This window comes from Talpa occidentalis, unplaced genomic scaffold (genome assembly GCF_014898055.3).
Source record: "Talpa occidentalis isolate TD23 unplaced genomic scaffold, MPIMG_talOcc4v2.1 talOcc4.8, whole genome shotgun sequence".
Taxonomy (NCBI): Eukaryota; Metazoa; Chordata; class Mammalia; order Eulipotyphla; family Talpidae; genus Talpa; species Talpa occidentalis.
Genome location: NW_023605194.1, coordinates 46,214,570 through 46,502,927, shown reverse-complemented (window position 1 = coordinate 46,502,927; position 288,358 = coordinate 46,214,570). Strand labels below are relative to the sequence as shown.

The 288,358-nt window shown below is 36.3% G+C and overlaps 4 protein-coding genes, 1 non-coding gene and 1 pseudogene across 21 annotated transcripts in view; 3 read left to right on the top strand and 3 right to left on the bottom strand.

The window, feature by feature from the left end:
- Positions 1 to 70,765, bottom strand: part of CTNNA3 (catenin alpha 3) — a 1,457,807-nt gene extending 1,387,042 nt beyond the window's left edge. The window contains exon 1 of one of the 2 annotated variants that reach the window (XM_054690496.1): positions 70,752 to 70,765. The gene's annotated coding sequence lies outside the window, so the exon portion shown is untranslated. Of the gene's footprint in view, positions 1 to 26,790; positions 27,012 to 70,751 lie in introns of those variants that run through there. The other variant, XM_054690495.1, reaches the window with a different exon arrangement.
- TRNAS-UGA (transfer RNA serine (anticodon UGA)) lies at positions 56,482 to 56,563 on the top strand. The gene has a single exon. It is a non-coding gene; the product is annotated as a tRNA-Ser (tRNA).
- A 10,356-nt stretch (positions 70,766 to 81,121) lies between the features above and the next one.
- On the bottom strand, positions 81,122 to 145,450 carry DNAJC12 (DnaJ heat shock protein family (Hsp40) member C12). Of its 5 annotated transcripts, XM_037495913.2 has the most exons (7): positions 145,340 to 145,450; positions 130,056 to 130,161; positions 115,317 to 115,423; positions 106,169 to 106,247; positions 95,144 to 95,283; positions 86,482 to 86,686; positions 81,122 to 82,697 (listed from the first exon to the last, which is right to left on the bottom strand). In XM_037495913.2, the coding sequence occupies exons 3-7, from the start codon at positions 115,392 to 115,394 to the stop codon at positions 82,603 to 82,605; spliced, it is 597 nt and encodes a 198-aa protein (XP_037351810.1). In that variant the 5' UTR covers positions 115,395 to 115,423; positions 130,056 to 130,161; positions 145,340 to 145,450; the 3' UTR covers positions 81,122 to 82,602. The 5 variants fall into 5 exon arrangements, with proteins under 5 accessions (XP_037351810.1, XP_054546199.1, XP_037351808.1 ...); XM_054690224.1 differs by lacking the exons at positions 130,056 to 130,161; positions 145,340 to 145,450 and adding an exon at positions 143,326 to 143,397; XM_037495911.2 differs by lacking the exons at positions 130,056 to 130,161; positions 145,340 to 145,450 and adding an exon at positions 119,895 to 119,917.
- On the top strand, positions 143,629 to 165,925 carry SIRT1 (sirtuin 1). 2 transcript variants are annotated; one of them, XM_037495907.2, is made up of 9 exons: positions 143,629 to 144,100; positions 145,412 to 145,528; positions 147,007 to 147,248; positions 148,973 to 149,125; positions 156,221 to 156,368; positions 157,013 to 157,092; positions 157,863 to 158,049; positions 159,495 to 160,052; positions 163,856 to 165,925. In XM_037495907.2, the coding sequence occupies exons 1-9, from the start codon at positions 143,695 to 143,697 to the stop codon at positions 164,182 to 164,184; spliced, it is 2,220 nt and encodes a 739-aa protein (XP_037351804.1). In that variant the 5' UTR covers positions 143,629 to 143,694; the 3' UTR covers positions 164,185 to 165,925. The 2 variants fall into 2 exon arrangements, with proteins under 2 accessions (XP_037351804.1, XP_054546198.1); XM_054690223.1 differs by lacking the exon at positions 143,629 to 144,100 and adding an exon at positions 144,379 to 144,487.
- Positions 165,926 to 168,907: 2,982 nt separating this feature from the next.
- Positions 168,908 to 281,162, bottom strand: HERC4 (HECT and RLD domain containing E3 ubiquitin protein ligase 4). Of its 11 annotated transcripts, none has more exons than XM_054690214.1 (27): positions 281,010 to 281,162; positions 279,541 to 279,653; positions 278,772 to 279,076; positions 249,496 to 249,655; positions 244,722 to 244,793; positions 243,801 to 243,877; positions 240,304 to 240,525; positions 238,456 to 238,547; positions 232,773 to 232,903; positions 229,374 to 229,534; positions 220,758 to 220,834; positions 220,356 to 220,480; positions 219,580 to 219,639; positions 219,349 to 219,460; positions 218,646 to 218,835; positions 217,148 to 217,320; positions 206,752 to 206,871; positions 196,509 to 196,532; positions 194,710 to 194,808; positions 192,257 to 192,424; positions 191,892 to 192,035; positions 181,817 to 181,983; positions 181,120 to 181,186; positions 178,084 to 178,166; positions 174,560 to 174,743; positions 171,957 to 172,059; positions 168,908 to 170,053 (listed from the first exon to the last, which is right to left on the bottom strand). In XM_054690214.1, the coding sequence occupies exons 3-27, from the start codon at positions 278,995 to 278,997 to the stop codon at positions 169,845 to 169,847; spliced, it is 3,246 nt and encodes a 1,081-aa protein (XP_054546189.1). In that variant the 5' UTR covers positions 278,998 to 279,076; positions 279,541 to 279,653; positions 281,010 to 281,162; the 3' UTR covers positions 168,908 to 169,844. The 11 variants fall into 11 exon arrangements, with proteins under 11 accessions (XP_054546189.1, XP_054546193.1, XP_054546190.1 ...); XM_054690218.1 differs by having other exon boundaries at positions 279,541 to 279,569; XM_054690215.1 differs by lacking the exon at positions 281,010 to 281,162 and adding an exon at positions 280,815 to 280,992.
- Positions 260,765 to 261,346, top strand: LOC119233506 (V-type proton ATPase 21 kDa proteolipid subunit c''-like; annotated as a pseudogene).
- Positions 281,163 to 288,358: the final 7,196 nt, after the last annotated feature.

The following is a 288,358-nucleotide window of genomic DNA, read 5'->3' as shown; positions in this document are numbered from 1 at the left end:
AAATATAAATGATAGAAAAAACAAAAACAAATGTAATGGCTATCTTAGGGGGAGAAAAACAATAACCAAAGGTGACTGCTAGACTTCTCTGAAGATACCATGTACCAGGCTTTAGAATTTTGACTCCAGAACCATGTAAAATTAAAAACAAGTCACAAATCAATCTGAAAAAAATCAAATGCAAACAAAAGAAGACAAACCTTAACTACAGTTCACGTTAACTTCATAACCACACAGAAACAAATAATTTCAAGTGACTTCAAAACTGTATTTTTACTCTAATTCCTAGAGGGATGCCATCTAGGACAAAAATAATTGTGAAATAATTTTAAACTGCATTTAGTAATATAAAAGTAAGATTATTAGTTGTTATTGGTTGGAATTGTATAAAGAACTCTTCTTCTATTTATTATTTCAATATCCTAAAGCATAGTTCATATGCTTTAGGAAGTCAGAAAAATATTCGATTATTTCACATTTGTCAATTTTCAGAAAAATAAGATGGTGTCCTAACAACTTTGCAAGATGACAAATAATGTATTTTTTAAATGAATAAACTCTCATATACTAGACATGTTTCAGTGTGTTGCCCATCTTCACTCTTTGCCCATCTTTATTTTTCTGATGTTTAAATTTTCCCATCTTTGCTCAGTGAGAAATTTTAATTGGCTCTGAGCCTTTTGACAAGACCCAAATAGGTCTTGCTGTCTAGCATAAGATGTTCCATGCTCATTTTATACATTTTCTACCCCAACCTTCAACAGCCTTCCCATCAATAGGCCTAGGTCCTTTCATTTGGAAACAGTAATTAGGAAATATAATCTTTACACCACGATGTCACTGCTGCCCATTAGGTGTGTGTGCGAACAGAACTAGGAAATATGTAATTTTTAGGAAGAGAAAAATATGTAATGAGATCATACTGGTATTTCCAACTCAAATATAAGATAAAAAGGTTGTGATTTAAACTTTTTTACTATATATTTGGAAGTTTTTAGAAATTTCTAACTCATTCACTTATACAAGCTGTTCTAGTATGATATGCAACACAGAGCCAGAGTTTTTAACACTGAAGTTATTTTTTCAGTATTTGAAAATCAAAGTACATTAAGAAGTACTGTCTCCAACTTCCTTCTTCTTACCCAACATTTTTACCCTGTTAAACTAATCCAGTTTATTTTGACCTAACAGAAGCTGAAACTGAAGTTAAATTTATCAGTAAATTAAAAAACTGAAAGAAAGAAAAATTAATCTCATTCGCAATCTGTTAAGAAAAAAACACTATGACTAGATTCATAGTCATACAAAATTGCAAAATATATTTTATTTCAAACTTTGGCTTGATCATATCTATTCTGATATGTAGATATTTGACTTGATTTGTATAACTTCTTGCTGTTTCCAAAAAAACTAAATCTCTTTAAAATGTCTTCTGAGCTGAGTAACAGACTAAATGTTTTCTGCTTCTAGAAAACTTGGAGCCACCCTGATATCCACATAAGTCAATGTGTGGGTTAAAAGGACAGCAGTTCTCTTTTTTCCCACCAAAACACAAGTGACATTTAAGTGTATTTAATATTCACAGTCCAACATATTCTCCTCACTCTGGGCCACCACCATGGGTAAGAGAGACAGCTAGTTTACATGAAATTCCCCCACAAAATTTCTGTAAACCTGTATTTTCTTTCCCATTAATCCATCATGAAACTAGTCAAGAACTATTGCAGTTTTTGCCTTCTTCCTGGCTCTGTTTTAAATCCTCTTCCTTCTTTTCTTTCTTCTTTTACCCCACTTTTAATTTACCCTACTTGAATTTCATGTAGCCTTGTAAGTCACCTTAAATCTTTTTTAGCACAAAACAAGAATACTGATTCTATGTATTTGCAAAAACAATCTCTTCTCCTTTACTCTAGATAAAGCCTAAAAACTTTAATTCCTGCTGCCCTTAAATATTCTCTACCTTACTGAATGCACAAATATCAAAATCTGTGAATTTATGCTTTTTCCACTTTTCAATACTTCATTCAAAAATATTTAAGGATGAATATCAAAAATACAGGAAATCATCTGTGCCCAATTTAAGTTTAAAGGCTCAAAATAGGAATTAAATTATTTGCACAAATAAAGAAACTGCTTGCTATACATCTTTTATGTCTAAAGAGTGTAAAACTTCCAGTATCTTGCATATGGTAATACCTTCGTTGAACAGTAGGAACTTTTTAATGCTCTGATGTAAGGCTGTGATAGCTTGGGCTATCATGAGAATTTTTTTAGCACTATTTTTAAAACCACTAATATATACTCCAAATATCAGAATTGAGCCTCTGCTCAATTGAATCTGTGTGAGTGTGAAAGAAAAAAATGTAGAAGAAAATCACATTTTTATCTAAATCTGATGCCTGCTAATCTACTTGGAAAGGTAAGCATTATAAAATAGGAACTTCCTAACAGTAGTGCAGAGTTTAGTGCTGCTAGAAGGAAAATTAGTAATAAAAGTAGTAACTGTATACAACATAGTAATTTCCAGCCATCCCATTTTATAGAAATAATATCCTTTCACTTCCCCCAAAGTTATCTAAGCAAGCAACAAATACTCTATAATTATTAGGGTTTTTCTTAGAGCAAAATTTGATTTTAAAAAGTTTGACACTTTCACTCACCTACTGCAGGACAGAGTATTGCCCATATGCAGATACTAAACCAATTGTCTAAGCAATTTCTTGTGTTTAGAAATTCAGTGCCACTACTAAGGCTCAGAATTTGGCTTATGATGCATCTGTAAGCAAACAGCCTGACAAGCACCCTAGTGTATTTCAGGATGACTGACAGGACACAGTGACTCAAGCAGGAAGGGGGGATGGGTGCTCTTAAAGCAACATGCTAGCGAAGGGTGACATCAAACAGCCGAGTAAGACTTGAAATTATAGTGTACAAATTTTCGGTGAAATAATAACTTATTGCCTAGTGCAAGCTAGCTTTTAAACATAGTTTTGTGTGCATCACATACCCAAACACTATAAATTCCAAAATGATTTTAAAAATTTATAAAAGTAGAAAGAAAATATTAAATAGGCAAGCTATATGATACATCCCTATACCTATCAAACTTATAATTTGATTAAGAAGTTATTTTCTATGATCCAGCAATTCCACTCCTAAGTGTCTATCCAAAAAGAAAAGAAAAAAAAAAAAAAAAAAAACACCAATTCAAAAGGAAATCTGCACTCCTATGTTTATAGCAGCACCATTCACAGTAGCCCTAGATATGAAAACAACCTAAATGCCTTAAATGTTCCAGAGGAAATAAGTGGATCTAGAAGATGTGGTACATATACATAATGGAATACTACACAACAATCAAAAAAGATAAACTCACGCCATTTGACGCAACATGGATGGAGCTGGGATTATGCTAAGCAAAATAAGAAGGAAAAAGACAGATATTGGATGGTTTCACTTATACGTGGAATACAGAGAAAAAGAGTTAGGAATAAGACAAAACTTGTAAGCTGGCCATAGATCTGAGGCATCCAGCAGGGAAGGGGAGGGGGAGGGCCAACACAGTGGAGGGAAGAGCACAAGGCACTATGGTGATGGTTCATGTGTGCTGTGGTGGTGGGAGAACTACAGGGACTAGACCTGAGTGAAGAAATCAAATACTATCCAAAAATGAACAACGATGTAAGAAAATAAATTTAATTAAAAAAAAAAAAAAAAAAGAGTAGCAGAGGGGGAACAAAGCCATTCATTTTTAAACACACTCCCTCACTTAGCCAGCAGAGGGTGACATTTGATTCTGAAAGCCCACAGCACTGCATCCAATGATATTTATTGTTATACTTGAAGAACTAGGACACACCTTCTCAACTTTCTTTATTAAATGTATTTAGAAATATCCCATTCTATTTTGCCCATATAAATTTGAATTACATAGCCCACATTAATGATTAATATTTCTCATCGGTGACAAAGTCTACCATTATTTCTTGCTTTAACACATTAATCAGATGCGTTTTGATGGCAGTGAAGGAAAAGCACTTAGGAGGCTAACAAGTGGCAGAATTGGGTTCACCCATTAGAAGGACTTTCCACAGTCCTAGGTTTTTCTGGGACAAAAACAAAGAAACAAAAACCCCACCTGCAGATTTCAAGCCTCGCGAGAAAATTCAAAATAAATTCCAAAGGAAATAGAACTATATTATAAAACAAAATAATCTCTCTTCAAAATGATATATAAAATTTGTAATCTGTTTAATTGACAATTTTTAATTGCCCTTTGTAATCTTTGCTATTGTCCATTCTATATTAGCCTATAGACTAATTTTAGAAGCTATGGTTGCTATTATCACAGTAATATTATATTTATCATGAGCACATAGTGTTAGGACTAACAAACTCTTCATAAAAGCTACAAATTTGGGGGCTTCCCCTGGTGGCGCAGCGGTTGAGCGCTGGGTTGTGAAGCTTCCTGCAGCCTCTGCAGCGGCTGGTTTGATTCCCGGCTGCCCCCAGGCCACCCGAGGAGGGTCCCACATGGCGTGCAGACCTCTCCTGCCGCCCACTGCTCCCCCCAGCAGTGTACTTCGTCCTTCTGCCTGCTCTGCTTCTGGCTCTGGTGAATTCTCTCACCCTCCCACTCTTTTGACTGTACCCAGTGCTTGTATAAATAAATAAATAAATCTTAAAAAAAAAAAAAAAAGCTACAAATTCTTTGTTTTAAAACTTTCCACCCACTTGAGTTTGGAAAAACATGAAAGTTGATTTGCCTGCTTTACTCTAAAAATAAAGACTTTATCATCTAATTAGCTAAAATCATTAACTACCAAAAATTTATCTTGACTGAAGATGTTTTCTATGCTTCACTGAAGCAATAATGACAAACATCAAGCTTACTAAGTTAACTATGTCAAAAATAAATCTAAAGAGTAATCTCTCTTTTTATGGTCCCAGACCCATTCCTTATACTAAAGTATTAAATTTTCCAAAAAGGAAAGACATAATCATTATTTCTTCTATTGTGATTCAAAAAGGTAACTATATCTTCTTTTCTATTAAAAGAGAATTCTACTTCTAATAATAAAAACAAGTTTTGGGTTTTTTACTAAAACATCATGCTCAGTAAAATAAACCAGAAGGAAAAAAAAATATTGAGTGGTTTCACTTATAGAAGGAATAGAGGGAACCAAATAAGGGTTGGGGGGGGTGGAATAACAATAATAATAAGAAGAAAAACAACCAAATTAGCAGGCAATCATAAATCAGAGACATTCTGTGAAGGGGTGGAGGAAAAGGGATTAAAACAGGGAGAGAAGAGCACAAGGGACTATGCTGAAGGTTCACGGGTGAATTGGTGGTGGGAATTCTTTTACAATGATGTAAAAGATATAAATAAAAAAAAATTTAATCATGTTCAATACTTGAATATAACAGTTTCTTTCCTCATATAGTAAGTAATGGTGGGCCTCCCCTGGTGGCACAGCAGTTGAGCGCTGGACTGTGAAGCTGCCTACAGCCTCTGTGGCACCAGTTCCATCCCTGGCTGCCAGTGAGGGTCCCACATGGAGCACAGACCTCTCCTGCCGCGCCCACTGCTCCCCTCAGCAGTGTATTTTGTCAGTCTGCCTGTTCTGTTCCCCGCTCTGGCTCTGGTGAATTCTCTCACCCTCCCGTGCTTCTGACTGTACCCAATGCTTGTATAAAAAAATAAATTAATTAATTAAAAAAATAATAAGTAATGGTAGCCATGTAGAAATCATTGATTCTTTCAAGAAATTTGGTATCTTTAATTTTCTAAATTGATATATTCTCTATTATATAAAATAGATATTTAGAATTATTCTTCAAATTAATTTATAGGATGCTTCCAGAAGGAAATTTATCAGTATTACCAGTAATTTGTTTATCCTCTTTACCAATCTTCTACACATTTTAGAATATACAAATAATTAATTTTTTTCTGTTTTCATCTCACCACTTAATTCTACTTTACTTTCCAACTCTGAGTTTGGCTATTCATACAGGATCTCCTAAACTATGTCTCATTCAGTGATTTTTTTTCCCCAGGTCCCTTAAGAACCTACATCTAAAGGCCTTGTCATCCTCAATTCTCTTTGTGGCTAAAATAATAATTATAATTATTATTATTATTATTATTATTATTTAAACAACAATGCTCTGGAAGAGAGGAGAGATTGAATGACTTGCGATTACAGGAAACACTTATTTAAAATAATTTCTTTAATTTTTAGCACAAATGCCTCCATACACTTTGTTTTATTTGAATTTTCAATATACTTTTCATATATTTCATTTTATCTTGAAAACATCTTGTTACCTCCCTAAGCCATTGCAGGTTGGGATCAAAACATAATATTCACACAGTTGAGCAAGTTTCAGACATATATTAGGTATGATGAGTTTGAGGTTTTGAATATGGGATGCTTAAAGGATAGAATACTAAACTAAAAGCAAAGGAATTACAATAAGTAAAAAATAGAAACCACTGGTGTCTTGTTCCCACATCAGACTTATGGAGTCATGCCAACCTGCTTCATTCCAGAGCAGAGAGCCAGTCAGTTGCTGAGGCTATATTTGAGAGAGAGGAAGGAAATCCTTTCTCCCACTTTCTGTTCCAAAGATAATAACAGAAAACTAGAGAGCGATGGATTCCACTACTAAGTAGCCATATTTATTTTCCTCATGTCCCCTCATTTACTCTCTAAAAGTCAAGTCTACTAATTTTGTATAATAGAGCAAAAGAAAAGAGGAAAATCCATTTTGCAAAATTCATAATATCCCTAAATTGTCTGAAAGATAACTGCGATAGTGATTAAATTTAAACTATCACATCACTACTAACAGACCTTCAACTGTACCAAAAAGAAAGAAATCAAGCATCTGAACTCAGTCATAAGCATAGTGAATCACATATCTTTGACTCTAAGTAATAATGCTGCCCAACTGAATAAAACACACACACATACACATTATATACACATTTTTTCTCTTGGAACTTGAGTACACACGATTAGATTGACACAACCACGCTCCTCAGTAAAAGCTCAATTGATGGAACTGGTCCATGAGGGTGTCAGACAATGTTGCCAGGGCCTTTGACCCTTCCTTCCACTCACGGTGGTATAAGGCCTGAACACAGGTCATCTTAGTGCAGAGCTGAGAAGGAAAGATGACAGAGCAGAATACAGAAGAAGTTTGAGTTCCTGATGCTATCAACTGAGAACTTCACACCTCCAGATTTCTTGTTATTTGAGAAAAAATAATTCTGAACTAATATAACTAATTCAGTTTATTCCTTTACTTTCCATGTGGAGCATTCTATCAGCTGCACTTATAATGTATTTGATTTGTCCATATCCTTTTTTAAGCACTTAGGTAGTATCCAACTCTTTGATATGAGAAACAATGCAATAATAAACATTCTGATATATGTTTCTTCATGTACATTCATTATGATCTGAATTATGTCCTTCCCAAAATTCAGCATTTGTAATCCTAACTCCCTGTACCTCAGAATGCAACTGTATTTGGAAACCAGGCCTTTAACGATAGGCTTAAGTTTAAATGGTACCATTAGGGTCAATCCAATATGTTGGTATCCTCACAAGAAGAGGAGATCAGAACACAGACACATGCAGAGTTAGGGTAGAGCAAAAAGCCAACCATCTGAAAGCTAAGGAGAGACACCCCAGGAGAAACCAAACCTGCCAGCACCTTGACCTTGGATTTTAGCCTTCAAGTTGTGAAGAAATGCATCTCTGTTGTTTAAGCCCCCTGGTCTGTGGTATTTTGTTATAGCAACTCTAACAACAATATAGCAACTCTAATACAATTCAGAACTGAAATTTCTGTGAGTAATTAAATTTCAACAGATATTACCAAATCTGTCTCCAAATCACCACCACCAGAAGACCAGGTGAGTTCACATGTCCCCATCTTCTCTGTAGCAGAATATGTTACATATTTCAATTTCTGCCAACATGGGAGGTGCAAAGTGGGTCCCATTGTTTTAGTTTCCATTTCTGACTACCAACAAGTAATTGGCAATATGTATAGGCTGACGAGTCAGCCGTTCAAGTTTCCTTTTTGTGAATTGTTTACTTGTATTTTTGCCCATGTTTTCCCTAAATTTCCAGTTCTTTCTTCCTTATTTTCAAGAATCCCCTATGTATTCTAGATATACACCTTTGTTAGCAACATTCTTTGGAAATATTCTCTCCCTGTGTGATATGTCTCTCTTTAATGCTGAAACATTTTACCATCTCTTTACAGAAGTTCCATTTCTTCACATCCTTATAGATACTAACTAGGTTACTGCCAGACATTAGTATTTACCAATCTAATAGGCATAAAGTGTCCCAACCTGGTTTTATTCTGTGTTTATATAACCAGGGAAGCAAGCTAAATGTAATTTCACTGATTTATTGGCATTCCCATTTTCTCTTTAGTGAATTACCCTTTCAATGACAAGTGAAAGGGTAATTCACTTCCCCCTACTGAATTATTCTATTCCTTATTCATTTTTTAGTTCTTCTTTATGAAATGCTAAATTATCTCTGAATGGTCTGATTTGGTTATTTCCACAATAGTGCAATGTAACAAACCACCCTCAGATTCAATGACATAAAACAAAACTTATTCTCTCTAATGCAATTTTGGGTTGGTTAATTCAAAATGGACCTGGCTGGGCCTACTCCAAGATATAGTTGGTAGATGTGTGTATGTGGAATACAGATCTCTTCCATGTTAGTTATCCCCCTTGGACAAGGAAGCTACCATGAACATGGTCTTCCCTTGGCAAAAACAGAAATACAAGGAGGGCAAGTAGAAATACACAGTGCCTCTGCAAGTACAAATTCCAAATTCACATTCTGACTCTCTGTCCACATTTCGATAAGCAAAGCAAGTCACAAGGCCAATCTAGTACAAGTGGAACAGAGAAATATATTCCACCTTTACTGGAAAGAATTGCAAAATCACATGGCAAAGGGCATGGAGATAGGGAGGGAGGATGGGGAACAATAATGCAGTCGATGTTATAGGATTATTTGTATATGTAGCCTCACAACTGGTAGCTTTTATTTGTCTCCTTTTATGATATCTTTTTTCACAAAGAAAGTTTTTTATGCTGAATACTTTAGTCTTTTACTTCATAACTTGTTTTTGGTGTCCTATTTAAGAAATTATCTCCTACCATAAGATTATAAATACAGTCTCCTACATTTCTTTCTGGAAGAATGCAACCACGAGGAACAGCAACCAATATATTTTAAATTAAAATATGCATAAATGCAAGATTTTATTACATAGATTAAGGGTCAAGGCACAAAGTTAAACAAGTAACCAAAGTTAAAAATAATTGCCCGAGGATGACTGCTTATTACGTATGAAATTTTGAACTCGGTCCTTAAAAAAAAATTAATGGATATAGGCTACAAAGAAAAAAGATGCAGGGATCATAATCACAAAACTTGTTACTATTTCATAAAGAGACTGAGCTAAGCTATATAGTCAAAACTGGAAAGTACAAGGTCACAGGAAAAATAAATCGTTTTCTCGGGTCATAATGTCTTAGAAAAAGAAAAAAGAAACTTTTATGGAACATAAATATAAAACAATGTTATATCTATAAAATACATGCAGTAATAGTAGGATCTCCCTCAATAGTTTGACGTAAAAATTAGTCTCAGCTATTAATTTTCAAATAAAACCACTTCCCACTTGCCAGACTGGCAGGAAGTCTTGTATCTCTCTTGTCCCTCAAATCATTCAATAACTCCAGGGGCCTCTTGATCCACATGCCTCAGAGAGAAAACAGGAGAATTTCATTAGGCTGCTGAAGGCTCCTGCTGGTGTTCTGCTCCTGGCACACAGTTTTCTGATGAAAACGGATCCCCTGCAGTCAGGTGTAACCTTTTCTCCTGCTGTGCACCTGCCTTTTTTGCAGCAGATCCCAACAGTGGTCACAGGATTCTTCAAAAGGGGAACAGTGGGCCCCGTCAGAGTTATAGCACGCACTCATGGCATTCACGCCAGTAGTCTTTGTGTTTGTCAGGCTCAGTGGCTGGGTCAGGAAGGTCTCCCAGCTCCAGTCAGGACCTTACTGGATGGCCTCTCCTACAGGGTGACACAGGACACGCTGAAGGTCTAGTGTTAGGGTCTGTCGTGTTCTCTCTTAGTCCTTTCTTAATCATGACCAGTTCAAAGCATTAAAAACTGTCTAATAATAAATATATTGTAAAAGGAAGGAATCAGGTCTTCATTCTTTTCCCCAGGAAGGCTCCCAGGCTCTTCAAATTTCCTCCATTTCTCCCAGTGTTGACCAGTTCTGCAGGTGAAGAAAGACTGGGAGAGGCAGCTTTATCAAGTCAGGAGGTGGGAGGAAAGGGAAAAACCCTATTTTACCAGTACTGATGACACAAAAGGATAAAGACCTCATGAAGGATTTGAAATCACTAGGGAAATTTTCCCAAATACCTTATGGTTGTCAGATAAAATACAGATTGTCCAAGTGTAGGGTAAAGAAAATGTCAGGCTTTTCTGCCCTTCCGCCATCAGGATAGATGATGGATCCTTGTCCTGAATGCATGCCTGATGGCGGGCACCGGGAGTAGGGTGTGGGCATAGGTAGATGGGATTCACCTGGGCTGAGACTGTGCTTTTAAGGGCGGTGTCACCGGGACGCCAGCAGCAGCCGAGAAAGAAGCCGAAGAGAAGCAAAGAAGCAGAAGCAGAGAACGCCAGAGAGCCCAGATAGAGTGAGGATTTGCTGGGGGCTGGGAGGACTGCCAGCCTCCCAGCCCCCCAGCACCCCTGCCTGCCATATGCCTGGTGAACCCCAATAAAAGACCTGCAAAAACCCACTAAGGACTCTGACCCTTTACCTCCTTTACCCGTTCTGCATGGGATCAGAAAACCTGCCCTGTGTCCAGTCCTGACCTTTACACCAAGTAACTTTGAATTTCAGATAAATCATAAATAATTTTCTGGCATAAGTATGTCCTATGAAGTATTTGTGACACTCATACTTAAAAAAAAAAAAACAACATTATTTTATTGTTTATCTAAATTCAAACTTCTCTGTGTCTTCTATTTTTATTTGCTAAATCTGACCGCTTTGCCCTATCTACTTCATGAATGGAACAAATTCGGAGGAGGAAGCTAGAACTCCCTTGTGCCAAAATTTAAAGCAGCCACGGAGCAAGATCCTCACATTCAAGCCTAGCCCTATCAGGGACTGGGGCTAGAGGAGCCAACTAAAAGGTCAGTTCTTAAGCCCTTGCTGCATAGGAGCTGCTCTTTTGATAGCAGAAGATGTTTCCAGAACCACCTCCCAGGAATGCATTTCTAACTACGCTCAGCTGGAAGAGTTTAATGCCCAGAAATGCAAACTGGGGCAAATGGGACAAGGGGAAGTGACTCTGTGCTCTGCTATAGTTGAGTCCCAACTACAGAGGTAGAGAGAAAGAAACACTAGCAAAAACAGTATTCGAATTAGATTGTATGCATCTTCTTTAGAAAGGTGAATCTGAGTTGCTTATAAATTATCTAGGACTAAACTCACTTCCAAGTAGAAGACCTAGCAGCAGGAAAAGAATAGTTTCCCCAATGGACATGAACTTCCTGAAGTACAGGAATTTACTAAGACTCTACTGAGACATTTGAGAAGGAAATTCAGCAGTTCCAAAGTTGATAGTGATGGAGCTCACTTATGATAAGCAACAGAATCTAATCTCTTGTCTTATAAAAATAAATAAATAGAAAAAATCCAAAATTAAAAGACCCTGATATTTTTTAAGAAGGAAGATAATTGTCTTAAAGTCACAAGAGGAAATTATCCTCAAGACCAAAGGAAATTTACAATACATCTATTCTTTGTTCCCAGTGAAATACCCAAACATAAATTCTAGAAAAGGATGGAAAGGCTAAATAAAATGAAAAGAAAGTTGACTGAGTGAGAGATCAAGGTAAAGAGAACCAGCCATGATTTAAAAATAAGAATTCAGCAAAGTGAGAAAGCTAACAGAGTAATTAAAAACTTATTTGAAGGAATTGTGCCTCTTCTTTATCTTTTATCTTTTTTTCAGCAACTTCATCCAGTCAGCAAAAGAAACAGAAGATGGTGATGCTATCCTGGATTTAATTCTTACCGACAAAGAATAGGTTAGCAAAGTGACAGTGACAGGAACCTTGGGGAAAACAGAACAAAACACCTTAGTATTCATTATAGCCACAGAGGAAAACACAAGGCAAAGTATGACAAGTATCATAGATTGCTTAGTCATTCAGAGAAAATATAAGAATGTCCCAGTGCCAGAGAGTCTAAAATGAAAGCTAGGTCAAAAACTAAAACCCAGGCCTCCCTGGTGGCACAAGTGGTTGAGCGCCGCACTGTGAAGCTGTCTGCAGCCTCTGCAGCACGGGTTTGATCCCGGCCGGCAAAAATCCCACACGGAGAAGCAGACCTCTCCCATCTCACCCGCTGCTCCCCTTAGCAGTGTATTTCAGTCAGTCTGCCTGTTCTGTTCCCCACTCTGTCTCTGGTGAATCCTCTCACCTCTCCCGCGCATCTGGCCTGTACCCCAGTTCTTGTATAAAAATAAATAAATCTTTTAAAAAAAAAAAACTAAAACTAAAACCCACTATTGCCATCACAAATGATAAGAAAATGGAAGAGAACTAGTCAAACATAACCCAACATGTCATACAAGGAGCTTTCTACCAATCTGAGATGTTTAAAGGACATGTAAAAGAAGGAAGAGAGTGAAGATAAGGATGAAGACATTAGTGTAGTGTTGGCTTATTAGTGGAGTGGGCTAAACCTAGGCTGAACAAAGACTTACGAAAAACACTTAAAGCAACAGAAAAACTTTTAGGCTGTCTTTGAGGCATGAAGAACAGGGAAGGTACAAACTTCCAGGCAGATTTCATGACGTTAACATGTAACAGAGAGAGCAAAATGACAACATTTTGACTTTGCTTTCATCTTGTCTATCAAGAATAGTCTTCATAGGGCCTTCCTGGTGGCACAAGGGATTAAGCACAGCACTGGGAAGCTGTCTGCAGCCTCTGCAGAATGAGTTCGAATTTGATCCCCTCCCGGCCAGGAGCTACCCACATGGTGCAGCAGACCTCTTCTGACTCGTCCACTGTTCCCCTCAGCAGTGTATTTCAGTCAGTCTGCCTGTTCTGTTCCCCACTCTGTCTCCAGCGAATCCTCTCACCCCCACACCTCTGGCGTGTACCCCAGTTCTTGTGTGCATAAATAAATAAATCTTTAAAAAAATGAATAATATTCATAAATGAGTTTTCTAAAGAAGAGATTTCTTCCTTAAGAAAGACATTGATAAGCAAAAGGGTAAAAGGTGGTGAGGGATGTTTAATTGTTTGTATAAGTGTCCATTTCTAGGTACATCCTATTACACCAGGGTTTCTTATTCTCAGCCCTACTGACATTTGGGGCTGAGTAACTTACAGGAAGCTCTCTTGTTGTTCCAAGATGTTTAGCAGCACCCCTAGCCTCTAACCACTGGATGCCATTAGTGTCAGCCTAACCTCTGTGACAACCAAAAAGCAGTGTCCAGACAATCCCATATATTCCCTCAGGAACAAAAGTACAGTCTGTTGAGAACCACTATGTTCCAGAGCCCTGAAAAACTTGCATGTTTTATCGCAGAATTATTATTGGCATCTTTGACTAACTATGGCATTGGGTATTGACAACCCCTATATATATATCTAAAAGATAAATTCTGAAAATTAAAAGCAGTAAATTTCATATTGATTCCCAGCAAATGTCAATATAGTATAAAAGTATTATTAATTAGAAGAGTGAGCAATGATCTCATAGTATCTTCATATCGTTTCATTAAGAGACACTCATAGTAAACTAATTTCTTTTTTTCTTTTTCATTTTTTAATCACTGCTGAAGAGCATAAATTGGCTTCATAAAACATTTTTTTAATCTGTCAAAAATTTGTTGACAAGATAAAGAAATGCAAGCTGCCTCACAGACTGTTGGTTGCAGTGCATGTTGGTAAAGTCTTTTTGGAAAGCACTCTAGAAATATCCATAAAATTTTATACAAACAAATTCTTACACTAAGCAAAGTCACTTTTAGGAATTTGAACATGTGCTCAAAGATGCATGCCAAGGACTGAAATATTATTTGTGATAACAGAAAGTTAGTAACAGACTAAATGTGTGCAATGAGGGACTAGTTAAATAAATTGTCATCTATTCTTTCATTGATTTGACTTTAAATGTGACCAGAGGGTCAGGAAAAGTCTTAGGATATATACAGAATATAATTGGAAGTCATTTGTAATTGGGAGATATTAAAAATATTTAACCAGGGCCTCCCTGGTGGCGCAATGGATTAAGTCTCAGCACTATGAAGCTATCCACAGCCACTGCAGCATGAGTTCAACCCCTCATCAGGAAGCTAACCCACATAGCGCAGCAGACCTCTCCTGACTCACCAGCTGCTCCCCTCAACAGTGTATTTCAGTCAGTCCTCCTGTTCTGCTCCCCACTCTGTCTTTGGTGGATCCTCTCAACCCCACACCTCTGACCTGCACCGCAGCTCTTGTATGGATGAATAAATAAAATAAATCTAAAAAAAAAAATATTTAACCACTAGCATCACATAGGCCCCAACCAATCAAGAATTTAGCCTGGAGCTGAGTTTTGAAGGCTCATCTTGTGTGACGTATTTATTCTTTAGTTGCCTGGTTTACAAAAGATCTAGGGAGTTCCAGGCAGAGACCAAATGAGAACAGTTCCACTGGCGAAGGCAGTGAGGGAGTACAAAAGCAGTTCAGATTTTAACAATTGCCTTTCAGTTAGATGGACCAGGAACTGAGGGGTTAGGATAAGGGCAGGCAGAAAATTTCTTCCCACTGTATACCTCTTGTGGCAAATGCTCTAGATTTGTTAATTCCCTTTCCAGATCTGACCTAACTTTCCTCTGCTAAGAAAACTTTCTAAATAACCTGCTCTTCCCAGGACTCCCTTGCAGAAATAGCATCCAAACTTCACCAACGAAACATTGGTTGGGTGAGATTTTCTAAAGATTGCAGGTATCCAGTCTTTCTAGGAAAGCTGCAATGGGGTTTCCAGTGCACAGTCTAGGAGCCAGGAATGGTGAAAACAGGTACATCTGCAAGACTGTGCCTGAGGTACAACTGGACATATTTCCCACCTGCAATGTTTGTGTCTGTTTCTCTGTCACTCCTAGACTCTACTAGCTCTCTAATGTCACTGATAAAACTCCTTCTGCTGGGGCCTCCCCGGTGGCGCAGCGGTTGAGCGCTGGGTTGCGAAGCTGCCGGCGACCTCTGTGGCGCAGCGGTTCGATCCCCAGCTGCTCCCCGGCCACCGGAGGAGGGTCCCACATGGCGCGCAGACCTCTCCTGCCGCCCGCTGCTCCCCTCAGCAGTGTACTTCGCTCCTTCTGCCTGCTCTGCTCCCCGCTCTGGCTCTGGTGAATTCTCTCGCCCTCCCGCGCTTCTGACTGTACCCAGTGCATGTATAAACAAAACAAACAAATAAATAAATAAATAAATAAAAACATGCCTCTATAAATAAAAAAAAAAAAAAAATGTGTTTAAAAAAAAAAAAAAAAACTCCTTCTGCTGTAGTCAGTTAGGACAGTCCCATGGTTGCAATAAAGATTCCGGGTTAAGGGACACTTTGTTAAAAATAAAAATTAAAATGTACACATAAAACTTTTTCAGTTCAAAAAATTGATTTTTATAAATGATTTTTTTAAGATTTATTTATGCATACAAGAACTGGGGTACAGCCAGAGGTGTGGGGGGTAGGGGGTGAGAAGATTCACCAGAGACAGAGTGGGGAACAGAACAAGCAGACTGACTGAAATACACAGCTGAGGGGAGCAGTGGGCAAGACAGGAAAGGTTTGCAGTTCCATGTGGGTTGCTCCCTGGCCAGCCAGGGATCGAACTCGTGCTGCAGTGGCTGCAGATAGCTTCAAGTGCTGTGCTTAATCCCTTGCGCCACCAGGGAGGCCCTATAAATGATTTTTTTAAAAAAGACATGCAGGCTGGATGATGGTACAGCTCAGGGAGGACACACCTAGATAAGAAGCAAATCTGAAAGAATAAGCCTAGACAGAGATCTAGGTCCCCAAATCCCACCTTAACCTAAGTTGTGTCTCAACACTGGACTCACATCTTAAAAACACAAATGTGGACGCAAGTTGATGGCTCTCCTTCTTATAAATAATAACCAGCTAAAAATATGATGAGAGGAAATATAAAGACAACATTAAATCTCTACTGAGAGACATAAATGAAAAATGAGGTAAACAAAATGATGACAGGTAGGCAGATTAGACATTACAAAGATGTTATTTCTCCCTAACTTAAAATCTCATAGGCTATTATAAGAACTTGATTAAATGTTATACTAAAATTCATCTGTAAATAAATAATACATGATTGTATCTGGGGAAACCCAGAAGGGGAAGAAAAGAATGACAATGATTAATCCTTCCAGGTATTAAGACATATTGTTAAATAAAGTTATGTTAAAAGTAGGGATTGAAGAAAAATTAGATACAAACGTTACTAGAATAGAAGAGATATTAGAGATTCTAATACAAATTTAGCCTCTGATAAAGATGTTAGTTCAAGTTAGCAGGGAAAAAAAGAATAATTCTTAAATAAATCATTGAATCAACTGAATAAACAATTAAAGGAAAAAATTAAAAGCTGATTCCCAGCCTCACCCCTTGGCTCAAAATCAATTTCACATACAGTGAAGATTTTTAAATTCTGAGAGAAAGTATGAATGAATCTATGTATAATTAATTTATATATAATAAATGAAGCAGAAATCCTTTCTAAGCAAACATAAAACCTGGAAGCCATGAAAAAAGATATATTTAAATTGAGTACAAAAATATGTTATTTTCTGTGTAATTAAAAAGAAAACATAAAAATCAAGAAAATTGACACAAACTAGGGAGAAATACTTGTTATATATTAAACAAACTAAAAGCTCATTTGCCAAATTTATTATGAGGGTATAAAAATAGCAACTCAAAAGAAAAATATGGGCATAAGAAATGAAAACACCAATTTCTGTAAAGAGAAAGATAATAGGCTAATAAACATTTAGAAGTGCTCAACCGTGCTCATACTAATTAAATAGAAATCAAAAGGACAAAATATTTTCACTTGTCATATTATCCAAGTGAAAAGTATGGTAGAGAATCATCAGTTTTGGATAGGATGGGGACATACCCACACCCTCACATACTCTGTGAGTAGAGGAACAGCAACACTAAAATAAAATACATATATATCAAGGGCAGACCGGGCGTGCAGGGGAGCGCGTCCCCGGCACCGGCATTTTGCAGCAGGGACCTTTCTTGCTGGAGACTGTGTGAACCCAACAGAAGGCTCACCGAGGAGCCAGAGGTAAGCTGGGAGGCTTGCCCATGCCGGGCGCCTTCTAGCCTGCAGTCCCAGCCCAGAGGGGAGCAGCACCCACCACTGGGGCAGACCGGGCGTGCAGGGGAGCACGTTCCCGCATCGCCATTTTGCAGCAGGGACCTTTCTTTGCTGGAGACTTGTGAACCCAGCAGAAGTTCCCCAGAGGAGCCAGTGGTGAGCTGGGAAGGTCGCCCAAGATGCCGGCCAGTACCAGCAACACAGTGTCACAAGGAATATGGCAAATTAGAAAACAGGCAGTAGGGAGTAGAAAAACCACATGCAACCCAGCAACTCCTCAGCAAAAAAGCACACCGCAAAAAGAAAACCATCTACCAGATTGCAATGACAGTAACTTGGAAGAACTTCTGAGCCTTCCAGAAAGAGAATTTAAAATTGCTGTGATTAAAAAACTGACAGAAGTCATAAAGGAAAACAATGATAAGGGAAAAATAATTAATGACCAGAAGAATGAATTGAGTCCCTAAAGAGGGAAGTAAAAGAAATGCAGGAGATCAAAGAATTAATGGAGACACTAAAGAACTCTGGGAAAAGCAATGAAAGCAGAATAGATGAAATGGAAGAACAAATAAGTACTCTTGAAGACACAGAAATAAAAAGAACTAAAACAGAAAAGGAAGGAGAAGTACAAAGGAAAAAGACTGAAGAAAGACTTCGGTAACTATCTGACTCCATGAGGAAAGGAAATATAAGAGTTATAGGAATCCCAGAAGGAGAGGAGAGAGATGTAGGAACCGAGAAAATATTCATGGATATAATTGAAGAGAACTTCCCAAACGCGAAGGAGCTGAAAATTGATATACAAGAAGCAAGAAGAACACCAAACTTCCATGACGAAAGGAAAAATACAGCAAGACACATAATAGTAAAGCTCCCAAGAATCCAAGACAAGGAAAAAATAATGAAACTAACAAGAGGGAAGAAACAGATAACATTCAAAGGGAAACCAATCAGACTGACATCAGACTTCTCTGAAGAAACACTACGGGCAAGGAGAGAGTGGAGGGACATAGTCAACAGACTCCAAGAAAACAGATGCCAACCAAGAATACCCTATCCCGCAAAGCTCTCCTTCCTCTTTGAAGAAAGAATAAGGACCTTCCCAGACAAACAGAAACTCTGGAATTTTATTACGACTAAACCCCCACTCCAAAAAATACTACAAGGAGTCCTAAAGCCAGAACCTCAGAGGGATGAATAACAACAACAAAAGAAGGCCAAAGAAAGTTATTAAAAGAATAAATAAATAAATCAAAGGAAAGACAAACACAATGGCAAATACAGATGCTAACATATCAATACTAACTCTAAATGTAAATGAACTGAACACTTCAATAAAAAGACACAGAGTTGCAGGCTGGATTAAGAAACAAAACCCAACCTTTTGCTGTCTCCAGGAAATACATTTAGCTGCAAAAGATAAAAATAGACTCAAAGTTAAAGGATGGAAAACAATTCTACAAGCAAATGGACCAAAAAAGAAGGCAAGAACAGCTATACTCATATCAGATAAAACAGATTTCAAACTTAAAAAGATAAAAAGAAACCCCAGTGGTCATTACATTATGATCAAGGGGACAATACTTCAAGAAGAAATAACACTCATTAACATATATTCACCAAACGAAGGAGCACCAAAATATATCAGACAACTATTGGCGTCTCTGAAAACAGACATCAGAGAAAACACATACATAGTGGAGACTTCAACACACCACTATCAACAATGAATAGATCAACAAGACAAAAAATAAGTAAAGACACTAAAGCTCTAAATAAGGATCTAGAGTGCTTGGGCTTAACAGACATATATAGAACACTAAACCCAAAAAAATCTGAGTATACATTTTTCTCAAGCGCACACGGATCATTCTCTAGGATCGATCATATACTGGGGCACAAGACAAACATCAACAGATACACCAAGATTGAAATCATACCAACCATCTTTTCTGACCATGAAGGCATCAAACTAGAAATAAACCATAAAAAGAAGGCAAGGTACTCTCCTACCTCGTGGAGATTGAAACCCACACTACTGGAAGTCCACTGGACTAACGAGGAGATAAAAGAAGAAATTAAAAAATTCTTTGAATTGAACAACAAGGAGGACACCAATTTCCTAAATGTATGGGATGCAGCAAAAGCAGTAATAAGAGGAAAATATATAGCAATAGATGCTCACATCAAGAAACAAGAAAGAACTCAAAGAAACAACCTAATCTCGAAGCTCAAAGATCTAGAAAAAGAACAACAAAAAAAACCCAAAACCAGTAGAAGAAAAGAAATAATAAAAACCAAAGCAGAAATAAATGAAATCGAAACTAAAAAACAATCCAAAAGATCAATGTAACCAAGAGCTGGTTCTTTGAAAAAAATAAAATAGACAAACCCCTAGCCAGGCTCACAAGGGCAAAAAGGGAGAAAGTACAAATAAATAGGATAATAAATGAAAGAGGAGAAATCACAATGACACAGCAGAAATAAAAAGAATAATTAATAACTACTATGAACAGTTATATGGAAACAAGTTCAACAATCTAGAGGAGATGGACAAATTCCTACAACTCTACAATCACCCAAAGCTAGATAAAGAAGAAATAGAACACCTAAACAGACCAATTACAATTAGCGAAACTGAAATGGTAATCAAAAACCTCCCCAAAAACAAAAGCCCAGGACCTGATGGATTTACAAATGAATTCTACCAAACATTCAGAGACGAATTGGTGCCTATCCTTCACAAACTCTTCCAAAAAATTGAGAAGGAAGGTATAACACCTAACACGTTCTATGAAGCCAACATTACACTAATACCAAAACCGAACAAGGACAACACAAAAAAAGAAAACTATAGGCCAATCTCCCTAATGAACACTGATGCAAAAATCCTCAATAAAATTTAGCTATCAGAATCCAACAGTGTATCCATAAGGTAATTCACCACGACCAAATAGGATTCATTCCAGGGACACAAGGATGGTTCAACATCCGAAAATCAATCAACGTTATCCAACACATCACAAAAAGAAATATAAAAACCATATGATAATATCAATAGATGCGAGAAAGCTTTGACAAAGTGCAACACTCATTCATGATAAAAGCCCTTGAAATTCTTGGGATACAAGGAACTTACCTCAACATCATAAAGGCCATATACGACAAGCCAACAGCCAGTATCATTCTCAATGGTGAAAAGCTGAAAGCATTTCCATTAAGATCTGGAACAAGACAAGGATGTCCACTCTCACTACTGCTTTTCAATATAATACTGGAAGTCCTAGGCAGAGCAATAAGACAAGAGAAAGACATACAAGGAATCCAAATAGGAAAAGAAGAAGTCAAACTATCACTATTTGCAGATGATATGATAATATACATAGAGAACCCCAAAAACTCCATAGAAAAACTAATTGAACTCATCAATCAGTTCAGCAAAGTGGCAGGATACAAAATCAACATGCAAAAGTCAGAAGCCTTCCTATACACTAACAATAAATCTGAAGAAGAAGAAATGAAAAAAACCATCCCCTTTATTATCGAAACAAAAAAAATCAAAATTTGGGAATAAATCTAACAAAAGAGGTAAAGGACCTTTACAAAGAAAACTATAAAACACTGTTAAAAGAAATAGAAGAAGATACATGGATTGGAAGAATAAACATTATTAAAATGGCCATCCTACCAAAAGCAATATACTGATTCAATGCTATTCCAATCAAAATTTCAATGTTATTCTTCAAAGAAATAGAACAATTATTGATGAAATTCATATGGAATCACCAAAAACCCCGAATAGCCAAAGCTCTCCTGAAAAAAAAAGAAGGGAATGGAGGCATCACACTCCCAGATTTCAGGCTATACTACAAAGCCATAATCATCAAAACTGCATGGTATTGGAACAAGAACAGACACACAGACCAATGGAATCGAATAGAAAATCCAGAAATAAACCACAGATTTATGTCAACTAATATTTGACAAAGGAGCAAAGAATATGCATTGGAGCAAATAAATGGTGCTGGGAAAACTGGGCCGCTACATGCAAAAGAATGAAGCTTGACTACTACCTCACACCATACACAAAAACCAACTCAAAATGGATTAAAGAACTAGATATAAAACCTGAAACCATAAAATACATAGAAGGAAATATAGGCGAAACACTGTGATTTGCACATCAAAGACATCTTTACAGACACATCACCCAAAAGCAGTGATAGTGAAGGCAAAGATAAACAGCTGGGACTACATCAAATTAAAGAGCTTCTGCACAGCAAAGAGACAATACAAAAACAAAGAGAAACCCACCAACTGGGAGAACATTTTTGCACACAACACTAATGATAAAGGATTGAGCACAAAAATCTGCAAAGAGCTGATGAGACTCAACAACAACAAAGAAATAATCCAGTCAAAAAATGGGCAGAAGAGCTAAAAAGAAACTTCTCTGAAGAGGAAATGCAAATGGCCAACAGGCATATGAAAAAATGTTCAACATCACTTGTAATCAGGGAAATGCAAATCAAAACTACCATGAGATACCATCTTACACCAGAGAGAATGGCACATATTAAAAAAACTAGCAACAACAAATGTTGGCGAGTATGTGGAGAAAAAGGAACTCTCCTGCACTGTTGGTGGGAGTGCAAACTGGTCCAACCACTATGGAGAGCTGTGTGGAGATTTCTGGACCTACTAAACATAGAGCTTTATATGATCCAGCAATTCCACTCCTAGGTATTTACCCAAAGGACACAGAAACATCAATTCCAAAGAACACCTGCACCCCTATGTTTATAGCAGCACTATTTACAATAGCTAAGCTTTGGAAACAGCCCAAATGCCCAAAATAGATGACTGGATCAAGAAGATGTGGTACATATATACCATAGAATATTACTCAGCATTCAAAAAAGATAAACACATGCAATTTGCAGCAACATGGATAGCGCTGGAAGGGATCATGCTCAGCAAAAATAAACCAGAAAGAAAAGAAAAATACCGGATGGTCTCACTCATAGCAGGAATCTAGAAAACTTAAATAAGGGACCAGGAAATGAATAACTATAAGAAAGTGAAAATCAAAATCAACAAAAATCTATGAACCAGAGACACTTTTAGGGGGTGGGTGGAGGGAGGGGAGGGATTGGGGTCAAAATGGGGGGGTTGTTGAAATTGTATGGGGAATATAAAAATAAAATTTATTATAAAAAAAATACATATATATCAAAATAAAATACGTCTATATCATCACAGATGAACTAAAGTAGGCTAAATTCCTATGTAGTAAAACATGATTCTTAAATAAATCATTGAATCAACTGAATAAACAGAGGAAAAAATTAAAAGCTAAAGGAATGAAATGAAAAAAAATGAAAAATTTGAAATTTTTCAAATGAAATGAAAAAATTAAAATTTAAAGGAATGAAATAGTCTGTATGGATTGCTATACAACAATCTAAATATAACTGTACTATTTAAAGGAATAATGCCAGAGCAGAATACATAGATATTGCACAAGCAACCAGGAGTGCCTATCACCTATTATTTGACTCTTAAAACCAGGATATCTTCATTATCCATATTGGAAACTGCTGAATCTAACAGAGAAGAAAGTTAATGCTGAAAATTCCCACAGAAACATGCCCTACTAGCTCTAGCACTAGACAAAGACAGACCCTGGTTTGTCTTCTGGAAAATAACAGAGAAGTCAGTTTTATTTCTTCCTCTCCATTTAGCCTCACCTTCAAAAATACACACGATAGGAAACACCATGAGGACAGAACCTTTATTTGGTTCCATAGCACTGGTACACAAGTCATCCAGAATGAGTAAATAAATTCCAAAGTGGCTAGAGTGGACCCAATGCAGCCCTTTTGGAAATCTTACCCCTCGATCATTCTGCAGGTTCTCAGTGGGCTAATCCAGGGTCTCTGCATTGATACCATGGCCATAAATTTCATGAACTGAAACCAGGTAATTCATTTATCTAGCTAATTGTACACTTCCATCCTAATTCTCTACCCTATATGCATATAAATAGAGGTGATAAATGCTTGTACTGTGTAATTGAAGCAATGCTATTCAAAGTACAGGTCAGAAATGAGATTGCACCAGAATGTAAATCAATTATGGCACCCTTCATCTAGAAAGTCTTGCTACAAAGTCTTAGGGCGTGGATGATTTATATTCTGGAACAAACTTCTCATCTCCTTTCATGGACCAGTAACAGACACTGAGAACTGCTGATCACACTTTAAATAGTGTTAGATATAAAAGTAAGACCTTTATTATGTGTTCAACTACGAGTATATGAAGGTCTTTCTTGTGCTAAACATTGTATTCTCCATTAAATCTATTTCAACATTGATAGAGGGTCCTGAAGCAGCACAAGCATGCTGGGAAGGTGGTAAGGATAATGAAGGGGAGGGGGAAATGCCAAATAAAATTGCCTTACAATTTTGCACAAAGGACCTCAAAATCATTTCTCAAACCCTGGAAATTAGTGATTAAATTGGTAGCAGATTACTGGCTGTGTCCCAGTCAGCAATAATGTAGTTAAAAACAGTAATTAATCATGTGAAAATCAGGTGCAACAGCTAATAGTCCTGTTCACTTTTTAAAAATCTCTAGTCTCAATTATCTGTCACTTCCCATTAGATTTGCAACTAGACTAAATTCAGGAGTTCCATCCCACAGTAACATTTCACTTAAAACCCAGTATCCAAACGAGAATCAGAAAATCACGCTTTCTGAGTCCCTAGACTAACATTCCCATGAGTCAATGATCCATAAATAAACACTATTTTTAAGACTTCATTACAAAGTACATAGTCTCTTCAGGCAAGATTGGGTTGCCAACTTCTTAACTTTTAATTCTTTCTATTCCAAAGAAAAAGAAGAAATATGCAAACAGAAATTCTTAAGGAACTCCCATCCTTCCATAGCTGTGGTCTTCCTCTAAATCTTATAGAAAATAAAACTCCACAATTAAAAAAATTTAATACAAGCAGTATATATTCTTTTAAAATTCACAATCTTAGACCTCACCTCCTGCAAATCATATTGGTATTTCTACTCCACTTTGATTTTTCTGGACCAATCATTACCACCAAAAAAACAAATAGTTTTACTTAACACCAATTCCTTAGCTCTTTTCCTCCAATATATTCTATTTCTACAACCACAGTTCTCAAATTCAACACTAACAACATAAAAATTTTGTGTCTTCCCAGACTACCACTCTAGCCACTACCACTCTATTCTAGCCTCATGTTTCCCTAAGCAGAAAAACCCAAGCTGGAGTTCTGGTCTTAAGTCTGCTCTTTATCCTTTTTCTTTCCATTCTATTGCCTACAGATGTTCTGCAATCTAATTTCCCAAACTATTATAACTACTTAGTCCTTCCTAAATCTATACTTCTTTTGTTACAGTTGGATCATAAAATTCAAATAAATCAGAATGCATAGATGGTCTTTGAACACAAGTTATTTATAAATTCTATTGTTCTAAAGTAATATGGTCAATAATACAATCTGCTGATCTCAGGGAGAGATGAAGTATTTTCAACTCTGACATGCTGCTCCGCTGATATCTATAAAAGTTCATATGTGGAAATCTTACAAATAGAGGTGATTCTGTCCTTCCAAACACTTAGTATATTGCTACCTAAGTGCCTGATAACAATGTTTTCTAAATCAGAGACAATCGATAAATATTTCATTTGGTAGACAAGTAATTTTACAATGCCTCAAAAGAAAAACAGCAAAAATCCATCTTCTTAAAAATCACAACTTTTGCCTTCAACCCATTTTCTCTAATCCAACAAGTCCACATGGAAAAATAGAATTTAAAGAAATGATCTTAAAAATAAACACACACAAAGATATTTACTTTTACATAACGCCTAGATGTTCAATGATTAATATTACTATATCCATTCACATGGAAGATCTTACACACAATTTAAAATAATATCTATGTAGAATATTTTTATTAAAAGTTAAAAAATAATAAGACTCCGAATTTCATCTGCAGTATTATTGCAATTATTTTAAATTCATGCAGAGGAAAAAAGACTAGAAGGAAATACAACAATGATATTACAAGTAATTTTTTTTACACTTTCAAAATTCTGACAATGAATCTGTGTTATTTTTAAGATGAAAAGTAAATGTTTTACTATAAAAACCCCAATATTTTACTCAAATAAGAAGGAACACACAGACTATGTATAGGAAATAACAAATGGATATAACTGTGTCTTTACTGTCTGTATTAAGGGTTTCCCATCTAACAAATTTCTCCTATGCTGTTACTCAGGTAACTTTTTATAGTGGGTAATGAAATTTTAATAGCATGACCAAACATGCCATTCAAATTTGGTTGTTGCCATCCACATTTCCCAATCACAATTATTCTCAATATTTCAATCTGTCTAATTTGAATTTACATATTTCCCATTGTTTTACTTTAAGCAAATCGTTGGATCTCATATATCGTCAGAGATGTAAGTCTTTTTTAGTGGTGTTTATCAGAGACTTAACATCCCTAAAGTCGATGAATTTCCTGATGCCTAATCTAAATGCCTTCCTGTTTCTATTTGAACTTATTCCTTCAAGATCTGTCCTCAGTGCAACCAAGACTAACTACTGGAAGTAAATCAGAACCCATCAGATAATGACCTTCTCTTTACATGATTATTACATACCATATTCACCCCATATAGCATGATTTTCACTTGATTACAAATGGGACTAAAACAGTTTCAGAAGATTCCTCAACCTCCTACCATTACTGTCAATTGCAAAACAAATATGAAACTAAAAAAAAAGTTTTTGCCATGATCTCACTTAAAAGAATCATTTACTATGAATAAGCTTTTGGTTGGAAATTAAATCCCTTCGAACATTTTCTATCTTTACTTCCTTTTGCGACAGCTCTATGCCAACGCACAAGCATACAGGCCATATCTTATCTTTTCCTGCAGTATCCCAATTGGCTTTTTATAGCCAGAAACTCTCTGAATGCAAAGCACGACCTTGGCTACTAGTTTCTCCTGGCACTAGTTGGAAAGTTATTTTTAACTTTAAAATTAGCATGAAAGCCTACATTTCTCATCATAACTAGTCAAAACATTCCCATTTTATATAATAATGTGATGTTCTTTAATTCAGAATGAAACCCCACATTTTAAGCCTACAATATGTAACTAAAGCAGAGCAATTCAACACAGAAAAAAGAATGTACTGAAGTCAACTCTTCTCTTTATAAACTTGACTCTTACCTTTCTGTAGCTTCCTAAAAAGTAAATGGGCTTAAAATTCAGTTCCTGTAGGGGGATTTTCCAAAAAGAGCTTTGGGGAAAAAACAAAACAAAGCAAAAGAAAAACAGACTTCTTGATTAGTCACAGAGTTACAGAGTACAAAATTGAGAGCCAGTGACAGTGGGGCAGTCACTTTAGCTGAGTGTCGTTTACCCAGGATAAGAAAGAAAGGGGAGGTTACAAGCCAGGGTGGGTGGTATCTAATCCTGAGCCGCTAGTCACTGACCTCACTGACAACTTGTTACTGAAAATACTTCGCTGAAAAAGGCCAGGCACATACTTTGCCTAGAGATCTACAAACATAGCTGGCAGGAAGCTCTGAATAAGTTAGATTTTCATTTCTCTAGTCCCTTTCCAAAATAAGGACTTCTTACATCTAGTTAAAGCTGACTGCTACAATTATTGAGTGAAAAAAATGATAAAACAGTGATAATAAAAGTTCAGGAAATCCATACGTTAAAAGATCAACTCTGTAATATTCAGAGTCTTCAGTACTACAGGATGATGTGTCCCATCTGAAATAGTGTTTTCCTCTAAAATCTATCCTGTCTCATGCCCTTGCATCAAGTATCCAACTTACTGCTTCCAGAACTTATGTAGCAGCACATAATTATTAGTAAGGAAAGTAAAGCTGTATCAAAAACTCAACAAATGGAACTATTATTAAAGTCACCAAAAAAAGATGTCTCCAACGAATTTTTTTAACATATGGCTATGCTTTTCTATATTTCCTCTTCCTTTTTTTTATATCCTTCCCTTAACATCTCAGTATTCACTGGAACAATCTTGTATACCCCTGCCTTCTGCTCTATCATGTCATCAAATCCTTGACACCCTGCTTGAACTGCGTTTCTTAGACATTATCACTTTTGTGACTTTCTTCCAATCGCTTCTAAAACATTAAATGGTAACTGCCCCGAAAACAGAACTACTCATTTGAGTATTGGCATTCCTGTTCTTGAAAGGATAAATTCAAAATAAAGAGAAGGCATTTGTGTATTAGTTTCACAAACTCTCTTAGAATAAATACTTGAAAGTCAAGAGGAAAGAAAGACAGGGTCTAGGGATTGTCAGAGAGAACTATAAAAGAGATTTCATTTTATGTAATTTCTAGAGAAATGTGAGAAATAGCTATAGTTTATGTAGCTTCCTTTTAAATGTAAGTAATTGACATTATATTTCTCCAAAGTTTTTTAGTACCATGCTGTTCTCCCCAGATTTTTTCGAAGCAGATTTTTCCCCCTGGAGAATCTAGGAATAGCCTCTTTTCACAGTGAAGACAAAGAGTAAGTTTTATGTCTCTCAATCCATCTTTTCTTGAATAAAGAAATCACTTGACACTTGCAAAATAGAAGTTTTTGCTTTAGAACTTTAATAATGAATGTTTTCTAAACCCAGACTGTTGAATGGAGCCCAGGATAAGATATCCAAATTCTATTATAAGCCAGTCTCCCCCACTGTAAAACCACAAATAAGTTTCCTACCTGCTCTGCACTCTCCCATCCATCTGCAAAATGGAAATGAAAACCGCTGTTCTTCCTAATTTTTATGGAATATGTGAATTAAATGGAAAAAAACTAAAGTGCTTTAAATTACACTGAATTCCAGAGATGCAATACAGAAGCAATATTGTTACTTACTGTCAAAACAATTAAATACTGTAAATATCTGAAATGCAATTTTTAAGAGTTTTATGGAATTTGTTTCTTTGAATCCCCAAATAATGTCTGCAGAGCTCCAAAAAAGGTTTTAGCTGAAGTATTTCCCAATAGAACCACAAGAGGTCCTCTTCCTAGCAATTCCAATCACGTGGGACTTCATGAGCACTGGCCACATAGTCCTCTGAATTTACATGGGTTGGTTGACAGAAAACACAGATTACCTGTGTCAAATTTCCAAGGATAACTATAGAAAACCAAACAAAACCAGAAAATTCTGGATTTCTCTGGGTGATCACTGAAGCTTGCTGAACACTAAAAGTTCCTGTGAACTACATAGTTGCTGTATTCTGCACCCTGGCTCCCTTCCAGTTTTCACACTAATTCCTTCTTGTCACCTTGCCCAGTCTTGTTCAGTATTTATTCTCCTTCCCTATTTACTTGTTTCCTTTATTTATATGTCTCAAACTTTAAAATTTTGGCTCACATTCCTCTTGCAAGCAAACAAAGGTTAACAGTAGTAGACCTGGAAAAAGTAAAAGGAAACAGAAAGACAATAAATCAGGGCCATTAAGAGTAATCCTTCTGCAGTAATCAAAACTGTCATTGGCTCTTGATGTCTGGGGTATCCTCGGTCACTCAACCAGACATTCTGAGAAGCCCCTTGATGTTGTGAACATAGTATAAGTTATCTTTTATGCTAGGAGTACACTTCTGAATCTTTGGGTAAGCTTTAAAGAAAGTGTCTTGGTGGTTGAGTCACTATTGAATTGGAAAGCTTTTTTTTTTTAAGATTTATTTATTTATGCATACAAGAACTGGGGTACAGGCCAGAGGTGTGGGGGGTGAGAGGACTCACCAGAGACAAAGTGGGGAACAGAACAGGCAGATTGACTGAAATACACTGCTGAGAGAAGCAGCAGGCAAGTCAGGAGAGGTCTGCTGTGTCCTGTGGGTCAGCTCCCTGGCCGGGGATTGAACTCATGCTGCAGTGGCTGCGGATAGCTTCATAGGCTGCGTCTTAACCCCTTGCACCACCAGAGAGGCCTATGAATTGGAAAACTTCTAATTACTTTCTGAAACTATAAAAATCTCAATGAAATCTCAAAATGAAATTTCTTATTGGAAAGAGATTGAATTGAGGGGGCAGGGGGAGGTGAAAAGGAAATGTAAACAATTATCTTGGATATCCTTAAGAAATATTCTTAATTTGATAGCTGTCAGAAAAGATATCATTTTGTTTTTTAAAATTGCATTTTTTTATTGGGGTGACATTAGCTTACAACACTGTATACGATTTAGAGTTACAGGTTCACACATATTCAAATGTGTATTACCACATAACACGCTGACAATCAAAGCCCTCATAAACCTCCACTATAGTCCACTGGACCCCACTTTGCTCCCTGTCCACCTCCAAGAATTTCATATCTACAATTATATTTTTTTTGTTTGGTTTTGTCTGTGTCTTTGTTTTGCTTCTCTAAATCCCACGTATGAGTGACATCAGCCAGTATTAGTCTTCCTCCTTCAAACTTATTTCACTTAGCATGATCCCCAATTTTCTTGTAGTATTATTTTCTAATCATTAACTTAGAGTCTGTATTTATCATTGGAGCTTAAATGGAAACAACAGAAAGTTGGGTTTTGTTATCTAATCCAACCAGTCACTCATGCTTTTGACTGGTGAATCAGTCCTTTTGTGTTAAGGGTGATTGTTGGTATTGAGGGCTTACAACTGGTAATTCTGTCTTTAATTTACTGTTTCTCAATCAATTTTTTGTGACTTTCTTTAATTTAGGGGAGCTCCTTTCAACCTTTCTTGTAGTACTCTAGTTTGACAAATTTATTCAGCTTTTGTTTCCCTGGGAAGACCTTTATTACCCCCTCACATCTGAGAGTTTTGTTGGAAATAGTATTCTTGGCTTGCAATTTTTACCTTTTTTTAAGCTATTTAACTTAATCTAATCTTATTAATCACTATTTTAAGAAATTGATGTTTAAAGTAATTAATAATGCTTAAGTTTTTCAACATTATTTCTATTTTTTAATTGAGGTAACATTGGCTTATTACATTTTAAGTGATTCAGAGGTATAGGTTCACACCTCTTCACATGTAAGTTATCACACCACACCCACCACCAAGTCACCCATAGTCATACACCATAGTCCATTGGCCCCTCCCCCATGTGGTAGTTTTAGCCTTTTTGATTGTTGAATAGTATTCCATTGTGTATACATACCACATCTTCTTGATCCAGTCATCTATTTTTGGGTATTGGTTAGTTTCACTTTTTTTGCTTGTGGATGTCCAAGCTTCTCAACATCATGTGTTTAAGAGGACTGCCTTCCTCCATTTCATGATTATGACACCTTTGTCAAAAATCAATTTTCCAAGTTTACATGGGTTTTTTTTTCTGGGCTCTCAATTCTATTACATTGGTCAGTGTTTCTGTTTTTGTTCTGATACCACACATTTTTCTATTACTATCAATGTTTATTTCGTATAGTTTGAAATTAAGTAGTGTGAAACTGCCATTTTTTTCCTCAAGACTATTTTGGCTATTCAGTGCATTTTTTCATTCCATTAAAAATTTAGAGCTGTTTGTTCTATTTCCTTGAAAAATATCATTGGGATTTTGATAGGTGTGTATTGAATCTATAAATTATTTTAGGCAATGTGGTCATTTAACAATGTTTATTTTTCCACTTGATGAACCAACGATATCTTCACACTTCCTAGTTTCTTCTTCTATCACCTCTGACAATATCTTATAGTTTTCAGCGTATAGATCTTTCACATTAATTTGTTTAGTCTAAGGCATTTATTTCATCCTTTTTGATTTGATTGTAAACAGAATTATTTTCTTTAATTTCTTTCTTCTACTTCATTGTTCACATAGAAAAATGAGATTTTTGTGTATTACTTTGTGTCCTTTCTCTTTACTGTATTATTTTATTATTTTTAGTAGATTTTTGGTAGTATCTTTTAGAATTTCTAAGTATGTCATCATATCATCTGTGAATACTAATATTTACACTTCTTTTCCATTTTGGATTCCTTTTATTTCTCTTCCTTGATTAGGATTTCAGCATTGAATACTACATTGAACAGTAATGGTGAAAGGGGACATCTTTTTCTTGTTCCTGAGCTTAAGGGGAATATTTTCTGTGTTTGAACTGCTAGGATTTCATGGAGTTTTTTTCAAATTTGTTATTCTAAAATCATTGCCTGTTAGGTTCTCAAAATCTTGTTCTTGGCATAGGTCTCCAGACTTCATTTCTTCTTTTTCAACTTTTCCACCTTTTGTACAGATGTTCTTGCTTCCTAAGCATGTGTATTGCCTTGTTTGTTTTTCCTGTTAGGGTCTATGGGTTTAATTTTGTGTTTTTCTTGTTTGTTTAACTAGGCAGCAGGTAAAGTAGGGAGGGGAAGCTAAAGTCCCAGAATTAAGTCTCAGGTGGGAGAGAGGGCTACTCCAAGCAGGTATTTACTCTGTGACTTCTCTTATTTCAGAGTAAGTTCTGATCACTACTTCAAGGAGCCCAAACTCCAACACCCTGCCTCCTCACCACTCTGCTCCATGGCATGGGGCTAACATGCACAGGGGGCAGAAAGCATATGGTGATGGGCAAGCAACAGGTATCTCCATATGATCTTCCAGGAGAGAGAGGGGAAGGGTCTCTGTCACACCTTAATCAGCAGTCCCCACATCCATGAGTGTGATGGCCTGTACTCCCTCCTCACTAAAGAGATTTACCATGCCTGGTTTGGCCCAGTTCCCAGCCTGTTCAGCAAATAACCAGGGACAATGCAAAATCTTCATGGGACAGTTCCCTGTCACTGGGAACTGAGATTTTCCATAATTTTTCCTTTTTTTAATTGTGCTTAGGGTAAAAGCTTATCGAAGTCTCCCTATTATACCAAGCTGTGGGTGGAATCCCCAAATTTGTATCCCCAGTCTAAACCTCTCATGAACCCCAGAGGCATACATTCAATGGCCTACTCATTTGGATAGCATTTCAAACTTAAAATGTCCAAAAAGAAAAGTTCTTGATTTTGTCTCTCAAACCTATTTCTGTCATTCAGAAATAGGTTTGTAATAGTCTAGTAATTGGCACGATTACCTAATTGCTTAAGCCAAAACCTAGGAATCATCCATCACTCATTCTTTTCCCTTGCAATCAAGAATTTCCATTAATTCTTCTTCCAAAAGTTATCTCTAGGGCCTCCCTGGTGGCACAAGTGGTTAAGCACAGCTCTGAAAGTATACACAACCTCTGCAACATGAGTCCGATCCCGGCCGGCCAAGGAGCTACCTACATGGCACAGCAGACCTCTCCAGTCTCGCCCACTGCTCCCCTCAGCAGTGTATTTCAGTCAATCTGCCTGTTCTGTTCCCCACTCTGCCTCTGGTGAATTCTCTCACCCCCTAAACCTCTGGCCTGTACCCCAGTTCTTGTATGCATAAATAATCTTTTTTAAAAAGTTATCTTATATACATCCACTTTTTTCAATATCCCTATCCCAACTATTTACAGTTGCAACTATTCCTTTGCCATACATTCTCTATATAATATCTAAATGATCTGTCAGCACACAGCCTGGCTAAACTTTCTCTTCTGCTTAAAAGCATTCAATAGCTTCTTATGACTCATAACAGAAAATCCAAATTCCTTACCAAATCAACAAGGCTCTTCATCATCTGGCTCCTGTCAACTTCTACCATCTTGATTCATAGCATTTGTCCCTCTAGTTCATTGACTTCAATTATAGTTTTTGTTTATAAAATACCGGTTTATTCCCTTAGGGCCATTGCACTTGCTGTTCTTTTACTAAAATCATTTTCTCCCAGCTACTTACATGTCTGCCTCATCTCATCCTTGATATAATCTTTCACCTTCTAGGAGAGGTATTACTTGATTACCTTATCTCACTGCTCCGAGTCACTTATCACAACCTTGCAAGTTTATTTATTTGTTAACCTGTCTTCGCCATTGCAATGAAAGCTAGGGGCAGTGGCAATATCCATAACAGCATGGCACCTGAAAATTAACTATAATTCATGGTAAAGTATCATAAGCTATGGGATTTCAAAGGAACAAAGACAGCTTTAGGTGAAGTGAGTAATCTAGGAAAATTTCCTAGATGAAGTTACATTTGCCTTGATGTAGTAATGAAAGATGTCAACAGCAGAATATAATGGTGTTCTATTAATTTTATCTCTCAATTATCTTTCAAATCCATTGCTTCTCCATCTTTACAGCTACTATTCTGGTATAAACTACAGTTGTCTCATTTATTGTTTTTATATATCATATTTATCACCTAACTTCTCTCTCTGCCTCTATTTAATTCTGTATAAACCCAAATACAGCATTTAAATGCTAGTTGGGGTGTACTTGGCATTAAAATTAAAAAGATCAACTCTCTCAGAACTACCAAAATTGATACATTAACCTCATAGTCTTGGTAATAACAAAGGTTCTAAAATGAATGCTTTTCTCATTAATTTTTCTCATTTAATTTTCTCATAGCACTATGTCTCAACTTTGACAGTCCATCTTGCTGCTAGTCAATAACCTTAACCAGCACAGTAATTAAAGTCAATCATGTCTGCTTTAGTTCATTGATTACACTTACTTCTTTTTCAACTTCTTAATGAAAATTCCCAGCACAGACCTCTGGGTGACATTTCTTTAATTAATTAACCACCCTATCAGTTCACTGAATATATTAATAAACCAGAGCATCTTGTATTGATAGTCTTAGAAAACAACTTGCTCTTGAGGTTTTGGAAATCAGTTATTTTCATGGTTACAGAACACCTGGAATGAAATTGACATTGTCATTGAACCTGAATTTTTGTCTCAAATTATTTAAATAATAGATGTTACATTACTTCTAAATGATTAACACAAGTTTAATTGATTCAGCTTTAAAATGTCAAAAAAAATTGACTCTGTCACACTAAGCTCAAAAGCAAGCCCTAAGTGATGTAAATAACAAGTAAAGGAGCATCTAAACTAAAGATACTCAGCAAGAGGTGTTGTAATATCAATATTATTTAAAAGGTTGGATCACTTTTGTTTTCCTAAGAGTGAAAATTTAAAATTACATTTTAAACAAATTATCTGTTTTAAGAAAGCAAATATAGTGGATTTTCAGCTCATACAAATGTAAATCAAGACTCATCTAAATGTGATGAAGAAAATGACTATTACTGTTTTACACAGAGAAATTTAGTAATATATTTCTCTGAAGAATTTTATTGCTTCTTTATAAGAACTGTTCCTTGTCCCTGCCTGAATGTATATGGTTAAAACATCAGAACTTGCACCCCTTTTATGAAATAAAATTTCCAATGTATTTTTTTCACATCCTGAAATAAACTTCATAGTTAATAAACTAGGCAATGACTATGTAGGCTTTAAAAATATATTTATAGATAAATCTTATTAATATGTGATTATATATACTTACATAAACTATGTATTTTCATTTAATTATGCAAATAATTTTAGGGTCAGGCATACTTACCCTAAAACACATAATAAAATTGTCAATTTTCCACTTATGCATAGAATCACTGTGAATGTGAAAGCTATAAAAGATTAATAAAGATGTATGTGTTATATTGGCAGGTCAAATACCACAAGCACTGGAATAGTGATATGATTTTTTGATGATGGGGAACAACTCTTGATACAATAAAGAACAAAAAAAGAACAATCTTCCTCTTATATACCCAAAATAGTCATATGCCTAGAAAATTCAGTTCGTATTAAAACTGTGCAAAGAATACCTTTTGTTTATAAAACACAGAGTTGTGTGTAAAACAAAGTTAGCTTCTACACTTACTAGGACCTACATGAATGTTTAATGGCATATTTGATTTTGGATGGATTTAGAACAATTCATTTTAAAGGAGAATTCCACACAATGCAAAATCTCTAAGTTTCCTCAGTCCAAGCAGATTAACATCTAATGGTCCCAAAACTACTGTGACAACCAACACTGTCTTTCTCCTGAGGAGGGGCTGGGGGCGTGAAACTTGAAACAACTGCTATAAAACATTGCATGTTGATAAAAGCCCCAAGGCTGAAATGAAGAATATGGATGATGATTACATGATAATGATAGATAAGATAGGTAAGTAAATAAAGAGGGAGAGGGGAGGAAGGAAACCAAGGAGCAAGGGAGGAAAGGAAGGAAAAGATAATAAATAGTCTTAAATAGAATGGCATAGCACAATCTAGACTGCTCTACTGATGTCTAAAAGATTTTGAGAGAATTCAGATTTATAGGAAATATATTAAAAACAGCTATGGTAATTGTCAGGAGGAGAGAGACAGAGGGTAGGTAGTCCTCACAGGATTGAACCATTATCTTATAAATGAAAGAGTAAAGTTTTTCCTGAAAAGAATGGTTATTTCCTTTGCTATTTATTCTGGGAGAAAAGTTGAGAATAGGACAAGAATGAGAACTGAAAAGACAGGTTTAAAACCTAGAGTCCAGATAGAAGAGACCAGGCAGAGAGTATCTCTGTGTCAAAGAGACAAGTTGGCAGGTTCATGATAATGGCAAATAAAAATAAGCGAAAGAAACACTTTTCAAGGATGTCTTGAAAATGGCCCAGAACTTGGAATAAGGGATAGTGAGCACATTCGCAGCTGCTGCTTTTATTATCTGTGCTGTTCTTTTCTTTGTCATACCTCTTTCTATGAAAGACTGGTTAAAATGCTAGGCTAATCTATGACAAGCCAACAGCCAGTATCATTCTCAATGGTGAAAAGCTGAAAGCAATTCCATTAAGATCTGGAACAAGACAAGGATGTCCACTCTCACCACTGCTTTTCAATATAATACTGGAAGTCCTAGCCAGAGCAATAAGACAAGAGAAAGACATCCAAGGAATCCAAATAGGAAAAGAAGAAGTCAAACTATCACTATTTGCAGATGATATGATAATATACATAGAGAACCCCAAAATCTCCACAGAAAAACTAATTCAACTCATCAATCAATTCAGTAAAGTGGCAGGATACAAAATCAACACGCAAAAGTCAGTAGCCTTCCTATACACAAACAATAAATCTGAAGAAGAAGAAATCAAAAAAACCACCCCTTTTATTATCGAAACAAAAAAAATCAAATATTTGGGAATAAATCTAACAAAAGAGGTAAAGGACCTATACAAAGAAAACTATAAAACACTGTTAAAAGAAATAGAAGAAGACACAAAGAAATGGAAAGACATCCCCTGCTCATGGATTGGAAGAATAAACATTATTAAAATGGCCATCCTACCAAAAGCAATATACAGATTCAATGCTATTCCAATCAAAATCTCAATGGCATTCTTCAAAGAAATAGAACAATTATTGATGAAATTCATATGGAATCACCAAAAACCCCGAATAGCCAAAGCTCTACTGAAAAAAAAAGAAGGAAATGGAGGCATCACACTCCCAGACTTCAAACTATACTACAAAGCCATAATCATCAAAACTGCATGGTATTGGAACAAGAACAGACATACAGACCAATGGAATCGAATAGAAAATCCAGAAATAAACCCACAGATTTATGGTCAACTAATCTTTGACAAAGGAGCAAAGACTATGCATTGGAGCAAAGAAAGTTTGTTCAATAAATGGTGCTGGGAAAACTGGGTCGCTACATGCAAAAGAATGAAGCTTGACCACTACCTCACACCATACACAAAAATCAACTCAAAATGGATTAAAGAACTAGACATAAGACCTGAAACCATAAAATACATAGAAGGAAATATAGGCGAAACACTACGGGATTTGCACATCAAAGACATCTTTACAGACACATCACCCAAAGCAGTGATAGTGAAGGCAAAGATAAACAGCTGGGACTACATCAAATTAAAGAGCTTCTGCACAGCAAAAGAGACAATAACAAAAACAAAGAGAAACCCCACCAACTGGGAGAACATTTTTGCACCCAACACTAATGATAAAGGACTGATCACAAAAATCTGCAAAGAGCTGATGAGACTCAGCAACAACAAAGAAAATAATCCAGTCAAAAAATGGGCAAAAGAGCTAAAAAGAAACTTCTCTGAAGAGGAAATGCAAATGGCCAACAGACATATGAAAAATGTTCAACATCACTTGTAATCAGGGAAATGCAAATCAAAACTACCATGAGATACCATCTCACACCAGTGAGAATGGCACATATTAAAAAAACTAGCAACAACAAATGTTGGCGAGGATGTGGAGAAAAAGGAACTCTTGTGCACTGTTGGTGGGAGTGCAAACTGGTCCAACCACTATGGAGAGCTGTGTGGAGATTTCTGGACCTACTAAACATAGAGCTTCCATATGATCCAGCAATTCCACTCCTAGGTATTTACCCAAAGGACACAGAAACATCAATTCCAAAGAGCACCTGCACTCCTATGTTTACAGCAGCACTGTTTACAATAGCTAAGCTTTGGAAACAACCCAAATGCCCAAAAATAGATGACTGGATCAAGAAGATGTGGTACATATATACCATGGAATATTACTCAGCATTCAAAAAAGATAAACACATGCAATTTGCAGCAACATGGATGGCGCTGGAAGGGATCATGCTCAGCGAAATAAGCCAAAAAGAAAAAGAAAAATACCGGATGGTCTCACTCATAGCAGGAATCTAGAAAACTTAAATAAGGGACCAGGAAAATGAATATAAGAAAGTGAAAATCAAAATCAACAAAAAACTATGAACCAGAGACACTTTTTGGGGGGTGGGGGGCGGGAGGGGAAGGATTGGGGTCAGAATGGGGCGTTTGCAATTGTATGGGGGAATATAAAAATAAAATTTAATATTTAAAAAAAAAAAATAAAAAAAATAAAATGCTAGGCTATAGAAAAGTAAGGAAAGATCTCTGTCCTGATTCATTTGGAAGATCAATCTGGAAAACAGGACAAAAGCAGCAGTGCACAGTATGACAAGGCATAAGACAGAAAACATAATGGACCTCTTCCTAAACACAACTGGGATAATGCAGAAATAGTCAAGAGATACTTTATGGGGCTGATTTCTGGCACAAAGTCAACACACATTCTGTGATACTAGAATCTGGATATTTCAAAGAATAGGAGAACTTATTTTATAAAGCATGTGTTGAAGATCAGACACTTGAGTAGTATATAGTTAAATCTTCAACACTAGCTATTTTTTTAGATGTTAACTACTTAATAAATAGTATATAACCACATTGCATTTTAGACAGGCTCTACCTCAGTTTTAGCTGTGAGAAGGTACAAACAAGAAAGAGAATGGGCCAAGTAATGAGTAAGAATAAGGGTAGGGAAACTGAGCAAATTATAATGTTGTACCCCCCAAAGACCTGAATCATAGCCCAATCAAAGTAGCCCGGGGGTTCAAAGGATATAGCAAACTTGTATTTAAATAGGACCAGTTACAATGTCCTATTACATGATAGGACAATGAGGCACTGCAGCAGGAAACTTATCCCAGCCGGGTTCTCCACTATACGTGATGGTGATGCCCTATTTCAGGTGGTTAATCTGGAAACTAAGTATGAAGCAAGGAGCAGATCCCCAGCCAAGAGCACTGGGCAGAAGCTCAAGCACATTGATTGAACAAAAATGTTACAATTAGAAGGAAAGCTGTGATTCAATGAACACAAGAAAGCCCAGGCTTCACCCAGGCATACCAGATATGGGATTAATTTACATATTACATCTAAAGGGTGGATTTGCTAGAGAAATGGGTCTGATTGAGGCTGTAGATTGCAAACATTAGTATCTACACAAGTGAAAATATTGGGGAAGGCAACCTTTTTTGCAGGTTTATAAGTAACCCAATATTCTTTGGGTATCTTAACTGATTATAGCTACTCAACTAAATAAGCAGAAACTTTACCTTATGGTACCCAAATATGACTTATCTTTGTTTGGGTGTGCAACACTTTTCACTAATCAAGCATAAGAGCTTAATGTTTTATAAATAGCCCAATCAAAAAATGAGCAGAAAAGCTAAATAGAAACTTCTCTAAAGAGAACATACAGATGGCCAACAGGTACGTAAAAAGATGCTCATAGTCACTTTACCAAGGAAATGCAAATCAAAAACACAATGAGAAACCACTTCATTCATGGTGAGAATGGTCAACATCAAAAAGACCACAAACAAGTATTAGTGAGGAAGTGGAGGAAAAGAGACCCTCTATGTATTGCTGGTAGGAATACAGACTGAGTCAGCCACTTTGGAAAAGAGTATGGACGTTTCTCAAAATATTAAAAAGATGTAACATATGATTCAGCAATCCAACTCTTCGGTATCTACCAGAAGAATACAAAAACACTAATCTAAAGGGACATATACATTCCTATGTTCATTGCAGCACTATTCATAATATCCAAGTTATGGAAACAACTTAAGTGCCCAATTACAAATGAGTGGATAAAAAAATATGTGGTATATAACCACAGTGAAATACTAATCAACTACTTCAAAAGACAAAATCTTGCCATTTGCAATAACGTGCATGGCATAGAGATTGTGCTATGTAAAATAACTCCAAAGAAAAAAACACGAATTATTTATGATTTCACTTACATGTGAAACCAAAATAAGTAAAACTAAGGAACAGACAAAAAAATAAAGATTTGGACTCTGACTGCAGAATTGAGGCTACTTGATGTGGAAGGTGGAGAGCAAATTAGGGAAGGGACTATGGTGAGGATTATGGGTGCTTAAGTGATGTGTGTGGAGTGATAATGTACATTTGTGGATTTGTGAAGCTATATCCCTAAAAAATAGTGTTATAAACCAATGTTTACCTCAGTAAAATAAACAATTCATCTTATCAACTAGAGATTTTAAGGCACTTCCAAAAGGACCAAATTAATACCATTAATTCAAAAATAAGGAAAATCTCAGTTTTAAAAAGTAGACCACAACTCACAGGCCTTTTCTAACTGTGATTGCTAATTGTGAATTTAAATAAGTTAAAACTTCTATTAACAATCTCTTGTCTATACACAAAATCAATGTTTTACTTGAGAAACTAGAAGAAAAAGCAAGAACAAAATTTTTTAATTCAGTCCCAAATTTCACCGGATATCAGACTATTTACTAGCTTGGAAAATATTCAGAAAAAAGACTGACAGAGATGAGTAATAAAATGAATTATGAAAGTATTTTTTAGTCAGACTTGGCCAGCTGTAGCTCTGTTCCTCTTTTTCTAAGGAAGGTGAGACAGAGTATGAATCACATCCTGTAGTTTTTGCTATTTCCTTTCTCCTCTTGAATTTTAGCAGACACCTAAAGGCACTCAAATGCACAAGTAATTCCCAGCTACCTATCTCAAAAAAGGGGAAATAGCACAAAAATGCTATCCCAAAAGAAACTGTCAAGGAGGAAAGGGTTTAATTAGGGACACAGCTTTGCGACTGTATCATTTTGTATTTATTTCTTTACTAAATGGAAATAAATCACAGCAAAGATCTATAATTCAGTAGGGGAAGCACTAAAAAGTCTAGAAATGTTATCTAAAGAAATTTTAAAAATAAAAAATACCATGGATGTTTCTCAAAACATTAAAACGATCTACCATATAACCTACCACATCAGAGATGTTTTATATCATCTCTCATCCCTTATAAAATACCTATAAAGCTGTTTTAAATGGCTTTGTGGTTTCATAAATTAAGTTTATCTTTTTCACAGTTCTATTTAATATTCATAAATGAATTAATAATTTGTTCATGTATTTTCAATGTTTATGAATCTCATTAAAATTGTCAATGAATTTCTTATTACACATAAATGCTGTTTTACCCAAAGTTTTACCTGAGGAAGAAAATAGGACCTGAGGAAAGAAATAGGACCATTCCAGGCTGGGTAGGTTCACAGTGGGTTCAGGCAGCTTAAAAGAGAAACTTGGAGCCCTTGGCATTATCCCCACAAGTTTTTTTTAATAGTCCGCAGGGAAAACAAGCCAGAAGGGAGACAGCAACTTGGGCCCCCCTGGGAATCTCTATACTCTAGCGGTTTCTCCCTCTTGCAGGTGTCGCTCATCCTCTCGTGGCCATTCTCTGCTGCAGCCGTCTCTCCCTACAGTTACCCTTACATCCCTGGCCTCTAAGCTCAGGAGTGCACACTTGCACATGCTCACACACCCATGCTCAGGTGTCCAAAGTCAGGCACACGTGCTCCACATTAACAAGATTAAGGCTGCAGATGATAGCCAGAGTCCAATAGTGTAAAATCCTGACCAATTCACTTACCCTACATGGAAGAAAATACAATTATATTTTTTTACAGAAATTTTTAAGAATTCTCCCCATCCTCTGATAAACAATCCCACAAGATCCATTACCCTAAAAAGTAGCTTCACTATAAATAAATGCTTTTTAGGGGCCTCCCTGGTGGTACAAGGAGTTAAGACTCAACCTATGAAGCTATCCACAGCCACTGCAGCGCACAAGTTCGATCCCGGCCAGGGAGCTATCCACATGGCGCAGCAGACCTCTCCTGACTCGCCCGCTGCTCCCCTCAGCAGTGCATTTCAGTCAGTCTGCCTGTTCTGCTCCCCACTCTGGTGAATCCTCTCACCCCCCCACACACACCTCTGGCCTGTACCCCAGTTCTTGTATGCATAAATAAATAAATCTTTAAAAAAATGCTTTTTAGGGCCTCCCCGGTGGCGCAGCGGTTGAGCGCTGGGTTGCGAAGCTGCCCGCGGCCTCTGCGGCGCCGGTTCGATCCCCGGCTGCTCCCCAGCCACCGGAGGAGGGTCCCACATGGTGCGCAGACCTCTCCTGCCGCCCGCTGCTCCCCTCAGCAGTGTGCTTCGGTCCTTCTGCCTGCTCTGCTCCCCGCTCTGGCTCTGGTGAATTCTCTCACCCTCCCGTGCTTCTGACTGTACCCAGTGCTTGTATAAACAAAAACAAACAAACAAATAAATAAATAAAATAAAAAAAAATGCCTCTATAAAAAAAAAAAAAATGCTTTTTAGTTCACCTTTTAAAACATTAGGAACCAAGTATCACCTATATCACATGCTTCTGGTTCCCTGCCCACATCTGCTCAGTCTCACCTCTGATTCCAGTCACACCTGTGGAGGGTAGTTCCTGGCAAGCTGCAACTTCCTGCTGCAACATTGTCAGTGTCACATCTCACATCTCTTCAGCTGTCTGCCCTGGGGCCTCGCTGATGCCACCTTCTGAGGGATTCCCCACTGGGTCAGCTGTGACTTTGATAATGTAGACTTATCCTACACTAGTCTTTCCTTTTTTCATCACTTTGCCAGGTTCCTCAATCCTGCTGCCTGGTGTTATCACCCAAATAAGCTATTTAAACTTAAGGTCCTGTCTCAAGCCTTGCTTTCAGAGAAAACCTAAGCCAAGACCACTTATATCAGGAGTGGACCTAGAAAGCAGACCCTGAGGATCGTACTCTTGAATCTGTTCACTAGCAGGCCAGATGGAAATCAGAGCCCATTGCTGGTGATAATCCCAGCATTTAGTATCTCACCAGTGTGCACTGAGATGAAGTCCAAGCAAAACAGCAGGTTGTCAGCATCTATTACCAATACCACATTCAGTAACATCAGGCAAATAATCTGAAGATGGCTTATAGCTAGCAGTGTTTACACCACAGAAATTGTCAAACATTACAAATTAGGGTTCCCTCACTGTAGTGCCAGGAAGAGCACAGAGCAGGATCTCTGTGATCCAAGCAGACTGGTGAAGGAGGAGTCCTGGAGTTCTCGGTGGTTTTCTCAGGCTTTTATTGAGTTTACCAGGTACCCGGCAGGCAGGGACGCCAGGGATGCTGGGAGGCCTGCCCCAGCAAGTCTTCACTCTTTCGGGCTTTCTGGCGTTCTCTCCTGGCCTCTGCTTCTCAACTGGTTCTCTTCCTGTCTCTCACTTGTTCTCTTTCTGATCCTTTTCTCTCTCTTCTCTGCTGGTTCTATTCCACGATGCCGTCCTTACAAGCTCTGTCTCAGACCAGGTGTATCCACCTACGTATGCCCACACCCTACTCCAGGTGCCCGCCATCAGGCACGCATTCAGGACCTCAAGGATTCATCATCAATCCTAATGGCAGGAGGGCAGAAAAACCCGACAATCATTTACCCTGCACTCACCCCCAGCATCCTGAATCTGCTCCACAGAATGAAATGATGATCAGTCTACAGCCTGCAAAAATGGCGGCATAATGTGCTGGTGGAAAAAAAGGCAGAAATATTCACAACGCTATTAACTTATTTGCTAAATGAACCATTTCTTGATGAGATTTTCCTAATTTTTAGCCTACATTTTCAAAGTTCTGTAGCAGAAAGTTTCTAAATATCCTAAAATGAAAACAGTAAAAATAATATTAATTTAATTTTTAATACTATGCTCTGATTTAATTTCTACATTGCTAGATTCAAAGAACATGATAGGAAAGTAGGACATTAACTCCGCTGTGATTTTCTGATAAGAAAACTATAAACTGTGTACAATGTAATTTTGAAGGAATTGAATGGTTGGAATATAATAAAATGGTTTGTTTCCAGAGTGACTGATATATCAAGACCAAATTCTGAAAAACCAAAGTATAGTTTATGTTCTAAAAATAGAATCAGGCCCAAGAGTTAGCTAATCCTTTCTATGTGATGAAAGTGTTTCAGAACTAGACAAAGGTGATAGTTACACAATGGTATGAATGTACTAATGCCACTAAATTGTTTCCTTCAAAATGGTTAATTTTATATGTCAGTTTCACCTCAATTCAAAAACAAAACGAAAATTGGCAAGACAATTTTCTCAGCTTTTGAGTTCTTTTAAGAGTCTGGTGCCTGACATTTTGCAAGAGGGAGAAAAAAAAAAGGTATAAGAGAAAAATGTTGGATTTTTTATGTATAAATCCAGAACAAATAATCTTGAATGCAAATCTCCCAAAAGTATTAGCTGGATTGGTTTCTCCACACACTTCTGTCCTGGAGGGACATTCTGACAGGGCCAGACTGACTTCACACATTATTCATGATTCTAAAAACAAATCTCTGAAATTTCTGAGTAAAACATTATATATATCAGTGCCCAAAAGCAACAAGATAAACAGGTTACTTTCAATTAGATTCAGATGGCTTGCATCTATCAAAATAAATACAAAATTAAGACTTAATTCCACCTCTTCATGCAAGTTTTTTCTTTTTTTTTTTTTAAGAACATTAAGATTTCTGGTTATAGGGCCTCCCTGGTGGCACAAGGGGTTAAGACACAACCTATGAAGCTATCCACAAACTCTACAGCACGAGTTCGATCCCCAGCTGGCCAGGGAGATACCCACATGGCGCAGCAGACCTCTCCTGTCTCTCCCACTGCTCTCCTCAGCAGTGTATTTCAGTCAATCTGCCTGTTCTGTTCCCCACTCTGTCTCTGGTGAATCCCCTCACCCCCACCCACACCTCTGGCCTGTACCCCTGGTTTTATATGCATAAATAAATAAATCTTTAGGGGGAAAAAAAAGATTTCTGGTTAAGCTTTGATTAAACCACAATTTTTTATCCAGCCACATTATCAAACATATGAAAGAATAATGAAATTTCAGATGTACAAAGTTTAAATATATTTGTTCCTCTCATTCTCCCTTTCTGAAGTAGCTCCTAAGGTACATGCCCTCCTACTGGGAGTAAACCGCAACAGAGGAAGATATAATCCAGAAAACAACAGAATACATTCCAGAAGAGAACAGAAGAAGACCCCAGGATGACATGTGAGCAGTCAGCTTAACAACAACTGATCCAGATTTGAGTAGAAGGATAGAAGGTTCCAAGGAACATGTGGATGCCAGGAAGGAAGGAAAGGAGGGGGAGGGAGGGAGAGATTGGGAGAAGAATAGATGGAGGGAGGGAAGAGATTACCTGATGTGCTTAAAGACAATGAAAGATTTCTAGCCCTGTCAGAGATTTGGGGGATGAATTAGTAGTAATCATGCAGAAAACTAAGCAGCCAAAAAAGAACAAAAAATCATTAATGTCTGGGAAAACAAAAATTCTAGTAGAAATAAAATTTAATCACAATCTAATTGTGGCTTATTTATAAGTAATTACATAATCATAATAATATAAATACCAAATATTGTTTGGGTTTTTTTATATGTTGAATTTTTTTTAATATTTTTCATTTTTTTATTTTTTTATTTTTTTAGATTTATTTATTTATTTATACACGCACTGGGTACAGTCAGAAGCGGGGGAGGGTGAGAGAATTCACCAGAGCCAGAGCGGGGAGCAGAGCAGGAGAAGGATCGAAGTACACCGCTGAGGGGAGCAGGGGGCAGCAGGAGAGGTCTGCGCGCCATGTGGGACCCTCCTCCTGTGGCCGCGGAGCAGCCGGGGATCGAACCGGCGCTGCAGAGGCTGAGGGCAGCTTCGCAACCCAGCGCTCAACTGCTGTGCCAGCCCCCAAATATTGTTTTATCCAACTATTATATAATTTAAAAGGCAGGATGTGGAAAAGGATTGTATAAAAGTTGAAGACTTATATTTTATAGTAAAAAAGCCAAGATATAAAATGAAATCTGAAACAAAAATTCCAGAAATGTCTGTCGTGGTGGTGGGTGTGGTGTGGTAACATACATCTGAAGAGGTGTGAATCTATACCTCTGAATCATATACACTGTTGTAAAGCAAAGTTGACTCAATAAAAAATAAAATAAAATTCAAGAAATAGCAGTGTAAGAATAGTTTTTAGAAAGATGGACATACATATGAAAATAAACAGCTATAAGAGCTAAAAGTGGTTATCATATTCAGAGAGTGTGACTTGAGGACAGGGAGCACAGTGTAGAGAATGCTGGTTTTTCATTCTATCATATGATTTGCTTTTAATAAGTATTTGTTTCATTAGATAAAAAGTGAACTTTAATTTAAAAAACAGTATTTATAGATCTCTACAATACCAACTGTTGGATTTATGTTTTAAAAATCAAACAAGAGTGTTATGGCATTAAAAACAACTTAAATGTTCTTAAAGTAAAACATGTTTGCAACTACAAAGATATTTATTCATGTAGTTAAAATCATACTTGAGCATCTAGACAAGATACAGTCAGGAACAATTATCATAAAATCTAAAAGTATCATCATATTTAGAACGTTTGTTGACTATCTTTTTAACAGTAAAAACCTCATGTTACTAGTCTCTTCCAAACTGAGTAACCCTCTTTGTGTGTCCTACATACTTCTTCTTGATGTAACTTTCTAATTTAAAAATGTACTGTATTTTAGGGGGGAAAATAACCCTCTAATTTTAGAATTCATCAACAATAGAATGGCCTTACTACCCATTTACTTGAATAATGAGCCAATGATACAAAATGGGCAGCGGTTTTGTAATCAAGATATTCTTCTAATTGAGTATAAATTAGATAAAATATCTTCTAAGTTGCTCTCTCACAACATATTAGCCTCTCATTATTTTCCCATTTGTCCATATAACTTGTAAGAACTGAGTATCAAAACTGCAATAAAATTTATCAAGAAAATACTAAGAATTTGGTTAAAGATGGCAAGTTTAGTGCACCCTTATCTTCTTCCCCTTCAAGACTTCCTACAAGTCAAGATCCTAAATGATCTGAGAACAAACACACCAAAGCAGAACAGTGTTTATGAGGGAAATGCTCCCAGATGAAAACAACAGGTTCACAATTCCCTATTACCCATTACATAGATGAAGTCAAGTAAAAAGTCTAGACAGGGCCTCCCTGGTGGCGCAAGAGGTTGAAGGCAGTGCTGTGAAGCTTGACTGCAGCCTCTGCAGTGTGAGTTCAATCCCCGGCCAGGAAGCTACTCACATGGTGCAGCAGACCTCTCCTGCTTTGCCTGCTGCTCCCTCAGCAGTGTACTTCAGTCAATCTGCCTGTTCTGTTTCCCGCTCTGTCTCAGGTGAACCCTCTCATCTCCCACACCTCTGGGCTATACCCTAATTCTTGTAATCATAAATAAATAAATCTTTTAAAAAAAAAAGGTTAAGACATAAAATCTGAAGCTAAAAGTCAAGAAATGGTGGATGACTAGCTATTCATATCTGTACTTGTTCAAAAAGAAAAATGTCATATACCTATATAACATGTTGATTTCATTTCTAATTAAGAAATAGTCACGCTCAGTTTCAGAAAAGAGATTGAAAAATGAAAGAGTCCAAATAAATTTTCTTTGAAAAGTTGCTGCTATACTTCTAAATTCTTAAGATTTGCCTCTTCCCAAAAGAGCACCAAGTCAAAAATGATAAATCTACTTGGATGTGTGTAAGGTATATCAAATGTAATACATGAACAATGGAATTCTGAATTCCTCATCCCTTGCCCTTGTCATGGTGCAAAGGAAGTCACCTTGCATCCCTCTGAGTTCTTTTAAGCTAGAAAATAATGAAATGAAAATGAGGTGGATTGATAAGAACAAAAAACAAAAAGAAGTTTAATAATAACTTGTTAACCTCCTGTATACATGGGAGCGACCCAGATGATTACCTCACCCATTTGGTTTCAGACACCATATTAAATAGCTCAGCCAACACAGAAGGACTTGGGGTGTGGGGCAGGCAATTAGTTGGGGAGGTTATCAGGCAAAGGCACAGTAGGCAAAAAAATGCAGCTCACCATTGAAAAGAGAGAGTAGGTCTTCCTGGAGAGGCCCTTAGAGAAAGAAGTTTCATAAATAACTAAAACAGTCTCTGCCCTGCCTTCAGAGTCCCTCCCTAAAGTCAAACTTTTTCCAAAAAGAAATACTTTGGGGTGGCAGATTTTTGTTCCCCTACACTACTCCCCTTACTAGATCATACCCATATCCACCTCAGTGCCTTCATCCAACACTTAGGGAAGACACTGTTCTTATCTTGGAGAATGGCAAAATAGAGGACTTGTGGTAGCACACAGTCTCTTATTGTGCTAAAAACAATTCAGCTTTGGCCCTAACCTTGCATTTGCCAGTCAGCAAAGACAGAGCTGCACTCACCTTCTTTAGAAGCTACATAACCAGAAATACCTTCCTTAGAAAATAGTTTAGCAATATCTTACAAAATAGTTCAGCAATATCATACAAAAGCATATTCCCCAGTACTAGCCCTTCCACCACTCCAAGGGTCTTACTCCTTCAAAATATAATATTTACTTTTCTTCCTCAGAGTCATTCTTGAAAACAAAACATTTACCATTATATTACATTGCCATAGAGGTTTTAGTCACACTAAATATTTTGGGCAGCTTGCTGGTGGCTTGATGAACCATTCAGAGGGAGAAAGATATTCAAAAAACCCTATTCTCTACCAGGCAATTTGTTTCAATGTTTCTAACAACCACACAGGGATTTTTTTTTTTTATCACAGTGAGCTTAGCTCTTCAGATGCAGTTTCAGTTACTTCCATCATCTATGTAATTAATACCTGCTTATATACTTAAGATCTTATTAAATAACCCTTCCTCTTTCTCTTTTTCTGATCAGTTAAAATTTCCTTAACATTTGTTCAAATATTAACTCTGAATTTTAATTAATTTAAATCAATTGTTCTTTTCTTTTAATACAAAGCTAAGAATCACATAAAGATGAAGTTCCTGACTGTGATCATAATCATCGTGGATATGGTGCTGAAAGATCAACAACTGTATTACATGTTCTGAATCTGGAATGAATAGTTGAAGAATCTGCTATTGTTGGAAATTCAAATCAAATAGATAAAATTTACTAAGTACTTAATAAATTAAAATTTATTAAATCAAGTTTCCAGTAAGGATAAACACTTACTGAAAATAGAAAACAAAAAAAAAATTTGATTCTGAATAATCTACAGAAGAAAATAATATGAAATATTTTATCTATTACATAAACAATAATTTACACAAGAGTTAATCAAAACAACATCAAGATACTTTTTCTAACTTAGTGTCAAAGATTTAAAAGAATTATAGGGATGTAGGCATAAGGAAATCAAGAATAAAGAGAAATAGATAATAAGACACTTTTGGTGTAAATGCAAATTGGGAAAACATCTCTGAAAGGGTACTTTGGCAACTATTATCAAAATCCTTTAAAATATATATATATATATGCATTTGACTAAAAATCATATACCTAAGGATTATTCCCAAGTAAATAACCAGTCACATATTGAAAGAGGCATGTTCAAGGAAGCAAGCAACATAATTTACAGCCATGAAAAATTATAAATAATCCAATTATCTTGCAACAAAAAAATTTTTTTAAGCATAATAAATTTTGTGTAACTTTTTTGGAAATGACACTTGTTTACAACATTGTCTTGTGATTTAGGGGTACAGATTCACACCTCTTCAGATTTGTATTATGACACCATGCTCAACACCAAAGCACTCACAATCCACTGTAGAGCATTGGTCCCCTTCCCCAATTTACTCCCCATTCCTCACCATCCCCCCCTATAGCTTCAACTCTGCAGTCATATTCTAGAAGTTGTTTCGGTTAAAAAGTTTTTCTGATCCTTTCTTATGTTTCCTTCTAATTCACCTATGAGTGAAATCTTTCACCTTCTGACTTATTTTGCTTAGCATAATACCCTCCAGTTTCACTCATGCTGTCACAAATGGCAAGATTTCATCTTTTTTTATATAGCTTAGTAGTATTACATTGTGAATATATGCCACACCTTCCTTATCCACTCATCTGTTATTGGGCACAAGGCTGATTCCATAACTTGAATATTATAAATAGTGCTGCAATGGACATAGAAGTGCATGTATCCCTTAGAATTAGCATTTTTACATTCTTCTGGTAAATACTGAGAAGTGGAATTATTGAATCATCTGGTGGCAAAGTGTTTATTTAGGTCTTCTACCCATTTTTTTGATTGGGTTTTTTGTTTTCATTCTGTTGAGTTGTATGAGTTCTCAGTATATTTTGGATATTAGCCCCTTGTTGGATGTAGAAGGTGGAAATATTTTCTCCCACTCAATGGAGTGTTTTTCATTTTCATGATAGTTTCTTTCACTGTGAAGTTTTTTATTTTGATGTACTTCCATTTGTATATTTTGATTTCATTTCCCTTGCTGTTACAGTTGAGTCCCCAAAGACATCCCTGAAGCTGATACTATTTTGCTGATGTGTTTTATAGTTTCAGGTCTTACATCCAAATCTTAAATCCATTTTGAGCTAATCTCTGTGTATGGTGTGAGATAGTGTTCTGGTTTAATTCTCTTGCATACAGCTATCCAGTTTTCCCAAAACCATTTGTTGAAGACATATTCCTTACTCCATTGTATACCTTTAGCTCCTTTGTCATAGATTAACTGTCCATATAAGTGTGGGTTTATTTCTTTAAGAAAAAATCCTATGATAAATACATGGATATTGAAAAGATGGTGAGGCTGGCCACATATAGCTATTTCAGCATAAAAGTATCCTTAACATAGAGTAAACAGGGAAAAAAAAGCACCAAGAAAAAATAATCTAGTTCAAAATCAGCAAAGGCATTTGTGACAACATGGATGGCCGTTGAGGGCATTATGTTAAGTGAGATAAGTCAGATCGTGAAAGACAAATACTGGATACTATCACTAAGGTATGGAATCTAAAAGAGCTGAACCCATAAAAACAAAGAAGAATTGAGGTTACTATGGACTAGGGCTAGAGGAAATTGGGAGATGTCGCTTAAGGGTACAAAGTTGGAACTAATCCCTAAATAAATCCTTGAAATCTAATGCACAGTATAACAATCATAGGTAACAATACTGTATTCTAGATTTCAAAGTTGCTTAGGAACTAGATCTTAATTATTCTCACCACAGAAAATAATAATAATGTAATGGTCACTCTACCATAATGTCATGATGGCAATCATATAGTAATATAGAAATTATTAAATCAATACATCAAAAAATGAACTGACTACAGCAAGAGAAAATTTTGTTGTAGCTTTGCTTTGTTACTTAGAGCAGTCATTGGTAAACTCTGGACTACTGTCCAAATCTAACCCATTGCCTGTTTTTTGTAAATAAAACTTTATTGGAACCCAGCAAAAAATAATTTATCAAATCAACACATTTACCTTAAGACTACATTTTAATGGGCAAGAACTTGAGTAGACATTTCTCCAAAGATATACTAATGGCTAATAAGCACACAGCAGGCACCTAACATCATTAGTCATTTGGGAAATGCAAATCAAAACCACAATGAGTACTACTTCACATCTACTAAGGCTATAATTTTAAAAAATGGAAAATTACAAGTGTTCTCTATATCAAGTATAGAAAAACTTGAACATTAGACATTGCTGATATGAATGTATAATGGTACAGCCACTGTGGATAACAATTTGGCAATTCCTCAAAAAGATAAACATAGAATTACCATATGATCCAACAATTCTACTCTTAAGTATATACCTAAGAAAACTGAAAACAGATGTTGAAGCCTGTACATGATGAATGTTTATAACAGCACTTTTCATAAAAGCCATGAGGTAAAATAACCCAATGATGGGTAGGAAAATAAAATGTGGTATACCTATATCATAGGCTATTACTCAACCATAAAAAGAAATGAAGTGATACTTTGTATATTGATGTTGATAGCAGTATTACTCACAATAACCAAAAGACAAAAATAGCCCAACTGTCTATCATTAGAGGAATGGATAAACAAAATGAGATATAATTTGAATATTATACAGTCCAAAAAAAAAGAAATTGTTACATGATACAATATGGATAAATCTAGAAAAGTTATTTATAATGCTACATGAAATAAGCCAGACACAACAGGACAACTATGGTGTGATTCCATTTGTATGCAGTACCTATAGAGACAGAAGGCAGAATGAAGTTTCCAGGAGCTGAGGAGAGGGAGGAACGGGGAATTATTGTTTAATGGGTACAGATTTTTTGCTTAGGATGATGGAAATATTCTGGAAATGGATAGGGGAGACAGTTGTGCAACACTGTAAATATACTATCAAGCTCCTGAATTGTATACTTAAAAATAATTTAAATGGTAGATTTTATATAATATATATTTAATCATAATTTTTAAAAGGCAAGTAATAATGTCAAAACACACAGAAAAAATATAGAAATGAAGTAATACTATATGCTAAAACATGGATGAACCTTGAAAGCATTATGCTAAGCAAAAGAAGCTGGACACAAAATTTCATACCATATAATTTTATTTATATGAAAGTTGCAGAATAGACAAATCTACAGAGACAGAAAGCAGATTAGGGACTGCCAGGGGGCTGGAAAGTGATTGCTAGGGGACAGTGGGGAATTATTCCTAATGGGTACACTGTTTCCTTTTGGAATGATAACAGTGTTCTGTAATAGATAGTGGTTACACATCATTAATGTACTAGAAGCCCCTGAAGTATACACTTTAATGGTTAAAATGTTGAATTTTATGATATGTGACATTTACCTCAATAAAACAAAAGCAGAAAAATTGTCATGTACACAAAACTATGTGAAGAAATATGTACGTCTAACGAGAAAGACAAGTAGGAAAAAAAAACCTTAGGTGGGTTGAAGTTTTTTCTATTTTTCAAATTTTTATAAACATTATTATACTATTTTTATAACAAAAAGAGAGGATAGCCATGTACCAAACATCTACTGTACGTTGAGTACTTCATTAGGCATTTTCATGAATCATGAATACTTCCCCATCTTCTGGGTAAACACGAAACATTTGATGGTCACAGTTTTCTATTTGTAAATAAAGGGACTGGACTAGTTTTAAAGTGTCTTACAGCCTTAACATTCCATAATTTCATAAAATTAAAAAGAAAAACACCAAAATAATTCAAAACAATTGATTTGTTTTAAAAAACAAAGAAATACTGTACTCCACATGACCCATGGTTCTCAATATTCTGCCTCTGAAAGCAGTACTAAGAAAATGTGCCATAAAATATTTGCCTTCTACATCCAACTTAGCTTAATTTAAAAATGCACATAAAATAGAATCCAGGAGTGGCAGAGAGGAGAAAGCAATCAAAATTAACAGGAATCAAAACTAAAATGACCATGATTGCAAATCAATCTTTTATGGTATAACTGTCATAAATCATAATATATTTAAGTCATAATTGTGTTGAAATTCATGTATTTTACTTCTTTTCCTTGCCTTGGCACTCACTGCATTAAACGACAATGTTAAAGACCTAAAGGAAAGACACATTTTGGGGAAAGTCATTGGGAAAGTCACATTTTTTGAAAATAAAATCTATAATAATTTTGATCTCTTGGTTCATTTACTGATAAATCAACAAAAAAAGGCAATCTCATTTTTAAAGTCTACATTAACTCAAACTGAAAATTAAATGTTAAATGTAAGTGTTTAACTTTTGAAATATTGCAAGAACAGTTGAATCACAATTATTCTTACCAAATACACATTAACTTTGTAATAGATTCTTTTCCTTTGCTATCTTGCTTTCCCCTCAAAAAGAAAAAGAAAAACCAAAAAAAGAAAAAACAAACAGCAGAATTTTTGGTTGAACTATTTTAACCATAATCAATTCTCATTACTGTCAAGCTCTTAAGCAAGTGGAAGAGAATTCTTAAGGGAAGGAGAAGTTAAGGAAGAGAAAGCGCTTTTAGAAAACATTATCATCATTTAACTGTACAGAAAAGAATTTAGAAAGGACTTCAAGTCAATATACAATTAACAAAATCATTGAATTATAGATTATCTCAGAGTACATGTACCATCGAAGAACAGGAATAAAAAAAGGCTAAAAAAATAATTTCTTCTTGGATATTATCAGGAAAGTGCAAGTCAATTTTATATATTTATACCATAAAACTTATGCCTGGATGTGTAGGGAATAACTTTGTTCCCATATGGTGTTCATAGAGATATTGGGACCACGTGTAGCTCTGCCAAATTTAAAAATAAACTGTAAGATTTCACTTATAACAGGAATATAGGGGAACCAAATAAGACGTCAGTGTAAAAAAAAATAATAATAATTAAAGTACAAACCACAACAAAGCAAAAACAGACAATTATAAACCAGAGACATACTGCAGGGGAGGAGGAGGGAGGGGGTGAGGAGCACAGGGGACTGTGGTGATGGTGCAGGGGTGCCTTGGGGAAGGAAATTCTATGGGGACTCAATCTGAGGGAGTGACGGGAAGCAAGTATTGTCTTTAAAAATTTTAAAAATGATAAATGTTAAAGTAAAAAATAAATTTTAAAAATGCAAAAAATAAATAATAAAAATAAACCATAAGAGATAAAAGGTCTAAAAGGACGATTTTAAATGAGATAAAACTTATCCTTACAATTCTCAAACTTTTTGCTCTCCTTCCACAATTTCATGCACTTAGAAACTTAGCACCATAATTTAGCTAAAAGAAATAGTATCGAAAAATCTCGAGAAAATTCACACAGTCCTCAATAAAGGTCACGAACTTCCAGGCTTCCGAAGGTCAGGGATTTGTCTTCCAACCTTAATGTGAAATTATAAGCAAGGTGGAGAGTCTATGGACACTTTTATAAACTTTAACTAGCCGACCACCTACTAAGCACGCCAAATTGTCCAACAACCAAAAGAACTCGCGTGTGAAGCGCCACGTGCTGCGTTTGCGCCCTGGAGTTGGTGCCAACCGGCCCATTCCCAGGCCTCAGTTCCCAGCACAGAGCTACCCGGTTGAGTGTTGTAACGAAATAACGCAAACACAGCACCGGGAGCAGCAGCCACGCTTAACAAAGGAGGAACTGAATGGGTCTTACAGGGGACTGAGGTGATGGTGCACCGGTGCTCTGGTGAAGGAAACTCTATGGGGACTACACCTGAGGGGGTGGGGGGGAAGCAAATATTGTTTAAAAATGAACAATGATGTAAAAAAAAAAAAAATTAAAAATTAATTAAAAAAATAAATGAATCATTAGACCTCAGACTTAATGCGCAGAACTTGGTTCTCAAAAGGAAAGGGAACCGCTAAGCAAATGAAATCTTTCCTGTTTCCTGCTAAAAGAGTCATAGGTCTGGTGCAGTAAATAATGCAAAGTAAATGTAAACAACAAGTTTTGCTTCTCTAAAGCCTATCCAGATGAGATTACCTAAACGAGATTACATTTTAACAAGGCCAGACAGCCGGCCAGGCTGATTGATCTCCCAGGGCATCCTCAAATACCCGTCTTTTGTCACAAACTTTTGTGCTTACTGACCGATGTTATCAATGTAAGTTGGTTGTGTATAAAAGAAACCCTTTGTCCCTAGACTGGTGCTCAGACCTGGACTACCCAGGTCTGAGCGCTCATGCAGGAGTAATAAAGCTTCTCCTGACCTCACCATTCCTGAAGTACCGCTTGTTCTTCCCTTGTCTGGGTAAAAGGCTAGAATTTACTTTGCAACAAAGCCACCTCCTGCATGGCCCTTCATCAACTGAGCTGGTTGCTACCACACTCGGGGCCTGACCTCTTCTAGTAAGGCTCAGCAATGAAGGGAGTGAGAGAGAATGAGCGATCACTGCACCGGCTGGAGCGAGGGAATGGGGAACTCAAAGGCAGAGCCCCGAATCCTCACACCTCCCCCACATTCTGCAGTAGAATTCAAGTCTTCCAGGCCAAGGCGGGAAACGCAGCCAGCTGCACGCCTGCTGAGAAATGCAAAAGTTTCCCCACGCGCGGGCCCGCAGCACAGAATGGGGCAGATCTTTGTTTCACAGCGCTCTCGGCGACCTAATGAAGAAGCGGGAGGGCAAGATCCAGTTCGGCGCTAGAAACTAAGCAAGGTCGCGATTTTCCGAGAGCAGCGAAGGGAAGGGTTTCTACGACCTGAAGTTACCCTTACTTAAGGGGTTTCTATTATTTTTTCGCGTCCACGAAGATTTTCTAGCAACTTGAGCTGTCAGCTCGGGACGCTCGCGGAAGTCGTAGACCCCGCCTACTGGTTGCCCTGGTGCGCGTGCGCACAGTTATTATCATACTAAGATGTCTCCGCCTTTCCATTTCTTCCGTGGCAGCGATGGCCGAGTGGTTAAGGCGTTGGACTTGAAATCCAATGGGGTCTCCCCGCGCAGGTTCGAACCCTGCTCGCTGCGGAAGTGGAAACTTCTATTTTCTACTTTTTAATAAACACCGTCCGTACTCTTTTGACAGTAAGTCCTTGTCTGCCAAATGAACGGCGCGCCTGTATTAGTGCTCAAAGAAAAGCCCATCAAATATCTGTGCCACAAACGTAAACTTATAGTTTTAGAGTCTTTGTCCTCAAAGTGAACAAGATCACAAAATAAAGTTAAAATGAATATAAATACAGGCAGTTTTCTCCCTCTCCCACTCACTCAGTGGCCAGAATGGACTGTCTTTTCTTTTAGTTCTTTGAAAAGACCGAATTCTTTCCCACCTTAGGGATTCTGCACATGCTCCGATGTCATTTTCCCCACCAAATTGGTCAGGTCCTCTTCTTATGTGATTCCCCCCTTTTTTTTTTCTTTATAGCATGCCATACATTAGTGTAAATGATTGCTTAATTCCTTCCTGATGGTGAATGTGTGTGTGTGTGTGTGTGTGTGTGTGTGTGTGTGTGTGTGTGTGTGTTTAACCACAAAATTATCTAGTGGTTAGTGGGCTCTCAAAGAATAATTTTGTTGTGAATTTTGTGGTTGAGAAGGTCATGGTCAAGAGGTCTCAGAATACCTGCAAGTCTAGGTGGTAGAGTCACTAAAGAGGGCAGGTAGACTGTTTCCCTTCAGCTTTGGGAACAGAATCAAAAATGTATGTGAAGAGATTTGTGCCCTGACTACAGAGATCAGCAGGGATATCACAGCTGTACTACCTACCTGATATATTGCAGAAGTGATCCGTGTGATTTATGAGGCTGTTGTTTTAGCACACCATGTTCATTGTAAAGGAGTTTCATCCTCAGATTCCATTAATGGAGGCATTGTGTAGTGAGACAACAGAAAAGAGGATTAAGAGATGGGGCTGGCCTGGGACACGTGTAAAACTTGTAATCCAAGTCCCCTCTGGACTTCACAAGCCCACCTTGCCCTCCTTTGAAGGCCTTGCTCCACAATGGGCCATCATCCCTGACAACATCTGATGTGGTCTTTAGGCCCTCTCTGCATGCTAGAGGTTAAACAACTGAAATAATATCAGAGTATCAGCTTCTGCAGGGGGTAGAAAGACAGAAGCTCTGACACTGGAATTTTCAGATAAAACAGATAATTTATTCTATCTGAAGTACTGATGGTGAAAAATTAGAGCTTTCAGCTCTTGTTCTAATAACTAGTTTTCTCCCCAATCTACATGAAGTTGATCAGTCAGGCTCACCCAAGCTGGCACAGTGAATGCCACTAGAAATGAGTTATTTCTATTTCCTTCCCAGTCTTCCCCACACCTACTCATCAGTCCTAGATCTGAGGACAGTTTCTCATGGAGGACTCTGAAGTCTACAGAGCGGATGTAATGGGCTTAGATTTACCTTTGCTGTTTTGGCTGGTGCAGGGATACCAGGGGAGACATGAGTGAACACAACCAGATTTCAGTTGGTATCTCCAGGTCATTCAGAAGACTTCAGTGACAAATAACATGACCCATGGGCTCTGTGCTCCAGACACTTTCTGCTGCTTGAGGTCAGACAGGGAGAGGAGTCAGGGACTGGTAAATTTCCCACTCAGGTACCGAGATACTGTACCATCCCAGGCCATAAATCCTCATCCCATTCCAAGAATCTCAGAGCACTCATTCTCTTGCATCATGTATATCCACAAACACTTTTGTGGAATATGTTTCATTTGAGATCAGATTCTCAGAGAATTTGTCTGGCGAAGGAACTTTAGGCACATTTTACCTAACACTGTAAGTCCTTCCAAGAGATGAGTATACACAGTGTCCATACAAAAGTCACTTATCTTCCAGGTGTTGAAGCATATATGTCAGTGGAAATAGATGGTTGGTGTTTTAAGATAATATGTACTTAGGATGTTGGAACACAGAAATGCCACAATTACTTTTTATACACACCTCTAGCTTAGAGGTCAGCAAATTTATTCTGAGTGATCAGCTGGTAAATATGTCAGGCTTTGCAGGTCACCTGGCTTCTATTGCCACTATTCAACTCCCCCTCTGTTTCATGAAAGAAGCCATAAATAGATGAGCGTCGCCACATTTCAATAAAAACTTATTTACAAAAGTAGGTATCAGGCTGGATTGGGCCCTCAAGCTATAGTTTACCAAACCCTGCTCTGTATGCTTCTTTTCAATATAATAATAAAAAAAGGACTTCTCATCATGTGAAGACATGATTAATTGGGACACTTAAGAGGCTAGTTAAATTTTCACTACTTCATCGTGGTTTATCCATAACTATGAAATCTTATGATTTCCATTAATATATCAAGAAAGTACTTCAGGGCCTCCCTGGTGGTGCAAAGGGTTAAGCACAGCACCATGAATCTATGCAGCCTCTGCAGCATGAGGGCCAGGGAGCTACCAACATGGCACAGCAGACCTCTCCTCTCTTGCCCAATGCTCCCCTCAGCAGTGTATTTCAGTCAGTCTGCCTGTTCTGTTCCCTGCTCTCTCTCTGGTGAATCTTCTCATCACCCACATCTCTGGCCTGTATCCCAATTCTTGTATATGCATAAATAAATAAATCTTATATTAAAAAAGTACTTGGGTACATATACAAACATGAAGCAAAATTGGGACTAAATGTTTTCTAAGATCATTTTATCTCAATAAATCAGAATGGGTCAGAATCTTCCAGAATTCTCCTCTGCACAGTGTACTTGTCTGCTCCACTCACTCTGGAAATGTTTGCTTATTTTCTCCTCCTTCTGTAGTTTGCCACCCAGGCTATTCCTCTGAAAATAGAAAATACTAAATCTGCTTTTGTAAACACAGCCTTTCAACCCTTGAGCATCTTAAAATGTGATATGAATCTGGGTTTGCAAGTTTATTTGCAAAGTATCTTGAAGGAGCAGGAAGAAGAGAGACTGAAATAAGAGTGACTAAACTTCACATCCAAGTTCCTTCCCTTTTTAACTGTGCAATTTCGGACAGATTACTTAACCTGTCTGAACCTTAGTTTTCTTACCTATTAAGTGGTAATAGTAATCACTTCTAATTTGTGGCTTTATCAGTATTAACTTCTACTTTCTGATCTCCAACCACAGGAGCTGTAAGTGCTTTACAGATGTTGTCTCATTTTAATCCTCAAAACAGACTTTGCCAGCCAGTCCATCAGTTAGGAACTGAGGATGAGACCTCATGCTCTTATTCCCTTCCCTCACCCCAAAGTAGGTTTCTCATAAAGGTATCTGGGACCAACTTGAAGGAACCATTAGACATGGCTGAAAAAGGCCATTTGTCATATACTTCTGATAAATATATCTATGGCATATGTACAACATTCTCTAAAACAAGGATCTTAATCGTAGTCTTCCGTTTTCAGATTTAGGAGAAAGGACTAAGCCCTTTGCATAGGTATCAGGAGCTGGCACGGAAATCACTGTGGTCAAACAGCTCTAAAAGCATTGCAGAGGTTAAGAGTCAATGCCCCCTTCCCCTCAGATTGACTGATGTTAATCAAGTTAACACCAGACAGGGCCTCCCTGGTGGCACAAGGGGTTGAGCACCACACTATGAGGCAATCTGCAGCCTCTGCAGCACAAGTTCGATCCCCGGTCAGCCATGGAGCAACCCACATGGCATGGCAGACCTCTCCTGTCTTGCCCGCTGCTCCCCTCAGCAGCATATTTCAGTCAATCTGCCTGTTCTGTTCCCTGCTTTGTCTCTGGTGAATCCTCTCTCCCCCCTGCATATCTGGCCTGTACCCCAGCTCTTATATGTATAAATAAATAAATCTTAAAAAAATTAACATCAGATAGATTAGTAGGCGAAAAGAACAAATTTAATTACATACATATGGAGAATTCAAATGAATGTGAATTCTAAAGCAAATGAGGCAAAATGGGAGCGGGGAGTATATATCCTGAACTTAGGAAAAGGATAGAGACCTGGGATTCAAGGGGAAAGGGTGGGGGAGAAGACTCACATGATGAGGAGAGGGTGACTCATGACAAAGATGAGAAGCTCTATAATTATATATTTGCCCTGCCCTGCCATATAGATAGTTTTCTCCAATGGAAAGGTAATCTCTGGTAAAAATCCTAATTCTAGGTAATACCCCCAATTTCTATTCTTCAACATAGCTAAGAGAATAGTCAGTTTCTCACAAGTCTGTAGGGCCTCAACTCGCCTCAGTTTGAAATAATCTGTGGGGCCTCCCTGGTGGCGCAGGGGTTAAAGACAGCGCTATCAAGCTATCTATCGACAGCCACTACAGCACGAGTTCGATCCCCCGCTGGCAGGGAGAAACCCATATGGCACAGCAGACCCCTCAGCAGTGTATTTCAGTAGATCTGCCTGTTCTGCTCTCCACTGTCTCTGGTGAATGCTCCCACCCCCCGCGCCTCTGGCTTACACCCCAGTTCTTGTATGCATAAATAAATTAATCTTTAAAAATAAATAAATAAATGAAATAATCTGTGTGCCAAAGTGACACATCTTGGGAAGGTCCAATCTGATATCTTGGAGAGGCCAATCCTTCAGCATAGCCTAACCTCAATAAAGCTGAACTTAATCAAAATAAAAGCATTGTCTACACAATTACCCTAGAATCGAAGGGAAGTTCGTCGCTCTGCTAATCCACTCCATTTCCAGGGGGAAGAGAGAGCCAGCAGGAGAAGTACTCATTTATCTTTTGACATCTCAAATGAGTCAGCACTTGGAAACTATCCCTTCCCTTCCTCCTTCTGTTAGTCAGGGTGTAAAGGAAATCATCCCGTACCCCTCTGGGCTCTTCTCAGGCTGGAAGAGTAATCCAAACAGCACCAGAAGGGTTAGCAAAGGAAAAATCAACTTAATAACACACTTATGGAGAATTCACATGGCTGTAAATTCTAAAGAATCCTGTGTTTAGGGACCTGAGGCATCAAGGAGAGGAAGGGGGAGACTTCTGTAGAGTAAAGAAAATGCCAGGCTTTTCTGCCCTCCCGCCATCAGGATAGATGATGGATCCCTGCGGTCCTGAATGCATGCCTGATGGTGGGCACCTGGAGTAGGGTGTGGGCATAGGTAGGTGGGATTCACCTGGGCTGAGACTGGGCTTTTAAGGACTGGCATCATGGGGACACCAGTAGAAGCCAAGCAGGAGCCGAAGAGAAGCCAAGAGAGAAGCAAAGAAGCAGAAGCAGAGAACGCCAGTGAGCCCAGATAGAGTGAGGATTTGCTGGGGGCTGGGAGGCCTGCTAGCATCCCAGCCCTCCAGCACCCCTGCCTGCCGTGTACCTGGTAATCCCAATAAAAGCCTGCAAAACCACTGAGGACTCTGACTCCTCCTTTACCTGGTCTGCTGGATCAGAAAACCTGCACTGGTCCATTCCTGACTGTAGGGTAGGTAAAAGGTATCAGGCTTTTCTGCCCTCCCGCCATCAGGATAGATGAGGGAGCCCTGTGGTCCTGGGTGCATGCCTGATGGCGGGCACCTGAAGTGGGTCCACCTGAGCTAAGAGACTGATTTACAAGGGTGGTGCAGCAGAGTGCGGGGTGGTGGTGGTGCGGTGTTAAGGGTGGAGGAGTGGAGTGTACCGAGGAGTACGGCGACTACAAACAACGGCGAAGAGCATGTGGCAGCTAGAACCGTTCATAAACCTGCCCGGAATGGGTTGGTTGCCTTACATTGACCTTACAATTGGCGTAAGTCAGCAAGATGATCCATGCAGTCTGGTATGGAGCCCTCCGAAGACCTGGAGGGACTAAGGAGTAACAGACTGTGTGTGCCTGTGCTGGAGGCGCCATGGCGGCACAGAAGGTGGACACCTTCCTGGCAGCTGCGGGAGGAGACCTCGCCTGGAGGAGGAGACGCCCGAGAGGACCAGCCAATGACCCCTGAGGCAGCAGAATCATCGGGGAAAGAGGACCACAATTCGGAGCTCGCCAGTGCTGATGCAGGGAGAGGCCTAATGGACTTGGACTGACAATCCAGCCAGAAGGCGGAGGACCTTGGCAGGTTATGTATTTTGAGAATCTGGGGGTGGCCAGTGGGCCTTGATGGCCAAAAGCAGCCTGTGTATGCCCAGCAGCTAAGCAGAGGAAAAAAGCCAACTGAGAAGGCAAAAGCTGGTGCTGATGCTGAGTTTGGGAAGGCCTGAGCGGCTGTTAAGCACTAAGTAAGCTGAGGAAGGACAGTGAGTCTCGTAAAATCACCTGTGGGTGATGCCCTGCTCGTTGCCTAGTGAGGGTGAGGAGCTGAGGAACCCGTCCTTGGGGGACAGGTGGGGAATGTGGCTTGAGGTGGAGCCCAAGCCGCAAGTAGAGTTGGGATCCCCGACCCATGTGCTTGTGCAGTGGGTTGGCCTGAGTGCAGGGGTCTGCGAGTCGGATGGGTGGCTGTGAAGGCCGAATGTTGGAGCGACTGCAGACAGAAACCCTGAGGGTTGGCGATTACCCCCAACAGAATAGAATCGCCAATCCCAGAGCGAGTGCATCCTGGGGGTGGATGCTGTGTGTGTCTTGTAGCCGAGACTACAGCCAGAGAAGACCAGGAAGCCTGACGGCTCCTGGCGTGTTACAGTAGATGCTGTGAGTGGCTCCCCTCCCTCGTATGAGCAGTGCCTTCGGCAGCAGATTTGGTGGCTCATCTGCTGGTACCAATAATTGTCTTTTGCACTAGGTTGGGGCCCTGCCTGGACTTATTTGTGTTCTGTTGTATTTTGTTATATTGTGATGTGTTTGCTTTTGTGGGCCATGGCTGCATTGTTTATGTTTGCTAAGAAAATTGTATATATGTATAGACTGTATGGCAGAAAACCCTGAGGGGGTGGACTGTAGGGTAAGGAAAATGTCAGGCTTTTCTGCCCTCCCGCCATCAGGATAGATGATGGATCCTTGCAGTCCTGAATGCATGCCTGATGGCGGGCACCTGGAATAGGGTATGGGCATAGGTAGGTGGGATTCACCTGGGCTAAGACTGTGCTTTTAAGGGCTGGCATCACGGGGACACCAGCAGAAGCTGAGCAGAAGCCGAAGAGAAGCCAAGAGAGAAGCAAAGAAGCAGAAACAGAGAATGCCAGAGAGCCCAGATAGAGTGAGGATTTGCTGGGGGCCTGGGAGGCCAGCCAGCCTCCCGGGCCCCCAGCACCCCTGCCTGCCATGTACCTGGTACTCCCAATAAAAGCCTGCAAAACCACTGAGGACTCTGATTCCTCCTTTACCTGGTCTGCTGGATCAAAAAACCTGCACTGGTCCTTTCCTGACCTTACACTTCACACGAAAGACAAGAAAAAGGGATACCTCCTCTTTACCCTGAGAATAAAAATGAGCTTCTTAGGTAGAGAGCACACGTTCGCCAATAAAACTACAAGTGAATAAGACCCCCAAAACTACGTTCTTCTAAGTCATAAAAGGGAGAGGACAGCTTGTTGGATTGAGAAATGGGCAGAAACTAATGATCTCGTCTTTCATTAGAGAGGGGTGAAGGACTTAGGCAAGGACAAAGTCTTCTCCTAGCATTCAGGGCCCTGACTGCTCTCAACTCAAAACAATCTGAATTTTGGGCCTTCCTGGCAGTGCAGGTGGTTGAGCACAGCGCTGTGAAGATGTCCGTAGCCTCTGCAGTGCCGGTTCAATCCCCGTCGGCCTTGGAGCAACCCACATGGCACAGCAGACCTCTCCTGTCGTGCCCTCTGCACCCCTCAGCAGTGTATTTCAGTCTGCCCGTTCTGTTCCCCACTCCGTCTCTGGTGAATCCTCTCACCCTCCTGTACATTTGGCCTGTACCCCGGTTCTTGTATAAATAAAATAAATCTTAAAAAAAAAAATCTGAATTTTTAAGTAGTGGTGATAGACCTCCCAAGGCTCAGAGGGTCTCCACAGCCTGTAATTCCCATATCAGGGTGACACATGACCTACTCGGGGCACAATGAGAAAAGTTGACCTGACCCTTTTGGGGAGACCAACCCACATAATGTTATTCCCTTTTCTTAACTCCTTATTCAATCCAGAAATGACTGGGCTTCCTGAAATTTTTCTAACAATTCAAGATGCTCCAAAAACAAGTTCTGTGACCACAGCCCCTGCTAACTCACGAGCTCCCTGAGTACAGCGATCACGGCTTCCGGACAGCAAAAACCAGACCAACAAAGAACGCAGGCCTGAAAATTTCCCTGCAGAATCACAAAGGTTATTTATAAGGCAAGGGAGTGATGGGAGGTCTGTGAGACTCAGGCTCAGTTACTGCTTCTACCTGCAGAACCTTTCAGAGGTGAGATGTATGACTATGAATTTTTTTCAGTACCTACAAGTATATATTGGCACAGTCCCAACTGCTTTGCAAGACTGATTTGAGGGTGAATTCATTTCAGAAACTAATTTATTTCTAAAATGCAGGCAAAGAGGTTCAGAGGTGCTGTCATCTATCGCTTTTCCTGTCGCTGCTTTTACTATGAAAATTAGCCAATCTATCGTTCAGATCCACTTGTGACAATTTGCTTTTGGTTTACATTCATCCAGGCTTGAAAAACGACCAAAGCTCAGGCAGACTGATGCTTCCTGGACCACTCATTTCTAGCACATATTAATACATCAACTCCAAGTAGTACGTCTTTCTAAATCATGCTTCATTTTTCCCCCGCTGTTTTTTAAGCTTCATTAAAAAAATAACCCTCTACCTATTTTCCTCAAGATTGTCTCTATAAAACATCCAACCTGATACTGACTAAGCGGACCTTCATATTTCAATTTTTCAGTTGCTTGTTTTCATCATCTATTAATACAACATTTGAGTTTCTCACTGGGGGCAGTGGTTGCCTATGGGGAAATAAGAGATTTCTAACTTTCCAGCTAAAATCCACCACGTGGCTGTAACATTTCCCGGTTATGACTCTTGCAAGACCACAGGTTATGTTGGGTGCTCTCCATTTTAAAAAATGACAACAGTATCAAACTACTTGTATCAATTTTTCACTGAAGGTTTTATCACTATTCAGATTGTTGCAATTCAGGATGAGGCCAACACATCAGAAGCTTGCCATTGAAAAGATAATTTCTTTTTTTTCTTTTTTTTTTCCTAAGATTTATTTATTTATATAAGAACCGGGGCACAGGCCAGATGTGCAGGAGGGTGAGAGGATTCACCAGAGACAGAGCGGGGAGCAGAACAGGCAGACTGACTGACCACACTGCTGAGGGGAGCAGCGGGCAGCAGGAGAGGTCTGCCGTGCCATGTGGGTTGCTCCGTGGCCAGCGGGGATCGAACAGGCACTGCAGAGGCTGCGGACAGCTTCACAGCACTGCGCTCAACCACCTGGCCACCAGGGAGGCCCGAAAAGATAATTTTTTACCCATTCACAGTTCCCAAGGGCGGGGAAGGGAAGAGAGGCATGACATGGGGTGGGGCTTATGTCAAGGGAAGCACAGGGTCAGTCTGGAGGCTGAGGGAACAAGGGGGAAATGTGGGCTAGAGCCCTTATTTTGGTTTCTGCAGAAAGGAGCGGGTAAGGCAGGTTATGCAGGCTCAGGGGTGGCTAGCTTGAATGCCAGCAGGTTCTGGAGGATAAGGGTACCCCCAGTTGTCTGTACCTGGCCATGGGGCATGTAGGTCAGGGGAACGGTGACCCTGAAAATAAGAGCTCCTTGAAGGAGAGGGTGGAGATGTGGGCTCACAACTGATTCATTTGATGAAAGACATGCCTATTGGCGAGTAGTTTGCTATCTCCAGGAATTGGCAAGTCCTGGGAGGGGCAGTCTCTCCGGGTTAGACATCACAGCATCAGAAGATACACAGAAAATAAAAGATATAGTTAAAGGTGTGTCCATTTCTCACCAGGAAACAGAAGGCATACTCCATTTAGGACAATTGTATGTGGGTTTAATAAAGAGACTGTTTGCAAAGATGTGGAGACGGTGGAAAGAAACCACAAGGGACAGCAAAGCTGTCACCACCCCTAAGAGGGGAGATTGACCACTGGAACTCAGGAGGAAGAACTGAGGAGCAGCGACCTCCCTTTAGGAGACATAACCGTTACCTGTAATGCCGGGTCCTGCTGCCTGTCACGACAGATGCTAATACCATAGACAGGAACTGAATCTATAAGAAGCGCATTTATGTAGGTAACTGGTCAGCTATCTGAGAATGGTGGGCATATCACCCTGAAGAGACCGCTCTGACATCTCATCTCCAGCAGGTTGTTACCTGCTAGAGCAAAAACAGTGAGCTGAGCAAAAACAGTCATAAGTAAATCAGTTCTTCAGAACAGCTGGTCAAGAAGTTCCTGGGTTTTTGTGATGTTTAGTTCCCAGTTTGTTCTCGGCTTACCAATTATCTTGACCTTGGTACATCCTGGCCTGCTGGTTAATTTCTGATGGTACCGATGTCCAACATTCATGCAGGCATCATCAGGACAGGAATTTCAGTTCAAAGCCAGAGTTTTGTTTAAAGAAAATGGACCAGTAGTCATTCAGTGGACCTGCAGCCTGTGCTAGGTGAGCATGTGCCAACCCCGATTCTGGGTATGAGGCCCTGCCCTTCCTCGCTAACGCCCTATCATAACCAGGACAAGGTGATCCTGCAGGCAGGGGGTTCCCTCTTCACCCTCTTCTCTGCTCCCCGAAGGGGAGTCCACACTGGCTACCTCAACTGGTCAGCTTCTGTGGCTGAGGGCAGGGCAAAGAGTGTATCTGAAAGGGCAAAAGGAATTATCCAGGGAGCTGCTTGGGAGACGAAGGAAATAAAGCAATCACCCATAATCCAGCTTCTTAACACAACTTCCTCACTGTGCTACATTTCCTTCCTGTGCTGTATCTGTATCGTTTAATCTACAGTCACATTAAAATTAAATCATTGACTGTTACAAATATACAGAGATGCACAGAAAATAATATAGCATGTAGCGTATTTTATTATTTCATTCAAATCACTCATAGACTTTCTGCTGCTCCTTTGTCTTCATCATTATATTTTAAATGGCTCTATTATAAAATATAAGTTAACTGCACCAAATTGAATGAGACAATTGCTGCACATTTTGGCTATTTCCTTTCTTTGCTAAATAAAAATATTAAATAATGTTGTGATATACACTTTGAAGTAAAAGTTTTTTTCCACATTTTATGCTATTTCTTTAAGATTCGGATCTCCAAGAATGAAAATATTAAAGCAAAGGATCTAAACATTTTTGTGACTTTATATATACATGTCCCTAAATTGCATTGCTGAAGATTTGTACTAATGTGTGGTGTCCCCAGTAATGCATAGGCAAGCTAGGGTCACAGTACCCTCATCAACATTGAGTAGTATCACTTACAACATTTTTCTTTTTGCTAATTTCACAGAATATTATCTGTTCCTCGTTTTTATTTCATTCTCCTTTCTAGTAGAACTTCTAGGTTTTACCATATGTTTGTTTACTAGTTGTATTTGCTGTTCAATTTCTGATTTTTTTTTAAAGATTTATTTATTTATACAAGCACTGGGGTACAGGCCAGAGGCGCGGGAGGGTGAGAGAATTCACCAGAGACAGAGCAGGGAGCAGAACAGGCAGAAGGACGAAACACACTGCTGAGGGGAACAGTGGGCGAGACAGGAGAGGTCTGCCACGCTAAGTGGGTTTCTCTCTGGCCAGCCGGGAATTGAGCCCGCACTGCAGAGGCTGCAGACAGCTTCACATTGCTGCGCTCAACCTGCTGCGCCACCGGGGAGTCCCTCAATTTCTGACTTTTTAACAAATTAGCTATTGTTCCTAAAGCTGTTGCTGAAATTAACCCTTGGAAGAATCCTCACTGACAACAATGGTGTGTCATGGTGGTGAGAGCAATTTCAAAGGAAAGAGGTTAATGAATTTCAAGCTGAGAGTTTATGGTCTTAATATCTACTTTTGGGGGAAGTGTATAATGCTATTAGTTTATCCATCGCTCTCCTATTTACCCTTCATTCCCCTGATCCAGCACTTAAAATAACTAGTGCAAAACTAAATGCAGCCTGAATGATAGCAGCAATTAATTCATGTTATTTTCTGTTCCCTGTTGGCAACATGGTGGTTCTGTGTGAGGTTTAGAGATATTGTGGGGTGGCTGCTGTTCACTGGCTGATCCTGAGATGGCATGTGTGTCTATTCTGATCTAGTGTGATCTAGTTTCTGTGTGTGTGTGTGTCTCTTTCTGTCTCTCTCTGCCCCACCACCTGTAAGTCTCTGTCTGCCTCTGCCTGTCTCTCTCTCTGCCTCTCCCTCTTTCTTTCTCTCTCTCTCTCTCTCTCTCTCTCTCTCTCTCTCTCTCTCTCTCTCTCTCTCTCTCCTTCTTCACAAGCTATCTGAGGATGTGACTATCTTTTTTTTTTTTTAAAGATTTATTTATTTATTTATTTATTTATTTATTTATTTATTTATTTATACAAGCACTGGGTACAGTCAGAAGCGTGGGAGGGTGAGAGAATTCACCAGAGCCAGAGCGGGGAGCAGAACAGGCAGACTGACGAAGTACACTGCTGAGGGGAGCAGCAGGCGTGGCAGGAGAGGTCTGCACGCCATGTGGGACTCTCGCCCAGCGGCCAGGGATCGAACCGGCGCTGCAGAGGCTGCGGGCAGCTTCACAACCAACGCTCAACAGCTGCGCCACCGGGGAGGCCCCAGTGACTCTCTTTTTAAATCAAAATTCTCAACTATTAGAAGAAAAACCTAAGAGAACTTATTAAAAACACAGTCTTTGGCTCTCACTGCTAAACATTCTGATCCAATGGGTACACAGTGAGCCCAAGAATTTATACTTTTTTGAATAATGGAGAGGCAGGGGTATCTAGTAATTACACTTGTGGAACACTGGTATAGAACCTTAGGATAAATAATTTGTCTGCACTGAAAACACTCAAGGTATAGGGCAGAAATAAAGTGGAAACCAGAAGCGGGGCATATAGTTGAGTAATGGTTCCTTCTCTGTGCAGTCTCCAAAACTGTCGTTTCAGGAAACTGAAAATATAGACCGAATTCGATGGAAAAGGGATGTCAGTATGTGGCAACTGTTTCATATGCTAAGATGCATAGCATGTAGCAAGCCAAACCGATGTGCCCTCCCTTGTGGAAGACTACCATGCAGTGACACTGAATTCATAACATCATTTAGAGACAGAGCACCTCCCTACACTCTGTTTGCTAAAATCCTAAAGTGTACCTCTCAGCTTCCATGTCAACCCTACCTCTGATCCCAGAGTTTGAAATAACAATTGGTCCTTAGCGCACACATGTTCCCCAGTGGGTGAAAGCATTCTCTGCTACACAGCACTGATAGCAGCAGGGGCCTGAGCAACCTGGAATTGCTGGAATATTTAAGAGTTCTTCAGATCCCTCTAGGCTTTATTCATGAAATGTCTGTTGCAAACAAGGATACAGCACACCAAACCTTAGAGGTGCAGAGACAAATAAACAACCAGTTGAGAAGTCTTTAGGCACCATCACGGCAACTAACAAATGCTTTCCGGGTGGACCTTTCTCCGACTTTTGGCCCAATGCTACCATCTTGTGGCTGCCTGAGGAATGGTGACTCGGGTTTATAAGAACTTTTAGGAGACCATGTGACTAATATTGCTGAGAGGAAAAAAATCTTTACATTCCCTTGTGATATATACTCATCAATTTTTGTGTCAATAAAATATACTTAAGGAAATTATTAAATTAGAATAGAGAAATGTCTAGTCAGAGAAAAATAGAAGTTTAGAAAGGGTCTTAGAAATCACCTACAAAGAATAACCAGATTTTTTCTTTAAGACTAAATCAGGCCTCCCCTGTGGCGCAGCGGTTGAGCGCTGGCTTGTGAAGCTGCCCGCGGCCTCTGCGGCGCCGGTTCGATCCCCGGGAGGGTCCCACATGGCGCGCAGACCTCTCCTGCCGCCCGCTGCTCCCCTCAGCAGTGTACTTCGGTCCTTCTGCCTGCTCTGCTCCCCGCTCTGGCTCTGGTGAATTCTCTCACCCTCCCGCGCTTCTGACTGTACCCAGTGCATGTACAAACAAATAAATAAATAAAAACATGCCTCTATTAAAAAAAAATAAAAAATAAATAAATAAAAAAGACTAAATCACCAAAACAACGAGGCTTTGATGTTTTTCTCTGTTAAAATCACTTAAACATCAAATTACACATTTCTCACATGGTAACTTTGCATCACGAAATTCTTTTTCCCGATATGGGATCAATCCCAAGGAGAGATGTCATCCCATACTCACGGCAGAAACCAACCTGTATGTGTTTGAAGTGCTTTCCCTGGCTCATTTTTCTTCAGGGCTTCAGCTGTACATGCACATCTACACTTCTGATGTCTTCCCTTGAGCAAAGAAAAATCCTTCCTCCTGGTCCTTGTTAAACACCCCTAGCGCCGTGTCGCTTTCTTGCTTCCTCTCTGAAACAAGTTGTAAGGTTTAACTCTTACCACTGAAAAACACAAAACTTTTGACACATGCCAAAAAAAAAAAAATCTATCCTACTCTGGGCAAGCACTGTAGTTGTCCTCGGCACAGTTGTGGGCAGAGCCTTAAACAGCTCCAGAGTGCAGTGAGAAGACAGAGGCCCTGGGGGGGTGGTGAGGGGAGGGGGCTATTACAGAGGATCCCCAAATAGGTATGAGAGAGCCACAGCTGGCAGCGTGAAGCGCTAAAACATTTACATGAAGGCCAATGGCTTCTTCTTTAGTTTCTGGAAGGAAATGTTTACCTTATATTGTATAGATTTATCACAAAAACAGTGCTGTTGTGGCAGACGACTGTGCTCAGTACAGCACTACTGTGTGAGAGATTGGGGCGAGGCCAAGGGTCCAGTGACCAATAAGATGGGTCTTGCCTCAAGGAGCCCCAAATGTTGTGGCAGCAGTAGGTGGACACCAGTGACTGGACAGTGTGACGCCAGCTGCCGAAGGTGCAGGCTGGTTCTGGTGCTGAAGGAGCAACTGCTAGTGAAAGCAGAGCAAGGAAGGGCTCATGGCGGAACCCAAACCCTCACTTTATTGAAGAGAAAAGTAAGTCCTTTGTGTTTAACAGCTTGTCCAACATCTCTGTTAGAAATGCAAAGCCGAGGCCAAAAAAAACAAAACACACAAAATAACAGACCCTGGACTCCACAGGAGCTTGACTTACTTGGGGCACACAAGGGGGCTGCTGAAGCTGCATAGATTTCTGAGGTGGTTTATACATGTGTCTAGTTTTCTGCAAATCTCTCCTTCCTTACCTCCACCTCCACCTCTCCCTCACCCTCGGAGACATGTGGATCTGTGTCATTCTCCTCATTCAAATTAAAAGAGCAGTAAACCCAAGGAGGACATATAGTGAAGGTATTTAGATTATGATAAGGCAGAAGAAGCAGAGGAAAAAAAGAAGTACAAGAGTTTACGGTTGGCAAGTACTGATATATTTATTATTATAACTTTTACTATGGAGTGCTTTTGTTTCCTAGGTCTGACATAATAAAGAACCAAACAAAGCACACAAATTGTGCTTGAACAAATGAAAAATGTATTGAAATCAAGCTGTCAGCAAGATTGTGCTCCCTGGGGAAGCTCATGAGGAGACTCCCTCGTGGTCTCTGTCTACAGTAGCTTCAAGGGATGACCTTCAATCTGGGCTTTGAGTGACTGCAGCTGTGCTCCTCCAGTCTTTGCCTCTACCAGTCACTGGGCATTCCCTGTGTGTCATTTTTCCCTGTTCATATTTCCCCCAGATTTTGCTCCAATTTAATTGAGATATGATACATGAATTGTGTCAAATCAAGAAGCACAGTGTGTTGATTTCATATACTCATAGACTACAAAACGGTCACCACCATACTGCTAGCTAACACTTCCCTCACTTCACATACTTGCTATTTCTTTTTTGTGGTGAGAACATTCGAGATCTAGTCTTCTAGCAACTTCAAAGTTTTTAACACAGTGTTATTCACTATAATCACCATGTTGAGCAGCAGAACCTAGAACTTCTTCATCTTACAGCTAGAAGTTTGTATTTTTTGACCATTGTATTCTTTGACCTGCATCTCCCCATTTCTCCCACCCACAGTCCACTGGCAACCAACGTTCCACTCTGTTTCTATAAGTTTGGCTTTTTAGATTCCACATATAAATGAGATCATACAGTATTTGTCTTTCTCTGCCTCACTTATTTCATTTAGCATACTGTTGCAAATCACAAGATTTCATTCTTTTTGAGGGCTAAATAATATTCCTAGTTCTTAAAATCTGTCAGCTGGCCCTGAGCCACACTGTTTAAGTTGCCTCCTCCTGCCCTCAGACTCCTCTCACCACAGCCTTGTGGCCCTGGATCTACAACTTTTTCTTGTATCTTCTCTTCCCCTCACCCTGATGTCTTTTCTGTAAGTTTTTTTGTTTTGTTTTGTTTTGTTTTTGTGGGACCCTCGCCAGTGGCCGGGGAACGAACCCACGCTGCAGAGGCTGCAGGCAGCCTCACAGCCCAGCACTCAAAGGCTGCGCCACCAGGGGAGGCCCTCACCCTGATGTCTTTTCTTTCCCTACTTCCAAGATTTTTCTCCAGGTTAGTGGTTACCAGACGGGAGGGAGGGGGAAGGTGAATTAAATGGATAAAGGGGGATCAAAATATATACCCTTCTAGTTATAAAATAAGTCAAGGGGATGTCAGTGTACAGCATGGCTATAGCTAAAAATACAGTATTGTATAGTTGAAAGTTGCTAAAATAGTAGATCATAAAGTTCTCAATACAAGACAAAGTCTGTAATGACATATGGTGACTAGACTTATTATATAATATAAACAAATATCAATTCATTATGTTGGCTCATCTTTGTATCCTGAGTCCCTAACACAATGCCTAGCACATAGAGAACATTCAATCAATAAATGAAAGAAATAGTGAAAGACAGGGAAGAAAAAAAGCAGGATGGGAAAGCAAAGATGACTTAAAAAGAATAGAGGCACAACTCAGACTTGTGAGAATAATCCATGTCAAGAAAGTCCAGAAAGGGCCTCCCTGGTGGCGCAAGGGGTTAAGACACAACCTATGAAGCTATCTGCGGCCACTGCAGCATGAGTTCTATCCCTGACCGGAAGATACCCACGTGGCGCAGCAGACCTCTCCTAATTTGCCCACTGCTCCCCTCAGCAGTGTATTTCAGTTAATCTGCCTGTTCTGTTCCCCACTCTGTCCCAGTGAATCCTCTCAACCCCACACCTCTGACCTGTACCCCAGTTCTTGTATGCATAAATAAATAAATCTTAAAAAAAAAAAAAAAAGACCAGAAACAAGTGTTGGCAAAGATGTGGAAAAAAAGGAGCCCTGGTGTGCTGTTTCTACCAACAGAGATGTACTGTAATGTGAACTGGCCCAGCTGCTATGGAAAATAGGGAGGTTTCTCAAAATATTAAAAATAGATCAAGTATATGATGCAGTAATTCTACTCCTAGGCATCATCTACTCAAAGAATAAAAAAAGTACTAATGTGGGGCCTCCACCGGTGGCGCAGTGGTGGAGTGCTGGGCTGCGAAGCTGCCCACAGCCTCTGCAGCGCCGGTTCGATCCCCGGCTACCGGTGAGGGTCCCATATGGCGCAACAGACTTCCCCTGCCGCCCGCAGCTCCCCTTAGCAGTGTATTTCATCAGTCTGCCTGTTGTGCTCCCTGCTCTGGCTCTGGTGAATTCTCTCACCCTCCCGCCCTTCTGACTGTACCCAGTGCTTGTATAAAATAAATAAAATCTTTAAAAAAAAAAAAAAAAGCACTAATGTGAAAGGGATATGTGCACGTCTGTGTTCACTGCAGCACTAGTTACAATAGCCATGTGTGGAAACATCCCACTCGACCAAGGACAGAGGCATGAAGTAACAGATGTGGTAGATATACATGCACACACACAGGGGGACTAGTCAACTATAAAAAAAAAAATGTACTTTTTTTCGTAACATGGATAGAACTGGAGGAGACTGTGCTAAACAAAATAAGGCAGGAGAAAGACAAACACAGGATGATAGTGCTCAGATATGAAACAAAACAAGGAGTCAGACAACAGTAAACCAAAAACAAAACCTAGAAATCTAACTGAGGCTGGGGGCAGAGAGAGGAGGGGTGAATGGAGAGCAAAGGTGGAAGTCTGGGGGCAGCCTGAAGAGAAGGGACCTTATATTTCCGATACATAGACAGTGTTGCAAACCAATGTGAACTTAATTTTAAAAATTATAAAAAAGAAAATAAGAAATAGAGGCAAAAAGGAGCTCTACAACTGATCTCGACAAAGCAAAACCCAAGAAGTTTGAATTCGAGATCCTAAAAGTGAGGTCAAATCAGACCTTCAAGAATGATTGTTTGATCAGCACAGCATTTAAAACATTTTTCATTTAGTGACCCAAAATTTAAGAATCACATATAAATCCAGATTTCTAGGAATATAAGGAAATAGGAAAATAAGACGAATTCAGCCTGAGCCTAGCTTCCTCCACGGTAACCACTGTCTGGATCTGATTTCCCCAGATCACCAGTCTCCCTCACTCCTTATTGGCCCAGAACGGAAGGGGATTATCACTGTCCAATCACTTACTTGTACTCATGATTCTCTTGTATTTGGCCTCCTTTTATATATGATGTGATCTCGGTTTTCTTATAATGGCCTACTTCAGTCATTTTCTTCACTTGTCTGGCTCTTTTAAACAGTAGAGCTTGTCACCCCTGTCCCAGGGAATCTGCTTATCTATTGATGGATACTCTGTAGCTATTTTGAAAACTGAAATTTATTCTAGAGTTGTAGTGTCCAGTAGAACTTTCCACGATGATAAAAATGTCTTATAATCTGCAACCCATGTGGCTCTTGAGCACTTCCAATGTGGCTAGTATTGAAACAGTGCTATAGAAGGGGCTATAGAGGACCCAAGGACAGTGCCCAGTAGAGGACAGGTCACACTGCCTGTGGGTTCTTCACCACATACACAATTGAGAGACCATTTAGGTTCAGGGAACAACGACAATGGCGTTTGAGAGTCTCTAAGGCCACAAGTGGGCAGCTACCTCACCCCAGATAGTGTACACTGTGCCCAGAAGTCCCAAACAAGAGGCCACTCATCCAAGATGGTGCTGTCTCATCAACAAGGCCCTGAAGCTCATGGCACACCAGCAAGCAGCAGTCCCGGCACTAACTCACCATAGCTGGAGGTGCACACAGGGGGGGCATTGCGATGACACCATAGCAGCTCAAAGCAACAGTCTGAAGGTCATGATGGACAGCACCAGAGGCTGGACCAGATACCAATGGAGGAAACAGCACTGGGAGGCAGTGCTGGACAATCAGAAGCCATGGTGAGTTCTCAAAGGTGACCTGCAGAGTACCGGTCACCCATCAACAGTGCTAGATAGCACTGGCCAGTAGTGCATCACCTCCAGACACTAGGAGGTGGTGTAAGATACACCAGTGGTAACAGCTCTTTCTGAGTAATAACTCTTTGAGACACCAGGTCTGGAGCTTTTGGTGCTCCTTTTTAGGTGATGTCAGAGGCATGGCCAGAGGGCAGCAATCCACAGCTTCTCCAAAGCTTTTCAGCTTCTTTTTTTCTTTCTTCTGAAGCCAGGAAGAGAGTCTCTCAGGCGGGTTCCTGCCTGAACTTATATCTTCTTTCCGGTTCCCCACCCACAAGTCTGATTGGGCCATCTTCAATCATATGGCCGATTGGCCCAGGTAGCACTAATCAGCTCATAGCTCGCACCTGATCCATCCATTCTATTCTCTGCACCCAGTAGCACTTCAGTTTGTGCTCACAGGGTGAGCATTGAGCCTGGGCCCTGCTTTCAGTATGAATAATGAACTGCATTTCTAATGTTATTTCTTTAAACTAACTTAACTTTAATTAAGAGTATTATAGGTGCTACCATATTAGAAATGCAGTTCTAGGGTAGTGTTTCTCAAGATTTAACATGCATTGAAATACCTGAAAATCTTGTTAAAACAAACACAGTTTACAATTTAGCAGATCCACTGTAGGGCCCAAGATTTGCATGGCTGACAAGTTCCCAATGATGCTGATGATTAGGCTTCGGATCACATTTTGAGGAGCATAATAAGACTCCCCTTGAGAATACAGAAAGATGCCAAAATAATTTCTGGACCCTACCCTTCATAGATTCTGATTCAGTAGGTATGCTGTAGGGCCCAATAATGTGCATTTACACCACCTCCTGGATGATGCCAGAGCACCAGTCTATAGAATAGGAAGGTGTGTTTGTTGGGGGGGGGGGCAGTGAATTGTTTTAGTCCCTCTCTTATTTTCTTTCCCAAATGCTGCTATTAATAATTAACATTTGTGTCCTAAATGAAGGTAGTTACTTTCCCATTTTATTGATTAGGAAACTGAGGCACAGGGAGGTCAATGAACTAAGATTACACTGCCTATGGTTGCCTAAGGTTACAATGATGGAAAGTGCAGGTTTTTTTGTTGTTTGTTTTTCATTTTTGTTTGTTTTTGCGTAGAAGAACTGGGGTGTAGGCCAGAGATGGGAGGGGTGAGAAGATTCACCAGAGACACAGTGGGGAGCAGAACAGGCAGACTGACTGAAATACACTGCTGAGGGGAGACAGGAGAAGGCTGCTGCACCATATGTGGCAGGGGATACAACTCAGGTGGCAGGGGCCAGGGAGGCCTGTTAAGTACGTTCAGCCATAGCTTTAAACCATTAGGGCTGTCACCATGGATATCTGCCTGTGCCATTGCCTTATGCAGACTCCCTGATTCCTTGAATTTAGGTCAGAAGAATCAAAACTGGTTTTGACTTAGAATTTTCCTGGGTTCACATCTCATTTTACGCCGGAGGAAGTAAAAGTAAAGGACTTGCCAAGGCCACACAGCTAATGGTTTCTCTTGGTGTATTATCTGAACGACCTTCAAGTTACCTTCTATTTCTAAACTTTTTGATGCAACATTTCTACCGTTTGAACATGTTGAACCTTCTAAAACTGAGCACTTGGAGCTAGCTGTTGCTGGTGGAGGCACATCACCCTTCTCGCCACAGGGACATCATCTACCAGAATCCTTTGATCTTCATCCGCAGGCTGAAAGCGGTAGGGTGGAGCCAGTGAGTTTGAAGGTCAATCGATCCGAGAGAGGCTAGGTCTGTGCCTGGGGTCGAGCCGGGTAGTCGGGATTTGTGGTCAAACGGTTAGGCGGAGAATCTCACTCGAGCAAACTGTTCAAAAGAAGCTTGGTTAGCAGCTGCCAGGCCTTTCTTCCTGCCGGCAGGCGCTGTGCGGACAGTAGCAGCAGGGGGCGCTCTCGCGGCCTCGCCGACTGCAGAGGAGGCTTGGAGCGAGCCTGGGCGACAGGGAGGGCCCTGGCTGCAGCTCCTAGACCCTCTGGGGATCCCAGCGTTCCCCTTGGATTTTTTTTTTTTTTTTTGGCTATTTATTTTATTTCAACACAAACTTTAAAACCATTAGGACAAGTTATCACGAGGACACGTTCTAAACAAGTAGAAGGCTATAGAGCAAAGGATAAACCTAATGACTGCACACATAGTGTTGAATCAACCAGCAAAAGCTGTTTTTTTAGAGCTCTCTTAATTGCGCTTCAATTAAAATATTTCAAAAAACGTTTCTGTTTCATGAAAAAAAGAGAACAAGGGAGATGGTAAATGTTTTCTAAAAACTCTAACATGAGATTCTATTGACACTAAAATTTACCTTAAACATCCTGAGTCAGACCCCTCTCTCCGGCTTCTGCTATTTCTCCTAAGCAGAGTTCTCAACTCCAAATTGGTGTTCTTTCATTGTTACGTTGTGATGTTCAATTCAAAATCAAAGCTGATGGAGAAGTTACACTATCTGATTTTCAGACTCCCCCCCCCAAAAAAAAATCAAAGGTGAAGTTCAGACTAGAGACTGAAAATGGATTTGTCCATTTGTGGATACACTTGTGGGTGTCAGTAGACAAAGCTGGGAGAACCATTACCATCCCCCATGATACTACAAAGCTCCAATGGGGGTTGGGAGGTGGTGGAAGAAAAGATGAGTTTGTCAATACCCTTTGTCGTAAGCATGCATGGGCATGACTTTAAAAGGTGTGTTGTTTATTTTGGCTTTTTATGTCACCTTTCTTATGGTGAGAATGTTCTCCAGAATTTCACCATCTTCCAGGGGTCATGCCCCCTTGGATCTTTGGGATCTGAAGTAATGGTGGTGCCGAAGGGGGAGCTCCAAACTCTTTTATGTAAGTAGAGACATCAAGACATTAACCAGACATTAACCTGGAGCTGTGTAAGGCACTGTGGTCCTCCACTTGACCTGCTTAGATAAAATTACCCAAGAGTTGTAAATTCCAAAACTTTTGGGATTGACACTCACACCTATCAAATCAGAACCTCTGGGGTGGGACCCGGGCATCAAAGTTTTCATGTGCAAACAAGATATGTGAGAAAATACTTTGGAAATTGTTTAAGTGGTGGAGTTTTTATTTATTATTTATTAGACCTTGTTTTAGAGCCTCCCCTTATGGTCCAAGGTAGAACATATTTAATACTCTTTTCTATATTTAGTATATTAAATATTTAAGTACACTAAATATGCCTCGATATACTCTAAAGACAAATCACCATTGTCTTTAGAAGTTGGACCTATCAAGAACGGCATCAAATTCAGCTGAATATGAAAAGCTAATTGAGTTATTTGGGGCTAATTTATATAGAAATTCCTACTTAATTATAATCTCTTTCTTTGCCTGCCCTTTTACTTTAAAGAACATTAAAAAAGGAAGAGTTCTTAAAGAGAATGATGGAGGAGACATCTTCTTTCTCCACCTTCCTTATCCACTTCTACTTTCGGATTCCACTCTCATTATTTTTCACACTGTTCTGGCTCCCACTGCAGACCCTAAACAGGCCAACTCTGGTCCTGCCTGAGATTCTGTGTTCGCACCAGTAGAAGAAACTAGATCAGAGAGTTCAGTGATTAAATTAGCCCCAAATCCCACAAGATTAAAACCAGAGAAAGATCTAGTTTTCCATAAACCTAACCTAGATTCCACTGTGAAAACATTCAGTCTTGGCAGCTAATACAAGAAATCATCAAAGCAAAAACATTGGCAGAAATTAAAAGAAACCAGGTAAGAGGAGAAAGGTTGAGAATGAGCTGCCTGATGCAAAATATTCTTCCACAATGAGAGGGAGATGACGCAGAGAGCAAAAAAGTAATAATACCGAAGGCACAGCCACACTGATGCATATCACAAAACCTGAAATTGAAGGGAATTGAAGCCTTTCATTGTGAGACATTTCATCATTTTCTCAGTAATTGCATCAGTTTTACAATTTCTTCCATCACTGACTCCCCAGCAGTCCTGGCAACTCTTCATCTATGATGTGGAGGTGGCGGGTAATGCTGTTTGCCTCCAGGAAATTAAAGACCCCTCTCAATAACTGCATTAGTCATCAACACTTGCTGCTGTGATTGATCTTGTAAACACCATCAGATCTGGGCTCAGAAAGGATATGAAAATTCATAAGCAGGAAAACAACCTTATCTTCCCCCTTATCCAGCTCTCTCTTTACAAGAAATATCTGCAAAGTCTTTTTTGCATTTCTAATTTGCTCATCAAGACACATGTTTTTGACAGGCTGGGGTTATATACACTGGGGACTAGAAACTCTTTGGGACCACAGGAAATTATGAATTCTGCCTAGGTTTTCCAGAGTTGCTCTGTTGAGTTGCCCTTTTCCTAAAAGAGCAAAAATGTTTCAGACTTGTATTTCATCATCTCTGGACACCCAGAAAGCAAGAAGCTATAACAAGAAACCATGAAGAAAAAAAAAAAAATGCCCCTCTTCCTGTCTCTGTGGAAAGCACCAGTACTCTGGTTTGATTGTTGTGTTCTATCTTGGGTACTCCCGGTATCAGGTGTTAGGGGAAGTCCTGGGAAAATATTCCATCAGCACAATGCTTCAAACTGAGCCATTCAACAGGGACTAGCCTCAAGTAAAGGAAAAAAACAAAACCACTTCAAGACAGGAATCACAATGAACAAGCACTTGGGGGGTGGGGATCAGCAGGGGGGAATGCCAACATAGTGGCTCCAAGATCTCTGGAAATTTGCTAAATTGCATCTGTCATCTACTTAATAATATGGTGATCAAATTCTACATGTGTATATATATTCTTTGATATATTCCAGTGCTAGGTATTTGTCCTACAGGCATACTGCAAATAAAGAAATGCTATGAACAAAGCTATTCATTACAGTTCTATTTGTGGTTGCAAAAAAAAAAAAAAAACTGTAAATAACCTTGAAAGGCATCAATAGAGGACAAGTTAAATAAAGTATGGTTCATCCACACAATGGAATGAAAGAGTAGAGTAATACTTACATACTAAAATGGGAAGATCTCCAAGATATATCAACTGAATAAACAGAAGGCATGCAGCAGTGTAGTGTGCTACCACGTATGCAAAGAAGAGAAACATGTATGTGTGTGCAAATGCACAGGTTATCTAAGAAAAGATATGCAATTAATGGTACCTCTGCAATGGAAAATTGGGTGAAAGTGATTTCTTAGATTCAAAAGTTCACGTAATCTAGCCTTTATCTGCATTCCCACCTGTGAGGTAGGCATAATGACAGTCCTGAAGCTCATTTTATTACATACCATATTTTTTGTCTTTATTTTCTATTTTTGAAGTAAAATTTGCAGATAAGGTAACATGCCAAATCACATTTTACTGAAGTGGTAACATATTGTAGAAATAATTCTCTAAATGACTGACCCTGCCTTCTGGATTTGACAAAACATTGAAATCAAATACAATCAAGGGAGGGAACTAGTACAGGGTTTATAGTCATCAAAAAAATTTTTTTTCATCTATGCTATGGGGTGGGTTGGGTTCTCTCAAGATTCATATGTTGAAGTCCCAGCCTCCAATACCTCGGATTGTAATTATAGTTGGAGATAAGATCTTTATTTAAAGAAGTGACTGAGTTAAAAGGAGGTTGTAAGGGTAGGGCTATGACTGATGTCCTTATAAGAGTAGAGACAAAAGGGGTATGTGTGCACAGAGAAAAGTCATGTAAGGACACAGTGAGAAAGTGGCTACTAGTAAGCCAAAGAGTCCTTAGAAGAAACCAAACTTGCACACAACTTGATCTCGGACTTCTGGACTCCAGAACTATGAGAAAGGTTGTTGAAGTCTTTTTTGTTATGACAGCTGTCAAATTAACATGATTTACTATGATACTATTTCCTAAGAGGAATACATTTTAAACCACAAAGGGGGGAAAGACATGATTTATGTATAATTTAGCTTTTAAAAAAAAAACCTATATTTTAATTTTTCTCATTTTGTCATCAACTAAGGAACCGCTTGCTCTCTATAAATTTTTTCTCTTTTTAATTTTTCATCCACTTGTTTTCAAACTAAGAAATAAACTATACTACACATGATCATAAGTAATTTCAAACTAAAAGCAATGTGATCTAATAGGTCCATTTTCATAGTTAGAATGTAATTTGTACTTTTATTACTCATTATATAACAAGAGAAATCTTGTTTAAAAAATTTCCTCAAATAAATTATAAGCTTTTAATTTTATCATTATTAAAATTAAAGTAGAAATGTCTATTCAAATTGTTTTTTAAATCCAGTTGAATTATCAATTCATTACAAATGTTGGAAAATTTATTTACTTTATTCTATGGCGTTCAGACAAGTAATTCCACCTTTTAAGTCCAAAATCAGAAAATATTCCTTATATATCTAGCACTAATAGAGATCATGGTATATCAAGGAAATATTTAAATTCAGACATAGCTTTTTTTAAGTAGATTTCTATAAATAACATTAACAGGAAGCACATATAATACAGTCTATCCTGAATCTGAAAGTTTTAATTTTTTTTCAAATATTGAAACCATCTTGTCTCCTGATTTTCACTTAAGAAACACATTGTGAGAATGGGTTCAAGGATGGTGGAATTAATTGATACTCAGTAATTCACAATCATTACATATAAACATGACATTTTAAACATGACATTTTAAAGACTGGAACAAAGACCACATGTTGGCAGCACAGGGGATATCTTGTTCTCTTTCTTCTGTGGCTCAGAGCCATTTCATATTTCATAGTTTCTGAATTTCCTCAGGAGTTCTGAGGGAGCATCCCCAGACCAGCGGAAACGAAGGTGTCCACAGTTCACATCCGAAAAACCTTTCGAAAAGAAAAGATTTTAAAATCACAGATAGTAAAAGTCAAACTTGTAAAACAGTTTGGTTATAAAACTTCACTGCAAGATGTAAAATGTAAGAATCTTTGGTATAACCTGTTAATATCAAATAGAAATGAATTAAATTAACTTTTGAATTCTTATGAAGTTTATACAGTTTATTTGGATAAAAGAACTTCACAGGCTTAAATGTTTAATAATAAAAAGATTTTATAAATGCACTCAATGGTAGGAATTTTGACAATTCACCTGCAAAGAAATTGAAAACAACTTTCAAACAACTGCCAAATGTAAAAGGTCAATAATAGCAGATCCCTGGAACACCAATAATTTATTCTATAACAGTAAAATATTTTTATTCCAATAAACAACTTTTTTGAAAACAAGAGAAAAGGTCATTTTCCTTCTCTACTAGAGGAAGTATAAATTGGCAAAATCCTCTGGCAGGCAATTTGGCGGTATTTATCAAATTCATTAAAATGTATATACCTTTATCCCAATAATTCTAGTTCTAGAAATTTATTAAGGGAAAAAATCATGAATGTGCTCAAGGGTTTAACTATAAGGATTTTCATCATGACTCCATTTCTCAATTTTTTTAAAAAAATGAAGAAAAAATCTAAATCTTCAGCTGTAGAAAGTTGGTTAAAAGGCTTTGATATAGTCATTAACAATTTTTTAATATTTTGGACATAGAAAAATGCTCATAAGATATTGCTAAGTGACAGGGAGTTAGAAGGCAGTTTAGACAGTAGAAAAAAATATACTAAAATATTAATATTTTTCTAGATGGTAAGATTATAAGTGGAATTTCTTTCTTTTGCTTAACCACATTTTCTCACATTTCTACAGTAAATACATGTTGCTTTTAGTTTTAAAAAGATGTCTTCCAGTTTGAATTTCTCTAGAAATAGATCCCCAAGCAAGAATTTGAATGCACGACCAATCTGGGAAGTGATCCCCAGAGGCCCTCGTAGAGAAGTAGGGGCGAGAACCAAATCTATAAAAGTACATAATCGGACAAGTTGCTGCCCTGGACAATTGGGGTGTGGTCCCCTAGGAACCCTGGGAGACAACATAAAAATACCTCAGCATTATCCCACTTGAGGGGTGAAGGACCTGGGAATTTAGCCACCCACTCCCATTCATTGTTGCCTGATTGCTATACCACCAGGGCATTTGCCCCCTTCCACTGACTGTCTGCTCATTTGCTGCAGGGCAGAGTTTATTGCCAGAGGAAGCCTCTGGCAGAAGCAGGGTTGGCAATGCCTGGGAAGGGACTATCAGCTGCTTCTGCTACATTTGAATTTTTCTTTTTATTATAGAGTGTTACACAAAACTATTTTATCCTAGCATTGTATTTATCAGAAGGCATATTTATTGCATATTTAAATGGAAAGAAAGCGAGTTTGTCTTGCACACCAGTTTCCAGATGTCACACTCCACATCTTACTGGATGTAATGAGAGTCATAAGATGGGGACTGTTTGATGGCTGTTCATCACAGAAGAGGCATCAAAAGGCAAACTCCAAAGTAAATATCAAGCGCTGATTGAGAAAATTAACAAAGATGCTGAAATTTATATGAGAAGCCACTCAGGGTTTGGTAAAGCTGACATGAATAATATCTTGTAAATGCTGGCATTATAAAATTTACACTGCAGTAAAACGAACTATAAATAATCAAGCAAGTGCACTTTGGTATACCAAACTCCAGTTTCACAGCACTACTCAGCACAGCCAATTATCTTTTTAAAAGCATTAAGAAAATACTGGTTAATGTATCTTTGGTAAAATTTCACGTCTTAATCTCCAACAACAGCTCTAAACAACAAAGCTCCCTTCTCTCATCCCTCAACTTCATTTTTCATTCTTCAACCACAGTAAGAGAATACGCTTCATCATGTGAGGACATCAAAACTGGCATCATAGTGCATCCTGAGTAAATTACAATATATCTATACTAGAATAGTTAGCAGCTGTTAAAAAGATTATGTTGTTTCTACATGTATGGAGAAGTCTCACAATAACAAATGCTATACTAAAAAAAGCACTTACAATGTACATACTCTAAATATTTTACATATATTAAGTCACTTACTTCTCAAAAAAAGTTATGAAATAGACACTAGTATTTTTTACCATTAGATTCAAATAAGAAAACTCAAATACAGAGAGGTTAACTCACTCCCCCAAGGTCATATAACTCATCAGTGAAACAGTGAAGATCTGATTCTAGAGTCTGTGCTCTGCACCACTGTGTAACAGGCAGGAAGGTACATGGAATAACATTGTTCTTTATTTGCAAAGTCCTCATCATGAACATATACATCTACATGACTTTATTAGCATAAAGAGTAGTATGGAAGGAGACACACCTGAGCATCATCACTGACGACTCAAGAAGTAGAAACAGAGAAGAATGGGAGGCTGGGGGAGACACTAAGTTATTTTCTTTAATGATTCTTCGAATTTTTGAGTGACAAGCTCATATTACTTTGGGGGTTTTGATATCTAAATTACTTTTTTAAAAGAAAGAACAATTTTTATAGACTCTTGTGAGAGGTATTCAAGTGCAGCTTTAGGATCTTGCCTAAACCTAAGAAGTATCCAACCCCCCCAGTTCTGGTGAACTCAGACTACATTTGAATTGGAAACAAAAAGTCCAGGTTCAGGGAGCACAGATCTGAACATTCCAGAATTGAATGCCTGTGTGTGCCTGTGTGGGTGGGAATTCCTATGTGTTTACTTAAAACACTTGTTTTTTCTGAAATGCAGGCTTCTGCTTTGATCAGTTTGTTATAACCATTTCCAGCTATGAGGCTGATGCAATCAACATACAGATTCTGCAAGAGGGCTGCTTGGGTAACCAGCATAGAAAACTGAATCAAATTCTAAAAACTTTTTCAGAAGGTCTATAATTCACCACAAACTATCTTCTTTTTAAAAGTAAGTATTCAAAGGGGAGGTAGCAAGAGTCTAGGGTGGTGGGCTATGGGTTCTTGGGTGGTGGGTGCACTATGGTGACAACATCTGATAAAGGGGGGATTCCCCCTCTTCAATAATACAAACTCCCATGTAAATCAACATTAATTCAATAAATATTTAAAAAATAAAAATAAGTGTTCAAGGATGTTCAAACTAAATTCTAATGGGAGTCATTAGAATAAGAATTTGAAAGGTAGTTACAGTGTGTGTATAAAACACACCTATACAAAATAAACAGAGACATGACTAGTCAGACAAAGACATGATAGTAACAGCTAACAGTTTTGCAGAGCTTATTATAGTGAAAGACTGTGCTAAGCATTTTGCATGGATCTTCTCATTTAAGCTTCATGACAACTTGATGAGAATGTACCATTATCATTCACAGTTTTCTCATCTGAAAAATGAGAATAATAAACTTGTAGTGAGAATGAAATCAGTTAATATATACAAAATTAGTGTTAAATGAGGTAATTTATATAAAGTTGTATGTGCAAAGAACATTCCTGCACATAGTAAACACCCAATAAATGTTAGCTAGTGTTTTTTCAATCAAGCAGTAGATACTCCCAAAAATATCCCAAAATTTCCCTTGCAAGGAATATATTGAGGAATCTGTCTTCTAGTTTCTTCACCAGTGCTAGGTATCCTTTAAGGTGCTAAACCGATTTGTATATTTGGCATGACTATGTAGTTAGAAAAGGTTGAGAATAAGTACTATTTAAACCAAGCCCTTTAATTTCAGACCTCTGTTCTATAAAACTCACACAACATGACTTACTTGGAGAATCTGAACATTGTGGGAGAAGTGACTTCTCCAGGGATTCAGATTCTTTTTGCTCCCTTTTCTCCATGGTTGAATCCAACTTTTTTGTCTTTATTTCTCTTTGCTCCTTCAATTCCTTATTTTCAGTCTTGTTGGTATGAGTCTGGTCAGATTCTTCCAGCATCAAGTCTTTTTTACTTCTGACAGCCCAGTGCATCGACTACATTATTAAAAGAGACATTCAATATAAAATCACTATTACGGTAGTCTTCTATATTTAAAGTTCAGCATGTAGCAACACCTGAACTATTTGTTATAGTGTTGATTAAAAGAATGTTATGACTATTGGGCCTCCCCTGGTGGCGCAGCGGTTGATCGCTGCACTGCGAAGCTGCCTGCAGCCTCTGCAGCACTGGTTTGATCCCCAGCCACCCAGCGAGGGTCCCACATGGCGCACAGATCTCTCCTGCCCGCCCGCTTCTCCCCTCAGCAGTGTATTTCGTCACTCTGCCTGTTCTGTTCCATGCTCTGGCTCTGGTGAATTCTCTCACCCTCCCACGCTTCTGACAGTACCCAGTGCATGTATGAATAAATAAATCTTTAAAAAAAAATGTCAGGACTATTAAACAAACATTAATCAATTAATCTACATATTAGTTAATCCTCACTGATTTGGAAGACCAATGATATAAGTAGAAATCCATTTCATGGTACAGAGTGAACAGACTAGCATCAGAAAGGTGCAAAGAAATACCTGCTTCCACAGGAAGTTAAATATAAAATATCCATATGATCCACTTCCATTTCTAGATACATACCCACAAGAACAGAAAACAGGTATTCAAAGAAAAACTTCAACATGAATGTCATAGCAGCATTATTCACAAAAGTCAAAAGGCAGAAACAACCTAAACATCCATGAACTCATGACTGGATAAATAAAAAGGTGGTAATATCCAAGAAATGGGTATTATTTGGCCATAAAAAAGTTATGGCATATGTAGGTTAACCTTGGAAACATAATGCAACGTAAAAGAAGCCAATACAACTTATATGATTCCATTAAATATGAAATAGCTAGAATAAACAAATTCAGGAAGATAGCAGATTTGTGGTTACTGGCAACTGGGGGAAAGAGGTATCGCATGCCTCCCCATAACAAATATGAGGTTTCCTTTTGGGGTGATGGGAAAGTTCTAGAATTAGATAATGATGGGTAAACAACATTGTGAATGTACTTAATGCCACTGAATGGTATACTTCAAAATAATTAAAATAATGAGTTGTTATGTATTTTACTATTGATAAACAACAAGGATGTGCCCCTTAAACTGACTACTATTGTATCAATAATTAGGTAAACTACTATTGCCACAACTACTATTGTGGCCTTTCATCCAGTCACAATTAATGCAGAGTTGACAAATACTAGAATTCTGGATTATAAATCTTCTCTTTAAGAAAACTCATACACAAAGCAGGAATCCAACCAATATTTACTGTGAAATTTGTCCTAATTTTAAATGGATTCATTTTATGTCAATTAGTTGTCCTCAAAGAGCAAGAACTTTCTAATTATTTTCCATTTATTTTTTAAGGACAATGTGAATATATATATATATATATATATATATATATATATATATACATTGTATAGATGTTTTCTAAAAGGAAACACAATAATGGCAATGGTGGTATTCTGGGAAGGGAAAGAAAACCAGGGAGGGCTGGAATAAGGATGAACTCACTTTTTGTTACATATCCTATTTTACTATTTTGATTTACTTTAACAAAAGTATGTTGGTTTTGTGACATATTTAATTTACAACTTAAAAAAAAAATCAAGGACCATAAATCAATAGTGTTGGGCATGGGCCATTGATTCCTGGTTTAACCCTTATATTTTTATAATCACAAGGTCCAAAGTCCCTGAAAACTTTTCACAGAAATCCAATATCCTAAAATTGTGTTTTATATACCTGGTGGGGGTCCTTTGCTCAGTGGTTTAACCTTGTAACTCTATCAGTGTAGCTCTGGCTGCTTACCATGAGTCAGGAATAGGGCGGTTTGGGGGGAACCAAAAATGAGTCCAGCAGAGTCCAGAGTGTTCACTATTTTAAACACAACTAATACAAAAAGATTGATGCACTCCTATGCTCATAGCTGCATTATTTCACAACAGCCAAGTCATGGAATCACCCTCAATGCCCACTGATAGATTGGATAAAAGAAATTGTGGGATATATACTCAATGAAACACCTCTCAGCTCTTTATAAAGGTGAAATAGTGCCTTTCAGGAAAATATGAATGAATTTTGATGGTTATGCTAAGTAGATGAAGTCAGAAAATGAAAGATAGTTACCAGATGGTTTCACTTATTTGCAGAATAAAAAATAACCAAAGAAAACAAACTCACAAAACAACAAGAATAAATCTCTATGAAAAATATACTGGTGGTGCAGCAGACCTCTCCTGTCTCACCTGCTACTCCTCTTAATAGTGTATTTCAATAAATCCCCCAGTTCTGTTCTCCACTCTGTCTCTGGTGAATTCTTACACCCCTGGGCCTCTGGCCTATACCTGAGTCTCCCCCACGACAAGTGGCAGACTTGGCAGGAAGGAGACTTTACCTGGGGAAAATCTCCACGAAGGTAAGAACCATGGCTGCTGCATCCTTCTATATGCCTGTCTTGTTGTAAATGCTTAATAGACATTTATAAAAAATAATTACATACACACACACACACACACACACACACACACACAGGGGATGGGGGAGGAGGATATGAGGAGGAAAGGTGACAGGGCTGTGGCAGTGGAGATTTGGTGGAGGGAGAGTATGGCATGTACTCCCCAAATTATATAATTGTGAAGTTGGACTCCCCAAATTATATAATTATGTAAACCACTGTCAAATTAATAAAGCTTAAAAATGGGTCCTGCATATATATATATATATATATATATTCCAATATATATATATATATATATTCCAATTAAAATGCTTAAAATTGGATAGATGAAGTGGATGAATGGAAGGATACATAGATGAGCACAGAGTAAGAAACAGAGATTGAGATTTCTCTGCATCAAAAATAATTGAAGTAGAAAAATTAGCCCTGGAAGGCAACTATAAATCAGAGACATTCTGCAGGGGAGGAGGAGGGTGAAGGCTCAAAACAGGGGCGGGAAGAGCAAAAGGGGCTATGGTATGGGACATGGGTGAATTGGTGGTGGAAATTCCATGGGGACTACACCATAGAGGAGAAAGCACACATTGTACAAGAATGATGGAAAATGCATATAAAAGAAAAAAAAGGAAAGAAAAATTAGCCCTAGATTCAACCAAAACAATGAACATAACCGTTTCTTGAAACTTCATTGTATATCTTGGGACACAATTCCTGAAGTATTACTAAACAGTGACATACTAGCTCTGTTACTCGAAAACCCATAAGCCACCTACTTAGGGAAGTTATAAACAGAATACATCATCTTCCTGATATCTAGGATAGTGTTTCCCATGCTCCAAAAAAATAGAGAAAAAGCAAAGCCAAGAAACTATATTGAATGAAACGCTGATTTTTCTGAATTCCAAAGCTTATTGAATAAGCTCAAAAGTTGTGACATTTAAAAACTGCCACAAAGGGGCTGAGGCCTGTTACACACACACATTCCCCACTTTGCAAGCGTCATCTTGCATTTCAACCTAAGAGCACTTCTTTCCTGGAGAGTCTGAACTATCTTATAGTAATGCTGTTGCCAACTTTTGTCTGAGAGCCCTGCTTTATCTACCAGTTTAACACAAAGCAACACAAGGTGATGGTGGTCAAATATTACATGTGTACATGACCAAGTTCTCCATGTAAAAGGTGTGTGTGTGTGTGTGTGTGTGCGCGCTCATCATGATTTTTAAAGAAAATTGGGAAGAGTTAGCAGCTTGGTGTTAATGAGTAATAAGCAAAAATGGTCATAAATAGTATGATCTCAACTATATTTGAAGGTAGATAGATATAGCCAAATATAGATATATAAATATATGTAAACATAAAATATAGGTGCACAGACAGAGAGGAGGACAATGTGGCCTCATACATACCCTAAAATCATAAGTATATTCAACTCCTCTGCTCTAATCCAATAGAGAATTCACTTCTCCCCATCTTCAACCTATCTCTCAACAACTGTAAAATGGGATTATCCTGAATCTTCTTCCCCAAAAATAACCCACACACCCCAAGATCCACAGATCACCCTAATAAAGCTGTTACTGCCACCATTCAATGTGGTTCTCACACTAACAAATGAAGGGAGGAAAACACTGGAAGAAAATGCACCAAAATGTTGATATGGCTGTTTTTACATGGCAGGATAATAAAGTTTTTTTCTTTTCTTTGTGTTGTTTTCTAAGTATTTAGTATAAGTATTTCTCAGTATTTCACTCTTGAAATAAAAGTGCCTATAGTCTGCCTTACAGAGGTGTTAATGATTAATGACTGACCTACAGTAAATGCTTTGAAGCCCCTTACTCATCAATTCCTTTATGAATAAATCAGAATAAAGTATTTTATTCAATATGTAGTATCTGTTGTTCCTAGTTAAAGAAACTTGCAGGGGGGAAATACAAACTATCTAACTTTATATACAGGCACCTCTCATACTTTGTAGTTCAATCACAGAACTAATGTAAGCAATACTGAGCAGCCAGTTTGCTGAGACACAATTAGACTACTCATTTCTGTGTTCACAGGTGAATTTCTTAGCTCCTCCAGGTATTAGGTGGGCAGGGCATTGGATCTCAAGTAAACTATTGTGCAGTGATTCCAGTGATTCACTGGAACAGAACAAGCATCAACAAAAATATCAAATGAGAGAAGTTGATCCACACTAAGAGGGAGATTAGAAAGGGGAGCATCTATATATAATAAAAAAAAATTAACTGCACCAGACAGAAAATCACTATATGCATGGAGTGAGTTAACACTAAACAGACATGAAGCCTAGGTGCAAAAACCACTGTCCTACAGTCTATGAAATTGGATGTAGTTGTTCTACCTCCTCAATTAACTTGTTTACTAGCTTTCCTTAATGGGTTGTTGCTTTTTTCTTCTCTAGAAGTCTTTTTTTTTTTAATTCTTGAATTTGATCATCACTTCATATAAAAAATTGTGTCTATGTGCCAGTAAACATAGTGATAAATAGAAGAAAAAAATCAGTTGACTCACATGAGCCATGAATATGGCTGAATAAATTATACAAAATTGACTGGTAATTTGTTTTTTTAGTTTTTGGGTTTTTTTAGTTATTATTTTTTTAATTTTATATATTTTTACATCATTTTTCATTTTTTGCACAATGTATGCATTTTCATCTTGGTTATAGTCCCCATTTCCCATGAGTGAATTTTTTACTTGCCTGGGTGATATCTGCCTTGCTTTTGGATAACATCCAATTAGGACAGACGGCCTCGAACAGGCCCAGAAGGTACTGAATTACACACTGTTTCCCATCTGGCTGGGGAAGCTGGGGCTATACAGGCATAGAGGGAAGCTTCCCTTACAGTCTATGGCCAAATGGACTCAACCTCAAAACACCTCTCCAAGCCTGGAAATATAACAATGATCCAAAAACACATAAGGATGACTGGCAGCCCCAATAAGTCCTTCCAGAAGCAATCAGTTTGTCAAACAATCAATCAGTTCACCAAAAATGTGTTTCTATTAACTCTTTATAAAATTTATAGCAATTGGGGGGCCTCTCTGGTGGCACAAGGGTTAAGATGCAACCTATGAAGCTATCCGCAGCCACTGCAGCATGAATTCAATTCCCGGTCAGCCAGGGAGCCACCCACATGGCGCAGCAGACCTCTCCCGACTCGCCCACTGCTCCCCTCAGCAGTGTACTTTGGTCACTCTGCCTGTTCTGTTCCCCACTCTGTCTCTGCTGAGTCCTCTCATCCCCCCCTCCCCGTGCCTCTGGCCTATACCCCAGCTCTTGCATGCATAAATAAATAAATCTTTTAAAAAATTTATAGCAATTGATGTGATATGACAGTTTAAACAGCTTGTGAGTTTTCCTGTGTTTTATTTTGACTATCACTTTCCCACAGTGATCCTAAAATCATTCTGCCATGTATTTTTGGAACTAGAGGGAAAGACATACATACCCTGGTTCCCTTGGGATAAAACCACTTAGCATGACAATGATGAATATCTCTAAAATTCTTAGGGCTAAAAAGGTCTCTTTTGTCAAGTTACCCAAGGTCCCAAATGCCATAGTTCCTAAAGACTTCATCCCCTATGTTTTTTTTTAAAAATCAGCACCACATATCTCAACTTGAATTTCCACCATATTCATGGACCTGAATGAAGTCTTACAATATTTTTACGAACTAAATTATCAGAAAGAACTTCTAAAAAGGAAAAGAAAAATAGTGAAAACACAAGCATTAGTGTGGGAAAAAATTATGTTACAGTTTCATCACCCAAAAGAGATTTCTGCAATATGATTTTGTGTGTGATGGTGCAAAAGTGCACTGTGATTTGTCCTGCCTTCAAGGTTTTGAGACTAATAGTGCTCTCAACCAGTGCTTTTTCTTTCATTGAGTTTATTTTGCCTAAATAAAAAGCAGAAACATGGGGTTAGTGATTTGAAGGATAAGAATTTTATAGTATCTAACAATCCAAAAATGTATAGGGCAAGCAAATATTCAGGCATGTTTTAGATAAATGTCACTTAAAATTAAAATCTTAAGTCACAACCATTTTATTGTCAGAATGGCTTATGTAATATACTCAAACCAAGCACCCTAATGGAGATGATTATCTTCAAAAGGATAAACAATGATCTATGAGATGATGAATAATATTAGTATGAGAACAGTTATTTATTTATCTAGGGTAGTGAATGTGAAAGGGGGAGGAAATGAAACCGCACACACACAGAAGCAACAACTAAATGTTAGAGACAAGAGAGACTTTCCCATGCAGACGTCACTACGGGGATTAGAACAGAAAGGAATGAGAGGAAATTAACAGAAAGCCTATCAAATGAGATACAAGACAGGTGAAATTTGGAAAGGGGATTCAAAGTCCACTGAAGAAGAGGAAAAAAACAAATCAGAAAGAAGTTTTAGCCCAGAGAAGATTGTATGACCAAAAAAAAAATCATTGCTGATTTAAAGCAGAGAGATACACATCTCATCATTTTTGTACCACTAATAAAAATAAATCTGAAACCAAATGCTAGCCCAGCACACTATTTCAATTTTGTTGACAAGACAAATGATGCAGCCAGTAAGGAAATACCAATGTAATCATTGTAAGACCTCAAACAGTTCATAGTGAAACTAAATTCAAAGCAGAAATGATGTGTTTGGAGGCAGGAAATTAATATTTAATGGAAAGACTTTGGCAATATAAATTAGAGCTGGGATTTGGAGAAGAGTTTTTTAAAGATCCCTAGCTAACTTGATATTAGCAGGTAAAATTAAGTAACAGAGTTCAGTGGTTCATAAAGAAAAATGAACTATTAATCAAAATGCATTAGAATAGCAAAGGTCATTAATTCAGCTGCAGTTAACAGTAAGTCACACTCTGTAGAGAGGAAACATGGTTGTGCAGAGGTGGCAGAACACTATTTAGCCATGTCAACAAGGAATTTTGGATATACGCAATGTAAAAGAGTATGTGAAGTTAAGTTTTATAGTTTTTAAAAGATTGTCTTTATTGTACATATATGGTTAGTCCTTCATAAATAATTAGTCCACCTAAATAAATCTTACAAAAATGTGCTTCATTCCAAAATGAAGATGAATAAAACAGTCTTTATATTATGTACAGTGACTTTAAGAGGTTTACTTTGTACTTCCCTATTATTTCGAAGACCTTCCCTCACCATTACAGTTCTTTTTATGTGAAAAAGACAATTTGTTCATTCTTCTTAAAATAAAAACTAATAAGTAGTAAATGTAAATCTAACCCTAAAGAACTGTAACTTAAGAGATGTGATTCACACTATAGACTAATTCTAACAAGTGTCCTCAAAAACTTGCCTATAAGGTTTCTTCTATGTCTTATGCCATAGAAAATTGTCCCTATGAGGAAAAAAAAGCTAGATAGTAAATCATATCAAAAAATGTAAAAACCTTTAAAATTCCATTTTCTCTATAGTATTTAAAGGTCAGTATAAGAAAAAAATTAATGTATAACCATAATTAAGTAATTACTTTGATACTTAGGTTTTTAAACAGAATGAAGAAAGAGAGCACAATTTAGTTTTCTTTCTTCAAATTATGAAATTTATGACTTGAGAAGAGAAGAGGTTAATGCCAGTATGAATTTAAAAGAATGCAGATGAATTTGCAATGATTCAATAGACAGCAGTATATGAGCAACTTGAGAAGCAGTGTTATCAGAATGTATAAAACAGTAAATGACAATGTGAAGTGTATATACTAAAGAGTCAAAGAAACTTTCTGGCACTGACCTACTGCCTCTGTGGTGAATTTGTCTTCAAAGAATTTTGTGGACCTTGATTTATACCCAGACTCTGTCAGCTGCTTGGTGTTCTTCCTCATATTGATTATCGACCCTTGAAGCTAATACATGAGTCTAATCCAGACTCATCCTATATCGCTTGCTTCATAAATTCACATCACCCCAGAAAGAAACCTACCGTTTTCACAGAGTCACTCAAAGCTTCCCACTGCTGGAATGGCATCGAGATCTGGCTCCTTCGCCAGTGGTCATAGCGAGCTCGACTCTCTTCATTAGTGAGAATTTCCTTTGCCTTCTGCAATTTCTGAAAAGTCTCCACTGGAAAACAAATCAAGAAATAAGCACTTCTCTCTTAGAGAAATTATGTTAAACTCCCAAACATTCAAACTGATCTCACTGAGATATGCTATTTATAATTATGTGACTGAGGACTAGCTCCCTTTGGCAAGCTTTAGGTACCTCACTTGTAAAAAATAATAATACTAATAATAACATGGTAGGTAGTTGATAAATGGTAATTTTTGTCACTAATCTATTTGACCAGATGGCATACAATAAATTTTCATGGCTCTATTGGAAAAACATCTTGGAGACACGTCTAATGTTTTTTCTGTTCCTGGGTGAAGTTAGATCAATATCACAAAGCAATGGTGTTTATGTATACCAGCAAAGAACAATCTGAAAATAAAATTAAGAAATTAATTTCATTTACTCTAGCATTAAAAATACTTAAGAAAAATGTTAGCAAAATAAATGCAATATACTGAAAACTTATAAAACATTCCTGAAAGAAGTTAAGTATTTAAATAAATGGAAAGCAATCCACACTCATGGGTTAGAGGACAACTGTGACATGTGGATATCCACATATAAAAGAATGGAGTTGGATCCCTCCCTCACACCATATACAAATGTTAACATATACAAATAATGTGATCAACATGAATCGTAAATCTAAATGTAAGAGCTAAAATGATAAACTCTGAAAAGACAACATATGAGTAAATCTTTGTGACCTTATTAAGCAATGGCTCCTTCGATATGTCATCAAAAACACCAGCACAAGCAACAAAAGAAAAAAATTATACTTCGGGCCTCCCTGGCGCAGAGGCTGAGCGCTAGGTTGCGAAGCTGCCCGCAGCCTCTGCAGTGCCGGTTCAATCCCCGGCTGCTCCCGGCCACCGGAGGAGGGTCCACATGGTGCACAGACCTCTCCTGCTGCCCGCTGCTCCCCTCAACAGTGTACTTCGGTCCTTCTGCCTGCTCTGCTCCCCGCTCTGGCTCTGGTGAATTCTCTCACCCTCCCGTGCTTCTGACTGTACCCAGTGCTTGTATAAATAAATAAATAAATAAATAAAGGTTTAAAAAAAAATTATACTTCATCAAAATGGAAACCTCTGCACTTGGAAGAACACCATCAAGAAAGTGAACAGACAAGCTGTGGAATAGGTGAAAATATTTATAAATCAGAGATCTAATGCAGGATTTATAGCTCAAATTTATAAAGAACTTTTGCAACTCAATAAAATCAATAATCTAGTTTTAAAACGGGCAAAGTATTTGCACAGACATTTCTCCCAAGAAGATATACAAATGGCCAATAAGCACATGCGAAGATGCTTGACATCATTATTCATTTAGGAAATACAAATCAAAATCACAATAAGATATCACTGCATGGCCACTAAGATGGCTAAAATAAAAAAGATAATAACAAGGGTTGGAGAGGATGTGGAAAAATTGAAAGCTTCATATATTGCAAGTGGGATTGCCCAAAAGAGTGTAGCAACTTTGAAAAAGTTTGACAGTTCCTCAAAATGTTAAACAGAGTTATTATATAACCTAATAATTTCAACCCTAAATATATACACAAGAGAACTGAAAACATTCTTATAAAAAAATGCTTGCATACAAATGTTCACAGAAGCATTATATTCATATTAGCCAAAAAGTGAATACAATTCAAATATCTATCAACTGATACACAAATAAGCAAAATGTGGTATATCCATGCAATGGATATTACATACTGATAGATGCTATGACATGGAAAAGCCTTGAAAACATAGTGCTAAATGAAAGAAGCCTGTCACAAAAGGTCACATATTGTACGATTCCATTTATATTAACTGTCCAGAAGAGACAAATCTACAGAGTCAGTAAGTAGATAAGTGGTTGCCAAGATCTGGGCACAGGGAAATGGGAAGGTAATGAGTTTCTTTCCTTTCCACAACCTGATAAGATAGATGCTGTAGTTGTTGATCCTTTTTTACGAACCTAATACAGAAAGACATTACTGTATCTTTGCCTAAAACTTCAAGTGATAGAGTCAGAATTCATATGCAAGTCAGACAGGCTCCCCAGCTATGCTCTCTAGGCAACACTTGACCGACTGCCTTCCTGCTCCTTCCATTTCCCTGCAGTGCATGTTACACTCTAATCTCCACTTTCTCCTCCACCTCTAGGGATAATAAAAATGTTATCATCCATCAGTAAGATTCAGGTCATGCCCTTGAAGAGTTCAGAGTCCAGTAAGGAAGCGGACAAATACACAAATCATTTCAATACAATGTGATAAACAGAAATACTGGTTCTACTTGGGGAGTCAGGAAATACTTCATTGGTTTTCTACATATTTGAATACATCTTTGACATTGTTTTTCTCACCTATCTCATCTCTAATACATTAGCAAACCCTTCTGGCTCTATTTTAAAATAAACCCAAGAGCTGACCTCTTATCACCACCTACACTGCCACAGCCCTGCTTTCAGTCATCTCTGCTTAACTGATCTCTCTGCCTTTGCCTTGATCTTGTTTCTACACAGCAGTTAGAGTAATATTTTTAAAATAAGTCACACAAGATCACGCCAATGACTTATCATTTCCCACATAATAAAATTGAAAATTCTTTCCTCGGCTGGTAGGCCTGACATGCTCTGCCTGCCTTATAGTCCTTTCTTCCTACTCTGACCTCACTTTCTTCTGCTTTCCCCCACATCCCCTTCAACAGCCATATTTGCTTTCTTGATGTTCCTCGAGTACATTAAGCACATTCCAGCCCCAAGACTTTAGCACTTGCTGTCCTTTCTGCCAGGAACTCTTCTACCCCTGGCACTCACAAGATTTATTTCTCCCAGGTGTCAGCTCAGCACTTGTTGAGGTCTGTCTCCTCTTCCAGAATAAAAACTCCACAAGGACAAAGACTGTATCTGTTTTATCCTCTGCTGCACCCCTTCCACTGAAGCAGGACAGTAGGAGTCAGAAAGTATTTGCTCACTGAATGAATAAATGAATGCTTCCATTTTTTTTTTACAGGTGCCTAATCCTCTTAATTTTTTTAATATTTATTTTTTACATCATTGTTCATTTTTAAACAATATTTGCTTTTCCCCCCCCAGGTGTAGTCCCCATAGAATTTCCTTCCCCAATGCACCCATGCACCATCACCACAGTCCCCTGTGCTCCTCCCTCCCTCCCTCTGATCCCTCTCCCTCCTCCTCCCCTGCAGGATGTCTCTGGTTTATAATTGTCTGTTTTTGTTTTGTTGTGTTTTGTATTCGAATGCTTCCATTTTGGTGTGAATATAAAAATATCCATCCAGTGCTATTCCCTGAGCTCCAAGTACCAAAACTGATAACATATCCTCAAAACAGTTTGTAAATTTGGGACATTTTAACAGTATCATTGACAAAAACAAAACTACCTTGATAATGCTAAAAATACCTCATGAAAAGTAGTCAAGATCCTCTGGAACAGAAGGTATTAGGGCAAATGTGCAGTCAATACTGATGATATACCAACTGCAAAAATCCTGCAATGTTTCTATAGTTGGGAAAGAGCTACTGATCCCAAGCCCCTCGTGGCCTAAACATCATCACTTCCAGCACTCCCCCCAGCAGCCAGAGATACTGCTCACCATAGCAGGGCAATTCTAGAACCTGCTCCACAGCTGGACAGCATTGACACCTTACAAGCCATTAGCTATTTAATACGACCTCTCCAGGTAATGATAATAGTGAGTGTTAAAGGGAAGACCCTAAAGTTGGACCTATTGAAAGCTATAGGAAAACAAACAAATTAATAGCATCTCACCATATCAGCTCACCCTGGTGAGCAATTCCTTCTGTTACTGAAGACCACGTAAATGCCCCACTGTATAAACGAGCTGTCACTTTTCCCAACAGCAATAAAAGGTTCATGAAATTATCACTATGGATGCACATGCCAGTTACTACTAGAGCAGTGGCTGTAGAGATTTACATATTTATCTATGAGTCACCTTCTCTTTGTATATTACTGTTGGCCTCATTTCACAGTTTCCTGAACAAAAGAAGTCCATTTGGAATTGTTCTAATGTCAATCACTCAATAATTGATATAAGCAGAAAGCAAATGAGACTTTATCTTTCCCATTAAGTGACCTTTCCCTTGCTCCATCCTAGTCACCACATTTAATAAAATTGGGCTCTGGTTTATATTTGTCCTTTAATATACTGGCTAATCAAGTGAATCACACAAGATAAACATTTGCCAATTCTGAGAAGAGAAATCTCATTTTATAATCTTATATGAGCTAATGACACTGGAACGTTTGAGAGGCATTCTGACTTAATCCATAAGTGTACTTTGAAAACACACGGGTCTTTTTAAATTCATATCTTGCAACAAAACTTGTATTACTCTACCCACATTTTACATGTAGATCACTTATTGCTACTTGAGAAATAATAAAAATGTAATGTCAGAACATGCTTTGAAAAAAACCTGGGGGAAAATATACCAACTGTTAAGAGGGGTTTTCTGGCAGAAGAGATAATAGCAGACTTTCACTTTCAATATCATTTATTACCATATGTTATTTTTATTCTAAAGGGGGAAAGCAATAAAGAGTTTTTTAAGTAGATAAACAATGAGACATTGAAATACATCAGTTAGCAAGGGACATAGAGCTCCCTTTCTTCAAAAATCCAAAGGCTTTTGAATCCTGTAAATCAATAATAAAAATACCATTTCACAGGTCCTACAGTAAGTCTGAAAGAAAAGTTAATAAAGCACTGTCCCAAAGCAGTTACTGTCATGAGACTGGCATAAGCAATAATCAGGAACTTCTGAACTTCATGACACAATTTCTATAACACAACCAGTCCTATCTACATGAACACAATTGAAGAAGAGAAGACATTTCTAAAGCCTTAGATTTTTATTTATGAAAGTAAGAATATTCTTTTTTTTTTAATAGAGGCATGTTTTATTTATTTATTTATTTGTTTTGTTTGTTTGTTTGTTTTGTTTATACATGCACTGGGTACAGTCAGAAGCACGGGAGGGCGAGAGAATTCACCAGAGCCAGAGTGGGGAGCAGAACAGGCAGAAGGACCGAAGTACACTGCTGAGGGGAGCAGCGGGCGGCAGGAGAGGTCTGCGCGCCATGTGGGACCCTCCTCCAGTGGCCGGGGAGCAGCCAGGGATCGAACCGGCGCCGCAGAGGCCGCGGGCAGCTTCGCAACCCAGCGCTCAACCGCTGCGCCACCAGGGAGGCCCGAAAGTAAGAATATTCTAATAGTTATTCATAAAAGGGAAAACTATCTCATTTTGTTAAATTTTACCTTGGAATACTGCATAAAATAAGAAAGTTCACTGAATCAAGATTGTCCACATTCACTGAGCTCTTCCTGCATCCAGGACTCATCTCCACAGCAGACACATTAGATAATATACTATTAATCTAACCATTTCACCTATGACAAATGCTAAGGCTTGAAGAAGATCTTCTTGCCACCTACCATCTAAGTGGAAGCTCAGAGCAATCTAGACAGACAGGTCTGTATTCACATCTACTAATCTATCATGCTAACAAATCCATAAAGTGAATGGCAATGATGAGACTACATTTAATGGATCAAAAGTTATACAGATATCCCTCGCTGTTCAAAAGTTCACTTCACTCTTCCAAAGGGCCTACGGTGGTAACCATTTTCATTATATGAAAGAAACCTAAAGAGAATTTTCACTTTTAAGACAAAAGGCAAAAAGTTAAAATAGCATTTACAGTTTCCTTTGCAGAGAACTTTTATAGGGGCAGCACACACCCTGAAACTTCCCTTGGCACTGCTTTATACAAGCTGTGTGTTTATCTTATCTTTTCAGCTTTTACTATATGTTAGTGTTATTTTAGGTTTCATGTGTTATTTGGTATGATTTGGTAGGTTGTTTTTTGTCTGGAAAATGCTGAAAATTTTTTTCCAAATTAATGGTAATTGCTTCTTCACTTTACTTTGGCTTAGGAAAGTTTTCGTAGAGATGCTCTACTTTTGGATGACAGTGGAATTGGAGATGTGGGGAACCAGTACATACATACAAATTTAATTTCTTCTACCTGTGGTTGGTCTATTGGGTAGTCTTTCACCTTAATGAAAATAAATTTCAAAGTCTGTCTAACGTATTTCCAGATTTATGGCAAGCTAAAAATTCAGCAACAGGTTGAATTTTGGCTTAATATTTTAAAATATTTTTTATCAATAACCTTAATCCTTCTCTGAGTATAAAAAGAGCCAGTTAAATTTTAAGAAAGTCATGTTAATCCAATTTGAATAAATGGATACTTAAACAGATCTGAAAACAGTCCCTATCAAAGGTTGTATCATCAATCAACTGCAAGCCTGACAAGGGAGATATGATAACTGTGTACCTTTTCATTTTAGGCAATATGTACACAGTCCAGTACAACAAGTAACTTTAAGGTAGCCCATATGTGAAAACCACCATCACTATGGCAATGGAAATCTTAATGATTACACATGTAATGATTCATCATGTACCCTGAAAAGATATTGTTTTCCAGAGACAGAGAACAACTTAAAACCAGGCTTCACTGGGAAAAAAAAAAAAAAGTTAAAGAATAACCTGGGGTGGTGGCTGTTTTTCAAATGTTTATACTTTTGTTAGGACATCTATCCTAATATTAATTCCAGTTCAAAGAGGTAATGAATATGTCCATTAGGTCATTCATTCACTCATTCAAGAAATGATTTGTGCAAAGTAGGTGTCCTCCATTGCATGTGCTCTCCTAAGTGCAAGACATACCACTGTCAACAAGATAAGCAGCCAGCCTATTTCACTGAGTTTCCTGGACTACAATAAGCAAATAAGCAAATAGGCAGCATGATACATAGAGTTTGCTGCCTAATTTGGAAGGGGTTCTGAATAGTTGGGGCACACAGGACTTCCCAGAGGAAGTGATGGCTAAACTGAGACCTGATGCAGGAACATGACCTAACCAATCACAGCAGGGCAGGAAGGTGTGCAGGCATTCCTGCTCCAGGCAGAGGAAGCAAGGCTTTCTCAAGACTCTAGACCTGGAGAGTAGAACACGTGGGTTTGTAGATAGAGAAAAACTGAGGATGGAAAGATAAGGCATGGGGAGAGAGGAGGAAGTACCACATAAAGGAGTATGTTCCTAAAGACCCAGTAATTACAAAAATTGAACTATTACAGACATAATGTAAAGTGAAAGACGTCACACATAAAGGAGTACCTATATACTGTATGATTTCATTTATATGAAATTCGAAACTAAACAAGACTAATCAATGGTGACAGTGATCAAAGACTTGGAAAGGGTGCTAACTTTGAACAGAACATGAAAAGGGACTGGCAGGGAAATGTTATATATCTTCATGGGCAGTGTTAAACTGGTATACACTGGCAAAAATTTACCAAGTTTACATTTATGATTTTTTTCACACTTCCTTAAACAAACTATGCCTTAAAGGGGGAAAATCCAATGGGTAAAAGTAATAGTGAAGTATCTAATAGAAGATGACTTCACAGATTAGAAAATGATCTATTTATATAAATCAAAGGGATCAGTAATTTCCACAGAAAATTACTAAAAAGTTTTAAAATAGGAAAAATATTTTTTTCCACTGTACTGGAAAACAAACTATTCCCAACTCAATATGAGCTCTGAAAATTGTTCTGCCTAATGCTTTTCTTTTTTTTTCTTTTTTTCTTTAAATTTTATTTTTATATTCCCCATACAATTACAACCCCCTTATTTTGACCCCAATCCCTGCTTTCCTCACCCCCCACCCCCCATAGAATGTCTCTGGTTCATTGTTGTTTGTTGATTTTGATATCAGGAAAAATATTCTTTTAATGAAGAGGAGTTTGGGGTTTATCATTTGTGCAATATGGAACTATAGACAGGGATTAATCATAACATTTTCCCTATGAAAAATCAAAGTACATATATACCTTATATGTATGCCAGTGTAGAAAGAAAATGAGAATAACCATAGTGAACAAGGCCTGTGAACAAAGGGGATAAGGATAGATGGTGGCCAGTGTGGAGAGTCAGAGATAGTACCTTCCTCTTCCCCGCAGTGTTCTCTATCCATCTTCCCCTAAAACTTCCAACTTGCTACTGTTGTAGAGTGCAGAACTCCTGGGGAGAAATATAAAGCCAAGGCAAAAAAACCCACAGCACACAGCATATTGAGATTCAGGGGAATATAACACCACATGGCATTGATGAAAGTGGCTAGGGAAAAGCAGGTAACCTATAAGGGAAATCCTATCAGGTTAACATCAGACTTCTCAGAGGAAGCCCTACAGACAAGGAAAGAATGGAACAATGTATTCAAAATACTTAACAATAAAATGCCATCCATGAATACTATATCCTGTAAGGCTCTCAATCAGACATGAGGGGAAAATAAAGGCCTTCCCAAATAGAAACTGAGAGTTTGCCAACACTCAACCTCCTCTACAAGAAATGCTGAAAGGGGATGTTTTATCTAAATCAAAGGGAAGAAAATCCACAAAAACTGAACAAGGAATTAGGTAGAAACAGAAAACTAAAGAAAAAATAACAACATATCAATAACTACCCTAAAGGTAAATGGACTGTATTCATCAATCAAAGGCAGAGTGGTCAATTGGAGAGAAAACAAAACCCAATTCCTGCTGTCTCTAAGGTCTAAAGATAAACACAGACTCACAGTAAAAGATTGGAAAACAATCTTACAAGCAAACAAGAACCCCAAAGAATGCAGTAACATCCATACTTATATCAGATAAAATATATCTCCAACTGAAAAAGTCAGCAAGGGACAGAAATGGACACTACAGAATGATAACAGATCATTACATCAGGAAGACATAATAGTCATCAATATATATGTACCAAATAAAGATGCATCAAACTAAGACAACTATTATCAAATTTAAAATCAGATATTGTCAGCAATACAATACTAGTAAGAAATTTCAATACCTACTTTCACCAATGGACAGATCAACCATACAGAAAATCAATAAGGAAATAAGAACCTTAAATGAGGAATTAGATCACATGGGCTTAATAAACATTTATAGGACACTGTACCTCCAAAAGCTGAATACACATTCTTTTCAAGAGCACACATAACATTCTCTGGGATAGGTCAAATGTTGGGTCACAAAACAAATGTCAATAAATTCATTTTATTTGTTTCATCTCAAGTTTGTATTCATCGCAAGTATATTCTCTGATTACAATGGTATCAAAGTAGAATCAACCACAAAAAGAAAGCATTTCATTACTGAAACTCATATGGAACCGAAAAAAGACACTAAATAGCCAAAGCAATTCTGATTTAAAAAAAGAGGAAGAGTGGTGGTATCACAATCCCAGTTTCAAAATATACTACAAAGCTGAAGTAATCAAAAGAGTATGGTACTGGAACAAAAACAGACACACATGGACCAATGGAGCCCAGAACTACATGCACACATCTAAGGACAGTTTAATTATAACAAAGGAACCAAGAGGATACATTGGAGAAAAGAATCTCTTCAACAAATGATTTTGGGGAAATCAGACAGGCACATAAAAAAGAATGGAACTAGATCACCATCTCACACTTTACACAAATATTAACTCAAAATGGAATAAAGACAAGGATGTAAACACAAAACTGTAAAATACATTGAAGAAAACATTAGCTTAAGTGATGTCTTTGTGGATTCATTGCTGATGGCAAGAAAAACAAAAATGAATATAAACAAATGGGACTACATCAAACTAAAAAGCTTCTGCAAAGCAAAAAGATATAATAATAATAATAATAACAACTATCAGTCAAACAAAAAGACACTCTACTGAATGCGAGAAAATAATTGCATACATCTGGCCTAGGGATAATATACCCAAAATATAGAAATAAATTCATATAACTCACAAAAATAAAAAAATTAAAAAATGGCCAGAAGAAGACATATAGATGACCTATAGGCATATGAAAAAAATGATCATCACTTACCATCAGGGAAATGCATATGAAAACCACAATGAGATACCATCTCACAACTGTGAGAATGGACCTCATCAAAAAGATCAGAAACAACAAGTGTAGGCAAAAATTTGGAGAAAATGGACCTCTTATACACTGTTGGTGGGAATGTAGACTGGTCCAGCCCCCAGGGAAAACAGTGTGGAGGTTTCTCAAAATATTGAAAGTACATCTATCATATGATGTAGCAATTCCACTCCTAAGTATTTACCTAAAGAATGCAAAAACACTAATTTGAAGGGACATATGCACTCCTATGATCACTGCAGTACTGTCTACAACAGCCAAGTTATGGAAACAAACTAAGTGCTTAAGGACAGAGGAGTAGATCAGAAAAATGTGGTATATATACACCGTGGAATACTACTCAGCTATTAAAAAAAAGAAAGATGGACTCTTATCATTTTCTGCAACATAGATGGAGCTGGGGGAAATAATGTTAAGTGAAATAAGTCAGAAGGAGAAAGACATATACCAGATGGCTTCACTTATATGTAAAATATTAGAGAAACAAAACAAAGGATCATACAAAACCAAACCAATAACAAACCCTAGCAAAATGATTGTGGAATTAGTTTACAAGTGGGGCAAAGAGGATGGAAAATAAAAGTGGCATACTGGACTATAGCAGAGGATGGTGGCTGCCTTGGTGGTAGGTGTGATATTGTGACACAAATCTGAAGAGGTGTGTAACTATGACTCCAAATAACATACAGTGTTGTAAACCAACGTCACCACAATTAAATAAAAGATGGAAGGAATGAAAGAAGAGAGGAAAGGAGCAAGGAAGGGAGGGAGAGAATCAAGTTACTGTTCAATAATTTTTTAAATTCTACACATTATTCATTTTCATGAGAAACAGACATTACCTGCTTTGGAGTTTTCAGGATGCTTGTCAGGGTGACATTCCAGAGCTCTGACCTTAAATTCAGCCAGGATTTGTTCAACCTAAAACAAAAATTAATGTTTAAAATATGGAGTCAAACTTCCACATCATGAAGGAAGAAACTGGGTATCAGTTCTTCCCAAAATAGCCAAAATAGCCAACCCAAAAATTTTTTTACGATTTATTTATTTATTCAAGAACTGAGGTGCAGGCCAGAGGCATGGGAGGGTGAGAGGATTCACCAGAGACAGAGCGGGTAGCAGAACAGGCAGACTGACTGAACACATTGCTAAAGGGAGCAGCAGGCGATACAGGAGAGGTTGGCTGCACCATGTGGGTATCTCCCTGGCTGGCCAGGAATCGAACCGCGCTGCAGAGGCTGCAGACAGCTTCACAGTGCTGCGTTCAACCTGCTGCACCACCAGGAGGCCCCAACCCATATTTTTATGTTGATTCTTATATTTGCACTTTGATTTTTACTCTAAGAAATTATTTCCTCAATAACAAAATTCAGAAAGCATCTAATAAAAGCTCCTATTTAAATAACTGTGATTATGATTTAACTTACTAGTATATTTAGATGATAACTCAGGATACCTATGAGCTCAATATACTGAGGTCAAAAATGATCAGATAGGTTTATCCAAAGAATACTTGAAAGATGTACTCACACATCCAAATTGTTGAAAAGAGATTTAGCCATCATTCATTATTCAAGAGTGACTATCCAGATTATAAATCATCCATTATAAAATTCCTTCCTCCTGCCTTTTGGCTCTTTTTTATCAAGAATTTCTCAATAAAAGAAGAAGGACAGAAGTCAAATTTGTTGATTATTACTAATTAGCACCTTGGTTAGAGATTTTGACTGGGAAAACAGAAACTCCAACCCAAACTAAAAGAACAATTGAGAGACATCTATGATTTGACTTGACTTCAGACACCAATCCAATCCCCATTATCATGAATTGGATTTATTAATCATAATTGCAAACACAACATGAGACAACAGTGATAGGTTATGTGACTCTCAAATCTGATTGCTTTATTTTAAATTCTAGTACTTCCTTAAGATTTTAATCAAGTTATATAATTTCCACCTGCCTAGGCATCCTCATCTTTGCATTACATTAATAATGTAAGTACAGCACAACATAAAGCTTGCTAATAGTCAGAACACAATAGTAGTGTTTAATCAGTGGTTAATTAACTTGTCCAGAGTCATTTAACTGGTTACTAAAAAGCTAAGTTTTTTGTTAACTAAGCAATTGGACTTCAAATCCAATAATCTTTTTATTTATTTTTATTTTTTATATATCTTTTTCATCATTTTTCATTTTTGCACAATGTATGCATTTTCATCTTGGTTATAATCCCCATACACTTCCCTCCCTGCTTGTTTTGATCCTACTCCCTTCTCCCCATCCTGTAGTGTGACTCTGGTTTATAGTTGCTTGTTGATCTTGATTTTTTAAAATTTTTGTGTAAAACTGTGGTGTAGGCCAGAGATGCAGGGGGTGAGAGGATTCACCAGAGACAGAGTAGGGAGCAGAACTGGCGAATTTACTGAAATACACTGGTAAGGGGAGCAATAGGCGAAACAGGAGAGATCTGCTGCACCATATGTGGGTTAGTTCCCTGGCCAGGGATGGAACTCAGGCCATAGTGGTGATAGCACTGAGCCTTAACCCCTAAGACACCAGGAAGGCACCAAATCCAATCATCTTAATCACTGTTTTATATGGCCAAATTCTTTAGGTTAAAAAATCCTATCAAATTCCATATTTACTACCCACTAACTAATGAAAGCAAATTACCTCTTGTGTGAGAAATGAATTCTCAAGCTGTTCAGCTCAATATTGTTATAAGATCACTGGAGAAACATTTTTATCAGTTCTATGTCATCTTTAATTAATTCTTAAAATTTTTCTTCACTTTTATTATCTATTATAGACAGATTGTAGAATCTGAATTTATAAGACAAACTGTATTAGATATCCATATATATAAAGTTGAGACTGATAATTCTTTTTTTTTTTAAAGATTTATTTATTCATGCATACAAGAACTGGGGCACAGGCCAGAGGTGCGGGGGTAGTGAGAGGATTCACCAGAGACAGAGTGGGGAGCAGACCAGGCAGACTGACCAAAATACACTGCTGAGGGGAGCAGCGGGCAAGTCAGGAGAGGTCTGCTGTGCCATGTGGGTAGCTCCCTGGCCGGGGATCGAACCTGTGCCACAGTGGATGCGGACAGCCTCATAGGTTGCCTCTTAACCCCTTGCACCACAAGGGAGGCCCAAGACTGATAATTCTTTTCCTTGTTAAGCAACTACTGAGAACCCAGTGGACTAACAAGAAGAGATAAGACTTTCTGTTAGAACAGTAATTCCATTTTCTCTTCTTGGGTGCCGCCTTTAACTATCAGTCACCATAATCTGTTTATATAACAAAGAAATTAAAAATGAGACTTATTTAAAGAATTTTAAATATTAAAGATTCTAAAGATTCTAGTAATAGTATTTTTTAATTAACAAGTAATGCATGAATACACAAACTGAAAAAATTTCCTATCAATCCAGAATAAAAAGTAAAACTCTTTTACCCCTTTTCCACCAAGGTAACAGGTTACATCCTTTATGACACATTTTACACATTTATATACAGAACTATGTATATATCTTGAGAAGTTTTGATAACTTCGGGTAAAAGGATAAAACTAAAGCTATTGATCACAGGTAGAAAAATTGGGGGTTTTATCATTACTGCTGCTTTAATTTTTAATTTCTACTCAATTAGGCAATATTCTAAAATGTGGTATTAGTTCATAGAAACAAATGTGTCAAATAGTTAAATCTTAGTAATACTCTGTGATTATTTAGTTTCTTTTTTGTATTTTCTGCATTTTGCCAATATTATGTTTTTAAAAATTAAGAATAGCCCCTGTCTGTCTCTCATTATTTCTTATAGTTTTACCGTTGCAAAGTTTAACACAAATCTCCTATATAGGACTGGCTCTGAGTAAAGGTTAAGTGTGTTGCTTTGTCTTGGGCACGCTCTATTTCTCTCCTGGCATCTCCATACCATGTGTCCAGTGCCAAGTGCAGCCCATGGGCAACTGAGGCCCTCCATGTCAAGGTCCACTGAATGCTGCCTTCTTGACCCAGTGCCCAATGGCCTGGAAAACTACCTATCCTGTTAACCAATAAACACTAAAAACTGTTCAACTTTAGTCACAATCAAATAAATCAAAACCTCCAAAGAATGATAATGACCAGTATAATTAAGGATGCAAAAAATTAGCATTTCCTGCTTTTCTGGTGAGAATGCAAATAGGTGAAAATTTTCTGGAAAGCAATTGTGAGGTTATATATATATATATCCATATATATATATATATCCATATATATATATATACACACACACACACACATATATATGAAAGCTATATATTTAATTTTTCATATTCTTTGATCCAAAAATTCCAATTCTAGGAATTATTTCAATCAGTTATAAAATGATTCAGTTATAAAATGATTCAATGAATAAATGCTATAATTTTTTTTCTTTTTTAGTACTTTTTATTTCAATGTCTAACCTTGATAGGAATTTTATTTTTTGAGTGATGGGGTCACTCTTAGGGTGAAATTATAAAACCTTACATCTATTACAACTATGCATAATCTTACATTGAATGAAGCATAGTTTTGTTGACAGGAATGCTCTTAGATTTTATTTGGCTTATTTTCCATTTAGAGTCCACGAAGAGCTAGCTGCCGTCTAAAAATTGTCCTTAATTGCATTGAATTGTATAAATTTATTTTTTAAAATATGCATATATAGCATTCTCTACTTTTAATATACAAAGTAAACTATATTAATATACTGTTTATCTACCTTCAGTGCTTCAGGAAGAATAAATTCCATCTGCTTTTTATTTTGTTATTTTATTACTATATGGAATTATACAATATGTACCTTATTCTTAAGTAGATAATTTGATTGAGATCAGTCAGCTAGGCACAGATGGCAAAAATGCCTAGTTATCTGAATTCAATTTGGCTTTCTTTTAAACTTATTTTTCCAGCTTATACATGAATAATCAAGTCTTGAGTGTTTTACAAAAATTTTACAAATTAGTTACAACTCTTTTTTAAATATAAATTATTTTATTTTATATAATTCTTACATCATTTTTCATTTTTGCATAATGTACGCATTTTCATTTTGGTTATATTCCCCATATTTGGTTATATTCCCCATACAATTCCCCCCATCCTCCCCTGTAGTGTGTCTCTGGTCTATAGTTGCTTGTTGATTTTGATCTTTACTTTATTATAATTAGTCTTTTTCCTGGTCCCTTATTTAGGTTTTCTAGATTCCTGCTATGAGTGAGGCCATCCGGTATTTTTCTTTTTCTTTCTGACTTATTTTGCTGAGCATGATCCCTTCCAGCTCCATCCATGTTGCTGCAAATTGCATGAGTTTATCTTTTTTGATTGCTGAGTAATATTCCATGTGTATATGTACCACATCTTCTTGATCCAGTCATCTATTTTGGGGCATTTGGTTGTTTCCAAAGCTTAGCTATTGTAAATAGTGCTGCTATAAACATAGGGGTGCAGGTGCCCTTTTGAATTAATGTTTCTGTGTCCTTTGGGTAAATACCTAGGAGTGGAGTTGCTGGATCATACGGAAGCTCTATCTTTAGTAGGTTAACAAATCTCCACACAGCTTTCCATAGTGGTTGGACCATAAAATGCTATAAATTTTAAACAACAATGTTGTATGAAAAGTAATAAGGTATTAATAGAATATTTGTTAAAGCTAATTGCAATATAACTATAGGCTGGTATATTTTACACTCATAAAAAGATCAATTTGTGGAAGACTTTGCATATGTATGTTGCTATGAGAAAAGACGAACTATGAGAAAAATAAAGTATTATGTGCAGTATAAATCCACGTTATACCTCAAAAGGATTATGTAACATTCATTTAATTTGTATGTTTGTGTGTGTGTGTATATATATATATATATATATGCTAAGATTAATTGAGACTTATTATGTGCCAGACACTATTCTAAGCACTTTATATAATAGTCTCATTTAACTTTCATAACTCTATGAAATGGGCACCATTCTTATTCCCATTTTGCATATTAGGAAACCAAATCAGAAAATAAGATTAATTTTCCCAAGGGTACATAGCTAATAAGTTGCAGGGGCAAGATTTGAACCCAGGCATTCTGATTCCAAGCTCATATAAAAATACACATATAAATATATACACATATACGTGTGTACTTATTTACATAATGCAAAAATACAACATATATGCATATATAACAGACATGCACATGTCATGCGCCTAAATATTAAGCACTCTCAGGGTAACATTTTCTTTTTCTTTTTTAAGATTTATTTTCTTCAAGAACTGGGGTACAGGCTAGAGGCACGGGAGGGTGAGAGGATTCATCAAAGACAGAGCAGGGAGTAGAACAAGCAGAAGGACCAAAGTACACTGCTGGGGGGAGCAGCAGGTGAGACAGGAGAGGTCTGCCCTACTATATGGGTATATCCCTGGCTGGCTGGGAATCGAACCGGAGCTGCAGAGGCTGCAGACAGCTTCACAGCGCTGCACTCAACCCGCTATGCCACTGGGGAGACCCCTTAAGGTAACAACTGCTGTGGTTTCTTTATACTTCACATTTCCTTTTTGAACATAGATTAATTTTAGAAATTAAATTTTAAAATTTCTATCAGTGCAATAACTTGATCTCGGCCAAGAAATACTCTCAAACACAATAGGAACTGATCTGATTCCCAGTTGGATGAATCTTCTTTAGTTTTTCAGGCCACACAAATGCCCCATTTCTCTCCCTACATGAATCTAAATTATGACCATCAAGTAAGACCATCTCAAGTCCCATCTCTTCTCTAACGTCTTTTGAGATATTCCTTAATTACTATTGTACTTATATGCAGTACCACACAGTTTGTTCTCAACCTCCTCTGTATTAACTTTGGTTTCTTGACTAGATACCAAATTCTTTATACACTCACATCATATTTCACCATTTTGTTTTATTTTGTTTTCTCCCATCACTTTTAGTCCCACATGATGGCACACGTTGAGTAAATATTTGAGCATAGACTGACAGATGTTCTTTAAATATCATGACTGGCATCAAGGGTATGCATACCTTAAAAGCCACCAAGCATCTGAAGGATGTCACTCTACAGAAGCAATGTGTGCCCTTCCATCGTTTACAATAGTGGAGTTGGTAATTATGCCCAGGTCACTGGGGCTAGATTAAGGGTTGATGGTCCTAAAGGAATGAATTATTGCTGCATATGCTTAAAAATCCATAAAGTAATGCTGAAGATTGAAGGTCATGACAGACAAAGAAGGTCTAAGAAATATTCAGACTGGAGATGACTAAGGGAACGTAACAACTAAGTGTAATAGAGAATCGTGGCTTGGATTATGGAAGCGAAAAGGGACATAGTTAAAAAATGATGAAATATGAATAAGGCCTACACTTTAGATCACAGGTTGACTAACTTTGTCCCACAAGCCAAACCTGGTCCACTGCCTGTTTTTTAGATGAAGTTTTGCCCTGGTCATCATTTTCATATTATATAGCTTTCTCACAGTGGCAGAACTAAACAGTGGTGGCACAGACCATAAATCCTGAAAACTATAAGATATTTGTTATCTCAGGGCTAGCATCAGTGTCAAGCAAGCAGGGTACCTAAGCTTATGGATCCTTTCTCCCCCACCCCTCAGGATTCTGCACTTTGACAATTCTAAGAGTTAGCACCTCCTTAAATTTTGAGTCCTAAGCAGTCACTGCTTGCCTCACTCTTCCCTGATCTTGTCTATCTAGTCTGTTACCAGACAACTGTTTGCTGGCCCCTGTTAATACTATTGCACTATGTCAATACTATGTCAATTTTCTGGTTTTGATCATTATACCACCAATACATATGATGGTAACATTAAAGGAAGCTGTGTGTATCTCATTTCAGTTTGTAAGTAGAATCAAAATATCAAGTTGTCAAGATAATACTTTCATTATCCTTTTAATATGTCACAGTATACACAGAGAAATGTGTCTACCACTGGTTACCACAAACAAAATTAAAATTGTAATAAATGATCTGCTATAAACATTATAAACAAGCAATTGAATCATTTTATTAGGTTTGGTCAAAACTAAATTTCCTTCTTGCAGACTGAAAAGACAATAGCATAAGTATAAAAGATGGACAAGGGGTCAAGAATGGGAATATAATGAAAATACAATGACTTTTATCACCTAGCATGACAAAGTTTTTTAAAAATCCTAATTGTGAATTATGTTCATTTGATTTTAAGAGTTCCTTCAAAAATTATTTAGCAATAGTCTAAAGCATGAATACCATACATGGTAAAAAAAATGGTAATACATTTTCTCAATTGCTCCAAGCAAATTACCACCAAAATAAAAAAGAGTAACATATTATTCTAAAGGAAAAATATGCAACTAAAACATCATTATAACCTATCTTGTGTGTTTAACATCAAAGTACCTAATATAACTTACTCCATGTAATAAAAAAAGAGATTTTAATCCTCTGTGTTCAATATTGCACCCTATTCTCATAATAAAAGTACACTGTATTACTAAATTTCAGTCTTATGAAACAAAGATAAATAGAAAAGCATTTTGCTTTAAGTGCTTTTAAATGCATTAAAGATAATAGTTATAAATACTTTTAATATATTTAATATATAATAGTGAATATATTTTGTATATATCTCAGTAATATTTAAAATATGAAACACTGGTAAAAAAAATGGTAATACATTTTCTCAATTGCTCCAAGCAAATTACCACCAAAATAAAAAAGAGTAACATATTATTCTAAAGGAAAAATATGCAACTAAAACATCATTATAACCTATCTTGTGTGTTTAACATCAAAGTACCTAATATAACTTACTCCATGTAATAAAAAAAGAGATTTTAATCCTCTGTGTTCAATATTGCACCCTATTCTCATAATAAAAGTACACTGTATTACTAAATTTCAGTCTTATGAAACAAAGATAAATAGAAAAGCATTTTGCTTTAAGTGCTTTTAAATGCATTAAAGATAATAGTTATAAATACTTTTAATATATTTAATATATAATAGTGAATATATTTTGTATATATCTCAGTAATATTTAAAATATGAAACACTGGAAATAATGAAGTATTTAACAATAAGAGAATAATTAACTGATTCAAATATTATGCAGTCATAAAATTGTGTATGAATTAATTAAAATGTGTATGAAGAGTGTTTAACAGGATGGAGAAATCCTTGTAATAATGTCCATGGATAAAAGCAAGAATCAACAAGTATATATAATATTATCCCAACCATGTCTTCCAAAACATACACACACACACACACACACAGGAAAAAGACTGGAAATTAACATACCACACATTAACATTTACTTTGGGAAGTAGAATTATAAATGAGTTTTCCATAATTAAAAAAATGTACAACCTTTATATTTGGCTATAGGAAACTTTAAAAACATTATTCTCTTATAGATCAAGTGAACAGCTATAGAGTTCTCACATGATTTGTTTTAAAAGCTACTCTTTTAAGAAGTAATATCTCTTTTAGGAAGGAAAAACCATTTGACATATTCACAAAAAAGAATATTTCTTGGTTCATATAATTAACTGCTCATATGAAAATACATATTTTAATAAAACATTCCACAATAACTAATTGCTAGAAAATTATTTCATTTTAATTATAGTATAGTTTTTGTATAGTATGAAACACTGCCAATGACAATTACAATAAAATTCCAGAAATGTATTTTTAGTATATTGTGAAAGAGTATAAGGCCATGTGCCAGAACACACATATTTCACTCAGCAACTTGCATAAAATTTCATCAAACACTATTTAACATACAACACACATTTAAATTCTGAACTTTCTCTGAAACCAAAGTGTTTTTTAAAAATACAAGATTAGATTTTAGCAATGAGACTAAAACTTCCAATTTAAAACCTTAAATAAAAATTGTAAATACTGTTATGAAAAAGAACAGTTTTATCCACTGTCTTACCGAAGACAGTTCATCGCATCCCAGTAAGGCGTAGTAATCTTCAGTATCTTCTGATCTGTAATTCAGTATTGCATCCATTTAGATTACTAGATCAGCTTTTCTTCCTCCTGAAACAAGAGGCAAAATGCGTTTCAAACTAACAAGAAAAGCCCTTTTAAATCTAGCTTACAGCAGCACATTCCAAACGTCAGTAACTAGATTGGCTGGTCACAGTCTACACAGCAGATGTCATCCCAGACCATTGTAAAAGCTATGTTTCATTGGTTGTTTACAAAAGAGAAACACTAGACCACGTGCCTGACTGTTGCAGTGCTGTCTGGGATCTGTAGTTTGACTTTAGGTAAGTGATGCCTGTCAACCATAAGTCTTATGGGTTGACAAAGACTGTATTTTAGTCACAGTTAGCCATCTCTCCATCTCCTATGTTTTTTATCTTTTTCTTTCCTTTTTAAGAGATGAAGAAAATTGACGCTAAATGGTAAAATCTTAGGCTTTGTTAAATATGAGTAGCAGGAATTTTTCTGTGTGTTTAGAATTTTTCATAACTTTTAAAAGTTTTAAGAGTAGAAGATGAAATAAGTCAGATGGAGAAAGACAAGCACCTCATGATTTCATTTATACGTAGAGAGACTCATATAGAACTAAACAAACAGATGCACAAAATAAAACAAAAATAAACTTTTTAGACTATAAGATCAATTAGTGATTACCAGTAAAAAGGGGGTAGGTGCAGGTTAACTGGGTAAAAAGGGGTCAATTGTCTGAAGGATAGAACTGGACTTTTACTGGTGAACTTAATGTAGTATATACACATGTATGTATTTTTAATTATGCACAACTGAAACTTATGTTATTATTCAGTGTTATTTCCACTTTTTTTCAGAAAAAGGAAAAAAAAGGAAATTGCAAATTTTCATTCATTTCATATCATAGCATAAGTAATTTATTCACTTGACAAATAATTAATGAAAACCTTTTTTGTGCCCAGCAGATTGTAGGGAAAGGTATGCTAAACAAGTCTCAGTTCTTATAGTTTACATTTTGAATGGAAAGAGACAGACAAGAAACATCCAACAAAATCATTTAAAATAATGATTTGTGCTATAAAGGCAATAAAATAAAATAAAAGTCTTTCTCTTTTGTAAACAACCAATGAAACATAGCTTTTACAATGGTCTGGGATGACATCTGCTGTGTAGTCTGTGACCTGCCAATCTGGTTACTGTCGTTTGGAATGTGCTGCTGTAAGCCAGATTTAAAAGAGCTTTTCTTGTTAGTTTGAAACGCATTTTGCCTCTTGTTTCAGGAGGAAGAAAAGCTGATCTAGTAATCTAAATGTATGCAATACTGAATTACAGGACAATGAGGCGAACTCTGTGATGACTACAGTCAGACCACTATGCCATTTCACCTAAGCTGGCACTCTTCAGATTCAGGAGTGTCTAGTCTAAGGTGAGTCCAGGAAGTCTATATTTCAGCTCATTGTGGCCCTAGAAATTACAGTTCATGTCTAGGATTTAGAGAAGGCCAGTGGTCAGAGATACAACATTTTAAGTTTAGCCCTTTAGCCTTAACTGTTTAAATGCTCCCATAAATTCTCAACTTAAAAAAAAAAAAGCTTCATCAAGTCCACTTGTATGCATCTTTTTAAAGATTTCTTTCTTTCTTTCTTTCTTTCTTTTTTAAGATTTACAAGAACCGGGGTACAGGCCAGGTGCGCGGGAGGGCGAGAAGACTCAACAGAGACAGAGCGGGGAACAGAACAGGCAGACTGACAAAATAAACTGCTGAGGGGAGCAGCGGGCGAGACAGGAGAGGTCTGCCGCGTCATGTGGGACCCTCGCCAGCCTGCTGGGATGGAACTGGCGCTGCAGAGGCTGCGGACAGTCTCACAGCGCTGCGCTCAACCACCTGTGCCACCAGGGGAGGCCCAAAAGGTTTATTTCTGAAGACAAATAAAGCTTGAAGGTACTTTTTACTAATCCTTCATTATATATACACTCTTGTTAAAAGTTCTACATGAAATTTGAAAATAAAGTACAAATTAGGGCCTCCCCGGTGGCACAGCAGGTTGAGCACAGCTCTGTGAAGCTGTCCGCAGCCTCTGCAGCACGGGTTCGATTCCCGGCCGGCCAGGGAGAGTCCCACTTAGCGCGGCAGACCTCTCCTGTTGCGCACGCTGCTCCCCTCCGTCTGCCTGCCTGTTCTGCTCCCCACTCTGTCTCTGGTGAATCCTTGATGATTCCACTTAAATGAAATCTCTGGAAGTCAAATTTGTAGAAACAAACAAAAAAAAATAGAGGTTACCATGGGCTGGCTGAGGGTTGAGGGAGTTGTTTAATAGGTATGGAATTTCAATTGGATCAGGTCCTTGATGAAAACACTTGCACTGTGACTTTATAAGAGAAGCAGCACACCTTGAAAGGAAGTGCCCAACTAGACAGTCATGTTCTTCTTATTTTATAAACTAACACAAATTTCACATTCCTGTTTTGAAATTAATTTTCATTTACATAAATGTTATTCACCCTCAAAAATTTGGGATTTTTTTAAAAGACACAGTATTCCAAGGTTAGTAAGTAAAAAGTGGAAGTTTTGCCTCACATCCCCCTCTGCCCAGAGGGAAACAGTGTGAGTTGAGTTATTTTTCTTGTATTTTTCATATTTTTCTAAATGTTTATACTCCAGAACTTCTTTTAAATGTAGAGTATTGCACTGTGATATCCCCACTAATGCCTTATTCAAACAATAGCAAATGGTAAGAATATATCTTATAAACCTTCCAACTCAACTCTAAATTTCACCACTAAGACAAAAAACAAAAGGTTTGAGGTCATGTAAGAATACATTACATATGAATATAGTGTATATACTACATGTAAAATAGCCAAATGTCCATATATAATACTTAAATTTCATTATTTATATAGTTATATATATTCCATTATATATTAGTTGTATATGAAACGATCAAATGACCTCTTATAGTACTTATCTTTTAGATTTAGCTAAACCTACATATTTAAAATCATATCATGTATTAATTTAGTAATAGTGCTTTTCTTCCATTGTATGAAAACTTGGTAAAATTAGAAGAATAAGCCATCTACCTTTTTTCCAAAAGGATGGTTTTGGAAAAAACTTTGCCTTATATTTGAATATACATAATATTTTCTCAATCTGGGGATTCTACTTTAATCATTCGTAGGTTTTAAAAACATTTGCATAATTTTTTCTCTTTAAGATGTGTATTGATTAGAAAGAATACTTGAATAAATATTAATGACCTTTGGGGGAGGTATTCAGGAAAAGGTAATAAAGCAAAATGAGCAGGAGATCTGAGAAAATTTGGAGGGCCTCTTTATTTGTTTCCCCAAAGCAACCTTCAAAACTGCTGAAACATCTCATGGGAGGGTTGTTCTACCTAAGTAGGATGTCTGGAAAAAATCAACGTTTATAAAACTAAAGCTATTCTTCCTATACCAAAATAAATTACAGATAATCAAATAGTTCAGAAACTGTTAAAAAAATAATAAACATGATATACTAAGATTAGGCAAACACCTTTACAAGGCCAGAAAATACAAAAGCAAAACCGTAAGGTAAATAATGTGCTAGGTAAGAAAATTCACATTTCTCATAACAGAAAAAAGGCTGCTCCTAATTTCCCTAGAATGCAAATAAAAACAGACAAATCAGTATAAAAAGACACAGGTCCTGTAAAAAACTGGGCAAGGATATGACTAGTTTAAGAAATATAAGTGACCAGTAAACATGAATAGGAATGCAACCTCACTCCTAATTCTCAACTATGATACTGTAAATCAGCGTCATAACTGTTCGCCTCTCAGACTAGCAAAATTTCTAGTTTGATAATATCCAATGCCAGAACAAAAGCCAAGTGAACATACTCACACACTGTTGGATAAGTGTATAAATTGGAACAATTTGTAAATTTGGTGGTATTTATCAACTTTTATAAAACATACCTCATAAACTACATATTTCTGTCTCCACGAATTTACCCTGTGGATTTACACCAAAATATGTTTAAGACGATCATTGCAACAACAATAATTGGAAACAACCAAAATGTCCCTGGATGGGGTAGAGAAGAGGAGCAGTGGAAGAATAAATTATAGTATTTGTGGGATGTAACTATTTTATAGCCATTAAAAAGAGAATTAAAGTGCAAGTATGGAAAACTCTCTAGGATGAATTATCAAATGAAAAAATAAAGTTGACGAGAGTATTGTAGTATTATCTACTTCGTGTACTTTTTATTAACATGTACATTTGCGCTCAGCTTTTCCTCTAAAAAGCGGGTACGTTTTCTTTCCAGAGAAGGGAACCGGGGAGATACCGAAGGGAAGCTTTTAGTTTCAGTTTATACCTTTCTGTAATGTCTGTATAAAATCAAGGTAGTCGTCCCGTCATTGTTATTTTCTTTATGCTCATTAGTACTTTAAAAGAGCAAACATCATTTTACATATGCTCACTGAAGAAAACCTTTAAATATATGCAACAAATACACGGTAGAATTTTACAGCAGAGCGCCTCAAGATTCAGGTGTCCTACCTTAGAGACGAGGATTAGGAACACCGCCCACTAGCCTCCCGCCCCAGGACTACAACTCCCACAAAGCATCGCGGGAACAGCGTGCGGAGGCGACCGGGGACGTCCTAGCTACTTCCGGCTACCAGAAAACCGTCCCTCCGGAAGTGCATTTAGAAAATGTTTTACTTCAAATTCCCTCGTCTTTAAGAGGGAAGGAAGAAAAAAAAGTGAAACTCAATCGTAAAGGGAAAGGCCTGGAAAATAAGAGTTTAAAAGCCCCAGAAGCTCAAAGCGAGAGCAGAAGTCAGGCAGTCAATACATGGGCTCTGCGCGCCTCCTCAGTCCTCCGAGGCGCCGCTTCCCCCCTTCTCGCTTTTCCTCCCAATCTCGCGCCTAAGTTCCGTGCTACAATTTAAAATCGACCCGTTTCCGTTGCAGGGCTAACAAATCCGAGCCTCTACGGCGCAAAGCCCAAGTCCCAGAGACTCCCTGCAATCGTCAGTCCTGTAACACAGGCCCGGCTCCCTGCTCAGTCTGGGATCCTGGACTCAGTTCTGCTCTCGTGACAAAAGCGCCTCCGTTCTGACTTAATTCCTAGGAGCCCCTGCTCCTCAGAATTTACTGCTCCGTTGCGCATCATAAGATGCGGTGGAGGAGAAAACGGAGTCTTCCAGGACCTTAACCTCCCTAGGTTTTCGTCCCTCCATTTGTAAAATAGTCTGGTAAAATCCCTCCTCGACTATGAGAGCCAAAACGGCTTCTGCCACGATATTGGAAATGCCATAGAGAATCTTTCTGTTAAGTCAGACATAAAATAGTTTTTATAAATAATTCTTCCTAAAGGCTCTTGAAATGCTATGAGGTACTGGGGAGTAAGGTACTGGGTATGTCAATATACTCCATGCTCGGTTTTGCTAAGAACCTAAAACTGCTCTAGTGTTTTAATTTAAAAAATAATAGTAACAATAGGAGTGATAATTAACACCTCTACTACGCTTCTACCAGTGTTAAAGCTTTAAACCCTGTCTGACTCAAAGACTGTGGTGATGAAAATGTATAAAAAGCTACATCAAATCTGACCAGAACTTTAGCATATTTGAAAAAGCACTTGACTGGATGTTAGGAAGTCTGGTACCTTGTGTTAGCTATCCACTGTTTCCTTTTTGAGCCACACTTGATTGTGAAGGAGGATGCCACACCAAGGGCAATGATTTTCAGACTTAAAAGGTGCATATAAATCACCTAGTGATCTGTTTAAGGTGCAACTTCTGCTTCAGGTTGACTAGGTGATATCTGAGATTCTGCATTTCTAACACATGCACCCCACAACAGTGAAGTAAGTTTCTGTTGGTCTAGGGACCACACTTGAAATAGCAAAGGACAAGATAACCTCTGAGCTCCTTTCACACTTTTAACCACTCTCCATTTGATCATTTTTTCTTTTCTCTCAAGGAAACATTAACGGTTCTATGAAAGAGGAAAATGACTAAAGATTCCTATCTGAATCCAAAAAGGCAAAGGAAAGAACTATTTAAGCTATGATAATAATGTCTCTGGAAGGATACACAAGCAGTTGCTTTCAGGGAGGGGGACTATGGCCCAAGTACTGGAATGGAAGGTAAAGTTTGCTGTATACTTTCCTGTCTTTTGAATTTTTACAGTATTTTCTGTATTTTCTACTTTTAGAAAATAATTCATTTTAAAACTGTCATAGAAAAGTGACTAATATGCCACTTGTTAGGAAAGAAGAAGTCGCCAAATTAATAGTTTGGATCTTCTATCACTACAACATAATTATTTTTAAAGGTAATGGAATTCCTTTAACAGTCACTTGCTCAGAAAACAAGCACTTCAGGGTCTCCCTGCCATTCACGTTTTTTTCTCATCTCAAAAAAATTGCAGTGAAATACATTCGTAATGTAGTAGTCAAATCAGATAAGAAGGTAATTTAAGGAAATAGTCACTTAAGGGTATGAATCTGAACAAATCATGAGGTAACTTTGGCAGTAACATCAGTGAGTTTATGGTCCTATGAGTCCTGATTCCCAGAACTTTTCAGAGCAGTGGTCCTCTAGTCTGGCAACAGATTACAGTCACTTGGAAAGTTTTATATACGCATATGTATATATATACATAGATAGATAGATAGATAGATATCACCACATTGTTACATATTTATGCACAGAAATACACACACACACACACACACGCAATGCCGAGACCCTCTAGACCAATTAAAAACATCTCAGGGAATGGAGCATGAACATGGATTTTTTAAAAAGTTTTCCCCAATCATTCTAATGTGCAGGAAGGTATAATCTAGACCAAGGATATTAATTTGATACATGGAAAAAAATAATGGAATAAAAACAAGAAACCTTTAATGAATGCTTTCTATGTCCTAAGCTCATGTACTCTAGTAATTCAGATAATTTGAATTCAATTCAAATTTGATTCAGAAATTTGATTTCAGATTTGATTCATAGATACCATGTGATTTCTGTGAAAACCCAAACTTTTCAAGAGTGCTTGCTAAAAGGAATGGAAATTTAAATATAGAAAAATAAATACTCATGAACATCATAGCTCAGCAAAAATCTTAACTAGCTATCATCCTACTTAATAATCCTATGCCTCAATTGCCCTTTTCCATCTTTACAACGGTGGAGGGGGGTGCACTGATAGAGTGTCTACTTCACAGGGTTAATTTGAGGATTGAAAAGTAACAAAAATCAACGTCTCTGTTATCCAGTGACAGCTCCCTTAATGTCAGTTATTTTTATACTGGTAAAGAACTGCTAAAGGGTGGATTAGTTGGTGGGGGGCGGGGGAGTTGTGAGGGGTTGTGATGATGAAAGTGAGTCCTTAGGAAAGGAAAACTATGTAGAAGGGTGAGCTGTCGAAGAGGGGAGTAAGGTAGCTTGTCTAGATGAAGAGAAGTTAGGCAAGTGTAGACTTAAGCAGAGACTCCGAAACAATGGTGGCCAGGACCTGGATATTTAAGCCATGCAGTTATAAGACAACCTCACTGGGGCCTCCCTGGTGGTGCAGGGGTTAAAGACAGAGCTCTCACAAGTTCGATCCCCGGCTGGCCAGGGAGCAACCCACATGGCACAGCAGACCTCTCTTGTCTTGCCCACTACTCCCCTTGGCATTGTATTTCAGTAGATCTGCCTGCTCTGCTCCCCCACTATCTCTGGTGAATCCTCTCACCCTCCCACACCTCTGGCTTACACCCCATTCTTGTATAAACAAATCTTTAAAAAAAAAAAAAAAAAGACAAGCTCACTGGAGTGTTTTCCTCATGTTTTAATTTTAAAACCTAAAGACTTTACTGGCTCCTGCTTCATGACCGCAACAAATCAGTGCAATGATTTTTTGTTTATTTTCCCAAGCCACCATTTCGGGAGGATTACATTATTTCAGGAATTCAAACTTCTGGGTGTTTCAGAGTTCCATTAAAGATATTTTAGTTCTCTCACAGGATGTTTGCACTCCCTCCCAGTTACTAGCACTACCTCATGCTCGCCACTAGAGGGACTAGAACCAAAGCAATCATCAGCTTCTAGATAAGGTATTCATTTTCCTTAATATTCAATATTTAGTATTACAATCTTTTCCATCTGAAGCATATTTCTTATTTTATGTATTTTTAAGTATTCATAAAATTAAATCCTACTGTGATATAGTAAATTAAAGATTCCTATAGTAAATTAAAGATACCGACCCTTATCTCCAGCTCCCATACACAAACAGCCACTTAAAAAGATTCTAATGTATACTTTCTGATATTTTCAGCTTATATACAGACATAAGTAATCTTTTATTTAAACCCATATTTATTCCTTAGCTACCACTCTTTGTTCCTCTCCTACCATTTTTTGCCTGTTATGTGAACTATATTTCAGATCTTCAAACTTGCCAAATTTGTTCCAACTTCAATACCTTTGCATTTACTACCTTATCTTCTTTGACCACTTTATTCCTCCAGGTCCTCCTCAGTCATGTGTCAACTCATAAGTCACTTCCTCAGAGAGGCCTTTTATAACACTTATCAGGTAACTACACATAGTACAAGTCATTCTCCATCACCATGTTTTTGTTTTTTATACTTTCACTGCTTGAAATTACCTTATTTATATGTCTGCCTACCTGCTCGCTACTAAAATGTAATCTCCATGATAGCAGAAACCTTGACTACCTTGTTTACTTCCATATCCCCAGTATTTATAATATTAAAGACTTAAAAGTATTTATTAATTAATTAAATAAATGAGTGCTGTACATACTATTCTACAACTTGGTTTTTCACTTACTAGATCTTACACAAGATGTATTTTACTTTTTGTGGATAGGCTAACTTATATTTTTTATATATTTCAGTCATTTCTAAGTTTTCAATTTAATATTCTTTAAGTTAGACATTTATACAGTACAAAAATAAAACAACATTAAAAAAGGAAAGTAAAGACACCAATTAATCAAAAATACCTTCTACAGCATTCCTATAGAATATATTAAATATCAATCATCCCCTTATAGTTTTTATTACAGTTCTCCAGTTCTTATCACAGACTAAATCAAGTATTTGGCTTATAAATAGACAGTTTACTAAATAAGGACATTTAAATGCAAAAGCATTTGCCTGGAAGATAGACCAGGAAGTAAAACAGAAGGGGAAACCACCAGCTTTGCTTAGTAGATGTCGTATATATAATAGTATATAGTGTTTCTCAACACTGGCATTTTGGATGATATAGGATTAGGACTGTCTACATGGCAGGGCATTTACCATTTAAGCTCTGAACCCATAAATGCTAATAGTTTTTTCCAATCATTGTGGCTGTGGAAAATTCCCCCATATATTTCCAAAATGCTGCATGGAGGTAAGGCATTGCTGATGAAATCTTCCAGTGCAACTCCTACATTTAAAAAATAAGGAAACAGGTTCAGAGAAGTCACTGAGATAGACGCTCTCACTTTTTCCCAAGTGTTCTGCCCATTGTTGAATGTAATACTTCACTCATTACTCAGGGTTAAAAGAAGAGCAGTTCTCCATTAGAATCCCTCCATTACCTGCCCATATCTTTCTTGCCTTTCTTCTCTATCCCTTTTTTTCTCATTTTGCAAAATGGTAGGTTCAAGATTCAAATTAAACCATTTCATCCATTTATTTTAACAGATTTATTGGATATATATAGATATGTTTCAGGCTGTGGACGAGGGACTAGAAACATAATGGCAAACAAAACAAACATGGCTCTAACTAACCCTCATGGATAAAGTGGGGAAACTGACAATTTTAAAGTAGAATAAATACATACAAATATATAATTACTAATTGTGATAATGAGAGAAATGAAAAGAACATAAGGGGAAACTTATTTAAAATTGTAGCACCAGGGAATGCCTGTGAGATGAAGTTACATTTGCGATAATGCTGGAAGGTGAGTAGGAGTTAAGGACAGTTGAGCAATACCCTAAGCAGGAAGGAACCAGGAAAGAAGATTGCCCTTGGAAAGTCATAATGAGCACAGGGTATGGCTGAAAGACAATACTGAGGATTAAGAGGATGCAGGACCTCACTAGCCACAAGAGGAGTCTGAATTGGGCCTCCCTGGTGACAAAGGGGTTAAGACACAGCCTATGAAGATATCCACAGCCTCTGCAAAGCCTCTGCAGCACAGGTTCAATCCTCTACCAGGAAGCTACCCACATGGTACAGCAGACCTCTCCAGACTCACCTGCTGCTCCCTTCAGCAGTGTATTTCACTCAGTCTGCCTGTTCTGTTCCCCATTCTGTCTCTGGTGAATCCTCTCACCCCCCACCTCTGGCCTGGAACCCAGTTCTTGTATGAATAAATAAATATTTTTTTTTTTAAAAAAAAAGAGGAGTCTGAATTGTTTTCTGAGAATAAAGATACAAGTCACAAGAGTGGTTGCCAAAGGGGAAAGGATTGACTATGGCACAGAAAGAAACTTCCCAGGGTATTGGAAATGTCCCATATCTTGATTGGGGTGCTGGTTACAGGGGTATACTTATCAAAAACCTAAATTAATATTTGTGCATTTCACTATATGTACATTTTTACCTCAATTAAAGAAAAAGGATCACTATGGCCCCAGTTACTTAAGTGATGCAGTTCAGAGTATAAATTCCATAAAATTGAAATCATAGAAATTTTATTTTTAGTCTGAGGCTTATATTAAATTAAGGAATCTCTCAGCCCTCAGAGTACTATTTAATTCATTTAAAACTACTGAAAAAAAAGGAAAAGAAAACAACTAATAAAGTAATATTTCTTTACATCATTCCTGTGGAATATATGCTCTAAATATTACATATACCCTAATACGATATCTACCTTTGAGTTCTTACAGCAGACTAAGTCAAATTTTTTTTAAGAGGCATGTATTTTTATTTATTTATGATTTATTTATTTGTTTGTTTTGTTTATTCATGCACTGGGTACAGTCAGAAATGCGGGAGGGTGAGAGAATTCACCAGAGCCAGAGCAGGGAGCAGAGCAGGCAGAAGGACTGAAGTACACTGCTGAGGGGAGCAGCGGGCGGCAGGAGAGGTCTGCGCGCCATGTGGGACCCTCCTCTGGTGGCCAGGGAGCAGCCTGGGATCGAACCCGCGCCGCAGAGGCTGCGGGCAGCTTCGCAACCCAGCGCTCAACCGCTGAGCCACCGGTGAGGCCCCTAAGTCAAATTTAATAGTAGGCTTCAGTGGACCTTACAGGACCCAATAACTGAGCAGCTTTAAAAAGACTGATGCCGGGTCTCCCGGATGGCGCAAGGGGTTAAGACGCAACCTATGAAGCTGTCCACAGCTACTGCAGCACAAGTTCGATCTCCGGCCAGTCTTTTGTCCAAATTAGCCTTCGAAAATATGATGTTGTATGAAACAAAATGATCCTATGTGTGAGTTTTCTTTCTTTTTTTTCTTTTTTTTCCTTTTTTTTTCTGGGACCCTCGTCGGTGGCCAGGGATTGAACTGGCACTGCAGAGGTTGCGGGCAGCCTCGCAACCCAGTGCTCAACCACTGCGCCACCAGGGGAGGCCCCTATGTGTGAGTTTTCTATGAATTTATTTTCCCATCTCTACTGCAGGTTCCCAAAATTCAGGAAATTCTCTTCTGAGTATCCCTCCACCTACCTCCCCTCATGAAGCACAGAACTTTTGCACTAGATAGGTGTAGAACAAATCCCTATTGAATTTAGAGTGCTTTAAGAAAAATGCTTCAATTCACTTAGTAATCTGCCTTCTGGAAGTAATGAGCTGGTAAAAGATGGCCTACAGGAAATAAATAGAATGGAGAATTGGGAAGCAAGAATTTGATTGCATCCAGGTAGAGGGACACCATTTCTAGTAGACTGTAGTACCAATGTGTGCCCACTGGAAGACCCTCTTCTACTGAGCTATCCTACCTGCCACACTCAGTGTTTAGTGGGGGGAGGACTGGCAGAGAATAAATATAGTAAGATATGGGTACTGACCAGGAGAACCCATTTTCTCAGTCCAAGGTACTGGAAGACTTTCCAGGGGACATATAGGTGCACAGAATTCTAAGAAACTCTGTTCCCAGACCTTCAACTGTACCCTTTTGTAGCATAACTCAGGCTATCTCTCTTCATCTCCCTTCATAACAGCATTTTCCCACCTTACAAAGAAAAGTCACACTGAACATTACCGCAATATAGCAATGTCCCAAGTGTGAGAACTTCTATTTGTGAGAACTTGAGAATTTGAATTCTCAAGATGTCAAACAATCACACAATTAGAATGACCCCTTTAATGTTTTAATCAAAATGTCATACGTACTCCTTAGCTTCTTGCCTTCCCCAGACTTAAATGTATTTCTGTTAAGGATGCATCACTGATTCATAAATGGGGTGTATTTGCTTTGCTGGGATATTCAAAAATCAGTATGAACAATGGGAGAGGTGGAAATTCTTGCTTAACAACCTCTCTTCTTTTATCCCTTGGCTGGTGCTAAGAAAGTATTGTTCCCAAAGGAAAGTATAAGGAAAGCAAAGACAGCATAGTAAGAAATATTGAAAAGCGTTAAAATCGTTTTTATGAGGAATTTGTTTTGAAAATTCTCTTCATCTATTATAGCACTAATCCCTAGGATGTGTCACTAGCTGGGAAGCAGACACAATTGAATAACTGAAGCAGAACAACATAGCAAGGATGATTCTCTTAAATGCAACTCAGAAGTTTCCTTGGAATAGCAAATTAATCAGAAGTTTTTGATTCTGACTAAACCCAAAAATAAACATTTTACATAATTTCTTTTAGATTCTATATGGATTATTTAAAATAATATAGTAATCACATGCTTTATTAAATTATATCAAAAATATTTATTCCCTTACTACAGACTATCTGTGTTAGTTTTCTATGCTGGACTGGAGTCCTGGCAGAGTTTAACTAAATCCACTACTTAGGATCTCACAGGTTTAAATCAAAGTATGGTCTGCAGCTTCCATCATAGCTGAAGCTCTTCTCCATGTCCATGCTTAATGGTTGTCAGAACTTAGCAGGTCTGTTACAAAACTGAGGTCTCAGCTTTCTTGTGAGGTGCCAGCTGGATTCTACTCTGCTCCTAGGGGCTAGGCAGTTCCTTGCTTAGTGGCCCTAGACAAGCACCTCAGGACATGGACCTAAGTTCTTCAAAGTCTTCAGAAGGTAACCAAATCAGGGAATAACTATCTTATCTTATTCACAGGCCTTCCCAGGAGGGTATAACAGGATGTGTAACCATTTTCACCTTATTTCCCCTTTTAGCATTATATTACTTTTTTCTTTTTGCTAAATACATAGAAAAAATGTAAAAGTGGTATCCAGAAAATTTAATGGAATAATTTCGGGATTCATCTTTAATTAAAGGAATTATTTCATAATTCTTATTTAACTATTACTCAAAATCAAATATCAAAGATCAATATGCACACATGCATTTGCTTGGAAGACCACTTTTATCATACCTCTAATTTTATAAGTAACATAATTTTAGCTATGCATTATATTCCATTATTGTAAATTAGGTAATAAAAGCCATTTAGGCTTATGATGTCTTATTTGCAATAAAAAAAAGATTAGGGGCATCCCTTGTGGTGCAAGAGGTTAAGTGTCAGCACTGTGAAGCTATCAGCAGCCACTGCAGCATGAGTTTGATCCTCAGTAAGGGAGCTAACGCACATGGCAAAGCAGACCTCTCTTGTCTCACCCACTACTCCCCTGAGCAGTGTATTTCTGTCAATCCACCTGTTCTGTTCCCCACTCTGTCTCTGGTGAATCCTCTTACCAGCCCACACCTCTGGCCTACATCCCAGCTCTTGTATGCATAAATAAATAAAAATAAATCTTTTTTTAAAAAGTAGATTAATTTATATTAGAATAAAGTTGATTTAATCTTATTTGGCTGCTTTTAGTGGCATGATACAGACTTATAAACTTTTTTTTTCTTGAACAAATTTCTATTTTTGAATCTATGTGTGACTTGAACCTACAAAATCAGAGGAAATATCTTGTTCCAGAAAGTATTGTGCTTCTATGCCAGGGTTTTGACTGCCTAGGAATTTTGCCAGTTACCTGAAGGTGATATTAATCTTCATGGTAATTTTCCTTCCATGAGAAAATGGTGATTAAGTGTGATTTTAATTATCTACTTTATTTCTTTTCTTTACCACTGTTCTCATGGAGTCAAGGGATGGTTTACTAATTTACTAATTTAGGACATTTGAAATCCAACTACCTTAACTTTTCATTATAATTGCAACAGATGCTGTATTTTAAAATCCTACCTACCATGTTTTCTCAAGTATATTCCAATATTTATTGAATGCCTTCTATATGAATGATAAGTGATATATTCCCCAAGTTCTATATAGTCAGAAACTATGTATTTTTTGTCTTTGTTTATATTCCATTATGTATTGCAGTCCCCAATATGTAGTAGATACTTAAGAGAATTGAATTAAATGATTGATTGAAAACTAAAATCCTTAAAAGATTATCACCAAATAGGTAAGGTAATATAAATGCATAAATAGCCATTATAGTGCTAAATGTAAAAAATAATCATATAAATATCATCTACCAACTTCTATAAGAATAGAAATATTCAAAAATAAAAAAAAGTTAATATTTCAGGATGTACATAATACTCACAGTGAAGCAGATTTCTCTATTCTCCAAGTGCTGGCCCAATGATTATAGCATACTTTGGTTGTGTTTAAGGGACTTTGCTGTGTCTTTGAACTTGAGCCAGTACCTTCTGTGGAAATTCACAAGGTTAGTACAATGCTTCTGCCCCATTTGTTCTTCAGAGGGCTAGTAGGTATGCCATTAGCACGGAACATTATTAATCTGAAGTTAGCCTGTTAGCTCCAGAGAAATCTCTCCCACATGAAAGTCAGGCAAGATCATTAGACTATAGAGATTATTTTGATCTCTACCATTCTCTTTCAGATATGCAGTAATATTTAGAATGAGTAAATACTGCTCAAGGGGTTTCCCAGTATTAGGAATTGGTTGCCATATTAAAGATTATTACCCATCTTGGTTTTCTCAGTTTGATTTCTTTTTTTTTTTTTTTAAAGATTTATTTATTTATTTATTTATACAAGCACTGGGTACAGTCAGAAGCGCAGGAGGGTGAGAGAATTCAGAGCCAGAGTGGGGAACAGAACAGGTAGACTGATGAAGTACACTGCTGAGGGGAGCAGTGGGCACATCAGGAGAGGTCTGTGCGCCATGTGGGAACTTCACCTGTGGCCGGGGATCAAACCAGTGCTGCAGAGGCTGCGGGCAGCTTCGCAGCCCAGCGCTCAACCGCTGCACCACCAGGGGAGGCCCTCAGTTTGATTTCTTATTCTTCCTTTGAGGTACTAGCATCGAAACTTGACTGTATGAAGTTAAACAGTTTTAGTGATTAGGAAATTTATGATTCAATAAAAAAATTATTGAGTTCCTGTGCTATCTGGTAGGCATTAGGTGAAAAACTGAGACCAAATTGAAAAGAAATAAGTGGTCAGTGACCATACAGTGTGGAAAGGGGTTATACATGTGCACATTCTTATGATATTTTCAAGTACTAATTTTAAAATTCTACTAATGAAACATTAAATAATTTATATAAATTTTAGTAGTATATGATTCAATATGTATATTGGTATATATATCATATATGTAGCTATTGCAAAATGATCACCATAAGTCTGGTTAACCGACCTATCACTACACACAGTTGAAATTTTTTTCTCGTGATAAGAACTTTTTAAGGTCTACTCTGTTAACAACTTTCAAATGTATAATACATTATTATTAGCTACAGTCACCATGCTATACATTACACCCCTAGGACTTATTTATCTTATAACTTTACCTTCTGACCACCTTCAAAGTTGCTGCTTACAGTAACTTACTTTACTTATTTATACCCTTATAAAATGGTTTTATAATAGTTATCACAGTACACATTAAAGAGAAGGCATTTTCTGACAAAGTAAATCTAGGTGCTGATTAAATTGACAATAAGGACTAGCTTTGCTAGTTAGATTAGGCAGTGGACAATTTCTGTACTTATACTGCTCATTATAGCCATAAGCCATACATGGCTATTGAGCAATTTAAGTGTGGCAAATGTAATTAAGGAATAATGCTATTTTTAAATAAAAAAACCCAAATTATAAATTTTATTTTGAAATGTTTTTATTATTGATCTAAATGAAACATATACTACATCAATTTCACCTATTTCTTTTTTTTTCTTTCTTTTTAAAAAAATTTTTATTTTATATATTTTTTACATCATTTTTAATTTTTGCACAATGTAGGCATTGTGCATTTTCATCTTGGTTATAGTTCCTATACAATTCCCACCACTCTTGTTTTGATCCTACTCCCTTCTACCCACCCCCCCCTTTAGTGTGTCTCTGATTTATAGTTGCTTGGTGATTTTGATTTTTACTTTATTATAATTAGTTTTTTTCCTGGTCCCTTATTTAGGTTTTCTAAATTCCTGCTTTGAGTGAGACCATCCGGTATTTTTTTCTTTCTGGCTTATTTCACCAAGCATGATCCCTTCCAGTGCAATTCATGTTGCTGCAAATTGCATGAGTTTATCTTTTTTTGATTGCTGAGTAATATTCCATTGTGTATATGTACCACATCTTCTTGATCCAGTCATCTATTTTTGAGCATTTGGGCTGTTTCCATAGCTTAGCAATTGTAAATAGTGCTGTTATAAACACAGGGATGCAGGTGCCCTTTTGAAATAATGTTTCTGTATCCTTTGGGTAAATACCTAGGAGTGGAATTGCTGGATCATATGGAAGCTCTATGTTTAGTAGTTCAAGAAATCTCCACACAGCTCTCCATAGTGGTTGGACCAGTTTGCACTCCCACCAGCAGTGCAGGAGAGTTCCTTTTTCTCCACAACCTCGCCAACATTTGTTGTTGCTTGTTTTTTTAAATATGTGCCATTCTCACTGGTGTAAGATGGTATCTCATTGTTTTGATTTGCATTTCCATGATTACAAGTGATGTTGAACATTTTTTCATATGCCTGTTGGCAATTTGCATTGCCTCTTTGGAGAAGTTTCTGTTTAGCTCTTTTGCCCATTTTTTGACTGGGTTGTTTACTTTGTCTTTTCTGAGTCTCATCAGCTCTTTGTAGATTTTTGTGATCAGTCCTTTATCATTAGTGTCGTGTGCAAAGATTTTCTCTCAATCCATGGGGTGTCTCCTTGTTTTGGTTACTGTCTCTTTTCCTGTACAGAAGCTCTTCAATTCAATGTAGTCCCAGCATTTATCTTTGTCTTCACAATCACTGCTTTGGGTGATGTCTTTTTTTAAAAGATTTATTTATTTATTTATACAAGAACCGGGGTACAGGCCAGATGCGAGGGAGGATGGAGAGGATTCACCAGAGACAGAGCAGGGAACAGAACAGGCAGACTGATGAAATACACTGCTGAGGGGAGCAGCGGGCATGACAGGAAAGGTCTGCCACGCCATGTGGGACCAGGATCAAACCAGTGCTGCAGAGGCTGCGGACAGCTTCACAGCGCTGTGTTCCACCGTCTGCGCCACCAGGGGAGGCCCTGGGTGATGTATCTTTAAAGATGTTACTGAGGTGTATGTCATGTAGTGTTTTGCCTATATTTCCTTTTTATTTTATGGTTTCAGGTCTTATGTCTAGTTCTTTCATCCATTTTGAGTTGGTTTTTGTGCATGGTGTGAGGTAGTAGTCAAGCTTCATTTTTTTTGCAGGTAGCAACTCAGTTTTTCCAGCACCATTTATTGAACAAACTTTCGTTGCTCCATTGCATATTCTTTGCTCCTTTGTCAAAGATTAGTTGACCGTAAATCTGTGGGTTTATTTCTTCACCTGTTTCTTTTAAATGTTTTTTAGGGTGGCTGCTAAAAAGTTAGAATTACATGACTCACATTCTTATTTAATTGGACATTACTGTTTTGTACATAGATTGAGCTAACACTGCTAACAAAAAAGTATTCAAGAGCCTTGATAAAAGAATTTTATCAAAATAAGTGCTGAATTAGAGTCAGCAATATTTAATAGTCTAATCTTCATGAGATTAAATAAGGTACCGCTAATAGAAAATTAGGTACAATTAATAACTGGTAAGTATTGGTGCCTCCCCGGTGGCACAGGGGTTAAAGTCTCAGTGCTATCAAGCTATTACAGCCACCGAGCCACCGCAGCATGAGTTGGATCCCTAGCCAGGAAGCTAACCCACAAATGAACAGCAGATGCCTGCTGCTCCCCTCAGCAGTGTATTTCAGTAGATCTGCCTGTTTTGCTCCCCATTCTGTCTCTGATGAATCCTCTCACCCCTGAACCTCTGGCTTACACCCCAGTTCTTATATGCAAAAATAAATAAAATAAATATTTTAAAAAATAATAATTGCTAAACTTATTACAGAATGAGAAAGTGAAGGACTCTAATGACCAAAGAACATATACTTTTGAAAGTCAAGTAGTTTCCAGTTATTTGCTTTCCAGAAATCAAAGGAATAATAAAATTGTCATGTATTTGATTATAAAAAATTAATTTCGAAAATAGAAAATTATGTGATTTTGACTTGTAACTAGGAAGTAGTTCAAAAATTGTGTGAATAGCTATAATACAATTACAATTCATAAGACAAATTCACAATTATAGCTATGTATATATGTGAATGGGTTTTTTAAGAACTAATTGATTCAGAACCTATTTTATTCTAGTAATAACTACTATTCATTCCCAGATATTTTAATTGAAAAAAATTAGATTATATTTAGTGTATTTAGTGTATTATTTCCAATAATTATTTCCAATAATTATTTCCAATAATTATTTCCAATTAGTGTATATTTCCAATACAAATTAATTTTTTTCCTTATTTATCAGAATTGATATTATTTTTGGTAAGTTGGATCATATTAATAATTGTAGCAATAGCTCAATCCAAAAGAAATACTTTGAACTTTCAGAGGAAGTTTTTTTTTAATCAAATAGGAATTTAAATATATATATATGTGTGTATATATTTAGGGCCTCCCTGGTGTCACAAGGGGTTAAGCACAGCACTGTGCAGCTATCGGCAGCCTCTGCAGCATGAATTCAATCCCAGGTCAGCCAGGGAGCTACCCACATGGCACAGCAGACCTTTCCTGTCTTTATTTCAGGGAATCTGCCTGTTCTGTTCCCCACTCTGTCTCTAGTGAATCCTCTCACACACCTCCCCCCGCCCTGCATCTCTGGCCTGTACCCCAGTTCTTATATGCATAAATAAATCAATCTTTAAAAACATTACTTATAATAGTCAAGACAGAGAAACAACCTGTGGTATCCATTAACTGATGGACATACACAGTGGAATCTGTACATACACAGTGGAATATTATTCAGCTGTAAAAAAAGAGGGAAATCCTTCCATCTATGACAACATTAATGGAACATGAGGACATTATACTAAGTGAAAAAGTTAAACAAATGCTGTGAAATATCACTTATAAGTGGACTCTAAAGAAAAAAAACAAACATATCTATGCAGCAAACAAATTGGTGGTTGCCTGAGACTAGGATGGGGGGAAGGAGCGAGTAGGCAAATTGTATAAAAGTGGTCAAAAGGTATGAAAAACATGTAAGTCTTACAATACTCTATTACATATTTAAATGTTGCAGGACAGAAATCTTAAAAGTTTCCATCACCTACACAAAAGTGTTACAATGTGTGGTAATGGGTAACTAAACTTTTCCTGTTAATCACTTCACAATATACATATATATCAAATCATTCCGACATATACCTAAAACTAATTCAACGTTATATGCCAATTTTATCTCAATTTAAAAAACAAACAAAGCCAGTATAAAGAACAAGATTGATAAATTAGTTTACATTAAAATGAACACTTCTGTTTTTTCAAAAGACACCATTAAAGGGGTGGATTTAGTAGGTAAAATGCTTATAGGAAACTTTTAATAAAGATACAGTGAGTGCATGCAGCTGACAAACTGGCTACACAGCTGGATTATATTTTGGTGTTGGTCATTGACTTCTATTTGCTCTTAACTCCATTTGGTCACCCTGAATGATAAATTTCCCAGACTTCCTAGTGAGCAACCACATGACTAATTTCTAGGCAGTTCTATGTGAAGAAGTATTAGTGTCATTTCCACAACTGGCCCAAAAAGAGCTCAACAAATATTACTAAATTTCCTTGTCTGTCCAGTTGCAGAACCACAAGATAGAAGGAACAGAGCCTCTTGATCTCTTTTCAAAGGAAAGCTGACCCAAAGTATCATTTGACTAAGAACAAACAGGTAGGATTGTTGTGTGAGGGAGAAACTTCTGTTGCATTTAGCCACTGACAATTTTGGGTTATCTATAGTGAGTCTACGCTAACATAATGATCACAGTGGTTTTTATTATATTCTTTTCCTCAGTCATGTCTTGAGGGATTCCATGGTGAAAATTTGGGAAGTCTACTTAACTAGAATAGCCCTGCTTGTACCTTTTTAATATATGTAATGTTTGACATGTGAATGAATGAATGTATGATAAAAAAACTGCAAAGGCACACAAAAGTTTTACAGTGAAAATAAATCCAGAAACAAGGTATGCTGGAGATTGAATTCTTTAAAAATTCTTGAACTAGGAGATATAGAGATCTTCTGAACTGGTGCACACATCCATGTTCTGGGAGGATGATGTGCCCCGACTCCATGGGAACAGAAGCTCCCCGTTCTGGACCTTGCCCTATGTACCTATTCATTTGACTGTTCATTTGTATCCTTTTGGTATGTTTACTTTGTAAATATCAGTAATATGTCTTCCTGAGGTTTATTAACCATTCTAGGAAAATTATTGAACCTTAAGAGGGCATCATGGGAAACTCCCAATGTATAGCTATTTGGTCAGAAGTACAGAGGCCTGGGACTTGTGGGTGGCATCTGAAGTGGGAGCAGTCTTGTTAGACACTCCAGGTATTGAGTGTCACAATTGAATTGACTGATTGAACACACAGTTGGTACCTTATCCTGTCAAACAAGGTACCAGAAATCTAATGTAAGTTTCACTAGCTTTCTCACCTGAAACAAACTGAATTTCCTTACACTTGTTGCCTTTTTTCTTTTCTTTTTTTTTTTAGGATTCATGTTGCTCATTACTCTTTATTCGCTAATTCTTTTTCTTTACATACTTCAATTTTTCTTTCATGATTTTTATTCATTCATTCATTCATTCATTCAATAAACATATAAGCTAGTTACTAGAGAGCTAATGAAACAGAAGTAAACCATATAAACTAAACTGTTATAGTTGGGGGAGCTAGCCAATAAAACACATAGAGAAAAATAATTTAACAAATAAAATAGGTAACATGCTCTATAATATATTGAATAAGAAGTAAAGAGAACTCATTCTAATGAACGCAGCACAGGGAAAAGTATGACAAATATGTGGCAGGCATGTTTGTATTTATCTTAAAAACTGATTTCAGTTATTTTGTACACATAGAAGCAAATACATTTATCTCCATTTTGTACCCCATTTCATTTTTTCACAAATAGCACTATCCATACTGTTCTGCAAACTTAAAGGTGCATCCTCATTATGCAATATGAAAAGCTCAATTTAGAGAATATTAATGCTAAAATTATTTACAAGAAGGTCAAGACAAGATACACTGAAGATTTGAAGTACTGAATGTAAACTTGCAAGGACTAACAATGACTTGAATTTCAGGCAAGTAGTTCTCTACCACTTGGAGGCCAGAAGTCCAGCTGGGATGATTCCTTTGTGTTTGTTTGCTTGCTTGCTTTTTAAATGCAATTTCTGTCTCTCATTTATCCTACTTTCTATTCATAACCCACCCCTGACCTTTTAGTGCACCAGCAATCATTGATCAGCTAGCATTTCATAAAAACTAGCAAGGCTTTGATGCATAATTTACAGAAATGAATGAGTGACTAAAAGGATGTCTGTAAGTTTACCAAAGTCTCAAAAAAGGTGGATTTGGTGTTTTGTTTTTTTTTTTTTTTTGATGGGATACCAACTCTCATATTGCACATATTGTCACCTCACATATTAAATCCCCCAAATATTGTTAAGAATCAATTTATGAACTATTTCTAAGATAAAAAAGAGAGCCAAGTATGCCCATCAGAAAAGATGAAGCAGGTTCCTTTATACTTAGAAATTGAAGAGAGATTTGGTTAGCAATCAATGAAGATTCCAAGTCTTCTAGGAAGAAAAAGGTGATCACTTTCAGAGATAAATAGAAGTAACCAGTTATAACAGGATAGTATTGTAACAGGGTGGTCCCCAGGAAAGGGGGAGGTTCCCTGCCCCTCCCAAGGGAGGGTGGAGCTGAGCAGGAAGAGGAGAAGCTGCAGAAGAGACTGAGGAAAGAAGCAGGATGGAGCCAGGAGACCTGGAGGAGGCGCGTGGAGCCTAGAGACACGTGAAGAAACTGCGCTTGTCTTTTGGTCGTGGACTGGGTGACACAGATGTGGGTGAGACCCGTGGGGAGGTGACAATGGCAGCTTTTATCTTGATGTTGATTTTGCTCTTTTCCTTCTGGGCTTGTCTGATTGTTTCTGACCCTTTGCTGTGGGTTCCCACTGGAAGGTGCTTTAGACTCATGGCAGGCTTTGGGGCCTTGCTCTGGGCCAATCCCATTTGGATGGACTTTTACCCACGAGGGGACGGGTAACTTTGGGTGCTTCACTTAGAAACTAGACTCTTTGCCTTACCTGTATTGTTTCCTAGTTTTATTAAAGTTCCTTCCCATTAAAGTCTCCTATGTTTTGTGTTGATGCGGCGGATGGCAGAACCCATGTAGAATAGGCAGGTTTGTGGGGTTTGGGCTGCCCCTCTCCCTGTCCTATAACAGATTTGGCGTCCAGAGTGATTTAGGACAGGGCCATCCGTGGTTAGTCAGCCCCATGGGGAAACTGGGCTTCCCTATGGCACTGGCTACCATAAGCGCAAATGTGATTTTTGGTTTCTCCGGTGTGTTTGTTTCATATGTCGATTTGCTGTTGAAAAACTGGCTTGGGCTTTGTGAAGATCTGTGTGTCTGTATGTAATTTGTTTGTAGTGACTTGCTAAGACATTTGATTTTGTGGAAGTTGTTCTGTGTCAGTTTTACTCAAAAGATTAGGCAGTACGTTGGACCATGTGGCCAGATCAAAGATGGCGTCTGAGGCCACTTGGCGGGCTCTTGTAAAATTCAGAGGTTCTTGTTGCTAGGACTTTGGAACTTTTTTTTTCTTTCTTTCTGTAATCTCTGCTGTCTCATTAGCATTTCTAAAGGCAATAATGGTTCTTCAGTGGTATGTTGCTTTGTCTTTGGCTACTTCCTGCTCTTTGCCTGATGCATTTTGCCAGCCAATTGTGGAGCAGTGGTGTTTAAATTAGCAAATGTATGCCTGGGTGTTAAGTGCAGAGTACCCTTAAGCAGTAACTGGTAATTGCTGGTAGCCTTGATGGATTCTTGGAGATAACTTGAATTTTTGCAAAGTCTGGATCAGAAAAATTAACAAGATTTTGTCTGAGTCTGAAAGGATTTGCTGCTGTGAATTTTGTCTACACAATTTGTTTTGGGCATGTTTGCCATTTTGAATCCTGAATTTGTTCAATTGCTGGTGTAAGACAAGATTCTAAGTTTCTGCTTCCTACTGAGGAAGGTCTGTTATGGAAAGCACTCTTTAGGGTGCATCATATAACTGTACCAGGTTTTCATACCTGTGTTGTTGTTGTCCCTCCCTAGTGTGGGGGAGGTGTAATCTGTGCTTAGATGTTTAATCTGCTCTTTCAGCTTCTGTCCCAGAGTGGCTAACAGAAGTAAGGAGATGACTCCTTTTAATTGAAAGTTAATTACTGATAATTTGATTTTGCTTTTTCAGGTTCTATTCCAGGAAACCCAAGGAGTGCCTGCTTGGTGGCTAACAAGAGATGACTCCTTTTGCTTAAAAGTTAACTGTTACTTTTATTCTTTCAGTTGCTGTACAGAATACCCCAGGATTGACTTCTAACAAAAAGTCTTCAACACTGAAAACCCTAAGGTGATAAACAAGGTCATGTAACTCTTGTGATTAATAAAACTTTTCCTTCCTATTTCCAAAGTTTTAGGTTTGTAAGATGACAACCGGAAATTTTTCTGCCAGCAACACTCCACATTTTTTTGGACTTGGACATTTTTTTCTGAGCCTATGGAGTAAAACTGCAGTTACATAACATATTCTACGTGGCATAACTAAAAAAAAAAACTGTCTTTGTCTATATGTTGTATGTCTGTATGTCCTTGTGTCTGTCTTGGCCTAGAGAGGTTGAAATATTGGTATACGTGGTGCCCATAGACGTTGAAAAAAAAGAGTCTCCAGTTATGAGAAAAACTAAAGGTTATGGTTTGATTGTCAACATTGTGCTACTGAACTAAGCCGGTGCCTTCATAGAGATTGAATATTGTTGTTTCTGTTAATTTTCTGATATTTATGGCAAAGCTTCCCAGAAATCTAAATTCAAGTACAAATTTGGTAGCCTGTCATTTGACTGATGCAAGGAAATTTTGTGGAACCTCAGTAGAGCTCCTGAGACACTCCACGAAGTTTCTCCTTTTCCTCCTGGGAAGGCATTACATGAATTTGTTTTATTTGGCTTTTACCTAATGAAGTAAAACTGGAAGGGAAGCATTGTCACTTGGGAAAATGGTAAAACTTTGGTGTATACAGAATGTTAACAGTGGTTTTCTAAAATGTGTATTTAAAAAAAAAAAAACCTCTTAGTATCTGGGATGTATTTAAATTGTCACTGGTGATTGTCACCTTGTAATATTGTATAATTCAATTGTTTCACATCTACAGAAATTGTTTCTGGAAATATAGGGAGAAAAGGTCTCAACAGATTCCTATTGATGGAACTGTTGAGAGTAAAACTTTCCTACTAAGGACTGAATAGACTTGGAAATACACCTCATATTTACTAAGTTTTCCTTGACATAATACTGATGATTTTTTTTGCATTTTGTTCTAACTCCACAAAGTTTTCTTGTTTTGGTGACCAGGATCTGCAGCAAAGTTGTAATTTTTTTTTTCTTTTTTTCCAACAAAGCTAACTTGTGTTTGCATTTTCTCTCCCCTTGATACCAACACAGCATACAAATAGTGGTAGTAATTTTGCTACTTATCTTAGAGTCTGTTTTTGCATAACTTACATAGGGATTTTGTCTGTTTTAACAAAAAAATTGGACGCGAGTTTGATTGTGTGGCGTTGTGTGGAGTTCTTCCAGAAAGTTGAAAAAGAGCTGAACCAAGAAGAGGAGAACCTGTTTGCCTTGTTTGTAGGGTTCCAGAGACCTCCAAAGAAGGTGAGGAAGCTTGCCTCCATTGGCAGGACTGGACAACCCGGCCAACGAAAATGCCCTGGTACCCTCGAGAAGAGGAAAGCCCAGGTGGAGTCTGATGAGACCAACTTTATACCTGAAGCATACATCGACTGGATGCCACCGGTTCGCTCTGATCCTGTATGGAGTATTTCAACAAAGCCAGCTAAAAATTGCTGTTAGTTATTTCTGCCCTGTGATTTTATGCAAAAATAGAAAAAATGGTTTAAAAGTAAATTTAATTTGCAAACTTTTGCTATGCTGTTAAAGTTTGGGATCAAGGTTGAGAAAATTCGTTTTTTCATAAGTTGAACCAATTTTAAGATTTTTTTTCTTTTGGCTTGGATAATGGACTATTTTCAAGTAATGGAAAACTGTCATACTGAACATTCATGGACAATGCTGCTGACTAATTGTTGCTTCTCTTACACACATTGTAACCCTGAAAAAAGACTGTCTCCTAAGATTACACCCTGAGATCTGTGCCACCATAGATATGGTGGAATAAAAATTAAAAGGGGGGATTGTAACAGGGTGGTCCCCAGGAAAGAGGGAGGTTCCCTGCCCCTCCCAAGGGAGGGTGGAGCTGAGCAGGAAGAGGAGAAGCTGCAGAAGAGACTGAGGAAAGAAGCAGGATGGAGCCAGGAGACCTGGAGGAGGCGCGTGGAGCCTAGAGACACGTGAAGAAACTGCGCTTGTCTTTTGGTCGTGGACTGGGTGACACAGATGTGGGTGAGACCCGTGGGGAGGTGACAATGGCAGCTTTTATCTTGATGTTGATTTTGCTCTTTTCCTTCTGGGCTTGTCTGATTGTTTCTGACCCTTTGCTGTGGGTTCCCACTGGAAGGTGCTTTAGACTCATGGCAGGCTTTGGGGCCTTGCTCTGGGCCAATCCCATTTGGATGGACTTTTACCCACGAGGGGACGGGTAACTTTGGGTGCTTCACTTAGAAACTAGACTCTTTGCCTTACCTGTATTGTTTCCTAGTTTTATTAAAGTTCCTTCCCATTAAAGTCTCCTATGTTTTGTGTTGATGCGGCGGATGGCAGAACCCATTTAGAATAGGCAGGTTTGTGGGGTTTGGGCTGCCCCTCTCCCTGTCCTATAACAGTATCAGTTTAATTTGAGGTACTTTTGGATTTAGTTGGTACTTTAGAAATGTTTCCAAAATCCTATTTTTTTTTTTTTTTTTTTTTAAGGATGAAGAAAGAATTTAAGGTGCTTGCCTCCAGTCACCTAAGTAACAGGCACTGTACAGCCAGGACTCATGTTAAGCTTAGGGGACATTATACTATAAACTCCCAGAAATACTTTAAGCAGAAAGAAATGCTGCACTCCAGAGTGGATACCCCACTAAACACTGGCTCTCGAGCTGCCATGTGCTTTACTGAGCCTTAGTTACGCAAAGTGGAAGGGTTTCAAGTAAAGAAGGAACTGATATTTCTTAAAATAAGGGTATACTTATTTTACATCAAGCTATCTCATTTCTCATCACGACCAAACAAAATAGGCCTTACCACCATTTTTGAGGTGAGAAAATTGGCTTTAGAAAGATTAAATCGCTCAAATTTTAACTACAAACCAGATGTGTACACGGGTCAAGTCATGCTCATTCGCTTTCATACCGCCCCAATTGAGCCGTAGACTCATCCTATAAAGTTCAGAGGAGAGCAGCATGCGAGTCAGGAGAGGTCTCCTGCGCCCTGCGGGTGGCTCCCTGGCTGCTGGGAATCAAACTCCTTGCAGCAGAGGCTGCAGATAGTGTCATTGGTTGCGTCTTAACCCCTTGTGCCACCAGAGAGGCCCCCTCCCCCCACACCTCTGGCCTATACCCCAGTTCTTGTATGCATAAATAAATAAATCTTAAAAAAAAAAAAAAAGTTCAAAGAAGGAAACTCACTCATTTGGAACCAAGATAGGGCCAAAAAGTAGATTGGTTGACCCCTCAATACCCAGGCCACTGGTACTCGTGCAGACACCGGCTTTTAAGGATTTGCCAATCTACACCACTCTATAAATGAGGGGAGTGCTGGAGGTGGGGTAGGAGAAGGCACCCAAATGGTAGGAAGGTGAGAACTGAGTGTGTCCTTGCTTCTGCTCACGCCTGTTAACAAAACCCAGAGAGTGACATATTTCAGGGGCTAAGTGTTGGCCACCATTGTTTTCCTTATTTCCTCTTATGAATCAAGTTTTAGGGCCTCCCTGGCGGCGCAAGGGGTTAAGCACCACACTATGATGCAGTCCCCAGCCTCTGCTGTGAGGGGTTCCATTCCCGGCCAGCCATGGAGAGACCCACATGGTGCGGCAGACCTCTCCTGTCTTGCCCGCTGCTCCCCTCAACAGTGTTTTCTGTCAATTTGCCTGTTTTGCTCCCCACTCTCTTTCTGGTGGATTCTGTCACCGCTCCCCCCCGCCCCCAATCTCTGGCCTGTGCCCCAGCTCTTGTACGCATAAACAACAAATCTTTTTTTAAAAAACCAAGTTTAACCCTAAGTTTCAACCCAGAAAAGGCTAAGGCAGACAAGGCGTGCACCTCAGACCTTAGTGGAAACTCGCAGTGTGAAGCAAAATTCCAGCCACGCCGGCGGCGGGGACTTGAGGCTGGTTTAAAAGAAAAGTTGAGCAAGCGGCGGAGCAGCGAGTCAGGCTCCAGGACGGCGTCGGGCGCCGCGCGGGGTGGGGCGCGGCCGCCCGGCCGGGCTTCCTCCCGGCCCCCGCCGCCCCCGCGCGGCACGTGACCCGCCGTGTTGTGGTCCGGCCCGCGTGGGTGGCGGGAGCGGCGCGAGGGCGGGGGCGGGTCACGTGACCGGGTTTAAATCTCCCGCAGCCGGAGCCGCGGGGGCGCCAGAGCCGCGAGTCGGGCGGGAGCAGCGGAGGCGAGGGAGGAGGGCCAGAGAGGCAGTTGGAAGATGGCGGACGAGGCGGCGCTCGCCCTTCAGCCCGGCGGCTCCCCCTCGGCGGCGGCGGCCGAGAGGGAGGCCGCGTCGCCTCCCGCCGGGGAGCCGCTCCGCAAGAGGCCGCGGCGGGACGGCGCCGGCCCCGGGCAGAGCCCGGGCGAGCCCAGCGGGGCGGCCCCCGAGCGGGAGGCGCTGGCGGCGGCCGGGGGGTGCCCGGCCGCGGCGGCGGCGGCGCTGTGGCGGGAGGCGGCGACGGGCGGGGAGCGGGCGGCGGCGGCGGCGGCGGCCGGAGGAGACAATGGGCCGGGCCTGCAGGGCCGCTCCCGGGAGCCGCCGCCGGCCGACGACTTCGACGACGACGACGAGGGCGAGGAGGAGGAGGAAGAGGCGGCGGCGGCGGTGGCGATCGGGTACCGAGGTGCGCGGGGCGCGGGCGGCCGGGGCGGCGCATCCCCTCGGCCCTCTCCGGGGCCCCTCCCGGGGCGGGCGCGGGCCGGCGGGGGGCGGGGGCGGCCCGGGGCCGGCTCTGCGGCGAGCGGCTCCCCGGCGGCTGCGGCGGCGCGCCTGGGGCGGCGGGCCCGGCTGCGGGAGCGGCCCGCGGCCCCGCGCCCGCCCTGCGCCCTCTCCCCGGCCGCGGCCCGCGGGGCGCGCTCGCTCTGCGCAGCCGCCGGGCGGGGACGCTCTGGCAGTTGGGTTCCGAGAAGTTTTGCGTTGCAGCATGTTGCTTTTCTTACAAGATCTTTTGCGCCTCACCCCAGCATCCTTAAATCTGCAACTTTCGCTCGCCCTGGGCATCGACCTTTTTGTAAATTGCCTTTGCAAAATGACACCTGTTCAATTTGTGACTTTTGGGGGGGGCGGGGGAGGGCCTTTTTTTTCAACTCGCTTTAAATTACAAATACTGAAGCTGTTTCTAAAGCCATATCCTGCAAATTTGAAGAGCTTAGCTGTTTCCAAAGACATTATTCGTCTGGTAATAGTGGGCATGGGAGAGTCCACTATCGGACAGAGTGGGTTGCCCCCCCCCCCAATTGCGTTCTTTCAAGTTTTTTAGGTTGTGTACGTGTAGGTGGGTGGGAAACCCTGAAAGCACGAATTGACGTCTTTCTGCCTCACTAACATAGATAGCTCAGTTGTATTTGTCACCTAATCCTGAGGGTTATATAGTTTCGATCTGAGGAGTTTGCCCTGAATAGTTGTGCGTTTTATCAATATTCATTTGCGTTAATAAATCCAATCTACAGGCCATTCAGCCACCAAAAAGAGGAAACAAACATGTACATCAGGGGTTGGGTTAATAAAAGGATCATTGATTACAAATAATTTAGAAAGGGAAACGAATAATGCAAAAATATCTTTGTATGTTTAGTATTATATAAGAGAAGCACAAATTACTGTAATTGTATTTAAGGACTTTTGGGTAAGCTTATTTGACAAATTTTTGAACTGCATTATTTTTGATAAGTAGATTCAGTCTACTTTTTATGTTTTAACTGAGTAGACTTAATTCTAAATTTTAAAGAATGGAAAGTTTTAAGAGTCTGGGCATAATTCCTAAAAATAAGGATATATTGCTCCTATGAATGGTGCATGGTGACCCTTACACAGGCAATATCAACTTTAAGGGTTTTATTCAATGAAAATCATTGCTACTTACCATTAGAGATCTTCATGCATTTTAGATGCAGATTTTCCAGCAGCCTTGAGTTACTTTTGTTTACTTTTGCAGACAACCTTCTGTTTGGTGATGAAATAATCACCAACGGTTTTCATTCCTGTGAAAGTGATGAAGATGATAGAGCCTCACATGCAAGCTCTAGTGACTGGACCCCAAGGCCACGCATAGGTATGTTTTCAGAGAATGCATGCCTTTTTTGGTATTTTCATTTTGTGTTAACTAAAATATATAATTTTCTTCCCCCTCAAGCTGGTGATGAGGTTCTTAGATGCTTGCTGAGATTTTTCGTCAGCTCATGTTTTTAGGGAAAGTACAGTGCTTTGTTCTGTTTTTGTTTATAAGCAGCTCTGGCCTATGGAAAGCTGATCCTGGTATTTCTCAGTCAACCAGGCCCTTTTCTTCTCACCTGGGATCCTTTTCACTTGTACCCTCTGTGAGGAATACCCTTCTTCCAGTTAAAATATGCTGTCTCACACATATCCCTACATTATTTTTTTAGCACTAAATAAGCTATTTATGTTTTTTTTTTGGTTTATTTCCTCTTCTAGACAGTAAGTCCCACGGGGACAGTAATTTGTGACTGATTTTATTTGTATACTGTTTTGTCAGTACCTAGAAAAGTGCCCGGCATATAAAGTTTCTGCTTTGTAAATATTTATTAAATATGTGCATGGAATAAAAAGCATTTTAAAGTAGAGAGCACTGATTTTTATACCACAATTTTAACATAACCATCTCTAATGTGATCTTTTCCTTAAGGTGTTCTCTTTAAACATAATGATGACTGTTTCTTCTTCTTAGGTGTAATATTTGCTATATATTTGTTTTTCTCAAATGAGGAAACTGTTCTAAGAAATTCAGGTTAAAAAATTAGTGCTCAAAGCATCAGCATTGTATGTATCATTTGGGAGATTTGTTAATATCAAACTGAAGATTTTTTTTTTTTTTTTACTTTTTTTTATTTTTTCTTTTATTTTTTAAAGATTTATTTATTTTATACAAGAACTGGGGTACAGGTCAGAAGTGTGGAGGGTGAGAGAATTTGCCAGAGCCGGGAGCATAACAGGCAGACCGAGTGAAAACACTGCTGAGGGGAGCAGTGGGCAAGGCAGGAGAGGTCTGCTGCGCCATGTGGGGTTGTCCCTGGCTGGCGGGGAATCGAACCGGTGCTGCAGAGGCTGCGGACAGCTTCGCAGCGCAGCGTTCAACCAACTGCGCCACCAGGGAGGCCCTCAAACTGAAGATTATTATAGAAAGAAAAAAAGTTATGTGTAGATCTCCTTTATGTTTTCCTTTTTAATGATTTTCAGGACTGATAATAGGTTATGTTAATTTATTTGTCGAATTCTTTTGTATATCTGTTATTACGATGTATTTTCCTGGATTTTACCTATAAAAACTTAATTCTGATAGTCTGACTTTTAAAATACGTACTTGGTATTTCAGAGCTCAAGGGTATGCCCAATTCAATTTGATTTCCCTTACTTCTGTGGGGTTGAGATTTAGCTTTGAAGATGTAAGAAATACCTTATTGCATTTTCTTATTTAGCAAAAAGTCTTCCTAAAGATTGCTAATTTAGAAAATACATGAAATGTTGCATTACTTGCAAGTGGATTTGATCTTAACTCCTCATTTCTTCATATAGGTCCCTATACCTTTGTTCAGCAACATCTCATGATTGGCACAGATCCTCGAACAATTCTGAAGGATTTACTACCAGAAACAATTCCTCCACCTGAATTAGATGATATGACACTGTGGCAGATTGTTATTAATATCCTTTCAGAACCTCCAAAAAGGAAAAAAAGGAAAGATGTTAATACAATTGAAGATGCTGTGAAATTACTGCAAGAATGCAAAAAAATAATAGTTCTAACTGGAGCTGGGGTATGTAACATGTATAATTAACACTAGTAAAAGGGGGTGGTGGCATACTTTTTTTCTTACGTTTTTTCAAATTAAGAAACATTTTTCTGGTGTAGAAGAATTTATCCTTATATAATGTTTATGTTCGGAAACCTCTAAAAAGTGAGTGCAACAGCTATTACTAAATTTGTTCAGTTTTTCTTTTTAAAGATTTATTTATGTATATAGAACTGGGGTACAGGCCAGAGATGTGGGGGGTGAGAGGATTCACCAGAGATAGTGGGGAGCAGAATAGGCAGATTGACTGAAATACACTGCTGAGGGGAGCAGTGGGCAAGTCAGGAGAGGTCTGCTACGCCATGTGGGTAGCTCCCTGGTGGCCGGCCCGAGATCAGACTTGTGCTGCAGTAGCTGCGGACAGCCTCACAGGTTGTGTCCCAACCCCCTGCACCACCAGGGAGGCCCTGGTTCAGTTTTTTTAAAAAGTCAAAATCTTAAAAAAATTTATTTGTTTACTGACATAGTGGAGGTAAGGCAAGATTTTTTCAGGTGATTCTGCTTGCATTAAAGTGTCTCAGAATATGATGGAGAAACTGGATCTTTGTTACATCTGTATGGCAAAACCAGTAACCTGACTCATATTCACAAGTAAAGAACTTAGTGTTGGGAGGATAACAGGTTACTAGTTCTCCCTTTTAAATTAAGGTGATATGATTATGGTGGCTTGGCATTTTTCATTTGCCCCAGTTTAAGGTTGCAGTTACCAGCTATGAAAGACTTGCTTATTGTAAGTATTAACAGAATACAGAACATTACATGGTAGTAGTAGCCAGAGCAACTGCTGGAGTGTAATTCAATCCTGTTTTCTGCCATTTTGTGTTAAAGGGAAGGATGTCACATTTTCTTAAATGATGAGCAAAATTATGAGTTGCTCCCAGATATGATTTGTGATTTACACAGGTTTGTCTTACTGAAGTCAATGTGGAATCAATGCTAGTAAAATTATGAAAAAAAAACATCATTGCTGAAATCCTTATTTGAAATGTCAAGGTTTAGTTGTAGGAAAAGGTGTCTAAATCTATTTTTTTTTTTTAAGATTTTTTATTTTTGTGTAGTATAACTGAGGTGTAGGACAAAAGTGGGGGGTGGGGGTGAGAGGATTCACCAGAGACAGAGTGGGGAACAGAACAGGCAGATCCACTGAAATACACTGCTAAGGGGAGCAGCAAGCGAAACAGGAGACCTCTGCTGCACCATGTGGGCTAAGCCCCCTCATGGCACTGGTGGGCCATCATGGTGGTAATGTGCTGAGACTCAACCCTTAGACCATCAGGGAGATGCCCCTAAATCATTCTTAAAATTGAAATATTGTACAACAAAATGTTTAAATAGTGAAATTTAGTATTCTTAAGATGGTAGAACCCTAGCAAGATGAAAGATTTCTTTGGAAGTACCCCCTTCTCAATCAGTTTGCAACTGCTTTAATTTATTGGTAAAATAAATGTTAAAAGTTAGCCTGGCTTAAAATTCCTTATCCCGTTATGAATGGAATATGTGGTGAATTTAATTATACCGGTTTGGGAGATGTTTTATTTCTACTTGAAATAGGGCAACATTTCTGTTACCCAAAGGAAGTTTTAAACTAAAAGTCTTCAAATATTCCCTAGTTGTTTGGTACAAAAGCTACAATTATAAAGATAGAGGTAGAAGATTCAATTGTATAAAGTATATCATGCTTATTTCAGGTATCTGTTTCTTGTGGAATACCTGACTTCAGGTCAAGAGATGGTATTTATGCTCGCCTTGCTGTAGACTTCCCAGACCTTCCAGATCCTCAAGCAATGTTTGATATTGAATATTTCAGAAAAGATCCAAGACCATTCTTCAAGTTTGCAAAGGTACTATGAACTCTTTAGTTGTTTCTTTGGCATCCTCTTATCTTGAAAAAGTATTTTATTCACATACAGTCTAAAGCTTACCATGTATTGTCTAGAAAAATTGGTACTGGTAACTGTGGTGTGGAGTAAGATCAGAGAAATAAAAAGTCATTTCAGTCAGAATTCTCTTCTTCCCAGAAGGGCTATCATTTAATTTATTTTAGGATTGAGCTTATTTTCAAATAAGACTTTTATATTTTTCAAATTTGCATGTCAGTAATAGCTTTCATATAGTGTAGTCTTTTCAGATGTTAGTAGGCCATATAAAAGTAACATTACTGTTTTAAGTTCTAATATTTTTTGTGGGTTGTAAAATTATAACCATGCTTTGGTATGTTTTTTGGTAGACATTTTTAACATGAGTGTGACTGAAATATTTGTGATGGGGTGGAGAGGATTCTTAGATTGCATTTAGTCAATTTTGTTCTGCTCTAGTCTAGTCTAATCTAGTCTTTCTGGAATTCAGAAGTTACCTAGCCACATGGGGCTGTTGAGTACTTGAAATGTGTTGATGTGATGTTTGAGAGACAGAAGAGCTTTGGGAAAATCTATTATTCAAAATGATGTGAAAATGTCATTTTATTTATTACACAATAGCAAATAATGGTTACAGTGGAAATAGTAATACTTTAAATATTGGGGTGTAAATTATGGCAGTTTTAAACTTTGGTTACTAGGAAATTTTAAGTTATTCATGGCTCACCTTATATTTCTATCAGGCAGCTCTGTTTCAGAGTAAAGTTTGATATTATATTACACTACGACCAGAATCTTTTAGTCATTAGAAAATCTTTTTCCTATAGTTTAGTAAGTTACAAAATTGTTATTGCTAAACTTCACTGTGTTTGAAAGGATTTTTTTTGTTTCAATGACTTTTATAGTGACTCTAGAAGATCTCTCAATTTTATTGTTTATTTTTTGCGTAGAATTGGGGTGAAGGCCAGAGGTACAAGGTGGTGAGAGGATTCACTAGAGACAGGAGCAGAACAGGCAGATTTACTGAAATACACTGCTAAGGGGAGTAGCAGGTGAGACAGGAGAAGTCTGCTGTGCCATATGTGGGTTAGCTCCCTGGTTGGGAATTGTACTCACCAAACTTAGGTTGTAGACTTGATAGCACTGATACTTAACCCCAAAGCCACCAGGGAGTCCCAGTACCTGAATTTTAAATAAAGGGATACCTTCAGATACTTTCAAATCATGAGATCTGCTTATATAACTAGCCCTTTGCACTCCGAACCATTTTACAATATTTTGATTTAATTTCTTGTGCCATTTCAAGATAAAACTTCAGGGGAACATGCATGTCTCAAAAAGTTGCGTTGAAATAACCTCAATTCCCCATAATCACTAATAAATTGCAATGTCCCCTGAGAGGGGATATCCGAGTGATATGCTAGAATTCCGATGTCCCCTGAGAGGGGACAGCGGAGTGCAAAGGGCTAGTATATAGTATTTAAATTGGTGACTGTCTTTGAAGATACACTTTGTTTCAAAAGAATAAATTTAACATGAAGTCATAAAAACTGGAAATATTAGTGAAATACATACATTTTAGAAGAAAGCAAGAATTTCTACACAAATAGTCATTCATTGTATGTAATTACTGAGTAGAAACCTAGATTTCATTTAGCTTGAAAATTCCAAATAATGAAGAGATGTGGTTAAATGGTTACTGATCCATTAGAGCAATTTCTCTATATTGATATTTTTGGCTGGATAATTGTTCTAGGAGCTCCCTCTCCAATCTTGGCCATCACAAATATCTCCAGACATTGCCATTTTGTCTCCTGCAGAATTATTCCCTATTTGAACATGAGTGTATTATAGTGTGCCAGACTGTGGTACCACTTAGAATTTTTTTACCCAAGAACAATTAAGGCCATTATTGATGTTATGTAGCCATGTTCTGAACCATTATCCTGTATAATAAGGGTTTACATTGATTAGTAGTAGTTCTGGTCATAGTTCTCAGGAGTCTAAAATAATTTCCTGATGCTGATACAAATGAGTGGTTGTATTAAGAGTAAGTGAATATGGGGCCTCCCCAGTGGCACAGAGGTTGAGCGCTGGGTTGCGAAGCTGCCCGCAGCCTCTGCAGCGCTGGTTCGATCCCCGGCTGCTCCCCGGCCTCCGGAGGAGGGTCCCACATGGCGTGCAGACCTCTCCTGCCGCCCGCTGCTCCCCTCAGCAGTGTACTTCGGTCCTTCTGCCTGCTCTGCTCCCCGCTTTGGCTCTGGTGAATTCTCTCACCCTCCCGCGCTTCTGACTGTACCCAGTGCTTGTATAAATAAATAAATAAATCTTTTAAAAAAATTAAAAAAAAAACGAGTAAGTGAATGTGAAACTTGAGTTAGATAAAGAAAAACTTTTAAAGGCCTGTGTTTTAAAATGTTGCAATGCCATTTTTAAGAAAAGTAGAGGGAGGTATATTAATTGAATTTTTACTAACTTAATTCTAAAAATGTATATTTAATACATTATCACTTTACTGATAATGTGCAAACACACCAGATAATGCAGGCATACAGATGAGGAATCTTAAAGACCAATTCATTACCTAAAAATAAAAACATGCGTGGCCCCCCCCCCAAAAAAACCCAATTCACCTTAACACAGTGTTAAGACATGTGGATTACATTTGTATAAATGTAAGTATATTTTAAGTTTTTGTTATAAAAACATGCTTTTTTTTTCCATTGCTTTGGATTTGTAATGTTTCGTACTTAGTATAACAACCTTTCTGTAGATACTTGAATACTTTGTAATGGTTATAAAGTTCAGGTGGTATATACTATAATCCAAAAGTACACATTTTGGCTGTTTCCTGCTTTTATAACAAATACTATTGCCACAGTTATTCTTTTTGGTATTTCTCCACTGTTCTTAGTGTAAATTTTGAAAGTGAAATTGCTAAGGGTTCTATTTTGCCTTACTGCTACCTAGAAAGGTTGAATAAAATCACTCTAGTCAGAGTATATAAAAGGCATGATTTATTATTAACCCCAGACCCTTGCCTACCCCCCCCCACCCCTCAGGGGGATAAAAACTCTTCATTACAATATTATTTTATATGGAGTGGGAGGTGTATATGATAAAAAAAAAATTAAACAGTACAAAACAAATGTTATTTGGCCTCTCCCTTCAATCTGTAAAATACTTCCTTAGGTATCCTTTGGGAGGAAAAAAAAAGTAAACCTGTTTATAAATTATCAGTTTAACAGGTTAAAAAAAATTAGCATCCTCTTAATATATAGTGTCTGTTTTTATTAGTGGATTACTACTTTTGACTATTCGCTATGTGTTTACCTTTGAATGACTTGTTTTGTTCTCAGACCTTTTTTCCATTATGATACTTTTTCTCATTCTAATTTTTGGGAAGATTATTCTTGAAGTGTGTTTATATTAGGTGATTGAAATTCCAGCCCAATATGCCCACAAAGATGTACAAAATGAAATACACTTACTTGACTAGTTTGTAATACCTAATAGAAATGGTACATAACCTGAAAGGGGAACTTGAGGTTGAGGAATTAATTGAAAAGGCAGTGTGCGTAGTGGTGAAAGAAGGCTGTGTTTTGCTTGGTCTCAATTTAGGGTTTGAATGATGACTTTACCTAATGGCTCTTGTGAGTTTTTGGCAAGTTACCTTTGTGCTTTGGTTTTTCCATTTACAGAATGGGAATACGAATACATAAATATACATAAGTATGCACATACATACATATAGGTATATGTCTATGGTAGAAGTGTTCCTTTATGCCTGGTGCAGTGAAGCTCATTCAGTGGCAACTGAGAGCTTGACTAATTGAAATTCTTAGGTTAGTACAGAGGTTGCAAACTAGACCCTCAGTTCCAGATGTGACCTGTTTTTGTCCAGCTGGTGAGCTAAGAATTAATTTTGAAATGGGGGAGAAATCAAAATAATAATATATTATGGCATATGAATATCATAGGTAATTCTAATGTTATTGACCATAAATAAAATGTTAGTGGAATGCAGCCATATTTATTCACTTAAATGTTTTCTTTGACCACTTGCTGTACTGCAATGGCTGATTGGAGTGTTTGTTATAGAGACCATTAACAGAAATTGTATGGCCCAGCTCTGAATGTATATTATCTGGTGTCCTCGTATGGAGAAAATTTGCTAAATCTTGAGTTCCTCAAAGAACCAGACTTAAGAAAAAAAAGTTAAAATTGTCTAGTGGCAAACTGATTTATAAGTATTGATTTGGTAAGATACTGAGTAGTCTATCATAAGTGGTTTTATGGGAAACAAGGAATTATGAGGATTTTCCTTACTCCACTGATTAGTTTCACTTCCGTCAGCGTGAAGAATTTAGGTTCTAATTTCTTAAACATCTCTACTTCCTCCCTCTGCCGAAAGAGGTGGATATTAGCAAATAGTGGTATCTTAAACTTTGATGAGTCATTTTAGTTTTGAGAAGTGCAATGAACACCCCTGTCTTTGACTAAAGTGTTAGTCACATTTCTAGAAATGGATAAGAAAGCAGAGTGCTTCTGTAAAGCCATTGAAAACTCACTACGGCAAATAGTTGTATTCTTGCTTATGGAGCCTGCTCAGGAGGTATTAATTCATGCCTGTTTTAATTGACATCTTTTTGTCACTTTGCCTACTACTGTGGATCCTCTTACTCTGTTTTCTAGCCAATTCTAATATTTGTTAATACTTTTTAACTGCTGTATCCAGAGGAAACTTTAATTTGTAGCCTGTGGCCATTTCTGGATTGGTTGTATGTTTTTAGACACAATGTATGGAAGCGGAATGTCTTTTTCAAGCCTTTGGTCTTAGCTCTGCTCCCATTCTAATCTTTAAGGATTCCTATAGCAATAAACAAAGGTCGCATAATAGGACTTTAGGATGTTCAGATTTGAAATGGTATTTCTTACTTAGAACAGGGTTAACATGTCATAGTTCCAAAATGAAATAATTCGTACTTGACCTGAAAATTGTATTCCCAACCATTTAGCTTTAGCAAACCTTTCATGTTAAGAGCCTGCCTTAGGAGTAGTTTTTGTATTAAGATAGTCCTTCCAGAGTAGTTTTTCCCTCCAGTAATTCAGATTATGTATCTTAGTTTAACACTGTGTTAAAATGTAAAGATTTCATACATGGTTCACTGAATAGTCAAAAGAAGGTAAGACAAATCACTTAGGTTCTAACATAAAATATAAAATCAAGCAAAAAGATTCCTTCTTACATTATCTGTAACCATAGGAACTTTTTAAAGTCTAAACTACCCTGACATGTTATGGGTTGGATATGAAGGGAAACTGCAGCATAGAACTGAATCTGGTGTGTCCCATGGGATTTTGAGTTTTCACCCTCTTTTTAAGGCATGGGGATGATAAGACACACACACAACCCAGAAGGTGAGGTCCTGGTAGTCTAGCTCAAGGAGCCTGCTCTGGAGACAGCAATTCATGCGTGTTTTAAATGACATGCTTTTGTCACTTTCCCTACTACTGTAGATCCTCTTATTCTGTTGGTCTAGCCAGTTCTAGTAGTTGTTAATACTTTAACTGCTATATCCAGAGGAACCTTTAAACAAGATACTATGATGCTTAGTCCTCTGAATGTAAGTACACTGAACACAGCATCCACAAAGAAAACAATGGTTGTGCAGCCAACACAACCCAGTGGTCCAAAACATGGCCTTCAGTTTTCTGTAGATAGTAGCTTTAATAAGGTTTTCTTGTTCTTTCTATATGCATTACCTGTTTCTTAAATTGCAAATTTGTCCCTGGAATTCATCTCAATTAGAATAAGGCAAAATCTGGATTTTTGCATAACATTTTAAGTATGTGGACATATATGATAGTTGTTATAATGAGATCTGCATCATTTTTACTTAATTTGCTTGCTTAATATCCTGAGCTGTTTTGTATGGTAGGTTTTTAAAACTGGAAATATTAAATAGGTTTTAAAGTAAAATCACTTATAATCTTAAACTTTTTGTATAATATCAAAGTGAAAGTTTCCCCACTTTTATTTATAGCTTGTTTTTACCCTTCCTGATTTAATATTTATATGAACATATCTATATACATGTGCATATAATTTCCTTTTTTTTGCTTAATGACAAAAACATTAAAAGCAAAACTACACACCAGTGACTAGCTTGCTTTTTTTCTTGTATATCATGGACCATCTTCCAGGGTATAGTGCATCTAGAACCTCCTTCATTGATTTCAGTGGCTGCGTAGTCTATCAGGGATGTAATAGATTTCTACAACCAATTCCTTATTGATGGACATGTGGTTGTGTGTAGCTTTTTGCTAGCATTGAAATGTTAGAGGCTGTAAGGAATGGTAAGGAAGTAGGTAGCAGTACTACTTTAAGAAGGTAGAGAAGAAACTTCCTTTGCCATAGTCACTTACTAATGAAATTTAACAAAAACACTGTCAAAAGTTTGAGAAGACCAAAATTGATACTTTTTCTCTGATCTTTTTGCCATGTGTATATCTGAATTCTTTGTTTTTAAAGAAGAAACAACATTGAAGCATTATTTGGGGGGAAAAAACACACACACAAAATCCAGCAACTCAGCATTCATGAGCAACTCTATACTATACCAACCAGTATGTGCCTGTGCAGTGGAAGGAAAACAATTTTGGTAAGGAATTAAAACTTTAGCTTTAAAAAGTCACCATACCTTTATTTTTAATTTTAGTTTAAACTTCCCCATTTTTCCTTTAAAAAAAAAAAAAAGAATTTGCAGCCAAAAATTAGATCTTGAGGTGTGTATTTCTTCTGACTTTTATTAAAATATTAAACATTTATTAGAGATATTTTGGGTTGACTATCCTTTTCAAGGGGCCAAGTTCACTAATTGCTGAGTTTTATACATGTTACAGCAACAGTCATTTTGTAGGTGTGTGTTGCATCCATCTAGATGCTTTGAGGTGCTCGTGTATTTTTTTTTTTAATTATGTATGCATAGGGACTATCTGTGGTTTTTTTTTTTTGTTAAACATATGGCATCTGCTGCACTTATTTGATCTTTTTTTCTTATCATTTATATCATGTAGGAAATATACCCTGGACAGTTCCAACCATCTCTCTGTCACAAATTTATTGCATTGTCCGACAAGGAAGGAAAATTACTTCGCAACTATACTCAAAACATAGATACACTGGAACAGGTTGCAGGAATCCAAAGGATTATTCAATGTCACGGTTAGTAAACTTCAAGATTGCATTCTATTTATTTTATAGGAAAAACTGTAATTAGAAATACTATTATCCAGAAATAGAGAATTAAGCCTTTGGATCTTAAAATATGATTAGCTATAGAATTAAGAAAAATAGAATACAAAAAATGAAAGCAGAAATATAGCATGCCACTTAATTGTGTAAAACATTAAATATTGTGCTATTGGATTACAAAAGAGAGCAGTGCATTCTACAAAAGTAGTGTTAGATATATATGAAAAAACATGACATCTTTAGTTTGTTAAACTGGGTAATTCAGATATACAAGATGTAAAAATTTTGAAAACTTGCCATCTAAACTAACATTTTCTTATGTATCTAAACTGTAAAGCTCAACTGTTAAGGTAATACAGTTGTAATCATCCAACTCTCCAGAATTTTAGTCATGGAGGAGTTGGTTTATTTTATTGAAAAGAGTAACTTTATCATTGTCAGTATATCAACATCTCTGAGGATTGGATTCTCTCCTAAATTATTTACTGTGAAGTTTATTGAAATTATAAAATTTCTTAACTTTTCTGGTGTCAGATTTTGTAGTCTTTGTGTGTAATGTTAAAGAAATAGAAATGTTCCTTTACTGAAGAATATATATACTTGGCTGTTTTTAGGTTCCTTTGCAACAGCATCTTGCCTGATTTGTAAATACAAAGTTGACTGTGAAGCTGTACGAGGAGATATTTTTAATCAGGTGATTTATCATTCATACTTTATGAGTAAGGCATTTCTTTGATATGTTCTTTGCCCCCAAATCCTGTTTTTTTCCGACAGTATGTGGTGTAGGAAAATCAAGAAAGAATGTTACCATTGAGAATTCAGGTGAAATACAAAAGAACCTTTCAGTACCTTAAGTCAAAAACATTGCTCCATAATGTCTCTAAAATGATGAAATTAACTTCTTAATTAGCTAAGCCTTAAAAAAATCTTGATTATAACAAAGTGTTACTTTGTTAGTTTTTCTCCTTTTCCTTTTTGAAGTTGTCAGAATCTAATCTTAAGTTAGTTGAGATAATGCTTGAAATCATTTTAAAAAGTATTGTGAAAGGTAATTCTCACTGTCTAAAAAATGTAGGAACATATCAGAGGATAACCATCCAGAAATAAGTTCTATTGCTTAGTTGCATATATAATCCTATGTAATTATGAAAGATGGATGCTTATATTGAGAGAATCATTTCTTAAAGATTTTGTAAGAGTGAGGTAGGTGTATATATTTGTACACACACATACATGTACTGGGTTTTACCTGCTAATGTACAAGACTCTTGGATTATCAGATGTAGGTCTACAGATTATAATAGTACAAATAGGATAAACTCAATTTTTCCTGTTAGGTATCCACAGCTTTTCTATTTTCTTTGATAATTTTGAAATGCATTTTAGGAAGTGTGGAAATGTTAACTGTTTCTAACTGAGTTTTCCCTTCTCTTACTCACCTCAACTAAAATCTGGAACATTCAGGTGGTTCCTCGATGTCCTAGGTGCCCAGCTGATGAACCACTTGCTATCATGAAGCCAGAGATTGTCTTTTTTGGTGAAAATTTACCAGAACAGTTTCATAGAGCCATGAAGTATGACAAAGATGAAGTTGATCTCCTCATTGTTATTGGGTCTTCCCTGAAAGTAAGACCAGTAGCACTAATTCCAAGTAAGTTGGTGATAATTCTTAGAGAACATTTCTGTCTATATTGCCATGGGTTGTAGCTCTGTTTATAATAGACCTCAGTTTCTAGTTAAAGAGTGGCAAAGAATCATGAGTTTATTTTTTAGGTTACATTCTTGTTCATGGTTAATTTGACATTTTGATCAGGGGAGAGGGTTGTCAAAATAAAGATAATATCAAATTCTAATGTATATGAAAAATTTAAGAGAAAAGGAAACAGTTCAACTAAAACTTTTTAGTGGAATTTTAATGTTCAAAAGTTAGCTTCAACTAATTCACATATACTTATAAAACAGCCCTTAATCCATGTATTTTTATTCTTAATTTGATTAGTTATTGATCTTCCCAATTTAGCAGATTTCAATACAGTAAATTCAAATATTTAGTGTAATGTTCTCATCTAACAGAGAACTTGGCGGGTTAAAAAATGGTTTGTTCTTGATAGGAATAAAAATTTTATGTCTTCTCATAATCATTGTATATGGATCTGCTTTACTCATAAGGGTATCTTGTATGTATTAAAATGCTCAAATAGAATTTAAAATCCCTATTCTCAGGAATATGTCTTTAACAAGTGCTCATATATACTACCTTTTTTTCTTTCTCTAGTGAGGCAGCAAGGTTGAGGAAGTTCGAAGGAGTAAATCAGTACCACTAGAGTGCCCTAAAAAGTGAGGGAAGAGAAGAGAGGAGAGCATATCAAATCCTTAACCAGCATTACAGTAGACCCTTGTACCCACAGCAATCAAATTAGGCAGCCAGAATAAGGTTAGAAGAAACATCAAATGCTCCAATTTCTATTCACTAGCTCACACATGGTGCCTTTTAGGCAGTTCAACTAAATTTTCTCTAAAAAGTTGTGAAATTCTATTATAGTACAATTTATAATGAAACAATTCAATGTATAAACTCCTTTTTGAGTTACTTTTTGTGTTGAAAGCTAACACAGGAATTTTTAAAAGCTTTCTGGGAGGCTGTATATCAGTGATAGGCAAAGCAATTTTTTAAATATATAAAACAGGTATGCAGTCGTAGACTTGTGTCACTGTATATATCAGGAGCTATTTCAGTAGAATGACTGCCAACAGTTAACTGTGCACTTGACATGTTAACTTACTTAATTTTCACCACAGCCTTGTGGAAAAGTACTGTTATTATCCCACAGGTAAGGAAATGGAGGTACAGAGTGGAAGTCTTAGAGGATTGGTCGGAAGTAACCAGGTGTGACAGGAGCAGAATCTGAAAGATGTCTGACTGCTTATCTTGTTTACATGATAATATGGTGAAATGTAATGGTTTGGTTAAGTATTAGTGGCATGTTTCTTCTTTGGTTTTGGAAGCATGTTAGATAATTGCATAGTACATTTTTTTGTTGAGGCTCTGTTAGGTTATCTCTTTCCCCCTTTTCTGACTCTTTCTATTGTTTTTAGGTTCCATACCCCATGAAGTGCCTCAGATATTAATTAATAGGGAACCTTTGCCTCATCTGCATTTTGATGTAGAGCTTCTTGGAGACTGTGATGTCATAATTAATGAATTGTGTCATCGGTTAGGTGGTGAATATGCCAAACTTTGCTGCAATCCTATTAAACTTTCAGAAATTACTGAAAAGCCTCCACGAACACAAAAGGAGTTGGCTCATTTGTCAGAGTTGCCACCCACACCTCTTAATATTTCCGAAGACTCAAGTTCACCAGAAAGAACTTCACCACCAGATTCTTCAGTGATTGTCACATTTTTAGACCAAACAGCAAAAAGTAATGTTGGAGATTCAGATGTGTCTGAATCAAAAGATTGTATGGAAGGAAAATCACAGGAAGTACAGATTTCTAGGAGCACTGAAAATGTTAGTGAACAGTTTGAAAGTCCAGATGTGAAGAATGTTGACTCCAATACTGGGGAGAAAAATGAAAGAACTGTTGCTGAAACAGTGAGAAAATGCTGGCCTGCGAGACTTGCAAAGGAGCAGATTAGTAAACGGCTTGATGGTAAGAGAGGCTGTTGAACTATTTTTACAAGCGTAATTGTAACAAAATATTTGTAACAAATTAGCAGATTTTGGCAAGTTAACTAATAGGGTAATGATGTGCAGTTATATGTAACAGTTGATTCTGTCTAGGGATACTGTTACAAAGTTTAGGTTTTAAGCTACAGAAACAGTGGTATGTTACATCATCTGGGGAAGAAAATGTTTCTAAGTCTGCTATACTTACTGAATTTCTTTAGAGAATGACAAAGGTAAGCATTAAAGAGGAGGAAATGGGGTATTTAAGTTCTGCCATTTGTAGCAAGAGCTTTAGCTGTTAGAAATTACTCAGCTTTGGGTGCTTACTGTTGTCAATCGCTTTACCTAACTTACCTGATACTAATCTGATGAGGGTAAAACTATTATCACTAATCCTCTGCTACAGTAGGAAAACATGAGGACCACAGAGGTTAAGTACTCCATTCACAGTAACAAAAAGGATGCAGAAGAGCCACTTTGGATTTAAGTCTGTCCTTAGAACCTGTCCTCTTAATCACTATAATGCTCTGTTGTCTCAGATCTAGAAAACATGCAGTTCTTCTTTCTCAATGTCAAGAATGCATCTGCCCTATTTTGAGACATGGGCAGTTGTAACCAATTAATATTAAGATGAGTTAAGTGATTTCTTACTTGGAAGTTCATAAATTGAACCAAGTAGTACATATTTTACGCTTAATGTTCTAAGAGTTGTCAACGGCAATTTTAAGCAAAACAAGGTATATAATTAAAAACCTATTTTATCATAGGATAATTGATAACTCAAGCTCCTACAGTTAACATCACCAAACACATCTAATCGTTAACAATAATTTGTATTCAATCATTCATTTTGCAACCCATTTACTTCCAGTTCAGGGCTGAGGTTTGCTGAAGCTTATCCCAGCAGCTCAGAGTATAAGACACATCCACCTTGGAGAAGACACCCTTCCATCATATGATACACACACCCATACACCCTTCAGTCAGACTAACACAATCTAGATACACCAGTTAACCTAAGTATGCATATCTCTGGGATGTGGGAGTAAACTGAGTACCTAGAAAAAACTCATGCAGACATGGGGAGATTGTGCAAAACTCATACTGTAGGGTCCTTGTTCAAACTCAGTTTTCCCCCTTGTTGAAAATCTATATATGGTGGAAAATACTAAATTAATATAAGTAAAAAAATCACAAGAGTCCCATTCCATTTACCATACATGGTATAAACTGATGAATTTTAGACAAAAGTATTTGTGTTCTGCTCATTTACTATAAATTATTTAGTTCAATTGATGAGGCATTTAACTTTTTTCCACAACAGACATTATAGAAGATATAACCAATCTACTGGTAGGTGGGTGTGTGTGTGTGTGCGCATGCATGCGTGTAACTATGAAATTAGGTGATAAATACCCAAAAGAGTAAATGCTGTTTGGAGATTAAGTTTATGGAAGGTTTTCCCAAAAAGCTAGCTCTGACTTCAGCCTTGAGCAGTAACTAGAATTAAAAGTGAGGGAAGTTTTCCCAAGGAAACTAGAAAAAAAGCATACATACAATAAGGCTTGCTTGAAAATGTGGCAAAAGGTAGGAGGAGAAAATTGTTTAGTCAGGTAATATGAATATCTTTACTATATATTATCAGCTCGTGCACTGGAGTGAATACTTCTGCATTGGGGTGTGACACATGGCATAAACATATCAAACACTGCCTCAGGAACCAAAGCTTGAACCCAAAGTCATCTGTTTGGCATTATTCTTTGATTCTACCTATTTAGGAGTCCTTAGAAGGTATAGACTTTGCAAATATAGACCCTGAGTTGCTCAGATCTCTTGGGCAAGGTTAGTTCAGTTTTTTAAACCTGTAAGATGGAAATAAAATAGCACATACTTCATAGTATTGTGAGAATTTAAATGAAGAATGTGAAATTGTAATTGTTAAAACCAAAATAAATGTCACTTTTTTGCCCCTAATTTTGAAAAAGAAGCAAGTTGGAACATGTATGAGGTAAACTTACAATCTCTCTTGATTGCCAATAGGAAGCAAAAATAGGCTTATGTAAGATACCAGGTACTTGTCAAATAGATCGTTCAGTAGTGGGGCGGGGTGAGGGGGAACAAAAAAAAAAACTTTTTGGGAAGCATGGGTGGAAACCAGAATGAGAAGTGCAGACAGCAATGTGCTAGGACCCCTTAAAAAGATTCAATGGGTATGATTTAAAGGAAGATAGCCCCATTAAGAAGTACCAGATGGGATTTTTTGTTAGCAACTGGAGTATTTGTCTTCCTGTTCTGGTCATGCAAAATTTAATACTAACAGTGTCTTAGGAAATTGAAGAATACTCAAGGAAATAAGTGGTTTTCACATTGCACTTTGTGATCTAGTAATGGACTGAATTTTTGGGGGGGGGTTGGGGGAGGGCATAGAAGAACTGGGAGGTATAGGCCAGAGGTGCTGAGGTGGTGGGTGGTGAGAGGAATCATCAGAGACAGAGAGTGGGGAACAGAACAAGTGGATTTACTGAAATACACTGCTGAGGAGAGCAGCTGGCGAGACATATCTGCTACACTCAGGCTGGGGATGGTACTTAGGCTGTAGCAGTGATATTGCTGATACTTAACCCCTAAGCCACCAGGGAGGACCCTGGACTGAAATTTTTGTGTAGTTTAGATCAGAGTTGTCACACATTAGGTTGTTAGAGTGAGCAACTGGATCATGCATGGTACCATATATAAAACTTGAAAGTTAATTTTGAAAGAGAAACTTAGATGTGCTTGGTAGATGGTATGTCACTCTGGATCAACTATGTAGTAGTCAGATTTTTTAATCCATCTGGGATTTGGCACAGTAAATATGTATAAAAACAGATGGGGTTACTTGTTCGTGTGAATTTAAAGATTAAGAATCTTAAAATGTGCCTTGTAAGTAAAAACTAAACTAAATTTGACCAAACTACAACTTTTAAGAACTTTGTTAGCATTTATAGATTTAAATTGATGCTCTCAGCAGAACTTAGAGGTGCCTTGACCTGGGGCTCATAACTTATGGGAGAGAAAGGTTAACTCGAATTTGAAAAGAAAGATTAAAGTTCAGTGTTGCTTCTACAAAACATATAGCTTTAGTAAGTGGGTGGTGAGGTCTGTGAAACTAAATTTCTAACTCCAGGTGATGCCAGTGTCTAGATGCTACACTTTGAATAGATTAACCTCCTGTGTTTTGAGACGTTACTTTCAATGAACATGAATTAAGCATCTAATGTAGACTGGGCTGCAAACTTGCATCTCATCAACTCTGTTCAAAGGAGTCAGTTAACTGTTTCTGGAAAAAAAGGTAACTATGATAATACCTCATCAGGTTCTTGTAAGAATTACTTCAGTTTCAAGATCAGGAAATTGAGACATAGATAAGCAGCCAAATTAACAAAGCTTAACCCTTTGCACTCCACTGTCCCCTCTCAGGGGACATCGGAATTCTAGCATATTACTCGGATGTCCCCTCTCAAGGGATTGCAATTTATTAGTGATTACGGGGAATTGAGGTTATTTCAACGCAACTTTTTGAGACATGTATGTTTCCCTGAAGTTTTATCTTGAAATGGCACAAGAAATTAAATCAAAATACCGTAAAATGGTTCGGAGTGCAAAGGGTTAATGAATGGCAAAACTAAGATTTGTACCCAGAACCAAGAGTCTGTAGCTTATTTTTGAGAACTACTACAGTAAACACCATGAGTGGTGGTACTCTATAAGATAAAGCTGAATTATGTCTTTATTGCTGTATTTCAGGTAATCAGTATCTGTTTTTACCACCAAATCGTTACATTTTCCATGGTGCTGAGGTATATTCAGACTCTGAAGATGACGTCTTATCCTCTAGTTCTTGTGGCAGTAACAGTGATAGTGGAACATGCCAGAGTCCAAGTTTAGAAGAACCCATGGAGGATGAAAGTGAGACTGAAGAATTTTACAATGGTTTGGAAGATGATGCTGATGTTAATGAGAGAGCTGGAGGAACTGGATTTGGAGCTAATGGAGGTGATCAAGAGGCAGTCAATGAAGCTATATCCATGAAACAGGAACCAACAGACGTTAACTATCCATCAAACAAATCATAATGTAATTGTCCAGGTACAGGAATTTTCCCACCAGCATTAGGACCTTTAGCATGTCAAAATGAATGTTTACTTGTGAACTCAATAGAGGGAGGAAATCAGAAAGGTGTAATATTTATAGACTGGTGAACTTAGATTGTTTTCATGGGTAATTTTTAACTTACTTATTCTGTACTTGTACACGCAACACTAACTTTTTTAAAGAAAGGTACTAAGTATCTTTAATCAGCTGTTGGTCAAGACTTTCAAAAGTTCATTTGTATAATACATTCATATGTATATATAATTTTGCCTAGTGAGTTTCACCATTTTAAAGTTTTCAAAAAGCCATTGGAATGTTAAATTAATGTAAAGGGAACAGCTTATCTAGACCAAAGAATGGTATTTGTCACACTTTTCTTTGTAACATTGAATGGTTTGAAATCCTCCAATCTCTGTTCTGCTAAACTTCTGATTATTTAGCACAATTACCTACTTTTAAGCACTGGCATTTTCCAAAACTTGTGGCAGCTAACTTTTTAAAAATCTCATGACATGCTATGTGTGTAGAAGGAAGTCAACAGTAGGAAGAAGGGAGAGCACTCAGTTGTCTTTGCTTTTTAAAGTAAGACTTGGTGCTAAGAGTTTCAGGAATATTGTATTGTTCAATGAAGATGGCTTTTGTACTTCCCGTGGACATGCAGTAATGACTATATTGGCTCATAAAACTAACCTGAAAAACAAATGCTTTGGAAATGTTTTAATTGCTTTAGAAACAATAGTGCCTGCCTGGGTACCCTTAGTTTTGAGAATATTTGCCATTGTCGTTTAAATACCTATCACTGTGGTAGAGCGTGCATCGATTCTTTCCCACCCACACGTTTAAACTGCCAAGATGTGAATATGCAAAAGCCTTCATGAATTTATAATAATGGTACTGGGGAGAATGTAATATTTTGGACTGTTGCTTTTTTGTTTTCCACTAACAAGGATAGCAACAGCCCCCTGATTATGGTTCCAAAGTAAAAAGATGTTAATTATAACTCAGTAAGTACAGGAGATTTTGGTATAATAATACCAAACTTTACTAGCATTGTGGAGATGAACATGATGTAAACTTGTAATAGCAGAATAGTTAATGAGACTAATTCCTACAACGTGTCTTTATTTAAAAGCTTAGCCTGCCTTAAATCTAGAATTCAACTTTCTCAGCTGCAGAAGCTTCTAGTCTTTCAAGAAAGTTCATACTTTATAAAATTGCACAATAAGCATTTACCTTCTGACCTTTTCCCAACATTACTACCAAATTAGAAAGTATTCCTTTGTTGCTTTAGTATTTATTACAGTTTGTAAGAGGTTTGAATTACAGCTGTTCTTTAAGCATAAGATACCAAGCTAGGACCATTATTGCCAGGGAAAAAAATTTTATTGGCTATTTCCCTACCTAAAAAGATGTTGCCGTTTGACTTTATTTGGCTACACTAAAGAATGCAGTATATTTAGCTTTCCATTTGCATGATGTGTGTTTGTGCTATAGATGATATTTTAAATTGAAAAATTTGTTTTAAATTATTTTTACAGTGAGGACTGTTTTCAGCTCTTTTTATATTGTACATAGTCTTTTATGTAATCTACTGGCATATGTTTTGTAGACTGTTTAATGACTGGATATCTTCCAACTTTTGAAATACAAAACCAGTGTTTTATACTTGTACACTGTTTCAAAGTCTATTAAAATGTCATTTGACTTTTTTCTGTTAACTTACATTGTTTTAAAGTATAAAATTTTTTTAATTCATACAGCTTTGAGGGCTGTATTATATACTTAAACATTTCTTCATTCACTTTTGAACAGTCTAAAAAGAATGGTACTTATGCAAAACACTGATAGTACTGGTTGTATAAGTTGGTTCATCACCAAAAGTTTCAAGACTAGTATTCCAACCAATTTAGGTTAGGCCAAGGGCATTAGCAGGTAAAATGTAGGGGAAAGGAAGAATTTGACAGACTTTGGGGGATCAGTAGGAAATGGTGGAAATTCAGTGATTCAAGTTGCCCAGTGCTAGAAGAAAAAGCCAGGCTAGCTAGGAAATTTAATCACCTGGTACTAGATCTTCCAAGTCTTTAAAATGAGAAGGGGTGGACAAAAATGACTATAGACCACACTTGGTATGAACTTTTTGAGACTGATATGGAAGAGACACAAAGTACTATTCAAAAAGCCAGGGACATGACCTTTACAAAGTATGTGTACAGTAATAAATAAAGAGAATCTTCAACTGGCAGTTTCCTACTCTCCTGCCTACTTCCCCACCAAACTTTTGAAGTTTGTATTTTTAAAAAATGCTCTACCCTGATATATCCTGTTAGCACTAGAAAAAGTATCCATAAAATGCCATCCTCAGATGTTATAAAAATAAGAAACTTTTCCCGTTTATGCACAAGATGGATAAGGCAGAGTCCATGCCTGTAAAGGGGGAGGTATGTAATCACTTAGTTAAATTACGTACTTAACAAGATTTAATTTAAAGCTCTGTTATGCAATGCAGTCTCATTCCCCTTGGTTAAGGCTTGCTCCATATTTTACATTTCAATGATTGTGACACATGCCCTCAACATATAGCTAGCATTTTTCTTAGTAGTACATAAAAGTGTTTTTCATCACCTACTATGCTTAGGAAAGTTTTGTTTCAAACAAGTCTACTTCTAGATTTGTGATTTGCTGATACATATACCAAACCCAAAGATCTAAAGTTACTCTAAACCTTAGGAAGTTAATAGAAATACCAGAAAATGAGAGGCACTCAACTGGGACTGTCAAAAGTCACCTGGCAAACTTGAAAGTGTATAACCAAGAACATCACCTCTCAGTGATTGATATTTAACTGGCATAAAGTGGAACTTGTGCAGAGTTTAAAAAGCACCTCACCTCACCCCATTCAAGGGTCTATCAAGGATTGAAAAGGGAAATCACTTTTAACATTCCATTTCCAGAAGATAGCTTAGCTGGAAAAGTATATTTACTCAAAGCAAGCAGACTATCTCTAGTAGAAGTTTTGGCTTAAAGGTAAACACTGGACAAGAGTGGGAAGCTACTAAAATGGTGAATTCTTCGCCAAGGGACAGAAGTACCTTAAGAAAGAGGTTTGGATGGTCCAAGTGCAAAAAGATGCTTTTGGTGAGTAGTAAGAGACAGAATGGGAGTAATTGTCCTTGCCTTTAGTGGGCTCCCTATGCTGTCCTGTGCACATTTAGAACTTTTTGTTAAACTAAACACAGCGAAAATTGTAAGGGGGCCAAAGATCTCTTAGAAGTCAACCCTTTTAAAAATTTCTAATTTCATGCCAGCATATAAATGCACGTCTTGATTCTTCTGCCTTCTCAGCCAGTCTGAACAATGGCTTCTACCAAATTAAGAAACTACAAACACAGTAACTCTTAAATCTCTGGAGATCAAATATCTTTCAAGTTTAGTGAACTCTTTTTTAACCAGCTTTCCACTCTGAGCTACAATAGTCTCAAGACTTTTCTCGTTAAAGCAAATGGCAATTTGAAAAAGTGTTCATTGGTACTTTAATTTTCTACCATGAGTCTCCTTATTTAATGCCCACTGTATCTCTACAGCAACAAAGGGAGGGAAGGAATACCAGACTTACCCAAAGTGAGCCTTCTATTGTGTGCTTTGTGAGCTCCCAGATAAGATGGTAGGTCCTTTAGATAGCTGGTCAGTGAAATCCATCTGTATTAGTCCATGTGGCTGCTGTTTCACAGATCAGCTTCATAGCATACAGAGGGTACTAAAGAAAAAAAGCATCTGACACACAAATATCTACAAATTTTCCATGTAAACAATCATTACCCTCCAGGAATGGATGCACAGGGAAATGGTATAGTATTAGGTACATGGAATAATTTTCATAGGTAAGGAGGCTACTTTGAGGAAAATTCTCAACCCCGGTGAGAATTTGTTTTAGGACTTTATCTATAATAAAGAGATACGGCTCACCAGAAGTTTAAAACTACTGAAAAGTAGAGGTCCATAGACTGTTATTCAGAACCCATCAGGTCATCTGCATTTTGGAATTAAAGAATATTAACAGAACTTTCTAAGGCACGTATTATTAGGATCCCACTGGGGACTGAGGCAGCATCTAAGTAAATACAGTAAGTAATCAAACACATTAATATTGCCATAGTAAAATGTGCAAATACAGATATACCTCAGAGATGACTATGTGTTCAGTTCTAGACCATCACATAAATATTATAATGAAACAAAAAGCAAGCCGCAAAATATTTGGTTTTCCACGCATATAAAAGCTTGTTTATACTATAACCTATAAAGTGTGCAACAGTGTATCTAAAAATGTACATAATTTTAAAATGCTTTATCAGAAAATGCTAGTCATTATCTGAGCTGTTGGAAAAATGGTGCAGGCAGACTTGCTTAATGCAGGGTTGCCACAAGCCTCAATTTGTAAAATGGCAACATCTGCAAAATGCAATGAAATGAAGTATGCCCAGAGTTCCACTTAATGCCACAAAACAGCCTCAATGTTTCTGATGAGATTGCTGCAAAAGAGATACACAATATTTCTTTTTCAGAGTTGTGAATTTTGGAATTACAAATAAGAGACGTGGGACCTCTATAAAACAGACAAATTTGTGTGGGAATGGTAACAATCCAAAATTTAAGAGATCTTCCCTGACATTATTTTTGAAGAATTTCAAATCTCATGAGAACCACTGAAAGTTTAAATATTAAACCAATAAATCTTTATTATTTAAACATTTGAAAAATAAATATTTGCATTATAGCAGAAAGTCACATGTGCTGCATTAACTCAAATTTAATGACACAACTAAGGGAATATTTTCTATATCATTGAAAACTTATTAAATACCAACCTGTAGCATCAATAGCTGTAACTCAAAGACTGATTCTCATAGTAGCTAATGTTTCTATTCCTGGCAACTGTAGAACAAAGTTCTTACATTACTAAATATTAAGCTCTTCTACTTAGCAGCATCTCAAGATTCACAAAAGAGAAAAGAGGGCTGTTACTTAGATAACTTCTATCCATAATATAGATTTGTACAAGGACATTCAGTCTAGCAAAAAAGTGAAGACATTCTCACTGTGATAATTTTTTGCTCATATTGTTTGAGAGTAAGATTTAAATAACTTTTAACCCTTAAATGTTAGTTTAACTCAATTACAACCATAGAAACTGTACTGGTATCAGAACATAACTATTTTATTACAAAACTTAACACTATTTACAAAATGAAAAAAATAAATGACTTGCAGGCCAAAGTTTAAAGGCTTTCCCCCGTGATTGAAAAAGGAAAAGTAAGCAACAGTTCCATGCACTCACCATATCATTTGTGAAATAAGCAAACTCTTAAAATTCATGTTAGTAAAACTTGAATGTATTCACAATACTTGTATATTTATTGGAAGATGACAAAAGAAAAAAAACCATGGTTCTGTACAATAAGTTTAATTTTAACAGTTCAATTTCCTTTAATTTTTTTGGTTTTCATGAAAACTCATAGCACTGAACATTTTGCAAGTAAGAATTATAGTAGTTACCTCTGTTACCTTGCTGAATTCATCACAAGAAAAACACAAAAACTCTTTTAATGCTTTTGCAGTAACCTGAATAGTTATAACTCCAAAGTTATATTAAACTGAAGCCTTCATTGTGATCAATAGCTTGGATCAGTTTAGATCGTAGTGTTTCTTTTTCTGTATACTTTGGAAGATCCAGAAGATTAAAACAGGTATGGGAAACTGGGAGATATTCCTCACCACCTCCAGTAGACTGGATGACTAGTTTTAGACTCTTCATACCAAGAATAGGGATGCGATCACTACCTGTTAAAAATACTGCCAAGAAAAAAATCATTCAGCCAACCATGCCTCAAAATAACAATACAGAGTTCGAAGTAATTTAGTACAGTCACTACAACAAAGCTTTGTAATAACATTTGTTCTAATGTAGAAGCTTATCTCCAGAATTTGTGGAGGCATGATTTTTGAGACACTAATTACACATCCACACCATTCGTTTTTCTTTAAAAGAGTGGCGATGCAGGAAAAAAGCACCATTTGTATTGATTACCAGCACTGCAGGGATTGGGTGGTCAAATTACTGATTCTTAGCTGAATTAAGAATCTGATTACCAGGAAAAAGAATAACTATAAGAAAGAAAAGACTCAAAATCAACAAACAACTATGAACCAGAGACACACTTTGGGGGGCGGGGGGGCGGGAAAGGAGGGAATGGGGTCAAAATCAGGGGGTTGCAATTGTATAGGGAATATAAAAATAAAATTAAAAAAAAAAATCTGATTACGGGCCTCCCCTGGTGGCGCAGCGGTTGAGCACTGGGCTGCGAAGCTGCCCGCAGACTGCAGCGCTGGTTCCATCCCCGAACGCAGGCGAGGGTCCCACATGGCACGACAGACCTCTGCTGCACCCACTGCTCCCCTTAGCAGTGTATTTCATCAGTCTGCCTGTTCTGTTCCCTGCTCTGGCTCTGGTGAATTCTCTCACCCTCCCACACTTCTGACTGTACCCAGTGCTTGTATAAATAAATAAATCTTTAAAAAAAAAATCTGATTACACAGCCCAAAATGGTCATATTCCAAACTGCTGGATATTAAATTAAACCTTTAATGTAACAATATTTCATTCTTGTTTTTAATTAAATTGTCTTTTTTATTTCAATTTTTTTTTTAAAAAGTATAATCTTAGTAGTGTGTATATGACAAATGCTTAATAAATGTTTTATGGTCTCCAACAAAAACATTTGACTAGTTGTTTACATCTAGTTCATAAATACAAAATACAGTTTTGATTCTTTGTTCTATTGATTTCTATTATTTTTTTTAAGCTGAAGTTTACAACACTAAATATCAGGAATGTTTATCATTTTTAAATGAGAAGCTAAAATGGGCAGCCAAAAACTCAAATCACTTTCAAAGAACGACTGGTACTCATTGTATGTGAAGGATTCATGTATTAATTTTCAAAATATGACTGACAAAGTTATTCTTGATAATCGCAGGAGTAGAACTGCAATTAGAATGCAGATTTTAACAAATGAAAAACACGGAGCAGGTTATGAATAAAAGAACTAAGGCTTAAAAAAGAAAAATTCTATTTTCTATAAAAATTTCCAGTTTTTGGGCTCCCTGGTGGTGCAAGGGGTTAATAAAGATGAAACCTATGAAGCTATCCACAGCCATTGCAGCAAGAGTTCGAACCACGGCCAGGGAGCAACCCACATGGTGAGCAGACCTTTCCTGATTCGCCCCTCTGCTCCTCTCAGCTGTTTATTTCAGTCAATCAATCTGTTCTGTTCCCTATTCTGTCTCTGGTGAATCCTCTCACCCCCCCACACCTCTGGCCTGTACCCCAGTTTTTGTATGCATAAATAAATAAATCTTAAAAAAAAAAAAAGAGAAAAGAAAATTAATGAACACAGACCTGTGCACCAGAACACTTTTTAGAAATTGTGAAAGAAATTAACCCTAGTATACTATAATCAGTATATAGGTTGTTTTCATAAGGGCCAATTCTATTTAGACTGGATTTAGCTTTCAAAATAAAATACATATAATAAAGTGCAGACTTAAAAAACTATTCTAATTGAAAATTAGAAACAGGATCTTAGAATAATAAAAAATAATTTCAAAAAACCTTATCTACCAAAGTGAATCAATATCCATGAGAATAAGTTTATTAGATTCCATTATTATAAAACAACTAGTTGGAAATACTTACACAGAAATTGTTTCTTCTTTTCCAATGGTAATTCATGAAATACTTCCCAAAACATTTTAATTGTAGGATGTTCTGCCCAATACTCCCCTTTGTATTCTGTATTCTAAAAACAACATAACCTTTTATTAATATGAAAGGGTATTAGTTATGTCTTGAATTTGATAAATTGGCTTCCTTAGCACATTATTGCCCAGGAGTTTGAGACTAATGAGATTCAGTTGATTACCTATCTTTTCCTGGACATTTTGCAATTTTGAACTATTGGTTCTATGGGAAAAGGAAAAAAATATGTACACATCAGCAGAAATGCCTCCCCACCACTTCAAAGAACATGACAGGATTGTCTTATCTTCAAAAGTAAATATCTAAAGGATAAACAAATTACTAAAATGTTAGATGACTAAAAGTTCAACATGAAATTATCTGTGATTATATCATTTCCTATATTCATGAACAGAAGTCAAGCCAATTATTTTACATTCTATCCTCCCCTTTAAAAAAAATGGTAGTAAGAGCAACACTAATAATTTCCTGTGCTAGTCAGTTTCCAAGATGACACCCATTGATCTCTCTCCCTGCTAACCATACCCTTGTTGCAGTTCCCTCCCACAACAAAGAGGCCTGACCTGTGTAATCATTAGGATATTGCAGATGTGAGAAATACTAACATCCGAAGCTACATCATTAAATTCTGTGGCTTCAACCTTTGATCATTATTCCGGGGGGAGAAGGGAGCCAATTGCAATTTTATGAGATACTCAAGGTACCCTATACAGAAGTCCTCAAGTTAGACAATGTGGCCTTTTAGACAACAGCTATGTGAGTGAGCCACCTTGGAAGGGAAACTATTCTTAAGTCTTCAGATTACCAAAGCATCAGTCAGTATCTTAATTGCAATCTCATGATAGACAACTGAACTAAATACACCCAGTCATTCTTGAATTCTCACAGAAACTGTAAGAAGATAAAGATTCATTGTTTTTAAGCCAGTAATGTTTGGGGTAATCTGCAGCAACAGAACTAAGTATACTTTCCCTTTTAAAAATATTAGCACTATGAGGAACAGGTGGAGAGAAGAACTGTAAAATGTTCTTTAAAATTCAGCCACAGTTGACTTTATCTTTTAGTTCTTAGCAAGAATCTTCTAGTATCAGGTTCTATGCACATATTATTCCCTCACCTTAGACCACTTAAGCCACCTCCTTCTCTGTTCATCAGGAAATTTCTACTTACCCTTTTGGGCTAAAATTAAACATCAGCTAACTCACTTTTTGATCCATTCAACAGGAGTTGTAGTCAAAGTTTGAGGCTTTAAAGAAAATGCAGTGAACCAAGTCCTTACTTAACTTGTGCGAATACCCTCTAGTGAGAAGCTTTCCCAGATTTGTGCAGCCTATGTAGATACCATTCACTAAACTTTCGTACTAGAAGGCAAAGACCATATCTTTTGAGACTGGCTTCTCTTCTTAGATTCTTTAGTTGTTGCATGTATCAATAATGCATTCCTAATTTTTGCTCAGTAGCTGTCTACTTCATATATATACCACACTGATTTGTCCACTCATCCACTCGAGGACATCTAGGTGGTTCCCAGTTCTTGACTCATTTGCAGATTTTTAAAAATAATTTAAAATAAGCTGTGGTAAAATATACTTAACAAAGTTTACCACTTTAATCCCTTTTAAGTATACAGGTTGGTGGCATTAAGTACATTCCTAAGATTGTACAACCATCACCACTATCCAACTCCAGCACTTTTTTCATCTTGCAAAACTGAACTCTCTACCCATTAAATAACTTCCCATTTTCCCCTTGTTTACAGATTTTTGTGTAAACATAACAATACCTAGAACTGCTTAGTATTATAGCAAGTATATGATTAATTTTATTTAAAAATACCAAATTGTTTCCAATGTGTTTATTATCTTAGTTTGACTTATTATTTTATGTTAGCTATTAACAGGTTCAGACTATGAAACTATTAATGCAATAATTATATCAAAGGTTGCTAGATTAGAAAGACAAAAAATTATAGCCCAACTATGCATATCTCTCTCAAAGCTGATCAAAAACTAGCATCTTTCGTTTAACATCTGAAGAAATATCTGAGAATTACTTGTATGGAGAAAGAGAGAAAGGTTCTTTCAAAAATTCTTAGTCTCTTCCCTAAAGTTTCCTTTTTTAGCTAAGGCACCAGTCAATGAAAATCACGAGTGCTATTTATTCTCTGCTAAAAAAATTTAACATTAAGCCTAATCAAAAAAAAAAAAAGATCTTCACTCTGAGTGTTTTTTCTTAATGGTTTTCTAGGATTCAGGCAGAATGAAAACCTGTTCAATTTTAGTTGGGGCTTCTATCCCACTGCTGGCATAAATGACATTTTTCCATATGACACCACTTTATGACAAGTAGAAAAAGGTATCCCTAATTTGCACATAATTAAATTAATTCACTGTGGAGTAAGAAGGGTACAGTGTTTTCCTATTCAATGACAGTAATAAATAATATAAAACAGAAAACAAGAGGGCAAGATTTCCTTCAATAAACCATGTTTTTTCTTTTTTCCTTTCCATTTAGTTAACATCATAGATGTTTTCCCCTACCTTTTCCAGTTCCTTCCAATCATAATTTGTATTTCCAATAACCATTGCTTGTAGTTCATTAGGCTGGAAGAGCTGAAGGACTTTTCCTCCACAGACCTTATGAAAGCCCGCATGAAAAGCATCAAATAAGGAAGCCACTGATTTATTGAATATATAGTCCACATAAGCATCAACAAACTCTTGCCTAGAAATGAAAACACACAAGCACAGAACATAAATATTATTTTTACAGAGAATGCTCTTTTTGTTACTTATCTACAACACTGAGAAAGTATGAAGTAGTGCTCAAAGGGGACAAAGTCTTTTTATAAAAGTTTATTATTCTTTTTATAAAAAAAAAAAATCCAGAGTATCTATGAGGCATGTAGACTTTACCATTCATAGCCATTCCACTTAGGCTATTCCTAAGTGGAACATGTCATTTCCTAATATGTGTTACTAAACATGTATCCTCAATAACAGTGATCTGTTAAAATATTAGTATGATGAAAAAATGAGAGTTTGGGAATTCAAACTATTTGACAGACAACATTGTTTTCCCTTGGTTTTCAAGGAACCTGAGCTAAATTTATTTTAAAAACTAAATACCTAGTAGAGGCAGTAAGCATTCTTTTAGACTAATCATTAAAAATTCCAAGTACAGATTCTTTTCAGATGTATGTGCATAAATATACGCAAAGAAGTTCTGATGCTTTTTTACCTGTTGTGATACAAAAGGAAATTAAAGGGAAAAAAGGAAGTTCTGTTATCCAGTAATTAGAACTACAATTTTATTCAATTTGTTACTAGCCACAAACATTTTATGCAATTTTCTATCTGTTTAAACACACAATGAGAATGGGTACTATAGAATTTGATTTCAATGTTTTATATTCTTGTTTTCCAAATTAAAAAGGGTGATGCTGTAAATGGGGGTACTGGTAAAGTCAGTCACCTATATTAAAATTATGTAATAAATTAGCAAGTTATAATTTCAAACTGAATTTATAAATGTTAAAAAAAAGATTACATTGTAAAATGTAAAATTGGGTGGGTCTAAGGAAAAATTCATAGTATATGCTATTAGGTTCTGATGAGAAGAGATAATTTTGTAATGATAACTCATCTAATTAGAAAACAAAATTTATCCATGCTAATTAAATCTCTTAAGCATGATGGCTAAATAATTTCATGTGGTAGCATGTGTTTTTTGTCTTCAACATTTTCATTATCTAACTAGGTAGTATAAAATAAAAAACATATCTGCCCCCTTCCTTCCCCTCGAATAAAAAATGTTAATTATTTCTAAGTGAAATAATATTTAGAAACTTTAAAAATTAGTCCAATAATAAAAACTTTGAAAGCTGAAAATAAATCTATCAGTTTTTCAAAATAAAAATTTTAAAAGGATAATTAGATGTATTTTTTTCACATTTTAAAAACAGCTTTATTTTTAGCAAAGTAAATTATATGTAGTTTAAAATGTCAATAATAGTGCTAACAGCCAGCATTTACTGAGCACGTACATGTGCTAGATACTATTCTAACCACCTTAAAATTTTCGCCTTATTTAATCCTCAAAATAACCCCAGGAGTAAGTACATATTATCCTACTTTACAGAAAAGGAAACTGAGGCATGAAGATATCAATTAATTTACCTACAGCTACACACCTCCTAAGTAGTAGAATCAAGTTTATAATTACCTGGATCAAGTCCCTGGCAACAGCTATTAAGTAAAATTTGTTTAAAGAATTACAACATAATAGAAAAGAACAATGCAGTTCTGTCTGCATCTTTCCACCAGAAATTTCCACTATCTGAAGGCAACTATTTGTTCACTGTTTTTTGCTACTTTCAGTTTTAATTATTGTCAAATGAACTGAGTGTCTACAGTGAGAGGTGAGGATTTTAACTGCCCCACTCTCACTTTGCCTCCCCCAAAGGCTCACATTATTAATGATTTCTGGTTCAGTATTAATTATTAACATTTTTATGGTTATAAGTAACATCTGCAAATTAAGCATTCTATAGTCACCTTTCTTTTCTTAAGAACTTTTGTTTCCCTTAGATTGCTACTTCATCTACAACTTCTCCAACAGAAACATCAAGTTCGAGATTCATTCAAATATTCTAGGTAGCATCAGTTGCATTTTTCTCCTGGAGACAATCCTCCTAGAGTCCTCCATCTTCTTGATCTAACCCAAATTATTCTTTCAAAATTTTCACATTGCTGTTCCTACAGAAGAAATTCACCTTGCCTCTCTCCTATACTGGCTTTTTTTTTTTAATTTCATGTCTCCCTTTTTCTTGGTTTTATTTCTTATTTTGTTAGAATACATCTTTTAGTAACTTACTGAGAAAAATGCATTGGAAATAAATTCTCTGAGATTCTGCAAATATGAAAATGTTTTTATACACCCACATACTTGATTGATTTGATATAGAATTCTATGTTAAAAATTATTTTCTCCCAGAATTTTAATCTCCTAGCTTCAGTGTCATTCTTTAAAAGTCTGACGTTATTCTGATTCTTAGTTCTTCATGTGTGTGTATTTTAATGTATATTTTTACTTAGTATCATTTTTTCTTCCAGATTTTGAAATTTCATGTATTTTGCCTTGGCATATTTTTTTCACTTGCCATGCTTTCAATCTTCAAATGCATGCCATTTAGTTCTGCAAAGTTTTTGGTATGTTTCTTTGTCAAATTTCATTCATACCATTATTTTTCTTTTTTTTTTTTTCAATTCTTAGCAATACTCATATGGATGCCATTCTTATACCATTTTGAGGGTACTGATTTCAGTTTCTATTAAAGTTCTGTTCATTATCCTTCATTGTTTCTGTTTCCTTGATATTCTTTTTGACTCCTTTGATCTTTTCTTAAATGTCTATTCACCTTTGGCTATCCATTCACATTTTAAAATTAGACACTTTCTTCCAATATATTGTCAAGAAAGAGGAAGATGCAGACTTTCAATCTCCCTCTTTCTAGTTCAGCCCTCAGCTCTGGCTTTGCCTAACTGTCCTGAAGTCCACAGTCCTTTTAGTTCTATCTTGCTGAAGGTAGATTTCAATCATGAGCTCAGGCTGAAGAGAGTATACTGTCAGGCTATGGAAATGCTAAGGAAAATGGATTTCTCACTGCTTCTGGTAACAGCCAATGTTTCTGTTTCTACATTCCACTAAACCCCATACATTTTCTGATATATTTTTTATTGCCAATGCCTGAGCCTTTGTTCTGCATTAGAAACTTGCTGCCTTATGTCAGCATTCTCTGATTGGCTACTGCTGTTTACTAGCTTCCAAAATGTGTTTGCTGTTGTATCATTTCCCCTCTCTATTCTTTTTATGATCTTTTATCCTTTTATTAATGTCTTAAAGGGATTTCAGAAGCAAAGGGCAGATTACTTCCTCACTATCCACTCAAAAAGTTTTATCTGAGTAAAAACATAAGATTGTGACATGTGACATGTTTGTAAAGAATTAAGAAAATGTTTACTGAATCTTATTACTGCCACTGATGCTGCTATAATTCACTTACCGATTTTGTTTGTTAACAGCTGTGTCTGCACCATTTAGAACCAGCTCTTTCACTTCTGTTGCACCAAAGTTTTCAACTGTGATCTATTAATTTAAATTTTTAAAAAAAGTCAATGTCAGACTCAAAACTTATTATTTTAATATCCTATTATTATATTCTACCTTTCATTAACTATAAGAACTAATAAATTTGAAGCAAAATTTGGCTACCATAAGCTTTTTTTGTGAATTCTGCATAGAGCCACAACTAGAAATTTTTACCCTCTCTAATAGTTTGAAATTCTATCTTTACCAACTAAACAAATAATTACAAATCACTAAATATTTTGTTAACGTAAGAACAGGAAACTGAGTATTTATGATGCATAAAACTTTACAGGAGTTCATTATTGTAGTAAAATATCAGAAAGGATGTTCTCCTGAGGTAAAAGAGAGAATTCAAGTCAGAATGCATTCAACTTATACTAATTATGCATTCTCTCCACATAACAACTGATATTCTTTTTTTTTTTTTTAAGATTTATTTATTTATTTATTTATTTATACAAGAACTGGGGTACAGCTCAGATGCACGGGAGGGTGAGCGGATTCACAAGAGACAGAGCGGGGAACAGAACAGGCAGACTGATGAAATACACTGCTGAGGGAAGCAGTGGGCACCACAGGAGAGGTCTGCCATGCCATGTGGGACCCTCGCCGGCCAGGATCGAACCGGTGCTGCAGAGGCTGCAGACAGCTTCACAGTGAAGCTCTCAACCAGGGGAGGCCCAACAGCTGCTATTCTTGTATGCCTTGTAAGCTTCACAGGCAGGTTTTCCATCTGTGATATTAATTTGGTTTACAAAAACTTTTTCATTTCCTTACTAGACTGTTAATTTTCCTATCAACATTACCATTCCCACCTTTGCATATTTTCTTTCTATTCCCTCTTTTTGGAATATTATTCTCTTCTATTAAAATATTTTAAATTATCTGTTATCTATAAAACTATGGTAAGAATACTATGATAACATGAATAGATCCTGCTCTGGAGTTTATTTAATTAAAGGAACAGAAATGTGTTATGTAAACAACTCATTATAAAATTATAATAAAGACATGAACAAAATGCTATCAGACATAGAGGAAAAGAAAAATTATTACTAATTGAAACATTAAAGTATGTAGTATGAACCCTTGAAGAAAAATGTCATATATGAAGTGCATGTCATATGAGATGCCATCTGAAAAGTACCTGAAAGGATGAGTAGGAATGTGAAAAATTGGGAGAAGGTAGAATTTCTGATTGAGCACGTAGATTTGAATAAAAGGGTAAATATGAGAGAAATATCAAGTTCTAAAAATAAATGTATGGCCCTAAAAGAACAGGAAGGTGAAGTGTCTGAAAGAATACCATATGCTATGAAAAAACTTGGTATAAATGGAAGCGTACAATGAGTTACCAAAAAACCAGACTACCGAGGTCTTTGACACCCATTCTAATCTGTTATTCTGCAAGCAATTAAGACTCACTGAAAATCTCTGGTAAACTAACAGTAGTGGTAAGGAATGTTTGAATCACAATAGTTCTTGAATAAATTAAGTATTCACAAACTTGATAATTGATAAATTAGAGATTAAGTTTCTTGGAATCCAGTATTTCAATCGAGCTGTAAAAATAACTGATATGGAACCAAAATCTCATAATAAATAGAATAAGTCCAATGAAGATTTTCCTTGGGGGGGGGGAGCCATCATATCTACCAAAATTTTCTTACAATTGCAAATTCTTGAATGATAAAAAAATAACCTTATTTGAGGGGGCACATAATGTTTTTGAAAAACTGCGTGATAGCAGAATATGTTATCTTTTGTCAATTTTGACCACAAGATCATAAACAGGAGTGTTTGGGGTGGAAAGTAAACAAATAACAAATAGTTTTTTTTTTTTTTTTTTAAGTTTTGGTTTTTTTTAAAGATTTATTTATTCATACAAGCGCTGGGTACAGTCAGAAGCGCGGGAGGGTGAGAGAATCCACCAGAGCCAGAGCGGGGAGCAGAGCAGGCAGAAGGACCGAAGTACACTGCTGAGGGGAGCAGCGGGCGGCAGGAGAAGTCTGCGCGCCATGCGGGACCCTCCTCTAGTGACTGAGGAGCAGCCGGGGATCGAACCGGCTCTGCAGAAGCTGCGGGCAGCTTCCCAACCCAGCGCTCAACCACTGCGCCACAGGGGAGGCCCAATAACAAATAGTTTTTAAAAAGAAAAAGAAAACTGAAAGTTTTATCTTTTCCCCAAAAGTCTAATTTATAATATTCAAATATTATTCCCTTACAAAGTGATTTATAAACCTTAATGATTTTTCTCTTCAATTGTCAACTAGTCTACTTCTGCTAAATTCTTATTTGACATGTAGCTTTGCATGTGACTTAATCAGTTGCTCAACACCCCCTCCTGAAATAACAAAATTCAGCATTTTTACAAGATGTACAACTTCATTTTCCAAATACTATTCCAATATATTTGCATTTGCATTATGGTTTGATATCCAACAGTGAGTAAGACAAGATGGTCGAGGACAAATATTGGTGTGAAGCAGAAAGGGATGCCTGAGTGGGAATTAATTTTAAGTGGTCAGTTTTTTCATGAATATTCTCATATTACAATAACCTTTGCTTCTCTAAATACTCCTGTAATTGCATATTCACAATCAAAAATTTGAATAAGAGGAGCCCTACAACTGTAAAGATATTTAGCATGATAAATTACAAAGCTTTGAAGTCACAGAACTCATATAACGATCTCTAATTCATGATTGTTTTCAGTTTTCTTCATCTATAAAACAAAAACATTAATATCAATCTTATGAGATAGGATTGTTATGAGGATTAAATGAAATAATGCAAGTACTGTGACTAGCACATAGTAAATGCTCAATAAATGTTAGCTAAAGGGTTCTTCAAGAATTCTGTCCATGAAAATAAAGAAAAACCAAAGGGTATAGCTGCTAAATAAAAGGAATGCTGAATAATTAGACTACCCAGCATCTTTCTATCTTACCGTAAAGTTCAGACAAAATGTTTCCTCTATATCATCTTCAGGATAATCCAGTAATTGTTGCATACTTCTGCAAAATAATATATATGCTCTTTTGAGGTAAAACATCATTGGGTACTTTGACTACTTTGATTATGAATAAGTATCTCTCATTCTTGATAAAATCCTTTCATTAATATGTACTTTTATATCTGTTTCAGAAAGGTAAGTATACAATAGCAAATGTATAAATAATGTTGGAGAATAAAATCACAATAAGGTTCTTATCTCTTCCTCTGAACACAAAGGCCATATAGCTAACTATTTTCAACATTTGACCTTATTTATATACATCTTTCATTTATTTGATGTAATAAAAAGAAACTTTACATATTCCAGCTAAAAATAACAGTGATCAGAAGTAAAAATCCGAATAAATCATTTACTCACAGAAAACACTCTCTTCCTAAATTTATTATTTACTATTTACAAAGTTTAATGTTAAACCACTAAAAATTTAGCAAATGCCTTTATACTCATAAGTCTTTCACTAGAAATTTTTGAATCTAAGTAACAATGGATTTTCCTTAATTAGAAGAGCTTTTGAAACTTTCATTAATTCAAAAAGAACAAAATAATATTATCTCTAAAAGGGAAGTTTTCTGCTCACTCCCCATGTACTATCCCTTAAACTTCACCCTTGCCAATTTTTACAACTAACCTCCCAACATCAGGCACAAGTTCTTTCAAATCATCCAGGGATGGCTTCTTTTTCAGCAGTTTTTTATACAATGCCAAAGGAAAATGGAGGTCCACAATAGTAAAATTATAAATTGCTAATCCACAGATAACACCAATCAAGTGGAACAAATCACTGTCTTCAAATGTCTAAAAATATAAAGGAAAAGAAAAAAGTGAAGCGTTGCCATTCAAGTTAAAACACTGCATCTTTTCTGATTACAAAAACACATATCTGTAGTAGAAAATTTTGAATTTTCTATTTTGAAAATAGAAATATTTCAGATTTTAAAATGTCTATTTCATTCATGAGAATGAATAATAAATAACAAAAAAAATGTTCAATCTCATTCTATTCTCCCTGGGAAAATATCACTGCTGGCATTTTTGCACATTTCCATTCAATGTTCTAAGATTTAAAACTAAAAACCAACTACTATATATAAAACTTCACAGCTGGCTTTCCCCCCAAAAATGTAAGCACTTCTACATCACTAACCATTAAATTAATAAATGTTTCCAAGAATATTTTTCTGATTTGAAAAATTATATTCAAAATTTGGAAAATAAAGAAAAAGCATAAAAAAGAAAATGAATAAACACCTCACCTGTAGTCCAATCAGCAAAAAATAATTTTAAATTTTTGTATGTATTTCCAAGTTCAGAAAAATAATTTAAAAATATATTGACATGGCTTTCTCATTTTTCTAATTGTAACAGTATTTTTATGTCATTAAATATTCTCCCACAACATGAGTTTTAATGATTGCTTTACGTTACATGAAAACACCATGGTTTGCTAAATTAGCTATACTGCTATATTTGGATTATTAAAAACATTTGTTAAATTTAATATTTAATTTTAATTTTCAGGTTATATTTTTGTTCCTCCATATGTGCACATGTTCTACTCACCCTGATTATTAAAGCATTATTTTCCCCCACCTTCAGAGAAGTAACATATGGTTGCAGGAAATTCAAGAAAAATATTTTTTTATTATGTGTGAGCTCTGAACCTGGTTTAGTCATTAACATCAATATTTTCAAAGATCAGGTTAGTATTTATTTCACAAGGTTGTGATACGATTAAATGGGGGTAATGTGTGTGAACTGCTGTTAGCTGATTTCTGAAGTATACAATGAAAGCTTGATAATGTTAGTTATCCTAACTAGCTAGTAATTTCAAAATAAAATGAACAATCTTTTATGGATAATTTTATCCCATAATCAAAGGACATTTCAGCATACCACCAAATCATTTTTCTCTACACATATTCCAGTTTACACTGCTATTTGTGGTACACTATTTTTCCAAATTTTCATTGTATGTACACACTGAACACATACAAACACATTTCTGTCTGAGTTAAAAAATCACAACTTATTTGAATATGTATTTGTGACTATCAGAGATATTGAAAATTAAGGATTGATGTATACACATGAAATGCCATTTGTGTACTTGGCCCATTTATATTTGGGGGGCTGTTTTCTTTGAAATTTAATTATTCACATATTAGGGGTAATATATCTCATCACATTTGTTATATATCTTAGTCTGTTATTTTTGTGAAAAAAAATATTGAGCTATAACTGACATATAAGTAACATACAAACTTTGGATCTATATGAGTCAATATGTATATATACTAGGAAAGGATCACCACACTAAATCTAGTTAACATCCATCCCTGTACACAGTTATATTAAAGTAATTGTTTGTATGTGATGAAGACAAATTAATCTTTTTCCTTTGTGATGTCCTACCTTGTGTTTAAGTTTAGAAAGTCCTTCTTAAATAGGGCAGAATGAATAATGTGTTAATCTGTCTGCCTCCTGAAATCCTGAGAATAATGGAGTAAAAACAGTACAAACCCATATCAAAAAAAAAAAAAAAAAAGATTAATAGGGGAGGTGTTTTCTAACACTAAAGCAATTAATATTTCAAAATATAAAAGGCAGATGGATGGCTAGTAACTGATTCAGTAAAACAATTAAGTACAGCATTTTATAGGAGAAAAGTCAATGAAAGACAAGCTAGTTTGTGCTGCAGGTTCAGGAATAGGAAGTACTAATCAATATCTCTAAAGTCAGAGGTATATATCAGCTATTTCAGTTGGTAAAACATAAGTCAGTGAAAGAGCAATCAGAATGAGAATAAAATTAGGATGCTGGGTGGAAAGTCTTGCTTTTGTGAAGAGGATGAAGGTTCTGGGATCTGAGAGAGCTAATGGTAAAGATACTGCATTAACAATAGAAGTAATCAAATGAAGATGTATACAGTAAACAATGAGAATCCTAGTTTCCCTTTAACAGTGTTCAGATACAACTAAAACACTGACAGCCAGTGCACTACAACCTTTCTTGAAAATCTAAAGGATAAAACAACCTATATATATGCTGATATTTAGGGTTCTACCTCAAAAAGCCTCGACTCTAATCACTCAGTGAATGAATGTAGTTTTTAAACCATAAATGTGTATGGCCATACAAACAAAGTACATACATAGTTTTTCAGTGCCATATTTTAAATTGTGAATAAACAGCTAATGATCACAGGAAAAAGAAGAAACAAGAAAGCAAAAGAAATCTAGAGGAATAAGGTATACTAGGGGAAACAAACTAACAACAACAAAAAAAAAGCTGTGTCAAACAAAAGCACCTTTTACAAGGGGAAAAAAAAAAAGAAATATACACTGTCCTTGAAAAATCCCAGACATTGGATTTATTACACAAAGACTTTCAATCAACTTTTATGTAGCTCAAAAAGCTAAAGAAAATCATGAAAAAACAACTAAGAAAAGCAAGTAAACAATGTCACATAATTATTATCAACAAAGTTACAAAAGGGATTCCCTGGCTGCCTAGAGGTTAAGTCCCAGTGCTACCAAGCTATTGCTAGCCACTGTGGCATGAGTTCAATCTCTCGTCAGGGAGCTAACACACATGGCACAGCAGACCTCTTCTGTCTTGCCTGCTGCTCCCCTCAGCAGTGTATTTCACTAAATCTGCCTGTTCTGCTCCCCACTCTGTCTCTGGTGAGTCCTCTCACCCCCAATACCTCTGGCCTATACCCCAGTTCTTGTATGCATAAGTAAATTAAAAGAAAACAAAATTTCTTCATCATATATTATTAAAATAATAAACTAACAAATTATGAAAAGGAAACAGGATTCCTGGAGTTATGAAATACACTAGTTCATTAGATTGGAGCAGGTAGAAAAAAGAATTGTACACTAAAGATAGGTCAATTGAGATTATTCATACTGAGGAAGCATGAATAGAGCCTAAGAATCTGTGGGAAACAATCAAGGGTACCAGGAAAGAGAGAAAGAGGAAAGACCATCTGAACAAATGATTGAAAACATCCCAGATTTGACAAAACACATAAAAACTAAATATCCAAGCACTCAACAGACTCCAAGAATGACAAACTCAAAATCCATACCCAGATATCTTATTATCAATATTAAGAGTCAATTTCAAAGAGACTATTGAAAGTAGCAAAAGAGAAGCATCTCATCAATAAAGTTAACAGCGGATTTCCAATCAGAAACTGTGCAATAAAAAGGCAGTAGGGTGACATATTTAGAGAACAGAATGAAAGAACTTTACAGAGAGAATTCTATATGCAGAAAAATATTAAGAAAAAAAAAGACGGAATTCATATCTACTAAAAATGGAGCAGCAATCCCACTCCTAGGGATCTACCCAAAGGAAGCAAAAACACTGATCCAAAAGAACATCTGTACACCTATGTTTATTGCAGCACTATTTACAATAGGCAAAACCTGGAAACAACCCAAATGCTCAAAAAGAGATGACTGGAAGATGTGAAGGAAGATGTGGTATACATATACACAATGGAATATTATTCAGCAATCAAAAAAGATAAACTCATGCCATTCGCAACAATGTGGATGGAACTAGAAGGAATTATGCTCAGTGAAATAAGCTAGAAGGAAAAAGGAAAATATCAGATGGTTTTACTTACAGCAGGAATATAGGGGAACCGAATAAGACATCATTGTAAAAAAAAAATAACAGTATAAAATACAACAAAGCAAAAACAGACAATTATAAATCAGAGACATACTGCAGGGGAGGAGGAGGGAGAGGGATCAGAGGGAGGGAGGGAGGAGCACAAGGGACTGAGGTGATGGTGCATGGGTGCATTGGGGAAGGAAACTCTATGAAGACTATACCTGAGGGGGTAGGGGGAAGCAAATATTGCTTAAAAATGAACAATGATGTAAAAATTTTGAAAAAAGAAAGAAAAGACTGAGAAAGTTTGTTGCTTCTAGATCTTCCCTTACACTCTGCCCCCCAAAATGCTGTTAATATTAGTATTAATCAGTCAATATTATTAAACTTTTAATGTTAGCCCCCTTTTTTCCCCTATATGGTGAAAAGACAAATGCATAAAATAAATTCATAAAGTATAAATCCACATTAATGGGCACCCATGTGTAAAGCTGTAACTTGTGAGGATAATAAAATAAAGGAGGGCAAGACAGCTATTCTAGGAAGAAAGTTTCTGTATTCTATAGACATTGACTTAGTATTAATTCAAAGTACATTCCTACAAATTTAAGATTTTAATTGTAACTCTCAAAGCAACTAGTAAGAAAATAACAGAAAACTTTTCAGAAAAGGAAAATGAGAAAGAAATCAGAACACAAGGGAAAAAATCAAACACAAAAAGTGAAAGAATAAAGAGCAAAGATATAAAACATATGGAAAACAAATAGCAAATGACAGAAGTGCTTCCTTATCAGTAATGACTTTAAATGTAAATGAATTAAATTCTACAATCAAAAGACAGTTTAGCAGAATGGGTTTTTAAAAATTATTTAATTACATACTATTTATAAGCCTTACATAATGGTATGCCATGCAAATAATCGTTGAAAGAGAGAAGGGCTATACTAATATCAGACAAAACAGACTTTATTTTGTTACCAGATGCCCAAATGAGTTATTGATAAAAGTGTAAACCCACCAAATGATGTAACATTTACAAACATATACAAACTAACAGCACAGCCTTCCTAATATATGAAGCAAAATCTGACAGAATTGAAGGAAGAAACACAATTTTAAAATAATAATTGAAAGTTTTTATACTTCACTTCCAGTAATGGATAGAACAAACAGAAGATCAATAAGGAAACAGAGGAATTGAATAATACTATAAACCAATTAGAACTAACAAATATAGAACACACCACCCAAAAAGAGGAAACTATACATTCTTCTCATGTCTGTAGAATAATTTTCAGGATAGAACATATGTAAGGGTCACAAAATTAGTCTCAATAAAATTTTAAAAGGCTAAAATCACTAAAAATATCTTCTAGATCATAAGAGAATGAAACTAGAAAGCAACAACAAAAGGAAATATGAAAAATCCACAAACATGTGAATACCCTAAAACTAATGGGTCAAAAAAGATTATCACAAGGGAAATCAAAAAATTAGAGGCCAATGAAAATGAAAATACAACATACAAAAATTGACGGGATACAGGAAAAGAAACATTGTTAAAGGAAAAAATATCTCAAATAAATAAACTAACTTTAATTCTAGAGAACTGTAAAAAGGGCAAACTAAACCCAAAGCTATTAGATGGAAGGGAACAATAGAATTAAAGTGGAATGAAAGAACTATAGAATGGAAAAACAATATGCAGAAGCAACAAAACTAAAATTGATTATTTTAAAAGCAACAAGATTGGGACCTCCCCGGTGGCGCAGCGGTTGAGCTCTGGGTTGCGAAGCTGCCCGCAGCCTCTGCAGCACTGGTTCGATCCCCGGCTGCTCCCCGGCCACCTGGGCCACGCCTGAGGAGGAGGGTCCCACATGGCACGCAGACCTCTCCTGCCGCCCGCTGCTCCCCTCAGCAGTGTACTTCAATCCTTCTGCCTGCGCTGCTCCCCGCTCTGGCTCTGGTGAATTCTCTCACCCTCCCATGTTCTGACTGTACCCAGTGCTTTTATTTATTTATAAATAAATAAATAAATAAATAAATAAATCTTTTAAAAAAAGCGACAAGATTGACAAGCCTTCACTTAGAATCACCAAGAAAAATAGGGGATTCTCAAATTATTAAAATTAGAATTTAAAGTATGTTTAGTTATTGTAATACTAGTGTTAATGTTCCCATTGTTAGGCAGTAAATGTCTAAGTATGGAATATTTTATCCTGTCAATTATATAAGGTAGCAAGGAAGATACCAAAGAGTTCCAAGGTTGTGTTAAAAGGACTCATGTGCCAACTTAAAGAGTTCTCCCTGGACAAAATCGGGATGATATGAACATCAATAAAAAATATAATAATTGCAATGGATTGAAAAACATCAAATATGGTTATTAAATCCATGAATAAAATATTTGAAAACATAACCAAAAAATGAATTTTCATCAATTGAGTATGCTAAAGAACAGTCATCCTTTTGAAAAACAAGTAAGAAGTTCCTTTCCCAAAAGAATTGTAAAACTGAAAAAATAGTACAAATGGAAAAATTTCTCTATATAGAAGTACCCGTTAAACTGAGAAAGAAATGTTACAGTAGCACCACCATGTAATTTCTAATAAATTAACAAGCCTAGGCACTGATCATTAATGACTGCTAACATCACAAAGGACAGTAAACCTCCTGGAAGAATGAATAAAAAAGTATATCAAGATTTTTAGAAACAAATGCAAATATTATATTCAAATAACAGAATGCGCAGTTTTATAAGCTGAATCATACATTTTACTGATAGTCTCTAAATCAGGAGGCAGCAATCTTTTGTAAAGAGACAGATGCTAAGCATATATTACGGGGTTTTTTTGCCTCACAGTCTCTGTTGTAACATTCAACTCTGCCTCTGTCAACTGTACCTAGAAAGCAATCTTAGAAATAGGTAAATCAGAGAGGATGACTTTATTTACAAAAACATGCTGGGAAGAACTTAACTCATGCTCTAAATAAGGGGGAAAAAAATCAATGTCCTTAATTAAAAATTAATTCTTCCCAGAAGAAAAGCTAAGTTTAGTGATTATTCTTCAATTCTCAAATCTATCAGCAGAAGAAACAATCAACATCAGTTTCAAGTCAGACTCTAGCGAGTAGTGAGGGAATACTACTCAAGACTAGCTCCAAGTGTGTGCAGTTACACGAAATGGCTTCACTTCCCAGTGGAACATTTTCTGGAAAGGTGCTGACAGACTTTAACAATGAAGGAAAGATCACCTTTTTAGATCTGTCTCTAGATGACATTAGAATTCTTAAACAGACAGACCACACAAACACTGAGAAAGAACAGGAGACAGAACTTAAGAACTCTGTTTCAAGACAGGAATCAAATACTCATAGATATCACCAGCAGAAACAAGGGTGGAGAAAGAAACCATGGTTAAAAACCCATACCAATAATCTTCTGGACTTAAGCCTGGATGAACTCCTTCAAATAAGGAGGAAAAATGCAATGCTGGCTATAAGGCTCAAGCACAGAAAAACAGAGACCAATAAATGTGGAACCAGCATCAACTGGAAGAAACTCAGGGTCAATTGGGAAGAAAATCAAAATTATTAGGAAAGATCTTATGGCCAGAGAGCTCTCATGGGCACACAAAAAGTTCTCATGGCTAATCAGTGATATCTCGTGACCAATCTGTGGTCATGTTCATTCAGAGAGAATTCCTATTCCATCAGCAAGATAGCATTACCTGTCAGAGAGATCTCATTTCCTAGCAGAGAGGCCTCATAGTGAATCAAAAAGATCTCATGACCAATCAAGGAGAAATCAAAGATACTAAGCAGTGGGATCATCTAATATCCAGCCTGCATTTGACAGGAATTGTATAATAAAAAAAAAAAAAAGAGAGAGAGAGAGATGAATACTTCCAGCTACCGACAATAATCAAATGAACATGAACCAAACAACAATACTGAAAAATGATCTCAACTCTAATGAAAATGATGAGGGACATGAAAGATATATGATACAAGTTACAGCTTTATTTCTAAAGACTAAATATATTATGACCAAGATTTCTCTGCACCAGCCCAGAGGAATATACCTGAAATTCAACTTTCAAGTAATGGGTAATCGGCTTTTCTCTCCTCCATAGACTAATCTTTCACTCAATGAGAGCTTCTCTAAGCTGAAAGTGAAGAAAGGATGATGATCAATCACCAATACCTAAAGATCAAAAAGTCCTTACCCTTAAAGATTTGCTGCGAATAGGGATGTTGTAGTGAATTTTATTCAAAAGCATATATGTATATATATAATCTTATAGTATTTAACTTTTTATTATTTTTGATAATGTATTTTTCTTATATAAATTCTGATGTGCGTAATCTGTCAAAACTGTTAACATAAAAAAAGATTACCTTTGTTTGCAGAAAAGAACAGAAAGATGAAGAAGAAGGAAGCTAAATTAGGATAGGAGATTTTAGGAAAACTGCCATATTTTCAGAACTGCATGTTTCAACTTTAGAGAATGTGTTTCTTTGCTTGTTCTTTGAACTCTAGAACACACACATGAATACTAAATAATCTTCATTTCATCATTAGAGTAAGGTAACTGGTAAGTATCTATTATGAATAAATAATCTGTGTCTCAAGAATCAGTAAGATTGAATTCTACTTTTATTATTTTCCAAATCTGTATCCAAGCTTTTACATTTTTGGTAGGAATTTAAGCTTTACTTTTTTTTTTAATTTTATATATTTTTTACATCATTTTTCATTTTTTTAAAGATTTATTTATGCATACAAGAACTGGGGTACAGGCCAGAAGTATGGGGGGTGAGAGGATTCACCAGAGACAGAGTGGGGAACAGAGACAGACCGAAATACACTGCTGAGGGGAGCAGCGAGCATGTCAGGAGAGGTCAGCTGCACCCTGTGGGTCACCTCCCTGGCCGGGGATCGAACTCGTGCTGCAGTGGCTGCGGATAGCTTCACAGGTTGCATCTTAAGCCCTTGTGAACCAGGGAGGCCCCCATTTTTCATTTCTGCACAATGTATGCATTTTCATCTTGGTTATAGTCCCCATGCAATTCCCACTCCCCTTTGTCTTGATCCTACTCCTTCCTCTCCCCCAACCCCCATAGTGTGTGTCTGGTTTATAGTTGCTTATTGATTTTGATTTTCACTCTATTATAATTAGTCTTTTTCCTGGTCCCTTATTTAGGTTTTCTAAATTCCTGCTATGAATGAGACCATCTGGTATTTTTCTTTTTCTTTCTGGCTTATTTCACTAAACCCAAATGCCCAAAAATAAATGAACATGTGCTACACATACACAATGGAATATTATTCAGAAGTCAAAAAAGATAAACTCATGCAATTTGCAGCAACATGGATGGAGCTGGAAGGGATCATGCTCAGCAAAATTAAGCTTTACTTTTGACATGAAATTTATGAGAACTTTAAACTGTTCTACTGTTATTTTTTAACACATTAAGTTTTAAAAAGTTTAAATACAAATATGAAAAACAAAAACACATCATTTTCAGGCTGACCATCCCTCAATTTATTTCGCTAAGTTGAATGTGTGTTTTCATGGCTCTGAATCCAAAAGTTTATAATTTGTCAAAGTATAGTAAGGCAGATCTCTAAAGTATTAGGAATTGAGTAATAGCTACTTATTGAGTTAACTTGATATATACAGATATTTTTTAAGATACAATCTAGCTACATTTTAAAAGATTTATTTATTATGCATACAAGAACTGGGGTACAGGCCAGAAGTGTGGGGGTAAGAGGATTCAGCAGAGACAGAGTGGGGAACAGAACAGGCAGACTGACTGAAATACACTGCTGAAGGGAGCAGCGGGCAAGTCAGGAGAGGTCTGCTGCGCCATGTGGGTTGCTCTCTGGCCAGGGATTGAACTCGTGCTGCAATGACTGCAGAAAGCTTCATAGGTTACGTCTTAACCCCTATGCCACCAGGGAGGCCTGGTATATATAGATATTGATACACACACACACACACACACACACACACACACACACATAGGTGTTACATATAAGTAATTTAGACAATTGAACTTTTTACCTTATCAGAAAACCAAATGAGCCTGGAATCTTCATAATACCTAAACATGCCATATTTAGGATCTAGTAATTCTCTCATGATGAGCAAGAAAAATTCTTTGCGTACCCCTCCTGCATCAACAGCATCTTCTCCAACAAATATAACCTAAAACAACACAAAATGCAAACAATGAATGTAAAAAAATAAAAATATATTCTGGATATCCTGTAACATGTTTATTATGGAAAAATGTTTAGGAACTAATAGTTAAAAAAATTGAAGTATATAATATTATTGATCAGCTTTAAAGATATACCAAAACCAAATAAGAAAACATTAAAAATAGTACCTGGAAAAAACTTATGCAATAGAAAATGTCAAATTACCTTGAGGGGCTTTTTATAGTCTATATTTTTTGTTTTCCTAAGAACTTCCATGGCATCTCCTACAATATTTTCTCTACGCACCACTAGAATTAAGCAGGGATTCACAGATTCAATCACTGGGAGAAAAAGAGAGGAGACATTCTGTCTGTGGGCCTGGTCAATAGCCATCTAGAAAACAAAAGATAAAAATTTTAATAACAATGCTATAAAAAAGCTACGGTGACTGGATAACTTGTACTTATTATCTGCAGATATTCTGTATTTCCTATAATTGTTCCTATATTACTGGATTCATATAACTCTTAAATACAGTATCTAGGATAACATAAAGAGTTTAACTGTATTCTGAGCATAAAGAATATTCTTTTGAATTTTTTATATCAATGAATAACTAATAGCACCATTACGTAAACATAACTATAATAATAATGATAAATCTGGGTATTGTTGTTTCTCAAAAAATAACTAGGGGTCCTCCCTGGTGGCGCAAACAGTTAAGCATCAGCGCTATGAAACATTCGACAGCTACTACAGCACAAATTTGATCCCCGGCCAGGGAGGTGACCCATACAGTGCAGCAGACCTCTCCTGTCTCGGCCACTGCTCCCCTCAGCAGTGTATTTCAGTAGATCCACCTGTTCTGCTCCCAACTCTGTCTCTGGTGAATCCTCTCACTCCTATATCTCTGGCTTGTACCCCAGTGCTTTTATGCATAAATAAATAAAACTTATAAAAAATAACTAGGATTGGGAGTGAGGAAAAAAAGAAAATCCCATTAAAATAAACCTATAAAGAGAATAAGTGACAGGGTAAAGCGGCATTATAGAAATTCACCTAATAGAGTGATCACTGAATGTGCTCACAAACCAAGCATTTGTCTTTCACCACTTAAACTCTTCTTATGGCCTCACCCACATCATGTACTTATTCTAAAATGGTGATTAATATTGTTTTAACAAAGACCATCCAAAAAATGGATTATTAGCTGTAGAAGCTACAAAAATATTTATTTCTTCTATTGATGTAAAAGGGACCTCTATCTCTAAAATTCCCTAGTATTATTAAAATGCCAGGATGGATAAAGAATACCAAATGCATTTAAAAATTGGGAAAGTTTTAAATTTTAAAGCATTTTTAGCACATTAAATTTCCAAGGTCTCATCTCATCCTTGTCTTAAGTCCTCAACCTGTATAGTCACATATTCTATGTCAGAGGAAGAAACTCAAAACCTTTTTTATTTATAGGTTCAAGTTATAAAACAAATGTACTATTCAATTTAACCCTTCAAAGACAAAATGTTAAATAGTTTTAAAATCTTCATTGTAAATAACTGTTTAACATAAAATAGAGGAGGTTGGGAAAGAAAGGAGGGAAGAGATGATCAACCTCAAGAAAATATACATTAAAACATCAAGAAAATTTTATATTCATCTTCTAACAAGTGGTAAAATTCTTCCCACTTTAATTCATCTCACTGCTAGTCACTTCCATCTTTTACCAAGTATATAAATAGGGAATATACAACATAATGAAGCAAGATTTGAAACAACCTAAATGCCCCAAACAGATAAACGGATCAAGAAAATGTGGTATTTTTATTTCCAATAAAAACAATAGAATTTTATTAATAATAATGGAATATTATTCAGCAAAAAAAAGATAACCTCATGCCATCTGTGGCAACATGGATGGTGCTGGAAGGTATTATGCTAAGTCAGAAGGAGAAAGATAAAATCTGGATAGTTTCACTTAGAAGGTGGTATACAGAGAAACGAAATCAAGGTCAGACAAAGACAAACCTTGAAAGCTGACTATAGATCTGAGAAAATCCAGGAGGGGTGCAGGGGTGAAGGTAGAGCAGGAGGGGTGAAAAAGGGTGGGAAGATGAGCACAGGGGACTATGGTAAAGGACTGTGAGTGCCTTGGTGATGGGAAAACTATGGTGATCACAAACCTGAGGGGAGAAATCCTATACTGTCAAAAATTAACAAGGATGTAGAAAAAAGATACTTCATTAAAAAATAAATTATAAAAAAATAAGCACAAAGGTAAATGTTATTTGTAAGTTCAGGAAAAAAAAACCTCTAGTGAGAAAGAAAAAAAAAGATTTGAAGCAAATAAACATTTTATCAAGTAAACTAGCATAACTATTTATAAAGAAAGTATATTTATGTAATGAAACAGGTTTGAATAACTTTTAGATATAAACTGATGAAAAGTTAAATTATTCCATTTTCATTCAAATATATATAAGTAGACCTCATAAGAATTTTCATGTTATATACAACAGTCTTTTTGATAGGTGACAGATGTATTTTGCAAGACAGAACACAAAGGTATAAAATACACCCCAAGATTACTAAATATAAGCAAGTTTCAAATATTTACTTCTTAAAACATCAAAGCAACAACTAAATACTCTAAAATCAGATTAGTTTATACAATAGTTTACCTGCATTTGTAAGACTGCATCTGTTTGTAATAGAGTAGTTTTTGCTTGGGCATCAAATACAAATGGATATGTACAGATTGTAACAGGGATATCTGCCAACTGAAAATAAAAAAATTCATTAGTTCAAATTGGTTTGTGATATATTTCTTGTATGTACTATCATTTCTTTTAAGGTTCATCACTTTCGGTTTACACATTTGTGTATTTATTCCAGGTATTATTTATAAACACTGTGCTTATTTCTAAATATAGAATTTTTACTAATAATCTGACCAGGCATTGACAATCCCAATTTCCAATTTGGGAGGGAATTGTGTATTTGAGAGCCCATGAAATTGTAACTTCCAAGTATATTTTGTCTAGCACATATTAATTCTAAGTTACAATGATTTATGTTACAACTTTATTGTAAAATTGGGGAATCCTACATCACATTCAGTGCCCAATTTTTTTATGTTTTTAAAACTATCAACTGAGGCCTAAAATAAGTAATATGTTTATTCATTCATTCAAGAAATACTGCACACCACTAAGGTGCCAACATTATGAGCTCAACAATATGTTCATTAATTTGTCATACAAAATAAGCACCATTGATAATACTCTCTGTCTAATTTTTAAGGTGGTAAAACTTCTTTTTTATTACCATTACTGGTCATTAGTCACCTTACAGACAACTGTTTATCTAAGCAGGTAATGCAGTGATAAGAGTGCCAAGTAACAGTGCAGAAGATACAAAAAGCTATGAATTGCCAGGCAGAGTCTCACAATTAGAGGATATATTCCGACCATATACCCAACAAAGATTAATGCTTTTATGCCAGTCATGCAATAATTTTGTGCCAACCCTGATACAGAACCCCTGCATTAAGGCCTTCAGTGCAGACTCAAAACATGAAACAACTCTCCTTTTTAAGGACTTAGGAGTTCTCTACATTCTGAATCTGCATCTTTATACATCACTATGCATTACTTCATTCTGTATTTCAGTCTTCATTTAGCCTGGGCAGGGGAATATACATGGTTTAAATATATTAAGTTACTATGTTCTCAAGAGTTATTTTTTCACAACAAACATTCCCAGTTTTCTAGTCACCCTGAAAGTAATAGAGTTTCCAGCTAGCTATTGATGGCATAAATCATTTTACTACTAAAACTCAAATAGACTGAAATATTTCTGAAGACTCCTATATTTCCAAAAACTCTATGATTTTAGAATTTTATGTGCTGCTTATATTTGAGGAAGCAAAAATGTTAGCTCTATAATTTAAAGCTAACTCTGCAGGCCTTGTTGGTTCAAGTGCTGGGGAAAAAGCAAAGAAAAGCAAAACAACGAAACCAAAATTCTATAAATGAGTAAAAGTAGTAGTATAATACTGCCATGGATTGAAAAGATGGTTTAGAGTTATTGATTATGTAAGCCAAAGTGCTAGAACTTAATAGATACTACATGTGAAAAAGTGAGGAAGGTCATCATACTGACAGGGTTTTAAAATCTGCTGTTTTATATTCTGATAACACATTAAAATTTTATAGTGGGAAACATAGGAGGATAGGAACTATTTTAAAACAAATATTGTTGAAAGGCATCATACAGGTATAAAGTTAACTAAAAAAATTTTTTCTTCGGAAAATTCCTCTGAAATGTTATACACAACAATCTACTTACTCATTTTAAAAGTGATCATACGTATTCATATTTTTCAAGTTACATAAAAGAGAAACCTTTGGTTTTCCTATCACTTAAGACAATATGGAATATATTTTACTTTTAACATACTTTATTACACCAAACTTACCTCTGTTAATCCATGGTTGACATCCTAAGACAGCAATGCAGAATGTAACAATAATGAGGAAAGAGTAAGATTAGTGTACAAATTTAACTATTTCTATTCAAAGTAGCATTTAATATATTATGCTACAGCAGAATACTAAATTAATGAATTATACCAAAACATAGCTACAACAAAATTTACCCTTTCTACATGCACCTTATTTTTGTTATATACATAAGACCTTTGTTTCAAGTACCTGATAATCATAAAATTTTTGAGGTTTGAACATGACAAATTCGGTTTCAGCAACTAAGCACTCCACTCGCAGTATTTAGGTAGGATAGAAAATTAACCCTTTATTTGGTCTTGAAAAAATAATTTTTTTAAGAATTGTTAATTTAATATTTATTTATGCATACAAGATTTATTTATGCATACAAGATTTATTTATTTATGCATATAAGAGCTGAGATATAGGCCAGAGATGTGGGGGGTGAGAGGATCCACCAAAAAGAGAGTGGGGAACAGAACAGGCAGATTGACTGAAATACACTGCTGAGGGGAGCAGCAGGCGAGACAGGAGAGGTCTGCCTTGTCATGTGGGTTCCTCCCTGGCCGGCCGGGGATCGAACTTGTGCTGCAGAGGCTGTGGAGTGCTTCATAGTGTGGTGCTTAATCCCTTGCGCCACCAGGGAGGCTCTTGAAAAAATAATTTTATGGCTCAGTTTCCTACCTGGAAAAATTAAAATATTCCTCACACTGTAAGACTAGATTAAGCCTGACAGGTTTGCAAGTGTCTAGTAGGGGCCTACTTGGTGGCACAAGTGGTTTAGTGTCAGCTCTATGAAGCTATCTAGAGCCACTATAGCACGAGTTTGATCCCCGGCGAGGGAGGTGACCTACATGGCACAGCAGACCTTTCCTGACTTGCCAGCTGCTCTCTCTGCAGTGTATTTTCAGTCTGTCTGTCTGTTCTGCTCCCCACTCCATCTCTGGTGAATCCTCTCGCCCTCTCCCCCCACACCTCTGGCCTGCACCCCAGTTCTTATATGCATAAATAAATCTTTAAAAAATAATATATTTTAAAAGTGTCTAGTAGATCAAAATCTATAAAGTGAGGAAAATAAGCCATAAATTGTTTTTATTCATCAAAAATAACCAGTGAAACATAAGGGATCTTATATTAAGGGCTCTTTAACAGCAATTATCTTAAAATGGAATAGGGCAGGGCAGGGTTTGGTAAATAAGAAAGACAAAAGGAAGACAGACACATTTATGATAGAAATAATGAAACCTTACTATTTCATTTAACAGAAAGGTAAACGTTCTTACAGAAAGCTTCCATATATTCTTACAATATAGACTCATGTAAAGTGATACAATCACCAAAAATGTTAATAAATTTGCAGATGGTAAACTGTATAGTGAGGAATTAATCTTACCCAAAGAGAGGTCTGGTTTTATCCTCAGCTACTGGGAGGCAGGTGATCTATAGGTCTTTGGAATGTCATACCTTACAAAAGTGTCTTTGCCTGAAGGGCTCTGGGTTTATGTGATTAGCAGTTCTGCCTCTAGAAGAACTGGGAGACTAAAGGTCAGTCACATGGACTGTATGTAATCACGCCCTAATAAAAACTTTGGGAACTAAGAATTTGTAAAACATAAATGCTTTTAAGAAGAACAAGGGAGTTTTGAAAAGTAAAGATAAACTTTTCTGAGAAATACTGTAGCTGTAAGTGAGCACAAATGTACTTAATTCATTTTATTTTTTTTTTAAGATTTATTTATTTATTTATACAAGCACTGGGTACAGTCAGAAGCGTGGGAGGGTGAGAGAATCCACCAGAGCCAGAGCAGGGAGCAGAACAGGCAGAAGGACCGAACACTGCTGAGGGGAGCAGCGGGCGGCAGGAGAGGTCTGCACGCCATGTGGGACCCTCGCCCAGGGGCCGGGGATCAAACCGGCAGCTTCGCAGCCCAGCACTCAACTGCTGCGCCACCGGGAAGGCCCCTTAATTCATTTTATTAACTAAAAAAGAAACTCAGACTCAGAAAATACTGCTATTTTTTTCCCAAAGTTGGTCCTCCAATTTATTACATTAAATCTATCTTTCTAGTTTGCTGGTGAACATGTCATGTTGCTAGCTCAGCACTGTCCATAATTAAAGTAAAACATTACTCTTTGGAAGATATATAGTGATCATTTAAATAAAGCATAAATAATACTAAGACTTATGACTTACATGTGTGGATAATATGATATCAAACTGTAAGAATTTCACGAATTACCAACTCTTTTTATAATATCTAGTTAGATCCGACATGTTTTACATAGGTATACAGTTCTTGAAATAAATATGCATTTAAAAACACTTAACTGAATCTTATAGTGATTCAAACAGGTAGACTCAGTGCAGAACTTTGTACAGTTCGAATTAGTCAGTTTTTACTAGATATATATTGATATGTATGTGAAGTAACTAAAAAAAAAGGAATCCAACTGAACAAAGTTTTATGCACCACAGCCAAAGCAGCTTGTACAGTGATAAGCAGGAATAGGAATTTCAAATAAAAATTTGAAAAAAGTAAAAGGAAAGAGACGAAAGGTTGGGAAAACAGAAGGGATGAGCTGAAAATTTAGGAATATCAGCAGTATGAAAGGCTATTATAAGGAATGCAAGGAATTTCACAGAATTAGTTTTTAATGTGTAGGGGGATAAGGTAACTGTACAACTAAGGAATTCCTAAAAACCTTGACCAGGAAAAAAAAAAGAATCTCAACAGATTATATCATAAAGGTTAATAAAGGTAAACTAATTTCCCTGTAGTTTAGAGAAAGATACATACATATACATATATATATATATATATATATATATATAGAGAGAGAGAGAGAGAGAGAGAGAGAGAGAGAGATACACTATATAGACATAGTTCTATAATTCAAAGTGGACAGCCAGCCTTGGAGTCCACAGTAAATTAAGACCCTTATTATGGCTATGGATTCTGATTTCTAAGATACACTAAAGCCTGCAATACAAATTAAAAATGAACAAACTCCCACTGCCATAATTTATTCAATATTGATTTATTTAATATCATCCATTCTATAAATGTAGAGAAAAGAAAAAGCGTATTATTGAAAGAGTAGAAAGTAATAGAGGGCAATTCTCAAATGTAGCAACCATATAACACAACTGGAGTGAATGACAAGCAAAGAAGAAAAGCCTAGAAAAAGGAAAGTGGTTTTCTACTGTCTCCTTATAAGAAAACAAAAGTACTGAAATAGCTCCTAAAGAAATTTGATACCACCACCACTATATACCCAGAGGAGTCTAGAGGATAAATACGCCACACTTAAAAGCATTCAAACTATAACTTCTATGCATAGCATTAAAATTATTGCCAAGTAAAAAATCCTATTAGACTGGCCTCTCTCCTAACTTGCACTAAATATAAGTAGTTTATGATCTGTAAAGAAATTCAGAGCTCAAAGGATATGTAATCTAACCCAAAGCGATTCAGGAAGATATTACTCTTCAGAATGTTACTCAAAACGGGTTTGCAGATGCCCAGGGAAGACATATTTTCAGGGGCCTATAATTACTCTGGAAAAGTTTTTAATGTTTTTATACCAGTAATTTAAAATTTGCTTTAAAATCTAAAATTATAATAATCCATTTATAATCTTTGTATTATTATGGAACTCCAAGAGTTCCAATGGTTGTGACTATCATCAAACCAGTGCCACACAGGTCTCTGTGTCCAGAATTTCATACATAAGTGATGTTTGATGAGTGAAGGCCAAATGAGCACCACATCACATTCTAAAAGCAAATGTTTTACTGTAGTTCAAATAAAGGGCAGCAAGAGAACAGACTTGTCACAGATCTCAGAATAGAGGTTACTCCGAAATTAAAGTCATTGTCAAAGCAGTCAGTAATAACAGCCACCATTTTACCAAACTTAACCATATATCAGGAATGTCCACAAAGAGCTATAATTAATCTTCTCAATAGCTCTATAAGATATGTATTATTATCCCTAATTTACAGAAAAGGAATTAAGTTATTTCCCCAATAACATAGAGTGAATAAATGCTAAGGTGGGATTTGAACCCAGGTGTGTTTATGTTATATTCACTGTATTAACGTAGTGAGTGGGGATTCCTAATAAAACACAATCATCCTCCATGGTAAATTAGTATTAACTTGGTTTTTAAATATTGCTGTAATTTCTTAGTGTAATTTATATTTATAGATTTGCTATGGTTTTAGAGTTCTTTAAATGCTAAGCACCATGAAATTAGAATTAGTTTAATGCTAATATATATACTTAAATAAAACAATCATAAATACATGTAAGTAAACACTGGGTTACTTAAACTGTTGCACTTTAAAGGTGTTAATGAAAATAGCTTAATTAAAGGAGTTAATATTTCAGTTCCAAAAACATTGCTGCTTAAAGACCTAAGATACCCGACATGGTGTGTCAAGGTATATATACAAAGTCCACATTCTGAAGCATCAATTATTCTCAGTGGTAAATAATTTAAAATCCTTTTACATTTAAATGAAAATTTATTATGTCCAAAATTTGCATTCATTTAAAGATAAAATATGAAACTTCAAACAAGTTTTACCAAGAGAAATTAATGACTTCAAGTTATAGGGTTTTTTTCCCCCTGCTCTTAAGGGTATCCTGGAAGAAGAGTTTGAAAAGCCTTGTCAGAGAGAGAGATTTAATTTTAAATAGGAAAGGAAATATTTATTCAAAAGATTCCTGAGGTCAAGTACTTTGTTTTTTTTATTTAAATTTTATTTTTATATTCCCCATACAATTACAACCCACTTATTTTGACCCCAATCCCTCCTTTCCCCGCCCCCCAACCCCCCATACAATGTCTCTGGTTCATAGTTGTTTGTTGATTTTGATATTTTCTTTCTTATAGTTAAAAACCGTTGTCCTTTGACTTCAGCTTTTTTATTTCTCTTCAATGCAAAACTTCTTGCAAGTATTGCCTATCGTTTCTGGCCCATCAGGTATTTTCTTAAGCATACTTTACCTTATACTGGCATAAATACGGTTATCAATAATCTTCATGTAACCAAATTCTTTGCTCAAGTCTACAGTTTTATTCTATTTTTCAGCAACATTCAACATGGTCCTTCATTTTTTTTTTTTAAAATCTTGGTTTCCATAACAGTCCCCTAAGTTTTCCTATCTCTTTTGCCACTCCTTCTTAAACTCTCTTGTGGATTTCTCTCCTTTCCTTACCTAATCAGTATCTAACCATGAGCAATTCCTGTCCCTTTTACCTTCAAAAGATATTCCAAGTCCATTTCCCTCTTTCATCTATACAACTATTATGTAGTCAAACCCATCATTTTCCTCCATAAATCTACTAAAATGGTCTTCTAACTAGTCTCCCTCTCTTACTTTTGCTCTATTCTCCTCACTCCATTCTCCATATAACCAACAAAACAATCATTTAAAAATATAAATCACGTATATTTCCCCTGCTTACTTCCCTCCAATGGCTTATCATAACACTTCAGATAAAACCCAAGTTCCACATCCTAATAGTACATTGAAGTAACTGCATTGTAAAATCATATGCTTCAGATTTGCATCAGTGTGTCTACATGCTGTTAATAAGTTCACTGCTAAACATTCAATTCTATCCTCGATACTATGGTCCCCTTTGTCTGGATTTACCCATCTTCGCTCCCAATTCCCTTGTGGTAACCACTAATTGGTCCCCTAGTCCAAAAGTTTATTTTTGTCTTATTAAACACATCTGGTTTCTCTATATGCCATAATACAAGTGAAAGCACAGGGATATCTCTTGCTCTGTGTGACTTATTTCACTAAGCATAATAGTTTCTGGGTCCATTAATTTTGGTGCAAATAGTAGGACTTCATCTTTTTAAATAGCTGCATAGTATTTCATTGTGTATATATACCACATCTTCTTTATCCACTTGTTAGTCAGCGGGTACTTATGTTGTTTTCAGCTCTAGGCTACTGCAAATGAATGCTTCAATAAATGTGAAGGTGCATCCATCTCTTTGAATTAATATTTGTTATCTTTTGGGTAAATATCCAGAAGTGGGATATCTGGAAAATGTGAAATTTCTATTTTTAATTTTTTGAGGAATCTCCATACTGCTTTCCATAATAGCTATATCACTTAATATTTTTACCAATACTGTAGAAGCATTTCCTTTTCTCTTCACTCTCTCCAACAGTTGTTACTTTTCATCTTATATATAATAATCATTTTCATAGGTGCAAGTGACATTGTTCTTTTGATTTGCATTTCTCTAATAAGAGGTGACAATCAACTTTTTATGCACCTGTGTTTCCACTGGAGAAGTGTCTATTCATATCCTCTGCCCATTTTTAAATCAGGTCTGGTGGTCGAGAACGCCACAATCAGGCTTTTTTTAATTGTATAGTTTTATTAGTTCTTTGTATATTTTGGATATTAATGCCTGGTTGGACATATGATGTACAAATAGCTGCTTCATTGGATATGTTTACGTTTTGATGCACATTTTGTTATCTGCCAGAAACTTTTTAGTCTGATGTAATCCCACTTGTTTCTGCTGTGTTTACCTTGCCATTGGAGTGACGTCCCCAAACACACCTCCAAGGCTGATTTCAAGGTGCATATAGCCTATTTTTTAGATCTCTTTTATGGTTTCAGGTTTTGTACCTGAGTCTTTAATTCATTTTGAGGTCTTTTTGTGTGTAAACTGGTCTAGTTTCATTCTTTTGCACGTGACTTCAGTTATTCCAACATCATCTATTGAAGAAAATTTATTTGCTCCACTATAAGCTCTTGGCTCTTCTGTTGTAAATTAGTTGTCCAGATGCATGTGGTTTTATTTCTGGGCTGTCAATTATGATTCACTGATTTGTACAACTGTTTTTATTCCAATACCAAATTATTTTAAGTGCTATTGCTTTGCAGTATAGCTTGATGTTGGGGAGAATGTTACCTCCTTTTCTCATGAATGTTTTTGGTATTTGTGTTCTTGATTTTTAGTTCTATTTCTGTGAAGAATGTGGTTGGCTTTTTAATAGAAATTGTATTGACCCTGTATATTGCTTTAGATAATATAGGCATTTATTGATATTGATTCTTCCATGAGCATGGAATACCTTTCCATACCTTTGTGTCTTCTACTATTTTCACCAACCTCTCATAATTTTCAGTGTAGTCTTTTATTTCCTTTGGTTAAATGTGTTGTGCCAATGACTTTCTTTAGCTTGTTAAAATTTGCTTTATATATATTTAGGTGTTGTTCTTTTAGATGCATATATGCTGAGAATTAAGCCTTCCTGTGGTATTGAGTCCTTTATTATATAATGTTTATCTTTGCCTCTTGCTATTTTTTTGACTGGAAGTCTATTTTATTTGAGGTAAGTAAAGTGTTTCTTCCTTTTTAAATTTTCCATTGGCATGTAAAGCCAGTTTCTATCCCATAACTTTGAGTCTGTTTGTCTTTATAACTTAAGTGAGTCTCTTGTAAGCAGCACATGCTACGTGGATATTTTTTTTCCTAATCCATCCACTCACTGTGTCTCTTAATTGGTGTATTCAATTCATTTTACATTAAGGGCGATTATTGATATATGAGGGCTTGCTACTGGCATTTTTTCAGTATTTTTCTGGTTCTATTTATTTCCTTGTTCAATTATTTGTGGACTTTCTTCTTTCCAATTTAGATAGAAGCGTTCCTTTTCAATAACTCCTGTAGAGGAGGTCTGGTGTTGGAAAATTCCTTCAGTTATTATTTGTCTGGAAGGCTTTTTATTTCCCCATATTTGAAAGAGAGTCTTGCAGGTCATAGGATTCTTGGTTGGCAGTTTTAAATTGAAGTGTTTTGAATAAGCCATTTTATTCTCCCCTGTTTCATACAGTTTCTGCTGAGAAGTCTTAAGAAATCCTGATGGGAATACCTTTATAAGTTACCCACTTCTTCCCTGAGCTGCTTTCAATAGTCTTCGTCTTGAGTTATTGATCATTTCATTACCATATATCTTGGTGTAGGTTTCACTGCATTTAAGTAACCTGGTATTCTGTTGGTGTCATAGACTTGTATAATCAGTTCCTTCTCCAGGTTTGAGAAGAAACAAACCAGTCTTTAGTACATTCTTATTTTAGCTCTTAATACTGTGCATGGTATTAGCTAATATGTCTGCCTATGTCTAAAAATATTCAAAAATAACCACTTTCATAGTGTCTATTAGATATATTCCAGACAATTTTGGTGGAACTGATGAATAACAGAATGTCTAACAACAAGGGCATGGTGCTCTAAAAGGAATGGAAGGTTACTTACCCTACTACAACCATTACATACATATATATATATATATATATATATACTGTTTAAAATGCTTTTGGTTGGATGGATATTTTAATAATGTTAATTCTTCCCATCCATGAGCAGGGGATGTCTTCCCATTTCTTTGTCTTCTTCTATTTCTTTTAACAGTGTTTCATAATTTTCTTTGTATAGGTCTTTCACCTTTTTTGTTAGGTTTAGTCCCAAGTATTTGATTTATTTTGTTTCAATTATAAAAGGGATGGTATTCTTGATTTCTTCTTCTTCAGAATGATTGTTTGTGTACAGGAAGGCTACCGATTTTTGTGTGTTGATTTTGCATCCTGCTACTTTACTTAACTGGTAAACAAAATAAACAATCTAGTCAAGAAATGGGCAGAAGAACTTAAAAGACATTTCTCCAAAGAGGAAATGCAAATGACCAGCAGGCATATGAAAAAATGTTCAACATCCCGTATAATCAGGGAAATGCAAGTTAAAACCACATTGAGATACTACCTTACACCGTTAAGAATGGCACATATCAAAAAAAATAAGCAACAACAAATGGTGGTGAGGATGTGGTGAAAAAGGAACTCTCCTACATTGCTGGTGGGGGTGCAAACCGGTCCAACTACTATGGAAAGCTCTCTGGAGGTTCCTCAGTCTACTATAAATGGAGCTACCATACGACCCAGCAATTTCACTACTAGAGATCTACCCAAAGGACACAAAAACAGTGATTCAAAAGAACACCTGTATCCCTATGTTTATTGCAACACTATTTACAATAGGTAAAACCTGGAAACAACCAAATGCCCCCAAACAGATGACTGGATCAAGAAGATGTGGCATATATACACAATGGAATATTATTCAGCAATCAAAAAAGAGAAACTCATGCCATTTGCAACAACATGGATAGAACTAGAAGTAATTATGCTCAGTGAAATAAGCTGGAAGGAAAAAGAAAAATATCACATGGTTTCACTTATAGCAGGAATATAGGGGAACCCATTAAGACATCAGTGTAAAAAAATAATAACAGTACAAAACACAACAAAGCAAAACCAGACAATTATAAATCAGAGACATACTGCAGGGGAGGAGGAAGGAGAGGGATCAGAGGGAGGGAGGGAAGGAGGAGCACAGAGGACTGAGGTGATGGTGCATGGTGCACTGGTGAAGGAAACTCTATGGGGACTACATTTGAGGGGGTGGGGAAAAGCAAATATGGTTTAAAAATGAACAATGATGTAAAAAATAAAAATAAAAATATAAAAAATAAAAATAGCTACCTGAGGGGTAGAAAATATGGCCTGAAGTATATAATAGTTAGCAAATCATAGTATTAAACCTGATTATTTTATACCCAGTTACTTATCTATCTATTAAATCTTGTGTGCCTAATATAAGTTATATGAGACTATATTGCTATTTTAATGCGACATTGTTTCTAATTAATAGCCACAAAGAAAGAAGTATGGACACATGTGAATACTGGGTAAAAATCTTGAACAAATGAAGAGCAAAAAGGGGAAAAATAAAAAATAGAATCAATTGTGTTAGGGCTGTCTTCTGGTAGTTCTCAAATACTGATATCACAATAGTAATACATGCTTAGTATTTCAGTATCAGTGACTCCAATATTTTCAACATCAGGCAAACAGATAAAAAAAGTAATGAAAGTCAAAAATCCATCTAACATTTGCAGCTTTCTTTCAGAAAGTATAATATATTTATTTGGTCTGGCTTTGGCATAAGAATAGAATGTTTACTTATAAATAATGCAAAATATATAACTACTCCTCTGCCATGCAATGTGTTTTTATTCAGAAGTTAACTCTGAAAAAAATTAGTGTTTCTTTAGCATTAGAACAAACAATCCATAAAAATGACAAAATGAATTACAATAGGAAACCTACCATTCCATAGGCTTGTTGTTGGACCCAGTTGATATAATCATTCCTTATGTCTATCAATTCTTGTACTTCATGTATATAAAATTTATCATACTGTATAATCTGTCCTGTTTTCTCATTTACCTACAAAAAAATTAAAATGCAATTAACATTAAATTTTATCAAATCCTAAGATGGATACTGAGAAATATTTAAATACAAAATTACTTGATTCCTTAGCTAATTTTCTCTTCATAGAAAAAATAGTTTACCGAGTGCCTACTATGTGCAAATTTTAGTTAAGTGCTATGAGAAACATGAAGATTTTTAAGATGTGATGTCAATACCTCAAAATCCAGTAAAAAAGAGAAATATTTATATAACCACCATACAACATGACCACTAATGTAGGGGAGGAGGAGGGAGAGGGATACCACTATACAACATGTACCACTAATGTATAGGCAATCTATATATAAAAACACAGATGCATGCACTAGAAATTATAAAGACCCTTTGGTTGAGGAATGAGAAATAAGAATGACAATGCTATTAAATGTCACTCTGGACTGGCATCTGATTAGAATAAGCTAAGAGATGACATTTTGGTAGATGTGGAAAAGAATACAAATTACCACTTTAAAAAGACTAACTACCAACAAGAAAACAAATCTTTACAGTGGAAAGCACTACCATAACTAAGTGATCAAACTACTACCGATACTAGAATAATGAAATAATATCTTCTGCAGATATAACGTAACAGGAAGTACAGATGTAATCTATGAAACAAAAAACTAAAACTTTAATGTGACTCTAACCGTGTCTCGATCTAAATTCCAATTTACAAAGAAATACAAGGTATAGAGAAAGAAAGTGAAACATCATCTTCAGGGAATAATCAGACAAATATTCTGATTATAAGGATTTTACAGGAAGTCTGGCCAGTCAGGACTCTCCAGAAAGGTAAGATAACAGGGATAAAAAGGTGGGGAAAAACAAAAGGGGTTCTAGAGGTGGATATGCAGAGTACCTTGTATCAAATTAATCCTCCAAACAATAACAATTATAAAACCTGTATCATATATATATATATATATATATATATATATAGTTATTTTAAATTGCTGGGCATCAACCAGAAGCAGGAACAGACACAATTTTTGAAAGAGAGCAAATGGAGAGCTACATATTTTTCCCATGGGAGTATTTCCAAATCAACATGAGGCAGAGGGGCACAGATTGAGCAGAAAACAACAATCTTACCAGACAGAGAAATCAGGTCAAAGTTTGGGACTACCAATGTAGCCAGCGATGAAGAAAAACATCATAAGCCCCACTGCCTGGGGCTTCCAGGCAGTGAAGCCCCAAAATCAGTATGCAAATTCCCTCATCTTTGGTCAACTCTTACACAGGATGGGGGGAGGGAAGAACCAAATCACCTCAGAATAAAGTAGCAACTAAGGCTACTCTTAGATTAGACTTTAAGACCAGCATTTTCGAAGGGAAAACACTCATTTCATAATGATAAAGGGATTGACTTATCAAGAAATTATAATAACCTTCAAAACAGTATTTTAAAGTACATGAGGGCACTTGAGAGGGCTGCCATCATAGTTGGAAATCTGAACATTCTATTTTTGATAACTAATTTTTTTTAAATAGAGAAAATCAATAAATATATTTGAACAACAATTTCAACCAAGTTGGTATCACTGTCACAGACATTCCACCCCATAACACATGTGGAATATAAATAAAATAGACCATATCTGGATCATAAACAAGTCTGAATAAACACAATTAAAGAATCCAAAATATACAATGTGTGATCTTTGACCACAATTAGAATTAAACTAAAAGTCAGTAACAAAAAGGTAATTGGAAAACCCTAATAACATTGACAAACAAAACACTTTAAAATTACCCCCAAGCATTTCCATCAGAGGGCTTAAGTCACAAGGTAATCAAGTGTCCTGAATTCCAAGGATGGACAAATACTTCCAAAGAGAAATGGGATGTCTGATATGGGTCTCCCATGGCAGAGCAAGAGGACAAGAACATTGTCATACAGGCCATGAAGAAGACATGAGCTGAAATTGTCAGAAATGGTGGTGCAAGAATTAGCTGTCGCTGTAAGCAAGAAACAGAGCCTGCTTCCATGATTCTACTCAGGTAGAAAGCAAAAACTATAAGCAACTGGAGAAGGAGCAGTAACTCCATACTTTTTTCCTGGAGGAGGGAAAACTGTCAATCCATGAGAGGAAGAGGGAAAAGAATAGTCCTGAGCCCAGAATCTTGTTATCAGTAGGCCCTGAGTACCACTACTGGGGAAATGGAGGGTGGGGAAGATGGGGAAAGAATAGAAAGCACCACCCCTGAGGTTCAGGCACACATGATCTATCTAAGACTGAGGCCATATGTCATGATAATAAAGAACCTTTCCTGTGCTCTCTCCTTTACCAACCTTGAAATGAATGAGAAACTAGTAATACTAGTGGACCACTGAGGAGAGGCAACAGTGAGAAGGTAAATCCCTCTTAAAGAGCAGGCATGCAGAGTAGAGCACAAACACTGAAGAAAAATGGTTGACACTTCACTGCTGTCCCAATCACAACAGAAATTTGAGACTTCTGGTACAATAAAGGTAACTATAAGCAAGCTAAAAACTTACTGCAGTTTAACACCTGTCCGGACTAATTTAAAGCCCCACATTAACAGTCACACAGGAGAAGAGGTATATTCATTGACAGACTTTAAAACTATTTACTTCAGTCTCTAACAACCAAAAATTATGAGACATTTCAAAAAGCAAATAAATAAATCAAAAACAAAGAAAAACCACACATAAAATGTTTAAAGACAAAGCAATCAACAGAATCAGACTCAGAGATGACTCAGCTGCTGAAACTACAAGACAGGGACTTTAGTAAAATATGTCAAACTTAGACCAAATAATACGCAAAAAAAATCAAAATTTGCAGGATGCTGGTCAAACAGAACATAAGAAAATTTATAGCATTAAATTATCACATTATATAAAAGAAGATCTAAAGTCAATGATCTAAGTTTCTACTTTAAAAACCTAAAAAGGGATGATCAACTTAAAGATAAATGCAGTACAGGAAAGGAAATAAAGATGCAGAAATCAATGAAGGACAAAACAAAAAAGCTAGAGAAAAATTAGTGAAGAAAACCCATTGTATGCAAAGATCAACAAAACTGTTAAGTTTTTCTCTATCTAGACTAATCAAGGGGAAAAAAAAGAAAGAAAAATCAAATCACCACTATCAGGAATGAAAGAAGGGGCATTACCACATAGATACTACCAAAATTTACTCAAGGGAAAAAAAAAAAAAAAAAAAAACACCTGAATCTTACTATTTTTTTTTTTGGAAGAACTGTTTTAATTTCCACAAAAATATCAGGCTAAGATGGTTTCACTAATGAATTCTAGCAAATATTTATGGTAGAAATAATGCCCACCTTAAACTCAAAAAGTAGACAGAGGGGGACCATTTCTTAATTCATTTTATATACACAGAATAACCTTGATACTAAAAACTGATGACATATATGAAAAACAAAAATTACTAAAGCAAAAATCCTCATGAATATAAACCCTCAACAAAGTATTAGCAAATTAAATCCAATAATACATGGAAAGTATTGTAATGCCAAACTAGCCTTTATCCCAGGAATGCAAGATTGGCATAACATTCAAATATCAATGAATTTTTACTACACTTTAGGGAAAAAAATCATTTTCACCTTCAATAGATTCAGTCAAAAGCATAAAATAAAGTTCAATTCCCCTTCATAACAGATACTCTCAGCAAACCAGGAAGTTTCTTCAAACAGATAAAACTCACAAAAAACAAAATCAAAAATCCTACAGCTAACATCATACTTACTGGTAAAATATTTAGCGTTTCCTCCCCCCCCCCCAAGAATAGGAACAAGACAAGGATGTCCATCAAACCCATTTATATTCAAAATTGTACAGGAAGTCTTAGTCAATAAAGTAAGAAAATAACATGATTATATACCAAAAAATCCAAATGAATATATAAAAGCATTCTGGAACTAATAACTTATCAGGATCTCAGAGTTTAAGGTGAACACACAATGTAAATTTCTCCATGCTAGCAACAAACAACTGAAAAATTAGAAAAATTTAATTATCACTAATAGCATCAAAAACAATATATTTAGTAATAACTTCAACAAAAGATACGTAAGATCTCTGAAAACTACAAAGCACTGTTGAATGAAAATAGAGTCCTGAATAAAGAGAAACACAGAAAAAGACTAGCTGACTCAATAAATACAAAAAAAGAAAGAAATCTGACTGTACTCTAGCTTTTTTAAAAAAGCAGCAATATAAAAAATATTTTTTGAATAACAAAAAACTGGAATATGCCTAGATAGAAGGTATTATAAAATTACAGCTAATTTCCTTTAGGAAAATAATAAAAATGTTGCTATGAAGGAAATGTCCAAGAAGATAAATACTACAGTGTTAAAGGGTAATAACAGGATTTTACTTTCAATTGATTCAATAAAAAAGTATATACATGAACATACATAAAACAAATGTGGCAGCATGTTAACAATTGCTGAATCTAGAATGGAGGACCTATAGCCACCTATTTTGTCTTTCAATGTTCGTGTGTGTATATATCTGTGTGTGTGTATGTGTATATATGTGTGTGTGTGTGTGTGTGTGTGTGTGTGTGTGTGTGTGTGTGTGTGTGTGTGTATATATATATATATATGAAGATGTTCAAAGTAAAATTGAGGAATGAAGTGTATGAAAAGGATTTCAAAAGGTTTGAGAAAAAAAATTATAGTCAGAGAGAATAGTATGATCTAAAGAAGATGAAAATTCATATGTACTTGCTAAACAGGTTCAAGGAGAATGAGAGGCATGTGGAGCAGCTTACAACTTGCAGATAACCACAGTTAAATCCTGTCTAGGTCAGCCAACCACTGCCAACTTTCAGGCTCAAACAGGATCCACTCTAGCAGGAATGAGAATAAATGCTTATTTTTGTATACCAATGAGTTTCAATATGTTTTGTTGTGGAGTATTACTGACAAGGGCTGACACCGAGAAGTTTCAGAAGTACTATATAGAACCAGAGTGATATTTTATGAAAGCTATACTGTTGGCAGAGTAAGGTATAGTTAAGAATAGATACTGAGACTAGAGTTAAGGAATCAGAAAGTTGAGGCTTCTAGATAATAAAAAAAGAACGCAGAGCTTGTGGCAGTTAATTGGATTTACAAAACAAAAGATGAGTCAAAGACAACTTCAATATTTCAAGTCTGAGTTTTTAAAAATGCCGGCAACACACACGTACACAAATCAGGAAAAATCCCGAGACGCAGCAGCAAGCACTGAGAACAAATTTAGAATAAACCCTTTTTTCAAACTTAAAATGATGGCTAGAATGTCAAATAGTATGAGAGAGGTTTGCCTCAAAGACACAACTGAGAACCATTTTCCTTGAAAGAAAACTAAGGCTATGCAAGAGGTGAGGAAGAGGTAAAGAGTAAACCACAAAGGGCCAAGTGCAAACACTTAGAGGCCAATTTAGAAGGAAATAAACCACCAAAACAACAAAGAAAGTTGATCTAACAAACAAACTAATTAAATTTCCTATGGAGAATAAACAAAATTGATTACAGTTGAAAAAAAATCACATACATACTAAACCAACTACAAGTAGTGCTGGAAAAAGAACAAGAGGAATTATCTAGTAGAGAGCTAAATCAGCCAAAAACAATGCTGGTGTCCAAACAGATACTCAATAAACATGAGATGAATGGATGGACAAATGAAACTTTTAAGTGATCGTATACAGTTCATGCTTCGAATGGCACTTTAAATTTCCACTAAAATACAGTTTACCTTAAAGTTTACTCAGATTTTATGCTCCAGAATAAAATAACAATAGCTATCATTATGAACCATTAAAAAGATGTTACACACATTATCTCAATCTTTAAAAGAACCTCATGAAAAAGACATTATTATGATATGGATAAATATGTTCAGAGTTCAAGAAATTTAACCATGATAACACATCTAAAGAGGCTGAAAACTAACACAGACTTCTCTAACATACATGCATTCTCACTACATGACATCTAATTTTATTCCTTAATAATACACTCAAATATATGAATATGTGACTCTTTGTAGGTGTGTACAATATATTTGGAGTGTCTATAGTTGCAAATATATAAAACTATATTTTTAATGAATATGTTAAAATTATTTGTTGTCAAGTACAACCAATGGGTGATCCTATGAACTTAGCCTTAAAAGTACAAATAATCCAGTTTAAGAAGCATCTACTAATAATACTGTTTTCATTTGCAAAGGTAATACTTAGTCATTTACAAAAGCACTTTGAGTTGTTTTTTTCCCTCTGTTTAATTTATATATGTAGCTAGGATATCCATTTGAAGGTAACTGACCAGTATAAAACTGCTATTCCTGGTTTTCAAAGAAAACAATGAGGCTTACTTTATACATGTCAAAATCCTCACCATAGAGCAGGGGTCAGTTTGTGGGCCAAATCCTGCCCAAAACAGACTGTTTTTCATAAAGTTTTATGTTGAGAAGTTGTAACAGAAACCACATGACTCAAAAACCATGAATATTACTATCTGATGCTTTACCAAAAAGTTTGCAGACCCTTGTCCTACAGTCTTTAATTCTTTCTACTAAAAAAGAAAGCATACACAATAATTACACAAAAAACACATTGGCTTTTTTTCCTGCTCCAGTATTTATGTTTAGCATACACACTTTTAATTATATGGGACTCTAAAATTTAGTGACCATTGAAGAAAATGATTAAAGCACATCCCATTGACCCATGAGATATATATTTCTTAATCTTAAATATTTTAGACATTAAAAGAAAAGCTGCAGTTTCTTTCACCAGCAGCAACCAGTGTCTATAAGTTGTATTCCTACAGGAATATGTTTTCAAAAAGAAACACTTTGTTAGAATAAAGATTAACAATTCAGAAACCAGATTTGATCAGGAACTGACAAATTGTTCAAAGTTAGACTTGGGAGAAAATTAAAGATGAAAATTAATCCAGTTATAATGATATAGTAACCACAGAGAAAATCAGTTAATAATTCTTTAAAAATAGGTAAATTCAACACTAAAGACTGAATCAAAAAGCCTACATACAAATTTATACATAAAGTCAACATTTTGAAAAAAACATATTTGTATGGAAGATAATATAAGAACAAGTCACTATTTTCATCATTAATCCTGAGTTACATGTCCTCCAAATGCTCTCATAACACCCTTCATCTTCCTTAATCAAGCACTTTTCTTGCTCTATCATAAATGTTTGTTTATTTATTTGCATATATACAACTATACTACATTTATAATTTTAACAAGGATAGAAATCACATCTTTTCCTTATCACTATCTCTCGAAGTCCAATAAACTGATAAGCACATAATAGGCACTTAGTAAATATTTGTAAAATGAATAAAAAAGGAAAAAAATCACATGGTAGAAGTTCAAAACAATCTATACATTAAGTATTATTGCCTAAAATAGACAAAGTAAAATCTATATGATCACAACACTTTTATTTCACATTTTAATTACAGTTTAGTATTTTGGTTTATAAAACCTCAGTTAAGAGGTGATATTTGTATGTATCTCATTGGTTTGGGTTTATTTAAGGGTTCCTTGCCCCAAAAATGTTTGAAAATCACTGATTTAGAAGACTAGCAAATGTAGCAATTAGGCTAGACAGGTTAAATCTTTTCTTTTGGTTTATCAGTATTTCTACAACAATTTGCAGAAACTACTAAATAACTCAATTACTTGCCAATAAACTAATTTCTCTAGCAATACATATCCATTCCTGACAGCAAGTACCAAAGCTATCTTTCTTATGATGCCATTTGGAGCACTAGAAATGATTTTTAATTCAAAAAGCTTTCCAAAGGACATGACATAAGGGAGGAACAAGTCATCCACATATCCTGAAATAATCAGGAAACAGCACCTGGTTCCTAATCCTGCTCCAGGGTTAGATAAAGAAGGAAACTGAGGAAACTGATTCATATTCTTAACCATGGAGCAGAGAGAAGAACATATATAGTTGTCAGAGTTAAGATGTCTTTGAAAGGGCAAGTTTCTGATAAGCAACTTGTATTTCTTAAGAGATGAGAATGCATCATCCCTAATAGCAAACATCCACAGTTATCTATTCAAGACAGATTAGGACCAAGGAGAGTATTCTTCAAAGTGAGGGACAAAAGATAAGTGACTGCCCAAGGACTCTTAGTAAGAGATACTTAAGAAATTGATATCATCATACTAATTTTGAAGTATATAACAATTTCAAACAAGCACCCAGTTTCCTCATAACAGTAAACCAAGTTAAAAGCAGCAGTTTCCCAGTCAAATGGTGATGGTGGTAATAACAAAACCACAACATTATGAATGTATAATAATTACATGTTGTATAATTTGAGAAAAACATCAATTCTGGGAAACTATTAAGGCCAGTATCTTAGTCTTGTTTTCTAGCTAATTCTCCATTTTGCATAGGTGATGAAGAAAAACTTGTCAAAATCACCCTAATAGGAAGCAGTACAGATGGAGGTAGAAACATAGTCTTTTAACAATACAACACTGTCTGTAATTACAGAAGTATGAACTTCCAGATCTAGGAACACAAAATAAAACTCCCTTATAAATACAACATATTATGGAGTAAATTAGAAAGAACAAGGATTTTGGAAGTACATATGAATTTGGATTTTAATTTTGCTATTTACTAGTTTATGACCTTTGACACTGAGATTCATTTGCCATCTATAAAAAGGAGCAAAATTCCAACTATACAGAGTTTAAGAATTTAATAAGAAATATATACATATATAAAGAACTAATGTACAAATGAATTAATGTACACATGAATTAATGTACAAAGGATGTTATCTAATCCTGACCACTGATAACAAGCAATAAATAGTAGAGTATTTTCTCCTTTCCTTTAAGTTAGTAAGAATTTAGGATCCTAGCACATCTAGCATGGCTCTGATTCTAGCACATCTAGCAGGGCTCCATAAAAAAGAACTGGAGATAGAACCCTCTAGGGTTCTTCCTCATCAGAGCTTGAGGCTTCTGAAGTAGGTAGGTAAGATAAACTACTTGGTCAAATTCTGTCTACAATTATGAACAACAAAAGGTTTAAATTCCTTCCTTTATTGTACCCTCTCCCTTTGTGGTAAAAGACACAGTTAAATGAGAAAAATGTTAAGAGGTAATAAAGATAAAGAAAGAAGGGAGTGAATAATAATAACCCCAAAATACTACAAGAAAGTCTGTTCTAGGGAAGGCAAACAGAATAACTTGTCTCCCTAGGAAATTAATGGTTATTATTTATTCAATTATAAAGAGAAGAGAAATGACTTGTTTTTCTAGGAATCCTGGACATATTAAACATGAAAGAAAAAAGTAAGATCAGGAAGTCAGTAGTTGAGAAAATACCCAGGAATCTCACTAACCAAACAAAAATGAAAGTAAATGCTCCAAAAGGATTCTCTTTTACAGAGGACAGAAGGACTTTATTCTTTATCCCCTTATCTTTTAGCTTGATACTACTAAGCAAGAAGGATCTGAAAACACTAAAGAAGCTGTTAAGGAGAGGAAACTAAAGATTAAAAGGTTCACATGGGTTTTTCAATCATTCTAGATGCTAGAAACATATGCTTCTCCCTTAGGTCATGTCTCCCAAAATAGCATTTCAAAAATACCAAATGGCACAACAAAGATATACCTACCAGCTGTCAGGGATGTCTCAAATCCATCTTTAAATGAAACAGCTGAGACTCTACTTCTTCATATAACTTTGAACTGCTACAAGTGTAAAGGGTATTATTTCTTACACTGGGAAGAGGGCAGGAAAGAATAGGCAAATCAATGAATTATGTATGGATTCAATTTCAAGTTAGTCATTTGTTTCAAATAAACTATTCTACTTTGATTCACGCCATTAGTACTCAATAGCAAAAGAACATGAATTTAAAATGTTCATAATCCAATAGGATGCTGTCTCTTTTATATAATCATGTATAAATAATTTTAAAAAGTTATTTAAACTAGCAATTTATGTTCTTTACAAGTATGCTATTGCCCTGCCCATCTATAGACAAGTTATCTATAAGTGCCTAACAGTCAAATAGAATAACCCTAAAGTCTAAATATATTTCTTTTAAAGGAAAATTTAGATAACTTTTCCAAATTCCTGTATCCTTTTCACAATCTAAATGTGTAATACATTAATGTTAAAATAAACATTATCAATCTGTTAGTAGCAATGGGGATAGAGGAAAATAAACTATTGGACATACCCTATGTAATATTTCTAAAACCTTTAATGCAGTGTGAAGAAAACTGTTGAAAATTCTTCGTTCAGAAGGGGGAATGCCGATCTTGTAGAGTTTCAAAAGATGTACCACAACTTCCTTAAAAAGTTCTACTATCTTGAGGAATAGTGGAGGTTCAAGTACTGACCACCAGTTTTCTGTTATTAAAGGGTGAACATGCAAATAAAATGAATTTTAAATATCACAATTTTCAAAATTATATTGACTTTCTTCTAAACCAGTGACTCAGCTCTTTAAAAATCCCAGAAAGATACACATTATACAATATTTAATGTAACATTTTTAAAGATTTATAGGCCCCACTCCACCCCCTCAAGTTAAACTCTACAAACTTCTCAAAAGCAAAAATGAAGGAAAATCTATTGAAGTCACTTTTTGGTTTCCTAAATTATGTTAAAAATTAACCATTATACTTAATATGAAATCCAGTTGTTAAAACTGCTTTGGAAATTAGAATTTTAATTTCTAAACAAAACACTTTAAAATTGAATTGTTACAATTTAAGAATATTTCCAAATTTTAGCTTTCAACTTAACATAAAATTCAAGTATTATAAAATTCCTTTAGAATACAATACTCATGAAATTCAAAGAGACACAGAAACAATACAAAGTATAAATTATCTGTCCTTCCCCACATTCGTACTTAATATACTTAGTATCTCCAAATATCACAATCATATGAAGCAGAAAGAACATAAAAACTTCTGACAAAACAGAAACAATAGAGTCCTGCTTCACTGTTTTATTATTGACTAAGTGCTTCAGATTTGTTCTCCTTACTTGCTTCCTCTGCTCACCCTCAGCCTAAAATTTCTTACACTGATTTTATTATTCCTCTGTATCTCAGCTTCCCTTACCTAACAAAAACTATTAGAAGGGTAAGCACTGATTTAAATATACCAAACAAACTAAACTACATAAAGGCCAGGAGACGGGGATGAAATTGACACAAATAGAAAAATTAAAGAAAAGTTTAGACTAAAAAAACCAAAGCAGATAGAGATAGAACTATAAAATTACATGATTTGCATAATTTCACCTACACAGATAAATAAAATCAAACATCAGGAAAATAGCAAATAAGAGGAATGGAAGGCAAAGGGTTAACAGAGTTCAGAGGACTTAAAACCCAAGTTTGTTTAGTTTTAATTGTTCCTCCTCCTTTAATAGCAAGATCACTGTGAAGGGGATGAGGAAGGGGAATATGGAAAACAGTTATCATCTTTCCTGATACTGTCTCTGCTGTTGTGGTTAAAACTTTTAACATTAAACATGATCTGCCTCCAACAGCTAGCATCACATGAATAGAAAAAAATAACAAAAGGAAAAACAGGATTTTTCCCCTCTACATAATGATAAATAAGCAGAGTAGCAAAATTTCCAACAGTAAAAAACAATTAATGACCATTTTCACTTAAAGGTAAAAGGATTCAAAGGAAAAAAAATATTAAAATTCTTACCAAGTACTTTCAGTGGTGCCTTTTCGAGGTTCACAAGAGCTGCACCGAAGGGAATTGCTATTGTTGTGAAATTATTGGAATCACTCATCAGGGGACATTCTGGTAGAGTAAGATAAAATCTCAATGCTTCAACATCAGGTAAGGAGCTAGTCAGTTTAGGAATAAGATTCTTTTCCAAACTAGCTGCCACCTATATTTTGATAAAAAGTAAAACCTACTTCATTTAAAATGAATGTACTTTTCAAACAGTAACTCATACTACAGCAAACATGAAATTGTATAAAAAAAAAATCTTACAATGAATCAATGAATGAACTTCAGAAAATGGTGAAAATTAATGCCTAAGCATTGCTGAAAATTTTTTAAAAATCTTGTGTGCAAGTCTCAATTTTGATTCTCTACCTCTACAGCAATATAAAGACAGTCAAAATGGTAATTTTTTAAAGATTTATTTATTTATTTATACAAGCACTGGGAAAATGGTAATATTAAGTAACAAATTAAGTAAGGTTTGTAGATATTTGGTAACTAAATTACAAATGCTTTTTTTAAAACTCTCATTTTAATATTTTTAGTGAAATCATACAAAATACATCATAAGAACATGAAATTATAGAATTGGTTAGGCTATAAACATTTAAAGTAACATGGAGCAAAAACTCAACAGGCTTTATATTACAAATATAAAAGTTTAAAAACAAACCTGCTGAGATATCTGAGGATGATCAGGTTGTATAAGTTTGTGGAATAAAAGCCTAGCAGCATTCATATCAACCCCTGAAAATCTGGTACCTGTTCTATAGTGATCATCATTGCTTAAGGAGAGAAAAAGAGAGAGAAATAATAAAACATTAACATTATTTCACTCCTTATTTAATATATTACTTAATATAATAAATTTGAAATTTCAGCATGCCAAAAAATTGTCACTTACCTAACAGCTAAAAAACTTCCATTTAAGCAACCAGAGGAAGAAAATGTTCCATCTATTTCACTAAAAAGAAAATTAAATATTTACTATTTAATGCAATTAGACTATATCAGAATTCCATAAATTACTAAAAATTTATTAAAATTTTGTAAAGTCATTAGTTTACCCTACACTTTCTCAAGCAAGTCAAACGTTCTTAAACATATTTTTAAAATGTAAACACGGACATTTCATTTCACATGGTGGTAATGTGAATCTGCAATGTTATTTTTTTGAAGTCTATTTAGGCTTTTGAGAAAAGTTTTGTTTGGGTAAATAATTAAAACAAAATAAGCTTATCAAAGATAGCACCTCACTCCAAGTTTCAGTACCACCACCAACAACAAAAAAAAAAACCCTAAGTACTTAATAAATTTAACTGTAAGCAAAACACGCAAGAAAAGAATGGATACTTCTTTTTAATATCAAATCTTTCAGGGAACATAAAAGTTAAAAGCCAGTGACTATTATGACGTTAGAAAGAATGTATTTCAAACCCAATTCTGACGGTTATATTAAAATTTTTATCATTCAACATATCATGTGTATGAAAGTACTGCAACATATAAATTTAATCATGAGACATCTTAAAATATAGAAATTTTACACATTTAAATTTTTGTATGTAACCTACTCAGTGAGTGATATTTAATGAAGTATTCATTTAAATAAAAATTCAGAATTATAGGTTGCTCTACCACTAGTTGCTAGGTTGTGTTTGCATAAAATGTTTTTCTTACTTGGCTATCTCCACAGGAAACCTTCCAGGGGGGTAGCTCAGCCATTTTTGAATTAGAATTTCATTCACAGTCCAGATTTGCTTTGAAGGATCAGGACATCTAAAGTCATCTGGTGGCCCACAGTTCTAGATTTTAAAAAAGATGAACCAGTGTGAAGAGTTACTACACAATATAACTTAAAATCAAGACATACCTCCACTGCGTGTTTGCTCTTTATAAAAAACTCAAGTAAAAACTAAACACTTATCAAATGGATGAGAAAAAAATTGTAGACTTAAAAATTTAAATCAACTATCAAGTCAAAATTAAGGCAACTATTTTAAACATAAAAAACATCAATATAAGTTTAAAAATTCTTCAAAATTAGTTGAGCTTAGTAATTATACAAGTGACTATTATTACCTGGGGATTAGAGTAATGTGAAAAGCTTTGATCTCCACCTGAGAAAATTCTTTTTACACAGAAATATTCCTCAGAATCTGTAATAAAAATATTAAAAAGTCAAGATTTATATGACATTTTTTCAGTGCATCAAATATGATATTAGATTTTCTCTTAATTACATAACTTAGAGCACCTACTCATGGACTCATGCTATAAAATGACTTGGAACATTCTGATTGTTATGGAGATGAGACTGACCAAGCAACAAACATTAAATGATTCCATAAGCATAAGCAGGAGTTAGGAAGTTCACAAGTTTTTCTTTTGGATTGTACAAAAAAATGGCTGTTTCTTGTCTGTACCTTTATTATCTCAATATATTTTAGTTTAAAGTGAAAAACATATAAAAATGTAAAACTGATCAGAAGAAAATAAACTTTATAATGCAAAACCATTTTCTCTTTCAATATATCATTCAAAAGTAAGGAGACAGGGCCTCCCCGGTGGTGTAGCAGTTGAGCGCTGGGTTGCAAAGCTGCCCACAGCCTCTGCAGTGCCGGTTCGATCCCCGGCCTCTAGGCGAGGGTCCCACATGGCGCGCAGACCTCTCCTGCCACCCGCTGCTCCTCTCAGCAGTGTACTTCGTCATTCTGCCTGTTCTGCTCCCTGCTCTGGCTCTGGTGAATTCTCTCACCCTCCCGCCCTTCTGACTGTACCCAGTGCTTGTATAAATAAATAAATCTTAAAAAAAAAAAGTTTATAAAGAAAAAAAAGTAAGGAGACATACATAGCTTTTTTGTTGGCAACAACTTATCAATAAAACCAAATCAGGTCAAAAATAGAAAAAACAATAAAGTAATAAAGAAAGAACAATACACTTCTTTTTCAAAAAGTTATCCAAAACCTCTTCCTTTTTCTTCTGCTCCTCAAGGTAGAAAGAGTATGAAGATACTGGTAGGCCAGTATTTAAAGTCATCAATACTAAAATATCAAAGCTCCATACTACAACTTAAGGTTAATTATTTCCAAATATAATCCATTTCTGTCATATTCCTGACCACAACCATTTAGTTAACTGAGTATTCAATCACCTAGTACTATTGTGACTATGGCTGCTACAGATTTAAAACTACTTAAGAAAGGTACCACATCTTAGTATTTGATAATTCTCTACAAGCAAACACAATGTTTTGTTTGCAAGAGAACTCAATATTTGTTAAATAACTAGTTTAAAGTAGTAAGAGCTGGGCCTCCCCGGTGGCGCAGTAGTTGAGCGCTGGGTTGTGAAGCTGCCCGCAGCCTCTGCAGCGCCGGTTAGATCCCCTGCTGCTCCCCGGTCCCACATGGCGTGCAGACCTCTCCTGCCGCCCGCTGCTCCCCTCAGCAGTGTACTTCAGTCCCTCCGCCTGCTCTGCTCTCCTCTGCCTGCTCTGCTCTCCTCTGCCTGCTCTGCTCTCCGCTCTGGCTCTGGTGAATTCTCTCACCCTCCCGCGCTTCTGACTCTACCCAGTGCTTGTATAAATAAATAAATAATTCTTTAAAAAAAAAAAAAATAAAGTAATAAGAGCTTGGGTTCAGACCATTAATATGAACACATTTCCCACAAGCAATAAAAATGTTCTAAAATCAAAAACAACTTTTAAGAACAGATTAAAAGGGTAAAACTAAAATATTAAATAAACTGATCATTCTTGACAAGGCCACATGAAAATGTTCACTTCCTCAAAAGATTTAGCAGGATGTTACTCATTTATTCCTAAATTGTGAGTTTGCTTTCTATAAATAATTATCAAAATTTTTGACTGAAACTACAGTACACATGAATGGGTTTCTAGGGACTGTGAATAGAGTATCAATAGTTTATTTCCTAATTTTCCTTTAATTATTACTTCAAAAAGTTTGTGAAACTTAGTCATTTGTCTCATACAGTATCTGGCAGACTGGATTCTCCCTCTATCCCGAGGTTTCTCCTAACACTGATCTTGATTGTTTGCATTCCTATAAATTGGCAGGAATCTAAAGAAGCTAATTAGAATTTGATTATATAAGTAAAATTATCACATGGTGTTGGTAGAGACTGTACTTCCATAAGGAAGCACATAATGTTTGGCTGGGTATTTTTGTGTGTGTTATTAGCAGACACTGATGTTCAATGCTTAAACCATTAATTCACTGTGGGTTGAAAAATGATAAAATACTAACATTGCTTCTTCATTTTGCAGATGGACCATTAGTTTCCCCCTAACATTAACATAGTTTCTTGGCCTATAATAGGAAAAGAAGGATCAATGCTTCCTCTTTCCCATTTATTTATTATGTGCTTGTTTTTGAGTTTGCATTCCTTTGATAATAAAGGGGGCAGTAATATTTGCATTCTTTTTAAGTAAAATGAACTTCATTTTGGGACTTTCCATTAACTTCCTTACTTGTTAGGTGTCTTAATACTTGTTTCATTTATTAGGCATCTTACTGTTTTTCTCACCAATGCGTATGAATACTTTGGATACTCAGGCTATCAGCTTTAGGTTGTATTTGCTACAAATATTTTTCAAAAAACAATATTGTTTTTCCAATCAATCAAATGTATTTAACCCATCCTATGATAATTTATGCTGCCATTACTATGGAAAGAAAGGCTTGTCCCATCCTCAATAGAATTATTTTATAGCATTACTTTCATAGAACTAACATCTTAAGAACATTTATACATTTAAATCTTTAATCAAGCTAAAATTTATTTTAGTGTATATATTAGGTTAGGATTCAAATTGACTCCCTCCCCCCTCAAATTTTCATGTGTTGAGAAATTCATCCCCATTCACAGATTAGTAATGCCTTTTAAAGTTTAAACTTATACAACTCTAAACAATTCTGGCACTCTTCAAAGTCCTTCTTAACACATATCTCTAAGAGATATTATCAATCACCTAGAGTTTGACACTGACACAAAATCTATATAAAATGTCTACACAGAGATTTTCCACCCCCCCCCGAACTCTCCACTAAGTTATAATTATCTGAATGTCTGTGAATATACCAATAATCTAATATAATTGTTATTGTATTATAGTATATGATGTCATATCTAGGAGGGTCAGTTCAATTTCTCCCTACTCTTTATAAAATATGTTATCCAAAAAAAACCTGTCTTTTTTTTTTTTTAAATAGGCCCTCCTGCCAAAAAATACTTGAGTCTTTTTTTTTTTAACTGAGGTAACATTGGTTTACATGATTTATGGGACTAGATTCACACATCCTCAGATGTACGCCACCACACCACATCCACCACCAAGGCACCCATAGTTCTTTACTAGACTATTAAAAACCTTTCCTCCTTTGGAAAAAGGAACTCTCCTACACTGCTGGTGAGAATGCAAATTGGTCCAACCACTGTGGAAAGCTATGTGGAGATTCCTCAAACCATAAAAACAGAGCTACCATATGACCCAGCAATTTCACTCCGAGGAATCCACCCAGAGGACACAAAAACATTAACTCAAAAGGATACCTGCACCCCTCTGTTTATTGCAGAACTATTTATAATAATTAAGATATGAAAACAACCCAAATGCCCAAAAATAGATGAATGGATCAAGAAGACATGGTATATATACACAATGGAATACTATTCAGCAATCAAAAAAGATAAACTCATGCCTTTGACAGCAACATGGATGGATCTAGGAGGGATTATGCTCAGTGAAATAAGTCAGAAGGAAAAAGAAAAATATCAGATGGTGAAACTTATAGGAGGAATATAGGTGAATCAAATAAGGGATCAAGGGAAAAAATAGTAACAATAAAAAAATTAACAGGCAACTATAAATCAGAGACATTCTACAGGGGAGAGGGAGGGAGAGGAATCAAAACAGGGGAAAGAAGAGCACAAGGGACTATGGTGGTGGGAATTCTATGGAGACTATACCTGACAGGAGAAAGCAAACATTGTACAAAAATGAACAATAATGTAAAATATATATAAATTATATTATAATTAAAAAAAAAACCTTTCCTCCATTGTAACCATCCCCCACTTTCCCTATTCGCAAGTAGCTTCAATTCTGCAGGCACATTTTTAGGGTTTGTTTTGGTTTAATTTTGTCAGTTCCTTGTTTTTTTCCTACATTTCACATGAGTGAAATCATCTGGTATTTTTCTTTCTCCTTCTAACTTATTTTTAATATATTGTAAATCCTCCATACATAGTTTCCATAGGGGCTAACAGTTAAAACACTTCCCACAAATAGGGTACAGATACCATTTTTCTTCACATCTTTCTCAACACTTCACACAAACAGTTAACATACAACAAAGAAGCCCAGAGTATACAATGGAGAAAAGAATGTCTCTTCATCAAATGGTGCTGGAAAAGCTGGACAACTATAGACGAGAAAATGAATTAGATCACTATTTCACACCATAATAAAAATTAACTCAAACTGGATTAAAGACTTGGATGTAATACCTGAAAGCATAAAATACCTAAAAGGAAACATAAATAGAATACTTCACAACACTGGTTTCAGGGATATCTTTGGGGACTTGGCTATAACAGCAGAAAAACAGTAAACATACACAAAAAAATGGGACTACATCAAAGCAAAAAAGTTCTGTACATCGAACAAAACTATCATTAAAATGAACAGACATCCTACAAGTGGGAATCAGACTTTGCATATCATACATTAGACAAGCGGCTATTATCCAAGATTTACAAAGAACTCACACAACTTAACATAAAGAAAACAGTCCAATGAAAAGAAAATGGCCAGAAAAGCTAAATGGACCTTTCTCCAAATAAGACACACAGATGGTCAAGGGGCACATAAAAAAAAAGGTGATTATCACTTATCAGGGAAAAACAAATCAAAACCACAATGAAATACCATCTCACACCTGAGAAAATGGCAAATATTAAAAGACCAGAAGTAAAATGATTAATTTTCAAACTCCATCTCTTTTCCCATTCTACTGCAAATAATCTCAAGTTTCAATAGTGACAAAATGCATTTTTAAATGACTAAACTCTACATGATTTATTTCAATATTCATGCTGCTTTAAATTACAAAATCGTTTTGTTAAGGTATTAACAATGCCTTTTGTGGGAGAAACTGATAGGACAAAACACCAGCATGCTGTTAGGGACACCAGAAGAACAATACTACTACTGAAATAACTGCATGTTTCAAACCTAAGAGTAACTGAGGAAAAAAAATGAGGCTCCATTCTGAACACAAAATCAAACAAAAAGAAATAAGAAAAACAGTATATCCTGACCTGTACTAGATAAAAGCATAATTGAAATAGCCTTTTAGTTACCAAAAAAAATACTTTCAATAAATAAAATCAAGGTTATTTATAATAAAAAGCTTGGATTTTTTTCAAAAGTTAACCTTCATAGTTGGAGCATCACTGAACAATAGACTCTAGTCCAAAGACTCAACAAACTCAGAGAAAAATCCCAAAGAAAATCAGATATGAAACATGAGAAAACAATTCTGAGGTATGATTTAGGATGTATAAAAAGAAACAGGGAAAAATTCTACTCTTGTTTACTGTGTTTCTTCCCTTATATCTCTTTTACTCTCACATTACTACCTCACTCATACAGAATACATATGATACTTGCAGTCCACAAATGTGTGGAAGTTTCACTCATACCAAGAAATTCCACAACACCAGCAGGATGTTGTGTTCCTACATTGAACACAATTCAACTCAATTCTGATATTATCTGCCAGAAAATGGTATCATCTGATAATATCAGATTTCACAGGTTAATGATTCAGTCATTCAGACAGCCTTACTATCACTTCAGAAGTGAGTCTTGAGGCCAGACTGTTACTTTTGCTTCCTACTAGCCAGCAACAGACTGGAGGTTCCAATTCCTCCTGCACGCTAGATGCCAGTCACAAGTCCAGGTTGTACATGTACTTTTGACTGACTAGCTAGTAATCAGAAGTTTCCCATAACCGCGTCCTTAGATTTGATTAATCTGCCAGAGTGGCTGACAGAACTCAGAAACATTTTATGTTTACGAAAAAAGTTTATGATAAAAGTATATGATAAAAGGATACAAATGAACAGCCAGATGGAAGAGAAGTATAGAGCAAGGTATATGGGAAATACATGGAGCTTCCATGTCCTCTCTGGTACATCGATGTCTCCGCACCTCCAAGTATGTATTCACCAAACCAAAAACTCTCCAAACCACATACTTTTGGGATTTTATGGAGGCTTCATCACATAGGCATGATTAACTCCACTTCTAGCCCTTCTCTTTTCTCAAGAGATTGGGAGGAGGGGCTGAAAATTCTAAGTTTCTAGTTTGGGTTTGGTCTTTTTGGCTTCCCAGTCCCTATCCAGGAACCAATCAAGAGCCCACCAAGAGTGGCCACCTAGTATTCTTATCACTCAGGAATTTATTAGGGTTTTGGGAGCCCTGTATCAGGGACAGAAGCAAAGATAAATATTAGAACAAGAAAGTATACCTAGTGCTCCTATCACTTATGAAATTACAAGTTTTCAAGAGCTTTGTGGCAGGAACCAAGGAAAGAGAACAAAAATTTTTTTTATTATCTCATAGGATGGTAAAGGAAAATTTTTTTAAAGCATATTTTGGTTGTAGCCTGTCAAAGTAGATGAGAAAACAATATTTAAATATTTCAAACTCTTTTTTGGGGGCCTCCCTGGTGGTGCAAGGGTTAAGCACCACACTATGAAGCAATCTACAGCCTCTGCAGCACAAGTTCGATCTCCGGCCAGCCAGGGAGCAACCCACATGGTGCAGCAGACCTCTCCTGACTCACCTGCTGCTCCCCTCAGCAGTGTATTTCAGTCAGTCTACCTGTTCTGTTCCCCACTCTGTCTCTGGTGAATCCTCTCACTCCCCTGCATCTCTGGCCTATACCCCAGCTCTTGTATGCATAAATAAATAAATCTTTAAAAAAAAAAAAAAGATGGAATCCATCCAATCATCCATTATAGTTGAACACAGTAATAAAATTTATTATATACACATACAGTATTATTCAGCCTTAAAAAGAAGTAAGTTCTGATACATGCTAGAACATGAATAAACCCTAAAGACATGATGCTGGTAATGAAATTATCCAGTCACAAAAATACAAATGTAAGTGTTTTTACTTAAATGAGGAAGCTAGAGTTAAGTCAAATTCATAGTCAAAGTATAGATGGTAGACACCAGCTAGGGGGAAGGAGTAAATGAAGAATTATTTAATGCATACAGAGTTTTAGTTTTTATAAGATGAAAGTGTTCTGGGGTCTGATACACAACAATGCAAATGTACTTACACCACTACTGAACTGTGCACTTTAAAATTAAGTTCAAAAAATTTTTATGTGTATTTTACTATAATTAAAAATAGAAACACTCCCTTCCCACTGACATCTAGCCACTACCCAGTTTCCATATGTCCAACCCTCGGAAAGCACTTTTATTAATTTATTTATAAGCTTCCTTACACATATTGTATAAGATTGTTAGACCCAATGCAGCATGGATGTGAAGGTTTCACCACATCAAGTCAGCTCAATTCTGATGCTACCTAATAAAAGATAGCATCAGATTCCCCTGAGTAGGATGGGCTCAGTCTGCCAAGGCCACTCTCCACTTCAAACACTAGTCACAAGTCACGGTTATTACCTTGCTTCTCACCAACTGGTTATAGATCAGAGATTCCCAGGAGCTTCTCCTCAGGTTCAACTAATTTGCAAGAGCAGCTCAGAGAACTCAAAAAACTTTACATTTATTCACTAGAGCACAGATTTCTTACAAAGATTAGTATTCAGAGACAGCAAGATGGAGGAGATACATAGGGCAAGGTATGGAAAAGAGGCATGCACCATTGGTGGTCTCTATATGAGTGCCATTCTCCTCAAATCTTCAAGTTCATCAACCAGAAGCTCTTTAAAAATGTTCTTTTCGGATCTTTTATAGAGGCTTATTACAAAGTCATAATTGATGAAATTACTAGCCCTGGCAACTGACCTCAAACTCTAGCCTTTCTCCCCTCCCAAAAATGGACCAATCACCCCATCTTAGACTTAAAGTTACATCCTCAATTCATGTTAGTTTCCTTGGCAACCAAACCCCCCCCCACCAAGTATTTTTCCTAAAGTTACCTTCATTAACATAAACCCATTAAGAATAACATGATACCCATTTAAACTTTCATAGCTCAGAAACTGTCAGGAACTGACTATAAAAGACTAAATATTATTACAAAGATATTCCCAATGTTTTTATTACTCAGGAAATTCCAATAGAAGCTATGAAATAAAAGAAACTCCCAATGCTATTAATGGCTCAGTACATTCCAAGGATTTTGGAAGCCATTAGCCAGGAACTATGGATAAAGACCAAAAATATAAAGAATATACTCTGGAAGTCTGACTGCCTATACGTAAACACACACACACTTCTTATAAACCATAATTATTTGACCATAAAAGCAAATATAAATAAAACAACCAAATATACTACCTGTGTCTATTTTCACTCAATAATATCAAAATTCTTTCATTTCAAACAAAAAGCTTAATCATTTAAGAGTAACATTTTAATGATATCTTTAATGTGTGTTCTAAAGCTTTAACATAACATAACTTACCAATATCTGGTGGATATTGCCCATTATATGGGAACCAATTTCCCTTCACAGTGAAAGGACTTTTCCTGTTGCTTGTTGAACCAGTTCCAAGTTGCCCATTACCACCAAGTCCAAAAGAATAAATTCGTCCCGATGAAGGAACAAAAGCAGAAGTGTGCTGCCTAGAGTAAAATGATAGAAAACCTCAGACTTAATGCCACCTTCCAATTCACATTTTTAAAAAAGCACAGCAAATATTAATTTTTCCTTTTCAAGAGCAAATTACTAAAGTCATTATAGCTGTTAAGTTTCCATTAAAATATTCATTAATAGGGCCTCCCAGGTGGCGCAGCGTTTGAGCGCTGGGTTGCGAAGCTGCCCGCAGCCTCTGCAGCGCTGGTTCGATCCCCGGCTGCTCCCCGGCCACCGGAGGAGGGTCCCACATGGCGCGCAGACCTCTCCTGCCGCCCGCTGCTCCCCTCAGCAGTGTACTTCGGTCCTTCTGCCTGCTCTGCTCCCCGCTCTGGCTCTGGTGAATTCTCTCACCCTCCCGCGCTTCTGACTGTACCCAGTGCTTGTATAAATAAATAAATAAATAAATAAATCTTTAAAAAAAAAAAAAATAAAATAAAATAAAATATTCATTAATAACTTTATACTAAATGAATTCTATATTCCATAAATAGGCTGCATAAGCATGGTCAAGAAAATGTACAAAAATGTTCAAATTTTGAAAGGCTCTGACTTATCCTGAAAACCACTATAGTAGATGATTCAGCACTAGAGATAGTGTCTAACCATGTTCAATTCAAGGAAGTTTCCCCCCCTCCCTTTATTCACTGTCAGGTTTTAGTCAAGAGCTATGATCTATGAAGGCCTACCATATGGGTACCATGAAAGGAATTAGGGATCCTAACTTTATATTTTAGGTTGATGGTCTGTTTATTATTGCTTCTGTTCACAGAAGTATAGACACAAGATAGGTAAACCAATCTTGTACCCTTTCTGATCACTGTTACAAGCCTATCTCCAACTAGATGAGGAAACTTCTAGAGGATTTAAAAGGCTGGCACTTTATCCCCCTTTATTTCCACCCTCTCCCTTTTCCCATACCCCCTTTTTTTTTTTTTTTTTTTTGGGCTTTACCCCCTTTTGGGAGTCAAATATTTAAGATCTAGAACATTCTAAAGTAACTGCATATACAGGGCAATTTAGAAAGTCACTGCACATGCCTAGGAAAAAATCAGCAAACCTAGAGGAGGGAGAGAATCTGATTTCCAATGTTACCACATTATAAGGTTCAAATATCAAGTTAAAAAAAAAAATCACATGGCACAAAGAGAAAGTGGAAAGTATGGCCCATTGACAAGGAAAAGGAAGCCAACATAGGAATGCAAAACCATACAGCCACTTTGGTTACTTGCTAAATAAACAGTATTATGCTCTCCATTATTTATTCAAAGGTTAAATCTTGTTTCCACACAAAAAGCTGCACTTGGATATTTATAGTAGTAGCTTTATTCATAATTGGCAAAATTTAGAAACAACCAAGATGTCCTTCCAGTAGGTGAGTGAATAAACAAAAGTATGGAACATCCAGACAATGAAATGTGGAGATATTTGATAGGAGAACCTACTGTAACCTCAATTAAAACAAATAAATTTCTTTAAAAAAAAAAAAGTATGACAGTTTATAGAAATGCAAAGATTTATATCATATATCAGATATTATATGCCATCATATATAAATATTCAAAATGGCATTATTGGTACTTGCCAAAAAATGGAAACACCCAAATGCTCACCAGTAACTAAATGAGTAAATTACATATACATATAATTGAACAAAATACAGCAATGAGATCAAGTGATAGAAACCATAGGTATACAAATACGCATAGTCTTACAAACATTTTTTTAAATACAAATATTTTTTTAAAAGCCACTAAAGGCCATCTACCATATGATTCCACACATTTGAAATTAAGAGTTGGCAAAACCTAACTATAATGTATACAGATATATAATAACTGGGAAAAAATGTAAGCTAAATAATCAGAATTGAATTAACTAGTCAAGCAAAGTACATTCTGCTTCTTGGGAATGTGTCTAACTTAATCTATCAAAGAATTTTACAGCTCCCAAGAATGGGAACCAGTAAATCAGTATTCTAATTCAACTTTCACCATAACTAATCTTTCTTGTTAAATAACTAACAGGCCAATTTCCTCATTTAAAAAAAAAAAAAAAAGGGAAAGATGATTTATAGTTTCCATACAAGTGATGCTAAATTAAGATGTAACAATACTGCATACATATGATTAACACATTGCCTCAGATAAATCTATTTCACATAAAATAATCAGTATAAAATGTGTCCCTCCTGGGCCTCCCGGGTGACATAAGGGGTAAAGACGCAACCTATGAAGTTATCCGCAACCACTGCAGCATGAGTTCGATCCCCGGCAGACCGGGAAGCTACCCACATGGTGTAGCAGACCTCTCCTGACTCACCCGCTGCTCCCCTCAGCAGTGTATTTCAGTACATCTGCCTGTTCTGTTCCCCACTCTGTCTCTGGTGAATCCTCTTACCCTCTGCACCTCTGGCCTGTACCCCAGTTCTTATATGCATAAATAAATCTTTAAAATAAATAAATAAATAAAAATAAAATGTGTCTCTCCTGTTACTATAATTCTCCAGCAGCAATTTTTTTGTATTTTTTTTTTTACTTTTAAATGTAGTACTTTGTTTCTATATCATTGTTAATTTTTCCAGCAGCAACTGAGAGAGAATAATATTTAACACAGTTTACAAGATATCCAAACAATGCATTAAAAAAAATCCCTACTTTCAGCTGGAACCAACAATCTTTGAGTAAGTCTAAAAAAAGACCAACACAGGGAAAGAAAAGACACATACCCTATATATTTTCTAGGTCTTTTATAAAACACACGGTTGTTCCATCCAAATATACAAGAAAGACAATATTGTAGACATCAAAGAACTAAGCATAGTTCAGAAAAGGAACACACCATGGCAAAACTGGAAGAATTTACAATGTCACCCAGCATGCCTTTGGCATTTTTTTTGCAAACAAACACATTAAGAGCAAGATGCTTGGCAAGAGAATTTGTGACTATAGTAAGCACATTTAGTAATCTAAGATAGCTTCCTGAAATACATGAAGGAAAATGATCAGAGAAAAAGAAGCCAAGGAGAAAAATGCTTTAGTAAGTGCCTAAGTGCCAGCCTGCTCCACCCAGAGGCACACTTCATGAGAACCAATGAAAATAAGCCATAAGCTGCTGGAATGCACTCTATTTGAATTTATAGCATAAGAGGTATTAAAAAAAAATCATAAAAGAAGTCACAAAATTATTTTACAGAAATGAAAATACTCTTTTTACGTAATAGTTTACCTTCCACAAGCAATCTGAGTGACAATGCTTCCCATAAGTTCAAAAACTTTCCTTGGATTTATTTCATGACTGGTAGAATTGTGACCCAACTGACCATAACCTCCAGCTCCAAAAGTAAACACTCCACCTTCCTAAAAAAAGAAAGAAAAAATTCTTTATCATTAGAAGGCCTAACAAAAGAAAATAATCTTGGGCCTCCCCAGTGGCGCAGCGATTGAGCGCTGGGCTGCAAAGCTGCCCACAGCCTCTGTAGCACCGGTTTGATCCCCGGCCACCAGCGGGGGTCCCACATGGTGCACAGACCTCTCCTGCTGCACCTGCTGCTCCCCTCAGCAGTGTACTTCATCATTCTGCCTGTTCTGCTCCCCGCTCTGGCTCTGGTGAATTCTCTCACCCTCCCGCACTTCTGACTGTACCCAGTGCGTGTATAAACAAATAAATAAATAAATCTTTAAAAAAAAAAAAAGAAAGAAAGAAAATAATCTTTAGGAAAATAAATTAACTTTTAGTTTGAAGTCAATTTTTCTCTTATATAGACTTCTCAATTTAATACACTGATTCTCCAAGGCAAACTGTCTTAAAACAGAGAGTTCCAGGTTGAAAGCTAAGTATTTGCACATATTTCATAAGTTTTAAATTATGTTTTCAACATTATATTAAGTTGAAGTCATCATTAAAAAGATACTTAGTTTCAACATTACCTTTTATTATCAATTTACTCTTGTTGAATCCCAAGTATATATTATAAATTTTCACAAAATCTAAACATGGTATCACCTTCAGTGTTCAAATTAGCTATGCTTTTAAAATAAAAATTCTGCAAAAAAGCATACAGTTGGTACAAAGTAGGTGGCTTTCATGTATTTTATAAAAATACATAACCAGATTAGAGGTTATGTGTTTAAAATGTAATTTGTTATGCCAACTTAACAATAGCATGATTCATATTTTTTAATATAATTGCTCTTTCTTCACAGTTATAGCTACAATATACAATTTTAATGTATCATTTAATAGCATGTCTTTATACACACTGCTCTGTAAAGAAATGGACTTTTCTTTTTAAAACTTTTCATGATGGAAATTTCAAAAAAAATACACAATAGAAAAAAAATTATATGAACCATCATATAATTATCACTCAGTTTGAACAACTAACAAATATTAGGTTAATCTTGTTTTATCAATTTTTCTCCCACTTACAGATGGGAGAATTTAATGCAAAAATGTTCTAAGAACTTCCAGTAAACTGTGGTCATTAAATAATTCTGCCTTAAATGTATACCCATCTTCAAGCATATATCTCTTACAGACAAAAATATATAACCATAATACTACCATACTTACAAAATATTAATTTCAAAATCTTTTTTGATAGAAATAGCAAATGCTTTAATTTTTATTCTTTATGCTTTGTCATTGGCAGTTCTAGCTTTATTTAGATATCAAGTGAGAAATGAAATTGTATGTATTTAAAGTGCACAAAGTGATAGCTTGACAAATACATTGTGAAATGATTACCATAATCAAGTTAACACATCATAATTTTTTTTGTAAAAATGCTTTAGATCTACTCTTCAAAAAAATTTCAGTATGTAATACAGTATTGTTAACTATAGTTAACATACCACATACATTAGATCCTAGAACTTAATCAGTTCATTTGGAAGTTTGTACCTTCTCAACAGTATCTCCCCATTTCTCCTACCCCCACACCCAAACCGCCTTCTGACAACCACCATTCTATAAAGGACTTCACTGTGAAACACAGTTTGCAAATAAGAGGCAAGAAAAATGCTTCTTTCTCATTAATTTTTATAAAAATAAGTTGTTATAGAGCAACCTCCACAGAGAAGCAAAAAGCCTTGCTTTGTACTGATCTTGGGAAGAAGAGTACCACTAGGTAGTGATGAATTTTTATATATTTGATATGCTTCCACTTATTGCAGTTATTTATTGCAGTAAAAGCTCCTTTAAATTGTCCTTCTTACATGAACATAGTAGATTTTGCTTTTTTTGTAACACAAAATGCCCAAAACTATTCTTTTTTTTTTTGGGGGGGGGCCTTTAAACGATTTTAATTTCCAGGTGGAGTGGCATGGCAGAGGGCAACAAGCCTTAACTGTGCAGCTCAATCTGTGGGAAGAGTATGCACAGAGCTGCCAAAAGGTTCTGTGGCAGCACTAAATTGCAAGTACATCCTCCATCATGCTGGGATTGAAGCACAGGTAAATCAGAAGGCAATTCCAGATGACAAGGGTGAAAAGCGTGCCCAGGCTTGGTGTGGAAGTTTCCCCTCATTGTAGCTGTTCTTTGGGATACACAACATTTCTCACATTGACGGAGGGAATCCAGTGGGTCCTATTTAGCTTTCTGTAGTGTCAGCATCTTCTTATGAGGACCAGACAGTGCTCTATCTGCTCCATCCATTTTCTTAAGTTGGAGCGGTGGGTTTGTGTCAGTCTTTCTACTTAGCTGGAGTTCTGGCTGTTCCTTGATTCTCTTCTAAGGGGACTGGGGAGTCACAGAGGGGCAGGGTTGGGAAGACAATTTCCAACATGATGAGGAGAGAACCAGTAACATGGGTGACCATGGAAGGCCTTGACGCCAAGCCACTGGGGCAATAGAAAACAAGACTGCTCCTTGAAGTCGGAGTCTTCTGACCTCAGAGGACATTTAGCAAAGTGCAAGGAGGAGATTCTTTAGAGGTGAGGAGAGGTGGGTGCAGACTCCACTTACAGCTTGTTGTTCTTCCGAATATTTATTAAAACATTCATCTTGTCATCCATATCCTTCTGCATTTCCTTCATAAAATCCCCAAACTCTTGGAGTTTATCCAAGTCCTTGTCCATTACCAACTTTATCTGTTTCATCTCTCCTCCATTTTTCTTTTTTAATAAATTTTATTTTTATATTCCCTATACAATTGCAACCCCCTTATTTTGACCCCAATTCCTCCCCTCCCCGCCCCCACCTCCCACGAGTGTCTCTGGTTCATAGTTGTTTGTTGATTTTGATTTTCACTTTCTTATAGTTATTCATTTTCCTGGTCCCTTATTTAAGTTTTCTAGATTCCTGCTATGAGTGAGACCATCTGGTATTTTTCTTTTTCTTTCTGGCTTATTTCGCTGATCATGATTCCCTTCCAGCGCCATCCATGTTGCTGCAAATTGCATGTTTTTATCTTTTTTGAATGCTCAGTAATATTCCACGGTATATATGTACCACATCTTCTTGATCCAGTCATCTATTTTTGGGCATTTGCGTTGTTTCCAAAGCTTAGCTATTGTAAACAGTGCTGCTATAAACATAGGGGTGCAGGTGCTCTTTGGAATTGATGTTTCTGTGTCCTCTGGGTAAATACCTAGGAGTGGAATTGCTGGATCATATGGAAGCTCTATGTTTAGTAGGTCAAGAAATCTCCACACAGCTCTCCATAGTGGTTGGACCAGTTTGCACTCCCACCAACAGTGCAGGAGAGTTCCTTTTTCTCCACATCCTCGCCAACATTTGTTGTTGCTAGTTTTTTTAATATGTGCCATTCTCACTGGTGTAAGATGGTATCTCATGGTAGTTTTGATTTGCATTTCCCTGATTACAAGAGATGTTGAACATTTTTTTCATATGCCTGTTGGCCATTTGCATTTCCTCTTCAGAAAAGTTTCTTTTTGGCTCTTCTGCCCATTTTTTGACAGGATTATTTTCTTTGTTGTTGTTGAGTCTCATCAGCTCTTTGCAGATTTTTGTGATCAGTCCTTTATCATTAGTGTTGTGTACAAAAATGTTCTCCCAGTCGGTGGGGTTTCTCTTTGTTTTTGTTATTGTCTCTTTTGCTGTGCAGAAGCTCTTTAATTTGATGTAGTCCCAGCTGTTTATCTTTGCCTTCACTATCACTGCTTTGGGTGATGTGTTTGTAAAGATGTCTTTGAGGTGCATGTCATGTAGTGTTTCGCCTATATTTCCTTCTATGTATTTTATGGTTTCAGGTCTTATGTCTAGTTCTTTAATCCATTTTGAGTTGATTTTTGTGTATGGTGTGAGGTAGTCATCTCCTCCATTTTTCCTTGAGCTCTTCCCTCACCTCCCTGAGTTCATTCTTGAGCTCACATGTCCCTCCTGATTTGGCAAACAGCCCTTCTTCTTTTATACTCATATGTCTGGTACAGGTCTTGGCCACCAGGAACAGTGAATGATCCCTGACTCCAAATCATCTCTCTAGGGGTCTCAGGCCTGGCTGCCGGCATGGTCTCAAAAAGCTTTTCATTTTGGTCAGCTCCGGCTTCAATTTCAGGCAATCTGACTTGTAGTTCTTGTTCTGAATTGATAGTGAACCTGCCCACGCCTGCTGGCACTAGAAGCACCAACCTGGAAGCTCTCTCCCAAAGCTATTCTTAACATATCTTTTTTGCCCCAGATATGGGATCAGACCCCTCTAAGAAATCCTGGTTCCTTTTAGTGTAGGGTCTACAACAATTGAGTGACATGCTTCTAGACCGTACATGGTTAATTACTTCCAGGACTTTTCTGTAGCCATGGGGAGAAAAAAATATTTTTCAGAGAAAAATAAGAGCTTCTGCTGACACTGTGATTCAAAGTAAAGATCGCAAGCTTTTAACTTAAGTCCTACTGTTTTATACCTCTTTTAACACTGTGCATCTTTCCACTATAATGGTAATCCTAAGGAATAACATAAAAAATATTTTTACTATTCTTCCAAGTATCAATGACAGAAAAAAATGACCAAATGTATACCTTGCCCACATGATTTATGATTACTTTATGATTACATCTATAATTTGATAGTAAGTTATGATAATAAGATCAGTAGGTACAGCTCAACTTTCTTACTAAAGGCAAGACAATAAAAATTTTTAATAAGCTTTATAATCGGTCATGATATTTTTATATCTTGAGTACAATATATATCATAATGACTAGGAATTAGTCTTAGCATTCTAGAATTTCCAAAATGAGAGTGTTTATAATTTTATAAAGTCTGATTAGAAGTTAGTTTTTTCTTCCCAAATTTGTGCAACTTTACAGGACAAAGAAAGATAAGAAGCAAAACACTGATTTCCAATTTAGGCCGGGAAAAAAGTGCTAGTTCCTTTACAGGTACACAACTAAAATAAATGGTATTCTTGGTAAAAGTAGTTTAAAGTTATTTTCATTTTACTACTAACTGCTAGAGAACTATACAATACTTTTTGGCACATATGCAAGAAAGGAAGAGGTCACTGACAAAATGCTATAAATGCTATAAATGCTTGTTTGATCCATGACCTATGGATAACATGTAATCAGTCATTTCTTCTACTTTTTATATAATATTTATAAGACAAATGCAAGCAAAACTAAAAGTAGAGTTATGAACCATGAATATAATTGATAAACCCAACATGGAGACCCTGACAAACTAAAAATTATTTAAGCAATATTTCATTAAATTGAAAAATTCAACATTATACATTATCAGTACAATAGAAGATTACCATTCACATTTCATAAATTAAAATTGAAAATTTAGGTAAATTTTTCATAAGAAAACAATAATGTAGATCATTTATATTATCTTTCAGACATCAGTAACACTCAAGTTTTAATGTAATATTGTGAAAACATTAATTACTTATGAAATAACTACCATAAGTAAAAATAAAAAAGTTTTATAGGAGTACAATACCTTGGTTAGTGCAGCAGTATGATCTTCTCCACAACAAATATAAACTATTTTCTGTGTTCTTAGTGACTTTAGTAAATTAGGAACATACCTATCTGAAAATCGCAACAAGAAATGTTAACAGTATTTTTAAATTAAAACTCTTCTAAAATGTGTTTTCTCTAACTCAGTAGAGAGCAATGTCTAAAAAAATTTAACTATAGGGCCTCCTGATGCCCTAGGCTTAAGTCTCAGCACTATCACCACTATGGCCTGAGTTCAATCCCTGGCCAGGGAGCTAATCAACATATGGCGGAGCAGACCTCTCCAGTCTCGTCTGCGGCTCCCCTTAGCAGTGTATTTCAGTCAGTCTGCCCGTTCTGCTCCCCACTCTGTGTCTGGTGAATCCTCTCACTCCATGCACCTGTGGCCTATACCGCAGTTCTTCTACTAAATATTTTAAAAAATTTGTAGCTATGATTTAATGCTTTTGTTGTATAAGCCTACTAACTTGGGTCCCACGTCTTTCAATTCATGCTATTGTAATAAAGGAAGGGCTTAAATATAATTAAATCCCTGTAATTTAAATTTTTTTTTTTTTTATAGAGGCATGTTTTTATTTATTTATTTATTATATTTGTTTGTTTTGTTTATACATGCACTGGGTACAGTCAGAAGCGCGGGAGGGTGAGAGAATTCACCAGAGCCAGAGCGGGGAGCAGAGCAGGCAGAAGGGCTGAAGTACACTGCTGAGGGGAGCAGCGGGTGGCAGGAGAGGTCTGCGCACCATGTGGGATCCTCCTCCGGTGGCCGGGGAGCAGCCGGGGATCGAACCGGCGCCGCAGAGGCCGCGGGCAGCTTCGCAACCCAGCGCTCAACCGCTGCGCCACCGGGGAGGCCCCCCTGTAATTTAAATTTAATATGTTAAACTGTTTAAATGCCCCAATGCAATCAAGGAATTTCAAAACCATTTAACTGCTTCTAATATATATATGTAAAATATATATATTCTTGTGTATATATATGACTATACTCTTACACATACATATATATGTGTATAGTCTTATATACATACATACATATATATTCTTTTATTCCCCTGATGACAATAATGGTCACAAATTCTACTTGAAAACTTGATAATATACTTTCTACTTTTTTGTAGAAGGAAAGAGCTATAAATTTCTTACCTGCTATCTTTTTCTTATGCAGAACAAAATACTTTAAAATCTCTCTGAGAGTATTTATTACTAGCAGTCGTTACTAGATCAACAATTCACTTTTGTTCATTTAAAATCATTACAAGTATGCTAAACTTTATTAAATTGTTTTCTGTATTTCAAATATTGGCATTAGACCTAATGTCATGATTATAAAAAATCAAATTTTCCATCAAAAATCCCAACTTGTTTCAAGTTGTTTCATAAATTTTTTAAAACATAAACAATTTATTTTCAAGACTCTAGCATTAGTATTAAAAGTGAAGTCCATACTAAAAAGTTAATGACTCAGATTATTAAAATATTTCCTTGAAAAACTCTTAATAGGTTAACACTTCATGTTACTTTCCAGAATAATTTTAAGATTTCTCTCCAATGGTGGTGGTCAATAATGTGATTATCAATTTGAAGAACCATCTTTCAACTCTCTTAAAGTAAATATCCAAGAACAAAGATTTTTGTCCAGATAAACTTTCTATAGATTATGATAAAAGGATGAATTTTATGACCTTCCCACCATCCCTAAAAATATTAGCAAATTGGATTTTTAAATTAACTTCTCATACATTTCTCTGAAAAAAATCACTACTACATTGCAAAATACCAACTCTTTTTAAAAAAGTGTATTTATCTATAAATAATGAAAACCTACCATTTTCATCATTAAGACCTAGTTGGCCAAATTTGTTGCGTCCCCATCCAAAGATAGCTCCAGAAAGGGTGAGAACAAAACTATGTGCTCCTCCTGCAGCAATTTGCATGAAAGGGATTCCAAGCAAGGACTTAATCAGCTGTGGTGAAGCTTGCCTTTTACAGTCAGTGCCTAAACCCAACTGGCCATATTTATTCTGTCCCCAGCAGAAGACTTCACTTGCTGTAAGACAAAAATTATAAAATTAACCATTTTTCTCACATAAAAAACATTTCATTTGAAGATTATCAATTACTTGGAGAGATTCCTCCTCACATCACATGGATATTCGTAATCCTCGTTCTTACATTTATGTCTTATATGGAAAGATACACTATCTTAGAAGAAAATTCTGTTAGTACACTTTAGGTTTTACTGACTAAACTAAAGAATGGGTAAGTCACATAACTGAGGGTAACCTCATTTTCTTGTTTCTCATATATGACTGTCTCAAGAGTAAGGAGGTTCTCCAAAAAATTAAAAAGAGCTACCATATGATAGAATAATCCTACTTCAAGTTATTTACCTGAAGAATGTGAAAACATTTATTTGAAAATATAACCACCCCTATGTTCATTACAGTACTATTCACAATAGCCAACACATGGAAACAACCCAAGTGACCAATGACAGATGAATAGATGAAGAAGGTGTGGTACATATACACAGTAGAATACTATTTAGTCAAAAATAGTATTCTCGCCATTTGCAACAACATAGATGGACATTGAGGAGATTATGCTATGTGAACTAAGTCGGAAGGAGAAAAACAAGGAACATGTGATTTTAGTCATGTGTGGCACATAAAGAAAAAACCAACCCTAGACTCAAACCAACCAAGGGAATGGTGGTTACCAGAGGAGAAGAAGGGAGGAGGAAATAGGAAGAGAAGATGACTGGTTGCTGGTGGATGGTGACTGGACATTTAGTGGTAAGGATGGTGTGATACATAGTTACTGAGGTAGAAAACTACACACCTAAAACCTATAGTATTTTAAGTTAATGTCACCTTTTTGAAATATTTGCAAACCTTACTTTCATTCTGTGATTTCTCCTAACAGGCTTCCCACACTCAAGGCTTTAGTTATCAACTACATGCTGATCACATTCAAAATGTTATCACTAGCTCAGACTTCTCTGCTCAACAAACCCATGTATCCATTTACACCTGGATTTTTCAAAGACACTTCAATTTCAGTGTGCCCCAAACTCAATTCAGGACCCCCATCCTGCTACCCATACCTGCATCTCTTTCTAGTATTTCCCATCTCAGTAAATTACATCATAACTAATTTAGCAGTACAAGTCACAAATGTAAGGAGTCTTCTGTAATAACTCTCCTCTCAATACCATATGATACAGCAATACCACTCTTGAGCATCTTATTCAAAGAATGTGAAGCCATCAATCCAAAAACTTGTATGCTCTACAATGTTCACTGCAGCACTATTACAATAGCCAGGATATGGAAACAACCTAAGAGTCACTGAAAGAGGATTAGATCAAGAAGACGTGGTATACCTACACTGAAAAACAAAATGTTGCTATGTACAGCATACTGGGAGGCATTTGAGGGAATTATGTGTAGTAAAGCACACTCTGTCTGGTGAATCCTCTCACCCCCTGCACCTCTGGCCTGCACCCCGGATCTTGCATGCATGCATAAATAAATCTTTAAATATATATATTGGACACATATATAGAAGAATCAAAACAAAATACTTACAAAAACTAGCAAACATTAATTAACAAGTGAGGTTTCTGAGGTATATAGAAAGGGGGAGAAGGAGAAAGGGACAAAGGGCTATAAAGAACAGTGGTGGGAAAAAATGGTGACTTCTATGAATTAAACCAATACCTTTATATGTTATATATCAACCTTCAATGAGGAAAGTAAGGGAGAAATTGCTGAAAATACTGGAAACAGGTTTAAGTTTGCCTTTTTTTAAAACTGTAATCACTGAATTATTCTTATAAAAATATTAACAAGAGGAGGCTTTTAAGACTACTCAAGAATTGTGGGAGCAGTTTTGAGACAAAGAACAAATGTGTGATCTTATTCTCTGAAGAAAATAAGAAGCAGGCAGATGAATTAGCTGAAGAATAAAGAGTCAAGTACTGGATGAAAAATCAGTGGCAAAACATTTTAAATAAACCCTTTCTTAATTTCTATACCTATTCATCATCTTTTACCAAGTTGTATAGTTTTCTTTCTAAAGGAAAATATGGCTAGATCTATTCAACAACTTACCTGGTTCCTACAGTAGTTCTCTATGCCATTTCTGCTACCCACTGTCACCTTGTTTTGCAAATTTAATATTTTATTTTTATTAAATAGCTATCATTAAATTATTTTTTTAAAAATCAGTTATTACAAGTCAATTACTAGTTTAAGTGTATAATTGTACACACTTAAAAGTAAGCTCTCCTCCAAAATTAAGATTCCTAGTTCCTTTCCCAAGAGACAATCACTCTTACCAATTATTGGTATGTATTTCCAGAAATAATCTATATGTATTTCCAAAGATAATCAAGGTCCTTTGTAACAGATTTCTATTTTACTTCAACTGAAGTAAAATTTCTATTTATCTCAACTGAAGTATGAGTATGTTACAATATCCACATAAAACTACTTGCCAATACTCAAAAACACAAAATGCTTTCCTAATTCTATGCTTTTATTAATACCTATCACCTTAGCTAATCCTCAACATTTCCCCTACACCCTTCTAAGTATTTGTACAATGCAGAATAAATTCTACACAGCTTCAAGGCTTATAAGAAATACCAATCCCCTCCTTCTTATAAGCAATTCTATTTGACTGTATATATTTATCTTTTTCTTCATTCCCAGAGCATTTTACTTTTACCTTGACCAAAGCAGTTTGCATTTTTTGCTACTCAAACTATTGTTATTTAAAAGGACACTATTTAAGCAAAGAAAACTAGGTGGTATCATCCCTAAAACATTATCTGTACTTCCCAACAGCTCCAAACTAGTATTTAATTAAAATCCCACTAGGTTGTTTGCGTGTCTGTGAAAACTGGTAAGCTAATTCTAAAATGTGCATGGAAAAGGATCAAGAAGTAAAACAATCTTGAATAACAACAACAAAATTGGAGAATTTTATGCTCACTTAAAATATTAATAAAAATGGGGCCTCCCTGGTGGCTCAAGAGGTTAAATAAGTCTCAGCACTATGAAGCAGTTCCCAGCCACTGCAGCAGGAGTTCAATCCCCAGCCAGGGGGCTAACCCACATGGCACAGCAGACCTTGCCTGTCTCGCCTTCTGCTCCCCTCAGCAGTGTATTTAATGGTTCTGCTCCCCACTCTGTCTGGTGAATCCTCTCACCCCCTGCACCTCTGGCCTGCACCCCGGATCTTGCATGCATGCATAAATAAATCTTTAAATATATATATAAATAAAAAAAGGGAAAGGAAAATAAAAACACTTACCTTTAGAAAGTGCAAGTGAATGATAGTAACCGCAAGCAACCTGTGCTATCTGGATATCTGACAAACTTTTAATATTTCTAGAAAATAAGAAAAAAGATCAGGATCAGTTAACTCTATTTAAGAAATGAATCTTGAATGCTATATATTTATGCCATATTGATCACCTACTATATAGTAATTTCCTACCAACCTAGCAGTTCATGCCTACATACTACAATCCAATTTAACAAAAATTAATAAATTAATAAAATGAGGAGGGAAAACACTTTAAAAGGGTGATACTTAATACGCAAACTATGCTCAACTACACTTACTCAAAAACTCCTGAGTGCTCTTATAAATCTAATGCTTTTATTATCACAAAGTTTTTTTAAATCTTTAAGTGTGAAACTTGGCAACATCTTTGTAAAAAAAAAATGTGCATTATCTAATTGTCTAAAATTAGTGCTTGGCCTAGTTTAATATATGTTTTCCTCTATCAGCTCCTTAAGAAATAGGGAATCTTATGTGGTGGACGAATTCACAAATCATAAAACCTATTGTTTATGGTCTATCCTTTTACATCTAAATGTAAATACTTTACATGAATACTTTTACATCTAAATCAGTGATATTCCATTTATTTTTATTATTTTTATTGTGTATTATGATCACTGATATGTTCAGTCATATTTCTTCCATGTGTTTTCTTTTTAGGGTTTTTTTCCCCTCCCTTCTGATTTTTCCTTCATTGCAATGTAACTATCAAGATTATTTTTAAAACATAAAAATCAAGTAACTTTGTACATCAACTATCCCAGGTTTTCGTATGTAGTTCCTCTTCACCTGATCATTCTGATTTTCCAGAATGTTTTCAAGAAAAAAGGGGAGAGGAAACATACTGTGTTTCTGATTGCCCTTTACCTGATACTGCCACCTGACCTGATTTTGCCATATGAGAGTCCGGAGCAAGTTCTGACCAGAGTGTCGATACCCATGATTTTCGGGAGGCAGCTTCAGCAAATCAAATTTTGAGCAGGAGAAAGGAGAGTTACTCTAATTCCATATTGTTGTATTAAAAATATTTTTATTTAGTGGATTTATGTTCTTAACTACAAAATCTGAGAGTTGTACTGCTATTTAGCAGAATCCAATAAATTAGCAAGATCCAATACTTTCAGATTTTCAAATGCAGCAAAAACACTATTTTTCTACATTTAGCAAGATTAAACATTGGCAATGCAAAAGTGGGAATGAAAAAATACATGGATATGTACAACTGTGCTGAAGTTACTAAACATTTACTATTATTGATTCAGTATCAGGCACATCATACATTAACAATGACCTATATTAAATATTTTTAAAAAGCAACTGCTCCAGATATCGAGTCTAATTTACAAGACCAAGAAAAGGATTTCAAAAGACTTCATTCTCATAGTTCCACTTTATTCTTTCACAGCACTTATCACTAGTAATAACCAGTGTACATATCATTCAATTATGAATAATGTATACTGTGCTAACCAATAAAATCTGCAAAGTCAGATTATGTGTTTTATAAACTATTTCCTAGCACCTGCCATAATGTTTAGTAAAAAGTATGTAATGAACATACTGCTAAACTGAATTTGTAAAGTCTCTGTACTTTTATGAAGAAATTATTCATAAAATGTACCTGAAAGACTTCTAAACTCACAGAACCAATTTACAACTCAGTGACTCTATTTTTAAAATACTATCAAGACTTGAAATATACATAAATGCTAATTTCTTTCACCATGTCTACTTCAAAGAAAAGGAAATATATTCTTCTGTCATTAGTACTTTAAAGAAAAAACATCTCTTTTCATCTCTGCATAAATTTAATAATATACTGAATATTGGGGGGGTGAAGATAGGCTCTATTGTTTTAGCTTTCAGGTAATAAAAAACTAAAATAATACTATGATAGGTAAAAATTCAATTTATGAAATTAATTTCCCATGTTCCTTTTTTTCTAGAGATAACAAGTTAGAAAATTCTTAATGAAGTAGAACTTTATAGAATTCATCAAAAGTAATCTGGCCTTTTAAAGTAAAAAAGATAATGTTAATGTATAAAGATTTTTATTTTTAAAGGGATTCCAATGCAATTAATAAGAAAGTAAAATAAGCCAGAATAAATTTTGTAAAAGTTTTATTTTTACATGTAAAAATACACACACACGAAGATTCCTATGATCTATATAAAACACTAGAAAACTTAAATAAGGGACCAGGAAAATGAATATAAGAAAGTGAAAATCAAAATCAACAAAAAACTATGAACCAGAGACACTTTTTGGGGGGTGGGGGGCGGGAGGGGAAGGATTGGGGTCAGAATGGGGCGTTTGCAATTGTATGGGGGAATATAAAAATAAAATTTAAGATTAAAAAAAAAAAAAAAACACATGTGTTTAGAGCAAACATTTTACTGCTTATAAATTAACTCCCTGAAGTCTAGAACATACCAAAAATTTTAAATGACTATGATATCTCTAAGATGATTCACTGTTAAGAAGAGTAATTTCTTTATGAATTTTGAAAGTTATCTGAAATTTACAAGAAAACAGCAAATAAACTTGGAAATAAGATTTATACTACCTCTTGGGAATTCTGCCAAAACATATTAAATACTGAATATCTCATACTCATTATATAGCAGTATTATATATAACAATACTGTTTTATTTTTCCAACTTAATATATACACAGGCAATAAAAACAGAAACCAAGCATTTCCAGTTGTTTGAGAAGATGAAATTCTAACAACTATTAACTAAGACTGGTAAAAAGTTTACACTGTATAATTAAAAATGAAAAATTACAGCATTAAATATTTTGCCAATTCCAAACATATCAAAGTATATACATTAAGTACAGCTTTTTATATGTGAATCATACCTCAATAAAGTGGCTTCAAAAATTTTGCCAATAGAACATATTAACAATAGTCTTTCCTCAAGTCAAACCATAACTTTCTTAGTGATTTGTATATAGTACTAACACCAATTTTTTTCAATTTTGAAAAATTTAGATTAACAACTGATTGAGCCTCTACTATTAAAAAAGTTTTAATTTTTTAAATTCAGATGCTAGTGTTAAGCAGAAATTTTAAAAAATACACTAAAAACTGAGTGAAATCAAGAAAATAAATTTTATTTTTTACCAAGCTATTTAAACATATATAATTAAATTTTATAGTCCAAAAATAGCTATTATCACAAGGATCATATTATACCATCCTGTTACAATATTTTGTTGAGTATGTCCAAAAACAGAATTTTAAAAATAAACTATATCTTCATTACCAACAATCACTTTTGGAAAGTTTGCATAAAAAAAGTATTTACACTTACATTAAACTAACAGACCATAAAAATTAGGCTTAACTTCAATTTCAGCCTTTCTCCCAGAAAAAGAAAAGTAGTAGGAAATTATCAAACTAGTAATTACTTCAAATATAATCTATTTATTATTAATTTACAAGCTTCTATCTGCTAGCATAAAAATGGATTTTGTTGTCAAGAAAGTAGTCTAATGTGAATGGCATTTTTCTAGTGACTCTTAGAAAAATTGTAAAGACCTAATTTTTAAAATATATTTACAAATATCTGAGTTTCATTCTCTTTTTTATAAATGTTATATTCAAAATGTATGTGATGTAGTGATGTAAACTTATGTCACCCCAGTAAAGGAAAAAAAAAGTACAGGAATTTCCAAAGCTGGCTGACATCTTTAAGCATCTAAATAAAAAGCTTTGTGTCTAAATATGTGTTGGTATGCAAACAAAAATGAAAATAATCACTGGTAGTATGTTTCTGTTGAAATACTAAACAAAAATTTAAACAAGAAAATATTGGTAAAAACTTGTATGTCACAACAAATCATATCAGTCCATGAAAAACAGAAAGATGAACAACAGAAATGCCTTAACACAAAGCTTAAAGTTAATATAGATCTCTAGCAAAAACAAAAATAAAGGCTTTAAACCAAGGACTCAAATAAAATCTTTTCCACATCCCCATCCAGGTTCAAGAGCAGTAAAGTCACAAGTAAATAATATATTACCAAGAACATTCAAATTGTCATGTTAAATTTTCTCCTTATAGTTACCTTTCTTTTCATTTACTAATCATCTACAGATTACAAATTGACTGAAAACACTTATACAAGAAGTGAGTAACGACAAAAAAGATGAGAATTAAGAAACCAGTGGAATAAAAATAAGGGTAACTAGAAAGCTTTTCCAGGAACCATGGCTTTAAGACTACCAACTTAGAAAATCTGACATATAAAACCCTTTCAATCCTAAAATCACAGAATTTTTAATCTTAAATTAAAAATCTCATTCTGCAACAATTACTTGTGAAAGGAAATAAAAACAGAAAAGGATATGACATATATGTGGTTGCGATATTTCTATAAGTGATTTGTATTATCTAGTCAATAACTACTTATTTGCAAATTACCATTTTCTCCTGAAAAAAATCAAAATTGAAGTGACTTTAAAAATTCAATTTATTCAACCTAAGGAAAAAAACAAGTTTTCCAACAGCATGATCATTAAGAAACATTAAAAACACAATGGAATTAGGTTCATTATTTGTTATCACAGAACTGGGGTTTTGTAGAATTTAGTCACAAGTTCAACAAAGGAAACATGTTAAGGTGATTTATCCAGGAGCCAACAACATTTCATCACCAGAACAGATATAAAATGTCAAACTGAAGATTAAAAAAACCTTAATATGCTAAAACAAATACAATAAATGTGTACTTGAAGCTTTTCAATATATACATATGAAAGAAGTTTATAGGCTTATTGAAGGAACTACCTTCTCTAGTTTAAAAAAAAAAAAATTCATTTTTAACAATGGTAAAGAGTTCCTACGCTCCATTTTCTTATCCTAGTAGTTACATCCTATTTCTTAAATCGAAACTAACATTATCGATGTTAAATTAAAAATAAAATATTTAAGAATGTGTTTTTGAAAATGCTACATAGAATTAATAACTTGGTTCCCTGGAGAGATCTCTTTTGTCCCTATAACTATTATTAGGAAAAAATAACAAGAGTTTATAGGAGTCAAGAATTTGTAAAATTTTAAAAACTACAAGTGTATTATTTATTATTTGCAGTTATTAATCTTAAAGCAATGTTTATAGCCTATGTATATATACAATATTAATGAAGCATTGTTTATTTTTAAATTTTGAAATAATTCTGTGATGAAGTAATGGTTAACATATATTAAATTGTGTCTGCTATTATGATGTAAAAAAGTAGAAAGTAATAAATGTGACTGAATTCTTTTAATGTTAAGTAAATGTGATTTCCATATTCATTAAGATTGAAAAAAAAGATAGAAAAACATGCAACCAACCAATATTTAATAAATATTTCAGCAGCTTAGGGAACTAAGGTAGAATTAATTCTTTAATCAGTGTAATCCACTTAAAAATTTTCAAAGAGAAAATTTATAATAAAGTACATATTCCTTACCCATTTTCTCTACACACGAATTAGGGGGGAAATATGGAGTATAGAAAAATACTTAAGTAAACTCCTAAAGAACCATAAAGGAAAAATAATTAGGTGTCAACTACTATATGTCCATAGTAAATGGGATAAATTAGGTAACAAATTTATTAAAAAAGATTGCTGAGGACCTCTTTCTGGTCACCTTTGTTACCTGGGTACTCTGATACATTCCTCTGTTCCTAGCAGGCCAAGTTGTCCATCAGAATCAAGACCCCAAGCATACACCTGGCCCTTGTCATTTAGGGCTAATGTGTGAGCTTCTCCACATGAAACAGCTACGATATTTTGAGCATCCAGGGCAACAACCTGTTCTACAAAAATCAAAAAGAAAGACATTACATTCTAATTGTAAATTTCCAATGAGAATAAAACACACTCTTCATGTTACACAAACATGCTTAAAAATGCTTAAATACAAAACAAGTATAACTTCAGTCATTCTAAATAATCTAACAAATATGATCTGTATGAAATTCTCAATGTGATAAATGCAGATATACATCACAGTTGACATAATCAACTCAGACTATAAATGATTTGAACATTTTGTGTTCCTCAATCAAAATCATCACCAAAAAAAGGAGTCCAGCTGAAAGAGAATCATTTAAACAACCTAGCCTGTTTGATTTTAATTGAAACATACATTATCATGTACATAACTTTCACTATGGAGCGACTAAAATATATTAAATAACCTTAATTGGAAATTTCTGACAGGAAACAATTTCTTCACAGATCTCATTAATAAAGTATTTATTGACTATGCTGAGGAGAGAATCAAAAGGCAAGGTAATGGTAATATATAGATCCCAGTTTATGGACTGCCATTTTAATGTCAAAGATAAAAAACTCCTTATGTGTTTAAAATGTATTCAAGCCTTAAACCTGAAATTAATTTAAAATATTGACGCTTCATAAGAATGTCAGTAAAAAAAAATTTGACAAATTTTAAAAAGTGAAATTGCTTCTTTAGTCTCCTTAAAATGTACAATGTCTATCAGTTTTTTACCCAAAAAAATCAGTACAATTTTTTTCGCTACCATTTAAAATTATAATTTCTTAGCTTACCAAGAAAGCTGTAATTACTGTGTTCAATAAACTGAAAGCCTCGTATTGAAGCTATTCAAAATAGAATCAGAATATCTTCAGAAGGAACTTTTAGGTCAATATACAAATACAGGGCCTCCCCGGTGGCGCAGCGGTTGACAGCTGGGTTGTGAGGCTGCCCGCAGCCTCTGCAGTGCCGGTTCGATCCCCTGCTACCAGCGAGGGTCCCGCATAGGCGCAGACCTCTCCTGCCGCCTGCTGCTCCCCTCAGCAGTGTACTTCAGTCCTTCTGCCTGCTCTGCTCCCTGCTCTGACTCTGGTGAATTCTCTCACCTTCCTGCGCTTCTGACTGTACCCAGTGCTTGTATAAATAAATAAATAAATAAATAAATCTTTAAAGTATATATATATATATATATATATACACACACACACACACACAAATACAGATGTTCAATAATGAAGCACTGCATCAAGTAGGGTTAAATTTCTGTGTCTAGAGAAATTCAAATTGTATCTAGATTACTACACTGCATTGTGGATTAGGAGATTAGCCCTAGATAACTTCTAGGAATCTGTACACTTTAATGATGTTATCTTAGGTACTTACCTTAAAGTACCATGAATAACTCATGAAGCTAGTGAATAGTACATGGATGCTCATTATACTTCTCTTACTCTTTATGTATATTTTGTGTATATGATTTAAATATATATTGTAGCTATATACTCAAAAAAGTAAAACAAGATATAACACATACCATCACCCCCAAAAAAATCAAGAAAAATAACTGACTATAACATTGCACCAAAACATTCACAAAAGTAAAACACACAAAAGAGCTGCTGTCTCTCACACAGGCCCCAGAAATAAGTCAATGTCTTCCAAGACAATTCTTAAAGGCAAATGTAGTAAAGAGCAGAAAATGATAGCATAAGAGAGATAAACAAGCAGCCTTATTGGTTCAATAGTAACAAATGAACAATATTTATATTAAATAACAATGACTATGAAATCAAAGGCATCCAAAAATCCAAGAAACAGAGCATCAACACCAAACACTAATGTTTACTGTATACCTCATGTGCTCCAAGCATGAAAGATATACAGATAGATAAAAAAAAGTGTTTGAGCTTAGGAGTTTATAATCTATTTTTTTAAAAAGTGAAATAAGAATTGTGAACAGGCAGCACTCTGCCTACCCAACTGTGACAACGCAGGTGCTTCTTTTCACCAACTCTCTCCTCTGCGGGGCAGCACCCTCCCTGCCTGCCCGTGACCTGGATTATACCAGGACTTCTCTTCACTGACTTCCCTCAGCAGAATAAGCTCTCCTCAAGGCCACCTGCCTGCAACCATGCAGGCCTCTCACAGCAAATCTGAGCCTTTCGGGGCAGCTCTTCCTGCCTGCTTGTGTCTATGCAAGTTTCTTTATTCCTCTGTCCCTTCCCCTAATAAACCTGTTCTTTAAATATAAAAAAAAAATTGTGAACAAATACTAAGATAAAGATATACAAAAGACCATGGGGACATGAAAAACTTCAATTAAGTTTTGAAAGACTTGGCAAGACAGTGACATGTAAGCTAAATTCTAAGCCAAGGAAAGATGAAGAGATTCTGTACCCATTTGAGAAAATTCCAATTCTTTGTTATAGCAAAATAAACTAAAAGCAAAGTCAAAAGACTGATGAGAAAAACAGGGAAAATGTTATTCCCAATTTTTAAAGGCTTAGTAGAAAAAAAATAGTAATCTAGAGATAAATAGTCAAAAGATAGGAACAATTCACAGAAAAAGAAACAGTCATTAATCATATGAAAAGATGCTCAACTTCCTTGATGGAAAAAACTGTACTGAAAAGTCTACTATATTCAAACTATTGATATACTGAAAAGTCAGTAACATGTTCACTGAGAAAATTCATCAAGTCACAGACTTTTAAGTAGTGTCCCATATGAGTTTAACCTTCAATTATTAAAGTTTTTACCTATCAAGAGAACGAGAAGACAGGTCACAGACTGAGAGAACATATTTACAAAAGAAACACCTAATAAAAGACTATCATCCAAAAATACAAAATCCCTTAAAACAACAATTAAAAAACTACTAGCCCAATTACAAAATGCAGAAGACCTGAACAGGGAGGGAGACCTATCAGTGACATATGAAAGGATGTTCTATACCATGTGTCATGAGGGAACTGTAAATTAAAATAAGATACCACTATTTGGAGATACACCTACTAAAATGGCCAAAATCCAAAATAACATCAAATGTTGGTGAAGATAGAGAACAAAAGAAACACTCCCTCATTGGTGATGAGCACGCAAAATTGTACAATCCTTTTAGAAGACAGTTTGGCAGTTTCTCACAAAACATACTCTTACATGATCCAGAAGTCATTTCCCTTAGTATTTATATAAAGGAGATGAAAATTATGCCCCCACAAAAAAAAAAAACTGCAAGTGAATGCTTATAACATCTTTATTCATAATTGCCAAAAATCTGGAAGCCACCAAAATGTCCTTCAGAGGGTTAATGGATAAACTAGGTACGTTCAGATGATGGAATACTATTTGGCACTAAAAAGCAAAACAAAACAAAAAACTGAGCACTGAGAAGAGACAAAAGAAACTTAAATGCATATTACAAAAAGAAAGAAGTCATTTTTGAAAAGGCTCCATATTGCCTGATTCCAACTATATGATAATCTGGAAAAGGTGACATTAAAAAAAAATAAAACTTCCAGGATTATGTTGAAAAGCAGTGGTGAGAGTGGACATCCTTGTCTTGTTCCAGATCTTAATGGGAATGCTTTCAGCTTTTCACCATTGAGAATGACATTGGCTGTGGGCTTGTCATAGATGGCCTTTATGATGTTTAGGTATGTTCCTCGTATCCCGAGAATTTCAAAGGCCTTTATCATAAATGGGTGTTGTACTTTGTCAAATGCTTTCTCAGCATCTATGGATATTATCATATGGTTTTTATATTTCTTTTTGTTGATGTGTTGGATTACATTGATTGATTTTCGGATGTTGAACCATCCTTGTGTCCCTGGAATAAATCCTACTTGGTTGTGGTGAATTATCTTATGGATGCATTGTTGGATTCTGTTGGCAAGGATTTTGTTGAGGATTTTTACATCAGTGTTCATTAGGGAGATTGGCCTGTAATTTTCTTTTTTTGTGCATTTATTCCAAAGAGCACCTGCACCCCTATGTTTATAGCAGCACTATTTATAATAGCTAAGCTCTGGAAACAACCCAAATGCCCAAAAATAGAGGATTGGCTCAAGAAGATGTGGTACATATACACAATGGAATATTACTCAGCAATCAAAAAGATAAACTCATACAATTTGCAGCAACATGGATGGAGCTGCAAGGGATCATGCTCAGCGAAATAAGCCAGAAAGAAAAAGAAAAATACCGGATGATCTCACTCATAGCAGGAATCTAGAAAACCTATTAAATAAGGGACCAGGAAAAAGAATAACTGTAAGAAAGAAAAAAATCAAAATCAACAAATAACTATGAACTAGAGACACACTATTGGGAGGGGTGAAAGGAGTGATTGGGATCTAAATCAGGGGGGTGCAATTGTATGGGGAATATAAAAATAAAAAAATAAAAAGATTAGAGATTGCCAAGAGTCAGGGGTGAGGTAGGATAAATAGGCAGTGCACAGAGGATTTTTAGGGTCATGAAACTATTCTGTACAATCTATCCTATACAATACTACAATTCACCACACATTTCTCCAAATCCATAGCATATACAGCCCAAAGAATGAGCCCTAACATAAACTATGGATTTTGGATGAAAATGATGTGTCAATGTAAATTCTTTAATAGCAATAAATGCAACACTGTGGTACATACAGGCTGCGGGTAGTGGGGGAGGTTGTGCATGTGTGAGGATAGTGGTATATAGGAACCCTGTATCTCCTGCTCAGTTTTGATGTAAACCTAAAATATAATTTACTGATAAAACTTTTGTTTAAAAAAGACCTTTTTGGGGCCACCCTGGTGGCACAAGGGGTTAAATCTCAGCACTATCAAGCTATCAGCAGCCACTGCAGCACAAGTTCAATCCCAGGCAGGGAGCTAACTCACATGCCACAGCAGACCTCTCCTGCTCCCCTCAGCAGTGTATATTGGTTGATCTGCCTGTTCTGCTTCCCACTCTGTCTCTGGTGAATCCTCTCACCCCCTGCACCTCTGGCCTACACCCTAGCTCTTCTTGTATGCATAAATAAATAAATCTTCAAATAAAAAAAGACCTTACTCACCAAGGTAACACATTTCACCTAATAAAAATCTAAGTTTGACAAAAACAAACAATTATAAACCAGAGACATCCTGCAGGGGAGGTGGAGGGGGAGCACAGGGGACTGTGGCAATGATACACAGATGAACACTGTTTAAAAATGAACAATGATGGGCCTCCTCTGGTGGCGCAGTGGTTGAGTGCTGGGCTGCGAAGCTGCCTGCAGCCTCTGCAGCGCTGGTTCAATCCCCGCCCTCCGGCAAGGGTCCCACATGGCGCGCAGACCTCTCCTGCTGCGCCCACTGCTCCCCTCAGCAGTGTACTTCATCAGTCTGCCTGTTCTGCTCTCCGCTCTGTCTCTGGTGAATTCTCTCACCTTCCCGCACTTCTGACTGTACCCAGTGCTTGTATAAATAAATAAATATATCTTTAAAAAATTTAAAAAATAAAAAAATAAAAAGAACAATGATATAAAATATATACAAATAAATAATTTTTAAAAAAATCTAAGTTTCATAGTTTATATATTGATAGTAGGCAACCTTGTATATTGATAGTAGGAATGCAAAATTGAATCACCTTTATAGACACCAATGTCTCACTACCTAACAAAATATTTTGCACCTAGCAATTTCACTTTCAGGAATTTCTCCTTCAGATACACCTAATTCTGAAGGGAAACAGACTGTATCAACCCAAAATATGCCACTCTGGTATTAAGATTATTTTGAGACAAAGACCATTAAGAAGCAGATACAAGAGAAGCACTTTCTTGCTCTCACCCGTTTGTCTTAAAGCAGGACAAAGGTTTCACTTACATGTGGAATCTAGAGAAACCAAACAAAGCATCAGACAAAGACAACTATAAGGCTGACCCTTGAGAGCAGACAGTAGATCTGAGACATGGAGGGAGAGGTGGGTGTATGAGGGAGAGAGTAGAGAACAGGAAAGAAGCAGAGCACAAGCAGAGCACAGTGCAGTGTGATAGAGGACTGTGGGCACTTTGGTGGTGGGAAAACCATGGTGACTGTAACTGAGGGAAGAAAATCCCATAGTGTGAAAAAATGAAACAGTGTGTTTACAAAGTAAAAATAAAAGCAAGACGAAAAATAAAAGCAAGACAAAAATTTATAAAGGTGTCCCCTTTCTCTTTCAGGAAGGACAGAATTTAATCACCAGAGACAACTCTAGACCCTATTTATTCAGAGGTGGCACCAGTAGAACCTATGTAACAAACTTTATTAACTAGTTCTTATCTTTTGTTAGTTCTCCCACAATTTCCATCCCAGAAATTCAAATTCCTTTTTTTTAACTTCCTAAAAATGTAGTGTTCTTTTGTTAAGATGCCAAAAGTTCATGTTCTACCACTCCCTTTAGTTACTCATTATTATATAAGCTCATGTTCTAACACTCCCTTTACTCATTACTCATTACATGAATGTCCCAACACGTAAGCATAATGCACATGTTAATAAACTTGCCTTTTTTCTCTTGTTAAACGCTTATTTTGTCTAGACCAGTCATAGGTGGTGCACCTAGGAAAAAAGGTTCTTTCCTCCTGCATGTAAATGTGTATACTTACATATATTTGCAACATAATATAATAAAAACTAGAAATGGCCATCAAAATCCATCAATAAAGATTCCATCTACACACATTATATAAAGTATAGTGTGAAAAATACTATGCTCTACCAAAAAAAAAAAGAGGCAGCTACTCAGAGGTACAGAAAGATTAAGGATATATTATTAAAGAAGGAAAAAAAATCAAGATGTGGAAAAGTGTACAGGATTGGCTATTTCTTGTAAAGGAAGAGGGAAGAATAAGAACATATATTCAAATATGCCTACATTTACATAAAGTTTAGAAATACATATATACACAAAACTAATAAACATAATTAAAGGGTGGAATATGGCAGTCAAATGTAAGATCAAAATTTCTCAATGTATATTTATATTATTCTGATTTTTGAATGATGTCAGTATATTGTCTATTCAAAAAAATGAAATTTAATTAAAAATAATTAAAATAGTAAAGGCAGTGTCTTAAAAACATTTTCAATTTAAAACTGACCTGAGCTTATTAATTTTTTTCTACATATTAAAAACTCAACGTGATTTTTGTTCTTTCAAAATTTTAGTCCCATTAAATTACTGCAACCTATTTGAGAATGGGTAACTACTTCAGAAAAAAAGTATTAAAGAAACATAATAACAGTTATATATATTGCCTTTTCTGACAAGAAATATTCAAAACTAGTAGCTTCTCTGTAACATTTTTTAAATTACTTGTTTTTTTCCCAAATGGCTCATCTCACACACACACACACACCCCTCTCAACCCATAAGTATGCTAAGATGTCCTAATAATGATATATTGAGACATTTCACATCTAGGTGAAATTCTAATTGAATACTAGAAACAAGATGATCTTTAAAAAAAATCTATGATAAACAAGAATAAAGGGGGAATAAATGAAATCAGCAAACCAAGCAAACAAAAATCACAAGAAAGCACTATGCCCTAGAAAAAGAGAAGAGAATTCATACCAAATCCAGGGGTTAACATTTTTTGAGTATTTACTATGTACTAGGTATTATGCTAACTCTATTTGAAGTTTTAATCACCAAGCTACATTTGCCTTGCAAAAACATAGAAAAGGGAGAAATAAGCTCATTAGAAAACAAATGATTCCTTTGATAAACAGAGGCTATAAGATGTTGGAATTAAGAATACAATTGCTAAACTTGTTGAAAAAGGTTTAATAACATTGCATGACAATTACAGATTTTAATTAAAAAGATGTTTCTTTTTAAAAATACAAATACAGGGCCTCCCCGGTGGCGCAGCGGTTGAGCGCTGGGTTGCGAGGCTGCCCGCGGCCTCTGCGGCGCCGGTTCGATCCCCGGCTGCTCCCCGGCCACCGGAGGAGGGTCCCACATGGCGCGCAGACCTCTCCTGCCGCCCGCTGCTCCCCTCAGCAGTGTACCTCGGTCCTTCTGCCTGCTCTGCTCCCTGCTCTGGCTCTGGAGAATTCTCTCACCCTCCCGCGCTTCTGACTGTACCCAGTGCATGTATAAACAAAACAAACAAACAAACAAACCAGCAAACAAATAAATAAAGCATGCCTCTATAAAAAAAAAAAAAATAAATAAAAATAAAAATACAAATACACATATAAAAATATATGGCAAAATTTTAACTCTTGCTTATTGTGCTAATCTCTCAACTTTTATTTTACAAAATGTTCATATAAAAAGTTCAAGAAAAATGTCACCATGTTTGTATCAGAACTTATGGTTCACAATATTTCTCTTTAAGACAAAAGGAACATTTAATTTTGGAAACCACAAAAAAGCCAAGAAATCATAAGTGGAGGAGGTTGCTCAGGGAAAGAAATATATAATTTTCAGAGACAAAAGTAAAAGCAGAAAAGAGCAAGCATTAGGCAGATGTAACATATCACCTTGTAATACCCAAAGCTGATATATTCAAAATAGATCTTCTTTGTTCTCCTGGTTCTTCTTGTATTGTTAAAATACAATGTTTTTTAAAACTGATGGCACATCATATTAATGAGGAGAAAAGGTCATTTTGCAAACATTGTCATTTTTAGATCTATAAAAGACAAAATGTTCAACCTAATGACTTTTTTTCCTTACATCATCTATTTCCTCCCATTTACCTCTGTATGTACATCTGACTTCAGCATTTTTTCACTTACAAACTGCATCAAATAAATTTTGCTGCATAAATGTCATGAAAGAAGAATACTATTACACATCCTTTTGGCAATACAGGATATATACAGGTTCTTGTTGCAAAATGTTACATGCTAAAATCCTTCCTGTTGAATGACTAAGGATAAGTCATCTTATTTTCTTTGGGACCTAGAAATATAGCTGTCAATTGTTGAGCCTGTGAAAATTCATGTAGAATATCATCTCCAAACTCACTGTTCAAGAGTTTATGAATATAAGCAATTTCATCATCATACAATGGTACTATCTATATCCATCCACCTTCTGATTTGTCTAGTAATTATGAAATTTGTCTAGTAATTCCTCTGTCAATTTTCTTCTCTTTGCCATTATGGATAAAAAATGAGAAACCCTGCATTCTCAATTGTAGTCAATGAAAGCTATGAAAAGAAAATAAATAAAAGCTACAAATAGTACACAAAGTGTAAAAGCTTTCAGCTTTCTTTTATACCTCCTGAAAAGATGTTGCAAAAGTCTACAAAATGCATGAAAAAGAACAAAGATACTAAATATTGAAGACTTACTTTACTAATGCATTATCCTTTCAGGAAACCCTATCATTCTTTTACTTATAATTTTAGACTTTTTATTTTAGCTGGGAAACAAATACCAAAACCCAAGAATGCTCAAGTCCCTTTTATAAAATGGCATAGTATCTGCATATAACCTCCCATATACATTAAATAATCTCTCAATTACTTATAATACTAATACAATACAAGTAATTGTCATAATTGTCATACTGTATTTTTAGGAAATAATGACATGAAAAGTTTGCACATTTTCAATACAACTGCAAGCATCATAGGTCATCACCACCAGTGAAAATACAAGATTAGGCTACTACAACTCTGATAACAATTTCATCAACTGATGAACACAACTGTTTTATGAGTATTTTTGTTTAAAGACATTTGAATGAATGAATAATAATGTTGATTCATTAACATCTAATTAACAACCAACAACACTGTAATTCTTGCCTGAATGTATTTTCTTATAAGGTATACCAATCTTCTTGTCTAAGAAACACCAGATAGCAGTTTATTTCACTAAACACTGACACTCAGCTCAGAGGTCACTTTGAACAATGAAATCACCAGCAAAACTGAAAAAAAAAAGTACACTATACTGACACTTGTTCATAGTATGAGAGATGAAACAAAAGCAGTGGATTGCTTTGCTCATTCTCATCTGGAAATGTGGACATTGGGAGTCTCATACTTTACAGTTCTGTTCATGTCCAGGAACAAGCATGAAAAGTCCTGTGAGTACTGACTATAACCAAGATTGATTTAATAACTGTACACATATATACTACTTCTAGACAACCAGTCACAAATATAGAAGATGGTCTATTAGGAGTCTTTTCCAAGCCAAGGTTTAAACCTGATAAGATATAATCATCAATAATATGCTCTGAGAACCCAACAGACAAAGAAAACTAACAGTAAAGGATATAGTGTCCTTTGGTTAGAAAGATAGTAACATAGAAACACCACTAGTAACATATTCACAACTAACATCCCTTAAAAGGCACACCTTTTTCAAAATTCTAAACAAACTATTTGGGGACAACAATTATATATTATGCTTTCATAGTTCTGAAAATTTTATTATGGAATAAATCATGTACCTCCATATGTTGAAGATTTAGTGTCCAGTACCCCCCAAATATAGCCTTAATTGTAAACAGGGTTATTGAGGATGTGATTAGTTAAAGTCATATTGAATTAGGGTATGCCTCTAATCTGTCTGGGGTCCTGATAAAAAGGGAAAGTTGATCAGACAAGAATACAGGAAGAATGCAATACAAATGAATGCCTAAGATTGCCAGCAAACCACCAGAAGCTAGGAGAACGGCCAGAAACAAATCTTTTCCTCTTAGTCTCTAGAAGGAATCAATGTTGCTGACACACTGATTTTGGATTTTTAGCCTCCAGAGTTATGAGACAATACATTTCTGTTATTTAAGCAACCTAGTTTGTAATACTTTGTTATGGCAGCCCTGATGAACTAATACATACTTGAAAAAATATTTCTGGGTTCAAAACATTCCTGTCAATTTACACAAGTACTACCATTTATGTTTTAAAAGCAATCCACAAAAAGAAATAACTTATTCCAAATAATTCAATCACAGCTAAGTCTGATTTTGAAATTTAGGAGTTTCAAATTCATAATTATATTATTTCCATGAAAAACAATTTTTTTAAGTAGCAGAAAATATATTTACACAAAATTGGTAAAGGATCGTTCTCTAAACAATCTAAAACACAAACAAAAATTTTTTTAGCTCTGGCCCCACTAACTAGACACACCCACCATCACTGCCACCATGATGGGGCTAGTACTGCTCCAGCTCAGAATTTTCATGGTCTCTGGACCTGCATGGTCTTCATGGAATCTGCTACACCATTTTTGATGTGGGATTCTTCTTTGATACAGTATGGTTCCTGACAAACACATCCCCTTTCAGGTGGATAAAACTAGGCACTGCCTAGCTAGCTCCCTGTCAGCACTTGGCCAGCATGTGGTATCTATACTAGAGGCTCCTCAATCATTCAGGGAGGGTTAAGGATCCCTAGAATTAAAAGCAAGAACCAGGTCAACATTATGTTCGATGAGGCTACGGCCATCCATGGCATCATGGCAACTATTATTGACATGGCTGAGCCTTTCAGTGCAAATGACCCCTAGTCATTGGCCACTGAAACCACCACATAGGCTACTCCATCACTTCATCACTCCATCACTACTCCATCACTTCAACCTCCTCCATGGAGTCTGTGTTAGCACCATGGGCTGTATAGCTGTGATGACCAATGTACAGAACCCGAACCTCTTTGTGAAGATTCTTATAGTGGAGATCTTTGGCACCACCACTGGCCTCTTTGGGGTAATCACTGCAATCCTTTAGGCTTCCAGATGATGAGTGGGTGGGACGGAGCATCACTCCTATTTTTATTGTGATTTTCCTAGAACAGAGAGAGTTGTCCCTTAGCCTTTCAGGGGGTCTGGTATTCAGTGCCCTCTGTGGACTCACTCTTGATACCTTTTAACTTAAAAACACTGCCTGGCTAGATCCTCATGGTGGGGCCTGGATCCCCACCATATACCTATATTCCACTTCCATGCCCCAATTCATCTTCCCAGTGTTTGTGTAATAAACATGGTATTTTTCTGGATCAAAAAATAAGTAAAATGAAACAAACAAAAAATGTTTTTTACACTACCAACAACAAATGCTGGCAAGGATGTGGGAAAAAAGGAACTCTCTTACAGTGCTGGAGGGAATGCAAACTTGAATGCAAACTGGTCCAATGACTTATGGAAAGCTGTGTGGAGGATCCTGAAAATATTAAAAATGGATCTACCAAATGACCCCCAGTAATTCCATTCTTAGGAATCTAGCGAAAGGACACAAAAACACTAATTCAAAAGGAAACCTGCACTTCTATGTTCAGTGCAGCACTATAAAATAGCTAAGATATGGAAATAACCTTAAATGCCCCCAAAACAATAAATAAATGGATAAATGGATCGAGAAGATGTGGAACACATAAACAATGGAATAGTTGCTCAGTGATCAAAAAAGATAAACATTTGCAGCAACATGGATGGAGCTGGAAGAGAGTATGCTAAGTGAAATAACTCAAAAGGAAAAAGAAAAATATCACATGCTTCACTTACAGGTGGAATATAGGGAAAACAAACAAAGAGTAAAGAAAAAGACAAAACCTAAAGGCAAACCATAGATCTGAGACATACAGCAGGGGAAGTAGAGAGAACACAAAGGACTGTAGTGATGGCTCATGGTTTCTGTGGTGGTGGAAGAATTATGGGGGCTACACCTGAGGGGAGAAATCAAATACTGTAAGTAAATGAGCAATGATGTAAGAAAATTAAAAAATAAATAATATTCAATTTTTAAAAAAGGCAAACTGTTAAAATATGTATTACAGTTCTAAACATGCATGCCCTCTGACCCAGAAACCTTCCTTTTTGGGATTTATTATGTTACAAAATGATGTCTACTGAATCATAGTTTTGTAACTGAAAAACAAAAAATAGTAAATAACCTATTTCCTGTAACAGGCAGGTAGGTAAATAATAAAATACCCACATAATAAAAATTTGATGCTTTTATTAAAAAAGAACATCTATATGGGAAGATAGAACTTTATTAAATGAAAAAACAACCCACAGAATCTTATATACGTGTACAAGATTACATATTTTAACACAAGTATAAAAGGTATGAAATAAAACAAATAGTAGTAGCTTGGGATATAAGGGGAAAGGTGACCTCCATTTTTTAAATAATATTTCTATAACTTTAAAAAAAATAAAGTACATGTATTATTTTGGTAATAAGAAAAAAAGGATTTTTCTTATTTCTCACTTTAAAGATCCAAACAAACAAAACCAAAAGCCAGTATAAGGAAGGAAATAATAAAAATGAGACTAGAAATAAATAAAATAGAAATGAAGGCAATAGTTGTTTCTCTAAAAAATAAACTAGATAATCTTCTAGCTAGGCTCAAAAAGTTAAAAAAAGGAGAAAACTAATAAATAGGAACAGAAAAAAAAAAGAGACGTTACACCAGATATCTCAGAAATACAGAGGATCATAAGAGATTACTTTTGAACATTTGTATGCAAGTCAAGTTGAATAACTAGAAAAACGGACAATTTCTTAAAAATATATGCCCTTTCAAGACTAAATTGGGAAGAAACAGAAAACTTGAACAGACCAATCACAAGCAAGGAAACTGAAACAGATATCAAAAGTCTACCTATAAAAAAAACGCCCAGGGCCAGACAATTTTGCTAATAAGTTCTACCAAATCTCCAAAGATGAACTAATACCTGTCCTTCTCAAAACCTCCCAAAAATGGAGAAGGGATACTTCCAAACACATTCTATGAGGCTAACATTGTCCTAATACAAAAAAAAAGGCCAGAGATATAAAAAAAAAAAAAAAAACCAAACACAAAAAACTACAGACTAATATCCCTGATGTACATAGATTCAAAAAGTCTCAACAAAATCTTAGCAAATCAAATGCAATAATGCATTAAAAGGATCATACATCATGAGCAAGCGAGATTTATTGCAGGGACTTAAAAATGGTTCAATATCTGAAAATAAATCAATGTAATACACCACAACAAAAAAAGGAAATAGGGGCCTCCCTGGTGGCACAAGGCATTAAGAACAGCACTATGAAGCTATCCGAATCCCCAGCCAGCCAGGGAGTTACCCACATGGCGCAGCAGACTTCTCCTGTCTCGCCTACTGCTCCCCTCACCAGTGTATTTCAGTAGATCTGCCTGTTCTGTTCCCCACTGTCTCTGGTGAATCCTCTCACCTCCCACACCTCTGGCCTGTACCCCAGTTCTTGTATGCATAAATAAATAAATCTTTTTTAAAAATATATATATATAAATTGTATGATCGTATCAATAGATGCAGAGCAAGCATCTGAAAAGATTCAACATCCACATATGATAAAAACATTCGAAATACTAGGGATATTGGAAGATAGACATACCTCAACAATATAAAAGCCATATGTAGCAAACACAGGGTAACATCATATACAATGGTGAAAAACTGAAAGCTTTCCTCTAAGATTTGATACAAGACAATGTCTACTTTTACCACTACCACTCAACATAGCACTGGAAGTTCTACCTAGAACAATCAGGCAAGAGAAAGATATAAAAGGAATACAAACTGGAAAAAGAAATAAAAGTATTCCTAAGTGTAAAAGACATGATAATAATATACAGAGTCCTACGCCCTCCACTAAAACACTAATTGAAATAATAACTCAGTACAGAAAAGTGGCAGGTTACAAAACCAATTTAAGAAAATCAGGTGTGTTTCTATATGCTAGAAAAGAAATCAAGAAAACAATTCCATTTGTAATTGCATCAAAAGGAATTAAATACCTAAGAGTAAACTGAAAAAAGAGGTGAAGGACCTATACAATGAAAACTATAAGATATTGTTAAAAGAAATAGAAAACAACGCAAAGAAACAGGAACATATTCCCTAATTGTGGACTGGAAAAATTAACAATGTTAAAATGGCCATCTTACCCAAAGCAAAATACAGATCCAATGCAATCCCTGTCAAAGTTTCAATGGCATTCTTCAACAAAATAGAAGGAACATTATTGAAATTCATAGGGAACCATAAAAGACACTGAACAGCCAAAGCAATTCTGACAATAAAGTATAATAGCGGTATTGCATGCCTAGACTTCAAAATACAAAGCCAAAACAGTCAAAATAGTATGGTACTAGAATAAAAATAGACACACAGATCAATAGAACTGAAAGCCCAGGAAAAAATCCACACTTATACGAACAGTTAATCAAAGACAAAAGTGTTAAAAATATACAATGGAGAAACGATGTGGCCCTTCTACCACTTGGGGCCTCTGCATCTGTGTGTGTGTGGCCTCTATATGTACACGTGTGTGTGTGTGTGTGTGTGTATAGGATTTGGATAAGGCTCCCTGCTTGACTGCCTTAAGACAATGGCCCATATCACAAGGCAGCTGGGGAGGACTAGGTAGCCACTGACTGACTGAGTGGCCATGGTCTGAGGTGGTCTGGGAGTACCTCAGAAATTACACCAAGTACCTGTACAGGAAATCCTCCATGTATACATGGCCAATATGTCCCCTCTAATTCCCCATAAAGTTGACGGCCCTTTGTATTTCCGGGATCCTGCTCATCCTGCAACTGTCACATAACCAATCATGCTTGCTTATTACTGCTAATAAATAGCAAGAGAGCTGCTCACTGAGCAGCAGAGCCTTGCCTTGTAAACCTGCTCCACAACTCATCTCTCAGTATGTTACTGAGGGAGTGCTGGCACATTCCCAACCCAAGAAAAGGAAAGTATCTTTGACATATGATGTTGGGAAAACTGGACAACCACAGGCAAAAGAATGAAGCTAGACTCTATCTCACACCATATACAAAAATTAATTCAAAATGAACTAAAGATTTGAATATAAGACCTGAAACCATAAAATATACAGAAGAAAGCAGAGGCAAAACACTCTTGACACTGGATTCCATGATGTCTTTGTGGAGTCATTTCCAACAACAAGAGAAACAAAAGAGGATATAAACAAATGGAACTACATCAAACTATAAAGTTCTGCACAACAGAAGTATCATTAAAACAAAAAGATGGGCCTCCCTGGTGACGCAAGCGGTTGAGTGCAGCACTGTGTAGCTGTCCACAACCTCTGCCGGTTCAATCTCTGCTGGCCCTGGAGATGCCCACATGGCGAGGCAGACCTCTCCTATTTTGCCCACTGCTCCCCTCAGCAGTGTATTTCATCAGTCTGCCTGTTCTGTTTCCCGCCCTGTCTCTGATGAATCCTCTCACTCTCTTGCACATCTGGCCTGTACCCCAGTTCTTGTATAAATAAATAAATCTTAAAAAAAAAAAAAAAGATAATACCCTATGAATGGGAGAAAATATTTGCATCTGACAAGGAGCTGATATCCAAGATCTACAAAGAGCTCATACAACTCAACAAAAAGAAACAAATAACCCAATCAAAAAGTAGGCAGAACAGATAAATAGGCACCTCTCCAAAGAAGACATTCGGTTAGCCAACAGGCACATGAAAAAATGCTCACCATACCTTACCATCTGGCAAATGCAAATCAAAACCATAATGACATACCGGGCCTCCCCGGTGGCGCAGCGGTTGAGCGCTGGGTTGCGAAGCTGCCCGCAGCCTCTGCAGCGCCGGTTCGATCCCGGGCTCCTCCCCGGTTGCTCCCCGGCCACCAGAGGAGGGTCCCGCATGGCGTGCAGACCTCTCCTGCCGCCCGCTGCTCTCCTCAGCAGTATACTTCGGTCCTTCTGCCTGCTCTGCTCCCCGCTCTGACTCTGGTGAATTCTCTCACCCTCCCGCCCTTCTGACTGTACCCAGTGCTTGTATAAATAAATTAAATAAATAAATAAAAATAAATCTTTAAAAAAAAAAAACCATAATGACATACCATCTCACCCTTGTGATATTGGTCCATATCAAAAAGACTAAACATGGGGCCTCCCTGGTGGCACAGGCGGTTGAGCGCAGCACTGTGAGGCTATCAGCAGCCTCTGCAGCATGGGTTCGATCCCAGCTGGCCGCAGAGATGCCCACATGGCACGGCAGACCTCTCCTGGCTCACCTGCTGCTCCCCTCAGCAGTGTATTTTCCTCAGTCTGCCTGTTCTGTTCCCCATTCTATCTCTGGTGGATCCTCTCACCCTCCCACACATCTGGCCTGTGCCCCGTTTCTTGTATGCATAAATAAGTAAATCTTTAAAAAAAAAAAAAAAAAAAAAAGACTAAACATGAATTGGCAAGGGTGTGGAGAAAAAGGAACCATTGTACACTGTTGATGGGAATGAAGACTGGTCCAGCCCCTAAGGAAAATTATATGGAAGTTTTTCTCAAAATAGTAAAAATAGATCTACCATACAAACCAGCAATTCCACTTCTAGGTATCTACCTGATATATGCAAAACATTAATTCCAGGGGATATATACACATCTATATTCATTGCAGCATTATTTATAATAGCGAAATTATAGAAGCAACCTAAATGGTCAAAATATAGATGAGCAGATTAGGAAGATGTGGAATAGATAGACTGAGGTGTACAACTCAGTTCTAAAAAAAAAAAAAAGGATGAACTCTTGCTCTTTGCAACAGGAAGGGATAATGCTAAGCAAATAAGTTAGAAGGAGAAAGACAACAGATGGTTTCACTTACATGTGTAATTATGAAGAAATAAAATAAAGGGTCGCAAAACCAAGCCAATTAAAAACCATAGACATACACAGAACTCTGATTACCAAAAAGTGAGGGGGAGGTGCAGAGTGGATGGTGGATAGTGTCCAGTGAACTACAGTGGAAGACTAGGGGGGGATTTGGCAGTGGGTATGCTGTGGTAACATACAGCTGAAGGGGGTATACTGATTCTATATAGTGCTGCAAAACATTATTACCTCCATTTAAAAAAAAAAAAAAGAGGAAAGAAAAGATTTTATTTAGCACTCAAGAAACAGACTATCTACCTCTGGAGCAAATGACAGCTTTCGTTTAATTCCTATATAGTGAAGAGAGTATCTCCCTCTGGAATAATAGGTAAACATGCTTATGTTCATTATAGAAAATTGGGTTACTATAGCTCTGGTTTTCTTTCCTGGAATGCAATTCACTGCATGTAAAGAGATTATATGTCTCTTTTTGGTTAGCATGTAGGAATAAAGGTCTGGGTAACTAGGAGGAAAAAAAAAATCAATTGACCACAAATATTAGGATTTACTTCTGAAATGTCAATTCTGTTTCACCGATCTATACATATGTCATTATGTTAATAACACACTGAAAAGTATTTGAAATAGGAAATAAAATTCCCTAAACTTTGTTCTTTCTCTAAATTGCTTTGGCTAGTCAATAAAATAAGTTTATAAGCATGAATTATATAAACCTGTCTTGGCTATTTATATAAATTTAACTATTCTATCTAAATTTTAGGATCTGGTATCAATATCTGCCCCAAAAATATTTCTGGAATTTTGATAGGGACTGTGTTCTTTATATCAACTTAGGGAGAAATGCCATCTTAATATTGAGTCTCATAAGGCATAAATATAATTATCTATTTAATTAGATCTTTAACTTCCATTCGTAAAGATTTGTAATTTTTAGTGAACTGATTTCTTTTGTTAAATATTTTCCTAAGCATTTAATTGTTTTTGATGTTATTGTGAATAGAAAGATATTCAAATTTTAATTTTAGATTATCCAATGCTTGCATGCAAAAAATATGACTGATTTTTGCATATTGATCTTGTGACACACAATCCTGGACTTATTTATTAATTCTAATTTTGTGGACTCCTTAGGATTCTCTACATCAAGGATCAAGTTGTCCATAAATAGACAGTTTTATTTACTCTTTTCTTAAAAAAAAAGTTATCAGAGTCAATAAAACACTATTGCTATGAATAGAAAGCACAGCCATGCTGATAACAATTATAAAAATGAGGTCAGAAGAAGTATACTCTGTTAAACAATTAATTTAAAGAGGCACCATTTCAACTCAAAAGCATATGTATAATTCTGTCAAATCTTAAGTTCGAAATCCGCTGTCTTATTACAACACACTAGTTGCTATATAGGTTTCTTTCCCCTTCTCTTTGAATAATGCAAAACTCTAATTTGAGCAAAGCAAAGTTCACTTTAAAATTCATCTCTAAAATTTTTAAGTTTTCAAGTTACTATATTATGAAATTTTAAGAGCAGTGTAAAATTCCATTCTTGCTTAAGATTATGTCACATACAGTACCAATACATAAGCAGAAAAGAGACTGAAAAAATAAATATTAAATTGTCAACAGAGGTTAACTATCCCTAAGTGTCTTTTCTCCTACTGTTCATTGCTTATTTAAACAACTAAATGCATTTCTAATGAATATGATTCTTTAAATCACTAGGGATTAGTAATAGCACCAGTAAATAATTCACAATGTTTTTTTTTTTCATTTAAATAAACATTTTGTTAATTGTTACGGGGTTACAACTAACCAAAAGGCTAACTTCACTCAAGGCACATACTTCTCAATTTAATCGAAAGTGAAATTGTTTGTTGATATTTTCAAAAGATCTCTAATATAATACATACAATGACCATCATACAGTATATTACAAAACAAATGAAGAATTAAAAAACAAAACTAAAACATAAAAAATTAAATGAAAATTTTATTCCCTAAAAGCAGTAATAATTACCAATAGGAATTTGTAATGTTCACAAGTTCATACCCTTTCAATGCATTCTATCTAGATACAGGTACACTGCTGACATAGATAAAGAGCTTACTATGTGCCTAAAACTGTGCCAAGCACTTTATTTAATCTCATTTAATCCTCATAACATAATGAGGTAAGTATATCATTATCCCTACTTTACAGATAAAGACACTATAATATAAACATTTTCCTAATTATTTAAATGTTGTTGTTCTGTTAGAAAAACCAGGTTACATTTTAATAATTTTATTTTCAAAGTATACTTAAAATGTCATAAATATGTGAAGGTTATATTATATTTTTTTCTTTAGAATAATAGTTGAAATAGAAAAATAGTTGCTTTACTCCAAGTTCTTTTCAAGACAAGCATGAACCAACCCTCAGAATACATACTAGCAGGTTTGGTTCTGTGTTTTCTTAGACTTCTAATTTGTTTATTTGGCTTTCATTGATCATAGAGCCAATTACATTTTCTGTATTCTTAATGCTCTACATTTGGGAAGGGGATGTTACAGATCTTAGTAGAGACTGCCTCTTCCAGAGCTAGCTATTTCCTAAAGAAAACTTTGCCAACCAGCATGCCTTTGCCATGCACACCCACCAATCCAGAGTCTATACCCCTCCTGTCTCCTTAGCTATTAAAATTCTCACTCACCAAGCCATGTTTTCCCTACCCTAAGTCATCCCATGACCAGGTACCAGGCAACTGGGAAACCAACTCCATAGGCCAAAGCATGGAGGAATTAATGATAACTAGCCAAAACTAAATTGTTTATTCTGCCTAGCCTTGTTCTTCCAAGAGAAACCCCAATAAAGAACATGTGCTAAGATCTCCTTGTACTTTTGTCATCTTCCTGTCTTGCTCTCATCCGGTGATCTGGTATAGCCTTCAGTTACTCCCCTCTTTGTAGGAACTGAGAGTATAAAAAACTTCCAGGCCTCATTCTTCTTAAGGCACATCCAACAAAGTACACTGATCATGTGCTCATTCAACAAATCCCCGGTTCATTCTGTGTGCATCAGCATTTATCAGCATGATAAAGAAGTCTTAGGTTTCAATACTCCAGGAACTGAGGATTTTTGTATAAATTATTATATTTAATAGAAAGAGAGCAATGCCATTTATTCATTTAATGAATGTCAAGTACTGTACTTGATACTGCAGAAAACATGTGACTTGAGTTCTTACAAGAATGACCGGGGATTTACAGGAGATGGTACTCGAGCTGGGCAATATTCGAAATACAGAAATGAAAATATGCTGTAGAAGGATTAACCCACAACAATAAGAAGGATTAGCTGGAGGAGGGAAATTAGTTGAAAAGCTATTGCCTCAGTTCTCATATAGAACAGTCATGGTTTAACTGGAATTAAAGAATTTTAGATTGAAATATAGAAAACTAAGCATCCAATGTAATTAGCATTAAACTAATTACAGGTTTCTTCTACTATCCTAAAGTGGAATGTTCTAAGCTAGTATTATTTGAAAAGTTACTTTTGGGAATGCTATTGCCATTCATTTACATGGAATTTTTTTTTAACATTCCCAGAGCCAAAAAATAACACATCAAATCATACCAAATAGGAACAGTCTAATTTGGAGTAGTGTTTATTTGCAAATTATTATCCTTTCTTCTCTTCTCTCTATGCACACTAATTCTATTAAAATTCTTTCACACTAAGAATTTTGTGTACTTGGATGGCTGGACCCCTATTGGTCATGCATGTTTGGGGGTTGGGGTGCCTCTTCCTTGCACGCTAACACCAGCACATACTCAATTTATTGTTAAAATTATTTCAGCTATTCAGAATCAAAAGCTACTTATACATGTGATTGCATCTTGTGACTTAATAAGCTTTGTTTCCAGTAAAACCTAGAAGGGGGTCATAAAGTCTAGACATAATTAATAGCTTTGTGTAAGTTAAGTGAGAAGTAAGTGAACCTATTAATAAAATTCAAATGAGCAGGTATCAAATGGCCCCTGGCAAATAAATGTTTTAATTTTATCTTTATATAAAAATTCAAGCTTACAAATCAGACAAAGTAGAGAAGGCAATCATTTAATCTTAAATTTACAAAGGTGTTAAATCACCAGGTTTTTTAAACAGTCTCCAAAAGCATAAAATTAAATATTGTTAATGGACCATTAATTACTTGATAACTAAGAACCAGGGAAAGATTTACAATTAACCTAATGTGATCTGAAGTGAAAACAACTTGGAAATAAAACAGTTCATGCTTTTAGTCTTGATCTTTCTCCCCTCATATAGAATTGAATTTCTTATTAGTCACTGAATATTGTTATCAAAACAAAATTCACCTCATTAACCTTTTTATCTCTCCTCTTAAAATGAAAGTTAACAGTGCTCCTCTTCCTGAATTCCTTATTTCTACTAATTAATAAATCCACAGAGGATCCTACCTGGCTCCTCCCTTTACCCCTTACAGTTTAGTTCTGTTTTCCAAAGCCTATTATTTTTACCTCCCTAATCTCTCAATCTACTTGCTCCCTTCCTGTTTTAAAGGACTACTGCTGAAAAATAAATATATAGAGGACCACCATTATAAATTAATTTCTTTACCTTCAAATTGCTCCTTTATAAAAACCAAGTTGTTACCATTAAAGCTATTACTAGATATTCACCAAATCCATGTTCCTTTATTTGCTTAATTCTATAATCTCATCTCAATTTTACATTTCTAGCCTTCCTGCTCTTTGTTCTCAGACATTTCCATTAACTGGATTATTAGTCCCTCTACAGGCATCAAATCTGCCTATTGTCATTTGAGCTGCTTTATCCAAAACCACTCTTCTACATTAGTTACCCCTTGAAAAACTGCCCTCCAATTCATATGGTATCTTCCCTATAAAAATTCACCTACCTTGATTACATTATTCATCTACATAACACACCATTTATGCATAACACTTAAGCACATTTTACATGCCTCTATTTGTGCGGTTTTATCTTCCCTTCTAGATCTTTAAAAGATATTCATTACATTTACCCAAGTTTGTCAAGTTAATAAATTTTTAAAACTTTCATTTACAAATAGTTTATAAGTTTATCAATTTTACAAAGTGAGACACAACTGTGCTTAAAATTTTTAAATAAACTCAACTATCAGTCTTTTTGAGATTAGCTAAAATTAAAGATGTTCTTTTCCCTAAAGAAACAGCAGATACAAAGTCTAACCTGACGTATATGTTTATGGCAAAAATTGGAAATAAGTTCCCCAAAACAGGAGAATATTTAAGTATATTTGGAATTTCTCAATGCTTAAATGTTAATTGTCATTAACAATATCCCTAAACAATATTTTGAAACATGGGGAAATACTGAATTATTATTCAATTATTAATGGAAAGAAATTTTGAGAATTAAGAACATACTCCTAGCTTGTAATTAGAAACATATATAGGTACAGAAAGTCTCAAATGACATTAATATTTATCTATACATGTCATTATGATTTTTACTGTCCTGTTTTTCCCAAATTCTCTACCAAATGTATGTAAAATATGTCATATTTTAATAATTAGGGAAAAATATGAAAAACTAAAAATGTGTTACCTATCAAAGGAATAAAATTAAACTAAACTTAGGCATTAATATAGAAATAATTAGAATATTTTGAAATAAGATGAAAAAACCTAATATAAAGGACTCTAGAATATTTTCTGTTTAACCAAGAGAAGGTATACTAAAATTCTGCCACACAGAACAGTGATTATAGTTAAATAAAATATTATGGTTCAAAGACTGAGCCACCAAAATCCAAAAAATATATTTTGACCAAAAAAACCCTACAGTACAGTTACATACAAAGCATAGGTTTTTCCTGCAAAAAAATAACTATCATAATTCATTAAGATATAAAAATAATTACCCTTTTAATTCTCTCAACATGGGAATAAAATCCATAGAAGTTGATAGGAGATAAACCATGGGGTCTTTATTATGGTTTCTTCACTAATGCTTCTCTCTTTTTTCTCCCACTAACACAATCCTAGCCTAAAGAAAAATTTTTGTTAATTATCTGTGAATAAATTTTCCCTGACAGGTTTTCTAGACTAAGAAGTACCTGATATGCGTTACACCCTACAAAAACCAAGCATCTATTAAGGGAGATGTGTTTTCTGTTCTCAAAGCAATTTTAAAAATCCATGGGGATTTTGAGAAATGAACTTTTACAACAGAGATACATTTGTAGGACATATTGGGGACATGGAAACCTAAGAATACTAACAAGAGATGGAAACTAGACCACATACACTGTTAATCTGCAACAAGAATCCTTACTAAACTGTCCAAACAGTGAAACCAAAATCTACCAAGGAATCTTTCCAGGAAAGTACATAGCTTACTTCCAGTCAGGTAAAAACACTAATATACTAAACACAAAGAGATAATCATTGGTTCCAAATCCTTTACAGAAACCCCCAACAGACTGCTCAGATTAGGTATCTACTGAGATTGTCTTCTCTGCGGGTTAAAAGTTTTATAAAGCAGTCACCAAACCAATGCATCCTACAAAGAGATACATGGCAGACTTGATACAACACAGCTAATCCAAGTTCCAATGTTAGCCACCAAATCAATTGTGCATGGCAGTTACTATGGATCTGGGATTGTAGCATAGCACAGCATTAGACAAAAAGGGATACAGAGTAAGATATATAACAGAGGAAAGAGAGGATACTGGGTGTTACCATAGTAAGCTTTTGTTTGTTTAAATATTCTTCATACCACACAAGGCTATAATGAAGTACCAAAGTGGTATCACAATGTTAGCATCTAGGTAAATGATTTATTTCAATATGCCATCAAATAGAATGGTGAGCAATCTGTGCATTAGTATTTGATCTGCCTCAAACAGAAGATATCACTGTAAATAATTCTAAACATAAGCACAATTTAGTGAATAAGGTAGGAGACTGGTAGATTTTAATTTTCAGATTTAACTTAAAGCTGTTCACCAGTCACCTGCTGTTTTGACAAGTTACTTACCAACTTGTGCTGCCATTTCTCCGTAAATATATCCCCTAAGATGAGGATAATTCTTGCAAACTGTGTCACAAGCATTTGAAAGGAACCATGAGTTATTGTGTAATGCTCTTGGAATTCCTCAGATGTAGGGTCCTACACAAAGTAAAGTATTATTATACATCTCTCTAACAGTAGTCATCTGTTTGCATTATGACTTTTCTTCCCTACCCTTGACACTGTGATTCTTGGGCACTAACCTTTCTCAAAGTAAAGCATCCAAAGAAAGCCTTCATTCCTGACCCACATAATTACTTTTTCAAGTCTCGATAGTCACATCTTTCTCTTCCCTAGGAGGTATAATGGAAATATACTTTTGTTCAATTGAAAAACAAGTGGGTTAATTTGGTATTTTTAATCTACTCTGTAGTGCATGATTTTATTTCCCATATTTGTGTATATTTGCTATATTACTTTTTAAAATTTTAATTATATATTAAGGAATTCACTTATAGATTTATGTTTTATGAACAGAAAGAGCAGGTTGGAAAATGAAGTAGCAAGAGAGGCAAGCAAGTAACTACTGCTATGTAACCAAAATGCTTTTCTGGAATGACCCAACAGTAGAAATTATTTTAGGATACAAAAAACAGAATCAAAACTCATAATCTTTGTATCTTCTATAGAGAGTTAAACATAAGCTACAGTAACATTTATTATGCTATTCAAAACTAGCTTCTGCTGGCCATGCTAATCAAGTTAATTTTCAGTTCAAGAGTAAGCTATACTTGAATTGTTTAGCTTGTGTTGGTACTGTATTATATCTTGAAAAGAGGATGTTTGATCTTACACAGTTTCTAAAATGGTTTTTCTTTGAATTTATGACCAGGTTGAGAAGGAGGGAAAGAATTACAAAACATGGTGTCTTCACTGTATAAAATAGTGTCTTTCATTATAAAATAATTTTTAGAGATTTTTTTAACCCTCAAAATTACATTAAAATACTGATGGAAATTAGTTTCCTCCTAGGTGACTAAATATTTTTCTACATTTTAAATATAGCTGGAGAAAAACTTCATGGGATAGAGGTAAAATCACATCATTCAGAGTGTTCTCTTAACATTTGCTAGCCCAGTAATTGTTAGTCTTTTAATCTCTCTTAACTTCAGTTTGTTGATCTGTAAAATGAGGACCATAACACCTCTCCTAGCTACCACACAAGACTGTTGTGAGGCTTAAATGAGATAATCTACTTGAAAAAAAAAAAAAAAAAAAACATTTTAAACCACAAAAAGTTATCACAGCAGTCATTTTTACAGACTCATGTTCTTTATAAATTGTGGTCATAAAAGTTTAGTATTGATTCTAAAATGAAATAAATTGAAACATGTTAAAAATACATGTGTAGGATCATGGACACTAAATTATACCTCTGGCTGAATATACAGTCAGTAAATGATCTTGTTAACAAAAGAAAACTTCCTATATATTATCCTAAAACCTTCAGAAGTAAATTTGGAAGGACGTATAAAAATAAAACTAACAACTCATTTATTGTCCTAAAATATTGGAAAATAAATATATTTACTGTTAGCTATGGTGCAAGAAATTGAAAGACATTAGTTTTTTGTTTTTTTTTTTAAGGGTGCTAAAAATTCATATGAAGGAAAAATATACACATGAAACTTCTGAAACAGCTGTTCACTTCTCTGGAAATAATTCAGAAAGACCTAGTAATGATAGCAAGGGGTATACATATATAAGAGAACAGAGATGAAAATGGGCATAAACTGCACTCCAGGTATTATAAAGAAAATCAGTTAAACCTTCCTATGTAGCTCCTAAAATGTCCAGATTGGGAACCTCTCCAATAGGTCACATGTCAAATCTATTAACTATACTGTTATGGTTGAGTCCTCCAGTAGATTTTATCATGACTTTCAAGAATAACTTATCCTTCAATGAATGAGGTCACCTCTTTCTCTTTCACTCCTTATTATACAATATTTAGTATGCTTATAAAACCAATCTCTATAAGAAAACAATTCTTAGCTTCCTCCTGACTGTTTGCTTTCTTGCTGATACAAGTTTAAAACTCTGATAAAGTGAATTAGCTTTTATTACATAGTCCTAAAAATTCAACCAGACTCAACTGCCAGATTTTCAAATCAATTAAAGAACTGCTCACAAATTTAAAAAGGACTAGGGAAGGAGTACGTTTAAATTACTAAGGAATTATTCCAAAGAGAAATAATTTTAGTTAAAAAATTACTAAAATTTCCCAGGCAAACACTGTATCAAAACTGGGGTTAAAAGTTGAAGTCCCTATCAGAGCAACTACTACCTCCCTTGAATTGTCTTAGATTCTCCTATATCTGTAAACTAGTACACTTCAGTATATCACTGAACCTGGGCTTCTAGTAATAAAAAACTTTTCTCAGGATCAGGATCCCCTCCTATAAAATTAAGCTATGCTAGTTCCAGATTTATCTTTTGGCTATTATACGGTCAATGATTTAATTAAACTTAAAACTTCATTTTCTCCCAGAAATCTCTTTAATGCTATTCCACAATGACACTTTTCATCATTTAAATATCCTATTTTTAAATACATATCACCTATCCAGTTAGCTCAGTTATATATGCCTTCTTAACTCCCAACCCAGGCTCTAAATTTTTCATAGACAAAGTTCACGCCTTTCATTTTTCTGTTCCGTAGAAGGAGATAAAAACTGAACAATAAGGCAAACCTTAAAAGTTATCATAAGTTAGGTATACCCACCCTTCCAACTTTATTTATATTACCAAATAATGCTTCCAGGATGAATCAAAAAGGTGATATAAATGTCACAATGCAATCATCACAATGTCAACATGACCACAAAGAAGCCTCTGGTTACTTAAGTTGCTCAGATCTTCACCAACAGAATTAAAAGCTGTTTCATGCAATATAATCGTTATCTATTAGTGTATGGTGTCTACCTTTGTCCTGGACACAGGACAGGCATTATATTTAAATTTTGTAAACCTAACTAAATTTAAGTAACTGTATTGGCAATTTCTATGTGCTAGCTTTGTACTTTCGACTTGCCTTGTAATCTCTCAGAAATTACTAAAGCAATACAAAGAGACATTCAGTTATTTCAGTGGGGCATGTTAAGTATATAAGTAGCAGCCTCAACACCATGAAAATCTCAACCTGAGGCAGTGTTCCAAACTAAAAAAGGTAAAGGATCCATCTGCATCTGAAGCAGTGATAAGTATCAATAAATTAACATTCGTTTCTCCCAACATGACAATCTAAATGCCCAAGATTATGAAAATCTTGTAAGGTTCCTTAAAATATTCTTGCTTGGTAGAGTACAAGAAAGATGTCATTTACCTTGAGTTCTGCAATAATTAGAGCTACTGTAGCAAGCATCACTACCATTCATCCAAAAAAAAAAAAAAAAACTAAATACAAATTAAGGCAGAAGAAAAGGAACTAAGATAAGACCCTAACAACAAAGAAAAGATGTACAATATTGACAATCAGAAAAGTGAGATTTAGCATGATAGTGAGATGGTATGAAAGATGAGCAACATGCCTTAACTTAGTATCTTAGAATTTTAAACTTACATTAACCTCAAAAGTACACTAACAATAAAAAAAACCCACAGAAATAAAGTAAATGTCATAGAAAATATTTAAGGGCCATTAATGTGAAAGTTAGAACAAGAAACTGTAAATCAGTACAGTTGCAGCTTTACTGAACTTATCACATAAAGAATTAACTTTTACTTATAACAACTGAAAGCAAAATTCATGTGACATCTTATTTTGAAATATGTATATCCAGGAAAACAGAAGATAAAACATGCCCAAATTCCTCAAAATTCTCATTACCCTATAAACTGTTTTAAATTTGGCTTATATGACTACCACATAAAAAGGACATCTTACATTTGCAAAACTTCTAATAGCTAGTATTACTACTTGAAAGTAGGAAATTAGGAGACTGAAAGATATTTCCAACCAAGCCAAATAAAATTATACACTTAAAATGCTACATACAATAGGGAGGAAAATAGAAAATAAGGGTTTATTTTAGTAAGTGAAAGTTAAAAACTCTTATCTTAATTTTTTTTTTTCTCTCTGATGCATGGAAATCAACACAGTATGAATTATGTGTTTAAAGGTGGCTGAACAGTAGTAATTAATAATCTATATACTCTATGTCGAAGATGATGTATACAACACAGGCTGGTTTTCTAAGTTGTTTTGCATCACCATAATTATGTTGACACTAGGGTTTCATACCACAAGGGTTTATAGTTGTAGTTAAAACAAGAAAACATAAAACAAATTATTCAGAAGCATGCAACTGTAAAGGATATATTTAGCTCCTAGTTTGGTTTTAAAGCTTGATTTTTTCAAAAAGGGCTAAGAAATAGAGAAAATATTTGACATTTCAAACTTAAATGATAGAATTAGAAATATTAAACAAAAAATTCTTCAACTTACCTGGTTTCTTTCTGGATTTTTCATGACCTAGCTGCCCTAGATCATTACATCCACATGTATACACTGTTCCATCATCCAGAACAAATACAGTATGCCTGAGTCCACATCCTACATCTCGGACCTTTTTATTTATAAAAAAGTCACTTTTTCTGGGCTCTAATACAATTTCTTCATCAATTCCACCCAAACCTAGCTGTCCAAAAGATGCATTTCCCCAGCACAACATGTTTGTAATTCTTTTGGTCTTCCAGTTTCAACAAACAACTCCCTTCTGAACCACTGGAAAGCTGGAGGTATCCCTATAGCTGAGGAGATAGAAAAAAAGTTAAGATGACTTCAAAGGAAACATGATACATAATTGCTCTTTCAAGTGCTGCACTACAACAGTCATTATATAGACAACATGAAACCTATTTTAAAAATATGCTACATAAGTATTTAGTTTCAAAAACCAATCAGTGGGGTTTTTTTAAATGATGGTCTAAATACAGCATCCAGAAACATTTAAGGAAAATGTATCACTCTCCATGACTGCAAAACATATTGCCCACTTTTGACTTTTTGTTCTCTTGTGATAATCTAACAAACATTAAGTATCTTAATGAAATGAATCTTCTTCCCTTTAAATAATTCAATGGGAGCAAGAAAGAAGACATCATCCACAGCTCCCAAAAATCAACCCATATATATAAAATGTAAGCACATACAGCATCATACAACCTTGCAATCTCCCTCAAATCACAAGAAAATTAAACTTTCTAATACCTACCTCCACATTAACAGAAACTGAAGTTCTATCTGTAATGGAAATAAAACCAATAATGGAAACTTTAAACTTCCCACAATTTAAATGACTCTTCCAATTATTCATACCAATAGGACCTGGAGAAAATTAATGTCCACATGTCAAAACTTAATAATAAGACGATCGCCTCTAAAGATCTTGTGAAAATAGTTAACCCTCCGACCTCACTACTAATTCTAAAACTGAATCAGTGTACATAACTATCATACAAGGAAAAAACATGCATTTTTAAAAATCAAGGTTCTCCCCCAAATTAAACACTTCCTATTAGGAATGGTAACCGTGATAGAAAAAAATTTCCCCTGCGCTCTTTATACCTCCCAGACAATGATTTGAAGATAGAAAACAACTACAAAAAACCCCGGCACTGCCAGTTTTTCAAGAATTAGATGGGGGGTGGGGGGGGCTGGGACATTGATAGCTGGATCTCGAAATCTGTCGAACTTTCTAGTACACTGATTATTTCTTCACTTGTAAAGATGCAGATCACAAAGAGTTCACTTCATCTAAACCTACACAGATTTTTTCTTACCACATCGCATTACAAAATGACACAATTACAGGAAGACAGCCTTATGCCCGTTGTAATCCCCACATTCCTTATGCAAACCTGGGAAGTTTCAAAACCCAACTTTGCTACGTTCGGGCTAGCAAGGGCCGAGACTGTCCCACTGCATGACCTCTCCATTAGATAAGTTTGATTTCATTCTCTTGGGGCTTCAGAACTTGATAGTTCCGAGAGTTCTGCATTGTCTTCACACACACACCCCCTTTTTTTTTAAATTAGAGGGGACGGGAAAATACCCCAGATTTCAGCGCATGAGGTCAAAAAGAGTATGGGAAAGGCTTCCCCTCGTCAGCAACAGGTAGGGGAACGCCAGCAGTTTGCTCCCATCATTCCCCGAACATACTCTCAAATCAGCTTGGGGGGGCCGGGGGGAGCAATCTTCTGCACACACCCAACCTCGCGGGCAGACCAGCCAACTACGGCAGCCGCCCGCTCGCAGCAGCTGCAGGAATCCGCGGACAAGGCTCCGCACCTCGGCGGCCTTCCCCAGGGAGGTGCGACATTCCGGCCACCGGGCCGGGGAGCCCCGACACTGCCCTCGGCCCCCACCCCCCACCCCAAGAAAGCGCTGAGAAAGCACCCTGCGCCCGGCGGGCCTGTATCCGCCCAAGCCGGCCTCCTCCTCCCTACACCGTCACACACCCCCGAACCCCCCGGGGCAACGTCTCACCCGGCCCCTCAGAGGCAGGGGAAACCCTGGCGATTGGGGCGGCGCCTCCCGGGGGAGCGAGGCAACGCCGCAGCTGAGGCAGGTCTCCAGCTCCCACACCCTCCTCCTCCAGCCCGGGGAGGCGATCGCCGGGGCTTCTCCGGCGCCGGTGCCGCTGCTCCGCCGCTCCTCGCCCCGGCGCCTGTGAAACTTTACCAGGTTCCTTGGAGAAAAGCAACCGCCACCGCTGTCCAGTCCAGAGACAGCCGTCAGCGACCCGGATGGAGCGGGAGGGGAAGGACGGGAGGAGAGCCCGGCTGCGAGCGCTAGGGGTGGGGAGAGTTGTGGGGCGAGACCGGGGAGGAGTAGGGAGAGCGGGGGGGGGGGGGGGGGGGAGGTGGCTAGGCGGGGGAGGGGGGAGGGGCCTACCGGAAGTGAACCGCGGAGCACGCACGCGAGCCCGCCCACGTCCCGATTCGGGCGCCTGCGCCGGCGTCTTCCCAGGCCACCCCGACCCAGGCGCATGCGCAGTGTGCCGCTTGCGACGAGGAAGACTCCAAATACAAAAGTTGTAGTTTTGGAAGCCCCAGGTGTTACTTATCTTGTATCAACGTTTCATCGCGCACAAAGGCCAATTTGCTCAAGAAAATTTTCTTCGGTTTTTTGGTTTGGTTGTCTTTCCGTTCTTACCTTCCGGTCTAGTTGATATTTTATTTTGCTTTTTTCCAAGGGGAGTTTGTAGTAGATGAAACACGAATATGAGTAATGAAGGCGGGTGAATTACTTTCTCTCCCAGTTTCAACCCGAGCTCTCAGTAAAGGAGGTATATACACAGCAATGGCTGAAGCTACTGACATTAAATGTCAATATGACCACTTTGTTCGAGGTGGTTGCCTTAACTTTCAGTACTCTCCGTGGGAGATAAACTTACATTACAGGGCGTCTTTTTTTCAGAGAAGATTAATTAATGCATATGGCTAGAGTCCCTGCTTCATGAAAACGAAGTCTGGAATTCCGTGGCTAGGCTTCTTAACATAATCTCTTTAAAAAGAACTCGAAACAAGGCACTTTTTGAAATTTTGTGTTAGACTTTACTGGAACCTTCTTCAGAGTGGCTGCCGAGACCCGGAAAGAATTCCCTAATAGGCCATATTTATCTCATTGAAAAAATGTGAAAAGTGCCTGTAGTACGGTATGTATAAGTATGTGTGTATACACGTTTACTAGGGCTGCCATAACAAAATGTCACAGATGGACTAGTTTTTTGTTGTTGTTGTTGTTTTCTGGAAGAGGAGACAGATCCATGACAACAAAAATGTGTTATCTCAGAGATGGACGCCAGAAGTCTGAAATCAAGGTGACATGAGGATTGATTCCCTCTTGGGGTCTGAGAGGGAAAATATTTTCTATTCTCTGCTAGCTTCTGCTGATTGTTAATCCCTGGCAATCCTTGGTTAGTATATTCATCATTCTAATCTCTGCCTCCATCTCTGCATGGTGTTTTTTCCTATGTTTCTGGGTCCAAATATTCCTCTCTTCAGGGCACTAATTATTGAAATAAGGACCACCCTAATCCATTATGACCTCCTTTTAACTGAGTTATTATCTGCAAAGACTATTTCCAAATAAGGTACTGAAGGTTAGGACTTCTACATCTCCCTTTGGGAACCCATTTCAACCCACAACAATGTGTTACAGAAATAAGTGTTAAATAATGAGATGCTGAAGCAAAAAAAAAAAAAAAAAAAAACCACAATTTTAATATTGGTAATGGTGAAAATGTCCACAAAATACAATTTATTCTTATTTTGATTTTGACAGCATTATTGTCCTTGGAGGACTTTTAATGTCTTTTAACTTTAAGGACTTTATGCCTCTGACTATGTCATTAAAGAGGAAGTTATAGGGTTTGGAATCTTTAAGATAATGTACTTGATGCTGCAATAAATAAATACCAAAACTTTCGGGGCCTCCCTGGTGGCGCAAGGGGTTAAGAAGCAACCTATGAAGCTACCCACAGCCACTGCAGTTCTATCTGTATCCCAGGTCAGGGAACTACTCACAGGGCACAGCAGACCTCTCCTGACTCATCCACTGCTCCCCTCAGCAGTGTATTTCAGTCAATCTGCCTGTTCTGCTCCCCACCTCTGTCTCTGGTGAATCCTCTCACACACACACCCGCGCACCTCTGGCCTGTACCCCAGTTCTTGTATGCATAAATAAATATCTCTTTAAAAAAATACTAAAACTTGAATGGCTTTACACAATGAAAGTATGCTTTTGATGGTTTTAAGAGTTCAAGTGGGTATTCTGAATGAGTCTGATTTCTGGGAATCTGGTGAGATGTGGGCATAGGAGCTTTAAAACGTTGTGAGGTGCCACCTATCACTGCTATGCATGTAACATTAACAAAAACTACACACTGCAGCAGGGGGCTGGGAAACATAACCCCTGCCTGAATTCCCAAGTGCTACTTTATATTATGGAATAGAGAGTATAAAAATATCGCCTGGAGTATTTTTAAAGATAAGTCTTCCTTATAAAAGTGCAGTGGACCTTTCTATATGTTATCTTTAACCTATGACACTGTGACACAAGATCTTAGAAAATAATCTGTGATTATCTTTAAGGTGTAACAAGTACATTAAGTATTATGGATAGATGCTTGGAAACTGACTTTAAGCAGGCAAAAGTATACTTAAATATAAAGATAGCAAAGCAGGTCCTTGCATAACATTTTAAGCAACCTCTCATTTCTTTTTTCTCAGTATTAAGGTGAAATGACATTATTTGAGGACCTGCCAGATAGGATCATAGGGTTATTAGAAAATGTAAATCTGTTGCACAATAAGAGCAGGAGATAGTGAGTTACCGTGGATTCAGAGCCTGAGCCTACAGGCCACCGCAGACCCCAATACTATCCTGCCAAACGGACATTTACAGAAAATTACTTCTCAGCCATAATTTCTATAAACAGGGAATGTTAAAAGTGCCTATCTCACCAGGTTATTGTGAGAATAAGAACATCTACAGTGACTTATCCAAGGAAAGTGTTTTGTAAATGTTAGCTTTTATTATTACTAACATCTCTCCCAAGCAAATAGCAAAAACATTTGAGAAAGCATGCCATTTCACCAAACTATAATTTAGAATAAAAGTAAAATATTTTACCTATTATTTTCATTTAAAAATGTAGTGCTCAGATTGTTGAGAAACTACTAAAATATGTTTTCATTCCACCCACTCTTCACTTCCACTTGCTCACTTCCATCCAGCTATACTACTCATGCTGCACCTCATCTCACTTCCTTCATTCAAGATGCTTCTCATTGTCACCTCTCTGGACTTCACCGACCATCCTATGCAAAAAATCACCTCCTAACCTTTCTGTCATCTTATCCTTTATTTTCTTTCCTATCCATTATCACTACCTCATATTTTATCATATAATACATAAATGGATAGTATACATATATATAGTCACATACATTTTATGTTGATAAATAAAAATAATTATAAATGATGTAAAAATATATAATATAGATGACTATTTGTCTCCTTCACTAGAATGAAGAAGACAGAAAGTAGGAGATTTGTCTTTTTCGCTCAGTGCTCTTATTTACAAGTATTGTGAAGAGTGTTTGGCCAATAGCTTTTGCTCAGAAATTATTTATTGAATTAATTCATGGTTCTGGCAGCATAGTAAATTATTACAGCCTTTTTATAAATAAATGTGACACCATGTATAAAGAATCAGTAAATTTCTTTTAATTATAGTTCATAATAATGGCAATATTTATTGTGAAACATTGCTCTAGACTATTTACCTGTATTAAATCACTTCTACTTATCTGTATCAATTACCTGTATTAGAACTATAAAAAATAAAGAACTATAAGATGCAGTCAACATCTTTATTGATCACCTACTATGTGCTATTCTACCATTTCTAGTAGGAGAGATAGATAAAGAGGCAGGAAACAAAGTATGAACAAGATTTTTATTTTAAGTTGCAATAAGTTATAGAGATTTTACTGTAATGCAAAAATTTTTTTCTAATAGCAAAGCTTGAAACAACCTAAGTTCCAACAATGGGAAAAAGGGATTTATGACAAGGTTAATCCTTTTATTGTTAACACTGAAAGGACAAACTGATTATCCAAAGGTTTGTCACCAATTGCCACCAAATCAAAAATGTTCCATGTTGAGTGAAGAACTGGAAAAGCTGCCTTTAATATTCTTGTACTCCAAGATTTTTTTTCTTTACTCAATCAAATAATTACATGACCACATTTTTTTCAATCCCTCAGTGAGTCCATCTGGATCTCTCATCTCCCCTTTTCATCTCAGGTCTTACAGACCCCATGGTCATCTCTTCTCCTTGGCCCTTGACCCAACATTATGACTCCAGTCTGAAACTTTCTCAAAGCAGTCAGATCTTCTACAAGACTTAACAAGTCTTTACTGAGAACCAACTCTGTGCTGCCCTCCCAACTTTAGTAGTAGAAATTTTTTTTTAATTAAACAGGCAAATAAGGGCCTCCCCGGTGGCGCAGCAGTTGAGCGCCGGGTTGCGAAGCTGCCTGCAGCCTCTTCAGTACCGGTTCAATCCCAGGCTGCTCCCCGGCCACCAGAGGAGGGTCCCACATGGCGCGCAGACCTCTCCTGCCGCCCGCTGCTCCCCTCAGCAGTGTACTTCGGTCCTTCTGCCTGCTCTGCTCCCCGCTCTGGCTCTGGTGTATTCTCTCACCCTCCCACGCCTCTGAATGTACCCAGTGCTTGTATAAATAAATAAATCTTTTAAAAAATAAATAAAATTTTAAAAAAACAGGCAAATAAAAGTATATGAAATTATAATAATAAATACTAAGGAAACAAAGAGTAGAGATAGACAACATTAAAGTTCTTGAAATAAAATGGGCAGTGAAGGCCTTAATGGAGAAGTCGCTTTTGTGAAGAAAAAAAAAAAAAAAAGATTTATTTATTTATACAAGAACCGGGGTACAGGCCAGATGCACAAGAGGATGAGAGGATTCACCAGAGACGGAACGGGGAACAGCACAGGCAGACCGACGAAATACACTGCTGAGGGGAGCAGCGGGCATGACAGAAGAGGTCTGCCGTACCATGTGCGACCCTCTCCGGCCGGCGGAATAGAACCTGCGCTGCAGAGGCTGCGGACAGCTTCACAGCGGGGCACTCAACCTCCTGCGCCACACCACGAGGGGAGGCCCAAGAAGTAACTTTTAAAACTGAAAACAGAGAAGGATCAAGCCCTCTGAAGAGAAGCATGAGAAAACATTGTTAAGTGAAGGGAGGAAACCAAAGCCCGAAAGGCAGGAAAGAGCTGACATTTTCCAGGAATTGAAAGAAAATTAGTATAAATGGGGTACAGGAGACCCTAGATACATTTGCTGATAGACAGTCAGAGTATAGATCAAATAGAGCATATTAAAGAATTATAAGTACAGAGAGTCCCTGACTTGTGATAGTTCAACAATGATGTTTTTACAGTGGGGTGAAAGTGATACACACTTAATAGGCACCATACTTAATTTTTTTATTAGGGTATTTTTTTTGCTTTCAATATTCAGTAAATTACATGTACTATTCAACACTTCATCATAAAATAGCTTTAGATGATTCTGTCTAACTGTAAGCTAATTTAAGTGTTCTGAGCACACCTGAAGGTAGTCTAGGCTAAGTAATGATGTTCAGTAGGTAAAGTGTATTAAATGTATTGTCAACTTATGATGGGTCATCAGGATGTTACCCCAGCATAAGTTGAGAGAGACTGGTACTCCTCAGGGGTTATACGCCAACAGGAGAGGCAAGTATTATGTATGATAAGGAAAACACTGCTTTTGCTGCTCAACTGGACAGTACTGAATTAGAGGATGAAAACTGAGGAAGTTAGATTATTTAGGAGAATGAAACTTTTTTTTTTTTTTTTTGCAATAGTCCAAATGGAGAAAATAATGGTGAGGACTAGGGTGGTTGTGATGGAGATAAAGTGAAGTAGGTAGATGCAAAATACTTTGGGAATAGGATTAACAGGGTTATGATGAATGGTTTGCAGGGACCAGAGAATGCGAGAAATGCTGGGCCACTGGTAGTGTTCTGACTCAAGGACATTTGCAAGGATGAGGCTGACTGTTGAGAGAAGTGGGAGAAGGACAAACTTTGAGTACGAAAATTCAAGAGTTCTGATTTGATCTTATATTTAAAAAATAGTGCACTTCTGTATGAGTTTGCTAGGACTGACATAGCAAAATATCACAGACTGGGTATCTTAAACAAAATATATTAATTTTCCCATAGTTCTGGAAGCTGTAAGTCAGACATCAAGGCAGGGTTGGTTTCTTCTAGCCTCTCTCCTTGGCTTTGCAGATGGCCACCTTCTCCCTGGGTGTTCACATGTCCTTTCTCAATCTTTGTGTTCTTTGAGTCTTAGTCTCTTCCTATAAAGACAACAATCATATTGGGTTGGGTTCTCCCCATTAACCTCTTTTTACCTTAATTGCCTCTTTAAAGTCCTCTCTCCAAACACAGGCATATTCTGAGTTGGGGGCTTTAGCATATGAATTTGGGTGATAAGAGGAACACCCCTTATCCCATCACAATTTTTTCCTGCCTTTTGAATTGCATTTTAAAAAGTTTTTTTTCTGTTATCCAGGTGGGTATGGTCCTAGCCCAGAAGAGAGTGAGATGGGAAAAAGAATTCTCTTCTGCCACAGAAATTAGAAAGCACAGAAGAAACATTGACATTTTTTAAAATAGACTCAAGCAATTCAATTTTATTTGTAGTATTATGATATATGCCATTTAATCTACAATACAAAAACAGACATTCTGGATTATATATTATCCAAGATATCTTTCTCAATTTTCATTCTCACAATTATATTAACTTACTTTCCTTCTCCAAATTTACATACTGGCTTCAATTTCCTTCTCAGTATCTCACTCTTTAATTGTAATGTTCATATTTTGAAAACATGAAACATTTTGAAATGCTCTCTTTTTATTATTTTCCATAATTTCTTTGTGTTTGCCTTCCATCCTCTACTTAGAGAAATTCAGTTGATATTCAAACAAGCATAAGCATGGAAAATTACATGTAATGTGGCCCTTGACCAGTATGTGGGGATGTGTTCATGCATTTGAAATTATTGTGTGATTATTCTAGTTACTACACTTTCTGAACAAAGTGCTCAAAATACCTTGTGGTTTCTGTTTGTTTGTTTTTGGCAATAAAGAACATATTTTTTAAAAAAGACAATGATAACATAAACTATACTTTAAAATGCATCCCATAGAAATTATGAGGATTCTGTGAGTTCTCTTTACAATGAGCATCTCTAAGTAACACAGTTAAAGTGTGGCATCTATACTTAGATGAATCCTTTAAGTTACATGTTTTTCTTTTAAAGGAAACTAGTAACAAAAAAGAAGAGGAATCTCAGCTATTAGAACTTAATGGTCAAACTAAATATATAATGTCAGCAATAAAATGTCCATCAAGTCAAAGAGTAAGATTATATATATGTATAAACAGACAAAAC

What these genes read in the sequence shown, in the direction of transcription:
- HERC4 (XM_054690214.1), bottom strand. Translation starts at nt 278,997, where the DNA reads ATGTTGTGCTGGGGAAATGCATCTTTTGGACAGCTAGGTTTGGGTGGA. An exon ending in CTCTCATATGGCAAAATCAG is followed by an intron (nt 243,878 to 244,721) that starts GTCAGGTGGCAG and finishes CTTATTTTCTAG; the next exon opens with AAATATTAAAAGTTTGTCAG. An exon ending in ACTATAAAAAGCCCCTCAAG is followed by an intron (nt 192,036 to 192,256) that starts GTAATTTGACAT and finishes GTGTTGTTTTAG; the next exon opens with GTTATATTTGTTGGAGAAGA.
- SIRT1 (XM_037495907.2), top strand. Translation starts at nt 143,695, where the DNA reads ATGGCGGACGAGGCGGCGCTCGCCCTTCAGCCCGGCGGCTCCCCCTCG. An exon ending in GACCCCAAGGCCACGCATAG is followed by an intron (nt 145,529 to 147,006) that starts GTATGTTTTCAG and finishes TTCTTCATATAG; the next exon opens with GTCCCTATACCTTTGTTCAG. An exon ending in TAGTTCTAACTGGAGCTGGG is followed by an intron (nt 147,249 to 148,972) that starts GTATGTAACATG and finishes TGCTTATTTCAG; the next exon opens with GTATCTGTTTCTTGTGGAAT.
- DNAJC12 (XM_037495913.2), bottom strand. Translation starts at nt 115,394, where the DNA reads ATGGATGCAATACTGAATTACAGATCAGAAGATACTGAAGATTACTAC. An exon ending in TGAGTGACTCTGTGAAAACG is followed by an intron (nt 86,687 to 95,143) that starts GTAGGTTTCTTT and finishes TTAATAATGTAG; the next exon opens with TCGATGCACTGGGCTGTCAG. An exon ending in ACAATGTTCAGATTCTCCAA is followed by an intron (nt 82,698 to 86,481) that starts GTAAGTCATGTT and finishes TCTTTTCGAAAG; the next exon opens with GTTTTTCGGATGTGAACTGT.